This window comes from Buteo buteo, chromosome 12 (genome assembly GCF_964188355.1).
Source record: "Buteo buteo chromosome 12, bButBut1.hap1.1, whole genome shotgun sequence".
NCBI lineage: Eukaryota > Metazoa > Chordata > Aves > Accipitriformes > Accipitridae > Buteo > Buteo buteo.
The window spans coordinates 20,411,241-20,699,598 of NC_134182.1; the positions used below are offsets into that span (position 1 = coordinate 20,411,241).

The window sequence follows — 288,358 nt, forward strand, 5'->3', positions numbered from 1 at the left end:
GAAGTTCTTCCTGCAGGACTTCTATACAGTGTGAATGAAATGCTGGTGCAGGGCCACTGAATATGGAAAATTTCAGGATCTACTCGTACAAATTCACATGCAGATAGACAAGCTGAAACACTGCAGCACAGATACCCTGTACTATTCTTCTCAAAAAAGATGACAGAGAACATTGAATTTAGTCTTACTTTTGAAAATAATCACTTATTTCCATTCTCAAAAGTATTTTTATGTCAACATGGAGAATTTTATGGATGAGGACTTTGCTTTCGTAGTTGAAGGAGCACTGTCTGGCCCAGGACTGTTTTTAACAGCAAGCAAGTTACCTGATGTTACCAGATATTATTAACAACAAAAAAGCAAATGTTTCATCATCAAACATTAATAGATTAGAATTGGCAAACTGTATAGATAGCTATATCTGGTTTGATTAATATTTTATTGGAGAATTAAGATGCTGAAATGGAAGGATGCCAGAGACTGTGACATAAGCAGTACCACCAGTGATCAGAGCCAGGCTTGAGTAAAGAACATATATATAGGGAGCTGTAAGGGTATCACATTCAGGGTTAAGAGGATTAAGGTTAGAGGCTTCACTGGCTAATGTCAGGGACTCCAAAGTATAAGTTGGAGTTGGGAGAAAGAAAAAGGTAGGGCTAGCAACAGCTCAGGTGGTGGGTAAAAAGGACCCTGGCTGAACAAGCAGAAAAACAATTCAAGAGGAAGGTTCTAGGACAGAGTTATGAAACAAAAAGGGACTGTCTGTGTTCCCTTATATATGTAATTGGTAGGGTACTCCACAGATCAAGTTCATGTAGGAGTCTTCAGCAAGTGTGGATTATAAAGCGTTCACTCACACAGAAATTGATCATGGACATCTGTGGAACTGGTTATACTTCACTTAGGCATGAGCAGGGCCTAGTAGTAATCATATGGCAAACTGATATATTCTCTAGAGAACTTCTTTTGGGGTGTATTTGCTCTGTATTTTGCTCATTTTTTTATGAAAACACAAATTGCTCCTAAGAGAAATGCTCAAAGCATCTGAATAATCAATGGTCTATAGTTGACATAATCATGCAATATAATGTTAATTATATTTTAAGAATTATTATATTATAAAATTATAATAATATGATTATATGGTTGGAAGCAAAAGGAATTTTCCAAAGCCTTAAACATATGATAAGATAAAAATAATACCAGCTTAAGTGATTTGAAAGATACATTGAGAGCTGAAAGGTAGGGCAGGGCCAGTGAACCTGCAGGAAGAGACTGGATTCATTGTGCAGGGAATGCTGAAGAGTGAATCACAACTAACAACTAACAAAGTACTGGCATGGATGCCTGGCTTACTTGAAAAAACTGGATGAAGACACTTTTGCTTCCTCCCCATCTCTGAAACCTGATGAAAACTGCTCTATATTACACCCAGCCACAGTAGCCCTCTGTAGTCATTCCAGAAGCGCAGGACCGCTGAAGTGCAGTAATATTTGGAAGCAGTAGAGGGGATTACAAGCCAGTGGCTTCATTCACGTAGAATCAAGTCCTCTGAGGATAATTAATTTATCTGAAGTACTAGTCATGAGCATCCTCAGAAACTAGGAAATGTAAAAGTAATCCAAATGCAGGAGAATAATTAGGCATTGGTGAATGAAGTATTTTGTGAAACGTGCTGGCAGAAGAGCACAAAGCAGCCAGCTGGGGCAAGGATATGTTTTTAGCAGCAAATAGCTTGACCAGCTACTTTTCTTCACACCAGTGTTACAAGTCTGATTTTATTAATATCCGTAAATCTCTTTGAGATCTTCCAATGGAAATTACTATTCAAGTTTAAAAAAAAATTGTATATAAAGGAAAAGTTACAGTGCCAGAATATATATACAATGAATCTAGGGGAAATCATCATTCTTCCATGTTTCAAGAATTGTTTGACAAGATTTTAAATTATTTCTCTGGGAAGTGGTCTGGCTTAAATGTGTTTATCCTTTGCCTTTTGTGAGCTCATGTTTGCATTTACTGTCCATTAATAATAGATGAACACAACAGCCCAAGGTCCTTGATTCTTTTATGAACTGTAGATAATTCCACATTTCAGTCCTACATAACATCAACAGCATGGGGAAAAATGGAATGTGGCAAAAAGCCCAGGAAAAGGCAAGTTGAGTTGGATTGGGAATTAGCTGGAAGGATAATAATCCTGCAAGCCAATATTCATTAAGTAATTTTATGTGCGGTAGAAGAAAATCATGATACACACTTGGCACCTGGAGACTTTAAAATGTTAAGAAAAATATTTCAATAACTGTACAAATTGGTTAACAATTGTGATACAAAACAATCATTTCTAAGGTGCCTCAGGCCAATATGATTCCATTTTACTTGGAATTATTCTGAAACTCCAATAAGTAATCTGAAGAATTGCTTATCAGACAGTCTAGCTGTTTTCTGAGATGTTATACAATCCTTCCTACCATTTTTTCCTCTTGCAGCCATCATTTGGACTGCATCCAAATCACATTCACTTCAACAATGTGAGATTAAGCTTCTAGAGGCGCTTTAGCATACATTAGTGCCTAGGTAAGGCCTATGAGGGCATGCAAAAACATCACAACTGTAAAATAAGAATTTTAAATGTTCAATAACTACTAATAAAAGCATTTTAAAAACAGTGTACTTAAACTGCCCTTCTGGATTAAATTTATGTCTGTTCTTAAACTATTTAAACTGAGTGAAAATAACACTACCCCCTTCCAAGGTAAGATGTTTAATTCCTTTTGTGGCTCATGATTTGCACCAAACTCTATGTTTTACTTACGCAACTTTTCTGATAAAACATTCAATGGACACTGCAAATAATATGAGCTCCATTGAAAGGTAAATGTTATATTCCTAGTAACAATTTAGTTTGTTAAACTAGCCACGTAACTCACCTAGAAGGACAGTTTCTTTCTCTTTAGATCACAAATCATTCTCTCAAGTGAGACTATTGGAATATCCCATTTGACAATGATCGATCCTATTCCATATATCTGGATATCTGTTCATTAGTGAAAAAGGTATTATTTACCTGAAAGTGGGCAGTAGACAGGGATTTGGTTTTGTGTTTCTTTTTCAAGTAGCTGTTTCTTGTTCATGCGTCTCAGTGGATCACACGACCTCTGTAGATACAAAAACTTTTACAGGGAGTCTTTACACATCTTACTAGATTTATACAATTGGAAAAGTGTTTTTTTTCTTAGTTCACAAAATTATAGCTTCTTCAATGACAGTAACTGTTAACAATCTTATCTGTTGCATTAAAAATTATTATCTATGTGCTAGTCATTTGCAAGAAAACTTATGTTCTGAAGAAAATCTCAAAAATGAATTTATGTACTGCTGAAACTCCTTATTCATGGAGGCAATCTGATATATGTATTGACCTGTGTTTTCAAATATCATATCCAGTACTTGATGTTTATTAGCTTTGGAAAAATCTGACTGGAGTGTGTACAAACCACTGCTCTCTCCTGGGGGTCACAGAACAATGCAAACTTGAGCAAAAACTACAGAGCTGATTTTGTGAACAGTATCTCCAGTAAAAGATACACTATTAGATTAGTAATAACTTAACATGAACAAATGCTGCTGGTATACATTTGTCTGTCAAATTACCTCCAAGGTCTTTAGGAACCTCACTTTCTGAAACAAGGATCCACAGTACATAGAGTGTTGTCAAATTTATGACTCATCATCTTGGTTATAAACAACATGTGAAAGATCAAAATTCTTGACACTGCTTACAATAAGACTTTGATTCAGTGAAGAAATAATGGAGATAAAGTGCAATACAGTTATTAACTTAGAAAAGAGGGTTTATTCTATTTTCAGCTTCTGCCAATTTACCTCTGTTCTTCAGTCATACATGAAAAACAGGTTAAAACACATATTGTCACTTGTGCTTGTAATCTTAGAGTCCCAGGTTCAGCCTTAGTTTGAAGAGGATTTAATTCCAAATGCAAGAGAATGGAAACTCACTAACTCATTACATGCTTGGTGATTCCAAGTGAAAGATGCTAGGAAAGTCTAAACAACTAAATACATAATCCATGGCCAAGATAGAGATATAAGATCAACATTGGGTAAATGAACATTTTGTATTTTAATATAGTGACTCAGACAGGAAGTCTGTCTCTTCACATTGGCAAACAACTGATGTCTGCTGTCCGTGGATACCAACCTTTACCCATTTATAAGATATCTCAACTGTGGATACACAACATAAGCATGTGACAAAATCACCCAGTCTTGAATGCATCTGGTATTTGAGACTTGAATAAGCAATAGTAGTTGGCTTATTTTAAACAAAAAACTGGACACTGAAGAAAAAAACTCAACCAAACTCTTTTTTTACTTCATTACTTTAAAATATGTAGTCTTGTAAAAAGAAAAAGAGAAAAAAAAGACTCTAAATACTGTTGCAATGTGCTTAAGTAAGGGCTATTCTATTTGATTTCAAATAGTTCAAGAGCACTTCTTAATCTTACATTGCTTTGATGTTAGTCTTCTACAAGTTGGTTTGTTTTTTTTTTTCTTAGTTTGGAAATACTACTTTCCTTAGCTATTGGGACGCTGTACGTTTCAGTAACAGCATGCATATATCTCACCTATTCACAAAATTATATGGGTGGAAAACAGTACTCAAAACCAAACTGTGGGACAACCAGTTACTTTGCAAATGACAGCACATGAACACAGCTGCACTGATTTGTGTGTTGTCCTGTTTGTCCCTTGTATACAACAGTATGCAAATATATGGAAAGTTTAGTGGGAAGGTTGGTCTTGGTCTTTTAAGTTATTTAGTGGTTTGTTACTGAAGACACCATTTTTTATGGCTTCCTTGCAGGCTGTGCTTGCACAATTGGACACGTTGTTCAATTTCTCCATGTCTTAATTTTCTCCTCTAAGAAAAAGGCATGTACCAGCTCTGCAGCTAAATGTGTTAATGTATGGCATGCCTGGCTGTAGTGTATTGTATCCACACTGAAGCACCAGTGAGCCTGTGTAAGTACTTACGTATGCTCATTATGGCAGCTTCTTGAGATTAGTGTACCTGGGAAGTATAATTTCCCTTAGTTTTAGCTACGCTATGCTACTTAGATTATGATGCAAACTTTTACTTCCTTATAGACTGCCTTCTGTTCTTGTACAACTCCCTTCATCTCATTGTAGACACAAAAGTTTCTCACCTGCTGATCTACTCAACTACTAGTTACCCCATCCTAACCTTCTTCTAATGAAATCAACTATTAACTTTCTGTATTTTTCTTAATTACTCACTCTCCTCTGTCTCTTCACTTTCCCCACACCAACACCACACTTCAGTCTTTTCCATCCAAATAAACAGGCAGAACAAAAAGCCCTCAGATGGCCTGCTACCTTTATTTCCCTTTGCCTCCAAAGTAATACTTCATTTTCCTCTCTCCTTTTCATTTTTACATTACCTAACACATGCAGCTTTTTTTTAGTGCTGGAGTTCTGCTTTATACTTATATTCTAGAGCTTCCTTCAATACACCTCCCTGCATCATGCCCTCTATTTTCACTTAATGATAATTGTGAAACTGAGATCCAGGCCTTTATCTTTATCCTTTTGAACTACAAAGCTTAATTTTATTCTATGTCTGTAATCAGCTTCCATCACATTGCTTTTTCCTCCTACCTAGCCCCAATGAGTGAAATCTTCTCCCCCCACCCTCCAAGCCCCCCACAGACTCTCAGAATGCCATTGCTAATATCATCCTTTCAGTTATCACTCCAATTATGCTGCAGGTAATTGTGCCTCCTCCAGTCACTCTCCCTTCTTTATTACATTACTTTGTTTGTCTTTAAGTTCCTTGTCCATTCTCTAATATCTTATCATCACCAAATTGCAGATAGGTTTCTGTCTATGATCAATAGATAGTATCAGCTTCATGTTACACTTACAAACAAACTCTTTCCCTCCTTTCTGCTATGGTAGTTTTCATTCCCAAAACCAGTTCTTCTCAAAAATCTGTAAAATTACATAACTGTCTTTCTTTAAATCCTCGTTATGCTAGTGTCTGTACAACAGCTTGATAGGAGAATCCTAGCCCCTCATTATTGTGCTAATATTGCTAATATTATCCACACTATTTCCTTTTATTTTCCTCTTTTCCTGCATTCTCGTGTCCTAAACTTGGATCACAAGAGCATTTGGTACAGGGATATTTCTCCTTTTTTTTATTTTTTTTTTTTTTATTTACTCTAAACTTACACAGTGCCCAACAAAACTTCTAATCCATGGCTTCAATTTCTAAGATTTATTATAAATCAGTGATGACTAATAATTATGTTTCATAATGTTCTGTTGAAGCTGATGGGATTGTAATCCTCTTCAAACAAGAGTATACACAAACTAGTTGTACAATGACTATAAAAGGAATTATTTGTTGAGCAGAACTGAACACAAGAATCTAAATTTCTCACCAGTTTTCAGATCAAAACACCCAAAACCCCACAGCCTTTTCTACTCATGGCCACCTAGCATTTTATTTGTCCCTTGGTCAGAGAAAAATCAATAATGGACTTTGGAAGGTTTCATGACAAAATAACGAATAAGAAACACTACAATGCTAAAGATAAATGTGGGAGGGAGGTAGAGAAAATTGTGCAGATAACATCAGCATTGCATTAGAAATATGTTCATGTCTCCTGCTAACAATTCTTACGTTGTAGTTTGCAACAAAGGATGCAGTTTACCATTTAGAAGATGAAAAAAAAAAAAAGAAAGAAAAAAATTACTTGGAAAAAAAATTTATTGCCTGTTGCAGTTGGAGTCCTAAGGATCCCTGAATTTCTCCAGTGAAATTTAGTTTACTCTAAAATAGACAAACAAATACATACATATATGTACACATGTATGCATATACATAAGCCCTCAAGAGGGTATTTAACGATCTTCTGTCTTGGCTGAGTCTACCAAGACATACATTTTTAGGAAACATATAAATGAGTTTGGTAAGAATGTCAGAACAGCACTGAAATTTTAAGGTACTTTCCAAATGTGACCCTAACACATATGAAGATGTAGCTGATTCCTAAGAAACAGATTGTAACAGCAGCCTAAAAGACAGAAACATCCTTGCTCTTCTCACAGGGCTGAACAAGGCAGTTTACATGACAGCATTAACCATTTTAATACTGAACACATAAGCAGAAAAAACAAAGGTTATAGGGCTTTGGAATGATACCTGAAATATTAAAAAATACTGGCACAATTTTTTCACATTCCATTCAAATATAGAAACATAAGTTTCTATATTACCACACGTTTTACAAATAAAGGTTGTACTCTTTCTGGCAGAGCTCATATAACACACTCAACAAATACTATACATAAATTTTGGCCAAGTTTCAGATCTCAAGTTCTGGTCATTTAAGAAGAGTTTCTGGTCATGTAGAAGATACATATTTGGCACTAATGTTTCCAGGAGTTGGATGATGAGACAAACTCAGACTTTGGCATGAGTTTTGGCCCTTCATCCTGTCCCGTTGATCTGTGGAAAAATTTTAATGTTCTAACTTCTAATCATTATCTCAGCCAAATTGCATTATAGTTGCCAAGAATAAGTAAAGTCTATGAAAAGTAAATTTTGGAAAAAAAAGAAAGGACTTTAATGTTTGGGCTATTCTAAAACTTACAAGGCTGTTTATTTGGAATCATATTAAGTTGCTAGGTGACATAATGGAGCACAAGTCCTTGAACTGCCAGCTCCAGTATATAATGTGACCTGTATTATTTTTTTAATTGGAAGAAAACTACAACACTAAAGGCAGACGATTAGTTGTGATGTTGTAACTACTAATTCAGAATGCAATGGCTGACCTTCTTAAAACATGTAATTGCCAGATCCTGTAACTCATACAGCCACATAATTGTTTCAAGCCCATAAGTTTCTTGTGTTCTCTGGTGCACTTTCTCAAATACATAAGTTTAACACTTATCTCTGAGGTTTAGCATAAATGCAAATGCTGAAAATTCTTCAAGTACAAGGTGATTTCCCAGGGAAGACAGAAAGAAGATCTTAAACACAGTAAATTCAAAGCAACCCAAAACTTTCCAGGCCTCCAGCACAAGATGCAATATCTAAACCAGTACATTATCTGGAACGGGTAGCTGTCACCTCCAGGCTCCATTTTCCAAGACTTTCTTCAAGCTCTATGAAATACAAATGCTGAAAACAGTTCTTTTTGTTTGGTAATAACAGAAAGACGTCCTACAATTCCTACATCTTTGTAATCAGCTCTTTACCTCTTATAACAGGCCTTTTTTCCAAATCTTAGGAAAATTTTAAAAGCCTATTTACTTCTTTAGCTAGGCCTCAAGAGAATATTTCTGTTAATCAGCAAAACTGTAATTGTGGATTAAAAAAAATGGCTTTTGCTCATCATATTCCTCTTGCATCTCTCTACCTTATTTTCTCCTAGAGGTTGGAAACCTACCGTTCCCTTTGTTCTTTTTTTTTGGGGGTTTTTTTTGTGTTTTGTTTTTTTGGGGGGGGGGGGGGGTTGGGTTTTTTGTTTTTTTTTTTTTTGTGTGTGTGTGTGAAGATTCTTGCTTCCAGCAAGCACTGGACATGGTGTGTAGACTCATCACAGAGGGGACTCTAATCAAATCCCTGTTCATATGAAAATTAAGTTATATCATGGAATAGTGAAGAGATTGAGACAGATGTCTTAATTTCTCTTGGCTAATGAAAGTTTTGTGTTATTTTGGTTTTTTTTGTAATTATTTTGTTACTTGTGTTACTTTTACAGTTTCAAACAAAATAATTAGTTTAATTAATCCTTTAATTAGCTTTTAAATGTACTGAATAGTTTCTGTCATCTTATATACCTGTATGTACTACTTTGACCATTTATATCACTTTTCTGGAAAAAGAACGCTAGTTTAGAGAAAATTTCCCTGGGATTAACGCGTATGAAAATGTAGCAGTCATATTAATACCCGCATTACTTCAGCAAATAAGATACTAGGAGATAGTAAGTATTTTTACAAGACATTAGGAGATTAGGTCTCCGTATGTCTTCATTCTTAAATGCATATCTCTCAACAGTTGTAAAAATGGGAGCCTGCTACAAATTTATCTTCCACAATGGCATAAATTTTCCCTTGCTTGACACTTTTCCAATCCTATACAAAAATACTCACATATAAGCTAGTTGTAACTCAAGGACACAAAATGTAGAGGTTATCTATCTTGAAATTGAAAGTCTTTAAAGCTATGGAATGTGACCTCTTGTATAACACACAACATAAAACTTTGTCCATTAATTCCTAGAGCAAATTGATAATTTCTTATTGAACTAGAATCTCTCTCAAGGACAAAATGAACTCTTTTGGAAACTGCTTTGAACCTCGTATAGTACTTATCAACACTTCTTGCTCCTAAGCACAAGAGAAGCTGGATTCAACCTACTGAAATAAGCGCAGACAACACCTGACTTTGTTCTTAAGTTGCTAGAATGACTGAACCAAGTGAGGAAAAGTTTTGTCTTTTCTTTTCTTTCTTGACCATACTTGAGCATATGGGTTTGCCTTAAGAGGATGACATAAAATTCTCTACCAAGACTTAACTTCCAAGCATCTCAGCCTTCTGGTGAGCTGTAGTGCTACTGTTCTCTTTGAAGCAGCAAAAAACTTTCTTTGCTGCCTCCGCTACATTATTTTGAACTTTGGATTTAAATACCTCAGGAACTCTACATGAAAATGAAAACCACAGTGATGACCTTTAGAAGAACCATATTCAGTTTGTTACTAACTTCTGTACCGGATAAGCTGAAGTAGACAAAGACCTTAGAGACTAGGAAAACAAGAGTCAGTAAAATGAGAAAGGTTGATTTCTTACAGGTGAAATGAAGACCTAAAGATGCACAATAGGATAAAAAATCAAGCTGTGGAAGTTCTTTCACTTGGAGATTTTTATTTTATATTTTCTGGGAAATGTGCAACTGTTGACCCATCTAATTATGAGCAGTGTATGCCTTGTAGCATCACAAACTACGAAGTTGACTGAAGGTTCCCTACAGCCTAAAAATTACAACAAAGAGCATTTATTTTTAACAAACTCCAGATTATCCAATGACAGTGACCTTATACAGAAGATAGATACACATTACACACAGGCAGGGAGATATTAGCACGGCTAAGATAACAAAATAAGGTGAAGTTGAGTTCCATCAAGTGGCTTGGAGGAAGAGAAAGTGCTCATGCTGTCTTTGACTTCTCATTCCTAGTACAGTTCTAGAAAGATGTTTCAATGATCTTAAAAACTTTTTGGAATAGAGGTTCCTGATTTCACATTCTGGGTCAAACCTCTGCTAACATAAGTGATCATGTAGTACTCTTTCAGAAGTTTATTCTGTTTTCTCCAGTATCCAAAGGGACTAATCAAGCACCTAATGCATTTAATTTTTTTCTGCTTTCCAGTGGGTGTTTATTCACATTGAATTATTTCCATTTTTTATGTCTGTCTTAGAAGATTCTCCTACTTCCACATCAATTCCCTTTAGTGTATTTATACACACACATATAGCCTGTCATATTTAGCCTTTGCTAAATAAATCAAGTCCTAGTGGTCTGTTCTCTTGCAGCAAAATCTCCATCAGCCTAACCATTCTAGTAGCCCTTGTATTCAAAAACTTGAAAGAAATAAAAATAACTGACCATAAACAAGCACAGTAAGCATGCTGGAGGTCTCATCAGGACCCTGTACAATAGTGTGAATGCTTTCTTTGCTTTGTAGGACACATTCCCAATTGACTGAAGAACCATAGCTGCCTTTTTTCATTGGCAGCTGTCATCTGGACTTCCACAAAAAGGAAAATCTTCTGACACTTCTAGCTGAATGGATTCCAGATTGTAACAAAATGTGTTGTCATTAGTCCTCAGTCCTACATGCCTGCCTGATTTTGCAACTTACACCACAATTAATGGTTATCCATGTCTATTCCTCTAATCCTCATAGTCATTCATCTTCTCCCAGACATCTTGATCCTCTTCAGCACATATCACTCTCAGCCACATCATCAGAGTTTAATTGATATACACTCCCATTTTTGGCACAAAGTTATTAATTAAAATATTACATAAGATCCATCTCCTCACAAGTCTACTAATAATTTCCTTACGGTCCAAGAATACATTTTTCTTAACTATAATAGATCACCTTTAACTAGGTTCTCACCCATCTTATAACTCTTCCACTGATCTCCATTCTTCTGCAGTCAACATACCACATACTCCACTCAAGAGGAAAACCTGAATAATTTTGCTGCTCAGATTAATGATGCAGCTTTTGTTTTGCAGAAGCACCAGTAAGCCTAGAGTGCTAATTCTGAGCTAGGTGCCACTGGGCTAACATGCCTTTCTTGATGGCAATGTATTGTGGAGTACAACACAGAAACACTCTAGCATTTCTTCAAGGACAGCTGTGTAATAAAAAGGGTATTTTAGAAGATAATTGTGAGTCCTTTCTGTTATCTTTGTTCTCTTGCTGCGTAAGTGACCATTCTGCAGGTGGCCCAGGATTCCTTCTTCCCTTTCAGAAATTCATACTATGTTTTTATGCTGGAAGCAGCTTGAGGCTGAGATGGCTCATTGGCTTCTCTGTCCAGGCCATATTATATTCAGACTAATCCTATGCAAATCCAGTTGGGTGTCTCTTCACGGTGACTTTGGTTCAGAGTTTACAGCTCAGACTTCATGTTGAAGAAGGACATCTAAACACTTTGTAGATCAGACTTTGTCCCAAAAGCAATAGAGTCTCATTCAGTCAACTCTGTATTCCAGCTACTGAACACCAGCAGACACAAAATGGCCTTCCACACAGCTAACTGCAATGTTCACTGCCCAGTTAATTCACAACCCAGCTAAGCTGCTAAATTACACAGTTGACTGTTATGTTTGTGGTTTTCCAAGAATACTGTACTCTCCTGCATCTGTTTCAATACAAAACCAAGCAAACCAACAAACAAACCAACAAACCCCCACAGTTCCTGGACCTTGAATTAAACATCCCAATTCTTTCAGAATTCTGGGACTTAAATTATCTACTCTTCTCTCCCAAATCCCCATCTCCCAGTCTAGATTGATTGAGCTCTGTGGGTTCTGCTTCCCTCCTGGCTTCAGTTATTTCCCTCACACACTTCCTTCCTGTTAGTCACTTCTGCCTCTAACATCACCTTCAGCATCCCCATCCCTACTGACAAGGGACAAAATTTTTTTGTAGTTTTGGAGCAATGCTGAGAAGTTACTATTTATTCCATTATCCCATTCCAATGTCCTGTTTTCCCTTCACTCTCTATTTAATCACAAAGTAATATTTTCCATTTGGTTTCATTTTTACCCTTTTGACTTTTGCAATCAACTTTAGTTGGTGATTAGTCCTTTCCATTTCATTCCCTGAAGGTTCACTACTTATGCCTCATGTGCTTTCTGAGACAGTTATTTGTTCAGTTGGGACAGAAAACCTTTCCCCTACTGTTTTTCTTATTTGGAATACAAGTTCAACATACTTTTACCATATCTGAGTTGGAGAAATTTCTATCCTCCCCCGTAATCAAGTCCCTGATTTTCCACTTAATTTAAATTAGTGGACTTGTAATCACTGTAATCTGATCTTTACCATATGTCTCACCAAAACTAAGGCCAAAATACTATCCTGTTGTGTGCGTGACTCTTCGGTAACCACTTCACAGAGTAACAGGGTCCTACTGTTACTTCTGTGTAAGTTTAGCTCTCGTAAGATGACAACACCCTCTATTTCCCAACACCCTCTATTTCCCACTAGCAGTTTTTTTCAGAACATTTTTTATATTAGAATTAAAAAAAAAAAATGATGTTTTCATTGCATGTAATGTAGGTAGTTTTCCCCAATTTCCTGTTCTGATGTTTCAACTGGTTAACAAAGACATTTCTCTTGAACCGAGTGGCCTTACACAGGTGGTTCCAGCTGGAGGAGGGCTACATGGACACACAGGTAACACACAACCCCAGAAATCTGGTGGGGAATTTCTGATGTGCCAATGGAGCGATCCACACACAATATAAATAGTGCACCTCTCAGCTGGGCAGTGTTTACAAGCTCCCTTTTCTCACTGCCACGATACTTCAGCCTCAGGGAAAACAGCTGTCAGGGAATTACCATTAACGGCTAAGCAGGCGAGGGTGGCAGCTGCCCCTTGTCCTCCTCCAAGCCCTGCCAAAGACAGCCGAGGGCGTGAGGTGACTCGGCGGGAGCCGGACCCGCCTCACAGGAGCCGCGCGCCGCTTCCCGCCAGCCGCGGTGCGCGCTGGGTAGCGTGCCGTGGTTACCGTTGCTAGGCGAGTGGCGCCGCTAGCTGCCCCGCGCTCGGCGGGCAGCGATGGTGAAGGAAACCATCCGGGTGTACGCGCGGGTGAAGCCGCTGGGCAGGCAGCAGCAGGCGGGGGTAGGATGGGGAGCCAGCTGCGGTGCTGCCGAGGGGTGCATTGGGGCGGCTGCGGCGAGCCAAAGGGCGTCCCGTGGGCCTGCGTGCTGTGGGGCTGCCTGAAGGCGGGAGGGAGCGGGCAGTGAGCGTGCCCCTCCCGCCAGAGGCCCTGCCGGTACGGCCGGCTGGTGAGAGCTGGGGGAGTTTGTACGTGGCCGGGTGCGGAGCAGAAAGCCAGCCCTGTACTGTTCTCCGCAAGCCTTTGGAAGTTAGTAAAATCACGAACTACAGGAGCTTAAACTGAAACTATTATTGGGGGAGGGAGTGAGGAACTTCTTTTCTGCCTAGTCGTTACAGAAAGGCTCCACAGGAAAAGCACTTCTTTTACGTTTATGCAGTTCAACACTGTTCTGAACATTGGAGGAGAACCTGTAGCTCCCAGTCTTTATAATAAAGATAATGAAAGTGTTCCTCAGAAATTGTGCATTTAAGTCTCTTAATCGTCTTCCTGTTTTAAACCAGCTCTACTCCTTCAGTTGTAGTCTTTCCTAATATACTCTTCCAATTTTTGGAGGGGGTTGCACTGGGGCCTATGCTTTGTTTTTTATAACATCTCAGATATTAAAGTGGTTTAGTAAGCAAAATATGTCAAAGAGGCTATGTTTCTGTTTCAAATCTTACTGTTGTGTTTACACGGTAACAAACAGGATAATGTTAGTATGTGCTTGTTTTGTCATGTAATAGCTGAAGGAGGATCTGCTTATGAAGGTTTTCTTCAGTCAGTTACAGGTGCTAAGTATACATGGATGTTATACCTAAGGGCTATGCTGTTCTATTGATAAAATTAATTTGTTAATTTATATCCATGCTTATTAGATTTATTCAGTTGATGACGATGAGAAATCTCTCTCCAGTCTGGAGATTATCGTGCCGCGTGATTTAGCAGATGGGTTCGTCAATAATAAACGAGAGAGCTACAAGTTCAAGTAAGTAAAAGCCTTACCTTTATATCTTCTGCCTTTAGTGATTGCTATCACTATATGTAGTGATACAGATCTATAGAACCACGAAAAGCCTACTCTTAATTTTAAGTTTTGGTATAGATAGGTTTATTTTTATACAACTCCCTTAACAAGAGGAATACTCCAGCATACTATGCTCTTCACCTGAACAAGTTTGATAGCATTGGATAAAGTCGTGGGGTTTTTGTCTAACCATTGCAAGTCATTATACATTTCTAAGTCTCATCTCAAAGATTGCATCTTCATTTATCAGTTCTTCCATTTTTACAGCTTGTTTTGAGTTTTCATATGAAAATTGAATGCAGGACTGTGTGTTCTCTTGTGATCTAATGAGTTGGCATAGGCTGGCTAAAGATGTCCTGATGTAAAACACTCTGTTTAGAAACTGTGTCTCAGACATAACCAAAACACACTAAAGAAAATCAGAGATTGTTGAAATAAACAAAACCATGGTTGTAGAATATAAATATTTTTTAGAAACTAAAAATAAGTACCAGCAATATCAATTAAATATTTTTATTTTTTCAACAGAAAACTTGGAGGCAACACTTTAAAATTTTGATGATAAAGAAAACTAGGTTTATAATCACCTCTAATGATGAGGTTGAGGTTGTCTTCTTCCAAGTTTAATAGTCTTTATTTTTATAATACAAATCAAGTAAATTTGTTGCACTATGCTGTTAAAAAAGAGAGCCCCAGATAAACATCTGCAGCTCAGACTGATGTCATTTTACATCAGCTAAGGAAATCTGTTCTGCTTGGGAAGAGAGGAGCTGCCCTCTCCAACTAGATTAATATGCAAAATTAGCTTAGGTTGCAGATGCCCAAGCCAGCTATAATGAATGCTGATGTTTTTTTCTGGCTTTTTAATTAATTGAAAAGTCTGTAGAGATGGATTTTGAGAAGCACTATGCCTTATTATCCTTAAGTCAATGCAAAAATAACGCTATGGAGTAAGCTTTTCTTTTTCCTCCATAAAACTCACCCTTTCATGCAGTGCATCTACCCTGGTCACCTCAAACATTATTCTCCTTTGTTCTTACTCTCTTATATAAGAATCAAACACAATCATTTGAATTACTTGACTGGTTAAGCATTAGCAGGATAGAATATATGCATCTGTATTTTGTGTATCACATTTGTTTTTGATATCGTACACACTGCATAATCCCTTGTAGTTGTGGTGCCTTTCTATACCTGGTGTCCATAGTACCTTTCTATATACCCTGTGAAGTTCTATGTGAGTATACAGTTCCTGATAGGAGGGACAACACAGCAGGGCACAAGCAGTCCAGAAGGTTTCTGGAATGTATGGGTGACAACTTCCTAACATATGATTAAAAAGCTGATGAGGCAAGAAGTTCTGCTGCACCTCATATTTACAAACATGGAAGAACTGATCAGGGATATTAAACCTGGGGGTAGCCTTGGCTGCAGTGGCCATAAGATAGTGAAATTCAGGATACCGAGAGAAGGGAGCAAGGCAAAAAGTAGGATCAGAACCCTGGACTTCATGAGAGCAGACTATAGCCTGTTCAGGGACCTGCTTGAAAGAATTCCATGAGACACAGCACTGGAGACAAGTCCAGGAGAGCTGGCTGATTTTCCTCCAAGATCAAGAATGGTCCATGCAGATGAACAGGAAATGACACAAAGGCAGCAGGAGGTCTGCATGGATAAGGAAGCGGCTCCTGACTAAATGCGAACATAAAAAGGAAGTGTACAAGAGGTGGGAGCAGTGTCACGTGACCCAGGAAGGCTGTCTGAGGAATGGGATCAGGAAAGCCTACATAAGTGCACAGTAAGGGGTATTGAAAATGAGCTGAGCTGTTGGGCTCAGAGGGTTGTCTTCAGGGATACAAAGCACCAGATAGTTGTGCTGCCATTCAGAAGGACCTCAAGAGGCTGGAGAAATGGGCCAATAGGAATCTCATGAAGTTCAACAAAGTGAAATGCCAAGTCCTGCTCCTGGTGAGGACAGGGTCAGGGCTGACTGAAAGCAGGTTTGCAGAAAAGGACCTGGAGTCATAGAATCATAGAATGGTTTGGGTTGGAAGGGACCTTAAAGATGATCTAGTTCCAAACCCCTTGCCCTGGTAGACAAAAAGTGGAACATGAATCAGCAATACACCATCTGCAGCAAAGGTGACCAACAGCCTCTGGACTGCATTAGGAAGAGCATTGTCAGCAGGTAAGGGAGTTGATCCTGTCCCTCTAGTCACCACCAGTGAGATCACATCTGGAGTTCTGTGTCCAGTTTTAGGCTCCAGCAAAGGGACACAAAGATGATTAAGGGGCTGGAGCGTCTGACATGTGAGGAGAGGCTGAGAGACCTGGGACTGTTTATCCTGGAGAAGAGAAGGCTCAAGGGAATCTTATCAATGTGTATAAACACCTGATGGAGAGTGGGGGAATAAAGAAGTTGGAGCCAGATACTTCTCAGTGGTGCCCAGTGACAGGAAAAGAGTTAATGGGCAATCAAATTGACATACAAGAAATATCAAAAAAATTTTTTTACTGTGGAGTGATCAAATACTGGAACAGGTTGCTCAGAGAGGTTGCGGAGCCTCCATGCGTTGACATACTCAAAACCTGACTGGACAGACCCCTGCTCTAGTTGACTCTCTGAGGGCAAGATGGCCCCTTGCAACCTCAAGTATTCTATGATTCTGTAAGACAACTGCAGATATTTTATATAGGAAGTGACAAAACTTAGATTGAATTAAATATCTCCTTGTGAATTACAGTAACTGTGCAGCAGAAAGAAAGAAATAGTTATTAAAAAATGTGAGCCTGGCTGTACTGGTGAGATGCTCTATTTGGTTATAGTGTAATCTATTTATCCAGGTTTCAGTGTGGTGCCAGTTACAAACACTGATTCTCTTGATAGATTTAAAATACGTTTATTTTTTTTCTAAGCCACATCATTTTATCAGAGGATTTTATTGTACAGATCTTGTCAAAGCAGCACTGTGTACAGCCTATTTATGTACAATAGCACAACGGCATGCTGTGGTTAAGACTACAGGGAAAACATTGTACTAAGTTATGTAAGCCTAATGATGTAAACATTGACTATTAAAAACACAAACAAAATGTATGAATCAAGTAGTGTTTTAAGATTCTAAGCAATTATTATTTGCTTAATATTTTCAGATTTCAGAAAATTTTTGATCAAGAGGCAAAACAAGATGTGGTTTTCGACAGCATTGCCAAACCAGTAGCAGAATGGTACGTTGTTGATCTTGCGGGTAGTCGGGGTAACACAGGGTCAAAAATAGCTTTCACTGTATTACTTGGAGGAGAGCTGGTAAATATTTGTCTCACTGTTGTAAAAGTGGATTGGTGTTTTAATTTTCTAAATACTGACATGTCTGAATCTAGGAGATATGCAACAATCCCCTGAGAATTTTATGTATGGTAAGGTTCCATTTTTAACTCCTAAAATAGCACTGCTACTGTTGTCTTTTTTGTTGCATAGGCATAGAAATCCATGTCTAATTAGTTTTTTGTCTATAATATAAGCTCACTTCATTGCAAATTAGTTTTCTGTCTATAATTTAAGCTCATTTCATTGCCTTAGAAAAGTATTCCCTATATAGTTCCATGAAGGGGTAAACCTAACAAAAATCTTATTCTCCTGTTAAGTTTTCATTAAGTTAGGGACACTCATGAATTCATACCTGTGAAGATATTCTCAAATATTGCCGTTATTTTTTTCTTAATGTGTAAGCCAGTGATTTTGGCACTGTTTTTGTTTTTCTCCTCCATATAATAGACAAACAATGCTCATATTTTAGAGTTTGCAAAAGCAAGCATTTAAGACTGATGTAGAAGCCCTCTTCATTCATTGTGCAGATTGAATGCCACTCTGAACCGGATGGATTTTTCAATATGCCATTCTCTTTGCTCAGCTTATGCCCACATTGTTGAAGTTAGTACTGGTTCTAGTGGGGGAGAAAATCCCACACTAGAGGAAGCAGAATTTCTGCTTAATGTTTGTTTGTTGATCAAACTTACTGCTCAGAATCCAAACTTGTACTGATTTGGGAAGTATTACTTTAGGTACCAACTTCTTTCTCATTCATTGTCTGACCCATCCGTTGGTTTAAGCTATGATTCTGCAAGTCATTCTTCAGCTATTGTGCTGTCACATGTTTTGCACTGTAAGAAAACAGACATCATCAGGTGAACGATTAGTCTTCCTCAAACTGTTGCTTGGAAGTAAAAATATACCTAGCTCTTTGTAATTTCATTTTCTTGATTATTTTTTTTTCTTTCTCTCTATTTTCTTCTTAAAAGTGCCACATAAAGCAGGAGGGTAATTGACAGTGAAAATGAGGAGCCAGTTGTCCTGGTTTCAGCTGGGATAGAGTTAACTGTCTTCCTAGTAGCTAGTACGGTGCTATGTTTTGAGTTCAGTATGTGAAGAATGTTGATAACACTGATGTTTTCAGTTGTTGCTAAGTAGTGTTTAGACTAATGTCAAGGATTTTTCAGCTTCTCATGCCCAGCCAGCGAGAAAGCTGGAGGGGCACAAGAAGTTGGCACAGGACACAGCCAGGGCACCTGACCCAAAGTGGCCAACGGTGTATTCCATACCATGGAACGTCCCATCCAGTATAGGAACTGGGAAGGGGGGACAGGGAATCGCCGCTCGGGGACTAGCTGGTTGTTGGTCGGCGAGTGGTGAGCAATTGCCCTGTGCATCATTTGTACATTCCAATCCTTTCATTATTGCTGTTGTCATTTTATTAGTGTTATCGTTATCATTATTAGTTTCTTCTTTTCTGTTCTATTAAACCGTTCTTATCTCAACCCATGAGTTATACTTCTTTTTTCCCGATTTTCTCCCCCATCCCAGTGGATGGGGGGGAGTGAGTGAGCGGCTGTGTGGTGCTTAGTTGCTGGCTGGGGTTAAACCATGACAGTCCATTTTGGTGCCCAACATGGGGCATGGAGGGTTGAGATAACAACAAACATGACCAGATCTTGTTAAAACAAATTTGTTCTAAGCATTCATTATATTGGTCTAATAGTCGCTGGTCATTATGTTGATTTATGTGTTCTTAGAGTTGTTGCTCTGGTTTTTAAAGTTCTGTTATGTATCACCTCACTTGCTGTATGTAGTTCCTCTTCTGCTGCTTACCATCCATGGGAGGTGGATTAAGGTTTTTGCTTTGATGTATTGTATAACACTGGTTTATGGTATGATAAAGTCATCGGCTGTGGGATTAATCTGTTATTTGCACTTAGCATTGTCACCTTTATACTGCGGGAGCCATCTATGGGAAACTATTAATAATTATACCGTTTACTTTTCCTCTGTGGAAAACCAATCTATGGGTGGGGTACCTTTCTTCCCCTCTTCTTTCTCCTTCAGTCCAGTTACAATGGTGTTTGAGAATTTTGGAAAATCTGAATACTCTTGGTATGTTGAGACCAGCACGGTCCTAGCCCTACTGCTAGGAATTAGCATGCTTCAGAATGTGGTTCAGCTCTCGTTTAAGGTTAAACAACTATTTAAGATCACCCAGAGATCTGCCCCGAGGCTGGATGGGGTAGTATGGGCAAGTACCTACAAAAGTGGGCACCTCCAGTGTTTTGGAAATTCACCCCTGAACAAGTGCAGAATCCAGAAGAACTAGTAAAATATTTGCAAAAGGTATGCTGTCACCCCAGCAGCTCCAGAGAGATAAAAATCACTGCAGCGTGCTGGGGCCTGGCCCATGCCCATCAAGCCCTGTTCGACACCACTCAGTACCCTCAAGGGGAAGAGAAAGTCTCTGGACCTAACAAAAAAATGATGAGCACCGCAGCCACTCAAACCTCGGCAATGGGCGCTGTGGCCTCTCCAGCCCCGGCAACGGACATTGCGGCCACCCAGACCTTGGTGACAGGCACTGTGACCCCTCCAGCCCTGGCGACGAGAACTGTGGCTACCCAAACCTCAGCAACAGACACTGCAGCCCCTCCAGCCGTGGCAACGAGCACAGCAGCTACCTAAACCTTGGCAACAGGCACTGCAGTCCCTCCAGCCCTGGCGATGAGCACTGCTGCTACCCAAACCTCGGCGACAGACACTGTGGTTATCCAAAACCTGCTGAGCGATACTGCAACTGAACCAGCGGACCAACCTGCACCAGTATCAGTTGCCCCCGTACAGAAAAAGAAATATACAAAAAAATCAGTTCACTTAGCGAAGGATGAAGGTGAACCAGGGTCATCACGGGAACCGGAGGAAGAGGCAGAACCAGAGGTAACAACCTGGTCCCTATCCGCGAGTGAGCTGCGGGATATGCGAAAAGATTTTGGCCGCCGTATAAGTGAGCATGTTATCACCTGGTTCCTCCGATGCTGGGACAATGGGGCTAATAGCTTGGAATTAGAAGGTAGAGAAGCCAAGCAGCTGGGATCGCTTGCCAGGGAAGGTGGCATTGACAAGGCAATTGGAAGAGGGACACAAGCCATCAGCCTCTGGAGGCGACTCCTGTCAAGCGTGAAGGAAAGGTACCCCTTTAAGGAAGATGTTATATGTCAATCAAGCAAGTGGACCACCATGGAAAGAGGTATCCAATATCTGAGGGAATTAGCTGTGCTAGAGACGATTCATCATGACCCGGACAACCCACAATTACCCAAAGATCCAGACAAAGTCCAATGCACATGACCCATGTGGCGGAAGTTTGTACAGAGCGCACCATCGTCCTATGCCAACACATTGGCAATGATGACCTGGAAAGACGAAGAGGCACTGACAGTGGATGAAGTGGCTCGCCAACTCCGTCAATATGAAGAAAATGTCTCCTCCTCCCTACAAGCCTGCATTTCGGCTGTGGAGAAGCTGTCCCAGGATGTCCAACAAATCAAAGAGGATATGTCCTACTCCCCACTTGTAAGGACCAATGTCTCAGCTATTAGGAGTGAGCGTTCTTCTGCCCAAGAGAGAGAATATAGAAGGTACACACCGCGAGGTGCCCTGTGGTTTTACCTATGGAACATGGAGAGGACATGAGGAAATGGGATGGAAAACCTACCTTGGTCCTAAATGCATGGGTACGTGAGCTGCGAGGAAAAACCACCACAAAAGGGGATTCTACCAGGAAAAATGCCGCTCCAGTTTCCAAACAGAGTAGAAAGGCTGATCTTATTTCTGATCCTCTTGAAGGGAATTCTGAGCCAATTTCACGAGAAGTGAATACTGAATACTCTGACCGGAATTAGAGGGGCCCTGCCTCCAGCCAGGTTGAGGAAAGGGATAACCGGGTCTATTGGACTGTGTGGATTCGATGGCCTGGCACGTCAGACCCACAGGAGTATAAAGCTCTAGTAGAAACTGGCGCACAGTGCACTCTAATGCCATCAAGTTATAAAGGGACAGAATCCATTTGTATTTCTGGTGTGACAGGGGGATCCCAAGAGTTAACTGTATTAGAAGCTGAAGTAAGCCTGACTGGAAATGAATGGCAGAAACACCCCATTGTGACTGGTCCAGAGGCTCCGTGTATCCTTGGCATAGACTACCTCAGGAGGGGGTATTTTAAGGACCCGAAGGGGTATCGATGGGCTTTTGCTATAGCTACCTTGGAGATGGAGGGCACTGAACAGCTGTCTACCCTGCCTGGTCTCTCTCAAGACCCTTTGATTGTGGGGTTGCTGAAGGCTGAAGAACAACAGGTGCCAATTGCTACCATGACGGTGCACCGGCAGCAATATCGCACCAGCTGAGACTCTGATTCCCATCCACAAGTTGATTCGCCAACTGGAGAGCCAAGGAGTGATCAGCAAAACTCGCTCACCCTTTAATAGTCCCATATGGCCAGTGCGGAAGTCTAATGGGGAGTGGAGACTAACAGTTGACTATCGTGGCCAGAATGAAGTTATGCCACTGCTGAGTGCTGCTGTTCCAGATATGCTAGAACTTCAATATGAACTAGAGTCAAAGGCAGCCAAGTGGTATGCCACAACTGACATTGCTAATGCTTTTTTCTCAATCCCTCTGGCAGCAGAGTGTTGTCCACAATTTGCCTTTACTTGGAGGGGTGTCCAGTACACTTGGAATCGATTGCCCCAGGGGTGGAAACACAGCCCCACCATTTGCCATGGACTGATCCAGACTGCACTAGAAAAAGGTGAAGCTCCGAACACCTGCAATACATTGATGACGTCATCATATGGGGCAACATGGCAGAAGAAGTCTTTGAGAAAGGGAAGAAAATAATCCAAATCCTTCTGAAAGCTGGTTTTGCCATAAAAGAAAGTAAGATCAAGGGAGCTGCACAGGAGATCCAGTTTTGGGGAATAAAATGGCAAGATGGACGTCGTCAGATCCCAATGGACGTGATCAACAAAATAGCAGCTATGTCTCCAGCAACTAATAAAAAGGAAATACAGGCCTTCTTGGGTGTCGTGGGTTTTTGTAGAATGCATATTCCAAATTACAGTTTGATTGTAAGCCCTCTCTATCAAGTGACCTGGAAGAAGAATGATTTTAAATGGGGCCCTGAGCAACAACAAGCCTTTGAACAAATTAAATGGGAGATTGTTCATGCAGTAGCCCTTGGGCCAGTCCAGACAGGACAAGATGTTAAAAATGTGCTCTATACTGCAGCTGGAGAGAATGGCCCTACCTGGAGCCCCTGGCAGAAAGCATCTGGGGAGACCCGAGGCCGACCCCTGGGGTTTTGGAGTTGAGGATATCGAGGATCCGAGGCTCGCTACACTCCAACTGAAAAAGAGATATTGGCAGCATATGAAGGAGTTCGAGCTGCCTCAGAAGTGGTTGGTACTGAGACACAGCTCCTCTTAGCACCCCGACTGCCAGTGCTAGGCTGGATGTTCAAAGGGAGGGTCTCCTCTACACATCACACGACTGACGCCACGTGGAGTAAGTGGATTGCATTGATCACACAACGGGCTCGCATAGGAAACCCCAGTCGCCCAGGAATTGTGGAAGTGATCACGGACTGGCCAGAAGGCAAAGATTTTGGAATGTCACCAGAGGAGGAGGTGGCATGTGCTGAAGAAGCCCCGCTGTATAATAAACTGCCAGAGAATGAGAGGCAATATGCCCTGTTCACTGACAGATCCTGTCGCATTGTGGGAAAGCATCAAAGGTGGAAAGCTGCTGTATGGAGTCCTACACGACAAGTTGCAGAAACTGCTGCAGGAGAAGGTGAATCGAGTCAGTTTGCAGAGGTGAAAGCCATCCAGCTAGCATTAGATATTGCTGAAAGAGAAAAGTGGCCAGTGCTCTATCTCTATGCTGACTCATGGATGGTGGCAAATGCTCTGTGGGGGTGGTTACAGCAATGGAAGAAGGGCAACTGGCAGCGCAGAGGTAAAGCCATTTGGGCTGCCACACTGTGGCAAGATATTGCATCCCAGCTAGAGAATCTGGTTGTAAAAGTACATCATGTAGATGCTCACATACCCAAGAGTTGGGCCACTGAAGAACATCAAAACAACGAACAGGTGGATCAGGCTGCCAAGATTGAAGTGGCTCAGGTGGACCTGGACTGGCAACATAAGGGTGAGCTATTTATGGCCTGGTGGGCCCATGATACTTCAGGCCATCAGGGAAGAGGTGCAACATATAGATGGGCTCGAGATCGAGGGGTGGACCTGACCATGGACACTATTGCGCAGGTTATCCATGAATGTGAAACATGTGCTGCAATTAAGCAAGCCAAGCAGTTAAAGCCCCTGTGGTATGGAGGGCTGTCGTGGTTTCAGCCCAGCCGGTAACAAAGAACCACGCGGCCGCTTGCTCACTCCTACCGCCCCCCTCCGGTGGGATGGGGGGAAGACGGAGGAGAGAAAAGAAAAAAAACCTGGAACCTCGAGGGTTGAGATAAAGGCAGTTTACTGGGACAACACAAAGGAATTACAACAACAACAACGGTACTAATGAACGAGTATACAAAAAGAGTGATGCACAGTGCAACTGCTCACTACCTGGGACCCGACGCTCCGCCACTTCCCCAACGAAAGAAGGATCCACCCCCCCGGCCCGCTCCCTATATATATACTGAGCATGATGTCACATGGTATGGAATAGCTCCTTGGCTAGTTCAGGTCAGCTGCCCCGGCTATGCCCCCCACCTCCCAGGTTCCTGTAAAAATTAACTCTATCCCAGCTGAACCCAGGACAAGGGCGATGGCTGAAATATAACTATGGGGAAGCCTGGCAGATTGACTATATCACACTCCCACAAACTCGCCAAGGCAAGTGCTATGTGCTCACAATGGTGGAAGCAACCACCGGATGGCTGGAAACATATTTTGTGCCCCATGCCACTGCCCAGAACACTATCCTGGGCCTGGAGAAGCAGGTCTTGTGGCAACATGGCACCCCAGAAAGAATTGAGTCAGACAACGGGACTCATTCCCGAAACAACCTCATAGACAGCTGGGCCGAAGAGCATGGCATTGAGTGGGTGTATCATATCCCCTATCATGCACCAGCCTCTGGGAAAATCAAGCGATACAATGGACTGTTAAAGGCTACATTGAAAGCAATGGGGGGGGCAAACTTTCAAACATTGTGATACACATTTAACAAAAGCCACCTGGTTAGTCAACACCAGAGGATGTGCCAATCGGAGTGGCCCTGCCCAGTCAGAATTTTTACGTACTGTAGAAAGGGATAAAGTCCCTGTAGTGCACATAAAAAACATGATAGGGAAGACAGTCCGGGTTACTCCTGCCTCAGGCAAAGGTAAACCCATTCGTGGGATTGCTTTTGCTCAAGGGCCTGGGCGCACTTGGTGGGTGATGCGAAAAGATGGAGAAGTCTGATGTGTGCCTCAAGGGGATTTGATTTTAGGTGAAAATAGCCAGAATTAACTGTATGATATTAGTTGCTATATAACCCTGCTACTGTATGTTATCATTACTATAATTGTTATATGCTATATCCATAGTACTATGGTAAGAATCACTTAGATCAAGCAAGAAAAGAACTGTGATAAAACTGAGCAAAGCACAGTAGTGATGGAACCAGAACTGACTCCAGCATGCAACAATCCAACGGTGCACACCATCCTCCTGCTGTGTCCAATGTCACCTGCTCGTCACACCGTACTGAAGCCTGATTCTGCTCTACCAACTGAGAGGACTTGACTTTGCACCATCCCTTTTGCCCAGACAGACTGGTATGACAGATGGAGCCCAGAGTTGGAAACTAAATGAACTCAACAAACGTTTTATGAACATAACCCATGAACTAAAGGAATGGTATCTCTGTGTGTGTATACATATATATATATCATTGTTCATATGTCTCAAAGGAATGGAAAGCTGATGATGATTGATCAGGATGTAACTAATGTAACTAAAGGTATGGGAACTGAGCATGACGTCAATGGTATAGAATCAGGGGTGGATACTGTCCTGGTTTCAGCTGGGATAGAGTTAACTGTCTTCCTAGTAGCTAGTACGGTGCTATGTTTTGAGTTCAGTATGTGAAGAATGTTGATAACACTGATGTTTTCAGTTGTTGCTAAGTAGCGTTTAGACTAAAGTCAAGGATTTTTCAGCTTCTCATACCCAGCCAGCGAGAAAGCTGGAGGGGCACAAGAAGTTGGCACAGGACACAGCCAGGGCACCTGACCCAAAGTGGCCAACGGTGTATTCCATACCATGGAACGTCCCATCCAGTATAGGAACTGGGAAGGGGGGACAGGGAATCGCCGCTCGGGGACTAGCTGGTTGTTGGTCGGCGAGTGGTGAGCAATTGCCCTGTGCATCATTTGTACATTCCAATCCTTTCATTATTGCTGTTGTCATTTTATTAGTGTTATCATTATCATTATTAGTTTCTTCTTTTCTGTTCTATTAAACCGTTCTTATCTCAACCCATGAGTTTTACTTCTTTTTTCCCGATTTTCTCCCCCATCCCAGTGGATCGGGGGGAGTGAGTGAGCGGCTGTGTGGTGCTTAGTTGCTGGCTGGGGTTAAACCACGACACAGTGAATTTGAAACTTCACTAGAATAAGTTAAATATGCTTTAAAAAATTTTGTTATATTATTCTTTCATCCAAAAGGGATTTCTTTGCTTATCTGACTTCATAACATACAGCTTCAGGTTAACTCATTTACTTTAAATATTTCTGGGTTTAATGGTAACTGCAGAAAAAAATTCTTTATCTTATTTGACTGTGTTTGGAAAGAGAAGGGTTAAAAACCTCGTTGTTAAATGCTATGGATTGAATTATCCTCAACAAAAACTCAAGAGTATCAAAGCTAACTAGTAACAGACTGTCTGATTTTTTTTTTCTTCTGGAGTGTTTTGCTAGAATATGGAAAGGTTTTCTGTTGAATAATACACTTATACAGTGCTCTAATAAACAGGAAGTAGTGTTGTTTTCCTTTATTTTAGTGTTGGCTGATACAAGATTTTTATACATTGATTTGTTCCATTATGTATACTTCAGTTTTGATTTTTAGATTTTTTTAAGTACATGAAAGTAGTTAAATGCTATTAAAATCAATGGTCTTTAGGCATACAATTATCTCCAAATAGCTGAGTCTTTATCTTTAATGCTAAATTCGATTTATAAAATCATTCTTAACTGAATCAAGACAATTTTGACTCTGAGTGTTATACATGTTAAAACTTGTATTCTAATTGGTGTTTGTATTGTTACTGATAATACTGAAGGATAATTTTGCTTGTCTTTTTATAGTAGAGTAGGCAATACCTGAAGTACGTTCCTGTTTCTCATCCTCTTCCTTGATTTTTACCTTTTCTTAGGCAAAAATACATATTTCAAAATGTCTTCATAGTCATGATGTTCCTTGGCTAATGGAGTCCTGAACTGTGCCTGAAATTTATTTTACTCTATAGTTAATGACTCAATTTTCCTTTCTATTGTGGGAGAGTAAGAATTGCCATGTTACTCTGAAAGACCACAGTCTTTCGTAGCAAAATGTTCTTCATTATTTGTTTCTTTCTGAGTCAACATTCTCTTGCATTCATTTCTATTGTTGGTGTCACTTTACTAAGGGAACGGTTTCTGTCTGTGTATTGCCAGGGAAAAGAAAGTAGCAGGAAAGTATCAATGAAATAGTTCAGTAAGATTTTGAGGCTCTTTGCCATGCATACTTACAGTCATGAGAAAATTCAGTTAGACTTGAATGCTCAGGAAAAAAAAAACTCGGGCATTGTTAAAGCTAAAAACAACAATGCAATGTTAAGGATTCTAAAATCTTTCTAGTTAGTTCTTGGATGGATGGAAATTGGATGCAACTTTCTTTTTTCCTTTTTTCTTTTTTTTTCTTTTTTCTTTTTCAGTGTGCTTTCTTTGATGTTGGGCCACTACTTTTCTCTCTTTAAGTCTAGTTACATTGTCATCTTGCCTGTGGTTTCAGAGGCACCAGACATTCGTTTAATTTGCTTCTTCAGTCAGAAGTGCCAGCCTCTGCAAACCATTTTAAGTATGTGATTTGCTTGATTTTTTTTTAATAATTTTTTTTAATGCTTGAGTCATCTCTTACTTGGTTTCTTTTTATTATTTGGTTGTGCTTTCCTCTTTTCATTTTAAATATATATTCTTGATATTTTTTTTGTGCAGAGCCAACTTGATCTTTAAGAAGCAGCACTAACTCTATCAAAAATAGAGAAAATAAATTACATCCTTCTTTTACAGTTTGCTAACAATTAAGCATTGCTTTAGTCTAACAACAGGACAAGGTTACTCTTATAATGCTTCAAATATTAGTGTTATGATAATGAATGCAATCAGAAATTAAGTAGAAAATCTTAATGCTTTGGATTAGTTTTGTTTTCAGTTGTAATACGGCCAATGTTTTGTGTTGATTTATTAAAGAATAATATTGAAAATATTTTCTCTTCAGATGTATCATGCAAATAAGAAAAAGCTTAGCTGTTTATAAACCTAATGGCAGTCACCTCTGTTTTTTTGAAAGATCTGATAGCCTCCAGGATAATATTTCCATTGCCACAGATTCTAGTTTCTTCTTGTATGCTGTGTTTATCCTAAGAATTAGCATCTGTAATATACAAAGTACTTCTCTTTACTCTTCTCTGTTTTTTTCTGCTGCTAATTCTGACAGAAAATGTAGTCAAAATATTTGTATGAACAATTATCCATTCTGACCTGGATGTATTTGTGGCACAGTGTGGGAAGTAGTGGATCGGCTCACCTGCAGGCAACCTTGCATCACAGCTGTATTATTGCTAATGTGGGTGATTTAGGTACAAAAGACCTGTAGAATCTGTAGTAAAAGGACACTTTTGGGGGGATGTCAGCTTGAAACAAATGTAGCTTAGAATTTTCCCTGAATTGAGAAATTGGAGCAGTAATGCTAGCAGTTCTTCCTGAAAGTGAGTACAATTATGAGGCAATAAAAAGTGAAAACCTTCACTAATGTTTCATCTCAAAGGACTATTAGTTGCTCATGTTTATTTTGACTTATTGCACAATTTAGAATTGTTCAAGAAGGCTGCTTATTATAGGCTACAGTTTGATAGCTTTGATTCAGAGTATCTTTGTGTTACATCTTCTGCAGTGCTTATGGTGGAATTCTAAATATATTTAGAGATTTTAGTTAAAATAAGAAATTGTATTACACCTTATTTCTTTTTAGGAAAGACCTTTGAAATTTCTAAGAAAACTTGCTTGCACTACGCTCTCAAAAACAGTTACATGCGCGTCTGGAAATTGGTAGTGTTGAAAGAAGAGGCATTACCAAATGAGATTTGCTCCATAAATCTGCCAAAGGCATAAAGAAAAAATGTCATACTGAGATACTTTTTTTATTTTAATTAAAATAAACTTTAATCTGAGCTCCAAGTGATAGACGATACCTAAATATTGAGTCTCTGTAAAGACAAATCCTGTATGAAAACTTGTTTTCCAGATCCTGCAAATGAAGTTCTTCCTTCTTTTTATCTTAAATATCATGTCTGGGGGCTGGTTTTGCCAGGACTGTATTGATTTTTTTAAAAAAATTAAAAAAAATAAAATAACTATGAATTGAGGTTTTCTGAGATAGAAAGAAGGAAAGTGAGGGACATTGGTAAAATATTTCAGGTCAGCAAGAACTGAGATGATGAGAGAGCTGACAGTATCCCAAGATCAAAGATATTGGTGGGTTTTGCTTTTTTCATTAGTCTAGCATTTTAATAGTTATTGAATATTTTTTCCAACCACATGCCTTTATGTTACTAGTCATTTAAAATGAAGATGTCAGAACTCAAGTTAAAATAATAATATGAAGCTGAAATAAACTAACAAAATCAAATTAATTAATTTTTAAAGCTGAAATTTGTTTTGTGTTCCCAGGTTTTTCTCTTATCTACATATAAACAGTCACAGAATTTAGTCCTTAATTAATAAGGCCTTTTTTTTACTTTAAACATTTATACATGTTTTATTTATTCATATTATAAACTTAGTAAAAACCTTTCACTTTAGAATTTTTCATTTTAAAACAAAACAATAATACAAATTACAGATTACTTAAGTGATCTTTTTAATCCTTTTGAAGACTGAGAAGTAAGTCTTGCAATAGGAATTAAGTGTCAGAGCAAGCAAATCTTTTTGCCTAGACTTCATACTCATCGTTGCTGTGATGGCTTTTGGTGTTCTGGATAGGCTTCACTTACCAATTGCTAAGACAAGATTTCCACATTGTCTGTTGTCGCATCCCAAAGTTGGAGCGACTCAGGTTCGTGGATTTCCTTTGTCAGAATTAAGGTGAAATGACACAAGGGGAGTTCAAACAACAATCAACATTTATTTAACCTAGCTAACCTTGCCCAAGTACAAGTGAACTTATCAATATGAACCTTGCAACATGTCATTAAGCCGCTGTTTGAAAAAAGAAGGGGGGTGTAGAAAAAGAAATGGAAAAAGGAACATGAAAGTTATCAGAAGGAGAGCCCTCCCATTGAGTCACGAGGTTCAGAGCAGACCTCCTTGCTTTCTGGACTCCTTCTCAAAGAGGAACCCAGGCGCGGCTAGATCCACTCCTAGTATCAGACTTGGTTAACGGTTTATGTTTAAAAGGATGAGGTGTAGGGACTGTGGAAAAGAGAAAAGGAAAAGAGGGAGAGAGAGAAAGAAAGAAAGAGAGAATAAAAGGGTTTCACCAGTCCTGGGTCCAGCATTGGTCCAGCCAGCGTAGAGATCCAATTCTGGAGGGCGTGCACTGAGAACTCATTCTCCCTTCTTTCATAGTGTGTTAGTCGACAGTCTCGACATGCGCAGTTCCCATTCCAATGGTTCTCTGGAATCCATCAGTGAGCTGTGCGGTGGGGGTGTTCATTGCGGAGTTACCTCTCTTTTTCTGCTGGCATGACCACTTAAGATAGAAGCACAGTTCCATCTTCCATGGGGCCTCCTCCTCCAGGCGCATATGCTGTGCTCCTTCTCCTGGTCACTTAAGATAAGGAATTGTGGCTTTGGAGAAGCACAGTCCCACCCTCTGTGGGGCCCTCTCCTCCGGCCATATTGTCCTGTTCACAAAACTCCAGCGTTTTTACAGAGGCCATTTTCTCCACCAAAGTTCTTTAGCAAATGTTTGAGACATTGACTATAATTTGTCAGACCGTCACATCTGTAATACCTGACAATGTCAAAAACTTGAGAATAAGTTTGTTACTATTTCTTTGTCTTTTTCATAATGAAGTTTGGAGTAACACAAAAGGAATCAGAGCACTCTGAGTTCCCTGAGGAAGGTTGTCACATTGGTGGTTACAAAACTGATGCACTGAGACTAGTCTGAAGTAAAGCAGAGTTTGTAGCAGTTTGTAGAATGTTTTCAGGGACTGATAAGGACTGTTTACTTTTTCCTTCTGCTGCTGCTGATTCTATGCGAATTATGCTTACTGCCAACAATTTAGAATAATTAGGTCAGAAGGGATCTCTGTAGGTCATCTGGTCCAAACTCCTGAGCAAAGCAGGTCTAGCTTCAAGGTTAGATCAGGTTGCTCAGGCCCTTGTCCAGCAGAGCATTGAAAATTCCCAAAGATGGGGATCCCAGAACCCATCTGGGCACCTGTTCTAGGGCTTGACTATTCTCACTGTGAAGAAAATTTTCCTTATACCCACTTGAAATTTCCCTTCTTGCAACTTGTCACAAGTCCCTCTTGTCCCACCATTGTAAGCTTCTGAGAAGAGTTTTGAGTTCATCTCTGTAACAATCCGTTGCATAATGGAAGGTGGTAGTTAGGTACATATATAGCTTTCTCTTCTCCATGTTGTTAGAAAACAGCTCCCTTGGCTTCCACTTGTGTGTGATGAGCTCCAGCCCAAATTAACTTGGTTCTGTCAGGCTCACTCCAGTTTCTTTATAGCATCCTTCTACTGGGGAGTCCAAAACTGGAAACAGAACTCAAGGGGGACAGTTTGTTTTATTTTATTTTTTTTTGCAAATTTTGATGGTAACTGTTCTGTTTGATTCAGCAAAACTGGTGTAGCAGCAGAGGAAGCAGAGTTCTTCATTATACTTAGGCAAAAGCCTCCCTGAAGTCTCGTTAAGGATGAGCACAGAAACAAATGAAAAGTTCTGTGTTCATAAACTTTAAATAGAACAAATGATCTTCACTAGAAATTAAAAACAAAATGTAGTCAGAAAAACCAACCACAATAAAACAACCTCAGTCTGCTTTCAACCTCTGTCTACTGTCACTGGGCTTTATACCACCATTTATATTGTCTCAGAGATATTCAAGGACAAAGTACTGAATGATATTTTAAACTGTAGTAACTACCTATAAATTGTCTAGCTCTCACTTGAGGAATTTCTCACTTGAGGAATATTAAGCAGTTGTAAACATATCTGTCAATCTAAGTGGAATTGTTTGCATGTGTTATACTTCTGTATCACAGCCTATATTTAGGAATTAGACATCTTTCGTGCATGAAGCAAGTCAGTTGAGTGACTGAAAAAGCCAGTATATAACTCTGTAACAGACATTTATTTAAATAGGGATCTAAAATGAATTTTTAAACAAAAAGTTAATTTCTCACCGTGTATGTTTTTAAATTGCCACTAATCATGAATAAATTAGAAAGTGGAAGTTAACTGATAACTGAGTAAGAAAATTTGAGGGGAAAAAAACCACACGGCATCACTCTCCTTTAACTACATTCATGTATGAGTCCATACTAGACAGAATTGTTCTGTGCCTGATAATTGATACAAAGTTGTACTGGCAGCTTTTGCTTAGCAATATTGTAAGGGAAGAGGTGGGGTCTTTCTAATGTAACCAAGAAACCAATAATCCACTAAAGCCCTGAGCCTAGTCTTGTTTTCCCCAATTGTATCAGTGAGTCGAAGAAAAGATGCTACGTCTCTCTCGATACCTGTTTTTTCTTATACTTTCAGACCATCGTAGTTGCAGGTACAGGGTTACAGCATTTGTTTGTTCTTCCTCAGTGTTACTGGCAAAGTCCTTACATGTAATGACCATTTCTTATTAACAATTTTTTTTCTTTGAACTCTGAGGATTTTTTTATGACTGTCTTATGACTGGTAAGGGAACTTTTAAAATATTGAACCCTTGCTATTTTAATCAATGATTGATTTTTTTTTTTTCATCAGTTTGAAAAAGTCTGAAGGGCAGAATAGAAAGCATGTTATAATTCATTTTCATAAAGCCAAAACTTATTTTCTTGAGCAAGCATCACTACATTAGAATTTGTGTAACAGTACTTGAGTTATTAAGCAGTTTTAAGGTTGTAGTGAAAGTGGAATAATTAAGGAACATTTACTTCAGCTTGGTGGTTTTATTATGTCTCTTTTCCAAAAGAAGTATTAAAATTAAGAGTATACCAAGTTAATTGGAAAAAATAATTTGTAGAATATATGTTGGGAGTTCATAAAGTACTAGAAGTACTTTTGATACATGCAGATATGTTTAAATACCATAGTGTGTTTACACACTTACACCAGCAAAAAATCTGCATCAGATTGTCTCACGCTTTGGATGCCACCTAAATCTCAGTAAGATTATCGGAATGGTGGTTGTTGACTTGAATAAGATTTGGATCATGGTCTTACTTAATGATACTGTGCAGGTGGAGAACTCTTTCTCAGTGTGTTTTCTAAATCCCTGCTGGTTATTTAATATTTTGTTTAGACAAATACTGAAGATATTGCAATTTCTGTCTTACAGATTGTCATTGTGGGAGATTTCTTGGTAGTCTGTCATAGCTTGGAGGTAAAACTTGAAATTTTTTTGTTTATCAGATCTCATCATGCTAAATTATTTTGCTGTCATAATATATGGTTAGGTTTATATAGCAGTGTGATCTAATTAATCTCCTTAATCAGTTGTGTGCCCAAACTACCTCTACCTCTCACTTGGAAAAGGTGTGCTTTCAATTCTATGCAATATAGAGCACATATTCAATACTTTCTTTGTGTTTAAAAAATGTTGCTGATTATCTTTGTAAGATCAAGCACAAGCTGTTGTGTTTCTAAAAACCAGCAATAATTTTTCAGTGCTTAACAAGAAAAGAAACATTCAGTTCTTAGAGTAAAATGTAAGAACAGATCTAACCTTTTTCTATATTAAAATCATCTTGAAGTGGGCATATAATTAGATTAGAAATTCTACTGCAGAATAAAAGGATAAAGATGATTTAGGACAGTAATAAAACAATACTTATTCACAGATTAGGAGTTGTTTGCCTTCAATTAATGTTATTAATTCATTAAAATTAATATTAGCTGTTACCATTTTCTTTTTGGCTTCTGAACATTTCCTTTATTTTTGTTTATTTTTGGTTTGTTGGGGTTTTTTTCCTCCTCTGTTTTATTCTGAATTCCATCAAGGGAAACCTTGTTTAATGATACCAACTTTACTAAACAGAGCTGCTTATTACATAAATACTTGTTGATGAATTCAGAATACTTAGCAGGTAATCATGATGTTTCCTCACCAATATTTTGCTTTAAATTGACTTTTCTTACTGTGATTAAAAACAAGACTAAAATTTATCATCCACCACACCTTTACATACAGTGAACATAAGTATATATTGTGACATAGACATACATGTTTTTTAAAAGAAGTCTGTCACAAAGTGTTACAAATATATGCCTGCATGTTTTAGCATGTAAGGAAAATGAACTCTCCAAATTTTCTATCACAGTGAAACAAATGTACAGATTTGGACAATTTTTAGTCATCTTATTTTAAAAACTTATTTTTCTCTGTAGCAGGCTTTATAGTTCTGAGCTTGGTATTATTAAAAAAAGAAGGCCCTCCAGGAGCTCTGACAAGTTGCAGGAGTAACTTTGCTAAAATATACCGGAGACAGAGTTCTCCAGCAACTTTTTAGCTGATCTGTCTGGAAGTAGTCTATGAACTTCTGAATAGGGAGCTATACAACATTGCATAAGTTCATGAAAGGTCTTTTCAGCAAAGCCTCTCCTTGGATTATGTGTCTTTGATGTGTTTTGTTTGAAGTAGTAAAGAGACAATTTATTCAACAACACGTCTCCTTAACCATGCCAAAACTCAGTTTCCTGGGAGAAAAAAAAAATGCAAATTTCTGGATATTCTGGTAACACTGAGGGGACATGATTGAAAATATCCTTTTAGTGTATGATTTTTATGTATGCATATTTTAAAGTCTTCACAAGACTACCATCAATAACCATGTCAACCTGTGTACTTTCAAATACTAAGTTGAACAAAGGTTTGGGATTTTTATTCAGAGAGTCTGAAGAGCAAAGATGCAGACTGCCTGGGTGAACTGACATCTTGCAAAGTAGATTTTTCAGAATAGGCAGAAAAGGGCTGCTGATTCTCTACCGACTTTCCTAGTAGAGAATCTGTTCCACTACTGTTGGGGACAGCTTTAATTTGCAGATGAGAATCTTCAAGGATCCTTTTGGTAGACACTGTTTAGAAAATACACTCTCTTCTTGTCATCTCATATCTGGTGTTGCCAACTTTTTTAGGTGCTTGTTGTGATTACATTTTGTGATGAAAGGGAGAATGTGTATATTTTCTGCTCACTGTACTAACTCTTAGCATTGGAGAGACCCTTCACTTTGTCAAGGGTAATTCTGCAGTGTCGTTCGTTGTTTTTTAAATAAAATTTTATGTGTGGCTAAAGGGTTACGAACCTTTCTATGTTTTTATTTTCCTAAAGGCGTTGTGCATCTTAGGTTGAAAACAGTAAGGACATATCTTAAAAATTCCCGAGTATTTAGTAAATAGATATTGGTTTAATTGATTTATTGATTGATTAGGTGTTGGTCCACCTACCTATATTGTTACCATTTCAAGTGTCACTGGGACAATGAACTAAAATCAGATTGATAAAGTTTGTTATTTATTTTTAACTTGAAGTTCTTAGAAGTGGAAAAAGAGCAAAGTATATCTTTATCAAGTATTTGCTATGACAATAGTTTTTCCACAAGCCTCATTGCTAAAACATCCTGTATTCCCACTGATTCCAAGAGAAGTTCCTTAAAAGAAGTGTGAATTAGTAACATCAGGCATGGATTTTATGTGACTTAATCCATGTAGACTTTATTACATACAGACCTTCAAAATTTATATTGGCTAATATTCAGAATATTATACCCAGATTGGTGGTCACACATCTTCAGTTTTGAAATTTGTTCTTTCATAAACATATATGTGTACACATAAGCTTTAGTTCTGTTTAGTTCATAAGTTTCTTTGTGAACAGGCTGATACAGTAGAGACTTTTCCTTTTCAGTGCATCTTCCCATCTCCTCTTTTCAGGAAGTGAGATCATAGTCTTCAGCTTGCTTCTAAACCAAAGGAGCTCCATCAGTCCTGCTTGAACTCCTAGTCCATTGTCTTTTATAAAGTTGGTTTTCTTCTTAGAAAGGGAATTTATTCTTCATCCTTTCTTCATGGGGTTGTGCTTCACTCTTAGAAGGCTTTGCCAGAAGTTAGGCTGATATTGGTAGTCCTCTTTCCATACAGGCTTCCTTAGCAACTCAAGCAGGCTTTTCTTAAATTGGCTTGGTTGTTGGTTTTAATACACTCTGAATGAAAGAAATGAGTGCTGTAAATATGGGCAGGATGCAATTATATATATAAAATTATACACACCTGCACACATATATAAAAAAGAAGATTGACTTTCATCTTGGATTTTAAAGTGGAATTAAACTGTGGAATTATAACGAGCACTTTCACAGTGCATCTCAGCAATGCAATATTAATATTACCTATAATTACATTGGACTGTGAGAATACATTATTGACATAGATATGTTCACATTTTCTGAACTTTCAATGTTTTCTGGAAAATTGTTCAGATCTGTGCTGATGTACTGCAATAAATATAAGAAATATATGAATCAAGTAACACAAAGAAAACTCGCTGACTTTTGTAGGTGTTTTGACAGTGTATGGTATATTACATTTTATCTGATGTTTACATGTGTGGTGATCCTAATCAACAGCTTTTTGTGAAGTACAGGGACCTCAGGTTAATAGTTTGCAGCCATACCTTTACCTCTTTTTTAGACACATTGCAAAGCACACCTTTCTGTGGGAGCCATGTCACAGTAATTGAAATTATATATCTTTAACAACTTTAAAGAAGAGAAGGAGTAAGAAAACTTAACAACCCAAAATGCTACATCTAGAAGAGCCAAAGAGCAGAGATGTAAAAACAGAAGAGCAACTGTATTGGGTCAGACCAAAGTTCCATCTAGCCCAGTATGTTATGTCTCACAGGGTCTAACAGTCAATGCTTGCGGGGCGTGGGGAAATGAAAAAAAATGTGTGAGCATGTAGAGCTACTTCCCCCAAGTACTCTGGTAGCCTCTAGTTGTTTGTAGTTTAGGGACTTTCTGATTTGTCTGTGTTTAGTAGCCCTGAGATAATTTTTTTTTTCATTAATTAGTCCAGTCTCTACTGAAGTCTGTGTGAACTTTTAGCATCCAAAACATCCCATTGCAAGGAGTTTCAGAACTTAACTACATTTTGCATGAAGAATCATCTCCCCTTGCTTGTTTTGAATCTGCCATCTTTGAGCTTCTTTTGACACCCCCTACCTTCTGACAACTCATTATTGTCTTCAGCATTCAGATACTGTGACAGTGGGCACTAGAAATTCCGAAGATAGATGAATGAGGTGTTTTACTATAATAATTGTTTTGATTTTTAACATCTGGAATCTAAAATCTTTATACACTCTGAGCATTTTGGTCTTTGGGAACAGTTGTTCACTGTAGTTCCTTTCTACATGTTTCTGGTTTTGTCTCTGATATCCTACTGTAATGAATTAAAATAAGCAATTTGGCAACTACTCAGGTCTTTAAATAAATTTTAGTAAGTTGGAGAACCATTACATCTCTTATGGCACCACACCAGCAGCTATCTATACATGGTTCTTTTCCTCTTATGCAAGGGTTGTTTGCCCCTTTTTATTTTTTAAAAGCTTATTTATCACTTTTTCAACAAAAAAAATACACAAGAATAATTTTAACATTTCTTTTCTTTAGCAAAATTAGTAGGTCTTTAAAAACATAGTAAATGAAATCCAAAGTAGATTTTTCTTCTGATAAGTTTTGTCAAGAAAATAATTCTTTCTTCATTACTTTATTTGTTTTCAAATTCTCCCTTCATATACTTTGTTAGGAGATGCTGGAATTGTGGTAGAACAATTTTGAGATTGATGAATCCAGGAAACACTTTGTAACTGACAGCTGCTGAAAGGAAAGAAAAAAGCATGACAATCTAATCTGATATCTTTATCATATATTCTGTCAACTATAGACTCTCATGAGTTCTGCTTTGATTTGCCATCTGAATATTACAGTCAGTAACTGATTTCATCACTATTTAATTTGTGATTCTGGTAATTTTTTATAAGTTTATTCAGTTTTTTGTTTGCTTTTACAGACAAGAGAAAATTCAAAATAAATATGTCCTCCATCATTTTTATCTCATTGTTTATAGCCAGTCAGTGTGAAGCATAAAATCTTAGAGCACTTAAAATATTTTTCAAGCTCAGGGCAGTTCACAATAATTAACAAGAAATGGAATTAGAAATGTGGAAATAGATTTTTAGTATTTTTATCTCTTGAGACAGAGCTGTACAAGGGAAGTGCAAGGTAGTCAGCTATGAGTATCAACAGAAATTTTAATCATTGGATACCTGAAATTTTACTTCTAATATCAAGGGGAAAATGAAATGTTGTATTTATATTTCAAACATCAGCCCATCAAAGGGGTCTCACTTGGGAAAAATATGACTCTGTCTTCATAAATACTGTAAGAAATTTTGCCATATATTAATAGGAAAAAAAATTGCTATATTTGCATGTAAAAATAGTTCCTTCAAATTGTACTGACTTATCCGTCAGTACTGATAATTTATGGGACTGGTTTTTGTTCATTGCATTAAAAGCTCCCTCCTTTAGAACAAAATCAGGACCAAAAATCTTGAAATATTTTGAGTCACGACTTAAATTCTGTTTAGTCAGCCATGGGTCCTGAGTTGTATGTCAGCTGCAGCCGAGACCCATGTTTCCTCCACAGCGTGCAGCTGTGCCACTGTCATTAAGCTTATCTACTGTTTGGTGGAAATCAGGTGGAAGTTAATGGTGAGAGTGTGGTGAATTAGAGAAAGGTATTTGAACTAGACTTTCGTTAGGTATTTCTGCAAGTAGAAGAGGTGTGAAAAAAGCTGACTGAGTCTGAATGTCATTTCAACCTATGCCATTGCATAGCTACTATTTCTGTTCCACAGAAACTTGTTCAAACAGAGTTCTAATGGAAAAGTTTGCTTTTATCAATGTGGTTCTGTGTGTTTTCATAGTAAATGAGGATTTTACTGCACTAATATAAGCACAGGCTCTCCTGCCTACCCTTATCTTAAGCTAGGAACAGTCTGATAGTTTAGTATAGTAGTATTCTCAGAATAAAAAAACCCTGTGGTATAACTGTATCCTTACATGAGTTTCTAACCACAATATAGTCTTCTCTGTTTGCAATTAAGTCATATGTGAAATATTTCTGGATTCTTTGGCTGTAATGTGTCAGCGGTCACAATTCCTGACATCTACATTCTTTTAAGAGACTAAATATCATCCTTGCAAAAAATCATCAGCCAAAGAAAAAAGTATACAAAGGTAAATTAAATAGTAATAAATATGAGCAACTAATGATGATTTTGAATAACGGGGTAAGTCAAGGCATCAAAAAGGCCTTTAGTTCTAGATAGTTTAAATTCCACTGAATCTAGAGTACATATCTTGAAGTGTATTCTTGTATTACTGAAGACAGCTGCTATGTCATGAAGAATTACTGTTAATTATACTTTGGTTCTGTACAAAGTTGGTGATAGAAAATGTCATGTCTTGTATATTGATTATCTCCCCTTTTTTTATTATATAGTGTTTTGGCAGGGTATAATGGTACTATCTTTGCATATGGTCAGACAGGCAGTGGCAAAACTTTTACCATCACAGGAGGAGCAGAACGTTACAGTGATCGAGGCATCATTCCCAGGACTCTATCTTATATTTTTGATCAATTGCAGAAGGTATGGGACATTGTTTTATGTTTATTTTTAATATCTGGTTTACAAATACTTAACTATATTGCAAAAGGCTGTTTTTATAGTAGTGTTAGAGGAAGCCCTAAAATTAATACTGAAGAAAATACCTAACTTGACATGTTACCTTATGCAAGAATACATTGGTAATAGTTTTGGTTACCCGGTTTGTTGCAGTGGACTGAAAATAATGGAGATCACTGGAGGGTTTTTTGTAGTTTTAAAAACCATGCTATTTTTAGTTGGTGCAACATACGTTCAGATCACATAGCTGGTTCTCCTTGTCTTAACACTTATATTAGCTCCACTCTGGTTTTATATTGTGTGCATGGCCTTACACTCACCACGTACAAAAATTGCTCTGATTCCTCTGTAAACGAAGTGTTGTAAAAAAGATGGAGCATTACTTACACACTCTTCATAAGTTACCTAATTTCTTTGTGCTTGACTGATGCTCAAAAAAACCCCAAACCCAACCATAAAACAGTAAAATTAATATTAAGCATTTTTAAATATTCAGCTATTTATTTTACCTAATGCCTTTATTTTACCTAATGTTACTTATTAGCTAGAAAATATTATAGAATGATAATACTAAATACATCTAATTATGATGAAAAGCAATTTTTAAAGTCAGTAATGCAAATACTTTAAGTATTTGAAAGGAAATAGATATTCATATTAATTTTCCTTCTCTGCTGTTTTCCTTTTAACTCCAGTTATGCACTTGTATGGAAAGTTTTTATGTGTATATGGTATTAGTAATAAATGCCTGATTCACTGAATATAGTTGGATAGAAACATCCTTAGGCACATTTCTTAACATAATTACACATGTATAACATATGAACAGGTAAAGGTGTAAATAATAAAATGTCACAAAATAACAACAACAACAACAGCAGCAGCAGCAACAACAACAACAACAATAATAATTTACTGTTATTAATTACTCCTATTGTGTTATTTCCAAAATGAAAAAAAAGAAAAAATAAATAATCCTTTGGTCTGTTTTTAAAACAGTATCAGTACCTAAACGCTATTTAACAGTGACTAGAAAAACATTTTCAAAGGTAGTAAGCTGTATTCTGAAAACCAGTTTTGCATGTGCTTTCCATCTGAAACTTTTATTCGAGAAATTTTCATTACACCCATATAAATATTGATTTGGCTTCACCAAAAATTTGGGCAGTAGTAAATACTGCCCAGTATGATTTCTCTGTCTCTTCCCTTTTTCCTCATCTTATAGTATTCTGAGTCTTACAGTTCTGTTCCGGTTATTTCTTAATGTTTTTCTGTTCATTTTTTTAAATACTGCAGAGAAGATTTTCCTGTCACTGATAGCTCAATGCACCTGCTGTTTGAATACTGAATTTGGCATAACTTATAGGGCAAAACACATCACTCCAGTGTGGTAACTAACCTAAAGCAAAGAGCTATAAACTTTTTAGGTGAATCCAATGATGTAAAAATGAATAGTATATTTCAACAACTCTAGCTGTGACCTGCAGAAGTAGGGGGGGGGAACAATACAAAGTATTAAAATAGTTTTGTCATTATAAAAAGAAGAATACCTTGCAGAATTCATAAGTGTAGTTGTTGCAGTTACAAATTAATCAAGCTGATTTACAGATCATTGTACCCTACTGAATTTGAAGTCTTTTACTCTTTTACTTTGAATAAAAAAAAAAAAGTGTTGTTGCTTCTTGTGCAAAAAAAAAAAAAGCCATCATGCCTGGCAGAAAAAGAATTGGTAGAATTTGGGAGAAGGAGAAAGCTGACTGCAATTTTACTGAACGGTTCTTCTGGATCTACTGTGCCCCCCCAAAAGACAGCCAAAACTTAATTTGGCAGCTTATTCATTTTGTGTACAGAAAACATGGCATCAATTCAGTTTTACAGAAGGCAATAGTGACTTTTAAAATACTACAAGTACACTGTAATGTCTCAACATCTAATGACAGAAACAGAATAAATACAAATTATAAAAAAACCCTCTTTAAAAGTCTTACCACACCTGAAATATTTCTTATTATATCCTTACATTAATTTTTCTAAAAAGTAAAGGATAATTGTCACCTGAAATGCTTCAGAAACTCAAATAAGATGTCAACAACAACATTTCTAATTGAATAGATAAGTTAATTTTAAGTTAGTAATTCCAAATCATAAGTCTTCTGACTGACCTCCAGCCTGCAGTTCAGAAAGAAACCTTCAGTAACATATCCTATTTTTTGCCACATATAAGGGGACTGTGAGAAACAACAATAACTAGCTGATCATTTAGTGGTTGGCATTCCAGGTATAAGAACTTTTTTCTAAAGGAGGATGGGGGGGGTGTGTGTGTGTGTGTGTGTATGTATTAGGTTATAACCAAAATATTGTAGAATTATTTCAATTTGACATTTGTATGCAATGAAATCAGTGAATAAGTGAAAGGGTGCACCAGAGTAAGCACACTGATTATTGTTCGTTATGTTTACAAGATATTTCATTTTCTTTTAGTGTCTGTAATACTGATATGGGTGAACACAGTCAATCATCCTGGTGTTTTTGTGACTATAGGAAGCAAAAGTGAAGAGAGGAAGAGAGGAGTCTGCTGTAATATATGTTTTTTCTCTTCATTTACTCCACCAGGCCTATGACTCATTTAAGATTAATCTTCACATTTAAACAAAGCTATTTAGTTAAAAAAATTTAAATATTATTTGATGTTAACATCAATCCTTACATTGTACTTTTATACTCTGACATTCATCTAATACAGGGTACCAATTCTTACTCATAAGGGTATATGTCTCAGTCACATGAACATGCCCTGTCTGAGTAAGGGTTAACAATATTAAGTAATTACCTTGGCACTTTCAGAGTATGGCTTTGGCAGGTAAATGTACACAGCATATTGCAGGTGCACAAAAGCTTGCTCTTGTGGGAATGGAAATGAAAAAAAAAAAACCAAAACCAAACCAGCCACGTGATGATGTTGTCTTAGACCTTCTGCTGCACTCACATGACCCCATGGAGGACTTTTGTGGTGGAAAGTGAACGAGTTGATCTTGCAATTGCCAGCAACATACAGTGTCAACACACCAACATTACTTTCTAGTGCTTATTATGTAATAAAAACAAAATCAGATGAAAAATAACTAGTTTATCTGTCATCTTTTCAACACATAATTTCTACAAAAATAAGAATGTTTCTGCTTACATTTTTGGACTTGGTTTTGGGTCAAAAGCTCTGCTTAAGTTATACTTCTAGAGATATTTCTATCTGCCTTCTTCCAAATATTGGGGTTTGTTTCGTACATTTTCTTTCTTGGTGCATCTTAAAGCATCTCGGTGTTTTATCTTTCCACCTGCCTTTCTTTTCACACATTTCCCTTGTTTCATTTCTTTTTATCTACAACTGTGCTTTGGAAAGTGCTGATGTAGTGGAGAAGAGTCATCTGCCTCTTAACCCTAAGTAGGATAGAACAGGAGAAAATGAATTCAGGAACACAAAATACAAAACTTTTGAAGCTCTTACTTGCACTGAGACACTGCAATTTGAAACCAAGGAAGCAAAACATTTTACCCCAAATGAGAAGCAAATCAAGTCCTTTGTTTTTAAGAACATCTCCTTTTAATTTATTGGTCAGAAATTCTCCTATTTCCACAGCTTCCTGTTTGAACAATTCCTTACTATATTTTTTCCATCCATCTGCAGTGTATCTTTTTAAATGCTGTCCCTTGAAACAGTGAACTGTCATTATAAATAAAAAAAACCATGGCAAATAACTATTCAATGAAAATGACAAGTTCATATCTCAAAGTATTTTGCAAAACAACTGTAGCGGATTGGATTATTAAGCTGCTACTGTGAGTGTGATATCAGTGCTTTCACAGTGACTTCATCTGCTGAAAAGAAGTGACTGATTTTCTTATATTTTGGGAATCATAGCCCATTATTTTGAGGTTTATGTTGTTTGGATTTGGCTTTGGAGCAGGAGAAAATTCTGTCTGCAAAACCAAGTTGTGTTAAGTTACATATTGGCAATGTATTATACAAAAATTTAGGATTACAGCTGACATCATATACAGTGCTTAAATGTTATGATAAAGAGAGTGGAAAGCAGTATGTCACTGATGTTTCTAAATTAAGTAAATCTTTGATTTGTTTTTATTGTTGTTGGTTTGTGGGGTTTTTTTTAAGCATAGTCTTTCTATTCATAATATGAGGGTTTACCTCTTTATAATAACGTTCTTTTTTTTTTCATAAAAGAGAAAAATGCATGTTGCATGGTTCTGTAAGCAGGCTGCCATGTTCTAAGTGTATACAGACTTTTCTAGATATAAGGAACCAATAAAAAATCCCAGACTAAACTTATGGGCATGGTGGGGTTTGGGGGATTTTTGGTTTAGGGGTTTTTGTGTGTGTTTTGGTTGGGGTTTTTTTGTTATTTTTTTCCTTTTGCTTCTTGAGCCTTTATACATATGGTAATAGAAAACATAAAAGTGTCACAAATTGAAAAGGTAAACCATACCCAGGAAAAGAAAAAGCAACAGAGTGACAAAGCAACATAAAAGCTGTAGTGATAAATTTATCCTCTGATCTAGCTCTGACTTCTCTTAATAGCTCTTCCTTTTTTTCTTTTATTTTTTTTTCTTTTCTTATCCAGGATAGCAGTAAAGTGTATACAACTCATGTTTCCTACTTAGAAATCTACAATGAATGTGGTTATGATCTGCTGGACCCAAGACATGAGGCCTCCAGGCTGGAAGACTTGCCGTAAGTAATAAAAATACAGAGAATCATCAAAACCAGCAGAAATCATTTTCATATGCCGTGTTGCATTGTTTGGGGACTTTTTTGAAACTGTGCTACTAATCTCAGTGTTAGTTAACTCAAAGTACTTTATTTTCTCAATTTTATCAGCACTGTCTTAAATTTTCTCTTATTGTGTATATATAGAGGCTAGGGAAACTAGATGGGAGTAACTGAAGGTGGAAGTACTAAAAATGTATATTGATATTATGCAGAAGAGATCTATTGCAGCCACTGAAAACAAAAGATAAGGTATACTTGTTTTTCTCATGACAGCCTGTCTCTATATGGTATGCACGTATGTGTGTGTGGCAGAGACATATGTAGCAGGCAGTATTTCCTTGCAACAGTAGGGAGAAAAACTCCCTGCTTCTACTTGGACCTTTTCCTTCAAGGATAATTATTTTTCTAGAATAAGCAATTATGAAATAAGGTAAGTAACTGATAGAAAAGGCCACAAGGAACTCCAAAGGACAATATACTTACTTCAGAATAGATGATTGTTATAATAGTTTTCATTGACAAGACACTAGCACCTACTAATACTTGGAGAAGGGTAGTAAATAAAGGTTTGTAGGTCATGAGACGTAAGTATGGTGAAATTAAAGATCTTATAATTTATAGGAAATCCAAATCCCAGTTTCTAAGTTTCTTCTGAAAAAACAGTTTATAGTCTGTGTTATTCTTAAAATAACTCAGCAATAACAGAAAATCAATAGAATTTCATATGAAAATAGCTAATTATGTTTTTAACATATTAAGCCCATTTTATTTATTTAAAAAAATACATCTTCCAGGTTATGTTAAAATATAGCTTTAGTTTTCTGCACAATATGTGGTATCTAGGACACATATCTACAAAAAACTTTCAAGACTAATCTTTGTAAAACAAGCAAGTCTAGAGATAAGGAAGGCAGCAGACAAACTCAAAGTCAAAGTATGAGAATGGGCTGTAAGTTGGTCTAATTGCTTCACTTTCTTCATCTGTAAAATGGAACAAAATTTTATTACTTTATGACACATTGGTGCTATAAGGACTGTCTGTATTTACTGATGTCTTTTAGGGCAAAGTTTAGGAATTTAATTTGATTTATCTGCTTCCTGTGCTATGCAGAGTAAAATTTTAAATCAGAGACTAATTTCAATACGAATTTAATTTTTGTGCCCATTTTTACACGTGCAGATTTTCTTCACAGTTGTGTGTAAAAAACCAGGCTGTTACACTTTTAGTCAGCTTATAAAAGTTAATGCTATTAAGTTATTCAACTTTATTAAATGATTAATTTCATTTATTATTTCCAATATTTTATTTGAACTCATTCCATTTATTCATTTTATTAAATTGAATTTATTCAATTGAACTAAATTGAATTTGATTAATTTAATTGCAACTTTATTTGAAACAGTTATTTGGCAGTCATATGCCCTATAAAATATGTCACTTTTTAAAACTAGGTTCTGAACATTTACTAATAATCATGAATTTTAGAATCTCAAAATTTGTTTACGTATGGTGATTCAATTAAGCTAAAGAATAACTCCTGTTATGTATTAGTCTATTTTAAAAAAGTAAAAGTTGACAGATAATTTAGTTGTGAATTAGGGATAAAGCACACTAGGATAATCATAATTACCTGTAACTTATATAGTGTATACTATTCCAGGATGGGTTTTAGTGAGATAATAAATTTTTCTCTGCAGAGTAACTAATCTTAATGAGTGCTTAATGGTTTTACTATACAGGGTCATTATTTTTTCCAGTGCATCATTTGTCAAAAAAATATGTACTGTACACTAAAACTATACCTTCACCACTCATATATAGCATTGTATAAAAGTATTTAATTAATGAAATATTTGTGTTTATTTTTTTAAGGTAGTAATTTAGGGGTTCAAAATTTAAAAATATATATAGTGTCATTCTGAGCTAAAAAGGGAGTACAAATTGCAGGAAAGGGTAGTTGCATGATTAACTACATTTTAGTTACTTGGTTAATTTTTGTAAATTACAAAGTAAGCAGTAGTTACATATAAGTAAATAGTAATCACATATTTTAAAATATATCAGATGTTTATTACCTAATATATATTTCATTTTTCTGAGAATTTTATGTGCTTAAGACCTTCTTAGATTTTAGTGGTAGTAAGCAAAATACAGAATAATCTAACTTCCTCAAGTTTGTTTGAAAGCATGTATTTAATGAGAATATTAAAGAGAACTTACGGGTTTTGTACTTTAAAAGGGTCATATTATGCATAATTTCCTGTTGAACTTCACAGTGGATCATCAAGGTTTTGAGCACCATACAAAGCCAAATGCAGGTTTTCTATGCTTGGGTAGATATTAGCAGTCTGTGCTGATGCACTCCCAAGTATATAAGATAGAGAAGAAAAGTGTTGAAGAAATGTGCCATTTTAGAAGAGTAAGCAAAAGATAATTAGCCTTGTAAAGTATGCAGATTGTTTTGGAACAGTATTGTTATCCATATTCCTGCAAAAGAAGGGGATGTAATTTGAATCAAAGATATGTTCTTCTCCATAGCAAACTCTATGTTAATGACTTTACAATATCAGTTCAATGGAAGGAATAAACACAGAGTGATGGCATTCAGGTAATAGAAGTTATGAAAAGTGCACAACAGACTTGTTGATAGTACTTGAAAAATGACATATTAAAATTGTATTTGAAGTTTAAGGCAAAGCAATTACTAAAAATTTTAAAAATTGCCCATTGCATCTAATCATTGCATGATTAGTTTTGGAATCTTAGCTCCTGAAGTCAAGGTTTTGTGTGTAGGCATCCTTTGTATATTCTGTAAACTATTAAATTTTTATCTTAATACTGCTTAATCTTTTCATTAGAGTCTGCCAGGTGACAATGGAAGAGGCTGTCACAGAAAATCACTAGTTTTCTGGAAATAAATTCCTCACAAATGTGTGAATGTATTTCATATATCTATATATCTGTTTATATGTATACTTATATAGATTCATATACAGAATTACATAATTATTTATGTATGCATAGGTAGAGATATGTATACATATATATTTATATATGTATACATGAATATGTATCATGTTTCTAATAGGTACGGATATTTGTACATCAACTAAATTTGGTTTTGAAATCCCATTGAACTTTTATTTTCACAGAAAGAAAACCAGTTATCAGGATGTTCAGTTGTAATGATATTACATGTAGCCCATAGAAAATATCATTTTATATACCTTAATGCTTCTTATACGATATGCCTTAGTTTACAATTGTAACTTGTTTTGCTTATGCAAAGCTGACAGTGTTGCAGTTTTGTGACACTGTAGCTGAAACAACATATACAGATGCAAATACATTTGAAGAATCTTACTTGCTAGAAAGCAAAAATTGAATTTAATATTGACAATCTAATTCTGGTTGTAACTGTAGAGTGTTCCATGTTTATACAAGGAAATAATGAATGTTTTCAAACATGTAAAAAGTAAAAACTATTGCTATAAAATATAGCTGGTAGAAGACTATTTGAATTCTTACTGCTATCCCTTGTTTTCATAAAAGATTGCAGGACTGTTCAAATTAGGAAAATTTTTCTGAAGCTCTTCATTTGCTCTGTGGTTATGCAGGAGGCTTTCTCCTCTAGCAGGTTTTGTGTTGTACAGTGCATTTGTAATTTATATAACTTATACTTAAATTATATAACTTTATATAATTTATATACTGAATCAAACCATTTTCACTTTAGTTATAACCTACCAGTACACATTCTTCCTAACTAGTTTGTATTATTTATTAAGAAGTAAGAGTTTTATTGGCGCTGAACAATAAAACAAAAATAAAGACTGAGGTTATAGAACATTAGTCATAGATTAAGTCAGGACAACCAATAAGTTACTGCTTTACCTGTCCAAACTACGGCAGGTGACACTCTTGCATGTGAAGGCAAACTAAAATTAATGTAATTTTATGTTAAAATGTCAGTCTTTAAACTGCAGTAGTTGAAGAGCTACTTCACAGCAAGCTCAAACAACTATTAATCAGGAGTGATGTGGCCAGGGGAAAATGTAATCTAAACTTCCAGCCAGCATAAGTGATTCCCCATTTTTGTGTGAAGATTCTTTAAAGTCCTCTTTGATAGGGAAAAGTATAAGATTTAGTATGATGTTGCTTTTTTTAAAAAAAAAACAAAAAACAAAATAACCAGGTAATTCATATTGAATCCTCTGAGAATTCATTAGTAGCTTATGCTCCAGACAGATGAAGTTTATTTGAGATATATATTAAGTGAACTCAATACCATAAAAAGGAAGACACTTTAAGGTAAGTCCCAATTAACTTCAAACATCAACAATGATACCTAAATCAATATAAATTAGTAACACACAGAACTGTTATGTTCCATAAGGGCAGTGTAAAATACTTTCACTTAAAAAAAAAATCTATAACTGAATATTGGTTAACTACCTTAGATGAGTTTATACTCTTCTGTTTCTCTACTGCCCTCCAAGGGCTTTAAGAGTTACCAAACTACTGACATGCAAAGCTAAACCAACTAGTATAATAATTCCTGTGCTACTTAACAAAGAAAGAAAAAAAAAAATAAAGGAATCCTTTTCAACATATAGGAAATATATTTTATTCAGTCTGATTTTTTGATTTTTTTTTTATGCAAATAAACCTGTTGCCTGTCTCCAAGGCTCAACAGTGTTAATGTAAGCCCTTCTTCTTTTTAACAGCTGTACCAACTATGTAATCTAGAAACCGGCCACCATCCGTAGGTCTTCAAGAACTGTTTTCAGTTTTCTGAGAATTACCAGTGTTTTAAAATTTCTAAGGCTAATAATAATATTAGCTTACTCTGTTCATATGGAATACATTCTTTCAAAATGAAGTATTCAGTGTGTCACTACTGAATACTAAAGATTAGGAGAATACAAAGGTTTGTAAACTTAAGCTTTTCTGTTTTATAATGAGGACACAGCTGAAAACTGTTCTGAATCATTTCTTCAAAGATTATGTTTTGTTCATTACAGTTCAAACAAATTACACTTTAAATCTGTAAAATAACTTCAGTATACATTATGTATTGTTCATTCCCATCCAGATTTTATGTTAATTTGTTTCCTGAAAACCAGTAGGAAGAAGTCAGTGAAACTTTTCTAAGGTCACTTTTCTAAAGGCATTGGGTGAGTAAATTAACTCAGTTCAGATTATTGCTGTGCTGTTCAAGGCAACTTTACTTTTGAATACCAAAGTATTAGGTAACAAGTATTTTTTTCTGAGTGAGATTATGGCAGTTGCCTGCAAATTCTAACAGATCTTATATGTTTTGTTTGTACATGAACCACCAATCTCATTGTTTCAGTTCTGACTCTTTGCTCTGCACAGTGGGGTGAGGGGGGAGAGAGAGCCAGTGCAGGGCTATTTCTAGATCTTGGTAAGAAAGGCCTGACAACAAATGGTTTAATAAGGTAATTACTTTAGTAAGACAGAATAAAAGGAATATAGATGGCAAGTAAGTCAAACATCCCATCAGATGCTGGGCACCCTGTGTTTGTGCAGCACTGGACGGAGCCTGAATGGATTGCCCTGCGGCGCACTGCGCAGAACAGCACAGATCCTGTCCATGGAGAGAATCTCTCCCCTTTGCTCATTTGAGCTATTAAGTTATATAATTTCCTTACAAGAAAACAGCTCCATTTCTAAAAGATGTTCTCATGAGAACTTATTGTGGCATTTTTTGATAAAGGCAAGGCCACACAGGTGATGTGATGATCAAGTGGGAGCTGCCTGCAGGGTCTTCTGTTACAATGTCCTGGCTGAATTTATCCTGCAGCCAAGGAGTCTGTGCAGCACGACACAGGCCTGAATGCCACACTGTCTGTGCAGCACAGCACAGGCTGTGCCTGCACAGGTTAACTGTTATGTGGATCACTAACTCCTAAATGTGCAACAGTCTCTCGGTCAGTATCAATACACTTATACGTCCATAAAGTGTAGAACAAGCAAAACATGTTTTTCTTGTCTTGTGTGTAGAATTTGTTGGAGACAGTGGGAAGGATTTCCCACCACAATATGATGTCAGAACAGTCTGCACCAATACTTATTCATAGTTCTGTCATGTCTCACAAGCTAAGGAGATTATGCTCTAGGTCTATACTTGAATAGAAAATCAAATCTGTGCTATTGAAAGCTGTGCCGGTGGCTGAATAACTTTATAACCTTGCCTCTTGAATTAGTGTTGACTTTGTCTTCTGATTTGGTATTCAGGGAGCTATAATTCTGAAAGATAATTTTTTTTGGATGATATAAAAAATGATGATCTTGGTCATTCTTTCTTAAAATCTAAAGCTCCTTGCAACTTTACAGAAAGATTAGCTATCCATTAGTTTATTCTGTTCTTCTGGACAGACTCCAAGATGCATGCTTGCTGCTTTTCTCTGTTAGCCTTTTCCTAAATTTATTATTGGCTGTTGTCGTGGTTTAACCCCAGCCAGCAACTAAGTGCCACACAGCCGCTCACTCACTCCCCCCATCCAGTGGGATGGGTGGAGAAAATCGGGAAAAAAGAAGTAAAACTCATGGGTTGAGATAAGAACGGTTTAATAGAACAGAAAAGAAGAAACTAATAATGATAATGATAACACTAATAAAATGACAACAGCAATAATGAAAGGATTGGAATGTACAAATGATGCACAGGGCAATTGCTCACCACTCGCCGACCAACAACCAGCTAGTCCCCGAGCGGCGATTCCCTGTCGCCCCTTCCCAGTTCCTATACTAGATGGGACGTCCCATCATATGGAATACCCTGTTGGCCACTTTGGGTCAGGTGCCCTGGCTGTGTCCTGTGCCAACTTCTTGTGCCCCTCCAGCTTTCTCACTGGCTGGGCATCAGAAGCTGAAAAATCCTTGACATTAGTCTAAACACTACTTAGCAACAACTGAAAACATCAGTGTTATCAACATTCTTCACATACTGAACTCAAAACATAGCACCGTACTAGCTACTAGGAAGACAGTTAACTCTATCCCAGCTGAAACTAGGACAGCTGTATAGTCTTCTCTTCATGCTGAAGTAGTATCACTATATTCTGCTAATGTATTGTCATAGAACGTATGTATCCTCATATATTTTTTTACGTCATCATGATTAATTTTTAAATGTCTCTAAAGTTTTTGAGATTATTTTAGATTTCTTTACATCTAAGCCCTAGAGACAGATATAATCATAGGAAACTTGATTTTTAAAATTGTCATTTGTTTTCCAAAATATTTTAAGTCTTTTTTAATTTATGTTACACAAATTAATGAGATGGTATTAATTAAGCAAAGAAAGCTTTAACTTCATTGTTTGCCAGTAACAGGAACTTCATAAATGAAAGCATTCAATGTGTAAGGCTCTCTTATGTTAATGACAGCATAGTTAACGCAGGAAAGGGCCTGAGTTAAAAACAGTATAAAAAACGCTGATCCCATCCTACAGGTTTCCTAGTCAGCTACAAATTCCATCCATTAAGTCAAATGGAAAGATTCTTTGTTTATAAAGAAAACAAAACCTTTTCTCAGCCTTCTTTCAGTCATTATGGATAATTTAACAGAGCTTTTCCACTCCAAGATGCAAGTTAGGGCTATGAAATGTAAAGATTTCACTAATATAGAGAATGTTCTATAGAAATCTATTATCATATTATACAGTAACTTTATAGCACTATAAAATAAATCATTTTGCTATCATTTTGGAACATCTTTCTGAGGAAGTTTTGACAGATGCCTCAAGTTGTGCAAATTTAGACTTCCATCTGGAAATCCTCCTAATAGCTACAAGGCCACAGTATAGGAGGCTGTCACTGGTTTGCAATGTCCCCACTGTCTTCTTTCTGATATAATAATCCTCCAGAGCTTTTCATTCAAACTAATATCTTTGTTGTCTGGAAATTATTTATAACCATTGATCAGAATGTAGTCTGAAAAGATCCTTAAAAGTTTAAATACTATGCCAAGTGTGCATGGTAAACCAACATTGTTTCCTAAATTATAAAAAGTGGTAGATGGTGCTTACCGTGCAATTTCAAGATATTAAAATTAGTCAAAGCACCATACTGTAATCAGAAGCACTCTGAGCTTTAGCATGTGATGCACACACAGATGGAATGGGGTACAGAATACAACTTGACATTATCAAAACATTGTTGTGCCAGAGCATAATTATGCTTTTGGGTTTATGCTCTGAATGGGGGAAGTTGAGTTTTGTGACTGTACTAGTGTTGTCTTACCCCACCGTGCAAAAATAAGGCTAAAAGTGGGAGGTAATCATACTTGGTAAAACAATTGTTATGACTAATAAAGAAGCATTGTGTGTACTTTTACATGTATTTTTTTCTTGAAAATAGTGAGTGTATTGCAATGTGTTTAAATTATTTCTGTATAACCATTCCAATGTTTTGACCATCAGAGGGTGAACTACTTCCCTGATACCTAAGAGTAGTACTATGGAATGCTGCTTACTGCTTGATTTGATTCTGTCAGTTTGGGGGAAAAAAGACAAGCAAAGCAGAACAAAACCCAACCTGTGTGGTTTTGAAGCAGCTTGGAGTAATTAACATGCAAGAACTATCTAGAGATAAAAACTCAAGCCCCATACTCCCTCTTGTGGTTAACCTTGAAGAATATGAAAAGAAATATATATATACACATACAAATACATGTATAAATATGTGTATATGTATATATAAAGTATTATCTATACTTACAGGGAAAAAAATTGGTTTTAAAAAAAAAAAACTTAAAACTTTTCAAAAAGTTCTGATCTGCTTGTTGTAAGTTGTCTCAGGACATGTAATTCACCGTGAAGGACGTGTCATTCTTCCTCAGAATTAGTGTACTTCAATTTTAACAGAGTCTTCACTCTGAGAGTTTTCCAAATCTAGTGATGCAACTACTTGGCTTCCATGTTGGACACTACAGAATGTCCTAACTTAGAAGACCCTAATGGCTACTCAGTGAAGCCAATAAAGTTTAACTCTCAGTAACCTGATCAAAAGAAAAAATTCTTGTGTAAAAGGGCTATTTAAAGAAGTGAAAAGGAGTATCAGTAATATTTAGTAACTCTCCTGGAGCTTTTGCCATATCCTTGTTACTTCCATCTAACTTCATTTTTCTGAACTTTAAGGCTTAAAGAAGTAGAACTAAGAGCATTTCTAACCTCAGTGGAAATAAATAAAATCATTCCATTTGCTTGCTTTTAATTTAAGAAAGGAATCATTTACATTTGTAGTTATTATCATTTGAGAAGAATGAAAAAAGAAATAATCTTGACAAATGCAAAGTTATTAGAAACATGTTGGCTACAGATACATTGATTCTGAAATATTCCATGCCTATTTGTTCATCAGGATTATGGTATGCTTTATTTATCATTTGTGCTTAAGGAGCTGTGGTAATGGCAGACAACCCCCTACTTATTATTTGTGATGATACATCTAACCTCTTGCTCTTGAGATTTTACTAGATCTGATAAAAAAATCCCAAAGCTTTCTCTAATAGTTATAGATTTTATATATTCCTTTTCTATGTGGAGGTTTATAATAAAGGAATGAAAAGGAGGTGACAGAGAGTTAAAAAAATATTGAGCACTTCCTTTAATGTGCATCGTTTACTCTTCATGTTTTTAGTTCTTTTATTATGATTGGTTTGGGGTTTTAGATGTCACCTTTTAGGTGCCATTGAAATGAAAGTGCAGAACAAAGATAGCCTTACAACAATTCTAGTTTTCATTTTGGGGTTGTTTTTTTTTTTTTTTTTACCATGTAGAAAAGTGACAATAATGGAAGACCCTGATCAGAATATTCATTTGAAAAACTTGTCTCTTCAGCAAGCAGCCAATGAAGAGGAAGCCTTAAACCTACTCTTCTTGGGAGACACCAACAGAATGATTGCTGAGGTGAGAATTGCTGCTACAAATCTTACCACCATCAGAGTTAAAATGGTCATAAACTTCTCCACATAAGGTGTATATTTTGGAAGTCCTTGGAGATAAATGAGTATCTTCTTTCTGAGAGTATTTCCACAGTGAAATTAAATACGCATTTCTCTGATGATAGCTTTCACTTTGCAAAGAGCTTCCTGTTTTTCCTTAGCGAAATCTGATTGTTGGTTGTTGATGTCATAACTTACTGCAATTAAAATAAGTAAGAAAAAAAAATTTTCTCATAAACCATAGACTGACTTTTGAATGTGGTATGTATCAACATAAATACACATTTAAAGATTAGAAAACATGGCCTTACAAAGCATTGTCAAACATTCCCACAGAAATGCTAAATTGCCTTTTAAGTAGTTACAGTAAGAGTTAGAAGTCCCCTCTTTTTTCTTCTTATTGCATAAACATGTGGTGTTATGTGTAAAAAAAAAAAAAAACAACAAATGGCAGTGTGAAGCACATTCAAAATAAATATTTGCCAGTATGCAAAGACAAAGGTGGTTTTACTGATTCTGGAAAATTCAAATTAAGTGTTTCCATATCCAAAATCTGTAGGGCTTCTTTTTCCTTATCTTCCTACTTGGAAATGGAATATAAATATAAAAAGTGTATTGTATAATGTGAGCACTGTCAATGTGTCTTTACTACAACACAGATAATTCTATTTTAGAAATTTGTGGGGTTTCTTCCTCTGTCTGACAAAAAAGATACATAATAAATCAGTGACCAGAAAGACATTTGAAGTATATGAAATAATGAAGTAGCTCTCTGCTCCTGCTGGCTGACCATGTACACCTGGGCACAGGGGAAGAAGTGTTTGATTTCAAAATGTAAATAGGCAAAAAACCAATTTGTTCTCTCTTTCTCAAGGGAGACTATTTCAGCAGTGACATTTGAGAGGCAGAAGGATGTTAAGGCAAGAGATAATCAAGATGTGCTTAAGGGCTGCTAGTAAATATAAATATTGAGTTAAGGAACCATTTGATGGTGTCGAAATGGAAAAATTGATACAATTTAGAGGAGAGGAACTTGAAAAAGTGCAATAGAGGAGACAAAAAGACGACACTGCGTTCAGAAACCTGAAAACCTATCATGATAGTTGGTAATGAAAGCAGAAAAAGAAAGTTCATTGCATGGAGAAAGACCTTCAGGAAATCTCTGATCAGTTTAGAGGAGCTGTGTTTGAAAATGAGACAGAATATTTAAAGAAAGGTGTGCTGCTGGCTGACAAGGTCATAAACCAGCAATTGTAAAGGGCAATTGCATTACATGTTTGGAAAACCTTGCCTAAAGAGAAAATATATCCCAAACACTGAAAGTCATAAACAAATAGCAGGACTAATGAAGATGGTAAGTCATTAAAGGTCAAGATGAAGTAATGCTCAGTAAAACTAGAAGAATATTCTTAATGGGTCATACCAAAGGTATGTCAGCTCCAGTTTCCTGTTTTGAACAATGGCCAATAGCAAATATATAGGGAAGAGTAAAAGATAAACCAAGTAAATAATGATACTTAAAAAAAAAAAAAAATCCTAATCTTCATTAGTTTGTGTTTCAGACTATTTATAGCTAATAACTTTTGCTTTATTTTTTCTTTACATGAATTTGCCCAGATGCTCTTTTTAACCTCAGCGAATTTTTATCATGAAAACTCATGTGACACAAAGTTCCATGACTTAACTGAGTTGTGTGAAGAAAAATCTCCTTTAGCTTATTTTTTAACTCACAACTTGGTAGTTTTATTTGGGACGTGCTAGTACTTGCTAGAAAACATAAGAATAGACATGAGAATATGTGGGACCCCAGCTGTAGACAATTCACTAATCTGAGTGGCTTGGGCTAGCAAATGCTATGCCACTGTCACTTTTGCTGCTTTTGCCATAGCAAGAGTTTTTTGTTATATAAACATTATGAAGTTATTGTTTTGTTGGTCTTTAATGAAGAGTACTTAAAAGAAAAAAATGCAGAGAATACTTGCTTGGAATAACTACCACCCATTGCAGCAATATTTACTTTGCTTAGTCTGAATGCTAGTATGATTCCAAAAACTTCAAATAAGGTGAATTTCATTGTAGAAGTTTTATTCATGTAGTTACCTCATATGCTGTTCCTTTGCAATTGCAGCAGGTACGTTGCAGTACTGCTCAGTGAGCTTACTGAGTGCTGCTTCCTCTTGGGCGTTACAGAAGTTATCACCCATTATCATTAGACATTTTTGGTTTTAGGTGACTGTGGTATTTTACATGATGACTTATCAGAATAAGAAAATAGTGTTTGCAGAAATGAGGGTTTAATGTAGAGGTCTAGGGAAGGGGACTTACGACATCAACCATAACTTCTCCAGAGATCCATATTTTTAAACCTTAATTGAATTATGATAACACTTCCTAACTTCAAAAAGATTGGGACCCTGTTTAAGTAATCTTTAAAGAAAAGGACACAAGATGAATAAACCTAAATAGAAAATAAAATAAAACAAATTCTTGATTAATCTTTTTTAATGATGAGGAGTTTGGCTATGGAAAAACTAAGATGACTGTCATGGATCACATATGAAATCTGTGGTCTCTAAAGTTGCAATCTAATGCTTTAGCCCCAAGATAACCCTTCTTTGAAGAGTTACAGGACCATTTTGAAAATAAGAAGGACAATGTAATTTCTGTAATGCGTCTGCTAGTGGAGGCTAACTTGTGATTTGAGGGCTGCATTTTGCTCTCACCACTGACTGTGCTAAAAAGAAAGTGATCGTAATATTAAAAGTATTCTATAGATGACATTAATTCATGCATTAAATGTCAGAACCTAAGGGAACTTTTATAACCAAATACTGCTTTCCCACACATAATTGCATAGCTCATAAGAAGAAGAAAAGAGGAAGCTAATCTAATTTGTGCAGGATTGGTTTATAGATTAGTACAGGACCAGTCCTTTGTTCTAGTTATGACATGTACTACAAGTTGTGGAAATGGTAAGATAGGAGACATCTGTGCACAAACACTTCATAATGTAAAAATCCAAATGGGAAGTTTTTGTCTCTTACATTTTGCCAGGGAGAAATAGGCAGAGAACAAACCCCAAAACCTGTTTCTTTTGTTAGCAGCTTTTCCAACTGTAAGGGCTATATTTTTGTTTGTTTGGTTTTTTTCCCATAAAACACAGTTTCTTGTTACATTTGAATGTATAGGAATCCCAGCAACAGGTTGTAAAAAAAAAAATCTTAATTTATTTTTTAAGTTTAACTTTTTAAGCCAACTTTATGATTTAGGTATCTCAAATACATGCAAAGAAAGGATTCCAAAATATAATTTGCACATATGACACAGGTGGTAGCAGCAGCATCTAAAAAAGCTCATCTATAGAAATAAGTGTTTGGCCATTTAGATAGTGTTCACAAACCATTTTATTTTGGTAGATATACTATTAATATGTCTTCAGTTGAAGTGGTCTTTTCTAAATTCTTGTGATGGGAATCTCTTGTGATCGCTGTCCTTTGAAATAATATGCCTGAACATCTGTGATTTAGAAAATTCTTAGTACTTTTTTTTTAGTGTTTCTCTTAAAATAGCAGGGTAAGGTAGACCCCGTAGCCTCCCAAGGGCATGCATCAATTTCAAAACTGTAAAATCTTTATGTGAGATTGATATGTCTGAACACTGTAGTTGCATGTACAGTTAGCATTTGTTTTTCCTCTACTGAAAAATTACTTCATTTTAATGAGGAAGGAAATGTTTTAGTGCATGGTTTTATACCTATAATGCTCCATTGTTTAAATTTGGAAGACAGTGCATACTACACGGTATTTGTTCCATCATTTAAAATGTTTGAAGTACACATGGGGCAAGCAGTAAGCTTTTGGCAATGTTTACATATGTTTATTTCAAGAAAGATGAAACTTTAAACATGTAAAGATAGTTGTGGGGACTGACTTGTGACCTCTGAATTGGACTCATTCCCTTTGTATTTATTTTTATTGTCCATTAGTATTCTCTTGAATATATTTAGAAAGCCACTGCTAGTGATTGCGGTTTTTCTCAGATGAAAATTGAAAAATAGGATTTGAATGTGTGAACATATGAGATTAAATTACACTTTTGCCAAGAAGGCATGTTATCCATTTTAGAGCTGCATTCCAGAATGAATTACAACTTTGTGCTTTCATAGAATCCTCATTGGTGTCAATTGTTAATTTATTTCCACTCTGACAAATCTGTTCTATAGTATCATTAGCACCAAATGGCATCATCATTTCAGCACAGGTGCTGTCTTTTCTGTGTCTGGTAAAAGAATCACTGGTCATGTGTGCTGCTTTGAATGGTCCTTAAAGTGCTTTGAGATTTATGTGGATAAAAGGCACTGTATAACATGAAGTTTAATAATATCCTCACCAGGGAATATTAATGACTTGAAAAGTTAACCTCAGTTACCATGGTCTAACTGTGAAATTGTATTTGTAGTAAATACGGAAAGGTAAAGGATTGCTTTTAGAAATCAGGGAAGTGTTCGATTGCACCTATTCTGATCCTTATATTTTCATAGCAACAAATTTGCAATTTCAGCTGTGTCGAGTCTTCCTAAGTACACCTGAAGAGCCCCTTCACTTGTACCATATTAATCAGAAAGGAAACTAAAGATGTATTAAGGTCTCACTCATCTACCAGATACAGAGGCAGAAACCTCCTATTCTTCAACTTACATACCCTTCCATATAGCATGGTTCTGTTGGAACTGGTGGTGTTTATTTTAATTAGGCAAATATAGCCACTGTTTTTCAACAAAGAATCTCTGCTCCTTCCACCTTTCAGAGACTTATTATGTTCTGTGCTATAAATCAACAATGCGAAAACACCAGAATATTCTGAGTTTCCAGCCAGAGAAACAAACTGTTATACTGCTTTATTATCATTCTTGTAGTACACAATGGCTCTTTTCTTACCATCTGAACTGTGAAATGACTGAAGCTATCAGGACTTCTTCCTACAGGTATCCATCTGATTGTAGCTTGAGATTGGAGAAAATCAATTTGAAACCAGCCTTGAATGCTGTCAGTGCTTTTCTCTTTTCTCTTGCCCTTCATCAAGAAGTTCAAAAGCAAAAAAAAAAAAACTTAAGAAAAGGAAGAAACCCTCCTTAAAACAAAATTTTGGAGCTTTTCACTGCGACATTCTTCTCAAAAAAATGAGAGCATTCAGAATCAGCCTTTCTTCATTTATGCCTTGGCTAGTCACTAATTCACTTATACAGGGAAATCATGTTCTGATATCTAAATATTTTCAATCAAAGAAGAAAAGATTCCACTGGAACTGTATAAACTGCCAAGTGGAGATGGTTTGCAGTATGGACTGAATGACTGCATTTATCACCTGTTAAATCTTTTTGTCCCAGCTGTCCTGAACTCTTTTCTGTATTTTCTCTGTCTGAGTGTATTTGGCAGCTGTAATCAACACATTATTCTTCCAGATAGTAGCAGCTTCTGTTAGTCTAATGGTAATTTTCAAACAGCTTTTCATATGTTTTTCTCCTATTTAAGAAACTTTCTCCTTCTTAGGTCCTCAATTATTAAGAACTTTATTTAGACCAGTAGCATCCTAATTCTGGGTAGTATTCTTTGTGAAAACAACATTTATAATAGCAGCTGCAACAAATAAAGGATTTGGGAAATACATAAATTCTTGTATAAGGAGGAACTCCTGCAGTGTTTTATTGTTTTAAGATAGATAACAATTAGATTAAGATGGATAACTTAGGCTCCAGCAAGTTTTTGGACCTTTCATGACCTTGTATTCCTTGACAGAAACATCTGACTTGGATGCTTCTTGAAATATGTCTGTGCTGCAGGTTCTCATTTAAGTAGAAACCAACTTCTTTCAAACATTGTGTGAATAGATGTAACGGTTTAAGTCACAAAGCTTCTATACAGTTTATTTAATTTCAGGACAGGTATATTCTGGTCCTGGAGAAAAGGAGACAGGGTTGTATGGCTTGAAATATCTCTTGTACATATTTTCCAAGATCAAAAAAACCACTGATGCTTTACCAAATCATGATCTTGAAAGAAATGTTATTGAATTCCTCTTTTACCATGCCACAAATGGGCAGCAACAGATGACCTGACATTAATTCCTTTGTAGTGTTCGTGTGATATCACAAAGCATCTGAAGTCTGCTTATGTGGTTTATGATGTCACAGAATTCCTGGAAAAAATTATTTCTTTATAAGTTACTGCAGCTCATCAGTTGTTCTATATATAACTTTCACAATAGCAACCATCTGTTGAGAGGCAGGCCACTCCCCTCTTTCTTTTTTTTTTTTCCTTCATCACATCAAATTAGCATGAGGATGATTTCATATACATATGGTTTGAATACTGCTAACAAAGCCAGAATGAACTCTGAAAGCCACTAAAGGAACCTTTTAGTAGGCTCTGAGACACTGTCCAGAAAATTTTGTTTGTTTTCAGTTTTCAAACTTTCTGAACAGCTGAATGATGATACTCCGAAGTTGCATATGTAAGATAGCAAAAAACCAAACAACAACAAAAAAGGCTTATTTTTGGATGGAAGATGCTGACAAGTTGTCATTTCTGTTGCTGTGTGCTTTGCATCTACTTGTGTGGTAAAAGTAGCAAAGCATGGGGGATTATGACTGCAATTAACATGTCAAAATCACGTCCCATTTGATAGTTTAAATTTTTATTACTTTATTCTTCCTGTAAGAGTTCTAATAGAGCTTTCTGTATATGGTAACTGCACAGTGGAGATAGAATCATATTGTAAAAAGGAGTATTGGTGTATTGATTAAAGCTTGGTTCTACTCTGAAGGACTTTATAAAAATAGCAATTATATGAAAAAAGAAGTTGTGGAGAGAAAAGAAATGGAATTTCTGATGACCAGTCCAGCAGAATCTGTTTGGAACATGCAAAAACAAGTTGTGGCTAGCATATTGCTATAGGCAATAAAGACCTAATAGGCCAAATATTGCCCTGAGCTTTTGGAACTGAGAGTCCTGAAATTACTTTTATGTTTAAATTTTTTTTGCCTCTGTTGGGGTTAAACAGGTGTGACTAAAAGCACATTTTGAAATACATGAGGTTTTGCTGCATAGTGAAACTTAAGTTTGCTTAAGAATGCTTATTCTGAAGTATGATGATTTCTTCTGCTTCTTTCATAGCAACCTTTATTTGTGCTTCCTATCTAGACCTGTATTGATATTCGATCTGGCTTAGACTTGTCTGCAGTATAGTGTGACCGATGCCATGACTGTAGTACAAAATGTCCTCAAATATCAATTCTGTTGAGGAGAATGTCCTTAAATATTAATACTGCTGTGGATTTTGAGCTGGAAGAACAAAATATGCAGTCCTGCTTCACAGAGCTGCAAGTAGTAAAATTATAGCTCTCCTAGTAAAATAAGTGAGGCTGGCTCTGATTATTCATGGAATCAGAATTGCTGAATAAAATACATTTTAACAGCATATGACTTTTTCTTAGTATAACTGCATTTTAAGTATGTTTGGGAATATTTTCTTGATTGACAGCTTCCCCTGAGCCTGTTTATTTTCATTCCTATGCTACAACTCACTGCCCCTTCATTTGTTCAGCTTCACCTCTGAAAATAGCATAGCATGTGACTGCACTCTGATGCTCTGATGCTCATTTCACAGGATTGTGAAATGATCCTTAGAAACCAGGCAGTTAAGCAGAGCCAGTAGCTTGCCTATATTATTCCAAAATTCCTCATCTGTATAAACTAATGATCAAAACTCCCTCTCCCTCTGAGCTTGGCTTTATTAGGTGAAGCAGCCCAAAATAAAATAGCGCTAAGGCTGTAATTTCATTACAGAATTTTCACGAACAACTACAAGCATACGCTATTCCTGCACACCACCTAGTTGTTCGCATGCTGTATGCTGCCATTTTCAATTATTCTAGCAGAACTGCTTTTTACAGCTGCGCTGTGACTGAGTCAGGAAACTGATCCAGGTTAAATATCTATGGTTTGCAGACTTTTTTTTTTTTTCCTTTTTTTTCTTTGAGCTGGATCAGTTCCCAAAAACAATTCAGTTGTGCTGGCACTATTAAGGCTGGAAAAAAAATATTGGGAAATTGAAGGGGAGACAATTCAACCAAGAGGTATAGTTGTTCCAATTATTCCTGGTAAAGGAATATTCAGCTTGCAGTCTTTCTGTTAAGAGCTGTCCTTTCTGGATTAACAAGACAACAGTTTCAACACCTGCAATGAACAGGCTATTTTAATGTCTGGAATGTTTCATACCAAAGCAGACTATGGAAAAAAACCAATGTGTTGGTATATCTAGTCCGAATGACAGTGTATGCCTAGATAAATAATTACTCTAGAATAAGAGAGGAATAAAGTATAGACAACAGATTAATGTGCACAATGTAACCAGGATTTTTTTATCTTCTTTTTAAATGGCTATAAATAAGTATAGATTTAGCTGCTAACTCAATAGTATTTATTTATTAATTTATTCCATTGCCCTATTTTTCTGCAAGTCAAGTATTTATGTGCTGATAACAATGTAGTCATACTTGTTATAGTTTATAAATAAAAATACTATTTGTATGGTATACTATAATCTCCATATATATTCTAAAGCTTTAGCTGTTTATAAAATGAGGATAATAAGGAATTCTTTTAGTTTTAAGTTTCCAACAACAGCTTGATATAACTAAATGAAAGAGGCTTTATATGCTTAAAGATTTTTTTAATATGTTTAAGAAAAGAAAGGTACATGTGTGATGGCATGTGGACATTTCAAATCTAAAATTAAATATCTGAAAGCTGTTTAAAATTTTCTGTTCTACATTTCAAATATCTTGGGAACACCACTAAAGCCAGACTAAAGCTAAGCATCTCTAAAAATTGACCAAGAATTTCTATGTGTCTTGTTAAGGAAGTATGGCAGTAGCTATTCCAAATAAATATATTTAAAGCCAAACCTTTTATGAAAACTCTGTCATGCCACATAAAATTCTGATACTGATTTTGCCAAGTTAATTTTTTTTCATAAAAGTAATGAAAATGTGAAAGTCTAAAACGGTATAGAAAGTCCTAGTCTTAGTTACACTGGTAGCTATCTAGCAAAAAAAGATTAAAAATGGGCTTACCGATGGGGAAACTGATAACTTCCTGGAGATCAGGAATTAGTAACTTTCCATCTGGTCAAGTTGGCCTTTTCTAGTATTTCTCAGTATTCCTCAGCATAGTAAGGCCAGCTGCTTTGCTGATGTACTCACTGTTAGAGTACCTTGGAACAAAGATAGTTGCTTGGTTGTTTGCACTACAGTTTGTCCAGATCAAAGTTATCCAAGTATTGGGCCAGAATGTGAGTGCCAGGTAAATGCTTTTGGGTTCTTCTTGCATATTTATTACAGGTGCAACAGCTAAAAAACTTGATAGGTGATTTTAATTCCTAGATTATTGAGCTATAAAAAGCAAAATTTATTTTTTAAATTAACATTGAGGACTCTTCCTTTCTTTTCATTCTAGACACCAATGAATCAAGCCTCAACCCGATCTCACTGCATTTTCACTATTCACATCTCCAGCAAGGAACCTGGATCTGCAACTATCCAACGCTCCAAGTTACACCTAGTAGACCTTGCTGGATCAGAGCGTGTTGCAAAGACTGGAGTTGGAGGTCACTTATTGACAGAAGCCAAATATATCAATCTGTCATTACATTATTTGGAACAGGTAAAATTGGAATAGAGAGAAACATTTCTCCCTTTGCTACATTCATGTTTAGCAATGTGCAATGTTTTGGAAATCTTGATTCCAATATTCAGTTAGTCTTCGGATATTTATTGCAGTTTTTTAAAATGTTTGAGTTGATAGCTCTTCTTTTGAAATAATGTATTTTAATTTAGGAGAAGCTTAACAGTTAAACAGTAAGGTTATAGTAGGCATACAGGGTTGTATTTAAAAAATAGTTTTCTTGTTTTATTTGGAATACTAAAGATATTTACAAAACTGCAGCTGTATTTCTGCTAGAAATGTTTTTTGTCATCTTCTCCCCCTTCCACAGCTGGGATCAGGATGTCACTCAAGAATAATTGAACCTAAGTGATGGGTTTTTATTTGGTTCAGGCATTGTAATATGGCAAAATATTAGGCTTTTCTCTCACATATAGTTTTATTGCTCTACCAATGTGACTCTTCAATCTCTTTGAGACAGGAGTTACCTTTGTTAATGTATTTATGGAGTAACTACCATAATTGGTTTTATACCAATAAGGCTCACAGATGCAACTGCAATAATAATAATTAATAATAATAATAATAATCCCCACAAACCTTTATCATTCAGCTGTTGTTACTGAAAAAGGTTAAGCCTGTTGATTTAAGGTATACTAAAATCCCTATCCTTCTTTCAATGTTGCTTTTTATTTTTCCTCTTTGGAAAAAGCAAATATTGAGAAAGTAGATTAATCTGACTGATCTTACTAATTTTTTTTTTAAAAGAAACAAAGAATGAGTTTAGACAGCAGTGGTGACTGGAGACTTTGAAGATGAAGCATTCCAGTAGAAAGGTTTGGTTAACAAATGATGATGATTGTTATTACTAACAACAATAATAATTATTATTATTGGGGTTTTTTTATTATTTTTTCTCCATTGATCTGATATAATCATTTTCCCTTCATGACTAGACAAATAAGGTGTTGCATCTTAGGATCCTTGTAATTTTTGTGAATGCGGTAAGTGTGATGGTGGAGGTTGTTTGCACTCACTAATATCTTCTTTTGTAGTATCTCTTCTTTTCTTTCCACCAGGTTTATAGGCATTGTCTATATTCCATAGCATTCCTTCCTTTCAGGTATTTCTTTTTGGCTTAGTATTTGTGGCATTGCTAAAAGACATTTATGCTTATTTATAAAAGCTTAGTGCATGTTACACTTATGTCTCCTGATCGCCTGTGATATTTTGTATTCTAATGCCATAGAACACCAAGCAAGGGTAAGAAACACTTGGCAATCAATGAAATCTCTTTTGTGGATGCTGTGCTGTTAAGTTGCAATTGTTGAATATTTTCAAGTGTGGATTTCAGACCTCATACCTGTAAGAGAAATGAAGTTCTTTCTAAGATTGAATACATAATGTTGTTTTCATAGTACAGCAAACACTGTTCCTGTTGCCAGAAATTTGTTATGGTTTTTTTAATTCTGCTGGAGAATACAGTATTTTTTCCTAAGGCTTCTTTAAAAATTTTTATATACAACAATAGCAGGTCTGTGAGGCTGTCATTCATTGGGAGGAATATGGGGGACTGAGAGGGAGGAGAAGAAAAAATGCTTAACTCTAAAAATCAGATTTGTCCCTTTTAATTTCTACTGCAATATATGCATTATTTAGTAAAATGTGCAGTTAAAGAAATCCATTAAAACAGAAAATTTTGTGGGTGTCTGTATGTGAAAATTCTTTAAAATTATGATTAGGAAATATAACTGATTGTTCCAGTTACTGGGAAGAATATTTTTCATTTTTGTGTTGTGTGTTTTGCTGTTAATAAGAACAAATCTCTTAGATTTCATTTAATCTGTGATCACAGATATTTAATCTGTCAAAAGAAGCAGCTTAAGGCACAGCAGGTGGCAGTCAGTCATTTACTATTACACTGAATTCTTTTCATACCCACCATTTGTTTAAATTTTACCTTGAAGAAAAATGTCTGTATTTCAGTTGTACTCATGGGAAGTGATAAGGCTAAGTGATTCTAAAATGAACCTCTTCAGAATCATACAAATTCTACTTAGGATCCTTCTTATTTACTGTATGATTTTTATGTATTTATAATGCAACACTGCATGAGCTTCTGTGAGCTTGAATTTAATCTGTGTAGTGTGTTTTGAGATACTCAAGGTTGAAGTGGTGTAGAAGCATAAAATATTGAAGTTTTCTCATGCAACTTTTAGCTTCTATTTTAGAATAAATACAGTTGGAGATAAGCACTTTGGGTTCTGTCTGGGATTGTGTATTGTTCGTTAATAGAAATGTTTTCTAATACTGAATAAAAGACCACTGAAAACAGTAAAAAATACCTTTCTGTTCGGTGGGAATTGGGCCATTCAACCTTGACCTTGCAGGGACTAATATTGAAGTACAAGGATTCCTCAAAGTCAGCTTATTTACATGCTCAACTATTTAGTTATCTATGGGTGGTTTAGTGTTGTGTTATGCCATTTCTAAACACCTTGCATAATAAAGTAGTCATGTAAAATGGTTTGTGTCAAGATGACAATAAGAACACAGTTCTGTGTTATCACACTTGATCTGCTTGTTAAAGATCCACTATGCATTAAAAAAAATCTTCAAATAAATCAACTGCACTTTTTCTCCAAGTGGCCTATATGTCTAGAGACAAATGAAGATGAGATAGTGTCATGCAGGTGATCTACAATGGCAGTAGGGACAATTCAATTTTAGTGTCCACAGCAATTGGATGCTAGTTTCTGTTGTCCATAAGCTGTAGTAGCATGTTCTGGAATTGCAATGGCATTTTTTTGTGTGTGTGTAGATATTCCCCTCTGATACACAACATAGGGTATCTTGGGCCAAATTTTGAGTTACAAATTAAGTGATACAGACATATGAATTGACACTATAGTGAAATTAGAACTGTATGTATTTCCCCAAAATTATAGAACACAATGTTCCCACTGCTTTGATGAATATGCCTGTTAACTGTCATTTAACACATGATACATTTAGGGAATGCAGACAGATTTTATTGGTTAGTGAATGATTGCTACCCACACCTACCAAATTTTTTGCTAATAAAATTTGAAATCACTGCCGGCCATTAAAGGCTAGATTTACTCACATCCTATAGAAAAGGTAATTTTCTGGTTTTGTGGTTTCCTAATTAACATATACAGACATTAGAGTAACAGAAAAACCAGGAACTTTTTAATAATTTAAAGTGAAATACATGCATTTGTTTCTAATTAGCAAATTGTGATTTTTTGGATGAATTATTTCCAGCAAGACCTGTAGTATGTACTGGAGAGAAGCATATGTTGTCCAAAAAGTAAGAATGCTTGTAATTAGCTGCAAGACACCAGCAATAGAGTTTGGATTTTTTGCTGTAAGGACCAGAGCTTAAGCTGATAAACTCTACTACAAGTGGGAGGTGGGATGGGAGACTTAATTGACAGAAATCTGAAGAGTGGTGTGGTGTGGGCAGGAATCTGGAAGGATTCTCAATATGGATCAAAGGCAATGTCAGAGGTCTTGTGATTGCAGATGAACAGGAGAAAAAAAAGGAGACCTCTGGAGCAGGCGTATGGCTTCAGAGCATGTGGTACACTAAACTGCAAGATGCAGATGTAGCTGATAGCTCTGTACCTGCAACTGAGGCACCTCCAAATCCTCATGTCCTGAGGATGCTCTGAGAACATGTCCTGGCTGCCTGTTGGCATGAGGTACTGGTGCAAATCTGTTCCCTATGTGAAGTTACTGCTTGCACAAAGGATGTGGACAGGAACAGGGACTCTTGGGCACACTTCAGATCATATCATAACCACTTGTGAGCCTCATGCCTTCCTTTATACTTAACAATATTTCCAAATGTTTCAGTCAAGTTATTTGTGAGTGATTGTACCTGCTCTATGCTATTATGTTTCATATAGGATGCTATTTTACAAAAAGTGACAATATTTCTGACAGCTTCAACGCTTAAAAAATTAATTAGGTCATAAAGTGGTTTGTTTGACCCACTCAAAATGAAACTTTATAACTTAAATTATGCTGATTCGAATCAGCATATTACAGTCCTGGTTCAGTAATATTATTAAGGTCTTTTAAGCTTAGACCAAGCAGTATTTAAAAAAACAAAAACAAACCCCAAAACCCCAAACCCCAAATGTTTTTTTATATCAAAAGCATAACAACACCTTATTTTTGACCATGTAAAAATGGTTGGCTGTTAGAAGATCCAGGCTCAGATCCTGTACAGGTGGTCTCTGTCACTTTGTGAAGGAACATAATTTCCCTCTCCCTCAGATTTCTCCTCTTTCTATTCCAGATTCCTTGATTGGATTGTAAAGATAGATTTTGTGATTTAGGTGAGGTTTTACTAAACATGCTCAAACCCATCATCTTCTGTGTTATGTGACTGTCACATGACAGTGCAGTGGCTTCTGCATCATGGTAGCTGGTCACATAGTTTTTCAGTGCCGGTGTGTGGAGGTTCAAATTCTACCTGGCCTACAGACTTCCCACATGAACTTCAGAAAAAATGAACTTCTCTGTAACACAGTTCCCATTTTTAATGGAAATAACATATCTTCCTTCTGGCTCTTTTCCCATTTTGTCTATTGAGATTGTAGTCTCTGTGTGGCAGAGGCTGGGAATGTGCTTATTAATGTGTACGCTAGACTACTATGAGGTTTCTATGCAATATTATAAACTAACAGAGTTATAGCATATTTCCATCTAGCAAGTTGTAATAGATGAGATTTGAAAACCTTGATCCAGGAATGGGTTTCCATATTCCTTTACAAGATGGTAATTTTCATATTATGTATTCATCCCTCTCAGGGTTGCCAGTGTAAGATTTACAGTAATAAATTTTAACTGTCTGAAGACCGTTAAGAGAAACTAGTGCCAACAAAAAAGTTGCTACTAAATTTTCTAAAATAAAAATTTTCTTAAGTGCAAGGTAAACAAAATATATGCTGGTGTGTAACATTTATTAAAGGAAAAAACAACTCCTAATTATTTAGGACAGCTTGCACAACTCGTATAGCTACACTTTTTCAGTACAGTGCTTGGCCAGGTAACAGTTCAAATCTTTTATATCACAACAGATCATGAAGTAATCTAGCTTTTTATTTAATAATAATTAGGTCCCATCATGTAAACACCTGAGAAGGGAAACTGAGAATAGTAGGTGTACCATTTCCTTTTTGGCCAAGGCATATATATTCTAAACTGAATTATTTATTTCCAGCAATACATTGTAATCATGCACCCTTTTATTTGTGTTTTACTTTTCAAGACATTTCTCAGAAATAAATGTACTGACTCCTCTAAGAACCACGTGCTTTAAGAATCTGTGATTTTAAAAGCATGCTTTAGCAAATATTAAGGAAGTTTTTACTTGAATACTATCCATACTTTATTATTATGATAGAACAAATATGAAGAAGATTTTCAGTAGGTTTCTGTGTCTCAAGAAAGTCTGTGGTTTTTAGTTTATTGTGTTCAGTTTCTGTGTTGCTGAAAGGCTGTAAAGCTATGTTATGATAAAATTAAATTTATTTGGTCTATCAGGTCCAGCTCCTACAATGACATATAAACACACAGAAATTTAAGTTGAAATTATTTCAATAAAATGAGTGGGTTTGCAGCTAACTGGGTGCATCAGTGTAGTTTTGTTATACCAGAAGTTTAGGTTCCTGAGCAGATTGGTTTTGTTCTTTTTGTGTGTCAATCATTAATAGACATGTAAATTTAAAAGTCTTTTCCATTTTTACTATTGTTCCAGGTAATAATTGCCCTTGCAGAGAAAAAACGATCCCATATTCCTTACCGAAACTCTATGATGACCTCAGTGCTAAGAGACAGCTTGGGAGGAAACTGCATGACTACCATGATAGCAACGCTCTCTATAGACAAAAGAAACATAGATGTATGTTATTTCTATCTATTTTCAACAAAAATGTTTTCAGTTCTCTAAAGATCCTGTACTTTTGAGTTTTATTAGAGTTTACAATTCAAGTGTATATGCTTTTATTCTTACCCTTACAAAAAAAACGTTTTAACTTTGTTTCCAGGAGGTAATTTTATCAGTGGAAATTGTGGTAAGATGTAGACAAATCCTTTAGGAAATGTACTTTTCTCTAAGTAATCTCAAGTCAAGGAGCTTGCACCTAGTAATGAACTATATATTGTTTCTAAATTTACTGTACTCCCGATGAATAAATCTGAGTTATGAAAATGCATTTCCAAGGAATTTTCCACAGGACATACTGGTAAGATCTATAAGTCGATTATGGATCACACTGAAAGCCTTGGCAGAACTTCTGTAGACTTCTTTGGAGTTGAGATTTCACTAAGTATAGTAGACAGCTGGAGAGTTCACTGGGGGAGAGAGGGAACTGGGAGGGGCGACTTGGGATTTTTTGAAATTTTCAAATACTTTTATCTCCCTTCACTGCACTGGAATTATACGTAGTGATGTTTTCTTCTCTTTGTCTACCGAAAGGGCTATAGTGTTTATGAAAGGGCTGTAGTGAATGGAGCTACATCTGGCTTAAGTTTTTACCTTCTGAGTAGTGTGGCTTTCTTATCCTTTAGGGCCAGCTGGGGACTCATTTGAAATGGAGTTGATCAGGGGATTGACTGGGTCAATAAAATATGTACTATAATTTTACAGTTTTGTCAGTCAGTCATTAATATGCTAACCTAATTTCCCTTGAACATTGTTGTTTGGGGATATGAAATGATAGATTATTTCTGTAAAGTATACAAAAATAGAAACTTAGTTTAATGACTTCATTAACAGTCTGTTCTACTTACCTGGTGCAAAGCTAACTGAAGTTTTTCTTTTTTGTCTCTTTCTTTTTTTTTTTCTTCCAGGAATCTATAGCAACCTGCAGATTTGCACAGCGAGTTGCTCTTATTAAGAATGAAGCAGTTCTTAATGAAGAAATTGACCCCAGATTGGTGAGAGTTGTATGGGGGCAGAGGGAAAGAGATTGCTTGTTTTAGGTTTGAATAATCAATAGCAGTCAAACAGATGTTGAGGATTTTATACTGAATCATCCCATTAAATTGTTTTTTAGATGCAAGTTCCAATTTTTTCTATAAAGTAACTACTATTTTTATTTTTTGCTTTTGGACATAATTAAATGGACCTTTATAAAACCTGTAAAAGCTTTCTTATCTCTTAAGGCATCTGAGGAGCAATGGTCACTTTCATTATCATCTTTGTGTTACTTCTTTTAGGGTGTTAGTTTCTAAATCATAGTCACAGATAACTGGATGTCCCTAAAATGCTTACAAAATCTACTAAGATTGCTAGTCACTTGAAGGCATGCTGCTGTACTGAAAGTTCGTGTATTAAAAAGCTAAGAAACATACAGATACAGTCCTTCCTTGAGACTGGTCCAGGGAATGTTTTAGCTAGGAAGAACAAACTCTGTAAAGCTACCATTAGGAAAAAAGGAAGACAAGTAAATGAGATGTAGAAAGAGGATTTCCACACTAAAGCATTAGGCTGATGTTCATATCCCAAAGAGCAGCAAAGGAGCTCTGCAGAATGGATTGGGAATTTAGGAAGTGCAGAGAAAGATAGAGGTAATAATCCATATTTGTAAAGCACAAAGCATTGCCACATAAAGAAAACAAATTTCTTTTAATGTGCATAACAAAAATTTCAACACTTTATTATAATAATAAGTTATATACAATAATAACTAATAAAAAAACTTTTTCTTTTTAGTATTTGGTTAGTCTTTCCTTTAAAAGATTTTGTATGCCTCTAGTTTGTTACATACCAGATTTGTCTGAAGATGTGCTCTAATTATAACTACTATGTTAAGAGGCCTTTGTTAGTTTATGTGATGTAATTTTCTGCATTACCTGGAAAATTTATTTCCTTTGTAAATATTAAGTACACCTATTAAGGATTGATTAATTCAACATAGTATTGCAGATAATGATAGTTACTGGATCAGCTGGGTTGCATGCTGTATTTCAAAGATGTTTTCTGGTATGGGAAACGTTTGACTGAGGTTACACTGGGCATGCCAAAGCTGCATATATGGATATAATGAAGAAAGAACTATGGATGCATTTCAGCATACCCTCTGTCTCTGTGACAGAGACATAAGATGAAAAATAAGTTAAGATTAAGGTATTATATTATTCTGTTTATATATAAACAGACAATATTTAAAACATAATTTTTGACAACATAATTATATATTTGAACTGAGTTTTTCACCTCTAAAGAATATAAAATCTGAATTACATATTCTAATTTCAATGGTCCTGTATGTTTTTTTTAATATACTAATCGCATTATCATTCTTTTTAATGAGCAATATTATTACTGTATTTCTAAATTTCTCATGATTAATTTATAATTACAAGTTTTATGTATTTTTTTCTCATATAACCTTCTGAACTGGCTAGGAAATGCTGTCCCCTTGAATGCTAGACTGCAGAATGCTAGATTATATAACACAAGAAGCATTTGTTGTCTAAAAATTGGGGGAATAGATGGTTGATTATTTCATTCATTGTTATTTGATGTTAATTAACATATTTCAGTTACTGTTAATGATTGTGCTTTTGTTTTCTCTTGTCCTTGAAGTTCAAAGGGAATAGGAGATTCTTGTCAGGTTTTCTGGTGTTTTTTTTTTTTATTACTATATTATTTATCTTTGTTTCCGAACAATTTCTAACAGTAACAGCATCATAAAACAAACAAACAAAAAAAGGCACAAAAAATAAACCCAGTAGGCACTGAACAACTTCTTCATTTCTGTCTGTCTGTCCTTTTTTTTTTTTTTTTCCTATGTAGGCTTTATAGTAGCAAATCATGCAAAAAATTTCTTCCATGGCCACAGAAGCCATTGATTGAGGTGGAACACATGCAGGCTCCTGAACATTTACTACATCCTGTGGAGCTATACTCCACAAGTTTGGTATGTCTCACTCTGCAGGGTCATTTAGCAAGTAAAGCAAAAGTGGACTTGTGAGAGTTAGAAAACCATCCCCTCTTGTGGAAAAGGCAGGGGAACACAGGTACCTAGACTTTATATGGCTCTGTGCTCATTGTTGAATTTTTTGCCCATCTTAACTACCTGAAGTATATTCCCAGGGTGCAACCTGATTTGCTAGACTTACAATTTTTTTCATAAAATGAAAAAATGCCATTTATTTGCAGTATAAATACTGCAAATCTGTAAATTGAGTGCATGATTTATAAAGGGAGTGCATAATACCTCTTGATAGATCTAAGTTAAGCCTGACTGTTGCGTTAACTTTACTCTTCGTAATGAAGACTTCCTGACTGTGTATCTTACTAAGAAGATGGACTTGTAGCCATTCTGCTTTTCAAGTGACTCGGCTTTGAACCGCTCTCACTCATGATCAAAGGATTTGGTTTAAACTGAAAACCAAACTACTGGGCCTGAATTAATCTAATCTCCTCTGGCATTCATTTAAAAATAGAAATGAAAATATGCTGCTGTAGATTTTTGTTTGTCTTAATAATACTTGAAAATCAATCTTTTATCCTTATTCTGAAAACAGTATTTCTGTTGTTGTCAGATCAACATTAAACATGCTAGCAAATTTGAGCATTGAACAGGGATGGTACTATCTGTTCAGCTTTCTGCCATTTTATACTTCAGCCCCAAATTTTATTTTATTGAGTCAGTAATTGGCACAGACTACATTAGAGTGTGGCACCAGAGTGAGGCAACATAAAATCAGGTTAAAATGTTTGACCTGCAATATTCTTGAAGCACTCTTGCAGCACCTGTAATTAACAGTTCACCGCCTTAATGATTCTTACTTAAAATACTGTAAGTTAGCCTTTCATTCTTCATAATACCAAATGTGTTACCAGTGAGTTTAGGGTTAAAGGAGATAACCATGTATGTTTAGAATATTTTGATTTTTAAAGTAAAAATACTCATTCAAAGTTTAGGAAGTCATTGTTAAATTTAAACATTAAAAGAAATACAAATGTCTGAAGGACTTTTAACATCCAGTGAAAAGATGTAATCAATTTCAACAATCTTATCTCTAAAAAGTGTGTGCAGTCAAGAATGATTAATTCATTTTTCCTTGAAAACATTCTTCTCTTGGAAACTTATTTTGCACATGGAATCAGAGTACTTGTATCCATCTAAAAATATGATTGGACTCCTGATACATTTGAGCCCTTATAAGGTGATGCATCATTAAAATGATCAATCAGAAAGTATCCAAGAACTTGTTCATTCATGTTTTAGACTTAGGGATTTGCATATTGTCCCTGCTTTGTAGAATTTGGCCTTGGGAGGCTAATGATTTGTAAAATATGGTTTTATACAGATATTTTTTCTGAAAGTACAGGCTCCAATAATGAGCTATTAGAATTTTAAAATTTAACACCGTTCTCCAAGTCATTTTCTCAATCGGTACTATTCACTAATGCAATTTAATTCCATTATGTTGATTTATACTATTCATTTGTTGTTAGCAACTGATGCATCCTACAATTATAGTTTGCTAAAATTCTAATAAGAGTGGAATATTACATGAAAAAGAAGAAAAGTTAAGTTCAAAATATTAAGATATTGTTTTGGAATTCCTGTTTCTAAAGGGAAGGTAAGAGAAAATCACTTTTGGTGTGTATTTGTCCTTTCGCTAACAAAGACATCAGTTCTATTTTAGATGTGTTTTCATTAATAACAGGCAAAACTATGAATCAGAAAGCTCTTTTTATTCCTATGGCAATTTTTTTTTCTCTTTTGCAAATAATCTTTTGGAATTTTTCTGTACAGCCTTTTCTTCTAACACATAGAATTTACTGAGTTTGGAAGAATTTTCTTGTTTTTATAAATGGAAAAGGAAAAAAAGTTCTTGGTATATTTAAGGCATCTAGACTGTTTTTAAAAAAGAGACTTTAAAAAAAAGAGAAAACCCAAGTGTAATATTTCCCTAAACTCAGCCTTCCAATGCAAAAATCATAAACTAGGTATTAATTTGTAGGTGATAATTTGTTTATGCCTTGCTGTTTGTAGATGATCGTCCAGCTGAAAAAGGAGATCCAGGAGTTGAAGGATGAGCTGGCGCTGGTGACTGGCAAGCAAAGAACGTCAGAGCTTTCACAAGAAGAGCTACTTCAGTAATGGCTTACATTGTTTTTGTTTTCTTCTTTTGTGATGGTACTTTTCATCAGTTTCTTTGTTGGCATAAATATTTAAATTCATCTCAGAGTTTTAAACTTCTCTGAGTGAATAATAAAATAAAGTTAGATGCCAGGTTAGAATGGCGGTTTTCCATGAAAAGCTCTATGAGGCTGCTGGCTCTGTTTTTGCAGCCTCAGCTTTGAGGAAGTGAAGTAAAGTAAACGTAAAGGATGGGAATGCTTGTCACATGCCAGGCAAAAAGAAGTGTTGTATAATAATGTGGAATAGAAAAACAGTATCTCTCAAAACTGGATATACGATCGGAGTAGAATTCAAGAAATATTCTTTGTGCTGAGAAGTATCCTCCTGCAGTGTTAGTTTGACATAGGCCAAGAGAAATCTTGCATTTCTGATACACAATTAATCAATGTCTTAAAAGCCAAATATTCAAATTTTTTACTGGGCATGCTATTGAAAATGCATGATTAATTCACCTAAGTGTTGTAACATCTTAAAGCTTTTTGTAACAGATCAGTACAGCATGTAAGAACTTTCTATGTGCAACGTAGAAATATTTACTTAGGTCTAAAGGTTTGCAATAGCTAAATTCAATTCCCAGTTTTGAAAAGTTAATTGATTCTGTAAGATGGACCTGTTTAATGTCTGTGCCTCATCTGTGTAAAGAAAATAGTAACTGCCTAGAGATTTTGTTTCATTAGTATGTTAATGGTTACTAAGTTGAAGCTGTGAGAATTTTTAGTCTTATTTTAATTTATTTTGGAACTGGTCCAGAAGAAAACTACCAGTGAGATTTCCCCTGACGTCCAGGAGATTCTGGAGACATGAGGACAAGCTGCTACCTTGAACCTTGATTTTCTCATGTAGATGTTGTCATTATTAATTCTTGGGTTTGATTGTTTTGTTTTGTTGTAATTCAGAAACTAAATGACATCCGTATCAAGGATGAGGAGCTAGATAGCATTATGTATATATTTCTTTTACACCATTAATCTGAGTAATTTTCACCATAGGCAGTTACTAGTATCATCTTCTAAGCAGAAATGTCCCCTCAGGTCCTACTGGGTTAATATTTATCATTCTGCCCAAAAGTATGGGAGTCAAATGCACCAAGGACATTACAGGGTAGCACTGGATGTGACAAAATCAAGCCATAAAAGAAAACTAAAGAAACAGCAAGAACAGACAAGTATCTTTCTTTTTTTTTACATGCAAAATCAAATGCCCTTATTAGCTAGTTTCTTTTTACCCTGACAGAACTAGTCCTTCAGATGTTGAATAGCTCTTAGTGACTTTTTTCAGATATAGTTAAATAATCTATATATTCATTTAAAGATGTACTTTCCTAACATTTTTGTAAAAATCTGTCATATGAATTTTCCACTGTGGTCCTGTTTGCTGTTTAGTTTGTAGAGGGAAACTGGGGTTTTGGAAAACACTTGGGTTTTTTAAGCCACACTCATGAATCTTACTTCCCAAGATTTCCTACCTGACCTTTTGTGATGAAAATGTCAGTCTTATAAATGGGAATGGGTTCGCAGTTCACGACAGTTTTTAATATGAATATGCAAAGGAAAACCAGGAACGTACCATCTGCATATAGCGTATATCTGGGGGGCCTTGTTTCGAAATGTGTAACTAAAAAGTGTATCAGTTGTATGTTTTTCCTTTTTATCTGTATAGTACAATATATAGTGCATTACATCATCAGAAAAGGTTTCTCTGACATCATAGCAAGGAATTTTGCATCCATTCCTCCAGAAAGAAGCAGGGAGGAGACTTTAATGAATTTCTACCTGTAATAAGACTCAGAAGATGAAATCTTTCAACGACATCAGCTACATTAGGGCAACTCAAAATTTTAAGTTTCTTAAATTTATCATTTATTTATGTTTACTCAGGCTCATGTAGCACATGTGTTCATTGTTTCAGAAGTTCTTTCTTGGAGCAAATGCTCTGCAATTAAAATATAGAACAAAACTTAAGTACTGCTGACTGAGACAGATACCATACTTTTCCTGACTATCAATAATAAACAAGGACCTCAAACAATTAAACTCGTCAGTCATAAATGCCATATAATGGCCTTGTTCAATGATCATTATTTTTAATATAGACTTAAAGTGGTAAAAAGAATTGGATATACAGAGTTTTTTATGGGTAGCATAGTTTCAAGCAGAGAGTAGCAGGTACTGCTAGAGAATAACTGTCATATACATTAGTCAGACTGGTTTATTAATACTATATGTTGTAGTTGAATGGAATGTTGAAACATAAGTCAATCTTTTTTTAAACAGCTCAAGTGGGGAAAAATATAAAATGTCAGGTTTTATGAGTTTCAGTTTTTTATGTGTTTTTGCAAGCAGGGTGTTCACTGGTAAACAACTGATGTGGACTAAACACCCAAATTAAAGTATAATGAAATGATAGTAAAAAAAGCCACTACTTCCTCGTTTTCATATGGCGATAATATTTGTGACCATGCTGGTTTACATCTGTCTGAGCCTCCTGTCCATAAATGTCCTGAGCATTTATGAAAATCAACAGATAGCATCTACGTGTTCTGTCTCCAGTTAGACTCTATCAATGTATAACACAGCAAATCTTTATGACAATTCTGCTGGCCATCTGAGTTTGGAGCTACTTGTTATCTGGAGAGTTAGTTAACATTAAAGAATAAATATACAAGTGAGTAGTCGAAACAGAAGTATTGGCCTGCATGAGGGCTGATAAAATCATGATTTACTATTATTGGAAAATGTCTATGTTGTAGTTTGCATCTAATTTTGCATCTATAATGAAACCTAAATAATATTACTTATCAGGAGACATATGGATCAGATTGTTGTGACAGAGAGAAGAGAAAAAGAAACATGGTATAGGTGATAATGCAACATATTGTGTTGCACTTTATTTGGAGTTGGCACCCAAGAATGGTTCTTAGGGGAGTGGTACTGTAGGGGATTCAAGACTGAACAATTTTTTTTAATATCTTTTTTAATTGATGATTTTTAATATGCCAGAGAGGAAATTATAATTAGGGTCATTATGGATTTCAAATAGTATTTAGACATTTCTGCTTAGTTAAGATATCTTCTATTTAAACTTAAACTGTATCTTGACATGTATATGTATGTGTGTGTATATATATATATATATAAAAAATATTCCAAGTTTACACAGTTCTTTTCAAAATTCTTAAAATTAGTGTAATTAATTTTATTACAAATAAGGTAATTAACTAGTAAGGAGAAGTGGTACTAAATATAGTCTCATCAAAAATGGATGTGTTTTAATTCTTATTCTGATTCATCGTACATATTTCAAGGGAGATCAGAGCAAAATTAATCTGCTGAAAGCATTCTGTGCCAATATTCTTATTTATTCTTTCATTCTGAACACAGATAATCAAAGTACAAAACATGTCAATGAAAAACTCCATGCACTAAGTACATATTTATTTTGTTGTCTCTGCACAAGTCTTTATCTTAAGCACTTTTCAGTAGAAGATGGCTGCCAAAATGGAATTGGGTCCAGTGGTACATGTGTAGATCCAATAATATTTTTATAGTCTAATAAAGAGGTTTTGGTAATGCATAGGTTTTTGGTCTCTATGTATGTTACAGGAAATAAGTGTTAGTGATTGCCCTGGAAATAAGTATTAATATTATGTTAAAATGATATTTTGTATGTTTCCTGACTTACTAAGTCAAGAAATGCCAAACATTTCTTACAATAATGAGCTTCATTCCACTTGTTTACTTTCAGGGCATTCCAAGTGAAATCTGTGGGCTAGTCTATGCAGTTAAAATTGCTAGATGTTTGAAATTAGTATGTGAATAAGCTGTAGTTCATTCTTCATTGTTTTTTCTCACTTAAATCAACGAAGTGTTTTCAGGGATTATTTTTATTATTATTATTCATTTAATGGAAGGAAAAAACCATCTGTCAAATAAGCTTTCCTCATAACGACTACAATGTCACATTGTCATTCACTAAGTTTAAAACAAAATAGAAAACAAATGCTCTTGACTTTTCTTGTCAATACTAAATTATAATACAAAACAACTTATCAGTCCTGTGAATAAAGCTACAGCTGTTTGGAATTCTTACTTCAGAATTCTGTGTTAAATGGTAAGCATTTACATTACTATGCCATTTTTTTAAATTATTTTATCCTCATAAATGTTAAACATACATGCATTCTGCTGCTCTCATTTTGTTTATTTAAAAAGCACAACATAAAAAGTACAGCTACGCTATATAAGTGGTTCAGAATGTAGTACATAAAATGCTTCCAAAACCTGAATTGCTTGCTTTGGATCTTACCATCTACTTCCTCGGCTGTAAAAAGCTGACCTCTAAATATTTCTTTGAGCTAGAGAATTAGTTTCTTCTTTAGGGGAAAAAAAAAAAAGGAACACTTTGGACTATTAAAAAAAAAAAAGAAAATAACATCATACATCCCAAATAGAAGGAAATTGTACTCTCGCAGGCTTCTGTATTATGCTTTAGAATAGAATTAAATACCTTTTTTTTTTTTTTTTTTTTTTTTTTTTTTGTGAGAAGCATGCCAGAGGTAAAAGGGAGAGTCCTTTTTGTTTGACTCATTTAGGGTAATTTTTTTCAGTTGTTATAAATGAGCTCACTAGCAATTTACAATGTGTGCCCAGAAAGTCAGGATTTCAAATCAAGGTCCTGTGTGCCAGAGCACCCACGCTTCCAGAGCTTTTGCCAGTTGGAATTCTCTAAGAGCAGGACCGGAAGTACTGGATTAGCACTTTAATTTATTAATAACTTTACCTTATTTCTTTCAGATACATATATTATTACAGACACTTCTATTTTTTACCTCAACAGTCATATATTGTTCATCTTGCTGAAGTCCTGGATTTCTCATTACTTCTTTCTGTCTTTCATTTTTCTGTTTCAGCATTGTGACATCTGTATGCTATCATGGTATTAACAGTATTGCACTGTTGTATGATATAGAGCTTTAACAGTTACTCATACTTAAGCTGTTGAACAAATGGTTTCATTTACAAAGCAGAGCAAATGTTCTTATTTGCTGATGTCAGTGTTCAATTTCAGTTGCAAGGTGGAAGAAATAGAAGCAGATTACCTTGCCTTATGTCAACATAGCTTTGCAGGCAGTGGATTTTTGTAGAAGTTAGCAGACTGACATAAACCGTGTAGGCAATTTTCAGGAGAAAAGAAGCTACCTTAACTATAAAGTAGTCTTAAAATGTTTCACATTAACTTCTAGCTTAGATGCCTGATTTAGAATGCTATTAAATCAATGTATTTCTCTAGAGGGCATTTTTCTTTTACATGTTATAAAATCTTTAGTGACAGCACAGGAAGTTTAGATTCCTAATGCAGGTACCTAAGCTGGATGCTTGAAGTGTAAATACTTTTCTTTGATCTTGCTATTTTGTTCCAAGGTCACTGAAAGTAGAAAAAAAATCTTGTATTATTTAAACTGATTACCTTTTACATTGAAACTATTGAGACATAATTTAAAGTTCTTTCAAAGTTTAGCAACTTTGTTTTACCGGGGCGGGGGGGGCAGAGAAAAAGGAGACTACATACTATGTCCTGTTTTCTAATGTTCAAAAGTATACCAGTCATCTAATGTCACATGGTCTCAAGAAAGGTAATGAAATATAGTATAACTCATAGTAGTAAGATGTATGGAGAAAAGATAGTATAGCTGAATTTGATTATTTAGATGTTTGAAAAAATCTTGGAGCCAATTTCCAAATATATATGTTCAAAATTCTCTGATCATAGCAGGTTTTTGAATCTTACTGAAATTCATTGAATGCTTGGGCAGCTGAGTTGTCTCTGAAAGTACCACTAAATACCTGCTTGCATCTTTTGACACTTTTAATACTTTTTGAAAATCTCTTTCTTCTGAGCTTTTACATCTAATTAATAACCTGTAAGTGACACTTTACACAATTTTTTTCAAAACTACCTCTGTTTTCTATACTGTAAGAATGACTTAGTGTTCATCCATATGAGTCCTTTTGACTTCCTTGTGTCATTTTTATGCTTGTCCTATGTTCTTTCTTTTTATTTCAAGGTCTTGCTACCTTTTCCTTAGAGATATTTATATTTTTCAAATTTTGATAAACTGAAGCTTAGTTTTCTCTTGCTACTTTTAGATATACTCTATTGATTAGAATATGACTACTGTTATGGCCACAAATATTAGCTGACAGTGAGTAGCAGTTCTTTATGCATGTGCTCTTGGTTTGTTATTATATAGTCCTGTCAGTGAAGGAAATCATCTACTCAGCAGGCTACTTTGACGTGTTTCTTCTCTGCAAAATTTTGCATGTGTAGTATTAGTGTAGGCATTTTTTTCCCTGTATAAGCCAGTCTTGGTCTTTTTATAGTCCCTGCCAAATCCCCTTGCCTTACTGATACAAAGATTTAAATCTGTGTGCATTTCATCATTGGCATGAATGATTTTCAACTGTGTAGAAACTCTTTACATCTGTTTGCCACATTGTAGCCACCTAATTCAGAAGAATCTCCTCACATAGGGAGGTAGCAAAAATGGCTTTGTCCATATGTCTAATAAAAAAGGGGGGATTTATATCTGTAATAGGAGATGTATGCTTCTCTACTGTGTAGTACAAGTGTTTAATGGTAATCATTCACTTGTGTATATGATACTGTTTGTTTGATTGCTTTACAAAATCAGAAGCCATATTTTCAAAAATTTTACCCTCAAATAAATGAACTTGGTACAACTGAAAAAAAAATCCAATTAATCCATGCCAGCTTGAATTTAGGTAATCTCTTTGGATGCCAGCCTATTGGCTACATAGAGGCAGTATATAAATCCTAATTGTTGCCTATAGTATTAACAAAATGCACATGGTATTCAAAAATCTATTTGTTTCTACTCATTATCAATAAGGAACAGTGTGCTTTAGCTCTATTATCAGTTATTTTATAAGCACTTGGCCCTTGCTGAAAATATTAGAAAATTAGGAATAGAAAGTTAGGAAAAACCATTTGGTCTAACAAACATGTTCATATTACACCAATAAATACCAGCCAACACTCAATATTTATGAAAATCAGTTTATCTCCATACATGTAAATCATTGGTCATATTGCTGTGTTCTCTATTTGCATCTGTTCTTTTTACATTTCTAAATATGAGAACTTAAAATTTTTACTATATCTGTGGTTCTTTGGTTTGGGGTAGTTTTTTTGTTTTGTGAGACATCATGACTTCCTCTTCAGGAACATTATTGTATTGATAACATTATTCAAATCTTACTCACAACCTTTATTTTCACCATGTAAGAGAATAGTTATCTATGCAGGCTTAAGAGACACCTGAAAGTTTAAAGGTCATAATAATTACCTGTGGAAGTATCATAGGATTCACTTCATTATACTGACTCAAAGGGCAGAAGTTTCCCAAATTTTGATGTATAATAGAAAGCTTCAAAGTCATCTTTAAGAGCTTCAAATTACAGCAGTGGTAAAATTTTGAATATCTGAAGCATTTGTTTTCAAGAATAATTTAGGTTTGTAGTACTTAGCTTTCAGCTGATTTCCAGTGGTATTTCTGAGGCTTTCCAACTCATTAGCTGAGGCTTTTAAGAAGTTTAAGTTAACATTTTGCAGGATCAGTCCTGATACATATATAAAGTCAATGGATTAAAAGTTCTGGACTTGTGCATGATTTGTAGAGTATCTACAGAGTTCACATAATCTAATATTATGTGAATCTCTTGGATAACTTGGTATAATTGCCTGTTTCATGGGTGCACAAATTGAGGTACAAACAAAGGAAGTGAAATGTCCATGGATTTAAAAATCAGTATTAGTGTTTACATTTCCTTATTCTCATTCAATTTTCTATTGCCTGGCTATATGAAACAGTCCAATCATTTGTGGACTATTCTTTGTCTTTGAATATTCTACTATGAAAATAAGAAATTGAAAATCCTAGGAAATTACCCCCAAAGTTTTGGGGGTTTTTTTTTGTTTGGTTTTTTTTTTAAGGTACTTAATTTGGGAGGAAAGCTGCAATAAAACAAAGACTTGCATATTTTATCAAAGTTCATGCAGACCTGCTTCTGCTTCACTTTACCTCATCAAGGGTATTGTGCTTTGGTGTTTTTTCCTTGGTTTGGTTTTTTTTCATGGTTATTTTGTAGTGGCTAGCTAGAGGAATGTCTGACAGAAATGTCAGTTTAGTTTCCATCTGTCTGTCTGACTGACTATGCCATTGAGAATGACTCCTGAGAAGCAACTAAAAAAATAATTTTTTTTTGTTTCTTAAAACACAGTTGCTAGTATAATTTAATGCCATTATTTACAGACTGGCTTAGAATGCATTTTCAGTTTACAGGATGAAACTGAACCTCACAGCAAATTTGTAGTATGCAACACTATTATTGCTTGACTTCCTCATACATACACACGTAAACACTTCAGTATGAAGTATATTACATTTAGGCTTCTTCATTTCATTGCAATCAGTAGCAGAAGAGGTATCTTTGCCTTTATTGTCCTGTAATAGATTTCTTCAGTTGTTAGAGTACTGTATAGATATTTAAAGTGAAAAAAAGTGTAAAAATCTTTCAGACTGTAGAAACAGAGGACACTTAAGGACTTACTGCTCTTACTTCCCTGCTATAAGACTGCACCAAATCAATGCAGCCTATTTCAGGGCCATGTTAATAAAATTATTCTTACAAATATCTACTGAGGGAACTATACAAAGGCTTAAGTAACCAGTTCCACTATTTAGCTACCTTTATTATTATTATTTTGCCCAGGAGTAAACCCAGTTCTGTTAAATTAGAGGTTATGCAGTTATTTCTGGATAGAGAATACAGCATTATCCTCTATAAGTCAGTTACATGTTAGGCAATTGCTGTCGTGTCCACTACCCATCAATAATGTATTACAGCTCTTCTCAGGGCAGGTTTGGGTATGTTGTGTATACTTTATCTTCTTTGTCATGCCATTAGCAACAATGCCTGGAAATACCTTCTCTTTTTTCTCCTGTCATCCATAGCATTATTGATAAAATTTGCTGCTTAGAATTATTATGATCTTCCCATACAGATGCACACTTGAAGCTAACTTATGTGGTTAGCTCTTACTAGATATAATGGCAATTCTGCTTCACCTATCATGCATTTTTAGAAAAATAGATTCATGAAATATGTGGACATGTGGAGTTACTTTTTTTTAATAACATCAACATCATTATTAAACTTAAAGATATAAAGAAAAAATTTGATATGGAGTATGCTACCAATAGGAAAACTATTGCAAAAGCCTAGGTAAGCAAACTTTTTTAATTCTCCAATTACGTCAAGTGTTTCAGTAGCTTCTTTGTTTGCAGCCTATTTTTCATAAACTTGGATTTCCATTTTGCTTGTCACAGAGTTCACAGCTAACATACAAAATTAATTGTTCTTTAAGCGAACTTAATTTTGATACATAATATACAGTGTCAGTGATCAGGGGTTAAAAGGCAAGCTCTCCCAGAAATGAATCATGGCACATAAAGCAAGGTCAAAATGAGTCCTTCCAAATCTGTGTTTTGAGACCATGCATCCTGCATGCTACTGAGAACTCTAAACTTTAAAAACATACTCTCAGTTGGCTAGGAGTGCTTTTCTGATGCATTTCAGCTGTGTAATTTGCATCCTGGTTCATGCAAACATATGACTGATTCAGAAGTGGATTTTTTTTAAAAAGATGAAAGTCTGTTATTTAATGAATGGGTAAAACTGAAGTAGCACAGTATTCATCTAATCATTCTGGAGTTGGGCTATCAGAAAAATTGCATGGAACCTAAAGCAGTGTGGATAGAAAGCTTTTATGATTTATGTGTGGTCTAAATGTTAAGCAGGCTTCATTAAAAAAGAATTCCTGAATGCTGGAAAGTAACAGAAGAAAAATAAATTTGGTAATGTAAAAGGTGTCTGTGAGCTGCATGAGTACAGTGTGCGTTTTTGTAGGTTTTTTGCAAATAATGTAGAGGGAAGTGCTAGACCAAGAATTTGGGACTGATTCACATTCACTAACCAGAGAGCACTATTAGTTTAACACATTTCCATCCCAACTGTTTATGACTGTTTTACTGTGAGTTGTCTTCCCAGCATTGGCATAAGAACAGACTTGTGCTTGACACAGCTTTTGTTTTCAGAGTTGGGTATCATGATTCAAACTCACCTGGATCAGCACTGTAGTACCTTTTTTCTTGTACTATGTTAATATGTATAAGACCACTATCAAAATGAGTTTTAAATTAATCTCCTAAATGACATGATACTGTTCCTTTGGCATCGACTTAGAAAATTTTTTGGTGTGGGGGAGGGGGGATTTTTTACTCATGTTTTCTGTTTGGGTTTTTTCTGATGAGCACTGAGAAAGAAAACCCTGTTCTTTGTTTACTGCTGTTTTTCACAGAAAATGGGTCTTTTTTTGATACTTTCATATTCTTCCTCCTTTGGGGAATTTCTGTTGGGAAAATGATTCTTCCTGATACAACAGGATTCTGGCAATAGGCTCAGCACACCCTTGCTCTTATTAGTATAAGTTAGGCCTGCTGTTCTTAGGGCAGAACCTCGCAGTCCTAAAAAAGAAGAATGGAGACATATGAAAAATCCCCTTTTTAGGCTTCATCTACTGTAATAACATTAAATAATAAATATTTAATAGTCTATAACTTCCTTTATCTAACAACATACAAGAAAAAAGGAAAAAAAGGGAACCATTTTGGATCTCCAGAAGTCAGAAGAGACATCATCTGACACTGATTTTAAGTATGTTTTCCTGTCATGTGAAATTAGCTATGATTATCCATGATCCAGGTTTGATTAACACAAATTCTGCATGGAAACATTATTGAGAGCCTTAGTAAGCTAAAACTAATGAAGAATGCAGCAGCTGGCTTGCTGATGTTATTAACTACAACAAATAAAAGACTATTAGTTTAATATTTGTTTCTGCACAGAAATAGAGATTTTAGCATTTCTAAAATATACTTTTAGGTGTGGGGGGGTTTATGTTAGTTTAGTACTTTCAGTGTAAGTATCTTGTGACTAGGTACTTCTATTACAGATTAATGTAGCCTCTTCTGATGTAACTCACCAGTATAACAAAAAACCCTCAAATTTAAATAACCTAGATCGGCCATCTGACATTAAAAGAGTACCAAATCCTGAAATAAAGATACATGCTGCATATTTCCACTGAAGCAATTAAGTATGACTTGTAAGCAATTCAGTAATTTTCAATTCTATGTTTGTAGCTAACCCCATATAAACAGTTTCATCATTGCTTTTTCCCATCAAGCTGAGTGCACTTTGAATTTCTAAGCTAATCAGTGAGAAGACTGGGGGCTAAGTACTTTTTATAAAGGTCTCTCCAGTGAGAAATAGAATTCCTGGTGTTGATCTTCAGACGGTAGTATAGAGACCATCTCTTTATTCAGGTTTCTGCTCTGGTAAGAAAGAGGTATCTGTTACTAGGCTTTTTGTTATTTCATTACTAAGTCTTTGGGTTGATTATCTTTAATTTTAATTTTCGCTGGAGGATTGTTCTTTTTGGTACTGATGCATGTCTTACAAAGGTCTTGTAATAAGCTCATTTTTTACATTGATAATAAAGAAATAGAACACCAAAACAAGAACTTATTTCTGCTGCAGTCCATGTCTCATATAAGAACAATAAAGTCCAGCACTGCTGTAGTGCTAGTCTTTATAAATAAAAAGTCAAGAAAGAAAATAAAAAATGTCATACTGCAAGCAACAGTGTTCATAAATACTATGGAAGGGGGGGTTGTATGTTTCTTGATTGGTTTATTTTTTTCTGCTTGATCCTATCTGTTTTTCATTAGTAAGCTTTAACAAAAGTGTGTTGGGCTTTTTTCCTCCCCTCTAGTTTATGAGTTACCGTGGCACCCTCAGCCATGTCTTAGAACCTACGTACATGAATGTCTTTGATTTTTCTAAATTATTTTCCTTTTGAGTTTTGGCAGTAGGTATAGCGGGGAAATTAACGTTCAGTCTGGGATGTTTTGGGAGAAGAAAATCTCAGTAACAAACTTAGAAATTTTTCAAATATGTTATGTATTCTGTGCCAAGCATGCTCATTCCTTTTGCAAGTTCATTTTCAAAACTCCCTTCTTTGGGCAGCTTTATTTCCTAATTTCTATTTTGAGAGGGCATGCAAATATTAACAATTATCCTTGGCATAGTAGCAGAAACTGGTCATCAGTAAGTACAAGGATTGATTGCTCAGGTCTTTTTTGGAAAGAAACTGTAGTTATCAACTTTTCCAGGAAATAGAAAGTACTGACTATCTAAGAGAACTCTAGGTATATGGTGTCAGGGCTGAGCCACAACAACTGACCGAAACCACTTTGTTTCCTATGCTTTTATAGTTATTCTACTATGATGGAGGTGAAAAAAGTCCTTAAGAAAAAGGACATTGTTATTTTACCTCATGATTTCATATACCATTTGCTCTGCCACATATGCATGCCTCTGAGTAGGCAACTAAAGCATGATTTGCTAGGGGGTTCCTGGATTTCTTGTTCCCTATGGGTTTCTTGTTCCTCTTGAACATCTAGGCCCAACTTGGTTCAGTGCTGGGCCGTTGTATGTGTTTTTCTGGTTTGATTCTTGCTGATGTATATTCTTGCAGCAGTCTTAGGTTGGAGGAAAACTGTTTAATATGCATTCCTCTGGTAGAGAATTAAGGATCAGAGATTAGGTGACTATCTCAGAAGATATTATTATTGCTAAGGAAAAAGATATTATCCACTTCCTGAAAGTAACTGAATGAAAACCAAAAGCCATTTTGGCTCTCCTTTACTTATAAAAAGGGTTTTCTCACTTGCATTTTTTAATAAGAAGATGACTACAGCCTGTGTGTGATGTTTTGACTAGAAAGAATGTGTCAGAGTTGTAACTCTAGGTGCCCTATATGAATTTCTTAAATCTTTTACTGCCCTATTTTATATAATTCTGTGCTCTAGTTTTCATATATTCCATATATTTAATTTTATTTTTATAGATATTTATAGAGATAAATATAATAAACTGTTTGAGTCAGGAATAGGATATTCATCTTGTAGAATTATATTGTCCTTTTTTTCTGAGTCACCTAGCAAGCAGATCTACCTGGTCTAATATATGTTAGGAAAAAGAAAATGTATGGTCAGTATTCCTTTTTTTCTCTTTATTCCCTGTCTTTTTTTTTTTCCCCTCTTCCTGTTATTCTTTATTCTTTCCTTGATTTATTCTGTGAACATCTCTGGAAATGAATTGAAGTAGCATTAGTTTTTTTTCATTTGTAAACTGCAAATCTTGCCAGTGTATAAATTCATAGGAGAATGTTTTAAGTGTTTTCACAGTCCTTGAGCTGATAAATCACTTAGACAAAAAAAAAAAAGGTTAAATTAACTAAGATCTGTTCATTAAGAAGAAAAACTTCAAGTTGCATCTGTGTCACATTGTCAGTTTATTTTTTACCTTTGTTTAATACTTCAGTATACTGGAAGAACTCCCAGAATATCCAGAGTGTTGTCAGACTGTGTGTTTATTTTAGAAAGAGTTCTGGTAATTTTTACATGGAAACCTAAAAAAATGTGAGGGATCTGGTGATTTCTGTTGGTGGTATTCATGGGGATTTTCACTGTTGCTTTTCTTTTTTTTATTTTTCTTCTGGTTTTGTCCATAGTGTTTAGACTAGGTTGGTCTGTTCTTGTTCTAATTCTTAAAGGTGAAATTTTAAAAATGTATCTAAAAATACAGTGAAGATTCTGCTGTTTTCTAGAATTGGCAAAGAGGCTCAATTGGTTTATAACTTCTGATTTACATTCTGCTGTTTCAGACTTGACTCAGTCTTCTAGTGCTTAAATCTGTTTTGGCTTCTATGTAGTCCTTGGGACACAAAAAATGAATTGGGCCGTTGTATTCTTTCGAGAATGCCAAACACATTAAAGGTAATGTAAGACAGAGGAAATAGCAGCTCATATCTATAACTACAGCTTGTCTAATTTGTTACTTGACAAATTAACCTTGACTCTTGACTGGCAAATAATAATAATTTTCAAAATAGAGTATTATTTTACAAGAATTATATATTCTTATTCTTTCTCTTGAAATACTTTAACTTTCTGTAGTGTTATTCTGGTAATGGTAATGGTGCAAGTTAGTGTAATTTTTTTCATTGATTCCCATAGCCTAAATCTGTGGTAATCTGAGTATGGGTAAATCCCTGGCAAACAGGTAATCTTAGTAAGGTTAAAATATCTCCCTTCTAATTTCTAGTTCAGCGTTAAAGGCCCGTTTTTATAGATGACTTCATATAGTCAGTCTAGACATTCTAGTTAAAAAAAATATTTTTTACTTGTTTTCTCTTACTCACTGTAATCAGTAAGGTGCTTAAGATAGTGACAAATACTAACTTTCTCTGTGTCTGTCGTATTCTCATTAGTAGTATAAATGCATCTCTTTTCCCAGTGCTTACACAAATGCCTACCTTCACATATGAAGGATTAATTGTCCTGCTCATTGTGCTTAGTGTGTCTGCAAAGAGTATGAATAACCTCTTGTACTACTGGCCTCTGTTCTGTTGGACTCTTCATGAAGAAAAAATCATGTAGCAATAAGTAAAATTTTGGTCTCTTTTACTGAGGAATTTTTGTAGTCTCTTAACTTGAGAAGCAAGTCAATGCCAGTAATGCTTCTGTAACTAATATTTTTCTTTAAATATCCTCTCCTTTAAGCCCTCCACAGATACAGCTCACATTGACTTCAGGGAGTGTTCTATAAATTCAGAAGATGTGAATTTTGCACATATGATGAATGGTATAGAGAACAGATTTGTCTCTTGTTCTTTAAATGAAATAATGAAAATAGGAAAGTATAGTTTATCTGAAACTAACTGAGGGTTACTCTCTTCTTTTCTCTCAAAAAATTCTCCTGTTTTGAGAATTGACACTTTGCCATAGTGAACTCTGGAGGAGATAAATAACCAAACCTATCTGTTATGTTTTCCAATTTTCAGTCCAGTTTTACGGCTCCTGATTTTCAGGTTTTTATCTCCTGAAAATGATTTTTTTTTTTTTTCTGTTTGTTGTGCATCTCATTGTTTCACCCTCCAGCAGGGAATTGTTACTACAGTATAGTAATGTGAGGAATCTCAGTAAAAGAATTCTTCAAAAGCAGGGCAATATCCCAGCTGCCTACTTCAGGGTCAACTTTAGATACTGTGATATTTTAATGCCTAAAATTTTGGTATTTGGTTACAGTAAAGTGATTCAGATAGTCAAATGCAACAAGATCCCCAGTCCTGTAACTGAAAAGGATAAATGACTATTAAGTAACATTCAGAAGGCTTGTGTATTAAATGAGGAGCTGAACAAAACTAGTCCAAAATAAACACTAGGCACTGAGATGGTTCTGAACTCCTGCCCTTCTCTGGCAGTGGGGCACTTGATGCAGGTACCTTAGATACCTTGGTTTAGTCAGGTGCAGAACCTAAGTTCATCTTCTGAGGATAATAACCTAAATAAACATTTAAAATCATAGAATTATGCTTTACAGGGCATATGGCTGTCATTGTTGCCGACCATTTGCCTACTAAGTTAATGGTAATAGCATTTGTCAGGAACCAGGAAGCCTTTAATCTGAAACCAGTTGATGGAGTTCAAACTTGCACTTCCTGTTTTCCAGAAATGTATCTTAGTAAAAGGGCTAAGGGCTAGCTTTGGTTTAGAATTCCTTTGCCCTTTATCTTGAGGATGATCTCCCATGCATCCTGGAATGCAAGACCTGGAGAGCTGGTGTGAGCATGCAAGAGGAAATCTGAGTCTATCCATATAGCTGTGACATGCAGCCCAGGAGCATGGTATATTATCACTCTGTAGGTTTCCAGTCTGAATATTTTGATTTGGTTTTGAAAAAACAAGAGGATGCTTCTGTGACCCAGATTTTCTTATGAAGACTGAATTACCAAGATAAGCATTGCTCCTCCCTGAAGAAGATGTTGTCAGATATTTGTTAAATAGGAACAAACTCCTGAAGGAAGATGTTGTCAGATGTTTGTTAAATAAGAACAAATTGCAAGAGAATAAGATACTAACTAAATTTCATTAATCAGAAGAAGAGCAGTAGGTCATTGGGAAATCTATAAATTTGTGCATCAAAAGATAGGTTGCTTTGCTTAGTGATTGGAGCAGGTAATTTTATGCATGAAAGGTATGCTATCTGCTGACTCTTATAATAGAAAAGGAAGTAGATTTTTCTCTTGCACAAATAACCATATAAATTAAAAAATCCTATGCCCAAGGCCTCTAAAAATCTAGTCTTCTGGGAGGGTAGGCTTTAGATCTTTTCAATCATGAGATGGTATAAGAACAGAAGGTTATAAAATAAATGAGAAAATCTACTTCTTAGATGCTTTTAGTTCTGGAACTATTCCTTAGCATGTGCAAGTATGTTCTGATACAGAGTGTAGAATCTCCAGTATCAAATCCAGGTTTTAGTATGAGGAACAAAAGTACATTGCAATTGCACGGACCTTGAAGGAAAATAGCCTACTAATAACAGTCAGCTTGGTAAATCCTGTATTGTATTTGACACATTACTTTACAGAGTTGTCTGCTTCTTTGTGATTTTTTTTTTTCCTTAAAAATGCTATGTATTTTCAGGTTGGATGAGTTACTTGAAACATTTCTTGAAGATAATGATCCTGATAGCACTCTGGATGTTGGTGCTGACATGCGCAAGATCAAGTATTGCTTCATTCATGTGAAGGTATTTCTTTTGAACATAGATGGAAGTGCAGCTGGCACTGAAAATAACTTGAAGACATTCACAGTTGAAAAGTGTCAAAAGAAATGCAATACAGTTGAGAGGCATTGCAAAGGGGTAAAACAGTTGAACTGTGAAGAGCATGGAGGACTGATAGACAAGTGAAACTTAGTTGGAAAAATTCAGCAGCATTTTGTGGAAACTCCACTATCGTGGTTTAACCCCAGACAACCAAGCACCATACAGCTGCTCGCTCACTCCCCTTACAGTGGGATGGGGGAGAGAATCTGAAGAGTAAAAGTCAGAAAACTTGTGGGTTGAGATAAAGACAGTTTAATAAGAAAAACAAAAGCCGTGCACACAAGCAAATCAAAACAAGGAATTCATTCACTACTTCCCATCGGCAGGCAGGTGTTCAGCCATCTCCAGGAAAGCAGGGCTCCATCACATGTAATGGTTACTTGGGAGGACAAATGCCATCACTCCAAATGTGTCCCCCGCCTCCTCCTTCTTCCCCCAGGTTTCTATGCTGAGCATGACATCATATGGTCTGGAATATCCTTTTGGTCAGTTGGGCTCAGCTGTCCCAGCTGTATCCCCTCCCAACTCCTTGTGCACCCCCAGCCTACTCGCTGGTGGGGTGGGGTTAGAAGCAGAAAAGGCCTTGACTCTGTGTAAGCACTGCTCATCAGTAACAAAAACATCCTTGTGTTATCAACACTATTTCCAGCACAATTCCAAAACATAGCCCCATACTAGCTACTATGAAGAAAATGAACTCTATCCCAGCCAAAACCAGCATGCCCACTAAGGATCTTGGCATGCAGTAAATTGTAAGAGAGCATTGGAAGTTATTGGAATCAACACAGACAAGCTATTTGTATATGGATAGATGTAGCCATCTGTATTCCCAACTCTTCTGTTGGTGTTGTAAGCCCTTCTAAATCATTGAGCAAACATGATACACTTAAACTAGGAAGAACAGGTGAAATTAATAGGGAAAGCAATAGAAGATAATATATACCTTTCTGTATTTTGGGATATAGTTTTCCAATATAAAAATGTATACATTCCTGATCTTAATTTATTGTCTTTAAATAATTAGGTTTTAGTTATATCATTAATACTGAAAGCTCTGTGGTACTAGAGAACACTGGAACCTATGTGAAGAAAGAGTAAAGTAAATTGTACATGTGGTAGTAAAGATCCACACATACAACTTGTCCCATACTTGACACAATGCATATAACTTGACAGTCAACTGGTGGCATGATTTTGTTCTGTCGAGTTTAGGAAGGCCTTAGCTTTTCTACCATAGCTACACAGTCTCAGAGTAGAACAAATACATAGCTGGAGGTAAAGTTAAAAGTGTGCTTTTTTTCTTTTTTTCTAATAGCAACTAATGAATCATTCAAAGATTTCTGATAAAAAGCTGCTCTCACGATACATCCGTGAAGAAAAAGAGACTAACAAAGAAACAGTAGAAGAATTGAAAAAACTGAAAGAACTTCTGCAGCAAAGAGACAATGAAATCAGTATCCTTTGTGAGGAAAAAAATAATATTTGGGTTTGAGCTGATCTGGCTACAATGGGTTTTGTGTGTGTGAGATAGGCATTAGCTGTATGGAAGGAAATTCTCTCTACTGACCCCACTGTGTTAAAGCAATTACTCAGTTCCAACTTTTATGTGGCTGGACTTCTGCCTTGCACCTGCTTCTACTTCAGTTGTGACCCAAACCAAAATCCTGGATCCAGGTACCACTTAGCTTTAGAACGGTCCAGCCAAGATCCAAATACTGTGGATCAGGCCACACCTAAAACATTCTTCTCAAGCAAAGTAAACTATTTTTTAGACTAGGAAACTCCAATACTATATAAAGACCAAATTATTACCTTAAAAAGAATAGAATTTCCTGTATTATTTTTAGCCAAATGAAGTGCTACTTTGGGGACTATTGGGCTATTTGCCTTTAGAATAAATATAAAAATTGTACTTTTTACATGCAACTCTAAAATTTAAATTAAAGCTAAAGCTTTTTGCATGTAAAAATACTAAACTGTTCAGATGTGATTTGTCCATTTCACTGCCTCACAGGAAACACACAAGTAGCTGCACTGTTGCATGATGGGTGGGAGTTGTTTTTAGCAGGTTGACAGAACTGTGGGCAGACCACAGCATCACTGTGTCCCTCACGTTGTGGCTACTTGGTGGGTAAAATTTGGAGATGGCAGAGAACTGAAAAAATGGTTTTGGTTTTGTTTTGAGTTTATAGGTAACAGATTCTTTTACAGTTATTAGTAAAAAGCAAACTCATTTGCATTCTTTGTGCTCAAGAATTCCAGATCGATTTTATGTCAAATGAGAATGCCATTTTACATCAGGATGTAGCATGCTACCAGTCGGAATTGAGGTGGCAGGAAAGCTTCTCTATTTCTGCTCTGTGACAGAAGATAAGATGTTCATTTTCCAAGGTGCACTTTCAAATAAATTTAGTTATAACACTGACTTATCATTCCTTTTAAAAAATTCTTCAATTTTCATGTCAATTTTATGGTCTGGATTCCCAGAAACATTTCTTCCCAAAATAAATTATTTCATTAGTATGAGATTGATAATGGAAAAAAAAAGCAAAACATCTCTATCAAATGCGCTTGTGCTTGATAGATATACAGCTTTGTTTGCAGAAGTACAAGGAGGAAACTTGTGTAAACCCATGTTAGAGTTATATAGGAATAATATAAGAATTAAGAGTTTGTACACAACACTGATTCACAGAATCTGCAGCTGCTAAGTGACTGTACATCATCATTAGAAAATAAACAAACTATGAGGTCCTTCCTGCCTATGGTATCTGGGATCTATCATAAGAATTGAATTGTAAAGTGTTTTATTATTACTACCTAGTCCAGTTAATAATATTCCTCAAAGACTACTTAGATTTTCTGCTGTTCATTTAGAGGATTAATTAGGATTAAAATGAATAGCATATCAAAAAACATATCACAGACTCCTGTGGTTCTGGCTGAGTGCACATAGGATTTTCATTGTAAGCCCTCTATAAGCTGTTAGACACAATGTATTTACACCAAATATAGTTCTAGTAAATGCATAGTGTTATTGGAATAAATTTCCTAAAGACCTTTTCTGCATTTTAGTAAGAATTCTTACTGTGAAAGGCTTAAAGATGCACTTGCCAGGCTACTTGTAAGTTAAGGGGTTTTTTTTCTTTTGCTTGGAAATTTTGTTTATTACAGAATTTAAAAAATAAAAAAGGGAGTGTCACACAATGGCAATAAGATATTAGAGTTTTCATTCCTGTTTGTCTGTAAATGCTTTTAACAGGGGTTGATTGAATGGGATCAACAATTGTGGTCAATGTGTGAGTTTGTTACTGTTTAGTAAAAATGAATCTGCTCTTTGGAAAAACTAAGGTGAATTAATATAATTACAAAGAATATGCCAAAATCCAAATTCACATTCATGTATAGGCTTCAATAATGTGCATTGTTCCACTTGGAAAAAAAAGACTTAGGGATGAACAAAGATGATTGTTTCTTTATAAAAAAGAGGTCCTTAATGATTTCCTTAATGTATCTTGCAGATATTCTGGTAAATATGCTAAAAAAAGAAAAAAAGAAAGCGCAAGATGCTCTTTTCCAGCTTAATGCTGCCTCTGCTTGTTCTACAGTCTTGGACCAGTCTCCTCCTATAAACTTGGAAGAAAGTCAGAGCCCGTCTAGCTGTTTTAGTCTGAAAGAGGCAAAAGATTTCAGCTCTTCAGTTCACAGACTACCTTTTCTTTCCAGAAAAACAGGTTAGTGTAATTAATTAAGTGAGCAGTTATTAGATTATTGCAATACGGTTTACAGCATATCCTTCAAATGTGTACCAGAACAAGAAACTTATTTTCAAAATCAGCTGTATTGTGCTAATTCTGTATCCACAAATGCAGGGATTTAAATTTATAGCCCTCTCAAGGTGCTGAAGGCTTTTATAAACTGATGTGAATACTCTGTTGAACAGTCCTACAAAACCAGAATATAAATTCAGTTGCAGACCCTTGAATCTTTAATTAAATTCTCTGAAAAGGATATTTTTAGCATAATTCATTAAAAAATGCTAGGAAATAATATTTTTCCCCCTGGAAGATTTGAAAATACTGGCTTTTAACAAAAAAGATATCTAAACCAGAACTGCAGATATTGAGAGAATTTTTGTGCAGGCATTATTAATTGCACAGTATCCTTAAACACCAATAAACACAAAGTTTTTTTCTTTTTTTTTTTAATCTTCCAGCCTAGGAGAGAAAACTTAGATTCAAATAAAATGAAATTTCATTTATTATGCTTCTAGCTCTGATATCACAATGTAAACACAAAAATTTTTGTGATTAAGAATTTTTTTTTATTTTATACACTTTAGATATCTGTGTTTTATTTAGCATTTTTAATAAACCATAGTGGTTATTTCTATTGTTAAAAAAATTAATGTGATTAAGTGAAATGAGAACTTAGTTCCAGAAATGACAAATAGCTCCATTTTTGTGCATGTGAGCAGCTTTGGTGAAATGGTACCTTTTTGGAGCAAGACCTTGGTAAGTGTGAACAAAGTAAAAATTCTTATGTATTTAAAAAAGATATATTTTAATTGTTCCTCAAGTGGTTTAATAATTCACATCACTTGCAAACAAGTTAGAGCTGAATTCATAAATAATGCATTCATTTAGGATAGCTAACACACTCAACACCATTTTACCATGTGCCGTGCCTTTGTCAGCAGATGAGTACTATTTGTCCGGAGGCAACTTAAAGGTTTTTATCTCTTATGGTAAAGCCAGTGTATTGTTATTCATACTTTATTCTAATTGAGCTGTTTTTTTAAATTTAATAGGTGAGCATATCAAATGTTCATTGAAAAAAGAATTATTTGGAACAGATGGTTGGCACAGGGAATCTGTCACAATGATGAAATATTGTCTTTGGTTAATCAATAAGTAAAAGTAAATGTAATTGATTCCCATCCTGTTCAGATAATGAGTGTTAAATGGACATCAGTCTGGGATGAGAAGATAGTTTTGAGATAAGAGTTTTTATATGTTTGATTTGCACATTATATGGTTTTCTCATCCTGAAAGTAGCTGGAAACCTACACCCTTCTTTCCAGTCCTCTTTTCAATCAGTTTTGAGTCAGGTTCTGTTACTCTGTATCATTCCACATGGATGTGAAAACCACAAAGTCCTCAATAACTAAGATGCTAAGTGTGAACATAAAAGTCTTCCCTTACATTCACTTACAGTTTATATATTTTTAAACTTTCCAGTTATATTGCTTGAGGGCTACAGATAAATGAAAAGTTATTTTTTGACTATTTTAGGTGGCTGTGTACCTCTGCATTCCTTTAGAGCAGCCTGACATTCTGCTACAAGCCTAGTACAGTAATGTTGGCAGCATTTGGACTTACAATCTTCTGTAATGTATAGCTGTTATAATGATAATGCCTTAAAACATTGTTTCTTAAAACGCTTGTGTTATTGTGCTCAGGCAATACTTAGAATGGCAAACATAAAAAAATGGTAGAAAAACTGTTAATAATACAACATATACAGCCTTGCCAGTATGCCTTAAACCCAACCTCGGGAGACCAATTGTCTCTGCAAGAATATAACTGAGACTCCAGGCTCTTTCGTGCCTTTGTGTTTCTGAAAATGACAGTATTTTCTACTTAATATATAAATAACTTTATTTTTCTCTTTCTTTTGTTTTATTTCTTAAAGTTCTGAAAGTAACAAGCTTCAGTATTTATCTTCATATTGTAACTAACATTTATATTAAAAAATTCTTGTAGACTGGAGATTATATATTTTTCAAATCAGCTTGTAGGGTTTTCACAATTTGATTCTCTGTGGTACCAAGAGACAAGTTTAAGAAAAGTTCACTGTATAACACTTCTAAACATATGCAGACAGTTCATCAGAAAATGCTGAAAAAGGTCTCACTGTGTACTTATACATAGTACACGTAAACCCACCATATCAGATGTAAAGTCTTGCTACAGGAGAATTTTAATGAAACTTAAATAAATTTTTTTTTAGAAGCATTATAGCTTTTCTGTAGTCTTTAAAATTACATTTGAGATTTTAAAATTTTATTTGAAACTTTAATATATAAAATACCAGAATGGATAATGACCCAACATTTCAGAAAAATAAAAAAAGTATTTAAGAACATGCAGTAATAGTTGGAATAGAATCATAGAATCATATAATGGTTTGGGTTGGAAGGGACCTTAAAGATCATCTAGTTCCAAGCCTCCTGCCATGGACAGGGACAGCTTCCACTAGACCAGGTTGCTCAAAGCCCCATCCAACCTGGTCTTGAACACTTCCAGGGATGGGGCATCCACAGCTTCTCCAGGCAACCTGTTCCAGTGCCTCACCACCCTCATAGTGGAGAATTTCTTCCTTATGTCTAATCTAAATCTACCCTCTTTCAGTTTAAAAACGTGTGGTGAGTTGACCCTGGCTAGACACCAGGTGCCCACCAAAGCCGTTCTGTCACTCCCCCCTCCTCAGCTGGACAGGAGAGAGAAAATGAAACAAACAAAGGGCTCGTGGGTTGAGATAAGGACAGGAGAGATCACTGTCCAGTTACTGTCACGGACAAAACAGACTTGTCTTGGGGAAAATTAATTCAGTTTATTACCAATCAACCAGAGTAAGGTAATGAGAAATAAAACCAAATCTCAGAACACCTTCCTTCCACCCCTCCGTTCTTCCCGGGCACAACTTCACTCCCAGATTCTCTACCTAACCCCCACAGCGATGCAGGGGGACGGGGAATGGGGTTTATGGTCAGTTCATCACACACGTTATCTCTGCCGCTTCATCCTCCTCAGGGGGAGGACTCATCACACTCTTCCCCTGCTCCAGCATGGGGTCCCTCCCATGGGAGACAGTCCTCCACGAACTTCTCCAATGTGGGTCCTTCCCACGGGCTGCAGTTCTTCACGAACTGCTCCAGCATGGGTCCCTTCCACAGTGTGCAGTCCTTCAGGAGCAGACTGCTCCACCGTGGGCCACCCATGGGGTCACAAGTCCTGCCAGAAAACCTGCTCCATGGGCTCCTCTCCCCACAGATCTGCAGGTCGTGCCAGGAGCCTGCTCCAGCGCGGGCTTCCCATGGGGTCACAGCCTCTTTCAGGAACCCACCTGCTCCGGCGTGGGGTCCTCCACGGGCTGCAGGTGGATATCTGCTCCACCGTGGACCTCCATGGGCTGCAGGGGAATCTCTGCTCCGGCGCCTGGAGCACCTCCTCCCCCTCCTTCTTCACTGACCTTGGTGTCTGCAGGGTTGCTTCTCTTACATGTTCTCACTCCTCTCTCCAGCTGCCATTTCTGTGTGTCCCGCAACTTTTTTTCCTTCTTAAAAATGTTATCACAGAGGCGCTACCACTATCGCTGATTGGCTTGGCCTTGGCTGGCGGTGCGTCCCTCTTACAGCCGGCTGGTATTGGCTCTGTCAGACATAGGGGAAACTTCCAGCAGCTTCTTACTGAAGCCAACCCTGTAACCCTGCCCACTACCAAAACCATGCCACATGAACCCAATAAAGACCATTATTCTTCATCCTATAAATACACTCCCTGTTAGAGAGTCCCTCCCCATCTTTCCTGTAGGCCCCCTTTAGGTACTGAAAGGCTGCAGTAAGGTCTCCCTGGAGCCTTCTCTTCTCAAGGCTGAACAACCCCAACTCTCTCAGCCTTTCCTCATAGGAGAGCAGCTCCAGTCCCCTGACCATTTTTGTGGCCCTCTGGACAGACTCCAGCTGGTCTATGTCTTTCTTATGTTGGGGGCCCCAGAGCTGAACACAGTACTCCAGGTGGGGTCTCACCAGAGTGAAGTAGAGAGGCAGAATCACCTGCCTCGACCTGCTGGCCATGCTTCTTTTGATGCAGCCCAGAATGCAATTGGCTTTCTGGGCTGCAAGCACACATTGGTGGGTCATATTCAGTTTTTCATCCACTAATACCCCCAAGTCCTTCTCCTCAGGGCTGCTCTCAATCCATTCTCTGCCCAGCCTGTATTTGTGCTTGGGATTGCCCCAGCCCACATGCAGGACCTTGCACTTGGCCTTGTTGAACTTCATGATGTTTGCACAGGCCCACCTGTCAAGCCTGTCAAGGTCCCTCTGGATGGCAGCCCTTCTCTCCAGCATGTCAACCGCACCACACAACTTGGTGTCGTCAGCAAACTTGCTGAGGGTGCACTCGATCCCACTGTCCATGTCGCTGACAAAGATGTTAAACAGTGCCGGTCCCAATAATGACGCCCGAGGAATGCCACTCCTCGCTGCTCTCCACTTGGTCATCGAGCCATTGACAGCAACTCTTTGAGTGCGACCATCCAGCCAATTCCTTATCCACCGAGTGGTCTGTCCATCAGATCCACGTCATTCCAATTTAGAGACAAGGATGTCATGCGGGACAGTGTCAAATGCTTTGCACGAGTCCAGGTAGATGATGTGTTTGGCTCTTATCCACCAGTGCTGTAACCCTGTCATAGAAGGCCACCAAATTTGTCAGGCACAATTTGCCCTTAGTGAAGCCATGTTGGCTGTCACCAATCACCTCCTTATTTTCCATGTGCCCTAGCATAGTTTCCAGGAGGCTCAGCTCCATGATCTTGCCAAGCACAGAGGTGAGACTGGCTGGCCTGTAGTTCCCCAGGTCTTCCCAGGGCCAGAGGGCTCAAGAAAAAAAAAGTTCTGAGATTCAAAGTCAGTAAAAAGAAAGCCAGTACTAGGAGAAGCAGCCTATGCCATGACAAAAAAAAAAAAAAAAAAAAAAAACACAAACAAAAAACCAAAAAAAACCCCAAACAAACAAACAAACAAAACCCTATAAATTACAGCTGAATAACATGAAGAAAAAGACTGTATCCATATGAAGCATTCTGCTTCCTTTGTAGGCAAGTTACTGTTTTAAGATCCTTAGCTGCAAAGTACTATAAAACCTCAAGTGGTTATTACTATTTTTCTATTTCATTATAAAGCTATGACAGTTCAAAGATACATTGGTTCATTCCTTGGCAGCCAAATACTCTTAGCTCTGTCTTCTAATGGCTAGGATATAGTTCTCTTTCCTATTGGACTCAGACCTGAACACATTTTTGTGCTTCAGACTTGATTAATCCCATTCATTCTACTTAAGAATGAAGCAAAATGTCTTGAAAGAACACCATCTGTTGAAAAACATAGTGGTCAACTTACATGGCAAAATAAGTTATTTGCCATTATGTAACTTTGATATCCACCAAATACATACTCTGACTCAAGGTTTTCCTTTTAACCTTCACATTTCTGTATGGATTTGAAAAGCTTCCTCATTGTGGTAAGTTTTTGACAGCCTACCGCAGCAATGAAATTGCCAACCAGCTGGGGAGGCTTGTGAAAGAATGGGAAAGAAGTTTGATAGGGACCATCACAAAAGTATGAAATGCTCTTCTCAGGAGTTTAGGAATTACCATAAAACTCATCAGGACTCATAACTAATTCTTCTAATATTGTCTTGCACTCTTTCTTTACTGTGTCTATTAAAGAAATTCCAGAAACTTATGTTGTCAACCCCAAAAGTTATAAATACTGAATCATGCACCTTAAAAGATGAGTTTAAAAACTCAAATCATTAGATTCCAAAGAGTGAGTTTTAAAAGATATGGAGGTATAAGCAATATTTACTGTTAATATTTTGGAAAAAGTCATCTTCTGCATACTAAATTTTCAGAACTACCTGAAGCCATTCCTAGAACCTGATTTGAAGGTTTTAAGGATATATTTCACTTTTTCCATATAAGTAATACCACAGGATTTAAGTATGTGCTTAAATCTTTATAGAAACAGCAACTCAAACAATGCAGATTATATTGACCAGTTAGCATGGATTGTGTAAGCAAGGGGGTTTTTATAGTGCTTAATTGAAAAGGGTTAACTGTTAAGCATTGCATTTCTCTTTCTTTACATCATCTGAGCTGATTATGTATGACAATTATTAACAATATCCTTGCAAATTGTTTCAAAATCCACATAAAACATCTTCCAGTAACTATAGACAGATTTTTGTTGCATAGTTGCGTGTTTTCTTTATTTTCTAATTGAATTGTTCAAATAAAAAGATTTGTTGGTGTCAGGAGGTTCTAGACATGCTTATGTTTTCGTTAGTAAAGAAGAGCATGCCTCATCCTAGATTATTGTGTATAACTTTTACATATTCATAATTTACATTATTTTATACTGGGTTTTATGCATTTTGTGAGGATTTTTTTAACTGAAAGGAGAGAGAATCTTCAGCTCGAATTTCAGACAGGACAGATGACAATTAGAAACTTAGATTTTGCTAGTGTCCTAATGTGGATAGATTTCTTAAACTATTTAAGGTTGCCAATTATCTTCTAAAATTGCTTAGTGATTGAACTAGCAGTCAATTGTCACAGTTGTTATTTTGTTGAGTACTCTAAAACTTTAGTAGGATTGTAACTCTGTTAATTATTGTAGAGGAGATTGCACAAAGGAATGGGAAAGAAATTATCATAGACATAAGCAGGAGGAAAGTTAGAAGGAATAAATGGATATACAAGAGTTGTATATCATGAACTGCATACATATGAAAGAACCAGAACTACGTCTAAGAACAGAATGCTGAAAAAATTAGAAATTTGAATCTTAAAAGTTCTAGTTATCCTGGTTTCTGCAAAGGAAATAACCCTTCTTGAAGAGAATTAAGAAGTCACTAACATAATCAGACTATCAAAAGGCACAATGAGATCCTGCACAAAAGGTTATTGATGAAACTGAGTAGTCAGGAATTAGGCATAAAATACTGCTTAAAAAAAAATAAAATAAAGACTATTGAAAGAGAGTATAGTAAAACTCCTTCTTCATGTTTTATACCAGTCCAGTGATAAAAAATCAAGATGAATTCTACAGAAGTTAATATCATGGATTTTTACAGTGGATGATTCACATATTCTTTAGAATTATCCAACACTGCAATGCTTTCACTTACCATACAGGATACCAAGCTAGATTGATCTTGCATCTGTTCCCTTATGGCAATGCCTATGTGTGTTTGTTCTTAATTTATCTCCTAAAACAAAGGAGAGGTTGAGAATTTGTTTGATGATTTCTTTCTTATACCTTTTCCTGTTTCTGTGTAGAATACTCTTCCATATTGCTGCTTTCCATTCCAAGTTACTCAGTTGCTGAAGAAAACCCTTTGACTCCTACTTTTCCTATTTGTCATGCTTCTTCTGATTTTATAGGAAGAATTCACTTGATTTGCTGTCATAATAGTATTAACTAAATATAATTATGTCCTCATAACACAAAGCTTTCGATAACCTCAGAAATACGTTAGCAAAAAGTAGCTATCTTTTATCAATGAATGACTAGTATAATTATATCTTTTATGCAATGCCACTTATTCTTTAGTCTTTAAATAAGAATCTCAGAAGCATTAGCAAATTCTCAGCTTTGATACTATGCTGTCTCTTGCAAACAATTGTGTGCATATGTATACATGAGGTTTTTTGAACATAAAGTAGAAACCAGCATGTCAGCTCAAATTGACTGGATTGTTGAACCTGATCTCCTGCACTCTGCATTGGCAAGGACTAATATTTCGGGAATAGTTTGGATGATGACCTGACTTTGATTCTGTCCTGACGTTTCATCAGATGCTAGAAGAAAATTGGAAGTGAGGCTTCATTCTCACTCAAGCACAGAGTCTCATTTTTCACATATTGCATACCTGCAAATAATATTCTTAATTATAAAGTTATCCATTCCTTTCAAAATCCATCTGAACTGTATACATATGTCTTCTTGTCTATAGGGATTAAGGATTTGCTAAAGATGTGTGAAAGGGCTTGGGCCTGAGCCAGGGTCGAACTCCCAAGTGGAACCTTTAGTGTAATATTAAAGTTATTCTTCATCATTTAAACACTTTGCATACCTTACATTGTTTATGAAGATTTCAATTTACAGCATGTAGGCTATATCATATGTTAACTATTTTAATAGCTTAGTTATTTTGCAAGCTTTCTTTTTTTAATTCTGTTCTCTCAACTCTACGTCAGCCTGTTCTAATGTGATATAAAATGGTATTTCTAGTGTCTCTAATATCTTTAATCATGTCTCTAATGTGTTTTCCATTTTCCTATCTCATTTCCTTATCCTGAAAGCAGTTAAACTAGGAAATCAGCAGAAAGTATAGGGAAAAAAAAATTAGTTTAGTTAAATAGTTGTGGGAAAGTCTAGCTAATAATTAGTTTCTTAAAAGACAAATTATTTAGTTTAGAACTTTTCATTTATTTTGCAGTTGATACATTGTGTAGCTTTAACGTTTGTTTGCCCAGAAACAGGTCTTTACCATTCTGTGCTAGAAAATAGAATAATTTCATTCTGTTACTTTCATGCTAGATTTGCTGCTGCTTTTGCATTGTAAAATCTCCAGACTCTACTCACCTGTTGCCCAGTCCATCAGAAAAAGTAATTTATGCTGCTAAATTTATGAAAAGTAGGTGAATGATAGGAGTACAGGCAGCCCTGTGCAGGTGAAGTTTATTTCTCTGTATCGTAAAAAATGTATTATCTCATGGCACTGCTATCTCTGTATGGCAAAACTTATTTTTACCATTTTTTCCCATATGACCTAGGGCCATTTCTGCACTGAAAGGTATAGGTAATCATGTTTCTAGTCTATCCTATCCAGACACTGATTTAAGCAGGAGAAATGCAGCTATACAGTTTCACTGATGAGCTTGAGGTAAAAACCTGTGTTAAGAGGAAAATTTTTATCTTGACCTCATCATAGCAGTAAAACAATTCCTGGACCAAATTTGTCTCATGGCAGGCTGACTTGGAAGGTGAATGTGTGACTTCTACAACTATACATGTCTATATAGGCATGCCTGTGATTTTATTATTTTTTTTTTAGTTCCATCCTGCATTGAATGCCTATCCTCTTTCAGAAGAAACTGAGAGAATAAAATACATCTTCGAAGGCTTGACATATCGTAGTATTTACCTTCCTGTACATTCTATCTTTTCCCCACCTCCTGTATGCCTGCAACTCTAAATAGCAGCCTTTAATGCTAATGACTGTAATGACTGTATGAACACAAAGAGAAACAAAGCCTAACACCCCAGATTTGATTTCCAAGTAGGTCTTTGGGCATGTACCGTTGTATCATATTTTCCAACTACTAATAAATACTAAGTTGTAAAGAGTTAAATTAATATTAAATGGTATTTTTTCTGAACAGGTATGTCTTTAACTGCTGGTTTAAATATCAGGGCTCATATTCAAAATAAGGTCATTGTTAAAATATTGTTGAACATGAGGTTTGATACCAGTGGAAGACCTAATAAGAACGACTGAAATTGGGCATGTGGACTGTTGCTGTATTTTGTATTGTTCTTTTTTCAGTGTATATTATAGTCTGTATTACGATGTCCTCCCTGATGATTAGAGCAGAGGAATACACAAATATAGCATTCTAGTAATGCCATAGGTTTCGCTGATGATATTGCATTACATAGCACTGAATTCTTCAGCTAAAAATTGTACCAGTTAACATGCTGACAGATTTGTTCTTCTTGGATCCCAAAGGACTTCTTTTAGGAGGGAGTGGTAGGTAGGCTGCCTGAAAGCAGTGGAAGACTGCCTGCTGCTGACATTTTGGCAAGCCAGCTCCCATCACTGAGGAGGTTTTACAGATTGCATAAGACAGTTAGCTTAGAGTGAACAAACCAGAACGTTTTATCTTAGTCCAGTTGTCATACCATGAAAGAGGAGAACTTACTTTTCAATACCCACCTTAATCACAGAACACTCTAAATTATAAATCAATAATTACATGAATAAGAGTGAGCAAAACATTCTAACATACTCAGTAGCTGCTGTTATTTATTGCATCATAATATCGTTCATAAATCTGAAACAGACATAACACTCTGACTATGAATTTATGTTTCAGATGAACATTCCAGAAAATGCAAAGGTAAGTTATTGACTTAATAACCTGAGCTTTACAAATGCTTCAATGATTTTATTTTTAATACAATAATTTAGTTCATCATAATGTCTCTACTGCAGCTTTAGTTTTATTCATAATTCATACCTGGTAGATATATTGTATGTGGAGTCCGAATTCAAATGTAGAGCTACATACAGTCTGTCTCAGGAGATGGGGTCAATTATTACAAATCAGTATTTTCAGGATAAATCAAAGTATGAATGAACCTGGCAAACCAAGAAAAAATCAGACTTCATTGTACATGTCACTGGAGTGATAAACATTTTGTTGTATTTTACTTTTATCGCATTATATCACTTCTTCTGTACAGATAAGTCTTATTTTGAAATAGGTCTCAGACTGCTGCTTGCTTGTAGCATAATTCTGTCAGTGTACGAGACGTATGATACCGTTTTTCCTCCTGCTGGATTTGTTTTTCTCCTGAAATATAAACAGTTTGGTTACCAGAAAACAGTGTGACTATTGCGACATTCAAAGAGCACAATAAATCTTATTAAGAACTTGAAATAGTTGTATATGCTGATGGGCTTGAGAGGGATTATTTTGCTCTCACAAAAGATTCTATGAAGATCATATTTTGACAATTTTTAGCCATTTTCTTTATCTTTCATTGAGAAGTTTTGAGGGTTTTTGAGAGATTGGTAGAGAACTTAACCTGCTATGTATCCCATTCAGTGTTTAAGATTGCTTTTTGCTAGCTAGTATGCAAGCATGTACAAAAAAGAGCACTCCTACTGAAGGGCTGTGAAGCTGACTTTAACATGAAAGGTGAAAGATGGTTTCTATAAACAGATGGTGATTATGAAAAGCAGGAAAGTGGTGATGATAACACAACAACTGCTCAATTCTGAAAGCTAAGTATTTTCATCTTGTATTAAGACTTCTCAAAATATTTATCTTGGCTATTTTATATATTTATGTAATAATTTGGGGGAGAATCTTCCTTCTGTTGTTGGAAAACCCACAGAAAGTTCCCTAAAGGAAAGGATTGACTGAGGTTTTCCATCAGAATCTCTTCTATGTCCTTCAGTTGAGAAAAAGGCAGGTCTCAACCCTCCAGAAAAATTAAGTGCTTAACAAACCTATATGATTCCTGGAGTCTTTTCTGTGTTGACTAATGCTTTGGAGTATCTGGGGACAGACTCCTAGCACTGTGCTCATGACAGATCTTTTGTCAACAAATATATGTACCCATCTTATTGCTGTTTGGTCAGTAAAATTCTCACTGGTGCATTTAGGGCATTGCTCAGACTTACTGTTGATCTTTCTCATTAGTCAGAAAAGAAAGTATATGCTACCTTTTCTGTTACATGTCCAGGAAAGAGTATATATTCCATTTGCTCTCCAGCTGAGCTTCTACCAGCTCTTAGTAAGCTGTAGTGAAAATTTCATTGCTACTGTTAAATTTTGTAACTAATATTTAAAATAAGATGTGTTGTTTTGCTAATTTCTTAAGCATTAAATGTTTTCTGTAATGTAGACTGGTTATTTGCTATGATAAATTTTTCATTATTTACAAGTTTAAGGACCAAGCAGAAAGAGTCAGACTTCACTGCTTAAGATTTAGGTATTTAAAAAGCCTTCAAAATAAATTCAGCAAATATTAACAGTCAGCATATGCTTTTGAACAATTTTATGGGGCTTTACTTCTGATATGTTTAACAAAGTTATTTTCTGGTATTTCAAGTCACCATATAAAACATGTATTTCTAAGGCTCCAATTTATGTCATAAATATGAATGCATGTCTATCTTCAGGCTCATGTTTTGTAGCATGTAATTGTGGGACTTTTTGAATTTGTCTTGTGCTTTTATACATTTTGGTATCTCTGACTGTCTTAAAGATCACAGTTTTATTTCCCTTTTTAACCTTGTGATATGAACAAAAAGTAAAAATTAAAATTCAAAGTAGTTTCTACAACAAAATTACTCCCTGTAAAAGTACATTGATTACAATAAATACCAAGAAGGCTGTGACGTTGTGAATTCATAGGAGACTCTACTAACTTCTGGGGTTTGTTTCTTTGGTTTGTTTGGAGTTTTTTTCAAAATCTAGTCTTCTATCTGTACTGCTTCCAAGAGGTTTATTTTGTCAGAATTCACAGCGAGTCCTCTGTGAGTTTTGCTTGAGTGAGGACTTTGAACTGAAGTCACTGAGATTAGTGAACAGTAAAAAACAAATGCATTAAGAAGTTTGAGGCTCTGTAGAAACATCTATGTAAGCAACAACAGATGACTATTCTTTGTTATGAAGAAGTATGAATACATGTTGTAAGATTTAAAGCTAAGTGAGCTCTTGCAATTGGCATTCCATGATAAAGTCCTGCATGTTAGGATTTTTGTCATCTTAACTAAGTGTTTATAAATGTGAACATAAAGATATTTTTAGGAGATGAAGCCCAGATTTTGCTTTTTGGAGCTAGGTCTCCATTTGCAACATCAAAGGCAAATTTTGTAGTTGAAAGGATTTGATGAGAGTGGGGAGTGGATCGTTACAGTACTTAAATTAATTTTTCAGAGATGGAGAAACTTAATTATCTTATATATTGAAAATGCTGTTATATAAAACCACTTACTGCTTATATGACCATAAATCGCTTTTTCTTTCTCCACATTCATTTAGTTTTACAAAAGATTTCTGGTTTTTCTAAGATGTCCATCATGTCTTTCTTTCCACTTCTCAGCTGGGAATCTCTTCTGATGTGGAACGTATGTTTGGAAGCTCGTTAAAGATACTTTTGGCAGTTTTTGCTGCCTTCCTCTTGAATCTGTTTAGATGGGGAAACTTTCCAGTATTTTTATGCTAGTTTACTGTTCTCTTATCCAGATTAGTCTGCTGAAATGTAACCTAGTGTTCCCTGGAAATTCTCTACTGTTTAAAATCTTTTTGGCTTCCTCATTCATTACCCATATTTTGGCTGTCTAAAAATGATATTGGATCCTTTGGACTAACTCCTTAAAGATGTGTTTGGTTTTTGTGACTGAAGCTCTTTAACTCATTATATTTTAGAGGTAAAATATGCTTCTGAAAGTTTCTGTGTACTTGAAGAGTGATAGAAACCTTTTGTGGTGGGTTGACCCTGGCTGGACACCAGATGCCCACCAAAGCCATTCTATCACTCCCCCTCCTCAACTGGACAGGGGAGAGAAAATATAACAAAGAGCATGCAGGTCGAGATAAGGACAGGAGAGATCACTCACCAATTACCATCACGGACAAAATAGACTCAGCTTGTGGAAAATTAACTCAATTTATTACAAACTGACCAGAGTAAGGTAATGAAAAATAAAACCAAATCTCAGAACACCTTCCCTCCACCCCTCCCTTCTTCCTGGGCACAACTTCACTCCCAGATTCTCTACCAACCCCCCCTGGCAGCACAGGGGGACGGGGAATGGGGTTTATGGTCAGTTCATCACACGTTATTTTCTGCTGCTTCATCCTTCTCAGGGGGAGGACACATCACACTCTTCCCTGCTCCAGCATGGGGTCCCTCCCATGGGAGACAGTCGTCCACGAACTTCTCCAACGTGGGTCCTTCCCATGGGCTGCAGTTCTTCACGAACTGCTCCAGCATTGGTCCTTTCCATGGCATGCAGTCCTTCAGGAGCACACTGCTCCACTGTGGGTCCCCCACAGGGTCTGAAGTCCTGCAGAAAACCTGTTCCGTGGGCTCCTCTCTCCACAGACCCACAGGTCGTGCCAGGAGCCTGCTCCAGCACGGGGTTTCCATGGGGACACAGCCTCCTTCAGGAACACACCTGCTCCGGCGTGGGGTCCTCCACAGGCTGCAGGTGGATATCTGCTCCACCGTGGACCTCCATGGACTGCAGGGGGACAGCCTGCCTCACCATGGTCTTCCCCAAGGGCTGCAGGGGAATCTTCACTCCAGTGCCTGGAGCATCTCCTCCCCCTCCTTCTTCACTGACCTTGGTGTCTGCAGGGTTGTTTCTCTTACATGTTCTCACTCCTCTCTCCAGCTGCCGTTTCTGTCTGTCCCAACATTTTTTCCTTCTTAAAAATATTATCCCAGAGGAGCTACCACTATCGCTGATTGGCTCGGCCTTGGCCGGCGGCGGGTCCGTCTCAGAGCCAGCTGGTATTGGCTCTGTCAGACACAGGGGAAGCTTCCAGCAGCTTCTTACAGAAGCCAACCCTGTAACCGTCCCCTGCTACCAAAACCTTACCACACAAACCCAATACACCCAATACACTGTCAGGTTTGGTTAATGCATCTGTGACACTTCTTCCATATTGTTAATGTTATGAACATCAGTCCCAAGAAACTGCAGTGCCTTTTAATAGAGCCAATATATGCTCTTTATGTATGCATACGGATAATACAAAAGTCTAGAAGCTCTTCCTATTAGCTTAATTTTTAGATATTTCTGTGCAGATACTGCTAATTCTGCTAAATAATGGAATAGTCTAGAGTTCCGTTTCACTTCTGTTTGTGTATTTAATCTAAAAAATGCCTTTTCACATCCTGTTTCTAACAGAAACAGATGTTGTCTTGAGAGATCATTCTTAGCATATTTGAATGCAAAACCAAACTAGAAATTATTGGAAATATCCCACAAACCCCTACTTTTTCCTGATATTTGCAATACATTTAACAGGTTAAGATAAGTTTTATGCAAAATTTTCAGCTGGTTTCATGTTTATTTTATTGTATGATTTTTCCATTGAAGTTGGTGGAGCTGACTTTTTGCCTCAGTAAGAATGGGCTCTCAAGTTTCGGATGCTTTTGCTGAAAAAATCAAACATTGTACAGTTCAGTATCTCTGATACCTTGTCTTTTTGTCTCTTACAGTTTTAACTCTGATACATCTATTTAGTAACTGTGCCTTTCTTTTGTTCATTTTCAGACACTGTTGTAAGTTCAGAAACATACTTTTAAAAGAATAACATTATGTTAGCAGGGGTTTATGTTACACCTTTATTGACTTCTGTGTGAAAGAAAAGAGTAAACAAATTATTGGAGATGAGCTATACAATCAGACCTGAGGTGATATTTGGTTTTCCATTATGTTATGCAGTAAATTTGCTAGCTTCTACTTCTAGGTCAGGTAAAAGCTCTTACTAATTTTCATTGCAGCGCTGGTCTTACAAATCTATGGCTGAGATGCTCTGCTGTAACCATCTACCGAGCTACATTGAAAGGAGTCTTTAATCTTTTTATTCCTAGAGGCAGGTAGGAGCTGGTCTAAGACTTCCATGAGTTAAGGCAAATTTGAAAGTTGGACTGATTACACAGAGTTATACAAAGAGCTGAAGTGGTTCTTTGTAAACTTGTGTGCAATCAAAGATCCTTGACATGTAGGTAATTACGGCCACTTTCCTGCAGTAGAAGTGGTGTGGCTAAAGAAATTATTTAATGTTGGTAAGCATTTAGCAGGAATTCCAGTTCTTCAAACCACTGGTATCAGAATCTGATACAGTGAATGGTGGGAGCTAGTCATGACAAAGATCTAAACTGTCTACTTTTGTATTGCATTACAGTGCCTATGGTTAATCCTCTCCCCCTTAATAGTTTTTCTGTTTTCCTGTTTTTCAGTTTTTCCTGATAATATGATTTCTATAAGTGAGTCATTTGGTGACTGTTGAGCAAAACATTTGCTGAGAGATTTTGTTGTTGTTGCTTTTAATGATGCTATGCCAAATATTTGTACAAATAGTCCTACTCTTAGTGTGACCCACCTACCTGATTTTCAGCAAACTTTTAATAGTCCTGCATTCACATAAAACTAAATTCCATCTTTTACTGTCTTTTCTAGTTTCCTAATTATCAATCTAGTTTCCAATCATTTTCTATAATCAATAATCTCACTCTTTTACTTTATTGTGTCTTAAGTGTAATAATCTCAATTGTTTTCCATTTGGTCATGTCCCAGCCCTTGAATTGCTGCTGCCTCATCGTGTTGCTGAACTTGTTTACTGTTACTATCTTGGGTTTTCTACTGCTTATTGTAATTCTGTAATTCCTTCAAATAATGATCATCTCAAACAATATCTTCTAAAGTTCAGCTTTGGGCAAAACTAATATAGAAAAGTAATCTGAAAATCTGATGCTGTTAATATTGGATGCCACGTTTGAAACCTTCTGCAATTTATTTTATTATGCCTATTACAATGTAACTATTACTTTCTGCTGCCATTTTAGGCTTTCTGTTACCTTGAGATGAAAGTCTTTAAGAAAAACAGTTTATCATGCTGGAACTAACAATAAAATTTCCCAAAAATCTGAATGGAGAGATGAACTTCTTTAATATTTATAATATATATTTGCACACTTCTTTATGACTACACTGTCTCTCTTTCACTTATTCCTCAACAGAAATCTAACCAGTTTCTCCATATTTACATCTCAATATAGAGAATACAATGATAGTCTGGTTTACCACATCAATAGTTCAAGATTATTAAACCTATGACTTCAAAAATTTTCACTGTAGAAGTGAAACTGATATCTTGGCATCCTTTAGGGTATGTATATATTTGATTTATGCTCTCCTTAAAGTAAAGGCGGACTCATGCAGGATTTTTTAATGAAGAGCTGGAGCATTTCAACTGTAATGCTATCTTCTCTGCATTGTTTTATACTTTCTAACATTATGTTTAGCTTACATTTTCAGGCTTGTTTTTTCTTTTTGCATTTATGAGGATCCAGTGATCATTTCAAAAAGAAAATACTTGCAAGCTGTATCATATGAAATGCATATAAAACTAGATGCATCTAAATTATCAATGAAAGGGATATAAAATTGCAGTTCGAAGTGGTAACTTTAATTCTCTTCAAAATCACTGTCTTTAAAACAATGAAGTCATTGTGCAACTAACTTTTTATAATACAAAAGATATTACCCAGAATGTCTCCAACTGATAAAGTGACAAAGTGATAAAAATCTTTTCTTAAAAAGAAAAAAAAGATTTTTCTTTTTGAAAGTGTCTGTGTATCTGCTTTCCCCAAGAATAAAAGAAAATGTATTTTCCAGTCCTTGTTTATGACGTATTTACTTCCAGAGGACAGACAGTAAGAGAACATAACCTAAGATGTTACTCAGGGCTTTGTGTTGATACTGATTGATGAGTTTTCTCATGTATTCTGCAAATTTATATGTCTATTTTCAGGAGATCTCATTGGAGTCCTTTGTATTTAAATTGTCTTAACAGCTTGTGTAACTTTTTTATGCTTTCTTTTTCTTAAGAATTTCTAAACCTTCTCTTGTAATAAACACAACATACAGAAATCTGTGCTGTGCTAGAGAATTGTTTGGGTTTTTTTTCATATGAAGTCCTTGTCACTTCTGACTGCCAAACTGCTGAAATTGCTCATTTTTCCTGTGAGGCTTGTATTCCTGAAATAAATAATAATAATAAAAAAAATCATATTAGTACATCAAAATAGTACCTAGACATCGATGTTGTTAAGGTCATGTTCCTGTGCCATGGCCAAAAGAGACAGCAGCACTCCCTCCTGGGCATAAAAGTGCTGGAAATACCTGCTTCAGTTCCAAGGTCAGATACTTCACAGGAAGGTATGAAACCCCAACATAGTCTGGTGTTTGATAACTTGTGGTTCAGTTTGTTTTCTTGTTGATGTCTATTATGTTAAATAGAAGAGGTCTCTGTGTGTATGTGATGGCACAGTTCTACAGTATTCCTTCTTTGCAGATATTTCTGAAATGAAGCCCTTGGCCTAGAAATGTCAGTCATTTGGGACCTGCCTCCTTAAGAAACACTGTTAGAAGTTGCATCCATTACAAAAGGCAAGATCTGTGGTCAGGCCATTGTTTCAACTGTGTCTTCTCTGTTGGCCTCCTCATGACGTGCCCCAGAGCTTTCTAGTACTAGCTTTCCACACTGTTCCAAGTCTGGTTTGCTCCAGATTTTAGAAGGAATAGATTGAAGGGTGCCATCTATGAGAGGAGATACATGTTTCTATATTTGTATGAGTGAACATGTTGGCTATAGTTTTTACTATTAAATCATTGAATTTATATTTAGGTGAAAAAAGCTTGGGTAAATTGGGTTTTGCCTTGGTCTTTTGAGTAAATTAACTTTTATGCTGGGTTTTAAATTTCTGTGATAATGTCTAAAGCAGTGGAGGGGGACTCAAAAAAAAGGAGACACTAAAACAGATGATAGGCTTTTTATTTTCTCTCTCACACTCTGTTTCTGGGCTTTTTTTATTCAAACATCAGGAATCTGTTTGATCTGTTTGGTGGAATACATTAAGAGACTATGTGCTGGTTACAAATAGCAAATGTGTTTCTGAATACTATTTTTTGTCTTTCTTGTGAAAATACTGTGGCTGCCAGGAAACTGTAGAAGGAATAGACAGTGGCAGCAATTGATTATTACAATAGTTTTGGTGCCTCACACATGACTGTCTAAACTGTGGGAGGAGAAAATTGATTTGGAAGGTATAAAAAGGGAAGGACAGGGGTGGATTGGAGTTACTTTTGATAAATAGGGTGGAAAAGGGCAAAGAGATTTGTAGCTTAGGATGTATTCCTGATAAAGCTGGGAATGAGATGAGGAACAAGAGATACTGTAGGTTGGAGGGAAGCAAGATCTGAGTTACTAGGGAATGAAAAGCGAACCCAAGAGAATTATTGAATGGAAAATAGCTAGAGAGAAAAGACAGTAATATGTATTTTGAAATAACACATACAATAAAACAAAAACAGTAGTTGGGAAGTGACTGCTTGTCTCCCTTAATTTAGCTGTTACCCCCCAAAAGAACTGAAGGCTCAAAGACAGGGGCCTGAGCTGGGGCATGTTTTAGATTTAGTGGAGCTTCATTAAGTTAGGGGGGCTCTAGGAAGAAGAGTTACAATTTTAAACTGCTGCATATCTAATTGTGATCTCTTAGGCAAATGTTTTAGTCTTTAAGATAAAGAGGTTGGTCTGGAGTCAAAGCAGCCAGATTAATAATTGATTATTTTTTCTTTTATAGATACTTTTAATCACTTGGTTTAGAAAAATTATGTTGTTACAATCAAAGACCTAACTTTGTCATAATAGAGATTGTACGGGGCAAGGCCTGGTGAAACACCTGTTAACAAAGTCCAACAAAATATAATTCAGTCATTGACAGCCTGTTCAGCTCATCTGATGAGTATCATGTATTTGATGCTTTTCTGTTACAGCAGCCCAGGTGTTTGTTATAGATGCTTTCTCATAAAATTTTCCTTTTCTATCTGCTACTGAATGAGGCATAAATAGTGTCAATGCGAAATATAACAGTGACTATGTTATGCCATCTTCATCAATGGTTTCTTTGCAGACTTTTCATAAGTTACTTTTTACAGTGGATTCATGTACTAGGCAGTACAGAAAGAAGAGAGGAAAAATAGCAAAATACCAAAAATGGAATAATATCAGGTCATGGATGAAGTAGTCAGTGTGTTTGTTGTTTGGAACCTGTTTGATGCTATTTTTCCTGACAAATGTAAAACTGAATTTATTATTACTGGACTGTAATACTTTGAGCAGTCAAATATATAATACTGGCATACAGTTCTGGGGCTAAATTGATTTTTTTGTGTGGCTCAATGGAATGCCCATCTTGGTTGGATTGAAAAATGTCCTAAGGCTTTTTTTACCCAAGCATTTCTGCCAAGTGCATACAGGAAGTGGCTTTGGCAGTTGTATCCAAGCAAGTAACTTCATTTCCTGGAATCAGCTTTTTTTCAAAATGTGGACTTTAGGAAAGAAAATGTAAAGAGGGATGTTAAGGGGTAGAGGAAAGATCACCCCTAAAAGCCTCTGAAAAGAAGTTTGCCCAAGTTACCAAACTCCATTTTTTCTAGATATAGTCACAACACCATCATATAATTTATTTTTTCAAATTGATAGTTTCTTCATATAATAATATTAAAAACGTGTTGAGTATGACTGTACATAATTACTGAAACTATTATCTTTAGTAGGGTCCATTTCACAGTGGTCCATTTTATGTCTAGAAAAAAGGAGACAGCATTTAGTGGTCATTGGCAAGGCAGCCATAAAATAGTTGCAATACAAGAGAATGTGTTGTATGATCACACAGGTTATAGAGGCCTATTAGCAGCCTGAGGTTTAATAAAGCTTCTATTTACCACCATAAAAAAAAAAAAAATAAAATTGAAAGAGAATAGATGTTGTCAGGTATAATTTTCAGTTAAAAAGGAGACATGAGTTGATGTAACATTAAACATATTCTGCTAAAAATATGAAAATTTTATCTGGCTGGTCAGGTGATATTTTTTATGCTCTTGCAAATTCCATCTTTTTCTAGTCTAACTTGCTGGGTTTGAATCAAGCTTTATTTTTTTTCCTTCTCTTTTTTTATTACTGTCTTAAGGTTACTATCCTGAATATTTCAATAACAGTGCCTGCAACCTTCTCACACTGCTGGACAGCTGCCTATAATATAAGCACAGCCTTCATCTTCCTATGGTCTTAATCTTAGGGTCAAATCACAGATCTTTTTCAGATGGTTGAAAAGCAGTAGTTCAAAAGCTGTTTTGTATCAAATGGGTTTTTAAAGGGTTATGGCAAATGAGGGGCTATTTCAGAATTGCTAATAGGGAAAACAGTACATTGAAAAATGTAGCAGCAATGAATCATACTGTGATCCATCAGATGGGAATCTTGAAAAAATTACCATTTTCTTATAAGTAATATTGCAAAATCCTAAAGTTTAGAGAGAAAAGTAAGTACTTAGGACAGAAGAAATCTTAGTGTCAGAAAAAAATGCTACGAAGTTCACAGATAATGGAGAAGTCAGAATGTATCTTTTAGTAATAGGTTTAGTTGGGTACTAATAGAAAGACAATTTATGAAACAACTTAGTATAACTTGATTTATGTAGAATTTTTTTCAAATCATTAAAGGTTCTTTTAGTGGATGAAGAGACAAGAAGAAATGCTTTGAAAGTAGTTCAGTACATTAATTAAAACACGAGTAAAGATAAGCAAACTTTTTGTATACCTTTCCCAAATGGGAAAGGCTGTGCTTGCTAGGTCATAAATGGCAGCTGCTGTAAATTTGTTTTGGGGTGGAAGCTTTGCCTTTTCATTTTTATTTTTGATACTTCTTTCAATATTTTATCCTTCGCATAATCATCTATTTTTTGGTTTTGCAATGTTCACTTTTTCATTACTTACACAGAGAAACTTAGACAGTTGTCTTGTTTGCAGCTGTGCCCACTGACTACTTGTGCCACTCTTGTTATTCCTAAAGAAATTAAACTTCTTAGTAAGAAAATCTCCTGAATAATATATGAGCTTCTGTTAACATTTGCCTTTGTATGTTTCTGATTTTTCACTGAATACTTGTGATAAAGTATATTGTCTGACTGAGGTTGTTAGCTGGCTTAGAATCTTATTTTTGTTGTTTGTCATATTTTTCCTTCATGTTCACTATTATTTGCATGCTTCTACTGCTGTGTGGGCTTAAACTGTAAATAAAACAGTTCAGCTTTACATTGCATTATAGAGGCAATACTTTGCATTGAATAAGATCCCAGACTGAGATGCAGGGCATCTGTTTTTTATTTCAGTCTTTATTATTTACTAGTTTGTGAACTTATACAAGTGACCTCATCTCTCTGAACCAGTTTCCTCAACTGTAAAATAAATTAGAGCTGCTGATCTTTCTTGATCACTTTAAGATTTCATGTTCAAAGGCCATCTGTAAGTGCAAAATCTTGTTTTTTCTAACATTAAGGAGCAGTTGAAATGACTTGTAAAAGTAAGACAGTGAATTAGAAGCAGAAGCCAATATAAAACCTTGGAAGACTTGACTCTTCATTTTCAGTCAGCATAACTGTTGCAACACAGTTCTTGAAATTACTTCGCTTTATTAATAGCTAATTTGTTTGGGAAGCTTTGTTGAAAATCTAGATTATGTTGTCTACTTGAAATTCTGTGCAAGCATGGGTGAACATTTCTATGTATAGTATGTTTGATACTTACTGTAAACTCTAAGAGTAAGCTGCATACAAATATATTTCATGCAAAGCCATCTCTACTTGCTTAATAAAAGAAAGCAGAGTAAAGCACTCGGAGTGAGCTGGGAAAGTTGAGTGTTAAAATGATAGTATTTTTTATTATTAATCCTTTCTTCTGCAACACCTCCCCACTTTGATCACCTCTATTTATATCATTTACATCCAGCTTTAGCTCTGGGAGGAAATAATTCTAAATATTTCAGAAATTTCCTTTAATCTTTAAGTGTACAGAGAGATAGTGACATCAGTTTGAATAAAGGCCAGCATTTGGAAGCAGAAGGAGAATGTCTCAGTTTTGTATGAGGAGCGTTAAAACAATTTTACATAAGGGAATACTGGAAGAAAAAGTCAGACTTCTGGGCAGACATCCTTGTGATTTTGAGCAGGTTTATTTAATTAACTAAAACCTAATACAAGAGCTCATGGCTCTAAGTTACAGCACATTTAATATCGAAGTAAGCTTGTATGACAAGGAATTTCCATAACATATTTTCCCATTTCGATCTTAAGGAAAACAAGCAGTTTAAAGCCATCAAATAAACATAGTGTACTTGGCATTCAGGAAGAATTATGCTATTTTTCTAGTGATAGTCACTTATTTCAACAGATTTCCAAGGGGCAAAACCACTCTTAATTCTACGTCTTGACATAAGCAGATTTAGAGCTACAGAGGTTATTGGTGCAAAAATTATCTTTTGATCCATTGCTGCATACTAATCATATAGTTCAGCTGGTTACAAAGTTTGGTTAAAAGGGAATTGAAAGAAGTAGCTTTTCACAGTGGGAATTGTGCCAATATGAAATGGCATTTCACTCAAATAATTTATATGACATGATTTTTTTTTTTTCCTAAGTGAAGTTCCCTAATATAGCTACTGAGACCATTGAATTTCACCAGAAGACCTGTCTTGTAAGATGAGTTAGAGAGACAACAGAGGAGTCTTGCCTCTGTGAGCAATCAGTTTTGCCATTAATATGACTGGGACAAGAATGTCATCAGTTCTGATTAAACTGAGAGTTTTTCAAATCGCAGAAACAAAGGCAATAATTAAGATGCAGAAGAACCCAGATTACTTGACTTGTTTTTTTATTCTTAATTTTAATGCAATAGACATGTATTAGGCATTATAAGAATAATTACATTTTTCCTTTTCTCTTTTTATGTACTGTAGAAACTGTAGTTAGAATAACTAAAGCTGACAAATTAGTAGGAGCAGACTCTGTAGAGAACAGTTTTAAGTGATGTGAAATCTGTTGCATGTTATTGTGCGGTTGTATACATGTTCTATAAAAGAAAAATAATTTGTATTTTAAATAATGAAGGTTGCCTTCTAATATTAGAGATATTTTTTAACTTGTTCATTGTCAAGAGGGAGAAAGATTTTGCAACTCTGTGCTTATCCATATGTGCTTGTACATATGTTAGCTGTCTCTCTGATTTCTGTGAATATACTTGGGAGAAAAAATTGCCAGCACATGTTTATTTGCAGGATAATTTAGCTTCTAAACTAATTTACTTTCTATCATCAGTGTGAGGATGGCAAAAAAATGTGTAATATAATAGTAAGTGATCTGTAACCACTATAATCTTTCATAGGCTCATGGAATTTAAAAGATAATATATGTTTCTATAAATAGTCATCCTCCAATAAGACAAAAAGAGAAATGGTCAAGAAGTTTCTGAAGATGCATTGATAGGTTTCTGGAAGACAAACATTCTGTGAATTATTATAAGCAAATAGATGTTGCCATATCCTAGGCTTTATTTTACCACACTGCAGTATCAAATTGCTTTCTGACTTTTATTTCATGGGGAATGGTTGCTGCACATAATGACAAGGAATGATTATTTTGCTGAATGTGGGTGTTTATTGTTACAGCAGCAGGACTTACTGTTAATGGGATAGACTACACCAACCCATAACTACAGGGTAGAAGGTACTTCCTGCCTCTAGGGACAATTTAAGGTGGAAACTTCATCAAAAAGTTGAATTAATTTTACCATGGTGAGGTTTCAGGGATTAAATTTGGAGTTAATATGTACACTCTGGTTTCAAAATTATATTCGTAAACCCTGATGTGATTATTTCTAATATTTTCTCTGAGGACAGAAAATAATGTGAATAGCACAGATCTTTTGGTCATCTTAGCAGCGACGTCTTAGCTGTGTCTGCCTATTCATTCTTCCTTTAGTAAGACAGAAATTCACTCTCTGCAGTGGGCCTGCCTTCAAAGAAGGTATCTTAATCACTTCAGCGGCCCAATATCCATGGTGGGATTTCACCTGCAGAGCATGGGAGAGTGGGAATTAATTGCTCACTAACTTTACAGTGCTCATAGCTTTTTGATTCTAAGCTAAAAATATAAAAGTTTCTTATCATTAAGTAGTAGTTCTTTATTTAAAAGCATTAAGATATACTTAACAAAAAACCCTGTATTTGTTTTATGTGGCAAGGTTTTGGTAGCAGGGGGGGTTGCAGGGGTGGCTTCTGTAAGAAGCTGCTGGAAGCTTCCCCTGTGTTCGAGAGAGAGAGAGAGCCCATACCAGCTGGCTCTGAGACGGACCCGCCACCGGCCAAGGCCGAGCCAATCAGTGATAGTGGTAACGCCTCTGTGATAACATTTTTAAGAAGGAAAAAAGTTGGGATGCGGGAAACAGCCGCCGGAGAGAGGAGTGAGAACACGTAAGAGAAACAAGCCTGCGGACACCAAGGTCAGTGAAGAAGGAGGGGGAGGAGATGCTCCAGGCGCTGGAGCAAAGATTCCCCTGCAGCCCGTGGTGAAGACCCTGGTGAGGCAGGCTGTCCCCCTGCAGTCCATGGAGGTCCACGGTGGAGCAGATATCCACCTGCAGCCCGTGGAGGACCCCACGCCGGAGCAGGTGGGTTCCCGAAGGAGGCTGTGACCCCGTGGGAACCCCGCGCTGGAGCAGGTTCCTGGCAGGACCTGCAGATATGCGGAGAGAGGAGCCCGTGGAGCAGGTTTTCTGGCAGGACTTGTGACCCCATGGGGGACCCGCGCTGGAGCAGTCTGCTCCTGAAGGACTGCACACCGTGGAAAGGACCCACGCTGGAGCAGTTTGTGAAGAACTGCAGCCCATGGGAATGGCCCACGTTGGAGACGTTCATGGAGGACTGTCTCCCGTGGGTGGGACCCCACGCTGGAGCGGGGGAAGAGTGTGATGAGCCCTCACCCTGAGGAGGTGAAGCGGCAGAAAATAACGTGTGATGACCGTAAACCCCATCCCTGTCCCCCTTGTGCCGCTGGGGGGGCTTGGTGGAGAAATCCGGGAGTGAAGTTGTGCCCAGGAAGAAGGGAGGGGTGGTGGGAAGGTGTTCTGAGATTTCGTTTTATTTCTCATTACCTTACTGTGGCTGATTTGTAATCAATTGAGCTAATTTTCCCTAAGCTGAGTCTGTTTTGCCCGTGACAGTAATTAGTGAATGATCTCTCCTGTCCTTATCTTGACCCACAAGTTTTTCTTATATTTTTTCTCTCCCCTGTCCAGCTGAGGATGGGGGAGTGATAGAACAGCTTTGGTGGGCACCTGGTGTCCAGCCAGGGTCAACCCATCACAAACCCTTACTCCAACTTTTTGCAGCAGCAATAGTGTAAGCACTGTTCATGGCCAGTCTCATCCCTGTGCTGTTTCCAACATGTTGTGTGCCTGAGGTATGTGGCCTGAGGTTGTCAAGTGGTGAATTCATTTTAAATGAATATGTTCCTCTTTTGTTACCCTTTATGTCCCTTCTCAGTTCTGAGAGCAGTACTCGAGTTAGACACAAAAGGTGTTCATCATTCATAATCCTCCAGTGGATGCAAAAGGGGAAAGTCCAGGAGAATCCCTGGATGGAAGGGAAAAGGCTTTGAGAACTGGCTGCAAAGGGCTAGACATACTATGTAGTAAAGAATAGAGCTTCATCAGAGGCCTGACTTAAATGCGTCTATGCAAATGCACGTAGCATGGGAAATAAACAAGAGGAGTTAGAGGCGTGCACAACTTTGCAGGGCTATGAACTTATCAGCATCACAGAGATGTGGTGGGATAGCTCTTATGGCTGGAGCGTTGGAATGGAAGGATACAGGCTCCTTAGGAAGGACAGGCAGGGGAAACGAGGAGGGGGTATTGCCCTCTATGTCAATGACCCGCTGGAGTGCATGGAGCTCCACCTGGGGATGGATGAGGACCTGACCAAGAGCCTATGGGTCAGGATTAAAGGGAGGGCATTCTAATGAGGGTCTGCTACAGGCCACCTGACCAGGAAGACCAAACAGATGAGGGCCTCTATAGACAGTTAGGAGCAGCCTCACATTCACAAGCCCTGGTCATCATGGGGAAATTCAACCACCCTAATATCTTTTGGAGGGACAACACAGCAGGGCATAAGCAATCCAGGAGGTTGCTGGAATGCGTTGATGACAAATTCCTTCTTGAAGTAATAGAGGAGCCAATGAGGGGAGGTGCTATGCTGGACCTTGTCCTCACCAACAAGGAGGGGCTGGTGAGGAATCTGAAGCTTAAGGGCAGCCTTGGCTGTAGTGACCATGAAAAGGTGGAGATCAAGGTCCTTAGGGCAGCAAGGAGGGCACACAGCAAGCTCACTACTCTAACATTCAGGAGATCAGACTTTGGCCTTTTCAGGGATCTGCCTGGTAGTATACGATGCAATAAAGCCCTGGAGGGAAGAGCGGCCCAAGAAAGCTGGTTAATATTCAAGGGTCACCTCTCCAAGCTCAGGAGCAATACAGCTCAACAAATAGGAAGTCAGGCAAAAACGCCAGGAGGCCTGCATGGATGAACAAGAAGCTTCTGGACAAACTCAAACACAGAAAGGAAGCCTACAGAGGGTGGAAGCAAGGGCAGGTAGACAGGGAGGAATACAGAGAAATTGTCCAAGCAGTCAGGGATCAGGTTAGGAAAGCTAAAGCCCTCATAGAATTCAATCTGGCCAGGGATGGCAAGGGCAACAAGAAAAGCTTCTATGGGTACATTGGTGATAAAAGGAAGACTGGGAAAAATGTAGGCCCTCTCAAGAAGAAAGTGGGAGACTGGTTACCTGGGACATGAAGAAGGCTGAGGTACTCAATGACTTTTTTGCCTTAATCTTCACCCACAATTGCTCCAGCCACACTGCCCAAGATGCAGAAGGCAAAGTCAGGGACTGGGAGAATGAAGAAACACCCACTGTACGAGATCACGTTCAAGACCATCTAGGGAAACTGAAGGTGAACAAGTCCATTGGACTTGATGAGATGCATCTGTGGGTCCTGAGAGGACTGGAGGATGAAGTGGCTAAACCACTATCCATCATATTTGAGAAGTCGTGGCAGTCCAGGGAACTTCCCACTGACTGGAAAAGGGGAAACATAACCCCATTTTTTAAAAAGGGAAAAAAGGAAGACCTGGGGAACTACAGGCCAGCCAGTCTCACCTCTGTGCTTGGCAAGATCATGGAGCTGAGCCTCCTGGAAACTATGCTAGGGCACATGGAAAATAAGGAGGTGATTGGTGACAGCCAACATGGCTTCACTAAGGGCAAATTGTGCCTGACAAATTTGGTGGCCTTCTATGACAGGGTTACAGCACTGGTGGATAAGAGCCAAACACATCATCTACCTGGACTCGTGCAAAGCATTTGACACTGTCCCGCATGACATCCTTGTCTCTAAATTGGAATGACGTGGATCTGATGGACAGACCACTCGGTGGATAAGGAATTGGCTGGATGGTCGCACTCAAAGAGTTGCTGTCAATGGCTCGATGACCAAGTGGAGAGCAGCGAGGAGTGGCATTCCTCGGGCGTCATTATTGGGACCGGCACTGTTTAACATCTTTGTCAGCGACATGGACAGTGGGATCGAGTGCACCCTCAGCAAGTTTGCTGACGACACCAAGTTGTGTGGTGCGGTTGACATGCTGGAGAGAAGGGCTGCCATCCAGAGGGACCTTGACAGGCTTGACAGGTGGGCCTGTGCAAACATCATGAAGTTCAACAAGGCCAAGTGCAAGGTCCTGCATGTGGGCTGGGGCAATCCCAAGCACAAATACAGGCTGGGCAGAGAATGGATTGAGAGCAGCCCTGAGGAGAAGGACTTGGGGGTATTAGTGGATGAAAAACTGAATATGACCCACCAATGTGTGCTTGCAGCCCAGAAAGCCAATTGCATTCTGGGCTGCATCAAAAGAAGCATGGCCAGCAGGTCGAGGCAGGTGATTCTGCCTCTCTACTTCACTCTGGTGAGACCCCACCTGGAGTACTGTGTTCAGCTCTGGGGCCCCCAACATAAGAAAGACATAGACCAGCTGGAGTCTGTCCAGAGGGCCACAAAAATGGTCAGGGGACTGGAGCTGCTCTCCTATGAGGAAAGGCTGAGAGAGTTGGGGTTGTTCAGCCTTGAGAAGAGAAGGCTCCAGGGAGACCTTACTGCAGCCTTTCAGTACCTAAAGGGGGCCTACAGGAAAGATGGGGAGGGACTCTCTAACAGGGAGTGTATTTATAGGATGAAGAATAATGGTCTTTATTGGGTTCATGTGGCATGGTTTTGGTAGTGGGCAGGGTTACAGGGTTGGCTTCAGTAAGAAGCTGCTGGAAGTTTCCCCTATGTCTGACAGAGCCAATACCAGCCGGCTGTAAGAGGGACGCACCGCCAGCCAAGGCCAAGCCAATCAGCGATAGTGGTAGCGCCTCTGTGATAACATTTTTAAGAAGGAAAAAAAGTTGCGGGACACACAGAAATGGCAGCTGGAGAGAGGAGTGAGAACATGTAAGAGAAGCAACCCTGCAGACACCAAGGTCAGTGAAGAAGGAGGGGGAGGAGGTGCTCCAGGCGCCGGAGCAGAGATTCCCCTGCAGCCCATGGAGGTCCACGGTGGAGCAGATATCCACCTGCAGCCCGTGGAGGACCCCACGCCGGAGCAGGTGGGTTCCTGAAAGAGGCTGTGACCCCATGGGAAGCCCGCGCTGGAGCAGGCTCCTGGCACGACCTGCAGATCTGTGGGGAGAGGAGCCCATGGAGCAGGTTTTCTGGCAGGACTTGTGACCCCATGGGTGGCCCACGGTGGAGCAGTCTGCTCCTGAAGGACTGCACACTGTGGAAGGGACCCATGCTGGAGCAGTTCGTGAAGAACTGCAGCCCGTGGGAAGGACCCACATTGGAGAAGTTCGTGGAGGACTGTCTCCCATGGGAGGGACCCCATGCTGGAGCAGGGGAAGAGTGTGATGAGTCCTCCCCCTGAGGAGGATGAAGCGGCAGAGATAACGTGTGTGATGAACTGACCATAAACCCCATTCCCCGTCCCCCTGCATCGCTGTGGGGGTTAGGTAGAGAATCTGGGAGTGAAGTTGTGCCCGGGAAGAACGGAGGGGTGGAAGGAAGGTGTTCTGAGATTTGGTTTTATTTCTCATTACCTTACTCTGGTTGATTGGTAATAAACTGAATTAATTTTCCCCAAGACAAGTCTGTTTTGTCCGTGACAGTAACTGGACAGTGATCTCTCCTGTCCTTATCTCAACCCACGAGCCCTTTGTTTGTTTCATTTTCTCTCTCCTGTCCAGCTGAGGAGGGGGGAGTGACAGAACGGCTTTGGTGGGCACCTGGTGTCTAGCCAGGGTCAACTCACCACACGTTTTTAAACTGAAAGAGGGTAGATTTAGATTAGACATAAGGAAGAAATTCTCCACTATGAGGGTGGTGAGGCACTGGAACAGGTTGCCTGGAGAAGCTGTGGATGCCCCATCCCTGGAAGTGTTCAAGACCAGGTTGGATGGGGCTTTGAGCAACCTGGTCTAGTGGAAGCTGTCCCTGTCCATGGCAGGAGGCTTGGAACTAGATGATCTTTAAGGTCCCTTCCAACCCAAACCATTATATGATTCTATGATTCTATTCCAACTATTACTGCATGTTCTTAAATACTTTTTTTATTTTTCTGAAATGTTGGGTCATTATCCATTCTGGTATTTTATATATTAAAGTTTCAAATAAAATTTTAAAATCTCAAATGTAATTTTAAAGACTACAGAAAAGCTATAATGCTTCTAAAAAAAAATTTATTTAAGTTTCATTAAAATTCTCCTGTAGCAAGACTTTACATCTGATATGGTGGGTTTACGTGTACTATGTATAAGTACACAGTGAGACCTTTTTCAGCATTTTCTGATGAACTGTCTGCATATGTTTAGAAGTGTTATACAGTGAACTTTTCTTAAACTTGTCTCTTGGTACCACAGAGAATCAAATTGTGAAAACCCTACAAGCTGATTTGAAAAATATATAATCTCCAGTCTACAAGAATTTTTTAATATAAATGTTAGTTACAATATGAAGATAAATACTGAAGCTTGTTACTTTCAGAACTTTAAGAAATAAAACAAAAGAAAGAGAAAAATAAAGTTATTTATATATTAAGTAGAAAATACTGTCATTTTCAGAAACACAAAGGCACGAAAGAGCCTGGAGTCTCAGTTATATTCTTGCAGAGACAATTGGTCTCCCGAGGTTGGGTTTAAGGCATACTGGCAAGGCTGTATATGTTGTATTATTGCATAGAGAGTTTTAAGTATTGCTTCGAAATCAGATGGGTTGTTAGAATCCTACTTGTTGTTTTTCTCCAAATCTTTTTTGGTCTTCTGTGAGGAGTGCCTGTGCCAAGAGGAATAAACAAGGATATTTGGTTGAATTCCAGAAATATTTCTGTAGTATTAATGAAATTTCTCAAGCATTTTTTATTTCCTTCAAGGAATCTGAACTAGAGACACCACAAAAACATAACTGTTACCACATATTACTTTTAGTGTTGAGATTAGCAATGAGGGTTTTGCTTGTATCATTTTGAGTTTACACATTTCTCCTTATATGTATGAAGTCCCAAATTTATCACACAGGTTTTTAGAGGCCTTTAGCTGATATATAGGATTGAATGGTGCAATACTAACTTTCATTGATTCTGATTGATAACACTTTAGCCCAACTTCCTTCCATCCTCCTGCACTCAAACATGCGCAAACATTTAGGTGTTGGGTTGCTTTTTTTAACTGTACTGAAACAGGAAGTTACACATCTTGAGTATTCAATTTATTATATATCAACACTAAGAAAAGAATATATCCACATAGTTAGCCTTCTGCAGTTGTCCTGAGGCTTTACAACAACAACTTTCAATGTCTGTTGTGAAATTGCCAGAGCAGAAGTACTGTCATACCTAAAGTAACTAAAGAGGGCTATCAGTGAATACAATCAGATGATAGGAACTCTGTTGTCACATTAGGAACTTAGAAGCATGTAAATAGATATTTGGTAACAATAATTAATGTCTTATTAATTTATAACCAGAAAGAAAAATCACCTTACAAGGGCTTAGCCGTCATAGAGTTTCTCAGTTATATTTCTGGTGATAAAAGCAGTATTTCCATTCAGTATACATGATTGTTTGTCTGCATAGGTTGATATATTAGTAGAGTCTGCATTTTTATTAAAATGCAACTTTTCAAAGTTGTCCGTAAGCTATTATGTAAAGAAAGCCACAGATCTATCTTAGAATTTCTTGAGCCTGAGCTGTGTTGGAAGAATACAGCTGGAGTTTATGTCTCTACCATGCAGTCCTGCTTATGTCTAATACATGGCTCCTTCTCACCAGCCTTCCTTGAGGTTATTATAGATACAACTCCTCTTCCTACTGAGGTTACTGTCCCTGATGGTTCATAATTGCCAGACTTCCTGCTCCTGCCCTTATCCACCTATCTGGGCTTTACTAGATTAGCAAAGATTTGCTATTTAAAATAAATTGATAAATTTTGACTGAAACCAGTTAGGGAGTACTCACATGAACAATTCCGCTAGCCAGCGTGGCAGAGGAGTGGAGATGAATGGCTGGAAGGTTTTATCAGAACCTATTCTTCTGTGAAATCACAAGAGCAAAATTCTTCAGCAAGCACAAAACAGCAGTGTGATATATGTCCATGATTAGAGTCCCCATGTAGCAAGGATATTTTTATGCATTAAAAATTTATGACAAAGAATACAGGAGTTCGGGGGGTGTTTTTTTTTTTGGTTTGGGGGGTTTTTTTTGGTGGTACAGACCTCCAAAAGGATCATTCTGCAGGAAGGAATACATGATTTTGTGGATTATAGTAGGCAGATGAGATTAAATCAAATAGCACTAAATGCAAAGTCATGAGTTTAGGATCTAATGAAAGAGCTGTTGCTTATTAGCTCAATTAACAAGTCATGGGTAAGATCTCATTTAGAATGTCTTGTCTACATCTAAGCACTTTGGATTAAATAAAGAAATCAAACTGAGTCAATAGCTGAAAAGAGCCTTTTTAAGAAAATGGGAGTGTTGTTTTAGAACAAGAAGTTAAACTTTTACCTTTTTTAATGAAAGTTGCAAGGAAATGAATTATGAAACTATTTGGAATTAATATCAAGCAGAGATAAATTATATGTGGCTAAATTATAGTATTGATTGCAAAATATCAAACTGATGTGAAGTAATGAATACTATGAGACAATAAATTAGAAGGTTTGTAACATCAAAGGTGGGAAATTCAGAAGCAGCTTTCTAAGCAAGATAATTGAAGTGAGAAACTAAATTTTCTGTGTTTTAAAATTGTGAAAAGAAGTGTAAGATAGGAAAGAAATGTTCTTACAGTTAGAAATTAGCCTGTGGGTATGAAAATTTTAAGGCTCAACTTGCTATTTTCTCTGAGAGGATGTTGAAGATTTCATTACTGTTTCTTGATCATGATTGCTGCATTGATTTTATCCTGTTTGATTTGTTGAAATGCTTGGCAGAGTGCCACTTCCCCTTGGTGAAGACATGTTGACTACTTCTGATGATTTTCTTGTCCTTCATATGCCTGGAAATGGTTTCCAGGATTAGTTGCTCCATCACCTTCTCAGAGATCGAGGTGATACTGACTGGCCTGTAGTTCCCTGGGTCCTCCTTGCCCTTCTTAAAGATAGGAGTGATGTTTACTTTAGTCTTCAGAAGCTTTGGCCAGTCACCTTGATTGATCAAAGATTATCAAGAATAGCCTCACAATAACATCATCCGGCTCCCTCAACACCTGTGGGTCCTCCCATCAGGGCCCATCAACTTATGTATGTCCCATTTGCTTAAGTATTCCCTGACCTGATCCTCTTCTGTGAAGGGTATGTCTTCCTTAATACAGACTTTCCCCCTGTTCTCTGGGACCTGGGATAACTGAAGGCTGGTCTTGCTAGTAAAGACTGAGGCAAAGAAGGCATTCAGTATCACAGCCTTTTCCATGTCCTGTGCCCCCAACCTCATTCAGCAGGGGGGTCCACATTTTCCCTAGCCTTCCTTTTGTCACCTAGGTACTTATAGAAGACCTTCTTGTGGTCTTTGACTTTAAGCCATTTTTTCTATGTTGCTTTTTATGTAACCCAGTACAAGAATGCAACAATTAAACATCAACATAAGATCAGTACATATATGTTTAATATACAGCTCACATAAAATCAACATGAATATCCAGTGCCACTGGAAACAAGCAATGGCTTCAGTCTTGACAGGCAAAAGAATTTTCACAAAAACAAAGGGAAGACACGTCATTCTTGGTTTCTCCCCACAAAATGAAATAACTGGGGATGGAAATGATTGTGATGAGTTAACCCTGGCTGGACACCAGGTGCCCACCAAAGCCGTTCTATCAGTCCCCCCTCCTCAGCTGGACAGGGGAGAGAAAACATAACAAAGAGCTTGTGGGTCGAGATAAGGACAGGAGAGGTCATTCACCAATTACCATCACGGGCAAAACAGACTCAGCTTAGGGAAAATTAACTCAATTTATTACAAATCAACCAGAGTAAGGTAATGAGAAATAAAACCAAATCTCAGAACACCTTCCCTCCACCCCTCCCTCCTTCCCGGGCACAACTTCACTCCCGGATTTCTCTACATAACCCCCGCAGTGGCACAGGGGGACGGGGATGGAGTTTACAGTCATCACACGTTATTTTCTGCCGCTTCATCCTCCTCAGGGGGAGGACTCATCACACTCTTCCCTGCTCCAGCATGGGGTCCCTCCCATGGGAGACAGTCCTCCACGAACTTCTCCAACGTGGGTCCTTCCCACGGGCTGCAGTTCTTCACAAACTGCTCCAGCATGGGTCCTTTCCACGGTGTGCAGTCCTTCAGGAGCAGACTGCTCCACCGTGGGCCACCCATGGGGTCACAAGTCCTGCCAGAAAACCTGCTCCACGGGCTCCTCTCTCCACAGACCCTCAGGTCCTGCCAGGAGCCTGCTCCAGCATGGGTTTCCCACGGCGTCACAGCCTCCTTCAGGCACCCACCTGCTCCGGCATGGGGTCCTCCACTGGCTGCAGGTGGATATCTGCTCCACTGTGGACCTCCCTGGACTGCAAGGGGACAGCCTGCCTCACCATGGTCTTCACCACGGGCTGCAGGGGAAATCTCTGCTCCAGCACCTGGAGCATCTCCTCCCCCTCCTTCTTCACTGACCTTGGTGTCTGCAGGGTTGTTTCTCTTACATATTCTCATTCCTCTCTCCGGCGGCTGTTTCTATCTGTCCCAACTTTTTTTTTCCTTCTTAAAAATGTTATCACAGAGGCGTTACCACCATCGCTGATGGGCTCGGCCTTGGCCAGCAGCGGGTCCGTCTTAGAGCCGGCTGGTATGGGCTCTCTTGAACACAGGGGAAGCTTCCAGCAGCTTCTTACAGAAGCCACCCCTGTAAATCCCCCCGCTACCAAAACCTTGCCACACAAAACCAATACAATGATCTATTACTTTTTAACAGTTCTCAGCAACACTGCAAAAGGTCTTGATATAGGTGCATTTTGTTATCCTAAAAATTTGATCAGCTGTTTATATTTTTTTTTGTCACAAGGACTGTTACTACTTAAAATCTTTTCCATTTTGATTAATTTATCAGTATTTCCATAGAGCCAGGATTTCTCTTGTTGCAAACAATGATTGCTAATGGCTGTAACTCAAACCTATGTGAATTCAAGTAAACTTTCTATGGTATATTAAGAATGTTCAAGTTAAAATTTCTCTTTCTCCTGAAGAAATCTGTTTCTGAAGGTTTTATTCTTAGAATATTAAAAGTAAATAGTATTAATGTGTTGCATAATTTTGTTCTTAAAAAGGTAATGTGCATGCTGTTTGTCATTAATGTCAGCAAAAATGGATTTGAATCCTGACCTATTTGTTCTACTTTATCCTATTTTTAGTGAATAGGAGGATTTTGGTAAAACTCACTTAAATATGGCTATAATTTGCATTTTTAATAAAACATTTTGATGAATGCCTCTATTCAAAATGTTTTATTAAAAATGCAAATTATAGCTTTATTTAGACCTCCTCAGTCTTCTGTGTTAACACTGATTCAGAAGGCATGTACACTTATACTTCTGTTTGGCAAAACTGGTTTTAAAAAAGGATATATACAGCGTTCAGAATTTTTTTTTTTTTTTTTTTACAATGTACAAAGATTTAGTGTTTCCTTTACAATTCAATCCTTCAGGATAGATTTTAATTTTTTGCATTCAAATAAAATAGATATGGTCAAAAGAGTTTTAAAAAGAAGTAAAAAGCCATTAACAGCTGAGGAAAGTCCAAAATAATGAGCTGAAGTTTTAGCTAAAGGTAGCTATAAGTTTTGTAAGAACAATTTGATAAAGTTTTGAAAAGTTGAATTGCAAATTCAGGAAAGAAGTTAACCAATTTGTTTTTATGTATAAGTCCAGATCCCATTGTTATCTCCTCCTTTTCTACTTTGGCTCCTATTTCAAAACCATTACAGATAAAAATGGAAAAAAAAAAAAATATATATATTACAAGTATTGGTAATAACTACTCACTTTCTACATGCACTACCAACTACTTAGGCTTACTAAAATGCACATTTGGTGTAGCACAAGAGGCACAATGTGCTTAATTCCATAAAGAATTCCACAACTTACAGTCAGGGTAGGTGTTAAAGAGTGTGCAGGCAGCTGAGCAAAGTTACACAAGTGATCTCTAAAACTCTGCTGTTGCATGTGCACAGGACTCCCATTTTGACTATGCTGAACTTCTGGAGTTTATCACATGCCTAGAAGTCCTCAGTTCTAAGATTAGTTAAAACTCCTGAAAGCTCATTTTTGTGTGTATATTTAGAGTACAGTTAATACACATTGACTGCTTTGACCAATGTTATTTAAAACATCAGCAATGACATGAGAAAGAGGGTGTCGTGGTTTAACCCCAGCCAGCAACTAAGCACCACGCAGCCGCTCACTCACTCCCCCCCCCACCCAGTGGGATGGGGGAGAAAATCAGGAAAAGAAGTAAAACTCCTGGGTTGAGATAAGAACGGTTTAATAGAACAGAAAAGAAAAAACTAATAATGATAATGATAACACTAATAAAATGACAGCAGTAGTAATAAAAGGATTGAAATGTACAAATGATGCGCAGGGCAATTGCTCACCACCCGCCGACCAACACCCAGCCAGTCCCCGAGTGGCGAAATCCCTGCCCCCCCCTTCCCAGTTCCTAAACTAGATGGGACGTCACATGGTATGGAATACACCGTTGGCCAGTTTGGGTCAGGTGCCCTGGCTGGGCATGAGAAGCTGAAAAATCCTTGACTATAGTCTACTGAGCAACAACTGAAAACGTCAGTGTTATCAACATTCTTCACATACTGAACTCAAAACATAGCACCGTACCAGCTACTAGGAAGACAGTTAACTCTATCCCAGCTGAAACCAGGACAGTATCCACCCCTTATTCTATACCATTGACGTCATGCTCAGTTCCCATACCTTTAGTTCCATCCTGGTCAATCATCATCACCTTTTCCATCCTTTTGAGACATATGAACAATGAAATATATATATATATATATGTATACACACACAGAGATATCATTCCTTTAGTTTATGGGTTATGTTCATTAAATGTTCGTTGAGTTCATTTAGTTCCCTACTCTGGGCTCCATCTGTCATACCAGTCTGTCTGGGCAAAAGGGATGGTGCAAAGTCCTCTCAGTCGGTAGAGCAGAATTGGGCTTCAGTACGGTGTGACGAGCAGGTGACATTGGACACAGCAGGAGGATGGTGTGCACCGTTGGATTGTTGCATGCTGGAGTCAGTTCTGGTTCCATCACTACTGCGCTTTGCTCAGTTTTATCACAGTTCTTTCTTGCTTGATCCAAGTGATTCTTACTATAGTACTATGGATATAGCATATAACAATTATAGTAATGATAACATACAGTAGCAGGGTTATATAGCAACTAATATCATACAGTTTAATTCTGGCTATTTTCACCTGAAGTCAAATCCCCTTGAGGCACACATCGGACTTCTCCGTCTTTTCGCATCACCCACCAAGTGCACCCAGGCTCTTGAGCAAAAGCAATCCTACGAATGGGTTTACCTTTGCCTGAGGCAGGAGTAACCCAGACTGTTTTCCCTAACATGTTTTTCATGTGCACTACAGGGACTTTATCCCCTTCTACAGTATGTAAAAATTCTGACTGGGCAGGGCCAGTCCGATTGGCAGATCCTCTGGTGTTGACTAACCAGGTGGCTTTTGCTAAATGTGTATCCCAATGTTTGAAGGTTCCATCCCCCATTGCTCTCAATGTAGTCTTTAACAGTCCATTGTATCACTCAATTTTCCCAGAGGCTGGTGCATGATAGGGGATATGATACACCCATTCAATGCCATGCTCTTTGGCCCAGGTGTCTATGAGGTTGTTTTGGAAATGAGTCCCATTGTCTGACTCAATTCTTTCTGGGGTGCCATGTTGCCACAAGACCTGCTTCTCAAGGCCCAGGATAGCGTTCCGGGCAGTGGCATGGGGTACAGAATATGTTTCCAGCCATCCGGTGGTTGCTTCCACCATTGTAAGCACATAGCGCTTGCCTTGGCGAGTTTGTGGGAGTGTGATATAGTCAATCTGCCAGGCTTCCCCAAATTTATATTTCAGCCATCGCCCTCCATACCACAGGGGCTTTAACCGCTTGGCTTGCTTAATTGCAGCACGTTTCACATTCGTGGATGACCTGCGCAATAGTGTCCATGGTCAGGTCCACCCCTCGATCTCGAGCCCATATATATGTTGCATCTTTTCCCTCATGGCCTGAAGTATCATGGGCCCACTGAGCCATAAATAGCTCACCCTTATGTTGCCAGTCCAGGTCGACCTGAGCCACTTCAATCTTGGCAGCCTGATCCACCTGTTCGTTGTTTCGATGTTCTTCAGTGGCCCAACTCTTGGGTACATGAGCATCTACATGATGTACTTTTACAACCAGATTCTCTAGCTAGGACGCAATATCTTGCCATGGTGCAGCAGCCCAAATGGGTTTACCTCTGTGCTGCCAGTTGCTCTGCTTCCATTGCTGTAACCACCCCCACAGGGCATTTGCCACCATCCATGAGTCAGTACAGAGAGAGAGCACTGGCCACTTTTCTCTTTCAGCAATATCTAATGCTAGCTGGATGGCTTTCACCTCTGCAAACTGACTCGATTCACCTTCTCCTGCAGCAGTTTCTGCAACTTGTCGTGTAGGACTCCATACAGCAGCTTTCCACCTTCGATGCTTTCCCACAATGCGACAGGACCCATCAGTGAACAGGGCATGTTGCCTCTCATTTTCTGGCAGTTTATTATACAGCGGGGCTTCTTCAGCACGTGCCACCTCCTCCTCTGGCGACATTCTAAAATCTTTGCCTTCTGGCCAGTCCGTGATCACTTCTAAAATTCCTGGGCGACTGGGGTTTCCTATGCGAGCCCGTTGTGTGATCAATGCAATCCACTTACTCCACGTGGCGTCAGTCGCTTGATGTGTAGAGGAGACCCTCCCTTTGAACATCCAGCCCAGCACTGGCAGTCGGGGTGCTAAGAGGAGCTGTGTCTCAGTACCAACCACTTCTGAGGCGGCTCGAACTCCTTCCTATGCTGCCAATATCTCTTTTTCAGTTGGAGTATAGCGAGCCTCGGATCCTCTATATCCTCGACTCCAAAACCCCAGGGGTCGGCCTCGGGTCTCCCCAGGTGCTTTCTGCCAGGGGCTCCAGGTAGGGCCATTCTCTCCAGCTGCAGTATAGAGCACATTTTTAATATCTTGTCCTGTCTGGACTGGCCCAAGGGCTACTGCATGAACAATCTCCCATTTAATTTGTTCAAAGGCTTGTTGTTGCTCAGGGCCCCATTTAAAATCATTCTTCTTCCGGGTCACTTGTTAGAGAGGGCTTACAATCAAACTGTAATTTGGAATATGCATTCTCCAAAACCCCACGACACCTAAGAAGGCCTGTGTGTCCTTTTTATTAGTCGGGGGAGACATAGCTGCTATTTTATTAATCACATCCATTGGGATCTGACAACATCCATCTTGCCATTTTATTCCCCAAAACTGGGTCTCCTGTGCAGGTCCCTTGACCTTATTTCTTTTATGGCAAAACCGGCATTCAGAAGGATTTGGATTATTTTCTTCCCTGTCTCAAAGACTTCTTCTGCCGTGTTGCCCCATACGATGATGTCATCAATGTATTGCAGGTGTTCCAGAGCTTCACCTTTTTCTAGTGCAGTCTGGATCAGTCCATGGCAAATGGTGGGGCTGTGTTTCCACCCCTGGGGCAATCGATTCCAAGTGTACTGGACACCCCTCCAAGTAAAGGCAAATTGTGGACAACACTCTGCTGCCAGAGGGATTGAGAAAAACGCATTAGCAATGTCAATTGTGGCATACCACTTGGCTGCCTTTGACTCCAGTTCGTATTGAAGTTCTAGCATATCTGGAACGGCAGCACTCAGCGGTGGTGTAACTTCATTCTGGCCACAATAGTCAACTGTTAGTCTCCACTCCCCATTAGACTTCCGCACTGGCCATATGGGACTATTAAAGGGTGAGTGAGTTTTGCTGATCACTCCTTGGCTCTCCAGTTGGCGAATCAACTTGTGGATGGGAATCAGAGAGTCTCGGTTGGTGCGATATTGCCGCCGGTGCACCGTCGTGGTAGCAATTGGCACTTGTTGTTCTTCAACCTTGAGCAACCCCACAATCGAAGGGTCTTGAGAGAGACCAGGCAGGGTAGACAGCTGTTCAGTGCCCTCCATCTCCAAGGCAGCTATAGCAAAAGCCCATCGATACCCCTTCGGGTCCTTAAAATACCCCCTCCTGAGGTAGTCTATGCCAAGGATACACGGAGCCTCTGGACCAGTCACAATGGGGTGTTTCTGCCATTCATTTCCAGTTAGGCTTACTTCAGCTTCCAATACAGTTAACTCTTGGGATCCCCCTGTCACACCAGAAATACAAATGGATTCTGTCCCTCTATAACTTGATGGCATTAGAGTGCACTGTGCGCCAGTTTCTACTAGAACCCTATACTCCTGTGGGTCTGACGTGCCAGGCCATCGAATCCACACAGTCCAATAGACCCGGTTATCCCTTTCCTCCACCTGGCTGGAGGCAGGGCCCCTCTAATTCCAGTCAGAGTATTCAGTATTCACTTCTCGTGAAATTGGCTCAGAATTCCCTTCAAGAGGATTGGAAATAAAATCAGCACTTCTACTCTGTTTGGAAACTGGAGTGGCATTTTTCCTGGTAGAATCCCCTTTTGTGGTGGTTTTTCCTCGCAGTTCACGTACCCATGCATTTAGGACCGAGGTAGGTTTTCCGTCCCATTTCCTCATGTCCTCTCCCTGATCACATAGATAAAACCACAGGGCACCTCGCGGTGTGTACCTTCTATATTCTCTCTCTTGGGCAGAGGAACGCTCACTCCTAATAGCTGAGACATTGGTCCTTAGACGTGTGGAGTAGGACATATCCTCTTTGAATTGCTGGAAATCCTCAGACAGCTTCTCCACAGCTGCAATGCAGGCTTGTAGGGAGGAGGAGAGATTTTCTTCGTATTGACGGAGTTGGCGAGCCACTTCATCCACTGTCGGTGCCTCTTCATCCTTCCAGGCCATTATTGCCAATGCGTTGGCATAGGACGATGGTGCGCTCCGTACAAACTTCCGCCACATGGGTCGTGTGCATTGGACTTCATCTGGATCTTTGGGTAATTGTGGGTTGTCCGGGTCGTGATGAATTGTCTCTAGCATAGCTAATTCCCTCAGATATTGAATACCTTTTTCCATGGTGGTCCACTTGCTTGATTGACATATAACGTCTTCCTTAAAGGGGTACCTTTCCTTCACACTTGACAGGAGTCGCCTCCAGAGGCTGATGGCTTGTGTCCCTCTTCCAATTGCCTTGTCAATGCCACCTTCCCTGGCAAGCGATCCCAGCTGCTTGGCTTCTCTACCTTCTAATTCCAAGCTATTAGCCCCATTGTCCCAGCATCGGAGGAGCCAGGTGATAATATGCTCACCTATACGGCGGCCAAAGTCTTTTCGCAAATCCCGCAGCTCACTCACGGATAGGGACCGGGTTATTACCTCTGGTTCTGCCTCTTCCTCCGGTTCCCGTGATGACCCTGGTTCATCTTCATCCTTCGCTAAGCGAACTGATTTTTTCTGTACGGGGGCAACTGATGCTGGTGCAGGTTGGTCCGCTGGTTCAGTTGCAGTATCGCTCATCGGGTTTTGGATAACCGCAGTGTCTGTCGCCGAGGTTTGGGTAGCAGCAGTACTCATTGCTGGGGCTGGAGAGACCACAGTGCCTGTCGCTGAGGTTTGGGTAGCCTGAGTTCTCGTCACCGGGGCTGGAGGGGTCACGGTGCCTGTCACCAAGGTCTGGGTGCCTGCAATGCTCCTTGCCGGGGCTGGAGGGGCCGCAGCGCCTGTTGCCAAGGTTTGGGTGGCCGCGGTGCTCATCGTTTTGTTGTTAGACCCAGAGACTTTCTCTTCCCCTTGAGGGTACTGAGTGGTGTTGAACAGGGCTCGATAGGCATGGGCCAGGCCCCAGCACGTTGCAGTGATTTGTATCTCTCTGGAGCTGCCGGGGTGACAGCATACCTCTTCCAAATATTTTACTAGCTCTTCTGGATCCTGCACTTGTTCAGGGGTGAATTTCCAAAACATTGGAGGTGCCCACTTTCCTAGGTACTTGCCCATGCTACCCCACACACCCTGCCACTCATAATTATCCAGCCTTGGGGCACATCTCTGGGTGATCTTCTTAAATAGCTGTTTAACCTTAAACGAGAGCTGAACCACATTCAGAAGCATGCTAATTCCTAGCAGCAGGGCTAGGACCGTGCTAGTCCCAACATTCCAGGAGTATTCAAATTTTTCAAAATTCTCAAACACCATTGTAACTGGACTGAAGGAGAAAGGAGAGGGGAAGAAAGGTACCCCACCCACAGACTGGTTTTCCATGGAGGAAAGGTAAATGGTATAATTATTAATAGTTTCCCACAGATGGCTCCCACAGTATAAAGGTGACAATGCTAAATGCAAATACCGGATTAATCCCACAGCCGATGACTTTATCATACCATAAACCAGAGTTATACCGTACATCAAAGCGAAAACCTTAATCCACCTCCCACGGATGATAAGCAGTAGAAGAGGAACTACATACAACAAGCGAGGTGATACATAAAAGAGCCTTAAAAACCAGAGCAACAACTCGAAAAATACATAAATCAACATAATGAACGCTTAAAACAAATTTGTTTTAACAAGCTCTCGTCAGGTTTGTCGTTATCTCAACCCTTCGTGCCCCACGTTGGGCGCCAAAAGGACTGTCGTGGTTTAACCCCAGCCAGCAACTAAGCACCACGCAGCCGCTCACTCACTCCCCCCCCACCCAGTGGGATGGGGGAGAAAATCAGGAAAAGAAGTAAAACTCCTGGGTTGAGATAAGAACGGTTTAATAGAACAGAAAAGAAGAAACTAATAATGATAATGATAACACTAATAAAATGACAACAGTAGTAATAAAAGGATTGAAATGTACAAATGATGCGCAGGGCAATTGCTCACCACCCACCGACCAACACCCAGCCAGTCCCCGAGCGGCGAAATCCCTGTCCCCCCTTCCCAGTTCCTAAACTAGATGGGACGTCACATGGTATGGAATACACCGTTGGCCAGTTTGGGTCAGGTGCCCTGGCTGGGCATGAGAAGCTGAAAAATCCTTGACTATAGTCTAAACACTACTGAGCAACAACTAAAAACATCAGTGTTATCAGCATTCTTCACATACTGAACTCAAAACATAGCACTGTACCAGCTACTAGGAAGACAGTTAATTCTATCCCAGCTGAAACCAGGACAGAGGGGATGCTGTCTGTAATGTAGCAATTACAGGACTTGTTCAGGAAGGGAGAAAATGCTTCTTCAGTAGATGAGTGCTTGAAATTTAGTGTGGTCATTGCTGAGCAATAACATGCCTAATTATGTTTTAATATCTGGACATTAGTACACAACAGGCATCATTCTCAGAGCCAAACTCCAATAAAGCTTCAACAGAGCAAGAATCAAAGTTCATACTTTTACAAAGAAGTTTGACTCATTTCTTAACTGCTAATTTCCAGCTGTCAGAAGGAATAAGCAGCTGGATTTGTAAAGGTCACTCATCTTGAATGTAAATAGGTAGTAAATTTTAAAATTAGTTAACCTAGGTTGTTGACTGGCAAGAAGAGATAGCTTACATGGAATGTATCTCATGGTTTCTTCTCTCAGCTCTCTACCTCAGCATAGCCCATTCTTTTGGTGCTGGAGTTCCTGCTGGAAAAAAGAAAAAAAGACCAATTTCTCATGAAGCAGCTCCTGTAATCCTGTAGTTTATAGCCTGAAATATTAAGATAGCCCCAAGCTGGTACTAATTGATGGTGCACCCACTACAGACATTTTTTTCTTGTGCGTACAGACTTCTACTTCAGAAAACCTCAGTATCTTAATAAAGAATAAAGCTAAAATGTAATATGAAATTAAAAGTACAGTAAGTTTCCAAAACCAGATTGATGTTTATAACAAGTCATTTTTTCTCTGCTAAACTGCTCTGAAAATGAAATATGCCTCTTTTGTGGTTTATGGTGTTACCGGCAAGATTGGTGGTGGAGACGATTCTCCAGGCACCAAAAATACATGCAGATCTCTACAGATGTCCCTAACAAAAAACTTCACTTGCATTTGGTCCAAGCTGTCATGACTCCATTGATGTAGGTTGTAATTTCATAAAGCTATTAAAATAGTCTTATCCCACCATTCAGAGTCTTTTTTCCAAAACCAAGAAAGATATATGGAAGAGGAGAATTTACATACCATATCTACCACTCAAAACCGCACAGAACATGTAAATGAGGCAAATTTTGTTGAGAGTATTCTATCTGGTTTTAAACATGTTGGTCTAGTTCAAAAAGGGAGACAAGTTTTTGAACATAAAAATGCTTTTTCAGGTCTAAAACAGAAGCAGCAAATGTTGCTACTGCAACATGGCAAATACATGAAGGATGTCAAAACATATACATTTAATTTGCTATTACTCAATCTTAACTGAAATCTTCATCTTAAGCACAGTAGTCTAATTTAAAGTTGATAGGTGACTCAAGTGCCTAAAGTATTGGCCCTTTCTTATATTTAGTAAAATTTTTACAACTGCATGAACTGTTGAAGGGAACAGATTTAGACTCCTACAAAAAGAGGGAAAAGCACAGTCTATTTCTAATATCCAGTATTTAATGTAAACTGCACAATGCAGTATAAGATATATGTCCTGTTTTATAAGAAGTTACCTGAAATGTGTGATTCTGGCATAAGCAAAAGTGAATCTTATTTATTTAGAAGTGGCAGCACCATTGGGTGGGTCTCCTAAAGTTCTTGTGGGTTTGAATTCATACTTTCCTTTGTATCCATCCCCTGAGCTTCTGCCAAGCCTACCATGCTTCATTTCAGGCTCTCTCTTTGTACCTACAATTAAGGACTTTCAATGTCTGTATGTATTATACAATCAAATATGATCTCATAGGCAGCTTTAAAGAAGTAAATGGTTGCAAATAGTAGCTGAAAAATATTTTTTTCTCTTTTGGGACATACAAGCTGTCATACATGAAATGTAAAATATTTCTGCAATAATGTTGGCATCAGAACATGAGAAAAACTTGGTTGTATCAATAGTTACACTACTCTATTCCTTACTGCTGATACCTGCAAACATTTTGTTCATGCTAAGTAGCCTCTAAGTGCACCCTCAGCTCCTCTGCTCCTACTCTGGATTTGATAACTGCTGCCCATTGGCTCTTCAAAGAAAATATAAATGCATAACTAGGTAACATAAAAGTAGGCATGCTGTAAATGCTAGTGCAGATATTCTACAGCATCTTGAAGCCATGACATGTAATCTGAGAAATTATTAAAATCCATAACTAAAAGAAACAGAATCAGACCAAAATGGTCCTCTTAACTGAGTCTAACACAGCTCTATGAGGTGAAGGTGATGATGGTATATCAAGTTGCTATTAACAGTTTTCTTTTATCCTGTAATTCTCAGTAGCATTGTGCTTTGCAACGTTTGACAGGTAGACAAACTAGGATACTAATTTTCCAGAAGAGGAAAATAAGGGAAAGAGATTTCAATAGTTTCAATCTTTTCACATTGAGAACACTCTAAGGTTCAATCTGGTATCAGAATTACCACATGTCAGTAAGGAGTCTAAAGTTGCATTTATGACTATTGTTAGGCACTAAAGTCAAGTGGCTTTTATTGCAAAAGTAGAGCTATTAAAAACATACAGCTGGGTTAATATGAAAAATATTTTTCTTACCTGTCCTGTTACCTGTGATTTTTTAAAATAATGAAACTGAAGAAAGTCAACATGATTAAATTCAGCTATCATATCTCATTTGGGGTTTTGTTGTTGTTGTTCTGTGGTCCTGGACAATCTTAAAACAGTGAATTTCAATTTAATCTTGTTTTAAATTAAGTTTATACTCCATTTAACCTTTGTTTTTGAAATACCATTCAATATTTGCCTTACTACTCCTGCAGAGGAATATTAATTAACATAAAAACCTACTCTTAATGAGATTTTTGTAAGTGGTTGTTTGGGGGTTTTTTTTGGAAGCATTCAAATGTATATGTTTTGACATCCTTCATGTATTTGCCATGTTGCAGTAGCAACATTTGCCGCTTCTGTTTTAGACCTGAAAAAGCATTTTTATGTTCAAAAACTTGTCTCCCTTTTTCAACTAGACCAACATGTTTAAAACCACAGTAGAAATATATACTTGTGGAGTGCAGTCCGACCTGCCTACATCAATATTCAGTACCACAATAAACATGCTCATAATCTCAAGAAACTTCATTTTACCCTCTTCCTCCCCTGTAAATAAACAAGGAAACTCCAGAGCCAGCGAAATTAAATTATGCCAATGTTTTATTTAGTTCATTGAGTCTGAATATTCTTATTTTCCTTTGAGGCTTTTAACTTTCCCAAAGACTGTGTTTTGCAGTTCAACACTGCAGGGGTACTGTGAGGAACCTTGTTTTATATCTTTCTCACTTCTGTATTGCAGTGTAATGAAGATAGCCATATGTAATATACATACTTTTCATGAAGAATTTAGCTGAGCTTTACAGTGGGGAAGTAGTTGTTGTATATTGGTTTTCCTATTTTTAAGTATTTATTCTTTATTGATTCATTATTCCCAAGCTCTGTTACAGCTACTTTTTTCTGTTCTGAACAGATGGCTATGATATCTTGAGGGATCCTGGTAAAGATGTAATGAATTATGTTTATATGCAAATACTTCTAGTACCTTAGTTCTATTACAAAGACTTACCAAATAATTTGTCTTTAGTTTCATTTGGAAGTGTCCACAGTTCCTTTGTTTGTGTTTGATAAGAAGTGGAAATACATAATAACATGAACAGATTGACAGTCTTTGTAAGCATGAAGACTCACAATTCACATTAGCTGCCATCCTGAAATTCTTCAGACAACCCTCACTTGAATGAGAACTTTCTTTGAGCAAAGGGGATTTTTTTGCTTCTATTAATTTCAGTGGAAGAGTTGACAATTCTTGTCCAATAGAGCACTTAGTAGGAATGGAAAGACAAAGTTTTCTACTGTGAAAATGTAGTTTCTGCAAAACTGATATGTGGGCAGATATGTGGACAGATGCCTTTCTCATCAGAATATATGGTCTGAACAGCTATTCCCAAGAGTTTGCCTTTGTTAACAGTCTTAACGTTCCTCCCTCGGAACAGCTCAACTTGCAACGTTAACTTGTCTCTCCTGGAGAGTCATTTCCAATTCTTTTTGCAGGTTAAACTGGCAGCCTCTGGCATGAGGGCTGCTGGAACCCCCTTGGAGCTCTCATACCAAGACCAAAATCTGGTTACAAGGTGGGGTTGTGAGGAGTCACTGTGATTCTGCTTCCTGACAAGATATCAGTTTCATGCTATTGTTTGACAGATTTTTCCAGACTTAACTGGGTTTCATGCATTAAACTTTATGAAGGTCTTTTCCCTCTAAGCAATAAACCTTTTTTCAACAAACGAACCAGAAAAAAAGAAGGTGGCCAGTCTCAGCACTCTGGAAGTGCCATTTCCAGTTTGAGCACTCCTGAAATCTTTATGAAAAAACACTAAAATAAAGTCCTTAAAAATTGTCCAGTATTTATAGACTGGGATCATTAAAGCAAGCTGCAATAGGATTTGTAGGTGTTGGATAAATTTAAAAATCAGTATGGTTATTTAAACATGTACAACCACGTTTGATCTCTTGTGGCAACAAAATAAGGTCTAAGTTTATACACTTGCATGCTCTTACCTGCTTTGGTATAGTCCTTGCGTAATCCCTGTGGATACTATTTAACTTAAAAATAGCATTCAGCCCTATAATTTCTCTGCTGGCAGTTGAGCATCCAGTGCCACACTACACCCTACATGTTCTTTTAACTTATTTTCCTAATTAAAGTTTATGAGGTACTCACAGTTGTTGTTTAGGATGGCTGTAAATAGCATTTGTATATGTAACAGTGTAGAATAAATGATCTCTAAATAAGTTAGTGATAGAATAGGGTGCATAATATCTGCCAGTGACTTTGCTGATATGCAGGCTTCTACCTGCTGTAAGCATACAACTGAGTCTTGAAATTGCTTTGATCTTTTCATGTCACCTCAAAAAGTAATCAGCCACATCCAAAAGCCTTATTACGTTTTTGCTCAATGTATTTTGAACTATTACTGATTTCAGAAGTTTAGCCCTTTATCAATACTACAGCAAGCTTCTTATTTCTTGGTCATTTCAGATCTTGTTGCTCTAGTTCAGAGGCATCATTGCCATTCTGCTTTCTGACTTACCCAAGTTCAGTGGGACAGCTGCAATTTGCACATTTTACATGAGGAGCCTATTGAACCAAAATTTTTGCTTCATGTGAAAGTTGGTGGAGTGTACCAGATAGGAGTACAGACTGAAATCAAACCTTCAATGAGAACATTCTTAAACATTCAAAATCAGGATGTGTATCAAACCTGAATTTTCCCAAAACTTCAGATGTTTGAATTTGCTGTAAATAATGATGGGTTTGCTGTAAATTTCACATTGGGCATTGGGCATATTTGTGAGTGTTTTAATATTAAAGCAAATTTACACAATCTAACAGGAAAGGTATAATTAAAATTAAGTTGATACAAAATGTATCACTTTTTAATGCAACCCTGTCAACTGGGGTTTCATGGATATGATTGCAAGAAAATTTTATGCTTTTTCCAATGTTCTGAATTATTTTTATGGTAATGATTATTCCAGTTCACATTGTAATGACTTGATGACATGTGTTTCCTGGTTCTCATCCCGTAGGATATGATGATTCTTTCTTAGATAAGAATTTTCAAGTATTTATTTTGTAACACTATGCCACAGTATTAAAGAAGGAAAAGAGAAAATGTTTGACCTGTAAAAGAAATTGTTTTCTACAAGTTTAACAGTTTTAGCTGAACTGTTTGACTACCTTGCCAAAAATGTGTCATCATCAATGGTTTCTTCTTTCAATTCTGCTTTTATCCATAGCATGCATATATTGCTATACATAGGTTTCAATTTACAGCTAAAGAAAACCAGAAATTCAACAGCACTTTGTTTTAAAAGAACATATAGCTTATTTGTTTGAATTAGGCCCAGAAGAAACAGCATGCCAATAATATTAGTGCACCTTTGCACTTGAAGGCCATTTGAAAGAAGGTGAAGCTACTTTATGACATTGTACATTATTTAAGAAAATATAAGCAATGTATTTGAAGATACAATGTTGACTGTGGAGAAAGCATAATTTTCACTACTTAGCAGAATGAAAACACAAGCACTCCATCAAGCTTCCAATGTTTCTTGCAGTCTTTTACTAGTATTAACATTGCTGTACTCCCTTATTATAAACCTAATGTCTCTGTCATTACCCACAGACTGCAACATTCTTCTGTAGGTGTTTTATGCTTATATTATGCTGAGGTGCAATCTTAATGGTCCTTTTTAAGCTCCTTTCCTTAGATACTATTTTCAGAATGTGATTGTTTGCTACTTCATATATCTCTGTATTTTCTTAGAATGGACTGTATAAACCAGAAAATTTCCCCTTCCCAAGAGCTCTGGAGATCTATTTTTGTGTGCTTTGTTTGGCTGTACAAATCTGCTGCCTTTTAATGTAGCGCTGGAGAATGATTATCAGATTACCTTTAATTTTGGTTGATGCATTTCTGCCAGGCAGAAACAATAATCACTGTAATAGTTTTGTTTTCCAAACTTACTTCTACTGTTTTTATTTCTACTCTCAAAGGCAGCACATTGCCGGAAGGGTTAAATACTTTACATTGCAGTGTTACATATGAGTAAGGGTGTTTCATTTTTTATTTTAGACTTAGCCATGAATTTCATCCAGGCTTCCTGCACTTAATACAAACTTTTTCTGCAACAAAAGTAATTCTAGAGGGTCAATTCAGGATGCATATTAAAATTAGTGCTGGTGATGGGATGAATGTGCTATAAAATTCTGCTTGCAAAGCTGCCTGTTTTTCTTCAAGGCAGGCATGAAACATGAACGTTATGTTCTCAGGTCATCATCACAGAAAAATGTATTTTCTAAATCCTCTTGCTCCTTTGGATCACACAGCAGTAAAGACTGCACTGTATCTTTCTTTGATTTTCTTTTTCAAAAAGGGTGGAACATTTCTGCATGCTTTGCCATTCAAACATTCCTGGTGGTTCTATTTTCAACTCAAAATTTTTAAATTAGTAACAGATGTGCTGATTCTTTTGACTGAAACAGAGGGCAAATTTTTCTACTGTATTTTGAATAAAGTTTTTTAAACTTTTACTGATTATTGAACCCTGAGTGCTAGTTTTTGTTACCAGCCTTCACTGTAAACAGTATCTTACACCATGGAAATCTCACTAAAGTCAGTGGGGAATAATCCTGATATTATGATGAGCGGCAGCAGAACATATTTGGAGTGACTATAAAATGCAGCTTATGGAGCTAGACCCCAATAAGGTGTAGCATCCCAGTATTGCATATCCCAATCTGTTTAGGTATGTTTTGTTAATGTATCGTCCCCACTTACACCAAAATTGCAAAGCAGGTAGCCTGGAAAATAATTGGCATACATGCATACATATGTTATTGGTAGTACTGGTCCATTGGCACAAAACCTACAGAAAACTCTTGCGCAGCAGAACTCCCAGGAAACTTTATAGCTCTCGTGCACATAGATTTGGGGGTCTTGATAGCTCTGAAGCAGGAAGGCAGGCTTGTGAGTAGGACAGAAGAAAGACACTAGAGGAAAAAAAAACTAAGGAGAATCAAATTCCAATTTAGGGAACATCATTCTGAGGTTTAAGTTGCAACCATGAGGTTGATTTAAGAGGTGGAGCTATTTTGCACTTTTCACACAGTTTGAGTGTGAGATTCTTCTCCCTTTCTGCTCCTGAACTATCTTCATTAATGTAATTTATTTAACTGCAAGTCTCATCCTTTCTCCTTGCTTCTTTATTGACATATATGTACTTGTGATAACACAGATGCTGGTGTAATCTTTCTCCTTAAGCCTTTGAATTTTTTTGTTAATGATAATACAGATGCATGATTTCTTACCTGGATCTGTAGATCATCTAGCAATGAGAACTGATAAGTAATACAGCCTGTAATACTTTTCCATAGTGATTTTTAAAAAGATTTGAAGGCCAAATAGGTCTTGACCTTCTGGCGCACAAAAGGAAACAAACACCATATTGAAAACGTAAAAGGCAGGAACCAACCATTTACGTAGGTAGAATACCTGCTTCACTTAAAAGGGGATGAAAAACATTCACTAATACATAATTAAAAGAAGGCTGAATTTTTTTCTTCCAAGAGTACTGAAAATATTCAAGGTATGTTTAGGGGCCAATATGAAACAGGGATGAAAGAAATACAGAAGCAAATTTGTTGTGAAAATACCTCTGGCTCACACTTAAGAATATTTCACATATTTTTAAATTTTCAAAATTTAGTTTTACTTATCAACATTTTAAGTTGTCTTGAGAAATTATACAGCTCAAACATTCAGACTTTAGAGAAGTGAAGTAAAACAAAATTAATTTGTCAGATAAGAGAAATCTGTTGTCAGAAATGCTTTCCTGTTGGTGGAACACTGAACTTAGTCTTCTGGGGGCATTAAGACCCCTGGGCTGACTTGCTATATTTGTCTAAATAGGAGTTGAATAAATCAAAATCTCTGTCTTTTGATGACTCTGAAGTAGTTTCCTTTTTTTTTTTCTTGGGGCAGGAGGAAAGATGTCACTTGGATGTCAGGAAGCTTTTGAAGTTTTCAAGCAGGACCATGCTGACAGTATAACCATTGAGGACAACAAACAGGTTCTAAAACAGAAGTGAGTGTCACAGCAATATTTCCTCTGGTTTTATTCATCTTATCTTTATAGCCACATTGAAGCAATGTGGTAATGGCATTTGTGATCATGAATTACCTAAAGGAAGTAAGATCCATGTGACTGAATCAATTACTGTGATTTCGACTGTCAAAAATGCTTTACTGGCTTTGGCACTGAGTTGGACAGTAAGCTAGGAGATGTTTAACATATGCTTTTGTCTATTGTTCCTGACTTGTTTGCCAAGTGATTTTAGCTGCTCTCTGCCAGTTTTGCACTCAAAAACAAAAATAATCATTTCCTTCTCCACATTTATTGTTAATGCTGGCAAAACACTTCAAAATCTTCTGCTGAAGATGGTGAGAATGGCAAAACATTGAAAACATGAATTTTCATAAAGCAAATTTTAAACATTTCAGAAATTAAACCACCAACACTTGTTCATGTTGATTGGATAACAGTACTGTTTCAGTGTCAGTTTTTCAAGTGTTAACCCTCCTTGTACTGCAAAAGAAACACAAGGTTTTGAGATTGGAGATTCCAAAAGCAGATCTTTCAATTTACTCTTGTAACCAATATTTCCCCTAACAGGTTGTTTTGGTTTTTTTTCTTTTTCCTTTTTTTTTTTTTGTCCTGGGGTTTTTTCCTTCTCCAGGTTTCTCTTGCTTTCTTCTGCTTTCTTAATAACACAATCTTCCCACTTAACAGGCATGAAAGACATTGTTTTCAAGGTCACTGAGTTTTATACTCATTTACTTCAGTGAAATTGCAGCAAGAAATGATCTCCACGTCTCTGTGACTTATTCAAGATCTTGCTATTTATCATTTTTCTGAACTGGTTAACTTTCTACCTGGGTCTGTAACTTTGCCACAGGGACCCAAATTGCCATGGTATTAGATGTATATAAGAATTTATCCATGTAAATTGGATGTTTAGTAATGCTTTTCTTCTGGTCAGTATATCAGATGAGGCCACATCACTGCATCATCACTGCATAAAGGATTACACTGCAATGATTTCTGATGTTGCTGTGTACTGAGCAGAACACTTTGTGGTCACAGCATGATAATGGGAGCAATACAGTTCTGAGCCGTCCCCTGCATTTCCTCTAGTTAATTGCAATTCTTCCATATTTTGTCTGTTTGTTATAACTATGAAGCAAACTGGTATTTCCTCCTGGTTTCAGAACATGTAAAAGATATGAGCAGGACCCACAGTTTGATGCCAGATTTGCTTTCCCTAAAGGACAAAGCGATTCAGACTAATGCCTTAGGTAACGCCTCTCTAATATGCATCAGCTGATTGCTGAAGTCAGTGCTAATGTGAATGTTGATACCCTGGAGCAAATCAGTTTTCCTCTGCTATTTGCAGTCATTTTTAGCAAAGATGCCTATAGCTCCAAGTTTACCGAGTTCATTAGAATGGATTTATATCAAATCCAGTCTGTAATTTGGAATGCAGCCTCTGAATTACCAGTTACACAAAAGCTCTGTTACCCAGCCAGTGTTCAAATTGCACAGGAAGAAGTGTGTGGACACCACATGTTTAAAGGTTACCATAACTTCCCTTTATATGTAGGCCTCTCATGTTAATAATTTTGTTTATAGTTGCATAACCACTTCTGTCATACCACAAACAGTATTTGGTTCACAAATTCCTTATTTTTAGCTGTCTCATTTTTTCCTTTGGGTATTTTGTGTAGATTTTCTTGGCTTGCTAATTATCATAGAATCATAGAGTAGTTTGGGTTGGAAGGGACCTTTAAAGGTCATGTAGTCCAATGCCCCTGCAATAAGCAGGGACATCTTCAACTAGATCAGGTTGCTCAGAGCCCTGTCCAACCTGACCTTGAATGTTTCCAGGAATGGGGCATCTACCACCTCTTTGGGCAACCTCTTCCAGTGTTTTACCACCCTCATTGTGAAAAATTTCTTCCTTCTATCTAATCTAAATCTACTCTCTTTTAGCTTAAAACCATTACCCCTTGTCCTATCACAACAGGCCCTGCTAAAGAGTCTGTCCCCATCTTTCTTATAGGCCCTCTTGAAGTATTGAAAGGCCACAGTAAGGTCTCCCTGAGCCTTCTCCAGGCTAAACAACCCCAACTCTCTCAGCCTTTCCTCATAGGAGAGGTGTTCCATCCTTCTGATCAATTTTGTGTCCCTCTTCTGGACCTGCTCCAACAGGTCCATGTCTTTCCTGTGCTGAGGGCTCCAGAGCTGGACGCAGTACTCCAAGTGGGGTCTCATAAGAGCAGAGTAGAGGGAGAGAATCACCTCCTCCGACCTGCTGGCCACGCTTCTTTTGAATGCAGCCGAGGATGTGTTTGGCTGCCTGGCTGCGAGCACACATTGCTGGCTTATTTCCAGCTTTTTGTCCACTGGTACCTTGTCCACTGATGTAGTCACTCCATCATAGAAAGCCACTAGGTTGATCAGGCAGGACTTGCCCTTGTTGAAGCCATGCTGGCTGTCTCGAATCACCTCCCTGTCCTCAATGTGCCTTAGCATAGCTTCTAGCAGCATCTCTTCCATGATCTTCCCAGGCACAGAGGTGAGGCTGACAGGTCAGTAGTTCCCAGGGTCCTCTTTTCTACCCTTTTTAAAAATGAGTTCAATGTTTCCCTTTTTCCAGTCACCAGGGACTTCAACTGACTACCAAGATTTTTCAAATATCATGGAGAGTGGCTTGGCAACTATCTCAGCCAGTTCCTGCAGGACTCTGGGATGCATCTCGTCAGGTCCTATTCCTCAGGAGGTCATGAACCTGATCTTCTCTTACAGTGGGGGGACTTTGCTCCTCCAGTCCCCATCTTGTAGTCTATCCACTTGAGAGGTGTGGGAAGAGAGATTACCAGTGAAGACTGAGGCAAAAAAGTCGTTGAGTACCTCAACCTTCTCCTTGTCTGTTGTTATCAGTTTGCCAGTCTTGCTCATCACAGGGGGTACGCTTTCTCTGACCTTCCTTTTCTGGCTTACATACCTGTAGAAGCCCTTCTTATTATTCTTTTCATCCCTTGCCAAGTTCAGCTCCAGCTGTACCTTGGCCTTCCTGACCCCATCCCTACACAACTGGGCAGCATCCCTGTACTCTTACCAGCATACCTGTCCCTGCTTCCACTGCCTGTGCATTTCCTTCTTGCCCTTTAGTTTGACCAGCAGGTCTTGACTCATCCATGCTGGTCTCTTGCCTTCCTTTCCTGATTTCTTACACTTGGGGATCAAGAGCTCTTGTGCTCTATGGAAAGCATCCTTAAAGATCTACCAGCTCTCTTCTGCTCCCTTGTCCCTGTGGCAGTTTCCCAGGGAGTCCTATTAACTAACTCCTTGAACAGATGGAATTCTGCTTTCCTAAAATTCAAGGTCCTGACTTCATTCTTCACCTGACCCATATCCCTCAGGACTGCGAACTCCACCAGTGCATGATCACTGCAGCCCAGGCTGCCTCCAACCTTGATGTCACTGATTAGCTCACTTGTGTTGGTGATCAACAGGTCCAGTATCACATCCCCTCTGGTAGGGCTGTCTATTACCTGGCTTAAGAAGTTACCCTCAATGCATTCCAGGAGTTTCCTGGACCGCCAACAACTCCCCATGCTACTTTTCCAGCAGATGTTGGGGTGGCTGAAGTCTCCCAGCAGGACAAGAGCCTGCGAGTGCAGTGCCTCCTGTAGTAGTGCCTCTGGCAGGAGAGTGTCATCCACAATTTGCCTTTACTTGGAGGGGTGTCCAGTACACTTGGAATCGATTGCCCCAGGGGTGGAAACACAGCCCCACTATTTGCCATGGACTAATCCAGACTGCACTGGAAAAAGGTGAAGCTCTGGAACACCTGCAATACATTGGTGACATCATCGTATGGGGCAACATGGCAGAAGAAGTCTTTGAGAAAGGGAAGAAATTAATCCAAATCCTTCTGAAAGCTGGTTTTGCCATAAAAGAAAGTAAGGTCAAGGGAGCTGCTCAGGAGACCCAGTTTTGGGGAATAAAATGGCAAGATGGACGTCGTCAGATCCCAATGGACGTGATCGACAAAATAGCAGCTATGTCTCCACCAACTAATAAAAAGGAAATACAGGCTTTCTTAGGTGTTGTGGGCTTTTGGAGAATGCATATTCCAAATTACAGTTTGATTGTAAGCCCTCTCTATCAAGTGACCTGGAAGAAGAATGATTTTAAATGGGGCCCTGAGCAACAACAAGCCTTTGAACAAATTAAATGGGAGATTGTTCATGCAGTAGCCCTTGGGCCAGTCCGGACAGGACAAGATGTTAAAAATGTGCTCTATACTGCAGCTGGAGAGAATGGCCCTACCTGGAGCCCCTGGCAGAAAGCACCTGGGGAGACCCGAGGCCGACCCCTGGGGTTTTGGAGTCGAGGATATAGAGGATCCGAGGCTCGCTATACTCCAACTGAAAAAGAGATATTGGCAGCATAGGAAGGAGTTCGAGCTGCCTCAGAAGTGGTTGGTACTGAGACACAGCTCCTCTTAGCACCCCGACTGCCAGTGCTGGGCTGGATGTTCAAAGGGAGGGTCTCCTCTACACATCACACGACTGATGCCACGTGGAGTAAGTGGATTGCACTGATCACACAGCGGGCTCGCATAGGAAACCCCAGTCACCAGGGAATTGTGGAAGTGATCAAGGACTGGCCAGAAGGCAAAGATTTTGGAATGTCGCCAGAGGAGGAGGTAGCACGTGCTGAAGAAGCCCTGCTCTATGATAAACTGCCAGAAAATGAGAGGCAACATGCCCTGTTCACTGATGGGTCCTGTCGCATTGTGGGAAAGCATCAAAGGTGGAAAGCTGCTGTATGGAGTCCTACACGACAAGTTGCAGAAACTTCTGCAGGAGAAGGTGAATTGAGTCAGTTTGCAGAGGTGAAAGCCATCCAGCTAGCATTAGATATTGCTGAAAGAGAAAAGTGGCCAGTGCTCTATCTCTATGCTGACTCATGGATGGTGGCAAATGCCCTGTGGGGGTGGTTACAGCAATGGAAGCAGAGCAACTGGCAGCGCAGAGGTAAACCCATTTGGGCTGCTGCACCGTGGCAAGATATTGCGTCCCGGCTAGAGAATCTGGTTGTAAAAGTACATCAGGTAGATGCTCATGTACCCAAGAGTTGGGCCACTGAAGAACATCGAAACAACGAACAGGTGGATCAGGCTGCCAAGATTGAAGTGGCACAGGTGGACCTGGACTGGCAACAAAAGTGTGAGCTATTTATGGCTCGGTGGGCCCATGATACTTCAGGCCATCAGGGAAGAGGTGCAACATATAGATGGGCTCGTGATTGAGGGGTAGACTTGACCATGGACACTATCACACAGGTTATCCATGAACGTGAAACATGTGCTGCAATTAAGCAAGCCAAGCGGTTAAAGCCCCTGTGGTATGGAGGGCGATGGCTGAAATATAAATTTGGGGAAGCCTGGCAGATTGACTATATCACACTCCCACAAACTCGCCAAGGCAAGCACTATGTGCTCACAATGGTGGAAGCAACCACCAGATGGCTGGAAACATATTCTGTACCCCATGCCACTGCCCGGAACGCTATCCTGGGCCTTGAGAAGCAGGTCTTGTGGCAACATGGCACCCCAGAAAGAATTGAGTCAGACAACGGGACTCATTTCCGAAACAACCTCACAGACACCTGGGCCAAAGAGCATGGCATTGAGTGGGTGTATCATATCCCCTATCATGCACCAGCCTCTGGGAAAATTGAGTGATACAATGGACTGTTAAAGACTACATTGAGAGCAATGGGGGATGGAACCTTCAAACATTGGGATACACATTTAGCAAAAGCCACCTGGTTAGTCAACACCAGAGGATCTGCCAATCGGACTGGCCCTGCCCAATCAGAATTTTTACATACTGTAGAAAGGGATAAAGTCCCTGTAGTGCACATAAAAAACATGATAGGGAAGACAGTCTGGGTTACTCCTGCCTCAGGCAAAGGTAAACCCATTCGTGCGATTGCTTTTGCTCAAGGGCCTGGGCGCACTTGGTGGGTGATGCGAAAAGATGGGGAAGTCCAATGTGTGCCTCAAGGGGATTTGATTTTAGGTGAAAATAGCCAGAATTAACTGTATGATATTAGTTGCTATATAACCCTGCTACTGTATGTTATCATTACTATAATTGTTATATGCTATATCCATAGTACTATAGTAAGAATTACTTAGATCAAGCAAGAAAGAACTGTGATAAAACTGAGCAAAGCACAGTAGTGATGGAACCAGAACTGACTCCAGCATGCAACAATCCAACGGTGCACACCATCCTCCTGCTGTGTCCAATGTCACCTGCTCGTCACACCGTACTGAAGCCCAATTCTGCTCTACCGACTGAGAGGACTTTGCACCATCCCTTTTGCCCAGACAGACTGGTATGACAGATGGAGCCCAGAGTAGGGAACTAAATGAACTCAACGAACATTTAATGAACATAACCCATAAACTAAAGGAATGATATCTCTGTGTGTGTATACATATATATATATATATATTTCATTGTTCATATGTCTCAAAAGGATGGAAAAGGTGATGATGATTGACCAGGATGGAACTAAAGGTATGGGAACTGAGCATGACGTCAATGGTATAGAATAAGGGGTGGATACTGTCCTGGTTTCAGCTGGGATAGAGTTAACTGTCTTCCTAGTAGCTGGTACGGTGCTATGTTTTGAGTTCAGTATGTGAAGAATGTTGATAACACTGACGTTTTCAGTTGTTGCTCAGTAGTGTTTAGACTGACTATAGTCAAGGATTTTTCAGCTTCTCATGCCCAGCCAGCGAGAAAGCTGGAGGGGCACAAGAAGTTGGCACAGGACACAGCCAGGGCACCTGACCCAAAGTGGCCAATGGGGTATTGGGACATACCATGTGATGTCCCATTTAGTATAGGAACTGGGAAGTGGGGGCAGGGAATCGCCGCTCGGGGACTAGCTGGGTGTTGGTCGGTGGGTGGTGAGCAATTGCCCTGGGCATCATTTGTACATTCCAATCCTTTCATTATTGCTGTTGTCATTTTATTAGTGTTATCATTATCATTATTATTTCTTCTTTTCTGTTCTATTAAACTGTTCTTATCTCAACACACTAGTTTTACTTCTTTTTCCTGATTTTATCCCCCCATCCCACTGGATGTGGGGGAGTGAGTGAGCGGCTGTCTGGTGCTTAGTTGCTGGCTGGGGTTAAACCACGACAGACAGAGATACTGTTTGTGGATTTCCTTAGTTACTTTGGCTAGATTAAGACTATTCCAGATCAGCTGAAGGCTTGCTTAATAAATAAGTATTACAGTTCTGCCTTGACATTCAGCAAGGTTCAACTTGTACACATCCAAATAACAATTCAGAATTTCATGTCAAGCCTAATGTCCTACAACAAATGTCCCAATGCAGCAAATCATCCTTCTACATTTTAAAGTATTAATATTTAGACTATTACAATGGATATTTCCTTGAAGAAGCCTCAGTTCTTTCAGAGACTCTTCAGACTTTGCGATTGTGCCTTGAATTGACTGTCATTATTTTTACAGCAGAATATACTTGGCATTTGAAAGCCTGATATGTATGCCATTTGTCCTAAACAGTCTTGTATATTATGGAGTTAAATAAGTGTAAGAGAATAATTATGACAGCAACTGCTGTAAAAGATTAGAAAACTGGCAGAAAAAAGCACAAAAGGAGAAGGCATCAAGTTCTCGCAGACTGTAGGGAATGTAGAAAATATAAATGAATTTCTAAGGCTCTGTAAGCAGCTGATTTTTAAGGGTATACTTAGATATGACACATTTCCTAAGGAGCAAGTTGTACAGTGAACAACTGCCAGCTAAAAAAAGAAACTTCTGACCATTAGAATATTTTATATACCATGTGAAGATTTGATTATTTGAATATAATGAGGAAGTTGTCAGTGAATAATTTAGAAACATATGTAGTGGGATTTTCACATTGAAAAAAATCTCAATTCCAGTTTTGATTTGAGGTCAAGCTGTTTGCATACTACAAAAAGGGAGTTTCCAAAGCCTGATTCATTGATTTGTTTCCATCCTTCTCAGCCTGCTTCTTGCTTGCTATTTGCATATCTTCATGTGGCTAGCTTTGGCTTGTATTGGTATTTGAGCAGTAGCTGAATATCATCTAAAAGTCTGCATTCACATAAGAACTATCTGTAGAAGAACAGAATAATTTAGTTTTGTCACACTTTCTTATATTTCTGTTTGAGAGGTTCCTTAGTGACTGGGATGTACATTTTCACACAGCACAAACAGTGATTGTCAGCAATATGCAAATTACAAGCTGAAATTTGAAAAATTCTGGTGAGCAGAAGTTCTAATACTTTGAAATGTTTTGTTTTGACTCTGCTTGTTTTTTTTTCTTTTATATAGCTGTATGTTAAAACTTTGCAAGTAATATAGCATATTAAAATTAATATTGTGTTGTAGTATGAATATTTAAGAGAATCCAATCATTAGAATTGGAATAACCTAATTTTTAAAACTTAAAAAGTCAAATAAATTTGTTTTGTCTGTCTAGTAAATGTATTTGTTGCATAGTTTCTTTCAGAAATGGTTTGGTTTAGACTAGATAATATTTTCTGATGGAAAATTGTTCCCAACTGGTTCTACTTACAAACTAAAAAGTAGTCCTGAGTAATCCTCTATTTTATTGTGAACAACTAGTCTAACTAGTTGTTCTTTAGAATAATTCTGTATAATTATGCTTGCGTTGACAGGTTTGCTGAAGCTAAATGCCTTGGAGAAAAATTAAATGAAGTGAGAATTAAAATAAGTGAGTACATTTTAACTTCATTTTAACTTTTAGCTGATGAAATCACAGCATTCAGAGGATATGGGAAGAGATTCTAGTTTCTGAAAGAAAAGAGTTAATGCATTACTAAGATTTCCAATAAGGTGAATTGTTAGCTGATGATAGCAGTGATAATTATATGTACCAGTTTTGATCATTTCAAATACCTTAATGTGAAAAACAGCTCCCTTCTTTACTTCACAAGATGTTTGAAATTTATCACAAGGAGAAGTTAAGGTATTAACATTGGGTTTTCTGAATTTTATTTTGGGATAAAAGGATCCAAAAACATAATTGTGATATCTATGGATTAAGGATTGTATTTATCTATAAATTTATATAGCTTCTGCTAAAAGATTTCATTGTTGAATTACCCCTCTGCACTTCCTTTGTACAGATTAATTAGAGCAATTCAGAGGAGTGCCTCAGCCTGGTGGGGATTTTTGTCATTTTTTTGCTTTAGGGCACCAACAGGATATGCTTGGTTTCCAGTTTCAGATTCTTCAAAGCCAAAAATCACCTATAGATACATTCAACCCCAAGCTGGGTCTTAGCTGATCCTCCTAACAGCCTTTGATATGTTCCTAGTTGTTTTCTGAGTTCTGTTGATTCCAAGCCTGTAGCTTCTTTCCTAAAAATTGGCTAGCCAGGCTGTCAGATGTGAAACACAGTTTTGAGCTCTATCCCTTGTCATGACCTGTGCTGGACAGACCAGGGAGGGGTTGTGGTGAGTTCGGAATTGCCTTGGGCTAAATTAAGGTGAAACGATACCAAATGATCAGTTGAACGTTTTATTTATGGCAGAAGCAGCCTGAACTTGGGAGGTGTAACAGTAGGTAGTGTGGTCTCTCACAACAGGAATTGGCATGGAACTACGTCAGTAAACCATGTAACACGTGCTAAACATATATGTCAATTCAGAGAAGACTATAAGGAGACCCCTCCCGTTGAGTCACAAGTTTCAGAGTGGACCCCCTTGCTTTCTAGACTCCTTCTCACAGAAGAGCCTAGGGGCAGCTAGATCCACTCCTAGTCCCAGACTTGGTCAATGGTTTTCTCTAAAGGGATGAGGTGCAGGGATTATAAAAAAGGAGAGAGAAAGAAAGAGACTGAGAGAAAAAGAGGAAAAGAAGAGAAAGATTTCACCAGCCCTGCATCCAGCATTGGTCCAGCCAGTCTAGAGGTCCAATTTGGGAGGGCTTGAGTGTGGGGCTTCAGTTTGTGTCCTTCTATAATCTCCTTGCCCCTCCTTTGGGAGGGGACTTGAACTCATTGGCTAATTAGGTGTCATGCACGGTTTGTGCTTTCAGAACCTTCAGGAAATGGGTCAGTGGGCTTGGGGGTCATTTGGGGAGTAACTTCTCCTTCCCTGCAGGCATGACAATTGTTTGATCTTTGGCCATACATTGTGAGCTGCCCTGCTTAGCATATCACAACATGGAGCTGCGCATCCTCCTGCACGCCCTCAGCGTCCTGTTGCTGGTGTCCTGTGCTGATTCATGCTGATCGGCTTCTCACCTGCGATTTGTTGTTATGCAGGGTTTGTTGTTATGCAGAACTTGCCACACCACAGTGTTTGAGACATTAAATCTTTCAGTCTCTCACATCCCTGAAGTCCTTAGAGATCACATCCATGTCCTCCTGTATGCACACATTCAGGTGAACCCAGTCTCTTCAAGCTTCCAGATACAGGCTGTGAGGGGCTAGATTTAAAGGTAATCTGGCATCCAGGTCCAGTGGCGTAGACCATGCTCTCAGTTTCTGTCTCCTTCCTCTTTGGGTGGCACCAGCACAGACATGGACAATGAAGTCATTATCATCACTTCTTGTCTTATAACAGCAGTTGGCTTCTGGGAAAGGACAAAAATCTCACGGCACTCATGACAATTGCTCCGTACTTTCACCATAGCCTTGATTATATTCTCTGTGGTCATGAATGGTAGCTGCTGCCAGATTCCCCTCCCAATCACCTTTGGGTACACCACAATTCCCTCAGAGATATTATGCAGTATATTTAAAGTTATGTCAGCTCTGCAGAAAGCCTCAGCCATGTTGGCGCTCTGTTTTCAAACCACAGCACAAAGGATGTTTGGAAGGGAACCAGAACCATGGACATCAGGTGCTGAGCCCTGCTGCAGCAGTGTTCTGAACACTGGGTTATTTCTATAAGACATGACACTTGAATCAACTTGCTTTCTCTCAGTATGCTCATTTTTCTCCTTTAGACTGGCCAGAACATAAATGTCAGTACAGAACTTGTGCATGGATATCCACAGATTGGCCCATGCAAGTAGAATTTCAATATCCACCTTGCAACTATGGGTCTCTCCAGTGTCCATATAAGCTCACTTAAATCCAGCCAAGTAGGCTTTTCTTTCCAGTAAACTTGGAAAAGAAGGATAAACCTACTGTGGAGGACAATGCCAAGTAACAGGAAGCATCTCCAAGGTGAATAATACCTGCAGCTTTTGGCCAGTGGTGTGCACAGGTATCAACATGAGCCATCACATCAGGATACAACCTCTTTTTCTCTGCTGCCATCTTGAAGTCTACGTTGTTCTGATTTACTTCTATCTCCTAGTTTTACTCATCCGTGATAAGCCCAAAAGATTTCTTGGCCTAAATGAGGTAGATCCAAAGTCACCACTGAGTGTCAAACTTCTTTCTCTTGCTGAAGTTGAAATCCATTTTGGAGCAGGCATAGTGAAGACCAGCAATAAGCAGCCACACACAAGCACACCTTTCTCAGTGCCTGGGGCTGCAACTGTGCTGCTTGAAGACAGGAGCCTAGCAGCCACCTTATATACACCTTATATGTGTTGCAAATGTCTTAGGGGGAGTTTGAAGGGTGTGGGAGACAGTACAAGAAGTGGTGGGACACATGCCAGTCCCGAAGATACCACTTGTAGTGTAATGTTGGGATAAGACTTGTGTGGTCTATAAATCCCTTGAGATTTACAGGAGTCTGCTGTGGCAGCTCTCAGAAATAATGTAACAAAGCAGTGTAGATGTAGCCTCTCAAGACTCTGTTTCCATGGATGCCAGCAAAATCTGAAAGGAATCCTGGGTTTGGAATGAATCGCTGTGGGTTTTTCCCCAGTAAGTTAGGCAAAACTTCTGATAGCTGTAGTGCAGTAGAGTATGGATTTTGCTGCAGTTAAAAGCATCTGTTTTAAAATTTGGTTTTGGTTAAAAGTTCTTCAGTGTTAGAAATGAAACAGTGAGGTATATTTGGGGAAGATGAATGATACAAAAATCAGAGCACATATTCATATGTATATGTAACCTAAAAAAACAAACTGATCCCTTGAACAAAACAAGCAGCTGTATAACAAATCAGTAGTATTGCACTGAATTTGACAATGCTTATATGCTTCCTACAAGAAGTTGTGATAGCTTGTAGTCCACATGAATATTGAAAAGCTCTTTTAAGAATCAAACTAGAAATGTCTCCATAGTTCTAAGAAAAATTGCACAAAATTACACATTTTGGTTTTGTTTTGGTATATAAAGTGCAGTTACAACTAAAGTGTTTTCAAATTAAAAATTAATTTCATTACTCTCCAATTTTTTTAATGGTAGTAAAATGGAAAAATAGTCTTTTCATTTAGTTCATACTGTAATCCTACTGTACAAACAAGAGATTCCATCCATGTTGTATCCTTTTATAGCTATCCATACACTGATCCATGCAGATTATGCAGAGGTACACTACTTTGTGGGTTGTTTTTAAACACTGAAGTCTGAGGCTTGAGAGTGATCATATTGTGCAGTCCTTCCTTCAACTCTTTCTGTATAACTTTATGCAGCATGTGAAAATTAGCACTCTGGTTAATATAAATACTATATTGTATTCATCTACCCATTTCTCCTGTCCAGCCTTCTTTGATCATAGTTGTTAGTAAACCTACCTATTAGCACCTCTAAAAATTATTAAACCTTTGCATCCAGTATGACTCTTTCGGGCTTATTCAGTTTAGTCAGTACAATTATGCTAGTTTATGTAGTTTAGCAGCCTGAAACAATTTTTCAGTTAAGTCTGTCTCATCATAGCATACACACTCAGAAGACCATTAAAGATGCTAAGTAAGGTTACTAACCTGCCAAATTTTTACTGAAAATGTGGTAGGAGATATAAAAGTCATCTGCGGCCTGCAACTAGATATTTAATTTACTTTCATTGTTGTTTCAGTTTCCTTAAGCATTCCTGGCTGGCTTGTTGTGCACAATCAAAAACAGATCCCAACAATATCAGTTTCTGTTATTTCTAAGCTACACTTAATAGTATAAAACTATGCACCACAGAGTCCATAGAGGCCATTTCATGCAGTTTGATTATATTTTGAGATAGTGACAGCAGTTGGCTGTAACTTATGTTATAAATACCCTTTCATTCTGACTTTGGAAATATTAGTGTTTTGCAGTGAAAAGTACACAAAATACTCCAACCAATTCTCAATTACACTTGCATTTCAAAATCATCAGGAAGTTAGGGCTAGAAAAAGAAATTTGCAGCAAGATTTTCATGGCAGGCTTTCGCTGCTGTTATTGCTTGCATAAAAAGATTAAGGAAAACAATGTCTAGATATAAGCTGGAGTTTAAGTGTAAAGTAACTGCAATATCAGAAGTGAGACATTGTGGCTAGTATGCCTTTTTGCTACTATACCACATATTCCTGGATTCTATCTCCTTTTATGTTTAATAACACTGCAGAGAATGCAGAGATTTTTAAATTATTTTTATGGAAAATAATATGTTTGTCTTAGATTTTTCGTTATGCTTACTTTTCACAATGACCTCCTAGACTGTTTACTGCATTATCACACAAACCTGCAAATAAAGGAGCAGAGGGCTTTGGTACAAGCATTGAGGGGCACTTCTTTTTGAAAGTCAATATACTGCATAAACATACCATCAAAAGGCAGAGAAATGAAGTATGGATTTTGAACATGCAGACATGTCTGGATTGGTTTGAGTGAACTATTCAGATTTGTTTACATATGACTGGAGAATGTACTCAAGGACTAGACTTCAAAAAATAAATACAGAAAACCAACATGAGTAAAACTCAAAAGAAATAACTGAGAGGTCAGGGAACTAATGAAAAATCTGTAACAGCATAGGAGAAATGGAAAATGGGCCAGCACTGACATACAAGTACATTTTTGCCTTTCTAGTCCAACATTAAGAACTTTAAAAATGTGTATTCCACTGGCTAAAAAAAAAAAGATTTATTTTCTTGTGAAAAAACACACTGTGCTACTGCAAGTGTTTTTGTATTGCATCATTTCCAAAGAGTTAGGGTCTCTAACAAGATCCTTTTGGTATTATTGAAAAAGACTTGGTGGAGAAAATTTGACGCTGAAGCCAAGGATTTGATTTCAGAATAGTAAAGGTATAGAATTTCTTCTTGCAAAAAATTGAGTCATTGTGCCTAGCATATTTTAATGGGGCAACCTCAGCTGGCTGCCAGGCACCTATGCAGCCACTCTCTCACCCCCCTTCCTCAGCAGAACATGGGGAAAAGTAAGAAGAAAAAGCTCGTGGGTTGAGATAAAGATGGGGAGATCACTTACCAATTACCATCACAGGCAAACCATTCTCAAGTTAGAGAAAATTAATTATTTAATTTATTGCCAGTTAAAATAGAGCTGGATGGTAAGAAACAATGACAAAACCTCTGAAGTAAAAACTTCTTTCCTTATCAGGATTAGCAGGAGCTTTATTTCTAGGATGCTCTTATCAACAAGGTGGTTTTACACCATTACTGATAGCATCCTGTGTGAAAGGATTCTGGCAGTAAGGAGAAGTCTACATCTGAACAAACTGCAAAGCATTAAATAACAGCAAAAAGGCCCAACTGCTACTACATTGATCACACAGCAAGTTAGACTTGGGGGAATTAAAAATACTGTTTTCAGTGTAAATTAAATTGATATATTCATTCAGTATTTAATGACTGAAAAAGTTGCCTATATACAAGAATGTGCTGCATGTTACATGCATTTAAGATTAGTAAAGATTTCCAGTTTATCCCTATAAATGTCTACCTACTTGGGGGTATTTATACCACTATTAGATTTAGTTTTTTCCTAAAGGAAAAAAAAGCATAGTAAATGGTATTTAATGCCCAACGGGAAGCAGCTATTGTTTTTACTCTGTCCAGAAATCAGTTAACATTATGATTGAAGCTGGGTGAGGAAAGGCAAACTCATGTGGGAGTAATAACTGTGTGAGGAAATAGGCAGTCTCAGAATGAAAAAGGGTAGGTGGGTAGATTATGTGCACATGATGTTGATGATGCAGCTATACCCACAGGAATGCTGAGATGTTGCACTGCTCTGCCTCATTTCAAGCTTTGATTTTAGTACACAGAATCATAGGATACCAAAGCCAATTATAATCTTTAGTGAAGGCATGTCCTAGTATTGCAAAGCAAGATTATTGAAGAGTCTTCATTTAATTTGCTTGCAAATTCTTCAAAAAATTTTCCTTATGTGCGTTAATGGAGTGCTATGTTGAAATGATGGGGACTGGAGGAGAGTGAGGACAAGACATTGCAGTGCTCAAGGATAATATTGATTCTGATTCACTGCCTCATACCTCGCACTGTTATTTCTGTGAATGCAAAGTAGATGTTAAACCTAATCAGAACCTAAATAAGGTAAAAACTGAATTTATAATCAACTTTTTCTCTATGTGCAAGACTCTACATACATATACATAAAAAATTATTTTGTTATGGTCAGTCTACCTCCCCATGGAGATAAGCCAAGTAGACCTACTTTTAAACTCTAAAGTAAGAATATTTCATGCCAGGTTTTTCTTTATACCTGCACAACTTTATGAAGGGAACTGATAGCAACTTTTTGCATGGATAAGAAATGAAATAAGATGAAGTATTGTTTCTCAGGCAGAGGTGGTCTGAGAACACTCTGTTGGCTATGTTGTATATCTATCTACATTGTTTTAGCTTCACATGCAAGCAATAAATTACTTTGAAAAAGGAGAATCAGTTAGTTAAGAACTAGAATCCCAAGGATGATATTAGGAATGTTATGCATATTTTAGGCCATGATTATATGGACTGAAAGAATTGAGGGAAGTCATGCATGAGCAAAAAGCATTTTTAAAACTTTTGCTGAAGAAGTATATCTACCTAGGAAGGATAGAATTTTTCTGTTGAAGAAAAATTCCATGCTTTACAGGGAACCTAAATGAAATGAAAATGCTGTGATGATTTGCTATATGAAAAGAAAAAATCATCAAAATCAATGTGTTGCTTTCTTAAAGCTCAATACTATGGGTAGTATTATATATTGATTTTATATTCGTATAAATGTTCTGAGTCAGAGACATTAGCTTACTGGACATTGTTTCAGCCATGAATGAAGTAAGCGCTATAATAAGGGAGAAATTACTCTGCTTAGAAATGCATTCCATTCTTCAGTGTTATGTTCTGACATACTTATTCTCTTATGGAAATAAACATTGAGACTTCATAGCTGCTGATTAGTATAATTCACTGTTCTAGCTTAATTTCAGAAAGTAACAGGTACTTATGCAGACTTACATCAGATATATGTGCTCGGTGAATTTTACTGGAAATTACTAGTACAGAAGAAAAATGGCAAGACTGGTTTTAAAAGGGGATTGAGAAACTCCAAGAAGAAAGGTTACATTCCACAGGCAATTCTGGTTCAAATGAGATGCAAAAAAATCATAAATAAATGAATTCAGTATGCAGATTTAATGAACAGATAACTCAACAATATCATTCCACAGCATTTCATTCTTCAGACAGCTTAGTATGAATTGTTCTCAGTAGAGACCTTCGAAGTCCATGGAACTTGAAATCTTGAAATCCTCACTAAAGAAAAACTCTAGCTGAGGTCAGTTTGAGTTCTACTTGTGTAAGGATTGAAAAGAAAATTCTGAAAGAAATTGAAAAGAAATTTCCACGTTTGGCTTTGTTGTTGTTTTAGTTGATAAAGGGCAACAAGCATTAGATATAGTAGTAATTGTTTTGAACAGACAAATAATATCACTTATACTGTGAAATATACTGCAATATAGTCCACCTTTGAGGTCTCCAAAGCTACCTCCTTGAACTGCTTTCACAATTTCACCAAGCTTTATATCACTGAGGATGCTCAGCTTTCTTTTGATGTTGAGAGCAATACATGGTTGTGCACTCAGCCAGTCACTTGAGGACTGTCCTCTATTTAAAAGGTGTTACCTTTAAATCTTTTCTTATTCCTGGTCTTCAGGAATGATACAACAGGTATGACGTGGTCTTTCAAGTGCTTTTTCTTATTTCACAAGCAAGTGTTTCACCCTATGGAAGTGTTGTGTACTGCCCTTAAACATTACACTGAGTTTTGTGTCATGAGAGACGTAACTTGCAAGAACAGCAAGAAAATTTACTATTTGCTATTTATCTTGTTCTTTGACCAGAGTCCATTCTTGATGTGGAAAGCTCCCTGAGAACCAAGCATCAACATATGCATCAATGCTTAGCATTAAAAAAACCAAGGGTCCCAGATTTACTTCCCAGACAGAAATCTGAGCAGTGCATTGAATCTAACATGCTTAGGATATGCTGAGTATGTACAACTGGGCACTCATGCAGCACATGCTGTGCAACCCATCCAGCACATTCTGTAGGTGTCAAACATACCACGTGTGCCCACATGACTTCTACAAAGCCTGCTCAGTGTCGCTTTGCATGCATTCTGCGTGCACAATGATTTATGTGTCCAGGATTTCTGACTGCCTGGCAGCTGCTACCCTAGCTGACCTGCTCAGTACCTGAGAAATTCCAGATGAACAGCCAAATCAGCGATCTAGAACAAGCTGGTACAGTAGTTTACCATGAGAAGTAGGAGATTTGGCAAGTACACATCAGTGTAGACTGGAAGCTCTCTGAAAAAAGAGGTTGCCTGCCTGCTTCTTCACCACTTCTGTTCCAGCACTGGGATATATATAAAAATAAAGTCTTGATTCACTTAGTCTCCACTGATTTCCTCTCTCCTGGGAAGCTGCCTGTGTGTTGCAGATGTCCTCTGCCACTTAGCAGTGAGTCAATCTTGGTCTCAGGACACAACAGTTGTGTCAGAAAAAGGAACACAAGTAGTATTTCTACCATACTTAATCGTGGATATGTAACTCTGATGTTTACTGCTGAGGGATGCCATTTATGACTAACATAACAAAGCACATTAGCTCTGCAAAACCTGCAGCCATCTGTGAGAAAAACAGAAGACAAAACAGGCCATGGGGACAAACAGTCCCCCAGATGTAATTTCCCAGCTGGGATGTTATTCATTGTGGCCCACTGCCTAAAAGCCCCAGTCTGTTTCTGATCTCCAGGTCAGTTTCAAAGCAGTTTTGTAATAAAGGAGGTATGTTTATGTGTCCACCAAAAATAGCAGTAGCTGTTAAAGCTGAAGCCATTCGGCATGGCTGACACAGTCTTCAGATTCTTTCTCCTTATTTTCTTGGCCCAATTGTTTTGCAACCTAATGCTGAAAAAACATAGTTCCTATGGGTGTTTGTTTTGGATAAATATCTAATCATTGTGCCATTATGACTGCAGTTTTGGAATCTATTTTTTACATGTTACATTTTCATTTTTGGAAATGTGAACTGAAAACACAGAAAAACAGCTGAGTTTCTGCAGATTTTATTTTCTTAACAAACAACCTTGTCAGCATCTGCAGTTTGTCCTCTGTTAAAAATGTGATTTACTTTGCTTTGCAGGATACTACATCTTATTTTTCTGTTTGGTTACAACTCTTTCCATTTTAACTTATTTCCTTCTTTCCATGAGGAAATATAACTTACTTTCACCCTGATTCTGTTAAGGTTTTTTTCTACTGATGTCCAACTCACTTCAGGCATGATTTCCATGGCTCAGTTTAGCCAGGGGTCTGTGGACAACAATAAAAAAATGCTGTAATCTCTCACAGCATCTTTCATAAAATCTCTCTCAGGTGTTGTAACACAGAATAGATGTCATGAATTTCACACAGATCCGGCAGATAGCTACAAAATGGTAAATGGTTATTACCTTCTTGGGGCAGACTCAGCGCTGTGATGAAAGTTTTCACAACCTATTTTCTTGTTCTAGGAGCAGCCAGTTGGCTAGTAATATAAAGCAGATAGTGACCGGAATATATTTTTTCTTTCTTGTTAGCAGTTCAGTGAAAGGTTCATGTTAATGAATTTTTTTGTTTCTTCACAGTGTTCATAGAGTAATCAATTAACTGCCTTGTTTGTAATCAACAAATCATATTTTTGATTCACATGAGGATTTGTGTTTAGAATCTCAGAATTCACTGCAATGTGAGCCGGGCTTTCATTGTGTTGAGTAGTGCTTAGTGTAATTCTTAACACCCTATGATTAAGCAATGAATAATAAAGTAATACTTTCAGCTGAATGAGAGTCCCCAGAAAACTGATGGTAAGATGTGCAAACAAAGAGAAAACACAGACAAGAGCATAAACTCTATTATAATAGCCTGTAAATCATTACTGTGCCTTTCTGAAATCAGGAGAGACAATCCAACTTTGCTATACTTACTGTAGGCAATGTAAATATTATAGGTTTAACTCTTGCCTCGCTTCAGAGGTACACCTAGATTGATGGCAGTTGTAACAGAGCTGTCTGTTCTGCTACTGCTCCAGTGCAGGGTCATGCTTGGGCAATTGTCAGAGAAGACAAAAGGAAGGATGTCATGCTATGTCTCTGTCAGTCCTTAGTTGGTGTAGATTTGTCCTCCCTGCTCTGTTAGAGCTGAGACTGACAAGAGAACCAGGGAGCCCTAGCAGCTTTCTGGCAGTCTTTCCCCTTTTTCTGCTCCTCCCTAGCATACCATCTTCAGTAATATAAAATCATCTTTGCAGCAGCACTCAGAAAACTTATTTTGGAAGGTACAAGTCTTTTGGCTTCATGGGGCAATGCATATATTTATGCCAATGCTAAATATTGTCCATTGTTTCAAATTGGCTTACATATGTTTGGTTTTACTTTCAAACAACAGGCTATGCCCGTGGGTGACAGTGCATAGGCTGAATGGGTCTTCAGAATGAGAAAGCACGATTTGTCAGAAGACTTATTCCGAAAATACCAAACTAAATGCATTCATTTTAACAGCTCTATTATGCTCCCCTGACATGCTATTCTTTAAACAGAGGAACCTTATTAGTGTAACAGTCACTCCATGCCTAAGATATTAATGTTTTCTTTGGATCTGTGTTGGACTCTACATGTGTAGGAATCATTTTCATTTTCTAATTATTACAAATTATGTTCTGTTCTTCAGAAACAGAAGTATTTTCAGGGGGGGAAGTTATGCTCAGGAAGAAACCAAATAAACACTTTTTACTTAAGGTTTTCACTAGAATAACTAAAAGCAAATGGACCTAGCTCAAATGATTTAATCAAGCTATGAACTGCCATGGCTATAAACTTGTAAAAGTACATCTCAGTAAAGAGATTTTCTGCTTGTAAGTTGTCTACAGACTGAAAACAGGTAATCATTGCTGGATTGCTACACTGCATTTTGCTGTTTTATTAAGCTAATAAGTTCTTAAGTCAGGCTATTAAATTTGCTCTTTTAAAAAAAAGATGCTAGATGATAGTTAATGCTATATCAGAGGGGTTTTTTTTTAATCCTACAGTCTTTTGTACAGAAAGTTTTCCTTGATCATGTCTGTCTTTAGTACTGAATGGCCTGACTTTTTATGAGTGAAGAATCAAACTTTCAAACTCTAGAGAAGTAGACCTTAGCTTATTCAGAGTAGCACTGTCAAAGAATGATATGCCTTCATGAGCATAGAAATTTATTTTTCATAGGATCTTGTAGTTCCTTTACACATCTGGACAACATTCATGCAAATTTGCAGTATAGGCATACATATTTACATGTACTAAAATACAATAGCTGGTTTTTTCTCTTCAAACTAGTTCCTAAATCATGTAGGACTAGTGATGTCACCACAGCTGTTTGTGAATGTTGCAAAAGGAGGGCAGTCAACATAGAATAGCTGTATTATGAAGATGTTCTCATACACTTTAGTTAAGGCTGAGGGAAGACGTCTGTTCAGAGCTGATGACATCATTATGCCAGTTATATAGAATCAGGTTGCCTTTTAAATTGCTGAGCAATTCAAGAAGCAGACTTAGGCTCATCCACAACAGTAAATATATACTGTATCTTTACAGAAAGCTATTTCAGATTTTACTGAGATGCTAATATATGTCTAACACTCAAAAAGCCATTTCTCAAAGGCTTGGTATATATATTACAAGTAAATAAGCATTAAAAAAATAAGTCATACACCCATTCCCACTTTGACCTTGTTTCCATCACCCTGAAACCTTGACACGCCCTCAAAACATGGTAGCATATCTAAGCAGCTCCAGCACCATGGTTTTTTTAATTTATTTGATTTTTAATTTTATGTCATATCTGTCAGATTCCTAACATCAGTCTAAGTATGTCTCATCTGACCAGAATTCACACAGCAATAAAGTAGCTCAGTTCCAGGACAATTTCTTGGGTAAGAGAAAAATTTTTAAAGGTTATGAAGCTGAAGTATATTGTGAGGCCTGGAACTCTATACTTAATTTTCTGTTGGGCAGCCCTGGCCAGAAAAAAATACCACAAAATGAAACTGGACATCAAATTGTTGCATAGAAATTACAAAGCCATGAAGGCAGTATTATAACAGAAAATAACTGTGTCCATCTTATACTTGTATATGTTCACTCTTCGTCTTTGACTTTGCCTGTTTATTCTTTAAGACCCTTTATTTATTTTTTAAGCTTCTTAAATTTCGACATTAAAAAAATAAAAAGAGAGGAACAGTATACAAAGCTGTTCCTCTGACTTTATTTTCCTTATTCTTTCTCTTCACATTAATTTCTCAGAAATAATCAAGAGATAAGCTGCATTTAGTCATATGAGCATCTAGAGCACTAAATTCACAGATTATGATGCCTTAGTCATATGGCATTGCTTTTCAGCCATGCTTTTTGGGCCAGCTTAATATTTAATTCATGAACAAATATATGTGATAAACAACAGAGCAACAGTTTTCAGATGTGCATAATTTCTGTCTCTTTTCCAGCATATGAAAGGGAGATAGATATACAGAATATTTGTTAACTTTGGACAGCACCTAAAATAACACTCTGGCATCTAAGGTAGAGCTCAAATGAAATTTAGGCACCTAAATTCAGGAGAGCTATCTAGGGAAAAAATAACTATTCACTTTAATTCCTGAAATACAATAAACTGACTTTGCTAGTGCATACAGAAGCACTACTTTATTGACTGAGCTGCCTATCTTCTACCAATTGAGAATGCAGAAATTATGTGTCCTTTTGCTGAAGTCTCTTGGAGTGTTTTTGCTGCTAAACATCCATGCTTGGCTAAAACTGCCTGGGCAGCATTGAGTTCAACTTTAAAAAAAAAAAGCTGGGTAGTGACAGCCAAACTTGGGACGGTAGAATAGAGGTCTGAGCATTTGTTTCTAAATTCAGAAAGCATCCAGGTTCTGAGTTCCAGTTTCAAGGAGATGTTGAACTGCAGTCCAGAGCCCTTAGTACTTTCTGTTGGTTATCCTAGATAACCCAATATTGTGTATGTGAATTGTTAGGAATTTATGTGCACTAGCCACTTCCCATACTCTGCTTTCTGCGGAAAGGAGTCCTGTGCCTTTCGGTCAATAGGAGCTGTGGTACATGCTAGCATTTCCCTCATTTAGATGAATGGGACCTTGGGGAACACCTCAACAATTAAGGCCTGTGCAGCCAATGACAGCCTGTACTTAGAGGAAGAGAGAGGTCCAGAATACTGTCATCAGAAGAATAAATTCAGTTTCTCTACAGTTTTGCTGTATAGCCCTATCAAAGCATTTTTTTCTGTAACAGCCAGAATGTATGAAAGGCTATTAGAAAAAAAATTGTGGGATAAAGGGTGCTGTGGAAATGCAGGCCAAACAATGAACAGTTACAGGAATGCCCATCAATCAGAAAGTGTAAGTAATCACATTGTGAGAAGAAAAATCATTATGTAATCTGGCCACAACTAAGGAGAACATGTAGGAAATGTGGAAGAGACTTAATATGGAGGTTAGAAATAAATGCATAGAAATGGAGACAGAGTTTAGAGGGCTATATATTAAGTAGCTCAAGGAATAATCAGTGAAGTCAAATACAGTGTCATCCTATAGCATTGAGAGACAGACTGCTGTCTGATAAGCTTTCTGTCTGTAAATTTGATCATGCTTGAAGGTATTAAATGTGTTGATAAAAAATGTTATTGTCTCAGCTGAGTATGGCAAGGAAGGGAACATGCCCCAGTCAGGTATTTTAAATAGTAATCTCAAAATGTGCAGTATCCTACATCATAGTAAAATGTATGCATTTGAATCTGTGATGTTTAAACTTCAAAAAATGAGAATATGTTGGGAATATTGTGTATTTCCAAGTGTGTTTGTTCATGTGCTGAGTTTAGACTGTGGTTTGCAACTATGGATTTAGTGTGGAAGTCAGGGTTGTGCTTCCAAATCTGAACCTGTCATCTTTCCTGGGGTCTCTGACTAATAAGTTCTACTAAATACTATCAGCTACCTTGCTCCCAAAGGTCTGCTCCATCTCTTTGCTGGCACTTACTGTCTCCAATCTTTTCTTTCCAGCACAGCTGGCAAAAGAGTGTTTACTGGTATTTCAGACATTCCAGTTGACTCAATGATAGTGTCACAGCTTAAATTTCCGCTATGCTTGTGCTGAGATGCCAAACTGTGCTGGAGTAGCCAGAACGCAGGCAGGCTTTTGCTTCTCGCTGCTCTGCTGTAGGGGCAGTAATCTTTGACAGCAAACCTTGGGAAGGGGGGAAGGGAGAGGAAAAAGGAGAAAGGAGAGCCAGTAAAATCTTAAACCGCTGCAGATGTTTTTTCAGTGAACAAAAGTCAGAAATCTGCTGCAGCAGGTTATATATGTTACCTCAAGTATTGTCATTAATATATTTTTAATGCTGATGAGGGCTGCATTTCACACCTTGAAAAATGTGTACGCTATAGTCAGAAGGCTCTGAATGCTGCAATAGTGTTTTTTCTTTACTGATGCCTCCAAGGGCTTTCTGAAAGTTAGGACTTGTCAGATTACATGGAGATTTGGCCAACTATGTATCCCAAAACAAAGCATTTGCATCAGAAATAGTGTTGAGCCAGGTTACTAGTGCAGACTACTTTGCTTCTGCTCGTTGTCCTAATAGAGCCAATTGACATGTTTTTACTATCCAAGAAGGACAAAGATTGCAAAGAAGAGTCAGAATTTGCCCCAAAGATTTCTCTGGGTCAGAGAAAGGCTGAACAGTTTGTCTGCTCTTAGTGCTGCAGGATTTTGAGTTAGAACAGAATCTTTTTTTATTCCATGACTCTTTTTGTCAGATACTTTTTATCATAGGTTGTGTTCTCATACAATTTCAGCACCAGATTTTCAAAAGTATCTAACACATCTGGTAAGTTTTCCAGTAACTATCTCTGTTTGAATACTCCCCTTTTGAGAAGTTACTCTATTTGAATATCTCCATTTGGGTTCAATGTCTCCTACTTTCAGAAATCCTTTGTAAGCTGGTACAACTCTGACCTCAAGCTCAGTTAAAAATATATCTCTACAAGGCTTATGGAAGTTACATGATTACCCTCCTCTCTGTCTCTAAAAGCCTATCTCTAGTGATTATTTGCTGAGTATACAGCTTTAATTTGTGCTCATTCAGCAGGACTCCTTACCTGACTCAAGTAGATGCACACAACTTTATGAATCAAATTTAATAGATCCAGAATCTTGATTAGGTCTTCATAGTTGAGTGATAGCTGTGTCCAACTGCATATGTAGGGGCATTGCGTTTGCAAACAATAACCCCACATATTTCCTGTCATGGTTTAACCCCAGCCAGCAACTAAGCACCACACAGCCACTTGTTCATTCCTCCCCAGTGGGATGAGGGAGAGGATCAGAAGGGTAAAAGTGGAAAACTTGTGGGTTGATACAAAGACAGTTTAATAGGTGAAGCAAAAGCTGCATGCACAGGCAAAGCAAAATAAGGAATTCCTTCACTCCTTCCCATCAGCTGCCAATGTTCAGCCATCCCCAGGAAAATGGTGACTTGGGAAGACAAATACTATCACTCCGAACGTCCCCCCTTCCTTCTTCTTCCCCCAGGTTTCTATGCTGAGCATGACATAATATGGTCTGGAATATCCCTTTGGTCATTTGGGGTCAGCTGTCCCAGCTGTGTCCCATCCCAGCTTATGCATCACCAGCCTACTCACTGGTGGGGTGGCGTGAGAAGCACGAAAAAAAGACAGATCTAACACTTAGACCATATAGCATTATTAGGGATGCAAAATGCCATGGACGGTGAGTTCCAGGAATCGGAAGTTCCCTGGGTGCATAAAAGGATATTCTGCTAGATATTTTATGTAACACCAAAACGAATTTGAAGATGAAGAAACAAAAAGACACAGCAACCTAGTTGAGGTGTGAAGGTTTCAGGATCTCCTGGATGGAAGGACTTCTTAAGCTAAACACAGGCTTGGAAAATGTAAAATGATAGAAAAATATTAAAAGATAACAAGAGATAAGAGGTTATTGATGAAGGCTCCAGCCTGTCAATTATTAAGTCAGAAGAGACCCTGCATCAAGTTAAAGGTCCATCCACTTCAATAATAAACAAATATTCTCAAAGGGAGGGAGTTAAGTTTGTATATGTTCTCTTAGCTTGTCCAGTATTTTATCCTTTAAGTTAGCAGTCTTTGAAACCTTATAATAGTATTATATGGAAGGTCTGATAAAACATAAAAGCTTTAAAACCTGTAATGTGGACTCAAACAAAACCAAAACACTTACTTTAAAAATCAATATTTTTTTAATTGTAACATACTCATTTTTGTGTTGCCCTGAGGCATATGCAGTATTGTCAAAGCATTCATTGTCTGCAATAAATTGGAAGATAATTTCAGCTCCTTGAAACAGTCTGGGAGAACACAAAGACAAGAAGTTAAAGGACAGCCATATTATTCAGGTTACGGATTCTGTCATATTTAGTCAGCATATAGGTTACTTTCCTGTGCTTTACATCAGCCTTAATTAGATTTCTCTATTCCATTTTGTCTTCTCCATTTCCCTTCTCGCTTTTGTCTCCTGTCACAAAGCTGAAGTTCTGTGAAGTTCATCTCTTTTCCATACCTCAGGATGGTACATGTGTCCAGAAACACAGGCCAAAACCAACAGATTTATCACAGCTTTAATGACAGCTGGCTGCATGCTGAGTGAATTCTTAAATTCCCCAAAACTACTTTTTTGCCAAAACATGTGGAGTTGCAGCATTCAACATATTATTGGGACTGTTATCTCCAAATGAAGAATGACTCCACTGGAAAAAATTATTTGGTATCAGCTGCAGACCTATTTTTAGCTTCTTGTTTGGTGAAACTTCAGAAAACTTAATTAACCATATGCTGAGAGATGTTCTCCAAGTCTTAAATTCAATTTTTGCAAACCACATTTAAGCACTACCTTGTCCACAACTTTACACTGTTGGAATCAGAAGACATTGGGGGTTTTTTTATGAGAATGTGATTCTTCATATTTCTTTGGGTAAATATTTGTGTTTATGAAAGTTGTAGAACTGGCAGTACTAAAGACTCAAATCTTCCATTTGTTTATATGGGAAGGTCTGTGCAGGCAAGAGTACTGGAATCATCCCCTACTTCTGTCACTTAGAAACTTCAAGCCTTGCATTTGGGTGATGGTGTTCTCAGAGGCAGAAAAGTAGAGAGGTCAGAAACATTCATTCTCCCCCACAAGTATTTGTAGTGAAAACAGAAAAAGATTACTTTAATCAAAAACATGCGCAGAAAATGTTAAGGTTTTGTCAAAAATAAGAGCTTCTACATAAAAACGAGGGGGTTTTTTCCAAAGGAAATCTAAATAAACTGTCAAATTTCAAATTGGATTAAAACAAATTGAAAGATTAAATCATATCTGGCTAGGTCTTGGTATGGAATTATAGTCAGGTGCCTCATGATACCATCATGTCCTCTGAACCAGAATTCCTGTTTAGGCTACTTTTCCCATAATACAATTACAGTTTCTCCTCAGGAAGTTTTCTGTGAAATGTAGTTCAGTTTTTGCTGCCCTGAAAAGGCAGTTTGGACTATGTGAATTGGATAAATGTCACCTTTCTATTTCTATTCATAGAAGAAAAATAAAACTCTCTTGCTATAAGAATGATAAGACTGGATTTTTATTTTTCTAGCTGAAGGAGAAGTTTTCTTTGGTTCCTCTCTGATTAGGTCTGGTTCCAACTTCTCATTCTTTCATAAAGCTGCTAAACAGAAGAGGGACAAGATTTCTTACAACATCATGGTCCATGTCATGGATGGAGCAGAAGTGTACGAAGGCTAGAATGAAGGAAGGAAGGAGCAGTTGGGACAGTTCCACATTGCTGGCTGGCCTAATAAAGCTTGCAATAAAAGTAGGGTTCTGCAGCCTCTGTGGTCTCTATCCCAGCTGTACTGAGAGTAAATTCTAGGTAACTGAAAGTCAAGCCTCTTGGCTATAATCGTTTAAAAACCAGTCCCTATATTCTTGCGTTTCCACATACTTGTATTGATTGCAAGCTGTTATCTATCTGTTCGATCTTACTTTCATTGACTTGTCTTGCTTTTTTTCAGTTGACCTCATTCGCACTTGAAATACAAAACATGTAGATTGCTGATGATCTGTTTCCAGCAAAGTTAAAGGAAGAGAAATAATGCTACTAAAACCATGTTTTAACAGGATTGAGAACTCGTATGTTACCTTTATTTTCAGTTGGCTCTTGATGAACAGCTTATTCTCACTACTAGAACCATTTTTTTTTAAATGATAGGGGCATTGCCTTTTGCAGCTCACAGTGCTTAAGAAAGGGAGTTTCTTAACCCTTACATGAAGATAAATGTATAGATGACTTTCTGAGGCACCTAAGTTAATGGTAATCCATTGAGAAGAATCTCAAGATTACTACAAATTGTTTCATAACTGTCTCATGGCTCAGTATTGAGTGAGTAACATCACCCTGTGTGATACAGTACAATAGAATACAAGGATCTAAATACCCAGAATAGCAAAAAAAACAATTTGAGGAAAAAAATAGTACCTTTAATCACATTTCACTGAGTATTGACATCAACTGAGTTGCTTTATAATGTTTTCAGAGCACAAATAACATAAGTGTTGATCATTTAACTGGGCTTTTATTGGTAAAAATTATTAATCAAGGGGTTTTTGTCTATAGTTACAGAAATCAGGAGCTTACTTAACTGAACGGGTTTTTTGGTTGAGTGTTAGTACAGCTGAGATGGAGGATTTGTTTGTTATAGCTGGGGTAGGTGAGGTTAGTTCTTTCACTTCACCTTGTTTCTCACCTGAAGGCTTTTCTTAAATTTACAGGTAACTTTAAGTACAGAAGAATTCATTGGTTTAAATACAAATAATTGAAAAGAATAAAACTTCCTGTGCAGAAAAATAGAAATCTGCAATATCTGTTTTATAGATAAGGAGTAGGTAGGGTGTTTTGTTTTGTTTTGTTTTGTTTTGTTTTGTTTTCTAAAAACATTCAAAACAACAGAACTTGGCTGTTATACTGCAACATATTGCATATAATACCTTTTCTACAATGCTACTGAATATTTAAGACTTATTCTCATAATTCCCAAAGTTTAATTTTTCATGGTTCTTTGGTGTTTATAAAACAGTATAATTCTCATGACCTATGAATTTAAATGGGTTTTCACATCCTTCAGTTAAGCATTTGGCAGCTTTTAATTTACTCTGATTAGCTTACTCTATAAGTATTCACTTGTAAGCAAAAGGATATTTTTAATTCAGAATGCATGCTAATGTAATATACATAATCACAGGTCTGGGGAAAAAAGTGAATCCAACATGGACTGGGTTTTTATTTTTCTTTCCCTGGTATCCAGATGTACAGTTTTGTTAAGATTATGAACAAGTCTTTGCTTAGAAATTGTTTTAATTTGAAAACTTGAAAGGCATCCCTCCATCCCACCCTCCCTCAGAACAGGTATACTGCTGAAATTGCACACTTAGGGTTATGTTTTTCCTTTATTGGTTCCATTAATATCTATGAATAGTGGCTTCCCATGTGATAATCTATGGTTTGAAATAATTGGTGAACTGGAACAGTGTCATAGATCAAGGAGGAAATTAATAAAAGAAGGGTAAAGGTGAATTATACAGGGCATGGGAGCTTAACTATGAACAAGGAGATAATGAAATTAAAGAAAAATTTTGATTGAAGACCAATAACATCTACACAATGAGTTCTATTGAGTAGTAGAACTTGCAGAAACTTTAGCAAATGTGATATTTAAAAATGAGCTGGACAAACAGGAAAAAATGGACTCTAGGGAACCAATTCTTCACTGGCAAACAGGTGGACTGGATGACCTAGTATCTCATTTCCACTGCTAGCACCTATAAGTCTGTTTGAACCAAAATTTAGAATTCTGTATGTCTTCTAGCCTCACTTGGACTTCTTTTGTATCTAGCAGCAGGATATCATTATCCTGTGAAAGTGCTTGTAAATAGCTTCATTTTCAGTCTTTCTTACTGGACAAAGTTAAATCTTAGGATACGTAGAGCCAAATTGTGCCTACTTGTTTACTTCCAGTAGAGAGAAAGAGAGAGGTCAGAAAACTATTTGTCCTGTGGATCACAAAAAATCCCCTTAAATTGGCCAGCAGCAGAAGGATTTTCAAATGATGGGACATAAGCGATGACTTCATTGATTTTTGACATTTTTAATTCTAATTATTTACATTTTGTGCCTTTCACAGACCATCTGAAAGGAGAGATAACCCAGAGGCACATTCAGAGGGCAGCTCTAGGTAAGATATTTGAGATACAGTAGAATACAACGGGGCAACAAGCTCTCTCCCAGGGCTGAATCTGCTTGTGGTCAGGTTGTATTTTCTATGACAGTTTTTGCAACAATATTTCTACAATAGTCCATACCATAAAGAACATGGACTCTGTGAGCTTTGCCAGAGATTTGGCTTAAAACGCATCTAATTTTATGTGTGGTGAGAAAAATAATGCAAAAGTCTTATAGGTTTGGGGGTTTAGGATTGGCTTGCTTTCTTTTCAGGGTGACCAAAACAAGAACAGAGACATCTAAGTTCTCCTCATTTTTCTTTTTTTTTTTTTTGCTTTCTGATGACACTAATTTGAATTCCTATTAATAGACATTGATTTGTCCTGAGACTGAGCTTCTAGCCATGTTGCCACAACCTGTCTAACATCCTTTTTAATTTTCCTTATTCCAAGAGAGACTGAAGACCTATACAGGTCATTTCTTTTGCATCTAGTTATAGAAGTCGAGAAGTTATTTCTTGCAGTTTCTGTTGACACAGCTGTGAAGCTAAAAGTGTCTATGTAAGTTGTTTGTGTAAGTGTAAAGTCATCCAGATTTGGTTTAAGATGCTTTAAGCTGACTCCACTGACTTTGTACTGAAACAGCCTAGGAGTGTTCATATGAGAATTCCACTTCTGGGACAGTAAACTTCAGCTAAAATGTGACAGAAAATTTCTGGGTCAATACCAGTTTAAGCCCCCCTCACCTAGATCCATAAAAGAATCCCAAAATGTGCCTTCATGGATCTTCTTCACATAAAAGATGAAGCTAACTCAGACCAGATTGCACTTGATGGTTTTATTTCTATGTATACATAACACAGGAAACAATATTTGTCTCTTAATAAGAGAGAGAAAATTTGAGGGCTTTATTTTCTCCCAAAAGTCAGGAAAATAATTTACTGCAGTGTAGCAAAATAGTTTCCCCTTTATCTTTCTAATTTAGCCATGAATCTCAAACTCTGTTGATGATGTTATTATTTTATACCTTTATCCTTTTTTATTTTTATTTAAAAATCAGCACTGAAGGTTAATGCTGCCCATGTCAATAAAGCCCAGGAGTCAAACTCAGTTTATTTTGATCAGTATGAGAAGGGAAGTGAAGGAGGTGCTGATCTCTTCTCCCTGGTATCCAGTGACAGGACACATGGGGAATGGTTCAAAGCTGCATCAGGGGAGGTTCAGACTTGATATTAGGAAACATTTCTTTACCAAGAAGATGGTCAAACACTGGAACAGGCTTCCTAGAGAGGTAATCGATGTCCCATGCCTGACAGTGTTTAAGAAGCGTTTGGACAATGCCCTTAATAACACACTTTGACTTTTGGTCAGCCCTGAATTGGTCAGGCAATGGGACTAGATGGTCATCGTAGGTCCCGTCCAACTGTTCTGTTCTGTTCTATTCCACTCTATTCTAGTATCTGAAATTCAATCTAAAGGTGGTATCTTCAGTAGAACATGGAATTCTTTCTTTAATTCACTCCAGGTTTTAATACTGTCCATTTACTGATTTTATACCACTTCAAGAAGTTACATCAAGATGAATCATAGCAGTGCTGTTTATGAGAATTCCTTATTCAGTGTTTCAAAAAATGATGTATTCTGACTGTATGTTTCTATCTACATGATAAAGTCTGCTCTTGTATACCAATTTCTTACTACATAGAAAACTGTTGCAAATGCTGTTTTCAATAACTATCTAAGCTACTTTTAATAAAATAGGTAAGCATAATTTTTTCATGTCCTTAGGAAATGACATAGTAGTGACTTTACCAGCTATACATTCACATTGTAAATATTCTATTAGTATTCCACAACATAGCAGGTAACCCTTGGTTTTTTGCCTTTCGTTTTAAGCATTGCTGTCTGCTTATCATCACTAAGTCTGGACCACACAAAGTATTTTCCAGACTTTTTTTTCCCCTTTCATTATTCTTTTAAACACCCTGGATATTTTGACTTAATATTTATTCTATGAGCTGGGGAGTATTATTTGCCTGCCTGCCTTTTTGGGTGAATGTTCTTCCAAGGAGTAACAGGTGTCAAGTCTCCCAGGATCTTCTTGATGACCAGAATGTCATCAAGATATTTTTAAATCAAAACTGCATAGTAAAAAGTCTAATTAAGAGTCTGTTGAAATCCCAACATGAAATAAAACACCATTGTTTCAATTAGAAACCAAGTTAACATCTTCCAGCTGCCTTTTTTTTTTTTCTTAACTTAAGGCATTTTATGGTTAAAACTCTTTAAGAAGTTATTCTAGTTGGATTTTAAACAGTGCAGATCTGTTTCCCTCATGGCTCTGCTTAAGATGTGGATTTCTTATTGAAGGAAAACTCCACTACTTAGCCCATTGTTCTTAGCTATCTCTTCTAAAACACCATATGCTGGGAGTTAACAAAGGACACAAATAGAGGGGAGGTTTCATTGGAGGCTAGGGAGTGCTCCATATATTTCAGTACACAACCAGAAACATTTGATACTTTGTGTAAAATTGCAAGGATTCACTCTCAGTGTGACTTTCATCTTTATTAATTGTAAGAATACCTTATGCAAATAACTTCTTTTATTAAGTAAGATCTTTCAGAGTAACATGCTTAACTGCATTTTTTAGGCAGTATTTAAAATGAAATAATGTGTACACTGCTGAAGTACTGACAGAGCAAAAACATTGGGTCACCAGCATGGTGGAAAAGATGGAAAAAAGGTGGAAAGAAAAGCTTTCCCTGGGGTTTGCAATGTTGTCGAAGAAAAATATATGTTTTATATGATTCTAATGAAGCATTACCTTAAGATGCTTTAAACTAGCATTTCTGTAAAATACAAGACCTGATTCTTCATTATTTTATTCCAGTTTTGCATTGCCAGAACATGATTACAGTCAATCAGGCTAATGTAACATTATTCACCAGCACTGGGGGAACACTGAATCCTAAGTTGGACCTGCCTAGTGATGTAGGAAATCCTATGACATATTGTAATGGGAAGATGTTTCTATGAGGATGTAGTCATTCTAGCAAAGGCTAGAACTTTCTATAACAGAAGTGACTGTACTGAGACTTGTAGTTTTGCCTTTTCAACTACACCTTGAGTAGAGGCCTCTGTTGGGTCAGCTCTGGAAGTTAGGGAGGACCCTTGAATGTACTCCTGACTGATCTGCCCATATCAGCAGGAATATTTAGTAAATCTACAAGTCCCCCAGGCTATTCAGTCAGCTTCAAACAGATCCTGACAAAACTTCATACACAGAAGGGTCATTCATTATGTGCAGTCTGAAATGTGTTTTCTAAATTAACATGAATGGTAGAGTCTGTGGCCAGTGGTGCAGCATCTTCAGCACAGCATGCCCCTCCTTATTGATAATTGCAGTTACTTTATCAGTTTAGTTAAAATGCAGTTTTGCAGCTTTCCATTTCAAATATTTTTCTTATTCATCTTGTTCTCCATGAGCCTCCCTTCTCTTTTTATGTACGTTTTGAAATTGGGGCTAGTAGCAACCTATCAGTTCTTCTGGGATTCTCCTGAAATCATCAAGAGATGGCAAAACCTTTCTGCTTCTGAGAAAGTTTGTTGGGACCAAATTAATCTCTCTCTGTCCAACTCCATTTTCTCTGTAGACCGACTTGAAAAGAAAAAAACTAGGTACAATCTAACATGGGTAAAGATGGCAAATATAGGTCTTTTTAAGGAATCTGCATTGTTTATACAAATTTCAGCATTAAGGCCCAGTTTTATCAACATTTTATTTTCCCAGCTTTTGTAACTTGGGTTTTAGAAATAAGATTTTGTATTTCTGCTGATATTCAAAGAGCTGTTCCCAATTTCTTTTTTGAGCAAACTTCCCTTGAAAAAGCCCATTCCTCATAAAAAATAAAATGACTGGGTGAGTCAGAAATAACAGATATATTCGAATCCCCAAAAATGCATACCAGCATTTGATTTAGTGTGGCGAATGCCTGAGAGCAAGGATTTTGGCATCTGCTATTTTTGTATTTGGATTTGTAACATGTATTTGTTTTAAGCAGACATAGGAAGCTTTCTCCTTATCTTTGTTCCCTCTATATCTTTGTCCACACCATCTTTTTCTACATTTTCAAAGTTACATACCTGTTCTAAAGATATTAGTATCAATTTATGCCCTTGTTCTTGCCCTGCTATGTGTTTTCATTATAGTGTGTTTCATTCTGCTTCCTTACCTTTCCTTGATTAGAAGTAACAGAACAGCGTGATCAGTAGCAGAATAAAGCAGGGACAGACAGTGCTGTATAATGCATCAGGGTACTGCTGCAGGAATAATCCAACCAGTGTTAGAAAATAATTTCAAAGAAACTATTCTTCCAATGCGCTATTTTGTGGTCCTCCAAGAAGCTGCCACTACTGTGTATCCTATACCTGATGGGATGCAAATACATTGTCTGATGCATTTCTACATATCTGAAGAGGTAGAATTGGGAACTGCTGCTCCCACTTGTCCACAATGAGATATCTTAGAATTACAGAATGATTTGGGTCAGAAGGGACTTTTGAAGATCATTTAGTCCAACCCTCCTGCCATGGGCAGGGACATCTTTCAACTAGATCAGGTTGCTCAAAGTTCTGTCCAATTTGACTTTGAACACTTCCAATATAGCCCATGCCCCTGGAAATGCTGAGCCACCATGGTTTATATCTGGTGTGGATATAAGGTACATTTAGGAAGTGTATCATAGTTCTGTCTGCAACCATAGCAGCATCTTACAGACATATATAACATTAATTAGGCTAATAGTTAATAACTGTCCTGAACTCATCTGCTGTGATCTGTGTGAATGAAAAGCACATAGCACTTCCAAACTGCTGGTTTGTATCAGAATTAATCTTTTATTTAAATAAATCCATATTTAAATAAAATGAGCTCAGTTTCTTTCACTACTTTACATCTTGTAACTGAGATGATATTTAACTTTGTTCATATGAAGCAGGAAAGCCTTGATCTGTACTAATGCCATGAAATGAAGACACACAAGTGTTTTCAATCACAAAATGACAGAAGCTGAGTAAAGTGGCAGTCTGTGTTTTCCCACACAAATCCAACACAGTCCATGGAGAATAATAGATGGCCTGTTTTAAGACCACCATTCCTGGTGCTGAAAAATTATTATCTTATGTATGGGCCAAATAAAGCACATTAGAGAAATAATCTGTTTGAAGTCCCCAGTGCTGCTAGGCATCCAAAGATGCTTCCTCTAAAACCGTGTAGGTGGGTTCACATATTTCCGGTCTGTAAGTTATGCTACTTTTAGCAAAAAAAAAAAAAAAAGGAAAAAGACAGACACACAAAAAAAGAGTGGTGTAGTCAGTTTGCAATGGCCTCAGAATAAGGTAAAGATTTCTCTTAGAAATTCATAATTTTGATATGCTTAATGTTTCTCTGTGTTATGTTCTTCTATACATTTGTGCTTGAAATGTCAAGCAACAGCAGTGGTTTCGTGAAAGTTCGCTCTCCTTGTGCATGCAGGGCACTGATTTTATTCCTAGGGTGACCTCTAGTGGTGTCAAGGCCACTCTTTTTAGGGATGGGTTTCATTTCTTCAGTCTTTCTATTTCAAAGGAAAAAAAAATCAGAACTGCTTTGCATTACGGTTTATTTTTGGAATTCTGAGACTGACAGAAAACTGGTAAGGTTGTGCTTGTTAAAAAGGATGAAGATTTTTCACTATTGTTAAGACAAAGATATCAATAGCAAAGTGGGCTGAAAATTCAGAAACCAGTGCCTCTTTGCCTTTTTTAAAATAAGAGTTTTAGTCTGACAAAGATAAACATACTTTTGAATCTGCTTTGTGCAATTACAGTAACATATGAAGTGCTTTTAGAAATATTTACCAAACCAGTTTTTAAGCAAATGCTTGAAATACTGATGGGCAATTAATTTTGAAAATATATCTAAGTAGTTATATAGAATATTATAAATAGATTAGAGGATCTTTATAGCTTCTTGTTACTGCAGTGTATTTAAATTATTGTAGTTATTTCAGATTTGTCTTGGAGGAAAAAAGCATAGACTTTAGCCTGTGGTAACTGTGAAGTTACATACCATAGCAAACTTACTCTCTTGGGTTTACATGCTATTTTGTGTTTCAAGCCAGCACAGTATATGGCTAAAACTCTGAGCTCTTGAAGAGCTTTTGTATTTTTGAATGTATGTACCAAGTTCTTCTGTAAAGATGATCACAGTAGGGAAAAAGAACCACAGATTCGAAGCAGCACCTAGACAAGCAGCAATGATTCCCTTGCAGCAGTACTTGAGGTTTCTTCTTAGGTAATATGTTTTAAGTTTTTCCCAGTATTATGTAGGAATTAAGTTTAAAACTGTAGGAGTATCTTCTAATAAGAAGATACTTCTTACACCTGTCCCTTCAGGCCTCAAGCCCACATAGACCTTTCTTTCCATAAGTTTCTCTTCAGTCTTTCTAGGGTGTTTTGTAGTTTTATTTGTTGCTGTGGTTTTTGTATTACTCTTTTATCAGGTTTTACAAGGTGCAGTGCTACATTCTAAAGGCAGCCATGAGTTTTCCCTTTCATTGTGTCTTCAAGAAAGAGAATACTACATCTTTAATGGGAACCTTTGCAAATTTGTTGTCCTGAACAGTCAGAGAAAATTCTGAGATTACTCGTATGTTCCTATTAAGCTTCCCATGTGACCCTGTCGTGGTTTCAGCCCAGCCGGTAACAAAGAACCACGCGGCCGCTCGCTCACTCCTACCGCCCCCCTCCGGTGGGATGGGGGGAAGACGGAGGAGAGAAAAAGGGAAAAAAACCTGGAACCTCGAGGGTTGAGATAAAGGCAGTTTACTGGGACAACACAAAGGAATTACAACAACAACAACGGTACTAATGAACGAGTATACAAAAAGAGTGATGCACAGTGCAACTGCTCCCCACCCGGGACCCGACGCTCCGCCACTTCCCCCACCGAAAGAAGGATCCACCCCCCCGGCCCGCTCCCTATATATATACTGAGCATGATGTCACATGGTATGGAATAGCTCCTTGGCTAGTTCAGGTCAGCTGCCCCGGCTATGCCCCCCACCTCCCAGGTTCCTGTAAAAATTAACTCTATCCCAGCTGAACCCAGGACATTATCCACCCCTTATTCTATACCATCTACATCATGCCCAGATCTTACATTTTCCAATCAACCACTACCACTTTCCTTGTCTTATATATATATAAGTATATGAACTTGTTCTTCTCCCCCCTGCACACACACACACACACACACAAATGGTATTCCTTTAGCCTATGGGCTATTCCTCTAATGTGTCCATCGATTTATTTAGTCCATGACTTTGGGACTCCATCTGTTGTAACAGTTCTTCAGGATAAGAGAGATGGTGTGAGATGTTGGGTTGTTGCATGCTGCCTCTGGAACTTGCGGCTAGTACCTTTGGTGCAACTCACGCCCTTGGTCTGCAGGTCGAAGATGTTGATCTTGAGGAAATTGCTGGGTGCCAGTTCAAGTTCTATTGCTGTTGTACTTCGCTCAGTTTTAAAGTCCATGCTGCAGTCATTTGGGTAATTCTTACAGTAATACCCTTGATATGGCATATAGACATTATAGTTACAATGACATACATTGGCAGGTTATTTAGCAGTTAAATATTATACAGTCTAATTCACTGGCTATTCTCTCCCAAAATCAAATCTCCCTGAGGTACACATCGAACTTCTCCATCCTTCTGCATCACCCAGCAGGTGTACCTAGATCCCTGAGCAAAAACAACTCCTTGAATGGGTTTGCCTCTGCTTGAGGGAGGACTAACCCAGACTGTCTTTCCTAACATACTCCTCATGCGCACTGCAGGGACTTTATCCCTTTCTAGTATGTGGAAGTCTTGGTTGGGCAGGGCCAGCCCGATTGGCGGATCCTTTAGTATTAACTAACCAGGTGGCTTTTGTTAAATGTGTATCCCAATGTTTGAAAGTTCCACCCCCCATCACTTTCAATGTAGTTTTTAGCAGTCCATTGTATCGTTCAATTTTTCCGGAGGCCGGTACGTGATAAGGGATGTGATATACTCACTCAATGCCATCTTCTTTGGTCCAGGTGTCTATGAGGTTGTTTCGGAAATGAGTCTCGTTGTCCGATTCAATTCTTTCTGGGGTGCCGTGTTGCCATAAAATTTTCTCTTTAAGGCCCAGGATAGTGTTCTGGGCAGTGGCATGGGACACAGGGTATGTTTTCAGCCATCCAGTGGTTGCTTCCACCATTGTAAGCACATGGCACTTGCCTTGGCGTGTTCGTGGGAGTGTGATATAGTCAATCTGCCAGGCCTCCCACTGTTTATATTTCAGCCATCGCCCCCCCTGCGACAGGGGTTTTTGTCGCTTGGCTTGCTTAATTGCAGCACATGTTTCACATTCGTGGATGACCTGTGCAATAGTGTCTATGGTCAAGTCCACCCCTCGATCTCGAGCCCATCTATATGTTGCATCTCTCTCCTGATGGCCTGAGGTATCGTGGGCCCACTGAGCCATAAATAGCTCACCCTTACGTTGCCAGTCCAGGTCCACCTGAGACACTTCAATTTTGGCAGCCTGATCTGCCTGCTGATTGTTTTGATGTTCTTCAGTGGCGCGACTTTTGGGTACATGAGCATCTACGTGACGTACTTTTATCACTAGCTTCTCTATCTGAACAGCGATATCTTGCCACAGTGCGGCAGCCCAAATGGGTTTACCTCTGCGTTGTCAGTTGCCCTTCTTCCATTGTTGTAGCCACCCCCATAAGGCATTTGCCACCATCCATGAGTCAGCGTAGAGATAGAGCACTGGCCACTTTTCTCTTTCAGCAATGTCTAAAGCAAGCTGGATGGCTTTCACCCCTGCAAACTGACTTGATTCACCTTCTCCTGCAGCAGTTTCTGCGACTAGTCATGTAGGACTTCATACAGCAGCCTTCCACCTCTGATGTTTTCTCACGATGCGACAGGACCCATCAGTGAACAGGGCATATTGCCTCTCATTTTCTGGCAGTTTATTATACAGCGGGGCCTCTTTAGCCTGTGTCACCTCCTCCTCTGGCGACATTCTAAAATCTTTGTCTTCTGGCCAGTCTGTGATCACTTCTAAAATTCCTGGGCGACTGGAGTTTCCTATGCGAGCCTGTTGTGTGATCAGTGCAATCCACTTACTCCATGTGGCATCAGTCGCGTGATGTGTAGAGGAAACTTTCCCTTTGAACATCCAGCCCAGCACTGGCAGTCGGGGTGCTAAGAAGAGCTGTGTTTCAGTACCAACCACTTCTGAAGCAGCTCGAACTCCTTCATATGCTGCCAATATCTCTTTTTCAGTTGGAGTATAGCGAGCCTCGGATCCTCGATATCCCCGACTCCAAAACCCCAGGGGTCGGCCTTGGGTCTTTCCAGGTGCTTTCTGCCAGGGGCTCCAGGTAGGGCCATTCTCTCCAGCTGCAGTGTAGAGCACATTTTTAACATCTTGTCCTGTCCGAACTGGCCCAAGAGCTACTGCATGAACAATCTCTCGCTTAATTTGCCCAAAAGCTTGTCGTTGCTCAGGCCCCCATTTAAAATCGTTCTTCTTCTGGGTAACTTGGTAGAGAGGACTTACAATTTGACTGTAATTTGGAATATGCATTCTCCAAAAGCCCACAACACCTAAGAAAGCCTGTGTTTCCTTTTTATTGGTCGGTGAGGACATAGCTGCTATCTTGTTGATCACGTCCGCAGGGATCTGACGACGCCCATCTTGCCATTTTACTCCTAAGAACTGGATCTCCTGCGCAGGTCTCTTGACCTTACTTTCTTTTATGGCAAAACCAGCCTTCAAAAGGATTTGGATTATTTTCTTCCCTTTCTCAAAAACTTCTTCTGCTGTGTTGCCCCATATAATGATGTCATCAATATATTGCAGGTGCTCTGGAGCTTCACCTTTTTCTAGTGCAGTCTGGATCAGTCCATGGCAAATAGTGGGGCTGTGTTTTTACCCCTGGGGCAGTCGATTTCAGGTGTACTGGACGCCCCTCCAAGTGAAAGCAAACTGTGGCCTGCACTCCGCTGCCAAAGGAATGGAGAAGAATGCATTAGCAATGTCAATTGTGGCATACCACTTAGCTGCCTTTGATTCCAGTTCATATTGAAGCTCTAACATATCTGGCACAGCAGTGCTCAGCGGTGGCGTGACTTCATTCAGCCCACGATAATCTACTGTTAGTCTCCATTCCCCATTAGATTTCCTCACGGGCCATATGGGACTATTAAAGGGTGAGCGAGTCTTGCTGATCACTCCTTGGCTCTCCAGTTGGCAAATCAGCTTATGGATGGGTATCAGGGAGTCTCGGTTGGTGCGATATTGCCGCCGGTGCACCGTCATGATGGCAATTGGCACCTGTTGCTCTTCAACGTTCAGCAACCCCACAACCGAAGGGTCTTGGGAGAGACCAGGTAGGGCAGAGAGCTGCTCAATCTCTTCCGTCTTCAATGCAGCTATACCAAAGGCCCAACGGTACCCTTTTGGGTCTTTGAAATACCCCCTCCTGAGATAATCTATACCAAGGATGCACGGGGCCTCTGGGCCAGTTGCAATGGGGTGTTTATGCCACTCATTCTCGGTTAGACTCATTTCAGCTTCCAATACAGTTAGCTCTTGGGATCCCCCTGTCACACCAGAGATACAGATGGGTTCTGCCCCTTTATAACTTGATGGCATTAGGGTACATTGTGCACCAGTGTTTACTAGAGCTTTATATTCCTGTGGATCTGATGTGCCAGACCATCGAATCCACACTGTCCAGTAGACTCGGTTGTCCCTCTCCTCCACCTGGCTGGAGGCAGGGCCCCTCTAATCCTGGTTAGAATATCCGTTACTCACTTTTTGCACACGTGAATCAGAAGTCCCTTCAAGAGGATCAGAAATGAGATCGGCCCATCTACTGCGTCTGGGGGACTGCTCACGGGGAACTGGAGCAGCAGTTTTCCAAGAAGAATCCTCTTTTCTGGTTGCTTTGTCTCGCAACTCCCGTACCCGTGCATCCAAAACTGAGGTAGGCTTTCCATCTCACTTCCTTATGTCCTCTCCATGGTCATGCAGGTAAAACCACAGGTTAGCCCGTCGTGTGTACTTTCTCTCTCCTCTCTCTTGGGCAGAGGAACGCTTACTCTCAATAACTGCGATGCGGGCCGGTACAGGTGAGGAGGAGGACATATCCACTTTGAATTGTTGGAACTCTTGGGACAATTCCTCTACAGCTGAGACACAGGCCCGTAGGGAGGAAGAAAGACTTCCTTCATATTGCCGGAGTTGGACAGCTAATTCATCCACCGTTTGTCCATAGCCTTCTTTCCAGGACATTACTGCCAATGAGTTGGCCTAGGTTGGTGGTGTACTTCATAGAAACTTCCGCCACATTGGTTGTGTGCATTGGACTTCATCTGGATCTGTGGGTGACTGCCCATCTTCTGGATCATTATAAATCACCTCCAGCACGGCTAATTCCCACAGGTACTGGATACCTCTCTCTATGGAGGTCCACTTGCCTTGGTGACATGTAACTTCATCCCTGAAGGGGTATCTTTCCTTTACACCTAACAGAAGTCGCCTCCAGAGGCTGAGAACTTGTGTTTTTCTTCCAATCGCCTTGTCGATGCCCCCTTCCCTAGACAGAGATCCCAACTGCTTGGCTTCCTTACCCTCTAATTCCACACTACTAGCCCCACTATCCCAGCACCGGAGCAGCCAGGTAACAATGTGCTCACCTGGGTGGTGGCTAAAATCTTTTCGCATGTCACGCAACTCATTCATGGATAGAGATCGGGTAATTATTTCAGGTTCTACCTCTTCCTCCTGTTTTCGCGATGACCCTGGTTCACTTTCATCTCTCACTAAGCGAACTGATTTCTTTGTGTGTTTCTTTTTCTGTACAGGGGCGACTGATACTGGCACAGGTTGGTTTTCTGGTTTAGCCGCAGTATCTGTCACCAGGATAGGGGTAGCCACGGTACCTGTTGTCGTGGTAGGGGCAGCCACGGTGCTTGTCATCGGGGTTGGGGTAGCCACGGTGCTTGTCGTCGGGGTTGGGGTAGCCACGGTGCATGTTGTCGTATTCTCCATCTTTTCCCCCTTTTCCCCTTGAGGATGCTGCCTAATATCAAGCAGTGTTTGGTAGATACCGGCCAGGGCCCAGCACAGTGTAGTGAGTTGTGTGTCTCTGGGATAACCACAGCATTTTTCTTTCAAAAATTCTATCACTTCATCAGGGTTCTGTAGTTGTTCGGGAGTGAACTTCCAAGTCACTGGAGGTGAGACGTTCTCTAGATACCTTCCCACATTCTTCCACATGCCGTGCCACCCATGCATATCAAGCTTTGGGACAGATCTCTGGGTGGTACTCTTAAAGAGCCTTTTTGTAGCCCTAAACAAGACCTGGAACATAGTCAGGAGGCATAGCACTAACAGCACACTGGCTTGCGCATCCCAAGGATATTCAAAATTCTCGAGAACTGTTGTAATTAGTCGGAAGGAGAAAAGGGAGGGGAATGGACGGGGGGAAGTATCCCCCCCAACTTCCCAATGGCTTGGGTGTAATTACCAATAAAATCCAACAGAAGGTGCCCAAGGTATGGAAATGATATCCCTGCCTCATACAGATACCAGCTTAACCTCATGACCAGTGATGTAATCATTTCACAAGTCGACATTGCCCAGTACAGCAAAATGATAATCCCAATCACTCTCCCAGAGATGAGATACACAACTACAGGCAATACATAGAGCATATAAGAACTTACAAGACGCCACCATGTAAACAAATTAATCAACATTGTGACTAATATCTATTTATCTAGTACAAGAAATGCGTATGACAAATTTGTTTCAAACACGCTCTGGCCAGATCTGTCGTTATCTCAACCCTTCGGGCCCCACGTTGGGAGCCAAAAAGGACTGTCGTGGTTTTAGCCCAGCCGGTAACAAAGAACCACGCGGCCGCTCGCTCACTCCTACCGCCCCCCTCCGGTGGGATGGGGGGAAGACGGAGGAGAGAAAAAGGGAAAAAAACCTGGAACCTCGAGGGTTGAGATAAAGGCAGTTTACTGGGACAACACAAAGGAATTACAACAACAACAACGGTACTAATGAACGAGTATACAAAAAGAGTGATGCACAGTGCAACTGCTCCCCACCCGGGACCCGACGCTCCGCCACTTCCCCCACCGAAAGAAGGATCCACCCCCCCCCGGCCCGCTCCCTATATATATACTGAGCATGATGTCACATGGTATGGAATAGCTCCTTGGCTAGTTCAGGTCAGCTGCCCCGGCTATGCCCCCCACCTCCCAGGTTCCTGTAAAAATTAACTCTATCCCAGCTAAACCCAAGACAGACCCACTCAGCTTCAGCTTATCAGGTCTCAAAAGAGAGCAAAGACATCTTTGGATCAAGTGATATTTTTATTAGGAGTCATGAACTTGTAGCACAGCTATCCAATTCTCAGTTTTATTGACCTTAACTTCAGCATTTCACTGCTGTTAGAACAGCTTGCAGTTTCTGTAAGCTTTCTTGCAATAAGTATTTCTTCTAAAATACTGAGAAGTTCAGTGTGAATTGCATTATTATTTAGAGACTTCTTCTGGTGACTAGCAAGTAAGCAAGAGAGAATCTGGAGATGAAGCTCTCAATTCTCTAATTTGGTCTACTAAAATTAAGATATTAGCAAAAAGATGCTATGAGGATAGTTACATATTAAAGAGGTCATCAGAGAAGTTTGCAGCATCTCTGTCCTTGGAGTTTTTTCACAACATGTCTGGAGAACATAGTATGATTCAGTTTTCACCCAACTTTGAGCAGTAGGTTGGACCACACAGTCTTCCAAGGTCCCTTCCAACCAGAATGATTCTGTAATTCTAAGAAAGGACTTGAGGTGGAGTAAGTAAAAAATAAATTTGTTTTTATGCACACATTCTCCTGATACTAGGCCTAAGCTTGTTTGCTTTAGCTTCAGTATACCTCAGAGTAGCGTCTCTCTATTGCCTCTAAAAAGCTGGTAGAATGACTAAGAGTAACATGCAGTTTAAGGTGCTGCAAACTTCTTTCTTCTGGCCATGTCCAGTGGGTGTGTTGGGCAGCTTGACTAGTTCTGCATCAGTCAAGGTTTGCTCCGTGAGAGCTCTTTGTAATAAACAAAAGTTCTGTAATATAATGAACTGTAAACAGCAAATGGAGCTCTTTCACATCCGTATTTGCTTTGATTTTTTCAAGGTAAAGGTCAGACTTAGAATAGCAATTTCCATATGATTGTGTAAAGCATAGGACAAGGAGTGAATAAGAAATAGCATGGCTAGTGTGATATCCCGTGTTTCAGAACAAGCTGCAAATCTGGTGAAAAACTTCTTCCATTTTACGTTTTGCTGAAATGGCTAAAAGAAATTAATTCACTATTTCTTTGCTCAAAAATTTTTGCATGTTTAAGATCAAAGAAAATAGTGACTTGGAACAATTAGTTACTAATAATCTCCCACAAATATGCAGAAGTTGGATATACTTCTCCAGATAATAATCTTGTGGATAAGTTGTAATTGTTTCTGGCTATGTCAGGATTGTCTCTTCTCAGTATACAGTACAGTGTAATTCAGCCAGCAGCTACCAGAACATGAAGCTCAATGTCCTTTCCTTCATAGGTCATAGGAAAGAGCTGTCTGAGATATGGGAAATGCCTAAATATCTGTATACTTCTTGCACCTTCTTGAGCTGGTAGCCCAGCTCAGACAGCCTAGCTGTTCTGCAGCTGCAGCCAATGGGTGTGTGCATTGGAGGACCAGCAAAATTGTGGCACTTGATGTGGGATATGGGTGTGGCCAGCAGGGACAGAGGGTCTCAAAAATATAATCTGGTCCCCACAACTGCCCAGGTTGTACGTAGCCCTGATCTGGCACATGTGCCAAAACACTGAACATCAAAATGAATCTTCTTAAAGAATAACATTCCTGCTGACATGAAATCCTATGGTTGTGGCTTCAGAAGTTTTCTGGAAAACTTGTACATCACACCAACATTTAGAAAAGCATTCAGGAAACTCTTTTAGAGGGTTAATGGAGTAGCCAGGTGGGAGAGTGGAAACAAAACTTCTGTAGTACATTGGTCTTTATTGTACACTTACTTAACTGAGGTAGGGTCTTAGCACATATCTCTGCTCTTTGCCCAGAAGAAAAATCAGATCCGTGATAGAGGTGCTTCAGGCCCAACACCTTTTGTCTTATTTGGGGCAAGGGTTAAACTAAACACAGTATGGTGCAACCCCATGCCCATAATGTATTGATTTCACTGACATTTGGGGTTATTTCCTTTCTCTTTTCCATCTCCTCTACTTCTCTCTTGCAGATGAAAAGTCTTTTACTAACACCTTGTAGCAGAAAGATCAAAACTGTTCAGGCTGATACTACCATAAACATTTGTTTGGTTAGTGTTCACCTCTTGAATCAAGGTCAAAACCTCTTTTATTGTCTAACTTGAAGTGACATGTCAGTTGCATGACCCATGTATACCTATACACAGCTGAAACAGAATCAGTTAAGTATAAACCATGTATCCTTATTTTTCCTTAATACTCTTTCAAATGGCATTGCTATAAATTCAGTGTACAGTCCAAAATAAATGCTTTTGTGCCTTGTCATGACAATCTGATGACCACAGTCAGAGTTCCATGGAGAATGCAGGTAAAATACTCATTATTTTTAGAAAACATTAGACCTATTGAATTGATCCCACAGTTGCTCTGTTGCATTGCATTCCTAAACATGACCTGCAAGCACAGGATTTACTGTGCATGCCTGTGTATATTGCTCATGCACAGTAAAGCTGGCACTTCTCAGAACTGAGAACTGTACATCTTCTTATCTGAGAATCCCCAGCAAGAAGTATGGATGCACTAAGCTTCAGTATCTCTTCTGTGCTCTGTGACACTCAGTGTGACTGCACCTCTAGCAGCCTTAGGTATTTCTTATTCTCGATAAAGTTGTGCTATATTATTCTTGGTGAAGTTCTGTTCTTGATCAGACATTGCTTTACAAAAGTTATGGTGCTGTCTTATTTCAACTGCACTCTGCACATTAGGGGCAATGTATTCCTAATGTCTCAGCTTCATGTTAAGCAAGCAACTTCAGAAGAAGTATTTTCCATCCTTTTCTTTCAAGAAGAGCACGACAAAACTTACCAAAGAGACTATTTTTTCCATGAAAGCTCTTGGATGTTGTAGAAATGAATGCTAATGAAGCCTCAAAACTTACGGATGACAAACCATACCCCTTCTTGGGAGGCAGAGAAAGATCATTCAAATATCAGGTACAGTTTTACCTAATATTATGAACAAGATAAATGATGCAACAACAATCTCATGTAATCAAATGATAAAATGTATTTACTAAGTGTAGGCAAGAATCTGAGTTAGTGGGGGTTTCCTGACTAAGACCCAGCTATGTTACTATTCCACTAGATCAACATATTAAACTTGAAGCTGCTTTTTTTTTTTTTTTCCAGTATATTGTACTTGTATATTTGGAAACCAACAGAGAACTTTTAGCCTCAATGGTTTCAGAAACTTTCATGGCTTGAGTGCAGCTGATGTGAAGGCAACGCCTTCTGTTTCATATGCCATGTATTTTCAGAAGCAAATATATAGATGACTAGTTTCAAAGAAGAGACTTGAGGGAATTGAAGTGTGAGTCTGTATTTAGCCAAACAGCTCACAGAGACTGGAAAAAATAGCTCCACTTTCCAGGTGTGCATTAGAAGTCAGTTAGTTTAAGCCAATATTAAGCTAGTAAAACAATAAACAATACAATCATACAAAGAAAAGCAGCATACTGATGGACCCTTTTACTAAATTCAATGATTAAAATAAAAATCAACAAAATACACATACGCTTAATCCCACACACATGCACTAAGTTGTAAAGTGCTGAAAATAGGACAGTTGTTTCAGTGTATGCTCATGACCAACTGACTGAAATTTTTTAAAATCTATTACATTAGGATTAGGGGCAAATTGCTCTAAAACCCACAATATAAACTCTTCCAGACATTAGGGTATTTTCTTCTTCTGAGTTTCATTGTGCATACCCATCTTTGCTTTTGTGTAAGTGTCCTGGTTTTGGCTGGGATAGAGTTAATTTTCTTCCTAGTAGCTGGTATAGTGCTATGTTTTGGATTGAGTATGAGAAAAATGTTGATAACACACTGATGGTTTTAGTTGTTGCTAAGTAGTGTTTATACTAAGTCAAGGATTTTTCAGCTTCTCACGCCCAGCCAGTGAGAAGGCTGGAGGGGCATAAGAAGTTGGGAGGGGACACAGCCAGGGCAGCTGACACAAACTGGCCAAAGGGATATTCCATACCATGTGATGTCATGCTCAGTATATAAACTAGGGGGAAAGCTGGTTGGGTGCCGCTGCTCAGAAACTGGCTGGGCATTGGTTGGTGAGTGGTGAGCAATTGCATTGTGCATCACTTGTTTTCTATATTCTAATTCTTTTGGTTTTATTGTTATTATTGTCATTTTATTATTATTGTCATCATTGTCATCATTATAATTTTCTTCCTTTCTGTCCTATTAACCTGTCTTTATCTCAGCCCACGAGTTTTACTTTTTTTTTGATTCTCTCCCCATCCCACTGGGTGGAGGGAGGAGTGAGCGAGTGGCTGCATGGTGCTTAGTTGCTGATTGGGGTTAAACCATGACAATAAGGTACACATGGTGACTAGTGACAAACATAGGTTGACATGGCCCAGGGGAGGAATAAGAAAAAAGAAGGGGAGAATTACTTGTAAGCTGATCCAGAATAACAATGGACAGGTAGTTCTTTTTAAAAAAATGAAATGACAGCATAAGTTCTAGTTTGAAAGCACTAAGGCCTGAGTTTGCCAAAAGCTGCAAAGCTGATAAATAAAGCAGTAAAATATTAACTGGATACTAATGTCAATTCTAAGTTTGGTTACTTCAGTGACTATAAATTTAAGTAGATAAACACAAGACTATGCAGTGAAAAAATTAAAATCTTTGACTGCAAAAGTACAGCTGGAGGACAGGGCACAATGTTATTTGAGGCATAAGACAATAAATCCCTAGGATTTTGACTTCTAGGATACACTCAGGTCAAGAAATATATGAGCGCCCCAGAGAGTATAAAGTTCAGGGTCACAGAGAGTTTCTTGCAAAATTTTCTGCCTGTAGACAAGAATCTGCCAGAGTATTTCAACTTGTTGCCAGCTTGCTGTAAACCATGGTAATAACACTTGGCATCTCATGCTAGAAATAGTGTTTTTCATTCATGCTTGTCATATTGCTTTGAAATAGTGATCCAGTTAGCAGGTGCTATCATTTCTTTCTGGTACTGTGTGATTTGCTGATGTGGAACGTGTTGTAAAATTTACTATTTCTTGTGCTCCAAAATTGGCCCTTTCATTAGAATAAAATCATTATATCTTAAAATGCCTCTTACAATCTTCTTTATGAAAAAAAAAAAAAAAAAAACCACAAACCCCACAAACCTTTATGATATAAATGGTGTCAATTCATGCAGAGCTCACCTTCCTCTCTAAGCAGGCTGCTAGTATCAATTGTATCCTGTGCCACACTTCACCAAATGGGTTGTATCTGAAGATGAAACAAAAACAGTTAGCCTGAAAATAAATGTAAAAGTTGCTAGCTATTTCACTACCCAATGTCTTTACATCATGCAACCCAGTAGTCTTAACAAAAGACCTCACAACACAGGATTCATAAGTTTTGCCACTCAGCTCTGTGTGCAGTTATGCTAATGTAAAGGAACTAATACGCTTTATGGGTACATTGCTGACTTCTGCTAAAATATCTCTGTTGTATAGAATTGGATGGATGCCAACAGAAATCCCTAGTATACACAGAGGCAATGTTTTCCTAAACATGCATGTCATACCTCCCCTGCACCCCTGAAACCTGGGTCCGCATTATCCAGGATCAAATTGCACCAACTGCATTTGTTTCCCAGGAGAGGTCACTGGGGCACTACAAGTGCATGTTTATTGCACATCAGCTGAATGGCTCATCTCAGTTCATGCATTGAAAGCATAGAGCTAGACTGTACAATCAAGTTTCATATGACAAACTGTCAATCAATGAATTAAAAGTCAACCCTGAGTGAACAAAGCAGATACCACTTTGTGTTCTTCTGCACAGTTCAGAAATTATATCTGATAGTTAATATTTCAGTAGTAGCACCTTGGCACTTTTTAATTATTGCAAATTTTTTAATGTATATGGGCAAAAGTTGGTCTCCTAAATTTCCAATTTTTTGTAATTTACATGTACTTCATATATATGCGGTTAATATATATATATATAAAATGATTTGATGTTTTAATAAACATTTTCTGTTTCTGCACGGGCAGGCAGGTATATACAATAAAAAGAAACTCTTTAGCAGAATAAAAACCTGTAGCAAAAAGGAGGTAATTCTTCTTAGGTATCTCTCTTAAATTTGTGAGTAAATATGCTTTCTATGTTTTGTTGTCTATGCACGCAGTCGTCCTTCTCATGTTATTTTAAAATAACAGAGCCTGTGTACTGAAGAATGCTAACATTAGACATGAGATACAATGTTCCAGTAATCTTTGCCTTAGCTTCTTAGCTTCAGCTGTAGCTGAAATTTCCTGGGCTGGTGGGAAGAAAGGAGTGTGAGGCAGCAGCAGCAGGAGCCCAGGGGCAGAAAGAGGCCACTGCAGGGATTTGGGAAAGGTAAAGGGGAGAGGGGAGAAAAGAAGTATCAGGGAATGAGGTGAAGGCAGAAGCAGCACCACACAAAAGGGTTGAAATACACTCCACCAGACCACAGATCTCTTTTGCTTGGAACATCAGGAAAAAGCTATGTGTTCATCTGTATATATTACAGTAGGCAGATTCAAAAAGGTCTAGTCTTTGGAGCAGAATGCTATTCAGTTCACAAGCACACTGTTACAATGAGCAGGCATGACAAAAATCTGAAATGGAGACTGCAACGGCATAGCAAAAGACACCAGAGAACTTACAAAGCAGTGCCCAAGTAGGCATATCCTGGACTTGACTTACCACTGGACTTCAACCTGACACTGTGATCAGATCTCTTCTGCTTTTGTGACTGAAACACAGTGATGGATGTCTAAGTTTTAGCCATTTACTTGATGAAATACCCAATGCTATTTTTGCTGCTGGGGCCCCATCAGCGTGCAGTGTACTTATCTCTTTCTGTTGTATACATATACAAAACTTTGTGCTGCTCACCTTGCCCACAGCTGTGTTTCTTGCTTCCATCCCCAGCATATTGCTAGAGATAATGGGCGTAGCCCTATTCAGGGTTGAGGATGCTGAGGCCTTTGTGTGATAGAGGTACTCATCTCATATAAAAGGCTTTATTATTATTTCTGAAGGTAACTTGCAACCAAATAATCCCTTCTACAGCGTGTGAACAGCAGCAGAAAAACATTTTTTTCCTGGTGTTTTTACACATAAGTAACAAAACTCTGCCTAAGTTTGGCTGCCCTTTCAGTGCTAATGCAAAACTATTTTTCAAAGTACTAGATGTCCAAATAAACCAGGGAAGGAAAGCTGCAATATTATGGCCTGACATCACTGTGATGACTAGCAGAATTTGGTGATGTTTTCATGTAGGGAAGTCCACACTTCAGAAACAGCATTAACATTTTAAGATGTTACTGTCTTCCACTCTGTTTTATTTCGCTTCATTATAAGGGGCTCGAGCTGCCACCTCCTGAACTCAAACAGCGTAACATTGTGCAAATAGGTCAAATGCACGTCAGTGTGCTCAGGAGAGTCCCCTTTAACCACTGCTGTAGACTACTCAAGTTAAGTCTGGCTGGCTTTGCACAGAAACTGAATCATTTCAGTTTGTTCCACAAGATCACATTTCTCTCAAGCCTGGATGCCATATATCCATGAAGGCCAGAACAAGTGTGAAGCCTCAGGAGCTCTGCAGTGTGTCCCTACAAGTTCCAGGTATAGCTCTGCGCTTTCCCACACCATGCCTTCTCCTGAGGATGAAATCTGACAAATCAGAAAATCCTGATCCCCGGTAATCATCGAAAGGTTTACTGCTTTCCATAAAGGTTTGGGAATTATTATGATGGCCATCTTATTATCCACTGTGTTTGGGTATAACTTGTTATATAATGCCACTGTTGTAGCATCTCCTCTGCCATGATGTTTGCACCTCCTGGCTTGTGCATTCACTTTAACATTCCAAGCAGTTTATTTTTCAATCTTTTGAGGGTACCCTCTCCAACACAAATGTCTTCATCCTACCCTTCTTTTGTAATCTGCACATCCAGCAAAGCCTTTCTATGTCTGAAATGAGAATTGTGCATGGGCTTTGTCTACCTTGGCTATCTGTATTAACATGCTTGACCTAAGTACTCTAAATGAAATAAAATACTTTTCAGCTTCATCTGTATTAAGCTACAGGGTGCTACAACAAAACATTAATGGTTTCAGCTGTCTCACTGACAAGCAGAGAGGGGGTCATTACTGCCCTCTTATTCCAGACAGAATTCCTCTCCTTGAAGAGAGGGTGCACTCCTCAGGCCTCATGACAGGTTGATGTAGAGTTTATTTTCTTGGCAGAAATAATAGTTGGGGTGGAAACTTGCATGTATTATATAGAAAATCTTTTGTTTCTTTCTTTTTTTTTTTCTTCAGTTAGAGAGGTTAAACATGTTTTCTTGTGAACCTTAAACTATTCTCATTCATTCTAGAAATAGAAACTGTTGTAACTTTACATTTCCTTTCACTGCTGAACTTCTAACCCATGATGGAAAGACTGTTTTGCCATCTCTATGAATAAGCATATTGTGTATTGCATGCTAACTAGCTCTGTTGTAGGATACAGAAATCCTAAGCTGCTTGCTTAGGTTAACTTAGGCTACACTTAAGGTATTTCCTCAGTTCTCCTTTACGTTGAAAAATTTCTCATGTAGTTTCAGGACATTTTCCTTATTTATACTAATTGTCTGGATTTATGGCTTACCAAAGTTAATTTCTCCTTCAGGATTTGTCTTTTACTCTTCTTTCTGTTAATTTATTTCCAGGCATCAGCACAGCTAGTGTTGTATCCTCTTTTTGCAACAACTTCGCTGTTCTGCTCTTGTCTTTGTAGCCAAAACTGTCAGGTCCAATGCATTTGTTAGGGTTTTATGTCAAAGATGAACTTTTAAAATGGACTGCCAAACTCACTTTTATTCATATCTAAAATGAATATTCCAGTCTTTAATGGAAACAAAAATTAAAAGCAACTTAATTCAAATCATTAGTTACCAAGTGTCTCTTATGATAAATAAGTTCTAAATAAAGAATTTGAAGAACCATTTCCAGAAGAGAGAAATGGTTAATGACCCCCATTTCAGTACCAACCTCTTAAAAAATAGTTTTTGTTCTAATCAAAAGTTACTTCTTTTTTGACATCATATGGTCATTGCTTACATCTGATCATTTCTCCTATAGCTGTTTCCAGTCCTTCTGAAGAGCTAAATACACTTGATCCAGTAGAAGAGAAACTTCGAACGCAAATTGAAGAAGAAAAAAAAAGGTGTTACTTCTACCTCAAACTTCTGCCATCCTTCAGAAGATAAATTATAATGATAGTATATTCCAATTACAATTCTGCACACACAGCTACCCTCAGGGTTTTCTCTGACATTTTAAAAATGTCAGCTTTGTGGTTCACTAATAGTTTTTAAATTTGTGTGTATGCTGTTGGTTTGTCTGTAAGATGCCACAGTACATGAGTGGGGAATATTTATGCTTGGGCTATTGGCTAAAAATAAATAAAAATATAGCTTAATGTCCTCCCTGAGGGTTAGTGTTAGCAACTTGTTTGAATCCAGATGTATTGTGAACCTTTTTGGTTGATTCAGAAATGTACTGCCTTCCTTGACCTAAGGAAAACCTTTAGGCTATACAGGATTGACTAAGTGTAAATAATATGCAGAGTATGCGTTGGATAAATAATCCTTGCTCTAATCTTGCTGTAGCCAGGAGGATGAAAGAAAATAGATTCAAGGATATCAGTTCTAGGTAATTTGCTGGCATTTATGTTATGTGCAATCTATGAGGAAACTTCTGGCTATTTCATACTACTGGTAAATCTCCAACTATATGTTAGCCAAGAGGCCTTGTTGATGAAGCTTCAATCTCAACAGCGAATCTGTCTCAGATCCTGACTTAATCCAGGCTCTGGCAACCACTTCTTTATTAATGGTAACATGCTGAGAAATCAAAAGAAATAATTGACATATTTGATTGAACCTGTATTTTAATTGTTAATCAATATTGATCCCACTTGAATTTCACTAATTTCTCTAGTGAAATAAAAGCTTTGTGGGATAAGTTTCTTGTGCCTACTGTCTAGTCAAGCTCTTATAAAACATGAGATGTCTCTTCCTACCAACACTCTGTCTGTGTCCCCTGCACCTCTGATTATTATTTATTCTTTTGTAGTTTAAATCTGTAACTGTTCTAGGTAGGATAAAGCTTTGTTCAGATATGTATTGGAAGATCTGTAATAATATACTTTCTTCTTCTCATATTAGTTATAAGGCAATGTTCAATCGCGTGAAAGGGCTGAAGGTAGAAATTGAGCACCTGCAGCTTCTTATCGAAAAAGTCAAGATGAAGCTGCAAAAAGACTTTGAAGTCTGGTGGTCTGAAGAGACAATAAATCTACAGGTATGAAATCACTTTGTATTTCTTCCATTTTCATGTAAATGTAACATCTTCAATCATTTCTTAAAGTAGTTAATTGACTAGCTAGAACAGAGTATGAAGGATGGTATTTGGGGTCAGATTCACCTGTGCTTATGCCAGTGTAATTCAGACAATGCTAATGTGAATTATGCTTGTATGAAGCTAACGTAAATGAAGAAAAATCCTTGCTTTCTGCTTTATTTTTGTTTTGACCTTCCCCCAAACAACTTGATTGAAAGCCAAGAATGGTCTCAAAATGCCAAAAACTCTGAAGAAACATAAAACAAATAGACAAGATTGGAAAAAATAATCTTTTTTACCACTAGCAAAATTATGATTTCATCAGGTTTATGATGTATGTATTAGAAGATGGCAGTCATAGCTGTAATATGGACAAATCCCAGCAAACATAATTGGTTTTTAGCTTCCTTTGTTTGCAAAACTCCAGTAATCTTTCAGCTTTCCTAAGTTCCCAGAGGGTCAACAGCTCTCAGCACAGACCATATGTCCCCTCACCCTCTAGCTGAAGCCCACGACTGCCATCATTGCCTGTTTAAGAACGCAGCAGAAACAGAGTGCTCTAGTTTAATGACTTGTGTAAAAATGAACTAAAGAGATGTCATTTTAAACAGTGTATTAGAAGTTCATAACACAGTCTGAAAGCTACACAGTTTCACAAACACAGGAGGCAGTACAAGAGGGTGTGGAGGGGGATCAACTGAAACAACAACATAGCTTTCTTATGCTCCCCTTCTGACATTTTTTTTAATGTCTTCCAAGTAGTGACACAGCATCTCACAGCAAAGCACTGCCATGAAGTGCACATCAGCCTAATGAAAAAGAGTGCTGAGTGCAGTCCATCCAATATCATTTATTATTAACTGGAAGAGAAGATTTACTCCTCGGGGAGAAGTTGTTATAAACAAAGAAGTGTTTAGCCAGTATTTTGTTTAATTCTTATGAGTATAAATTTAAACTGTATTTTTAAGAAAACAGCCTAAAGTAAATATGAAACTTAGCACGAGGAACTTAGTTATCCATAAAGTGCCACCTAACTAGCTTAACTTCAAGTTATCATTGCAAAATACTTTTCAGGTTAAAATCCCTAATCATATTAGTGGCAAAGAGGATAATGTTTTAGTCACCCTACTGCCTAAATATTTAGGCTTTTCAAAGCACTGCAAGTAATATAACAGGAGAGGTCCAGGATTCAGCCTCTCATGATTCATCAGTAGCAGATTAGAAAACTGGAAAAAATAATTGGGATTGATTTCTTGGATCTTGACCTATCTATACATCTGAGCGCCCTAGGAAACTCAAATCAGCGAACACATGCTGTTACATATTAAAAACCTGTAACTTGAGCTTAAAAATACTTGAACCAATCCTAAAGACTTTTCTCTTTGTTCAGAAGTGTTTGTCCAAGTGAAGAAAATACTGTGTGATTCAGACTCTGTTTTCTGAATGAGTCATTGCCTACCTTGTTATTGCTGAGACCTGTAGGACAATATTAAGCACTTTAAAAGAATCCTATCCTACATAACTTTATTTTTCAATCTAAACCCAGCAGGAAAAGCCAGAGTTGGTTAGCTCACCAAATACCATGACTGTTTATCCCCAATTTATCAAATCCTCACAACATCTATCAACTAACAGGTAAGTTGGTCATTTTTCTCTTCCTTACTTACTTGTAAGAAAATGCAGTTTTAGTAGAAGTGCAGTTCACTGGAATGCTTTTGCAAATATCATACTCAAACACTGCATTTCCAGTTACAAGAGAAATGGCTGTGTAGAAAATGAATTTTTATCACTCAGTTATTTTTCAATCATATTGCAGGTAGCTTATTGTAACTCAGTTCTTTTGATTTGTTGGTATTGGGACCTGGAAACCTGTCACTAGGGACCCCATGACAGATAGATAGGAAAAGCAAGCCTGTTATCTGTCAGTTTTGTTGTATGAGGAGACTATATCTCCATTGGAATGTGTTCAGGGGGCTGCAAACCAAAAAAAAGATTAAAAAATGATTTAATATATAGCCTAGATAGATTTGCTGTTGAAAAATGTCCTGGTGCTACATTTATGCAGCATATTATTCCACAATGATACTGCATTTGATATTATAAAACACTGGTGCATCCTCTACAGTAGAAAACTGTAATCATCTTGATTGTTTCATCATCAATCACTTCTGATTTCAAAACCTCTAATTTAAATTTACAGTAATAGATCTTTCATAGCCTTCAAGCAAAGTGCAGAAAAACACATACCTGAATGTGCAGGTTTCCATATTCATTGACAATAAATGGAGGTGTTCTCTCTTCTTCCCTCTTCCTCTCTCCCTCCCTACCTCTCTTGTGCTATCTTTTTCTCCCCCTCTCTCTCCCTTCTTCTCATTATACAATCTTTCTCTGATAAGTGGCTTTGCCTACAATTTTATAACAATACTCTGCATAAGTGATATTTTCTGCTTTGCAGCAAACATATCCTACATACCATTAAATAATGCATACTGGGTTTTCTTAGAACTGGAAAATATATTCTAATTTTTATTGTAAATTCTTGTATCTATAGTAAATGCTCCATAATCAGTACAGAGAATGAAACACATAATCCTCTAAAGTGGTCTCAGAAGGCATTTTCAGAGTCTCAAACTGATGAAACCCGACTCTAGTCTTCACTACTTTGCTTCAATTCTTATTCTGTGTTCTCTCAAGTCTTAGGCACTATTACTTTTGCAAATGGCTGGCAGGTTTTAGGCCTTACTTGAGCTGTTCATTTCTGGGTTTAGTCTGAAGGTTACTTGTCCCACAGAAAAGCTGATGGAACAGAACATGACAGCATTCTTGGTCTAGCTTAGCACAAAAATCAGCCAAATTAGCTCAAGCAATCCATGACTGTCACTCTCTTTAACTTTGTACTGAATTGAACTACGGACCTCTTGCACAGCCTCTCTGCTCCAATGTTCTTGGGAATGACAATTTCCAATTGGTGTGCTGATACATTGCTCAGGAGAGTGGCATCTTTTGCAGTCAAAGCTAGAATTAAAAAGAACATACCATAATGTCTAGGCACTTTCCAGAGCAATATGAGACTGGCCTCCAGGAGCGGTGATTTCTCCTTTCCCCACCCTAGCTCAGAAGCAAAATTGCGTAACTGGTTTCTTTATAATTTTCTTTTAAACTTTTCTTTCAATGCCTTTATCATTTGTGTTTATTACTGGAGGACAGGTCTCAGAAAAGTGTGTTTAGCATTTTGAATAGAATGGGGGTAGGTGCCTGGTTGTTGCCTGTGAAGCTGACTTCTGAGTCCTGTACTGCCGCACATGGTCTCTTGCAAAAAATCACATGTTCTTTATAATGAACAGTTTCTCTGGGTCTAAGTAATAGACATATTGACTGAGACTGACTGGATGATCCTTGCATACACATCACAGACCCAGAACATTCATCTTCTGGAACTTAAATCATAGAGGGAGTCAGGATGAATATAGTTTTGTTTTCCCATCTATATCAATATTCTTGCAATGATCTTTTGAAGTTAACTACTCTTTCCTCCTTATAATACCAGAAAGTTGATCTTATTTTATGCTAGGCTGTTTAAACATATTTTACACAGGTACATTTCCAGTGCAATGTATATGGAAGTAGAAACACTATTTCTACTTTTTGTGAGGCAGGAGCTGCAGGCTTAACATCCCACTGTGCATGAAGATTTACTTTTCCCCCTACTTCAGACAATAATATTTTAGAGTAAAAGTTTCCGATTTCACAGGCTTTAAGAGTATAAAACAGTAGAGTACTTATTTCCCAAGTATTTCCTTGACCCCAGTTGACACAGGAACTTTACTTACCAGTTCCATGATTGTGTAGGATGAGCCCAGACTACAATTGCTCCTCTCAGTTACACAGTCCTGAGACACAAATGGCTCTTTGTGTCTAACTCACCTAGGAATCAACAGTCTCCTTCTCTGAAATGATATTGCTATCTTCACCCAGCAGAATAACCAGTCACAAAACCAGAAACTGACATAAATTATATTTGATATGATGTGTTGTAAATAAAACCTATTTCTAAGATGGAATTCAGTTCACAAGTGTATTCAATAGATATAAGATCTAAAACTTAGTGGGCTGCATGTTAGAAGTCTAAGACTGCTGTTGACGGAGTAAGTATGCAGTAAAACCATTCAGACAAACTCCTGGGTGTGAATGGATATAAATACAATCTTCGGGATTAGAAGTAATAAATTATCTATCTCAGCCTATAAAGGTTACAGATATACTCCATAATCTATCTTGAGATTTATATATGTGTTTGCACAAAATCTTTTGATCACCTGCTGGTGCACAATTCATGTGGATTGTTATTGTTTGACACACCTTAGTCATGTTACCAGAGAAAATTAAGCCTTGGGAAGGAAATGTGATAGCCTCAAATTGTATTTTATATTAAATCAATTTATAACTAAAATAACAGAGAAGGGAAGCTGGTAATCCTTTTGAGGCTTGAGAAGGATACACACATATGAAAGGCACTTGATTCATGGCCAAATGTGTCTCTCTTTCAATTGAAAAAAAATGGCTGAATTGTTAAGTGTTGAAATGGGTCTGTGTTAATAAGAGTTGAACAGTGAGCATTTCTGCCTTAGTCAGTAAGGTTTGGAAGCCGTTGGCTTGCTTGATCCTACTCCCGCAAGAGTAAGAAGCAAAACATTGATTTCAGTGACAGCAGAGCTAAAGTGGGGAAAAGGGTGACATAAGGGTTATCAGTGGGTTTGGCATGAGAAAAAAAACATTTCTACATAAGAAAGGTAATTTCTTGAACAGGTTAATCACATTACCAAATCTGATATACTTAAAATAGCTGAAACCAGTAGTTTGTGTATTGTAGAGTCTTACAGACTCAAGCTCATTCACCTGTTAAGTAGATTCAGAAGGTTTCCAGACTACATTTATCTTTGCATATGTCTTTCATATGAAGGTTGCAGAAATAGTAAATCTCATCTGATCTGAACATATTACTTAAAATGAAGAACAACTGTGCAAAGTGGAGAAAGAATGACCCATCTCGATATTTCAGACAGAAAAGGGTCTAATCAGAGATCCCAGAGTCACAGTAGAAAGAGAAAGGAAGAAGAACTTAAATAATCATCAAGAAGCTATTTTATTCAAAAGGAATACCTAAAAAAATCCCTCAAACTTGAAAGAGAATACCCTACTTGTCCATATTGTTTCTGAAATAAAGCTGTGGTGCTAACTGCAACTCGTACAGTATGTACATTTATGTCTCTTAATGGTTTTCTGTCAAGTCTGCAAAAAGCCTTAAAATGCATGTTGGGCTCAGCAATCCATGTCTGCTCCAATTCAGAATTCAAGCACAGTGTTTTGTTCATCCTTATATAGTCTTCTCCCACATTGGCTTTCATTTAAGAAATTTATCAGATCCTTGTCTGTTCAAGTTACTTCTCTCACTGAATATTTAATTTCACTAGGGTTGAACTGTTCTTGTACTCCCCTTGAATCAAGCAAATGTTGGATAGTTATTCAAATAGTCTAAAAAATTTTGGATTTTTTTCCTTCTCTGAGAAGGAATGTATTCCTTTTTAATTCAGTCAGATCTTTCTTAACCTCACTCATTCCCTTTTACTGAATCTCATTCGTCTTATTACAGCAAGCCCCACAGTATGTTCAATGTCAGACCCCCTGGCTCTCCAGCTTCTTCATCTTCAAATTCTTCCTGTCGCTTTAGATTCCCTTGGAGATATTTTCAGATAACTCTTCATGTTCTCTGATGACTTGAAGCATCAGATTTTTAAAAATTTATTGTCCTGGATTGCAAAATTTGCTCCCTATAGTAATGCTATGTGAAACAAGGGAAATGTTTACATATTTTGCAGCATTTTGTGTCATAATCATTTTTCATTCCTGCCAGTTTTCCACAGTGTTACATGATGATAAAATATAATCTGGGAATAACATCATTGATTAATGACATTTCAAAGGTTTTCACATTCTGTTGGTAACAATTTAACTTGAACAATTTATCTATGAATTTGCAAGTTAGGCCAAATTTGATTTTGTAACCAAATACTAAAATGTTCAGATTTTAAGGAGCTTGAATCTTGCCTGCCTTTACACAGAACATCTGTTCTCCTCACGCCCAAGGCTCACATGACTGGAGAACTGCAGCTGAGTTTTTTTTAATATTGCAGAGGTTGCACACCTTCAAATTTTATGCTTTCTGTTTTAATCTACCTGATTTTCTGCTTTTTTTCCAGCTGACAAATCAAGCATTCATACCATGACACCCATCATCTCCCCAGCTCCTCTACCCTGTGGGCTTGATGGAGCTGGTCAGTCCATAGGACAGTTGTCTCTGGCCCTTGGGTTCCTGCAGTGAGACACTGCTGCAACACTGTGTACATCTCTCTAGCTGCTGACCCATGCCTGACTAAGACATGTATCCCCAACAGAAGACACCCCCCCCCCCAAAAAGCAAGTTACCCACTGGGTGAAACTCCAGGTAGTGTGTTGAAAAAAAGAACTGAGACATATGAAGTTGACAGACTATCTTTAATGTCCAGAAAAAGCAGGAGTTTTACTGAAGCTGTCAGGAAACAGTGCTTTGAGACTTCTTAAATTCAACTCAAGGAAAAATCAGTGAGATCCAGAATGAAAATGGGAATTATACATTGTCAAAAGAACCTGAACAATGTTACAGCTTAGGAGCCAGACAAAGAGACAGGACTTCTATGCCTTGTATGTCCATCCAAATCCAAAACTGTAATCCAGGAATGCCTATTTACACATTACAGAAATGTTGGTTGGAAGGCACCTCTAGAGATCTCTAGACCAACCTCTTTCTTGAAGAAGGACTATCATCACACTGACTCAGGTCAGCTGTGGTTTTGTCTGGCTTTATTGAGCATCCTGAGGTGTCCAGTCCTTCAGGCTTAACACACAGAGAGGGGGATCTTTATGCCCACCCCATGCTGTCAGAATGGCTTTTCATTAAATTTAGAGCAGTACTAGCAAAATTTCTTATCTTTTCTCATCACTGCAACCGCATCTGACACTCAGGTGGAGGAAGAGAGTCCTGCTTTCTGAGAACAGACTAGGAGCAAGTTGCATCCGAGTGTACAAACCACTGCACAGCAAAACTACACTTTTTAATTCCCTTATGATTCAATGTATCTTGCAATGCCATAGAAACATCATCAGAGTTTCAGTAAGAAGGTTGCAAATCATGCGCATACAGGCCACCCCTCTAGCCTAGGGATTAGGGATTAGGGAGATCTCTGGGATACGTAAAATATGGATTTGAGTTCTGCCAAGCTGAGGGACTCATTTGTTAGATTAGTATACTAATTGTTAACCTCTTATATGGAAGCAGCACTTTGAGTCATTACAAAAAAATAGTTATAAGCTTCCTTATAAATTTCTTTAACTTGCAGGAGAAGAGTTTGCATCCCACAGACAAAAATGTCTGGCTTTAACCCCACAGGCAGAGGGTAAGAGTTTAAGGTCCACCTCTGAGCATGCTGTTAATTTTCTGATTCTGGGCATCACTTCACTCAGTCTAAGGGGTGTTTTTAACATCACCTTCCTCAGGTACCCAGTTCTCCCAGACCACTCTAAGACAAGTTTTGGCATAGTGTCCTGGGTCCAGGAATGCACTTGAAAGTGAGATCCCTAGAGGTCAAACCCTGCCACACCTGTAGTGTCTAGGTTTTTTAATGGATCTGGATCTAAGTCCCCTCTAAAATGGGGATTTAACAATTCTGAAGAATAATTTTCATTTAAATTCAATGGAAAAAAATAGTTCAAACATACAAGCTACTGCAACTTAAAAATAAATTACTTCAGCTGACTCACAGTATTTATAAAATTATACATTCTGTTCATGGCAAATAAAAAGCAAAGAAGCTTATTTCAGTGAAAAGAAAGCAATGAAAAAGGATCACATTAAGTCACATTACCTTACATTTGTTACAGGCTAAGAACAGAGTCATGGATGGTTGCTATGGTTCAGTTGATGTGTAGTGATTTATTAAACCACGGTTATATGGCTTGGATGCCTAGGTATCTAAGGGCACAGACACAGAGTCCTTTTAGAAAATTGAATTTAAGACCCTAAATAACTTAGTTTTTAAAAGCTGCCAAATCAATGGAAAAAATGTTCAGGAAATCCTAAAGCAGAACTATGATGTGAAGTTCCCAGATATTGTTAAACCACATAGAAGGTAATAACATCACACATCCTTTCTAGCTCTTGTAATATGTAGGCACAATAAAGTACAGAATATTATTAGCATTAAATATGATATTGCTTTAGTTGAATTAGGCTGAATCTTGAGGTTATTTTCATCCATTCAGGCAGGTGTGAATGGTATGGGGCTTGAGGAGTTAATGAGAAACATTCAGTAAACCTGGAGCTGTTCATTTGAAAATGACTTACACTCTTGGGCACAATATCGTCTGCAAAACTGAACCTGGCACAATGTAATACAGTAAAATTTTAGTAATAAATTTCTTTTCAAGTTCTCTGCCAGAAATATCAATTCATCAGCCAACAATGAACAAACTACTGCAGTGTTAGAAAAGCAAGACCTTGCCAATCCTGCCATCTACAGGAAAAATCCTAAAACTGAGTAAATCAGTGTTTCCACTCTAAGTTTGGCACCAGATCCAGCAGCATATGCAACGCCTGGGGACAGTACCTAGGCATTCCGTGGCAGAAATGTGCCTTCCTAGTGGAGAGGTTCCTTGATAACGATATTTGCAGGGACAAGAATGCACAACAGCTGTTTGCAATATTATTTGGCTATCATCAACAAGCCACAACCCAAAGTCCTCACTGAGTTTTTATCCAGTCTTCCACTGATTTTGGTAATAATTTTGCCTGACTAAAGAAAGAATGGAAAATGAGCTAAGGCTTCACTTGGCTAATAGTCAGTTTGGGAACTAAATATACCATTACAGACTGTACATCAGATACAAGTGCTTTACAAGACCTGCTTAGAAGGCAAATACTAAAAGTATAATCTTTATGAGCTTATTTGTCATTCTTTCGTAGACACATTCTCTACATAAACCTAATCATCACATGGATTCAACTGAAAACCCTCTTCCAGTAAACAAGTGCTTTATATAGATTTAAAAAGTCTTCAAGAACAGTTATTAGCATGTATTAATATTACCTCCACAAGGGCTATATTCTTTCCTTCATTTCTCCCACTCCAGTTTTTCAGACACCACAAGAGTCAGCACTAATGAAGATCCAGCTGGGAAAAACAATTCAATCACTTCTAGTAACCCTACCTTAAAAACAAGGTAAGAAGCATACATGGGCTATTCAGAGGAAAGAGCAAACCAGTAAGTAATATAATGCCTAGATAACCCTCTCTCAATGTCTTTAACAAGAGTCTCCTTGAAAAACAAAAATAAAACTGAAATTACAGATTTTCCTCCAACTTCCAAAACAACACCAAGGTTGTACCATAGCTTTACACCAAGTAGCTGCATTATCAGCATTATAGAGGTTGTTTCTTGTTTGGCCTGAGGCTTTTTTCCCCATGAGCTTATGAATACTCATGACTGTGTCTTCTCAGCGAGAGAAAGGGACTCTGAAAGAGTCAATAAAAACATTTGAAAAGAAGGGAGATCAGAGTATGTAAGTATTGCAGAATGCAGGAACTACACAGAGATTTTTTCATTCTTGTGATTTTGTGCTTAAAATATTTTGAATCTCCCTCCTACAAATTATTCTAGTAAAATAAAATTACACCAGCAGCCCAGGTGTGTCAGGTTTGGCAAATGTTACATGTCATGTTTTCTCAAAAGACATACTGCTTTGTGAAAATTAGCTTAGCAGGTTAACAGAAACTACTTTTTTTTTTTTTACAGCTTCTCTGTTTTTTGTAATGTGCTCATTTCTATGTTCTTTTCTCCCACCAAAACATCGTGTTAAGTCAGTATACTTCTAGAAGTTACATTCTTATTGCACTCAACAGTTCTGGTTGTTAAGGCCCTTAGGAAAATATGGTTAAGTTACTATTTTTCCTACTGCATTAGTAAGAACAAATCATAAGGGGTTTTTTCTTTCATTTTCCAAAACAATCCTTTTCTAGAACAGCAAAAAATAGTGGAAAATTTCATCCCCCAAAACCTGATGTTTTAAATTGCATTTGTGTTTAAGAAAAACAGAAGAAAAAAGAGAAGCTAAAATGGAATTTAGACAGTACCTTCTCAAATATATTGTATAATTTCTATTTTTTATATTGTTCCTAATCAAATTAAAATCAATACGAGAATAGTCCTTTACTGGTGTTCTGAGATCACCTTGTAAATAAAAAGAGATATTTTTTTAAGTTCATAGTAATTTATATTTTTTTTTCCATTTTGGTTCACTAATTCAGCAACTAAGGACTTAATTAGTAGCACAAAGACAAAGATATCAGACTTCTGTTTATGTCAGGCACAATTACATTCTACTACAATAGTCAGTAAGGAACAGTGGAAATAACTATAATTACAAAGGTAGGATATGTAAAAAAAGAGTTTCTCCCTTCAGTTCCACTTGTCCTTCCATATTGTAATTTTTATCACAATATTTCTCATTTCATCATTAGTGCTTAATCTTTAAACAAGGCTAAAGACAAAGGGCCCAATTCTTAGCTTTCTTAGCTGATTAGAATAGCTTCACTGTACTACATCATCTTATACCACCAGAGGGTCTATCAAAAGCAGAGGTAAGTCAATGGTTTAGCTGCATAGATACAAGATCTCAGCTGGCACTGGAGACTCAGCAGCACAAAGGAGTTGCATCTGTCAGCAAATATCATGAATGTCATGCGATTGTATACTTATATGTATATGTATGAAAATTTAATTCCCTTACAGTAGGCAAAAATGCTATTGATCTGTTCAAATAAATAGCAGCATTTTTTCCTGAAGCAAACACACACAAGGCATAGTCACATCCATCATTTCTCTGGTAAACTCACTATATTAGGCTTTTCCGCTTAGTAGCAAGTCTTTGACTCAGCAGTAAAATATTTTTAACCCTTTGTGAGAGGTTTTATAGCTGAAAAGCATGTAGCCCTACCAAACTAAAAAGATATTGGCTAATCTTAAGAACCTACATAAGAGCATTAAGAAGTCCTGAGCTTGATTGTCCTCTGAACTGTGCCATCTCTGACAATGTATCTGGAGAACAAAGTCCTCCATGCTGAAAAGAGAGGAGATCATGGAATAGAAAAATAACCTTCTTACTCAGTTGGGTCTACAAGTATACTTTCTTATTTCAGGACCCCACCAGGTTCAAGTACATCTATTCCTCTGACTGGAGACAGCCAGGCTGATGCTGACATCCTAGCTTTCATTAAAGCAAGACGGAACATCCTGCAAAAGAAAGGTAAATCCTGCCAAAAATAGGAAGCCAACCCAAAATCTCCAGTCCAGCATTTTAAAGCCAAAATAGCTTTAGTCCACATTTATACTGACACAAGTGAGACCTGATTCTGGCTGAAGTTATATTACATTATGTTCTCAGCCATTCTAAACACTTGAGGTTCTTCACATGTACTTATTTTAGTAGCTCAATGCTGTAGTGTAAAACTATGAAGGCTGTCTGTTTTTCTCAGCCACCATCAGTGAACTTTCTGGGGCATGCATGTCTGTGCAGCCTGCGCAGTGTATTTCTTTACACTTAAATAAATGCATTTAAATGTGGTTTCTTGATGATTGAAATACTTCCAAAATTTTCTGTATACATTTTCTTTAAATTTTCTGGCCTGGTTTTCAGCTGGTACAAATTTAGCTGTAACAATTGACACCAAATAATGATTATGCAAATTATTGCACTGTACCCTACCTCATGAGGCACCCACTGTGTCCAGCAGAGTATGGCCTTAACAGGTATTTCACTATATCAAGGTCTAGTGAAACTTTCTATGGGTATTTGTCAGCAAATCAGGTACTGAGAGCAATCATAGGTAGGCAATAAAGTTCACTCTACAGTGTAGATAAGTAAAATTGGCAGGAAGCAGAAAGCAATAAACACACAACAGTGGCACTGCAAAGTAGCCTAAAAGTAGTTCATCATGATAAAGAAAAATGACCTATGGTTTTCTTTTTTTTTTTTTTTAAATAATATTTTTTAGTGGCAACAACCAATTAGACAGAAGATGAAACTGGTAGTGGTCACTGAAGCAATAACTTTCCATCAGCACTTGAGTGTTGATGACAGCATTATTCAGCAAGCTGTCAGCACCTGGCAGATGGTGTTAGCACTGTCACAAAGTGGGCTTTCGCTATCACACTGCTTATCAGAAAACTGTCAGGTAGACACACAGTGGCTGAAGAAACAGCCTCCCTACACTCATCCAAAGCAAACACTTAACATACTTAGGCTTTGGGATGTCTTTTGTCTTTATTTAGAAAAGCTGTTGTTATGTTTCTCCTGCAAATGAAATTAAGTTGAATTTATAGGCAGCTCACCAGAAGGTTAGAGATAAGTGTCTTAAAACAAACATTTCAGGGCTTTAGAAGGTCCAAATCTGACTCATTCTGTGAAGTACAGTAATCTAACTAACAAGAGCACATCTTGTCCTGTGATCATCTCCTAAACTCTCTTCAACTGAGATGTTCAATAAGCATTTCTGCATTTCCATGCAAATGTATTCACTCCCTGCATGATTATTACACACAGAGTGCCATGCAGAGGACATGAAAAAGCATAGTTCAGCCAAACCAAAGTCTGCTAGGCCTAAAAAATGTCACCATACTTACTGCTCTTTCTTTTATTGATCCTGACCCTTTCAAACTGTTATATCAGTATCTTAGAAGCAAACTGAGAGGCCCACTTTACATCAGCTGGGAAAAAAAAAAAATAAATAAAAAATATATATATATATATGTGCAGAAGCCAACGGAGTGGAAAATAAGTTTCATAAACAGAAAGCATGGGAATGCTCAATAACCTTAGTGACAGTAATGCAGGGGAGGTAATGAGAGGTCTCAGTGAAGATTACCTCAGGGATTGCAGGTCGTTGCCATCTGCTTTCTAAACAGAGTGGAATTAAAGCAGGTACAATCACAGAGGCTTGCTCGGATTGTTAAAGCATTGTAATAACTACATTGGAAAGCTTTTTACAAAGGGCTGCTCTGCAAACATGCTTTCATTGCCTTGTTCAGTCTTGAGGTAGAGAAATGAAAATGCAGAAGAGTAGATGAATGATTTTTTTGTCTTAAAAGTTTTAAATTAAAAGATTTTTTTTCCTTTCTTTTTTTTGTGTTTCTGAAGTTTGTTTTAAAACTGACAACACAGCCTGAAATATAGTCTAATGTATTCTTTATCTCCTTTCAGGCTTGGGGAACAACTGAAATTCTTCTTGCAGTCCACTATTTCCTTTTAGAAACAGTTAAAGGTCTTTATTCTTTCCCTTCCTCTTCTGTTTAGAAACAGGTACGAATAAGTACTTTAGATGTACAGGCTTAATTGGTAAAGGTATAGAAATTATTTGTCTTTAACAGCAAAATCCATTTCTCCAGGGAATGATATGTGAACTCATTATCTTCAGCTTGCATTAGGATTAAGCAAAACTAAAACAATCAATCAGGAGTTTGCCAAACATTTTTGTTTATTGAGAATTCATTGTATGTTTCCAAATATTAAAATTATCTAATGTATTAATGCTCTTCTACATCTTTAATCTGGGGAACACTTACTACTACTGATGGTAGTTTTGTTTGCATCGATTTGCATAAGGCTTTATTAATTACATCTAGTTGGCATCCAGGGATGTCTGTGCAAAAATAGTAGTTATCTGGGTTACAAAATTCTATAAAATTTCATTTGAGACCTTTTGCTGATTTTTATTTTTTTCCCCCAAGGAATAGTAGTTTTCACATAGGATGTCTAGAATACTGAGATTGCATTGTAATAGGAAAATAAATTTTTATTAGAGGGTAATTCTAGAGTTCAAAATTTCCCAACTGTTTTTTTTCATTTGAATACATTAAATCTTGTGCAAAATATACACCCTCCCAGAATATGGAGGTTTCAGAAGAAACAATGACACTTAATAGACTTAAAGTAAAACAAAGCAAATACTTGTAAAACACAAATGAGATGTAAAAATTTAAACGCAGTTATATCTTATATGCAATGTAAATTCACTATTGACTCAGTACTACTTTATTGCATATTATCCAGTTATGCAACAACTTATTTTACACATCAGATTAAAACAAATCAAAAAATGCAATGCAAAATACAGTCTGTTTCTCTGAGATATACATACTTCCAGACTGAAGCCACCATTTTTCACGCTAATGATAAGCTTATAGTCTTGCATTTTGAAGGGTTTGGGTTGTTCACATAAAAATACAGCAATGCATTGGCAGAAGTCACATATCATTCTCAGGGATGTATATTTCCTTAAGTTGTTGATACTTAATTCTCTGGCAAATTCATAATTATTTGAAGTACATGGTGAATTGGTATGTTCAAACCCACAGAAGATACATGTTTATCAAATTAACAACTAAGATGCTGTCAATTAAGAAATATTAAAGTTACACCTTTTTCTGCATTTTAATTTTTAGTAAAAGTCAGCACAGCTACCACATAAATTTGTAAACTTTATGCAGAATTTAGGATGTACAAGGTGAGATAAAAGTCATATCTACTGTTGCTTTTGGAAGAGAGTTCAAGGATTTGGTCAGGGGTGGGAAAATCCACAGGTCTTCCCCCTTTTGTATGTCTGCTTTGTTGGAGATTATATTAAAATGTCCTTCTTCTGCCAGAATCTTTATCTGTTTGTCTTTATTTTTCTTCTTCTTACTCTGTTATATATAAACCTGTATTAAATATCCACTGAATTAATATTTATATAGCTTCATTGAGGAGAGCAGGGCCACTGACCTGCCTCCATCCAACCCAGCTAGCTGGAGAAGAACCAGGGATTCCAAACCATTGCTGGGTGAAGCAGCTGTCTTTTTCGGTTTTCAGTAAAATCCACATTATGGTGAATTTATTTGAAGGTAGCCAAAAGAGAATTACTGGTACAACAGCTCATTTCTTTTGACATTGAAGCATTTCCAATAGCTTTCAGTAACTGGTTAAGAGAAGGATCTCAGTGCTACCCTGGTATGATCTACTGCTGGTATGATGTGACACTGCTACTGCTTGATGATTATATATTCAATGTTTTGTTCTCAGTTTGCCACACATCTAAGTCACAGAGAGAAAAGATTACTTCCTGTCCTGTTTCAAAATTCTCTAGTCTTTTTTTACAATTTTGTAAAAATGGTGTGAAATTAAATCACTATCAGCAAAGTAATACCTGATTGGCAGAATGGTCTGAGATTAAGAATATACCAAATGCATGAGAAGAGCTTGGACAAAAGTCCATCCAATAATAGAAAACCATATAAATCAATATAAAGCCTTTCTTGCTTCTTTTGGAAATTTTTGTAATATCATGTGGGCAGAAAAGATTGCTTATTGAGTACACAATAGTCTTAAGAAATAAAGCATACACTTTTTTAAAACTGCCTCCACTCTTCAAAGGTTGCCTCTTGGGTTCGTAGGAAAATTCATGTTGGAAAGGACCTCAGCAGGTCTTTAATCCCACCTCTTGCTCAAAACAGCATCAGCTACGAGATCAAACCAAGGGGTTTGTCTGAGGGCTTTGTTCAGTCTGGTCTTGAAAAGCTCCAGGGATGGAGACTGCATCACCTTTCTAAGCAGTCTGTTCCAATGCTTGACTGTCCTCATCATGAAAAAGTTTTTCCTTATGTCCAGCTTGAACTTTTCTTTTTTGCCCGTTGTCTCTCTTCCTCTCACAAGCCACACTGTCAAAAGCCTGGTTCTATCTTCTTGATGGCCTTCTCACAGGTGTTGGAAGGCTACTGGGCTTCCTTTCTAAGTCCTCTTGTCTTCATGAAAGCATTTATTGCTTCAAGAAAGTTTGGTTGGCCACAGATGAACAACGTTACTTGGTTTAATAATGTATCTTTATATAATTTCTACATTATTTTTAAATAACCCAGGCATTTGCCACACTGAAGGCCCACATTTATAACGGTCTTGACTCCTGCCTAAGCCACCTGTAAAAAGTATTGCTAAGCATAGAGATTCTCATGCATATCTGACTCCTGTCTATTCACCATGATATCTAGCTGCTGGTTGGTTAAATGTTTATATGGTAAATACAATTTATTTATTATCTCCAACCAGAATAAATCCAAATATCTTTTTTGTGGAGATTTCTTGGTGAAGTAGCTCTACAGTGCTACTTATCATACAGATATTTGCAGGATTAATTTATGCCAGACATTGTGGATCATCTCATCTCTTATTTCAAGGCATTTCCAATCCTTCTATATAGTTTATTTCAGGAGAAGACAGACATCCACTGGTCTCCAACAGCAACATAGCTTCTGGGAGGGTCAGGATATGACCCAGACACATAAAGGCCGAAGGGTCTGTTCTCATTTATGCTGAATCTGTCAGGGATCTATACACAGTCTGGAACCACACTAGTGAAAACCTTGTGCTCACCAGCTTTTGGCTTAGGCATTTGTCTCCATTTTCATCACATCCTGGCCACTGCAGCTTTCCAGAGAGCTCCAAGGAGAAAATTATATAACCTTATGTTGAGTTTCTCTTGCCTGGAAGATGGACATGCCTAATTAAATCTCCCTTTTTCACTCCTGCTTTTTTTTATGAAAGAGGCTTTGAAGTGGAATAATGAGGTTCACACATGTAACAGCGTAAGTATACATTGCAATATCTTCCCAACAAAAGATTTCATTGTTCTTACCTGGTTTAATCAATCCTAGCATGCAAGTGTTTTATGCCAACAGTATAAACTGAGAGCACTTCAATGTAATAGAATGTTAAGATCTTGTAAAAATGTTGCCTGTACCAAATATCCAGCTGGTGAATATGGATGTCAACAAGATGAGAATTTGGGAATGCCTAGTTACATATAGCATATTCGGTAGCTCTATATAGAACTTGTATGTCTTTTCAAAGGCCATTTTTAATAACCACAAGAATTGAACTTCTGTTTTTAGATGGCTTCACATGAATCCCTTTTACTGTTGTTTAAATCAACGTTAAATGATTTTTTTCTTATGTTTTTTTCTGTGTTGCTTCTTGCAATGTTTGCTTTGACACCTCACGAATAAGGCAAGCAATGTAAACTAGATATTTCTAATAGAATCCATGCCTTCATTTAACACCACCACGATAAAATTGAAGACTTTCAACTAAAACTTTGTTTTCCCATTCCCCTGAAGGAAATCTCAGGGGCTGCACCTGAGATTTTCCAAATATTATCTTCTGTTCATTTTTTGGGGCATCTGAGGTGCTTCATTTGACACACACAGTGAGCTAAAAAAATACTTGTATTTGTGGGCCAACAGTGGGTTTACCCAAACGCATTTATACAAATAAAGAATAGAAACAAGAAGATCTTCCTCCAATACAATAAATGCAGAATTCAAGGAAGCTTTCCTTTTTTTTCATAGAATCTGTCTGAGAAAAATACTATTGAAATCTTGGAACTCTTCATAACTGTTATCTGAAAATGCTTCATGTTTTCACCTATGTGAGTGTAAATCAGGAAGTCAAAATGATTGCTTTATACTTGGAGTGAGAACAAAATCAGAAGTAGAAAATTGCCAGATGGCAGTGTCATGCCTGAAGAAATGCAATGTTACTGTTATTTATATTTAACATGGTTCTAAAATAATTTCCTTAACTCTTCTCCAAAGTGCAGGGTTTAAAAGTCATTCAAGGAGCAAAGCAAATTCAAAACAATTCAGTATTTCCATGTAGAAACTGTTCAGGCTGAAATGCATACCCTGTGGAAGAATGGGTCCCTGGATCTTTGCATCCACTTTGTCATCTAGCTCTGTACAGAGACATTTATTCTGGAAAAATTAGTCCAAAAATTCATTCATCAGAAGTTTGAAGATGACAGGATCAGCCAAGGTATCCTTCAACCATTTAATTACTTATTTTAGAAACAGTTTAGAAACAGTGTCTATGTAAATTATACTCCTACTGATCACAATGGTATTTCTTCTGGCTTTTGAAATACAGAGTGAGGAAACCATGTCAGTTATTTTTGGCCTATCTTTTATTTAGCATCTGTCCATGATTAAGGATTGTTAGGAACTGTAACAGCAACAGGTGAAGCAATTGGAGAACCCCGAATCCTTTGTTTTGCTCCAGGTAATACATGTGAAGTGATTCACTATCTCGACTGTAGACGAGGATGTCATTTTGGTATCTGTGCTTTCTAGAACAGCTCAGATTTTCTCTGGGAAAAGCTGGATCCTACTGGGTCAGTCACATGTTACAGTAACATTGAGGGAGAAAGATAGGATAAGTGAAGGAATAATCCATAAGATCATGCTCAGCTCTGGATTCAAAATATGTTTTGTAAGAATTCATTCCTTAGCTTTGAGACCAAATGCACTCTTATGTTTAACATAAGTGCTCTAGGGAGCGCTGGAACAGCAGAACCTCTGAGTAACAGTCAACTTCCAAGTTCAGCTACTCTCAAGAAGTTTTTGCTTTCAGCATTTTTTATTTTTAATGTTTGTGAACTCAGGTTTTGTTTATTTTTTTAATCAGAAGGATATTAAAAGACCAACAAGAGAAGTTAGATTAGATAGTGTGCTTTGTCACCCCATCATCAAAAGGGATCTTCTAGTATATTGTTATTTCGGCATATTGTATATTACGCCTTTTTACCTGGAAGACTAATTTAATTTCCGATATGGTATGCCATGCTGTGCTCCATCTTCCAGATTCAGAACTTACACAGAAATCACAAGTCTTCAGTTTATTTCCAAATGTATATATTTGAGTTTCTTTTTTCCTGTGGCAAGACATAACTTCTGGGCTACTGTGCAGAATCTTGTTTTGGTTTATTCCTATGTTGCAACTTGACACTAAGGGAAAAAAAAACCATGCCTTTGCAAACAAAATATTGATGTTTCTATAACTTGAAATCTATGAGTACATATATCTGTAGCTTTTCCATGGGAATAAATATGGCAGCATCAGCTACTTATAGACTGTTGTCTTTCACGTTTTCAGAGCACACTACACTGCTCACTTGTATGGAACTGTGCATGTTTATGAAAATACTTTCTTAAATGTGTGCTTCATGATTTTGCCCTTGTATGTATCTGTAAGGTCATTCAGCTCTAAGGTGGTTCATCTCTAACTGCATATTTACTTTGCAGTTTCTTGTGCACATACAATTGAATTATTTTTTTTTTCATCCTTCTGCAGAAACACTGCTTTCTACATCAGCCGCAGGACAGATCTTATCACATATTCTATGTGTCTTTTGAAGTTCTCTCCAGTTGTTTGTTATATTACCCATTAATTGATTATTTTTTCCTGCCTTTTTTAAAAATGCTTTTCAAATTATAGTCATGGTAAAGATGATAACACCTCCTCTGAAAGTTGATTAGAAATCATTTCACTTGGCCAACCAAATAAGATACACCTGTAATGTTGAAGTGCTTTAAGTAGGAATATCTGAAGTATAGAAGTAAACAGACCTTGACAATTTTAGTGACTCAATTCACAAAATCCTCAGAAAATTAAGATCCTAAAAGTAAGCCTAAGTGGACATTTTTTCTTAAGGCATAATTTAGACTGCCAGGTTTGGCAGCCAGAATGCTTTGTTGAACTGAACTGAACTGAGCAGAATAGAAGGGGAGATAAAAGAGGTTCAGTGCTGTATTTATTCATTTGTAACTTAATTAATAGTTTCATACCCTTAATTGTGAAACCTACTTCAACTGTGGGAGCTTGTCTCAGCCCAGCTATGCACATGTGTTTGCATCCATTCCAGAAAACCAGTAGGCTAGCATTCTCTTGGACTGAAGACATAGGTCCTATAAAATAAGACAAACATCTGGATGTCTCACCAGAGGCAGCCCTGCTAGTAACAGGCAGTTGTGCAACATCCCAGGCTTGTGTCCTGAAGTTCTTGTTGGATACTCTGAAAGTAATTGTCATCCTTAGCACAGACCAAGAGAAGGCCTTCCATCAGTGATAAGCAAGTTGGACATCTCAGTTTTTTCAGATCAGTTTGCTTCATAAGGTTATTGCAGTGCTCAGTAATATTGATGCCACTACAGCTTCTATCTCCTAAATGTTTCACTTCAGCCAAAAAGAAATGCCAAAGCACCAAGGCTCTGAGTCCTTGCACTCTGCACTTCTTTACTGAAATCTTTCTGTCCCCCAGTCACAGCAAGAGTGGTCCCAAAGTCCAATATGTTCTTTTGGGAGTTCTCCACAATACTTTTCACTTTTCAGAGTGACAAGTGGCCTTCTGCTGCCAGTCAGTCATGCTCTTCTGGGTGGAGATGGCTGGCCCTAGGCTAGAAGCACAGTTCAAATGGCAAGTACAGGGGTTTTCCCACATACAAATATGAATGAAACCATTTTTTCAGTCCTTTTCTCTGAGCACTACCTCTTGTTTGAAGGTAGGTGAAAAACAATCTAAAGCAAAGGAGGGATATCTGTATCCAGAACATTTTAATTGGAAGACAGTTTAATAACAAAATTGCAGCCCTAGCCATATGGCCTTCTTACTCTGTGGGTGTGTGTGTGTTTTCTTTCAGTAGCAATGTGGCATAGCTGATACTAGCCGTAAAGCGTTTTCTACAGAAAAATAGGCAAGCCCAGCTCATTTCCAGTGCATGATAATCACTAAGTCTCCCATGAGTGAACCTCTGATACTTTTCAGCTAACGATTAACCTTAAGCACTCCTTCCCCTTATGCATTTGGGTTAAAAGGGCAATGTGGAGACTGAAAGCAGTAGTGGTGAGTGGTTCATTCTCTAATTCTATGGACTAAAGGGTGGAGTCATCTGACAAAGAATTCAGGAGCAGCAGGTCAGACAGTGAAGGGACTGATCTTATTAGGGTTGGAAAAGAAAGAGAAAGTCTGTCTTGTGAGCAGGCTGAATTCAGGATGTTTATGAGCTTCATCATGCTGCTTTCACTGGTGCCAGCAATGTTTGTATGGTACAGATGGCAGCTGTTGATTTTTCCATTTATTCAGCTTCATACTTTTCTTTGTTCTGAGGAGTCTGCTGTAATTAGCGACTTTATAGTGTTTTTTTGTACAAAAGTCTAGTGTTTAAAGCAGGGCTTTACTTGTCAAGACTATAACATTCTATCCGTGACTCTATTCATATGACCCCGGGTAAGTCATTCAACCGCAGTTTTCAGCTTCCCAGTCTGGAAAACAATACCAGTCTCAGAGGGCTTAAGTCAGGCTTCATTCATTTGATTGAGATCTCTGGAGAAAAGTTGTTTTAATAGGAGAAAAACACTGTGATTCACATTCTTATTAAGCCATAAATGTTCTCCCTTTATTCTGGATAGAGAAAAGATGTGGAGGATAAAATTTGCCAGTTAGTCTCATTTTATATAGGCCTGATACCTGTATGTTCTGTTAAAAAATTCTCCAGGGCAGTAACTGGGAACATGGATGTTTGATTCCTGGGCGTCCTGGGTAGCACATGTCTTGGGACAGCAACCTATTAACTACTGAGCAGGGACTGGCAGCAGCAGAGCAGCAGCATGCCCCTACTCACCATACACAACCAGCAGATCAGCTGGACTCTGCTGCTGGTACTAAGGTATCTTTTACCTGCTTCTGGGTGCTATGGTGTTCCAGCTGCTGGAAAAGCAGGCAGAGACCCACTTTCAGCTGGAGAAGCTCAAGTTCCTGCAGAACTACACATGCTTGGACAGGCAAGCCCTGGAGCAGTTTGTACAGGTAAGAGGAACAGGCTCCCATTATTTTTGCTCAAGCATTATTTTGGTTAGAAGAAATTATACTGTTGGGTCCAAACATGTCATAAATTGATCTGCTGTCCATGACATTAAAGGACTAACTGTACAAGAGAAAGACAGAAGTTTCTCAAGCCCATTCACATACCTCTTTATCTTGATCTATTGCACTTCTTTCTTTTCCCAGTCATGAACTCCCAAAATATGCAAATCTGCTGATGCACCTTTGTGCTACCTTGCAATAATTTCAACTTCATGGTTTTCAGATCCCTCATTAATTATTACATGGGAATTATGCATGGGGACAAAAACCAAGAATCAAACCTACAAGAAGTAGCTTGCCCTTCCAAGGTTCTCCAGTCCAAACCTGTGCAAATTCTGCCCTTCTTTCGTACTAGAAATTGCCAACTGCCTTTGAAGATGGTCCTGCAATTTCAGGCCTCTAAAAAAATGATAAAGTCAACCATCATGAACTGTGTTATCTATCACTTATAATGAGAGATAAAGGGCTCCTGTTCAATATGGGTTGTCAATGACATCTTCAATTACATTTTAATCTACTCTTCAAAACTGGCTGGAGATAAATTACTAGACCTTTCATGATATTATTATAGACATATTCTCATTCTAGTATTGCAAGAACTGGACAGAAATCCTTGAACTACCACTTTCTTCATGCTCAAAATTTATCCAGTTACAGAGCTGGGTGCCTAAACAGTTTGAACTCTTTCTGCCACATTATTAAACCTGGTAGAAACTCTAAACATGCTGCAAGTTTACACTGTCCAAGTCAGAGGACTTCCACAATGGTATATGCTTTTGATCAACAAAAAGCCTAGATTCTGTAAATTAATTTAAGCAAATAGTGAAGTTCAGATCAGAAAGGGAATAGAAGGCACCTGAGCCTCTGTCTACAAGGACAATGTTCTGATTACTAATACTGTGATTATTTCTTGTGGAACATTTGGCATTGGCCAGAAAATGAATAGAGTTTTCAAGAACTTACATGACTAAAAATACATCTGGTTTTTTTCAATTTCACCAGTTGGTGATATTATCTGTCTTTCCCTTATCTCTGTGATAATGATCGTAGAGGAGAAAACCCTGACTCATTCTAAACCAGATTGGGATACTTCATAGGATTGAAAGGTTTAGTTAAGTCTCCGGTACCCTAGAAACCTTAGGGAGGGTTCACACATGTCCAGATTCTCCTCTCTCTGGCTCCAGTGGAGCTTCCTTAGCACTACCATGCCACTCAGAGAATCACATTTTGCTGCATCTCTGCTGAATTAGATACAATCACTTGTAAGCTGTTCCAGACAAAACCAACTGAGGGCACCAAATTATCATCTACAATGCACCAAGCTTCAGAGTACTTACACTTGATAGTCCTCAAGGTAAATGTAAGTGCAGGTGCCCACTGACTCACCTGTCATCTGTAAGACCTCTTAAGAAATTTGTCCAGCTCTTACTAATAGTAGGGAATAGAAGTCTTTCCATATTAAATCTCTAACTCTAAAACTAATGCAGGGAAGCAATCATGTGTCTGTACATTTTAACTATATGGTTAAGGAGGCCTGTTCATCTTGTCAGAAGTTCCAGTCTGAAAAGTCACAGTATTCAGGCTGTGGTGAGACACAGCCACTAGATTCAGTCTGAGCAGCTGACAAGTATAAGGTGTCTTGTCTTATTGCCAGCTCTTTAAACCTAAACCATGGAATCTGAGAATCAACCCAGGTTTCATTTTGCATATCCATTATCATTAATAATAGAGTTACCACTTATAATTCATTAACTTTTTATTTGACTGTGCGTTAAGCAAATTCTTGCTATTCTATGTCCATAAACTGCATTGGCTATGCTTGGTTAAGACTGCCTAGCTGAGAGGTGGCCCTCAGCTGCAGCTCCTAAGCTGAACAGCCTGGAGCTTTGGGAAAGTGCAAATCCAAACTCTGTGATCTAATACGTCTCTGGTAAACATACTTTGATCAGGAAAGTATGCCATTCTGACAGCATAACTGAGAAGCAAATTCATTGAGTAAGGAGGTACCTTTTTTAAGTCCCTGTTTTGACTACGTCCATACTTTTTCAGCCCCAAAGTGTCCTGGTTTCAGCTGGGATAGAGTTAACTGTCTTCCTAGTAGCTGGTACAGTGCTATGTTTTGAGTTCAGTATGCGAAGAATGTTGATAACACTGATGTTTTCAGTTGTTGCTCAGTAGTGTTTAGACTATAGTCAAGGATTTTTCAGCTTCTCATGCCCAACCAGGGCACCTGACCCAAACTGGCCAACGGTGTATTCCATACCATGGGACGTCCCATCTAGTTTAGGAACTGGGAGGTGGGGGGCAGGGAATCGCCGCTGGGGGACTGGCTGGGTGTCAATCGGTGGGTGGTGAGCAATTGCCCTGCACATCATTTGTACATTTCAATCCTTTTATTACTACTGTTGTCATTTTATTAGTGTTATCATGATTAGTTTCTTCTTTTCTGTTCTATTAAACCGTTCTTATCTCAACCCAGGAGTTTTACTTCTTTTCCCGATTTTCTCCCCCATCCCACTGGATGGGGGGGAGTGAGTGAGCGGCTGCGTGGTGCTTAGTTGCTGGCTGGGGTTAAACCACGACACAAAGGAACTGATATAAATATAGACCGAGAAGACCAAATCCTTGTCCATGACCGTAAGTGGCTGCAATGTGCATTGGCAGGGGGACAGGAGCAGAAATGGCAGGCAGTTTTTATTCTCTCCACATCCTAGTATAGCTTTATGTAGGCTTCATACACTTACTGCGAATTATAGCACATTGCTTTTACTTACTGGCTACTTCTGCTCCCAAATGCAACAGCTAATATTCATCAACCATTCAACAGCTACTCTGTTTGCACTCCAGCCATAACCGTTACCTGAGTTGTAGATGGAAAGGAGCTAGGAGCTGTTATAACTCTCCCACATGATAGGATTCTACTGGGCACAAGGATGCCATTTCTTTCATGGGGTTGTACTTAAAAGCAACAATCATACCAAGAAATCTGGCCCTGTCAGACTATGTCTGAAGTGTTCAATATTCAACATTGCCTTACTCTTCCATGGGCTTCATGATGTGAAAGTTGGCTTTCATGATGTGAATGTAGCTCCTCTGAACTCTTGTGCATTGAAACAGAAAGAACAGACAAGTGTTCCTTACAGGGATGAATTAAACCTGTGATTATTTTAGACATTTCAAAAGACTCACACCTCAGTAGCTTATGCTTGTTCCCTCTAACCAGAAAATAAAATAGTCAACTCTAGGTAATTTGATGTGTCAAACTCTTCCCATTCTAAGAACAGGCTTTTAATGGATAATGTAAAGTTCTTTGTCATACTGAAAAGAAACTCTGCTGACACTTCAATCATGAAATCACATATGATGATGCCTAGCAGCCCTATCTGATGATCTTGATTGAACTGTAGGATTTTTTACTGAAGGAATAACATTATCTATTAGACTTAGGATACTCAATCTACCAGCACAGATCAGGTAATATTGCAGAACCTATGCAAAATCAGATACCTTGTAGCAGGTATGTTCATCAGATAAGCAATCCTTCTGGCAGTGGTCAACACTTGAATCAAGAAAGAATATATTCTTTGGTCTCATACTCCTGGAACCAACTAAAGCTGTTGAATCCTGCTCATGTCTTGCATGACACAAAAGTCTCTGCAAGAGATGACCAAGTAATTCCTTCAGGCATTTGGCAAAATAATGAAGGCTGTGGCCTGAACCTCGAAATTGGTATGTAACAAACAAGGGGATTCTTGAAACCCCAGCCACTGAGCAGAGGGTAACCAGCCAGCCTCCTTCAGAGAAATCCACGGGAAGAGCAAAGGAACACAGTCTTCACTAAGGCAGCTAACAAGATATTTGATGCATAAATAGGAGCAGCTTTTCTTTTGTACATAGTAGTTTTGGTCATCTGGTAAGAGCAAAGAATATTTCATTAGCTAATCTTTCAGACTAGGTGAATCCTAACATTCATTGAAAATTATTGGGAACTCATAGCCAAAAATAGTAATTCATCCTCACTAGTACTTACATAGAGGAAACAGAAATGAGCATGTTCCCCATGCCCCTCCCCACAGACACAGCCATACATTTACACATGCCCAAATTAAAAACTGGAATGAGATGACTAGGCTAGGGAAGGAGAGAACAGGAACTGCCTTTATTTTTTATGGCATAACTTCACTTTCCCAGTTTGGTCACTCTGGGGACTCCCTCCACTCCCTTCCCCTTAGCCTTCAACTAGTTATGGAACCTATCCTACTTCAATGGCCACTACTCCAGTGACAAGAGTTCAAGTTCCTGGCCAGCTCCATTTCCAAGTTTTGCCATGTCAGCACATGGCCATTTTAGTCAAACTCTACCCTGTTACCTACACTGTTCATTGCTCTGCTTGCTCAAGATTGAAAGCAATATTACTTCTGTCTTTTTTTCTGACATTCTTCCTGGTTTGGTCTAATGGGTTGCTCATCTTTGCTCCTTTGACCTCTTCTGCCTCAGGTCCTCATGGAAGCATGGGAAAAAGGGATCAACCCAGAAGGAAACTCTACAAATCCCAGTAACTGGGACTTCAGCAACTCCTTTTTTACAGGAACTGTTGTCACCACTATAGGTGAGGTACTCTCTTTCCTTATTAATTGGGGTTTCTTCCAGCTGTCCTGTAAAGCCCCCAGAAATGTGCAACTGGTGGACAGAATACCTCTGCAAGACAGTCTTGACTGTGGGTTATGGTTTTCTATTGTTTTGCAATTACACCTGTTATTCTTGTGTATCCAGCATACTACACCTGCAAAAAAAAAGCTGAGTGCCTACTTGGTACATGCAATATCATTTTGTACATGCACAGCACATCTTGAGGTTGCTTTGAAGCACTCATTTGCACTCGCCACAAACTCAGAGACCTATAGAAAATTACAATACTCTTTAAAAATAATATTTTTCTTGTTAAATTTTCTGTTAGTAGTAGTGAATGCACAGGGCCTCATTATACGCTATGGCAATTTGTAGGCAGATTTAATTGCAGAAAATCATAGGTCCACAGCTTCCTGAAGCTTAATGTAGTTGCGCTTCCAAGCCTAGAAACTTCCCATGGTGGCCTGCAGCCTGAATGTTAAGCCTTTTCATGTAGCTGTTTTCTTCTTTTTTTCCAGGTTGTTGTAACCTGGCCCCCAGCACAGTGGCAGGGCAGATGTTCTGTGTGTTTTATGCCTTATTTGGAGTGCCCCTCAACCTAGCCTTCCTTAATCAGTTGGGGAAAGGCCTCAATGCTCATCTGATTACCCTGGAAAGATGGGTGCAAAAGCCAGGCCGTACTGAGATACAGTGTCAATCTATCATTTATTTCCACTATTTTAAAACTAATTAAAGTTCTCTTCTCAGATAGGTACTGCAGCTGCTAGATTGGGTTTCTTGTGTATGCCTACATTTTTCTGAACCACAGCAATTACATGGCCCTCTGTATCAGAAAATTGATATACTCCATTTATCTACAATAGCTTTAAAGCAATTTGCTTTTGCTTGAGGGACTCTAGATTTACCTTTTTAAAACCCGACTCAGCAAAACTATTAAGCAAGCGTGGCCTCAATTTTGAGCAGGGTCCTTAAGTTCTGGTGACCTTAGTACATACATACATTGTTGAATCAAGCTCTTATTATCTAGCCTATGCTAGCATCTATCCAGAATCTAGCTCTACACTGTGCAAAGACAATTTGTTTTTATTGGCCTGCTAATCTGGCTTGAATTACCTTCCCTCATTGTGCCAGCAATTTAGCACTTCCTTCCTTTTCTTTTCTTGAAATGTAAATACTCCTTCTCCTTATTTATAGTTTATTGGTGAGTCATTGAACTAGTCCAGATGTATTAGAATAAGGGAAGCACTGATAATAGAAAATACATGAAGGTCATTTACAACGAAGTTAGTGCATGTTTCTGAGTAAAGGTTCAATTAAATGACCTTTAGTTAGGGCAAAGGGAGATTAGGTATGTTAGATATGTTGGAACATTTCAGAGTTCTGGCACAAGTTTTTTTCTCTTTTTCGTTTGTAAAATCTCTAAGTCACTGCATTCTTTACCTACACTGGGAAAGCTATAAAGTTACTGTCAAATGCAGACTTGGTTTATATGAGCAAGAAGTTCTTTAGCTGCATAACCTATGTCTGTTCCCCAAATGCATGCAGCTCTACCACCAGAAGGATTTTCATGCTAGTATAGCTGCATCTTTCCTGAGATTTCTAATTGCACCTCAAGGATGTGATTTTTTTTTTTTCCCCCTAAACTAAGACCTCATTTCTGGCAGAACTCCTATTATCAGACAAAGCTTTGGAGCTGTATCTGCTTGTTCACTCTGAAAAACCTCTTCCAAGAAGGTGGTTCACCTCCTTTTAAACACAATTTAGTCACGCTTTGGGAAATTATTTACAATCAGTTTTTCTTGACTCACTCTCCCCTATATTATAGGTTTGTACCTGAAAGTTCTTAAAAGCCAGGGTAAAAAGTAATGTTGTGCATTTCAGTATAAAATTTTATGCAAACTTTATTATCTAATTAAATGCTATCACACTTCTGGAATGAACTAAATGAGAACAGATATCAACTATAACCTTGTTGATCAGTAATTCTTGAAGTGCTTTGCAAATGAGGTAAGTATTATTATACAGCTGGAGAGACATGGTACATAATATAGAATTGATTTGTCAAAGTCACCCAGTAGGCTTACAACAAGTTTCTCAAGTTCAGCGGACTATTTTATATGTGAGATAACAGAGAGAGAGAAAGAAAAACACGATACCTGGACCTTCTACTTTATAAACAGTGGTTTGGCTGTTCATCCAGTCACTATAGGTGCACGCATAGAAAATCATACTCTGGTTTGAATGCCCTTGAGGGCTTTTTTAAACAATTGCAATGAGTTTGCATCAGCCCACACATCACTAGTCAAAAGTTCACCAGAGTGTGTTCCCTGGAAATCTGTGAGTTCCTGATCCTCAATCCTAAACTCCTAAAATCGCTTGTCATGACCCATCCACTGGCCATTCTGTGTACCTATCTATTGCACACATATGTTGTAACTTATCTCCCAGAAGGCAGACATTTGTACTGAGAGACACAGATCTGCCCTGTGCTGACAGAAAACAGTTCTGCTCTGAATGTTTCTAAGTTAAAAATAAAACAGGCAAACTGACTTTACTTAGATTTCATCCAAACATATTTTTGGCTGAGCTCTTTTTGTAAATCTTCGGAAGCAGTCATGGTGAAGAGAACCCTAATTTGTTCTTGCCAATCTTTGTATCATGACTTATGCAATACTTGGTGATTTTCCTCAAAGACAGGAGCCAATTGATTATGAGAGCATCTCCACTTGACTTGAAATTGTAAAGTGAGTATTTCATTCCTATGGTTGCCATAATAAGTTTGAAATTATGACTTGAGCATACTTACAAACTCATTGCAAAAAGCTTTAAAAAAAAACCTTCATTTTTTTCCTAATTTTGAGATTTTTTGGATTCATGTACAGTATCTCTGTGCAGGGTAAACAGCAAGGTCAGCCTGCAGTGCATGGAAGCATTGGTTTATCCTTTCTTTTTTGGACATTGCTCCCAGCTGGAGTGGGTTTGTGATTCAAGAGCAAAACAGACCCAGCAATTTCCACTAGACAACTGCTCAGTGCAGTTTAGCTGTCATCTTCCTTTTATCTTTCAGGTGGTTCAAACACTGTCAGTTGCAATCTTCCTGACCACTGGGACCTTGATTTTTCTAGTGTTCCCACCATTGGTCTTCAGTTATGTAGAAGGCTGGAGCTACGGAGAAGGCTTTTACTTCACCTTCATCAACCTGAGCACCATTGGATTTGGGGACTATGTAGTAGGTAATAAAGAAGGTGAACTGGATTGAGCTTTGTTATTAGTTACTCTAGTATAAAGCTAAATACATAGAGCACAGATATCCATTCTACCATAAATCTGGTACAAGAGTGAGCTGGCCCAGTCTGGTAATGATGAGCTCATGAATTATATGACATGGGCATTTTTCTCTTGGCAGCTAAGCTGAGAGTCACCAAACTCATTTCACATATGCCACTGAACACCCATTCAACTGTGACTCTGTCCAAGCTGGTACGAATGTGATCCATGAATGACAGGTGGAATACAAATGAAATCTCTTTGTCAGTATTAAGCCTTTGAAACATCCTCTCCTAACAGTGATTTGTTTCAGCAAGTGCCTACCATTCCCAATAAGAAATCATGTCAAATATGAAATGATCAGTACTTACAACGGGGATAATATTACTGACAACCCCAGGACACCTGTGAAAGAAAACAAAACCAGTGAGATTACATAGTCTTTAGAGATCTAGGCTGAGACACAGCAGTAGAGAGACATGAGGGGTTATTTTTCCACCCACTTATTTGAACAAATGGTCTTAACATGTTATGTATAGTGTGTTTATTTGTTAAAAACACGAGGGTCTGTTACTTCACGAGTAGTAGCTCTCCTCTTTTAGAGGTCATAACTATGTCCCAAAAGAAAATAAAAACCCATCCTGTGCTGAATCTGGACACTGTGGAGTTTCATGATGATGTGGATGACAGAGACTAAATGGGTGGCTGCAGTGCTGCCCTGTCCCTGTATAAGCTGCACCGATTGTCCATGCTGTGGAAATACCAAACTGGGAATTAAGATTCCCATAACCACCTACTTAAAATGGCTGCATTTCCCATATAATATTCTCCAGGTAATTTTGAATCCTGGTTACTGAGGTATATCACCCTACAAAAAGCAATAACTATATCTCTGAGGTAGTAAACCATATCTTTCTAAAGCATCTGAGATCCCCTGTGTGTCTCTTGAGTATAATATGGCTAATATGGATTCAACATTGGGTTTCCAAGATGATGTTTTTCTTTGTCAGTGGCTAGGAACACTCGATTTTGTGCATCCTTGATTAACAATAGATATGGCTATTTTTATTATATATCTTCAGCTCCAGAGATTTGATGCCAACTGTGGTAAGCTTAACCTGAGAGCTGGAACACAAAAAGCAAAAAGCTCAAAGATCACACAAAAAGCTCATAGATCACACAGACTTGTTAAACATACACTTTTGAAGGGGGTGGAGAGGGTATATGAGCATTATGGCAGACCAAAGCTATCAAGATTAATATGCAAAGTTTCCTGGATTTTTCAGGCACAAACCCCAACAAGCACTATACCCCAGTGTACAGGAGCCTAACTGTGATATGGATTGTTTTTGGCTTGGCCTGGCTAGCTCTGGTCTTCAATGTGGGAGCTGATTTGATGGAAAAATTCCTTCAGCTAAAGTGGCACAAGCCTGACTTAAGTTTGGCAGAAGGACCCGCCACCAAATTGGAAGATGAACCTAAGCAGCCTAGAATCCACATCCCTAGCTGAGCAAGTACACAGAAAGCAGTCTTGAAAGCTCATCTTTCATCTATATCTCACAGTAAGCAAGCCCTGTGGATAAAGGACTAAATCACAGGTTGGGGACTGTTTCCTAAGGAGGAAATGTTTCAGATGCATTGAAATTTCCACACACTGTGTAGGCATCAGATAATTAAAACCTCCAAAGAAGTAGCACGCGTGGTAAAACAAGTGTCCCAAGATTCATTTTTACACCTCTCACTCAACAAAGGCAACTTCCCCTGAAGTAATCAATTATTATCCTTTCTCTTTCTCCAGTAGAATATAGTTCTTATGGTCACTCATTTTAAAAAAGTCCAGAGTGACTGCCTCCCAGCTCCAATGACAAGTCATGTCACCAAGAGTCTCAAGTGGAAAAAGTCAGGTACAAAAATCTTTCTGCATTTCAAATCAGAAAACAAACAAAACCACAGAGGAATATCGACAGTAATGACCACCTACTTAATGACATCCATCCAATTAAGATTCAGTTGATGTTGTCTGATATTAGCAGCTTTCATATAAAATGATAACATTTCTTTACTTCCTGGTCTAAAATGCTTTTCTTTTAAATTGTACAGAAATTATGTGTCTATCCAGCGCTGTCTGGACTGTTACAATTCATTTCAGAGTGAACTGACAGCTCAGAGCAGGTCCTTTATCACAGTTAATTTCACAGCCACTTGAAAACAGCACTTTAAATTTAAATGCAAGCAGACTTCCTTATTTCCAGCCAGATCACAAATATTATTTGAGTCTAGCATTTGCTTTGGGCCAGTTCAATGAAGAACTATCATGCACCATACAGAGATGATGCTGTCCATTTACCTCTAAACAAGGCTGATGATAGGCTCTTGTGTTAAATCTGATCCTCAGTCATGCGCATTGTGTCACCTGTGAGAAACAGGGAGTTTGATTTTATCACCGGTATTGTAAGTCAAAAGTAGCAGCAGCCATCTCCAAAGAAGCAGAAAAGCCAAAGAAGGACATTTAAGCACCTTATGACAGGCTAATCACTGAGATGTAAAACTGTAGTCATACTCTGTATTAAAGTATACTACAGAAACTTGATAAAACAATTATCCATTCATTGAGTACCATACTAGATTGTTTATAACCATCACTAACATGTTCCATGGGTATGCTTGTAATTATGTACACACTGCTATTTATTCAGTGTGTTTATAACTCATACTAACCATCAATTAATCCTATAAAACTCCTTTATAAGTGGAACTAATGTAAAGTGTGAGTGAAATATGACTGGGCATGTAGACTAGCTCCAAGCTAGCCTATGGCTGACAGGCTAGAGTAACATCAAATGTCAGCCTTTCAGCAGCTGCTTTGATATTTCATTTTGGGGAAGTGTCCATAAAACATGTAGAGATGTGTGTAGGTCACAAATCTCTTCCACATACCTTCTGTGCTACATTTTTACTTCTGAGGAGCGTCACAACAGATGCTTGTTCTTACATCTGACTTGGTGCTTGTTTTCTTTGCTAGTTGCTGACTCCTGCATAATGCAGTGTGGCTGCTCAAAATCTGAAATGCTGGTATGTAAGAATGCCAGCTATGGTTTTTTTAACTCATTTCAAAACTGAGTTTTCAAACACTTATCACATCTAAGATTTCCCTCATGTCTTACCACTACCTACCTCACAGATTTTATCTCCTCAGTCTTTGCACTGATCTTTCTGTATGCCCTCAGCTATTCCCATAAATCTGTGCAACAGCTTTCTTTGTAGCCTCTGTCACCAAGGGCAGCCAACTCTCTCCTGTCTGGCTTTTTGTATCTTTGCAAATCTCACAGGAAACTTTCTCAGTATTCTCTATTCTTCAGACATAATGTTTGCATATGCAATTGCTAACATCATCACCATCACTGTACTCTGTACCTGCCTTGCATCAACACTACAAGACATTTTAGGCCTGTTTGTGTGAAAGACAAAACTAAAGTTCTACTGACTTTTATATCTAACCTGTTCCCTTCACCTTGCCTTTTTCCATGCCTTCCTTACTTTATCTAGCCACAGGCAGCCACAAAACATGCACCTGTCTAAAGGTGATCCTATAGAGTGTTGTACACCATGCTGCATGCCATAAAAAATGATAATGAGGTTTATCAGGGATAGAAAGCATGCATGGACCACTTACTGGCAAATTGTTAAAATCATTCTTACTTGACATCTGACAGCAGGGCATTTGGATTGCTTTTACTGCAGTCCAGAAAATTGCTTCTGTACCTGATACTGATTTTGCAAAGTAGCAGCATGGTGAGACTATCTTCTGAATTCTTTGCTACTGCTGCTTTTAGTAAGGCTGAAAGTAGCTGCAGCAGTTCTCCAGCTGCCAGCTGGAAGACTGAAAATGGTACCTTGAATCAAGCATATGGCCATGTTGAAACAGAAAAGAGAAAGATACTGATTACCTCTCCTGTGTTACACACATGATAGAAATTTCTTGCTCACTTTGTCAATTTTTCAAGTTCCTGAAAAGATCCTAAAGGTCATGCACATCTGTAATCAAAGTTACTTTGAGATACATACTTGGAGCACTGGCCCAGTTCTTGAGCATGGATGGATCAAGTGCTTTCTAGTACCCTTCCTTTAAGAAAAAGGTAGTAGTAAACATGTATCAACAGACCAGCTAAGAAAAATAATGTGGAAGAATTGTGCAATCACAAGGGCTTACAAGGAGCCAGAGGAGTGCACAAAAGGGACTCTTCTGCTCTTTTAATAACTCATTTTACCGGTGGTGCAATCCAGCACAGAATGGAGATCACACAACCTCCTACAAGATGCTCAGCTCAGATGCATGGAATACAGCCCTTCTGAAGCCTCTGAATGTAGCTCTGTGGCTTGTGGCAGAAGCAATGGCCCAGGCAGCGTCCATCTGTGATGTGGAAAAGTAGCACATTGTCCTGAGCAGCTACCACTTGCAGTCCAGTGCAGGACAAGAAGCAAACATCCTTCCAGGCTTACACTTACCTTTTAAGCCTACTCAGCAAGCCTTCCCTCATCCTCAGATATATTGGTACCTTCCAGACAACACCAAAATATCATCTGCAAATATTTGAGCCGTTCCCTCTGGAGATGTAAATAGAAGGCTGACACACAAGTGACATTTCTGACAATACTAAAGAAAACCAGCCGTTAAAATTTCATATGAATCTGTGAAGCTTTATTGTGAATCTTGGTCTCTTCTCTTCCTCCCCAAATTCCCTCTAGCAAGCACATGCTTGATGTCCTGGGTTTTTGGTCTTGCTTGTAGTTACAATCCCCGAGTCTCACCTGTAATTTGTTTTATATAATGTAATTTGTTTTATATAATATATCTTTAGTATAAACATTAATTGCTATATGTTTAGTTTGTAATGTTTCAGCATGGTTATACTTAGTGTGCTTTGTATAAACTATCTGATTTTAATGTGGTTAAAATGTCAAAATGTAGCTCAGATGTGTTTATTTCCTGATCTTAAATGAGAGAGGAAACTTGAGTATATATATACTTTTAGTATCTTTGCATCTTTTCTTTCTCATACATAATTTTTAAAGAAGGCTTTTTTTATTTCCGTTTTAAACATCATTCAGTAATGAATAAGTTGAAAATGCAGAGTTAAGACTGAGCAATGAGCAGCATAACTAGTTTTGTTTTAAGATTGCGTTTAGGATGATATCTTTAAACTGGAATTGGTCTATCCTTTGCATGTTAAGTTTTGCATCCTGCCAGTAAAACTATGAGTTAATGCTAGTCAGTTTAAAGCACCTCCCAGAAAAACGTGAATTAGCACATTACCAGAACTGTTTCAGTGGTGCAATACCTGTTCGAAGGCTGCCTTATTTGTAATAGTACAGACATTCCCCTGGCAAAAAAAAAAAAAAAAAAAAAAAAAAAATCCCAGGGCAGTGTGAGAAGTCATTACCATCTGACAGCACATAAAAGCATCCTGTTCAGAAACTTAGTGGGTGTATTGTCCTTTATCTCACAACCTGCAAACTTTTTTTACACCCAAAGTGATTTGGTTGGTTTTTTCTGTTGGTGAGGGAACAGAGGGGAACATTTGATGTAGTCCTATACAAAAAAATAATTAATCAAATAAGTCCTGGGAACTACCAGTGCAAAGAAGGTACTCCCATCTTTCACGGGAGAAACCACAAGCAATAAAAAGACACACAAGCTTATTACCTTTACAATTGCTTATATCGAAGAGTCGTTATCAGAAACACCTGTTTGCTGCCTCTTAAATTAGCTTAGCAGCTGAGTGAAGGAGGAAACTGGAGTTATGCGAGTTGCTGGTATGGTGATCTGTAACTGATACTAGCTGGTCAGATAAGCAATTCGGTTTGCTGGCAAGGGTGTTGGGTAGCATCCCTCCGAGGGACAAACGTGCCTCGGTGCGCGTCCTCGCACAGAGAAGGGAGCCATAAGGCAGCTCCACGCTCCGGAGAAGGCAGGTGGGAAGCGGAGTAGCGCAGGAGAGCGAGCTGCCGCAGGGGAACGGGCGGAACCCGCTGCCCTGGCCCGGCCCAGCGTGGCTCTGGGCTTCTCTCCCCGCCGCGGAGGGTGGGAAGGGGCAGGTCGGGGGCAAGCCGGGTGGGGGAAGGCCCGGGGGAGGCGCTGGGGGCCGGCCGGGCGCCCTGTCCGGTCCGGCGCAGCTCTCCTCCCGCGGGCGGCCTCGCTCCCGCCCCCGGCCCGGCAGCTCCTTCAGCCCCGGGGGCGGCGGCGGCGGGGCTGGTGGTGGCGGCGCAGCGGCAGCGGCGGCGGCGCTGGGGCGCGCCGCTGCTGCTGGCGGCGTACGTGGGCTATGTGGGGCTGGGCGCCGGCGTGCTGCAGGCGCTGGAGCGGCCGGCCGAGGTGCAGGCAGCCCGACACCTCCTCCAGCAGCACTGGGAGCTGCTCGCCAACCACACCTGCCTGCAGGGGCCCGGCCTCCAGCGGCTCCTCGAGGTGAGCCCGTCGGCCCCTCCGCCGGCGCGGCAGCGGCGGAGCGAAGCACCCGCCCAGCTGGGAGCTGCCGCGGTAGGCGCTGCCTTCGTCCTGGGGCCGGGGGGGCGGTTATTAATGGCAGGAACCTCGCCTCCTGCCTGCGAGAAACTTAAAACTTTCTTCCTATCTGTATCTATGTGCACACATAATCCTGCCCCGCAGAAGCTGCCCGCGGCGTGGGAAAAGCTTTCCGCTCCGGGGCAGCTCCGTGGGCGCAGGAGCGCGGAGCGCCGCGTTGCTCTGGGCCGGCCGGCACGTCGGGCTTTCTCGGCTTGTCACCGAGTATTTCGGCCCTGTTTTCTGTCTGCTGGTAAAGAGTTTCTCTTGTTCTCCGCTGTCCTCCCACAAGTTGTGGGGTTCCCGAGTTTTTAAGGGATGCGTCCTGACGGAAGGACAGTGGCAGAGTTTTCCCATTATATGGTAATTACCTGGGGTTAACCGCAGGTAGGCTTTGTTTTGGTGTTGAACTTATTAAGAATGAGTTATAGTCTGTGACATCTTACAAGTGGTAAATTCTAATGGAGAGGCTTTGTCGTGGCAAGTTTAATTGGTGTTTATACTAGTGTCAAACTTTTTCAGCTTTTGTTACTTAAAAGGGAATAGAAAATCCTGGTAACACAACTTAAGGTATCCTTACAAATGTTTCCGAGGATATTTGCGGGGTGGTTGCAAAATGTAAAGCAGGACCAAATGCAGTCTTATTAAAGTATAAATGGATGCATTTTATGATGCAGATATGAGCAAAGTGGGATAAATGGCTTCTCTCCTTGCTCAATTTTTCTCTGAAAAACCTACAATATTAAAGCAACTTGAATATTTGCCTGAACCATTCTAGTTCAGTAGGTGCTGGTGATTGACTATGTACTGCTTGCTTTGGTCTACGTGCCTCAAACAGATGTTGCCAAACAAATGAAGAAAACTTGGTGGTTTTGTAAAAGCAGTGTTCAGTGGTGGCTGAAACCATAGTAGCTGGCCACCAGAGTTCAAAGGACCTGAAAGGGACTTGAATAAGTGTTTCCAGGGTTTTTTTCCAGGAGAGAAAAACACAGAAACCATCAAACAGATAATCTTGTCAGGAGTTTCAGCAAGGCCCTGACAGACAAAATTATGCTGATAACCTATGTCAGGCTCTCATCTCTTGACTATCTAGATGGTAAATTCTCTGTGGCAGTCAGTAGTACATTGAAGATAGGATACGAATTTGGACCCTTGTAAGCTACTATGGTATCTACTCAGATATTTTATAGTGTGTCCTGTGCTAGCTGTGGAATATAAATAGTCAGAGAGAAGTGGGAAATATGTCAGAGATGAGTCTGGCACTTCCTAAAGGCAGGTCTGAGCTGAGCTTTATTCAGCACTGGTCCATTGAACAGTGAGCGCTAGGCATGGCTCTTGCCCTGGGGCTGGAAGGGTTTCACTTGATGAATGACAATAACAGGGCGATGGTAGAGAGAAGATGATGATCACAACTGAGTAGGTAGAAGGGTGTTTCTAATGTCATTTGATGGTTTGTTTTACTGTAGGGTGACCTCTACTAATTCTTGATACTGTCTGGTAGTTGATGGAAGAGGACATCTGCCCAAATCCCTTTAGACCAGACACTGCTACAATATACTGTGCGAGTACTTAATTGTGACCTGAGCAAGCCCTAGATGAGGAAATGAAAGAAGTTTTGTTTCATTGAATGGAGTGTCTGTGCATGCCTTCATGCTTTGAGAAACCATAGTCTGAGTTTGAATGGCTTTGTGTGTTATTTTTAATAACTTTCACAGTGAGAAATTCATCTTAAACACATAATCCACAGGACTTCTTCTTTCCTACACTCTTTTATAATTTCCTGTGTAGCAATTGCTTGGATTCTGTAAGTGTGCTCAAAAAAATGAGATGTTTTTCTGTGCAGTAAATTGCACATAGTTTATCAGGCAGTGTCATCACTGGCCCCCTTCAGATAGACAGCTGATTATTTGCTAATTAAGACAGACATATAAAGAGTGTTTGTGAAAACATAAAACAGTGTGTGAATTTTAATTGCTTTGACATTACTGGCAATTCCTCATTGTTTTCTTACAGCTCTTTAATCCTAGATAATTCTAAACTCCATTTTAAGTGTATAGGGACCAGTATGGAATAAAATCCCAGTTTGCTAAGCAATGAATAAACATCATTTTACAACCTGTTTATCGCTTAGTTCCTGGTTACCAACTGGGAGTGGAAATTCACTGTTCCAGCCCTTGCACAGATGGAGAGCAAGAGAGTTCCTGCTTTAAGGAGTTAGCAGGAGAGCATGGTGTGAGGATGGGCAGGAGGAAGGGCAAAGGCAAACAGACCATGCTGCCATAGCTAGACCAGTGAATCTCATTCAGTAATTTCTATGGCTCCAATCCTTTCCAGGGAAGAAGTAATTTTCTAGTTAACAAAATAAGACAGAGATGGAAATAGCAGACCAACAACAAAAATGAATGGCAGAGGAGAAAATGTTAGAAAGTGTGTGACATCTGTAGTGGTGGGTTCCTGCTTCCCACAGCTGTGTCCTTTTTTTTTTTTTTTTTTTGGCCTGGAGGGACTGGCTGGCTCTTCCCCTGTGGGATGCTGAACAGTCCCACATTTCCTAAATAGCTGAGGGTAGCATGTGTGAGTGCTTTATGTATAAGCAAACAAAATGCATGCTCATGTGTTTATACACACATATATGTATATGGGAAAGACTGATTTGCATTTTTCTTGGCTTTCATTACTTCTGCTCAGAACAAAGACAGCTTAGGGGACAACAGAGGACTCTGGCCATGTGTCCCTCTACTGTGCATCCAGTAACATCTACTCAAGGAAGACCTAAGTTTGGTTTTGTTGACCCATCTAACCCTAGGCTATTTTCCTGACACTGTATACAGTTTGTGACGTGAACATGTGTTCACCAGGACCAAGATGGAAAGTGAACACTTCCTCATGAGCCATTAGGGAACATACAAAGATGGCCATGTCTGGCTTTTTATTATAAATATGGTGGTGGTCTTCAGCTGGAATTACTGGCTGTGAGGTCACATCAAAGGAAGTTCTCAATGATAAGATTTGCAGAAGATGGAAACATGCAATGATAAGGCAGGTTTCAGGCAATACACCCTCAGTACAGTGAAGAACAGTAACTGGACTCATCTGGGGAAAAAGTACATAATAGTCTCTGTCCAGGCAAAAATTATGTTGGTTCCAGACTTGAGAAGTGTCTAGAGAGTGAGGCTGCCCATAAAAAGGGTGCTTTCTGTACTGGTGTATCTCTTGGAGCTGATACCCTCTCTGACCTTTTCGGGGCGGGGGGCACCTGGTCACACTACCCAGTGCGATGCACTTCTAGTGCACAAGTCTCTCAGTTTTACTGCCTAGGTTGAGTATGTATAGCTCTGCTTCAGCTGAGCTGTCCTCCAAACTACCTCCTTTTCCTGCATCATTTTCAGTGGTTACAGGCACCGGTGTAGCCATAGCTACTGTACTTCTCAGTGTCTCTTTAGTCACATGATTGGCCTTGTGGCCAGACTTGGAACAGTGTGTTTTCTGGGTTAGGCTGTTACCATGGCATCCTTTTCATGCTACCCTTTCTTTTTTGATGTAACCTTTTTTGTTGTTGTATATGTATTTCCCTAATATGGCTGTTTCCTGTACTTATTATATTGTTCTATCCACTTTCTATTACTGTAGATGCATAATGCTATTTAAACCTAATTACTGAGTTAATTTTCTTCTTAGTAGCTGGTACAGTGTATTTTGGATTTAGCATGAGAATAATGTTGATAACACATTGATGTTTTACGTGTTGCTAAGTAGTGCTTATCCGAAGTTAAGTATTTTCCAGTTTCCCCATGCTCTGCCAGCAAGCAGGTGTACAAGAAGCTGGGAGGGATCATAGCCAGGACAGCTAACCCAAACTAGCCAAAGGGATATTCCATAGCATAGAATGTCGTGCTCAGTATATAAACTGGGGGGAGTTGGCCAGGAGGGGTGGACTGCTGCTTGGGCATTGGTCAGCAGGTGGTGAGCAATTGCATTGTGCATAACTTATCTTTTGGGTTTTTTATTTCTAATTATATTCCTTTCAATTACAATTATATTTTACTGTTATATTTTATTTTATTGTACTTTAGTTAATAAACCATTCTTAAAAAAAACAAGAAAAGACAAGTTATCGGAAACTGGAAAATCCTTAACTTAGGGTAAGTGCTACCTAGCAGCACCTAAAACATCAGTCTGTTAGCATTATTCTCATGCTAAATCCAAAACACACTGTACTAGCTACTAAGAAGAAAATTAACTCTATCCCAGCTGAAACCAGGACACAAGACTTAATGTGTAGTGGTAAGGACCTAATTCTAAAGGGCAGGTCATAAACTAAAAGCAAAGCCTGCAGGTGGATCTAGATACTGTTATCTCCAGAGTCAACAGCTAGAGCTACAGAGTTTTAGTTCATGTTTACAAGAGCAATGAGATCCCATGTGACTGAAAGATCCTCATCAATACTTTGGCTTGCATTGACATTGAACCAGCAGAGATTTGTGCCAGCTGTCAGGAAATACAACCCTGCAAATACAGTTTACTAAAATCATCTTGCCCACAGGTGATGCAGCAGTGAGTGACTGTTAAGGGGTAAGCATAAGAGATCACCTGTTGGTGATAAGGGACTTTAAGGAACAGCATTGGCTCTTAGTATTGTGGGGCAGTGATATCTGTATAGAACCCACTCTAGTCAAATATCCATTGGCTTGTCACAGGTGAAATAGTGTTGATCCCCTGTAATTGTTCTTTCCAAGTTCCTTCTTATCAAAATGTACTACTGTTTTGGTTAAGTTATAGCCAGTTTGTTCTCCTCTAGACCTAATAATTACAAACAACTATGGGTACCTTACAAGAGCGTGCATTCTGTGCTTATAATATTGTATAATAGTGTACCTTTGACAGAAGTTGTTGGAGAGAAAAATCTTTATAAGGCAGTAGGCATATAGTATTCTGAAAGGCAATAGGCTAGCACTATATTGTTGGACTTTTTGGAAGGCAACGAAGAGACCTACTGATGAACTGTTGTTTCTGGTTAGTTGACTCCTAGGTCTTCTGGTCAATGATGTAGTGTCTAGTACCTGTCTTTGAAAAGATAAGGGAGGGGGAGCACAGGAACCTATTACATTTATATACCTCTGCCTAAAGAAACTATTAATAATTATACCATTTACCTTTCCTCCATGGGAAACCAGTCTATGGGTGGGGTACCTTTCTTCCCCTTTCCTTTCTCCTTCAGTCCAGTTACAATGGTGTTTGAGAATTTTGAAAAATTTGAATACTCTTAGGATGTTGTGACCATCACAGTCCTAGCCCTACTGCTAGGAATTAGCATGCTTCAGAATGTGGTTCAGCTCTCGTTTAAGGTTAAACAACTATTTAAGAAGATCACCCAGAGATGTGCCCCAAGGCTGGATAATTATGAGTGGCAGGGTGTGTGGGGTAGTATGGGCAAGTACCTAGAAAAGTGGGCACCTCCAGTGTTTTGGAAATTCACCCCTGAACAAGTGCAGAATCCAGAAGAACTAGTAAAATATTTGGAAAAGGTATGCTGTCACCCCGGCAGCTCCAGAGAGATACAAATCACTGCAGCGTGCTGGGGCCTGGCCCATGCCCATCGAGCCCTGTTCGACACCATTCAGTACCCTCAAGGGGAAGAGAAAATCTCTGGACCTAACAACAAAACGATGAGCACCGCAGCCACTCAAACCTCGGCAATGGGCGCTGTGGCCTCTCCAGCCCCGGCAACGGACATTGCGGCCACCCAGACCTTGGTGACAGGCACTGTGACCCCTCCAGCCCTGGCGACGAGAACTGTGGCTACCCAAACCTCAGCAACAGGCACTGCAGCCCCTCCAGCCGTGGCAACGAGCACAGCAGCTACCTAAACCTTGGCAACAGGCACTGCAGTCCCTCCAGCCCTGGCGATGAGCACTGCTGCTACCCAAACCTCGGCGACAGACACTGCGGTTATCCAAAACCTGCTGAGCGATACTGCAACTGAACCAGCGGACCAACCTGCACCAGTATCAGTTGCCCCCATACAGAAAAAGAAATATACAAAAAAATCAGTTCACTTAGCGAAGGATGAAGGTGAACCAGGGTCATCACGGGAACCGGAGGAAGAGGCAGAACCAGAGGTAATAACCTGGTCCCTATCCGTGAGTGAGCTGCGGGATATGCAAAAAGATTTTGGCCGCCGTATAAGTGAGCATGTTATCACCTGGCTCCTCCGATGCTGGGACAATGGGGCTAATAGCTTGGAATTAGAAGGTAGGGAAGCCAAGCAGCTGGGATCGCTTGCCAGGGAAGGTGGCATTGACAAAGCAATTGGAAAAGGGACACAAGCCATCAGCCTCTGGAGGCGACTCCTGTCAAGTGTGAAGGAAAGGTACCCCTTTAAGGAAGATGTTATATGTCAATCAAGCAAGTGGACCACTATGGAAAGAGGTATCCAATATCTGAGGGAATTAGCTGTGCTAGAGACGATTCATCATGACCCGGACAACCCACAATTACCCAAAGATCCAGACAAAGTCCAATGCACATGACCCATGTGGCGGAAGTTTGTACGGAGTGCACCATCGTCCTATGCCAACACATTGGCAATGATGACCTGGAAAGACGAAGAGGCACTGACAGTGGATGAAGTGGCTCGCCAACTCCGTCAATATGAAGAAAATGTCTCCTCCTCCCTACAAGCCTGCATTTCGGCTGTGGAGAAGCTGTCCCAGGATGTCCAACAAATCAAAGAGGATATGTCCTACTCCCCACTTGTAAGGACCAATGTCTCAGCTATTAGGAGTGAGCGTTCTTCTGCCCAAGAGAGAGAATATAGAAGGTACACACCGCGAGGTGCCCTGTGGTTTTACCTATGGAACATGGAGAGGACATGAGGAAATGGGATGGAAAACCTACCTCGGTCCTAAATGCATGGGTATGTGAGCTGCGAGGAAAAACCACCACAAAAGGGGATTCTACCAGGAAAAATGCCGCTCCAGTTTCCAAACAGAGTAGAAAGGCTGATCTTATTTCTGATCCTCTTGAAGGGAATTCTGAGCCAATTTCAAGAGAAGTGAATACTGAATGCTCTGACCGGAATTAGAGGGGCCCTGCCTCCAGCCATGTTGAGGAAAGGGATAACCAGGTCTTTTGGACTGTGTGGATTCGATGGCCTGGCACGTCAGACCCACAGGAGTATAAGGCTCTAGTAGAAACTGGCGCACAGTGCACTCTAATGCCATCAAGTTATAGAGGGACAGAATCCATTTGTATTTCTGGTGTGACAGGGGGATCCCAAGAGTTAACTGTATTGGAAGCTGAAGTAAGCCTGACTGGAAATGAATGGCAGAAACACCCCATTGTGACTGGTCCAGAGGCTCCGTGTATCCTTGGCATAGACTATCTCAGGAGGGGGTCTTTTAAGGACCCGAAGGGGTATCGATGGGCTTTTGCTATAGCTGCCTTGGAGATGGAGGGCACTGAACAGCTGTCTACCCTGCCTGGTCTCTCTCAAGACCCTTTGATTGTGGGGTTGCTGAAGGCTGAAGAACAACAAGTGCCAATTGCTACCACGATGGTGCACTGGCAGCAATATCGCACCAGCTGAGACTCTCTGATTCCCATCCACAAGTTGATTGCCAACTGGAGAGCCAAGGAGTGATCAGCAAAACTCACCCTTTAATAGTCCCATATGGCCAGTGCGGAAGTCTAATGGGGAGTGGAGACTAACAGTTGGCTATTGCGGCCTGAATGAAGTTATGCCACTGCTGAGTGCTGCCGTTCCAGATATGCTAGAACTTCAATATGAACTAGAGTCAAAGGCAGCCAAGTGGTATGCCACAATTGACATTGCTAATGCGTTTTTCTCAAGCCCTCTGGCAGCAGAGTGTTGTCCACAATGTGCCTTTACTTGGAGGGGTGTCCAGTACACTTGGAATCGATTGCCCCAGGGGTGGAAACACAGCCCCACCATTTGCCATGGACTCATCCAGACTGCACTAGAAAAAGGTGAAGCTCCGGAACACCTGCAATACATTGATGACATCATCATATGGGGCAACATGGCAGAAGAAGTCTTTGAGAAAGGGAAGAAATTAATCCAAATCCTTCTGAAAGCTGGTTTTGCCATAAAAGAAAGTAAGGTCAAGGGACCTGCACAGGAGATCCAGTTTTGGGGAATAAAATGGCAAGATGGATGTTGTCAGATCCCAGTGGACGTGATCAACAAAATAGCAGCTATGTCTCCACTGACTAATAAAAAGGAAATACAGGCTTTCTTAGGTGTTGTGGGTTTTTGTAGAATGCATATTCCAAATTACAGTTTGATTGTAAGCCCTCTCTATCAAGTGACCCGGAAGAAGAATGATTTTAAATGGGGCCCTGAGCAACAACAAGCCTTTGAACAAATTAAATGGGAGATTGTTCATGCAGTAGCCCTTGGGCCAGTCCAGACAGGACAAGATGTTAAAAATGTGCTCTACACTGCAGCTGGAGAGAATGGCCCTACCTGGAGCCCCTGGCAGAAAGCACCTGGGGAGACCTGAGGCCGACCCCTGGGGTTTTGGAGTCGAGGATATAGAGGATCCGAGGCTCGCTATACTCCAACTGAAAAAGAGATATTGGCAGCATAGGAAGGAGTTCGAGCTGCCTCAGAAGTGGTTGGTACTGAGACACAGCTCCTCTTAGCACCCCGACTGACAGTGCTGGGCTGGATGTTCAAAGGGAGGGTCTCCTCTACACATCATGCGACTGATGCCACGTGGAGTAAGTGGATTGCACTGATCACACAACAGGCTCGCATAGGAAACCCCAGTCGCCCAGGAATTTTAGAAGTGATCACAGACTGGCCAGAAGGCAAAGATTTTGGAATGTCGCCAGAGGAGGAGGTGGCATGTGCTGAAGAAACCCTGCTGTATAATAAACTGTCAGAAAATGAGAGGCAATATGCCCTGTTCACTGACAGATCCTGTCGCATTGTGGGAAAGCATCGCAGGTGGAAGTCTGCTGTATGGAGTCCTACACGACAAGTTGCTGAAAGTGCTGCAGGAGAAGGTGAATCGAGTCAGTTTGCAGAGGTGAAAGCCATCCAGCTAGCATTAGATATTGCTGAAAGAGAAAAGTGGCCAGTGCTCTATCTCTGTACTGACTCATGGATGGTGGCAAATGCCCTGTGGGGGTGGTTACAGCAATGGAAGCAGAGCAACTGGCAGCGCAGAGGTAAACCCATTTGGGCTGCTGCACCATGGCAAGATATTGCGTCCCAGCTAGAGAATCTGGTTGTAAAAGTACATCACGTAGATGCTCATGTACCCAAGAGTTGGGCCACTGAAGAACATCAAAACAACGAACAGGTGGATCAGGCTGCCAAGATTGAAGTGGCTCAGGTGGACCTGGACTGGCAACATAAGGGTGAGCTATTTATGGCCTGGTGGGCCCATGATACTTCAGGCCATCAGGGAAAAGATGCAACATATAGATGGGCTCGAGATCGAGGGGTGGACCTGACCATGGACGCTATTGCGCAGGTTATCCATGAATGTGAAACATGTGCTGCAATTAAGCAAGTCAAGTGGGTAAAGCCCCTGTGGTATGGAGGGTGACAGCTGAAATATAAATATGGGGAAGCCTGGCAGATTGACTATATCACACTCCCACAAACTCGCCAAGGCAAGTGCTACGTGCTCACAATGGTGGAAGCAACCACCGGATGGCTGGAAACATATTTTGTGCCCCATGCCACTGCCCTGAACACTATCCTGGGCCTTGAGAAGCAGGTCTTGTGGCAACATGGCACCCCAGAAAGAATTGAGTCAGACAACGGGACTCATTTCCGAAACAACCTCATAGACACCTGGGCCAAAGAGCATGGCATTGAGTGGGTGTATCATATCCCCTATCATGCACCAGCCTCTGGGAAAATTGAGCGATACAATGGACTGTTAAAGACTACATTGAAAGCAATGGGGGGCCGAACTTTCAAACATTGGGATACACATTTAGCAAAAGCCACCTGGTTAGTCAACACCAGAGGATCTGCCAGTCGGAGTGGCCCTGCCCAATCAGAATTTTTACATACTGTAGAAGGGGATAAAGTCCCTGTAGTGCACATAAAAAACATGATAGGGAAGACAGTCTGGGTTACTCCTGCCTCAGGCAAAGGTAAACCCATTCGTGGGATTGCTTTTGCTCAAGGGCCTGGGTGCACTTGGTGGGTGATGCGAAAAGATGGGGAAGTCCAATGTGTGCCTCAAGGGGATTTGATTTTAGGTGAAAATAGCCAGAATTAAACTGTATGATATTAGTTGCTATATAACCCTGCTACTGTATGTTATCATTACTATAATTGTTATATGCTATATCCATAGTACTATGGTAAGAATCACTTGGATCAAGCAAGAATGAACTGTGATAAAACTGAGCAAAGCGCAGTAGTGATGGGACCAGAACTGACTCCAGCATGCAACAATCCAACGGTGCACACCATCCTCCTGCTGTGTCCAGTGTCACCTGCTCGTCACACCGCACTGAAGCCCAATTCTGCTCTACCAACTGAGAGGACTTTGCACCATCCCTCCTGCCCAGAAAGACTGGTATGACAGATGGAGCCCAGAGTCGGAAACTAAATGAACTCAACAAACATTTTATGAACATAACCCATGAACTGAAGGAATAATATCTCTGTGTGTGTATATACATATATATATTACTGTTCGTATGTCTTAAAGGGATGGAAAGGTGATGATGATTGATCAGGATGTAACTAAAGGTATGGGAACTGAGCATGATGTCAATGGTATAGAATAAGGGGTGGATACTGTCCTGGTTTCAGCTGGGAGAGTCAACTGTCTTCCTAGTAGCTGGTACAGTGCTATGTTTTGAGTTCAGTATGCAAAGAATGTTGATAACACTGATGTTTTAAACCACGACATTGGTGTCTTTAGACCAGTCAAATACCTGCTTTTGAACATCTCATTTGAGGTGTGACTTATACTAGGTGCCTTTTAATGCATTAGGTTTTGGAGCAGATACTGTACAAATGACTAGCCTAATTAAGAGAAAAAGAAAAACCCCTAGCCTTTCAGGTCAAAATCAGTGTAATGCAAAAAAAATTTCTCTGGTTCTCAAAAAGGCAGCTAAGGCAACTACGCAGATGTGACCCAACATGTATGATTCATTTCCTCTTCAGTAAATTTGGAACCTACAGGCCAAAATCTACTTCACGTTTTTCTGAAAATCATCAGCAGAGACGTATCACTGACTCTTCAATGGGAAAGCAAGGAGAATTCAGCTGTTCTGTTAGTGTTTATTAGCTGGGTTTTTCCTGTGTTTTGTCAAAAATGATAAACCACTTTTCATTTTTCTCTGAAAAAAAGCACTAGCCAAAAGAAGTGGTCTAGAGGAACATCTTAAATTAGGGAAAGTATACACTGATGTCTTACTTAATGCTCTGTCAGCCTTCAGGAGTTTGCAATCTAACATCTTCCTATGCCAGAAGTAATTTCTGTGTATTAATAGCTATCAACAGATTTCTTGTTCATGAATCTACCTCTATGGGCACAGCTGTAGGAAGGCAAGCTCCATTAGTTTTACTGTTCTCTGGAGTATCAATCCTTAATTTTCTATCATCATTGTTGCTGTGTCAGAGGTTGATTCTAGATACTATAATAAAACATTTTTTACTTAAAGATACCAGCTTTTTTTTTTTTATTGCCACCCTTTACGAATCTTCCCCTTTAAGAATGCGTTGTGGTTTAACCCTAGCTGGCAACTAAGCACCATGCAGCCACTTGCTCAGTGGGCCCCAGCAGGAGGATGGGGGAGAGAATTGGGGAGGGGGGGGGGGGGGAATAGAACTCATGGGCTGAGATAAAGACAGTTTAATAAGACAGAAAAGGAAGAAAATTGTAATAATAATGATAATAAAATAATTAAAATATACAAAACAAGTGATGCACACTACTGTTGCTTACCACTCACCAACTGATGCCCAGCCAGTTCCTGAGCAGTGGCACCTGGCCAGCTTTCCCTCCAGTTTGTATACTGAGCATGATGTCACATGGTGTGGAATACCCCTTTGGCCAGTTTGGGTCAGCTGTCCTGGCTGTGTCCCCTCCCAACTTCTTGTGCCCCTCCAGCCTTCTCGCTGGCTGGGCAGGAGAAGCTGAAAAGTCCTTGACTTAGTGTAAACAGTACTTAGTAACAACTAAATACATCAGTGTGTTATCAACATTTTTCTCATGCTCAATCCAAAACATAGCACTATACCAGCTACTAGGAAGAAAATTAACTCTATCCCAGCCAAAACCAGGACAGGATGGCATCAGTAGCTCTTTCTTCCTAACAGTAATGAACTTGACATTTCTCCGGGAAGTGTCTGTTTACTTAAGTGGCTTTTATTTGTATAGTATTCAGTGGTCCTCATAGCTGGCTGTGACAGGTGCTGTGGACCTAATGGTTAATGATGTTATCTGGATGTTTGATAACAAGATTTAACAAAGAAATGCTTAGCCAGAGGCAGAGGCTTACCGCTGAAGGGTCTTGAAGACCTACCACAAACATGCTAAGTGCCTTAGTCCTAGAACGGAAAACAGCTGGCAGCTGCAAGCTCAGTGCTTGCTCGTTGCCAATGAGTAATAGTTACATGGTACCTTCCTTCCCATTGAGATGAGTGCAGGATCATCATGCTGTTAGTGCAAATACTTTAGCCTATCTGTAGGCTCTTAAGACAAATGCTGTATTTAGTAGCATCACCTCAGGGAAAGTTAAGATGACTACTCTGAGACACTGTGCTGTTATAAATCACTGCAAAGCTAGCATGGGTGCTCACAACTGCTTGGTCTCTTGGTCCCAAACTATGCATAATGGAAGTGGTGCAAGGATGTGAAATTAAACGTTTAATCTTGGTTACTGCTGCTTGCTTCTCGCATAATGTCTTGGATAGGCTGCTTATTTCCCCTTTCTGCATGAAGAAATTTCCATTTCTTTGGGCCAATTCAGCCACAGTTTCTTACAATCCTCTCTGGTTCTTAAGTGTTTCTGGCTTTAAAAACGATGTTGTATATAATATTGTCAACTGAGCTTATATCAGCAGGACATCACTAAGGAGAATGGACAACAAATATGCTGCACGTGTAGGTTTTTTGAGTCAAGGTGATAATAAATTTATATGAGAGTTGGGCTGTTGCTGTTTTACTTCTTATAACTGCAGAGATCACAGGCTACAGAAGGAAAGTTTGAGAGAATAACAAGGCTTTTAGTTTCAAATTTAACCCCTGGTTTCTGGAGGGGAAAAAATACAGGTCATCTGTATAAATATCTAGTGTCTCCCTTGCCATGTGGTTTAGTTTGGGAGTTATTTTATGTTAATGGAGACTGTGATACCCGACTAGACCGTTGTCTGCAGAACTTCTTACGAATCTTGAACCTGAGGTCAAGTCTTGTCAGAGATCAAGAGCAGAGAAAGGTCAGAGCCTGCATCCCATACAACCTGACAAACTTCAATGCAGATACCAGCCCTGGAAGAAGGGGGGGGGGCGGGGGGGGGATTACACACAACTATTCAAAACAAATCCTGCTGTAGGCTTCCTGATACAACCTTTTTTCTCTCTTTTTTTTTGGGGGGAGGGGCGGTGCTTGATTCTTTCATGTCAGTTATACCTCATACTAATTCTTTCTGTGAGTTGCTCCACTCAAGTTATGGCAACAGTTCACAGAAGGAAGTATAATATAATATAGCATCTGGTCCTTAGCCCTTTTCAGCACAAGGGCTCTCTGCTCTGTCTTGTGCAGAGAAGAGCATGTTATCAGACTTTAATAGATTATGTGACCCTAAATGGTTTAAATTGCCTTGAGTTATGAGTAAATGAAGATATTTCTGACAATGCAACTATCAAACGGCATTTCTCACTTGAAAAACTACATGTTTTTTCTTGCTTGAAAAACTACATACTCTGAGCTGCTCCTTGTTCTTAGTGTGAGAACTAGTAGCTCTGAAGAAAAAGAGATAATGGTCCTTGTAGTTAAGCTGCTGCTTGGGCTCTGGAAACTCTTTTTAATTCACAGCCCTGTATAGTATTATATAAATCACTTACAGCATGTTACATCAGTAAAATGGGACAAAGCTTTGCTTTGCAGGCTTGAAGTGTTGGTTTGCTTGATGAATGTGTAAACTACAACTTCGTAAAACCCACAACTGATGCAAATCTAACCTGAGAGTGATTCCTTTTATTATTGTCCTGGTTTCAGCCGGGATGGAGTTAACTGTCTTCCTAGTAGCTGGTACAGTGCTATGTTTTGAGTTCAGTATGTGAAGAATGTTGATAACACTGATGTTTTCAGTTGTTGCTCAGTAGTGTTTAGACTATGGTCGGGGATTTTTCAGCTTCTCATGCCCAGCCAGGGCACCTGACCCAAACTGGCCAACGGTGTATTCCATACCATGGGACGTCCCATCTAGTTTAGGAACTGGGAAGGAAGGGGGCAGTGATTCGCCGCTCGGGGACTGGCTGGGTGTCGGTCGGCGGGTGGTGAGCAATTGCCCTGCGCATCATTTGTACATTTCAATCCTTTTATTACTTACTGTTGTCATTTTATTAGTGTTATCATTATCATGATTAGTTTCTTCTTTTCTGTTCTATTAAACCGTTCTTATCTCAACCCAGGAGTTTCACTTCTTTTCCTGATTTTCTCCCCCATCCCACTGGATGGGGGGGGAGTGAGTGAGCGGCTGCGTGGTGCTTAGTTGCTGGCTGGGGTTAAACCACGACAATTATCAATGTTGAAAGCTTTATCAGTAGCCTTATTGTTAGGATGGGGATAGTATTATTTGATATCTGGATGTCTTTCTCAGTAGTGATGAATTTATGTATTCTTGGCTACGCTTTGCATTCAAGGATTATCAACTCTCAAGGATTCTTGGTCAGTGGGTGTGAAATGTTTAGTGTATGTGCTGTGATGTTGTTTTGGACACAACTTAGTTCAATGTCATTAATTTTATTAGCATGAGAAGGTATAGTCAGATGTGGGTACTGTTAAGACATCTGATATCTTATTTTGGCATAACTGCACACTTCAGCATAGTGACTTCTGAGTCTTTCCCAGGTGGATTGAACAGAATCAGGCATCATAATAATCTAATCCATTTATTCATACTTATAGTTCTGATGTGGAGACATATTGCCTGATACTAGTAGACTGGCTATCGTGTGTAGTCTCCATCTCCTACATCACTCCATATACACTCCTCTCCATTATTGGTGAGGGATCTGTGTCATTTACATGTGCATGTATATTTGCTGCTCTGGTACTTCTGTTGTCAGAATATCCCATCTGGAAACACTTTCTTTTCCTAATGAATATGTCATAAGGCAGGCTTAATAACTATCTGGCTAAGCTTTCTCTAGGTAGTTCTTGTTCTCCAATGTCTTCCACATTTACCTGTATGATCTACCATATGCATGTGCAACTCTCTTTTATTCTGTAGACACTCTTTCCTTAGAACCAATATGCTGGCTTTTGGCTTTTCTGACCTCTCAGGTCTTTGGTCTCTAAGGCACAGGATATCTCCTATTAAAAGGGAAGCAACAGAGTCGGAAGTAGTTGTAGTTTGTGACTTTACCAGCCAGCACTGGAAATGCTGGTCACATGAACTTGCCACAAGGGGGTTTGTGGGATCTCAAATTATTGTCTCTTTGCAGGGCATCATCCAAGCCTACAAGAGTGGCATAACCCTCCAGGGAAACACCACTAGCCTGGGCAGGTGGGACTTTAGTGGGTCTTTCTTCTTCTCCATCTCTGCAATAACAACCATTGGTAAGAGTTCCCTGCTTGCAGGGCTGCCTCATGGGTGGGAGAGGAGTGGGAATGAAGACCTGTACTATCAGATGCTGCTCCAGCCCTATGGGGCTTCATGTAGCTTGTCTATATCATGCAATAGGTAAGCACCTATAAACCTAGCCCTAGAAAGCCTTTGTCAGTGCTAGCACAGTAATGATCTCTAACTAATCAGGTACAGGTATAATTAGCTTGGTAGATATCCCTACTAAGTTATGCAGCTTTTGGGGCCTGACCTTCACAGTGCTGCACTGCCTGTACTTTCCCAAGCCTAGTGCTCTCTGAGAGGTCTGAGGTGAATTGTGCATTGAAATGAACTTCTTTTATAAGGAGAGGGCATGATTTTGAAAACCTCTTAATATTGGCTGTTGAATCTTTGGAGGCTATATTTATGAATTATTCCTTCTTATTACTACCTGTATTGGATGAGGACCTGCTTGTTTAGGTGACAGTCGAGTAGCTGGATTAATGAAACAATTCAATTGAGTCAGGTTTCAACAAATTAGTAATGCAAAGACATGAAGGAATGATGGAAATAAGCGGGGGGGGGAACAGAAACAATAAATAGTATTTAGGTACAGTGTTACTTAAGGCAGATGCTATTAATTATTGTCAGTGCATGTCCCCAGTCCCCAAAACCGTTAATAACTCGCCCTGATGTCTTTTTCTTACTGTGTGACTCAGTATTATAAAATCCATGGGGGTAGAGTATGTGGAGAGATGGTCGCTGAATACCAAAAAACCCTCACGGGTTTCCTGATTTGTGTTGAATCTGTCAACTCTCTTCAGTTTCAAGTACATTTTTAGATCAAGAATTTTCTTTGTGCACCCAGGTGTAGCATTCTTTGGATTTCCCTGATCGTTATTGAAGAGAGATTGACTTCAGAACATTAAGACCCCAAACAAGTGCTGAGAGGGAGAAAGAAGGGAGGGTTTTTTTACTGAGAGGTCAGGGGGCTCACCTCCCTGTGACTCAGTACATCTTTCTGCCCTGCTCTTTTGCACGTGTACTGTTCTGGCTGGGAACTACGTTTGGTGTGTTGTGCTACCTGGTACGGGTTGTACCAGATGATGGCAGTGGAGGCTCATTAGACAGGACTACACAGGCTGTGGTTTCCAGCGAAGAGCCTGGGCAGTTCCTTCCAGCCTTTGGTACAAAGCAGCTTGCTTTGCCTCAGGAGTTGATCCTGATCGCTTTCTGAGCTGTCAGAGTGACTCTGTTTTACCACAACCAATTTAAGTTAACGACGTTCAAGAAGAATCAAATTTGTCATGTTAAAATATAAGGGGGTTTTGTGATGTTGGCGGAGATCTAGACTAAATGTTTCTGGCTGTTACTCCATGAAAGCTTAAGCTACTTTTTCGTTTTTATTTAAGTAAACTCCTTGCCCTGAAGGTGGGAGGGGATGGGTGAGGAATGACTTGATAGTAGGAGGCAAATATAAAAAGCTGTAGTATTTTGTTCTTTTTATCTCATTGTTTTAAAGCTGATGCTCTGACTTTAGGGACTTGTTCATGATTTTTCAACTGTGGAGTTGAGAATGCTGTACAAGTCACCTCTCTGCAGAGAACTTCAGACAACTGGGTCCTTGATTTTGCTTTTTCAAGTTAAATTGTTAATTGCATACAGGTTAGGGTCTTAATACTCTGTTGATAACAGTATGTTGTAGAAGACGAAAATACAGATAGCCTCATAGAGCCTTGCCTTGAGCCTGTTACCCATCCTCTTTCTTTATGCATGTTCTTGAGACAGTGGCTGGTGCAGCCTCATTGAGGCAGACATCATGACTGAGAAGGATAATTGATGTTGTCAAGTAAAGAGACAAGGTCCTTTCCAGAAAACTCAATGAAGTTTAGAGGAGTGACTTCATAGTAGGAAGCTTCATATACAAGGCATGGCTATGGGGTAAATGACACAATTGGGAAGGTTTTTTGAGAAGGGTTTGTTGAGGATTTTGTGCCTTATGTGGCAAGGAAGAGCTTATCCCAGGCTGTGAGTATGGAACCATTGAAAGCAGGTCCAGCTTCACAAGGCTGAGATTTTTGGCCAATCTCATAATCTGAATGGAACTGCATTTATAACTTTTGATCATGTGGGATGGGGAGCCCTGGCCTTCTGCTGATTCCTTCTTCCCACTGTTATACTTCTGTGCTTTCTTCATTGCTGTCTTTTCCATGTCATGTCATCCCAGATCTTGTATGTTACTGCATTTTCTGCAGATGTTTCCATAGGAACCCTCTCCAATGCCTTGAAGAGTCATCTTCAGAGTTCCTTTAGAGCTATAGTAATAAACGTGATTAAAGAAAGAGAAGCTAACTTGCTGGTGGTTTTATCTCTCAGATGTCTTTATCCCCTGCTGACACAAAGTCTTTTCTTCTTGTCTTCACTCTCTTCCTAGTTATTTTGGGCTAACAGGGTAGAGGTCAAAGCAAGTTCAAAGTGGGGCACGAGGTGAAAGTTCCTAAAGTCAAATGACTGTGGGGTGGTGTAATTTCAGAGAAGGTGCTAGGGAAAGGATTTGTGATGAGACTGAGGTTGTCTGTGCTAGCCTAAGAGTAGAAGGAAGTATTGTCCTCTCTAGCCTGAACGTCCACCTTTCTTGAGTGGATGGAAGTCATTACCTAGTGCTGCCTTCCCATTTTCTGGTGTTAAAGCTAAGTACTCATTTGTATGAATTTCAAAGGTCCTTTTTTAAACATAAAGTAGGGCAAGTAAACCATCTCATGGTGAAGAAAGGAAGGAAGGGGAAGACCTTCCTCCTGTCCTTCCCTTCTCTGGTTAACACAGTATAGTAGCTCCTAACAGAAATCCCCCAAAGGATTGGGGGTTAGCAAAGAGGCAAGGAGCAGTCTATTGAGTGAGGGGTGGTATTTGGTACATTACAGACATTTTATTATGTTGCCACAGATGATTCCTATGGGGGGGAAAAACAACAGCTAGTTCAGGGCTGTGAAGTCCTGGCAGTGTAGGACTTTGGGCCAGCAAGAGTTTCTAAGACTTTGACCCTCTGTAGTCCTGCTCAGCCTGTGGTGGAGCTGCTCAGAAATGGCCAGGCTTCTGCCTATTGCTGGCTGACGTTCCACTGGGAAATCCAGTTAAAGCAACTTGATGTCTCGAAGCAGTTAAAACATGCAATAACAGCCTAGGGCCACTTTCACATTTGAATCCTCTATGAACCTCAGGTTTGTGTAGGGGAGTTTTCTGCTGAAGAGTCCCACACCTTTGATGCATTGATCTTTTCCCTGCTCTGTGGCAGCTGGCAGAGCTGCTCTACAGGCTTGGCCAAGTGGGATGTGGCACAATGGTCCATGGGACGTCACTGGTGGATGTGGGGACAGCACTCACAGTAACATCCTCTGACCTGTCTCCTGAGCACTGGCAAATTTGGTCTGCTTTCCTCCATCTCGTTCTTTTGAGACTAAGCCTGCTATACAGCTTCCAGTGTATGCACAGTATAAATTATAACAAAAATAAGATGACTGCAATACTCATCCCAAGCATTTTTCTGGCCTTTCACTCACTGAAGGAGCGTGCAACTAAATTTTGCTGTTGCCTGGATCTTCATAGGGCTTAAAATAATTAAATAACTCTGTTCAAATGTGTTTTTCAGTCTACCACCCTTAGTTATTGGTCTCTACTTCATCACAGCACCAGCTAAAATGAATAGTGATGGACACCTCCAACACACACTCTGGTTCAACCTGCCAGGGTCCCAATGAGAGTGTTCTGAGCTCAGTGGCTGTGTCCAGCTGACAAGTGTATCCTGCACTTAGAGCAGACTTGGTGAGTGTAGTGTGAAATCTCACAAGAAGCTTGAGAAGCCAAGCAGGTTCATTTGGTATACGTAGCTAGTGCTCACAGAGACATTTGAAAGAATGAGTGAGGATAGGAACCCCTGACTTGCTGATGTTCAGCTGAATGTAGGTGGTATCAGGTTTCCTGGTACCTCAGAAGGTCTCTAGTGCAACCTTCTGCTTAAAGCAGTCAGCTATGAGGTCAGACCAGGTTACTGAGGGCTTTATCAGGGACACCTTTCAGATAAGCTGGGCCCATTTTCAGGAACCAGATGAACACATCCTAAGGCTGTGTGAATAATCAATAACTTTGGGGTTTTTTTTCCTAGTTTGTCTGCTGTATTATAAGAAGACATCTTTTCCATCTAAACTGAATTTGAGTATTTTTATTTTTCTTATTGCAACATTGGAATTCATCATGAACAAAAACTTTCATTTAGCCCAGATTAAAACATTCAGGTTACTTGTAGGGTGCACAAGGGAAAGAAAAGTTTAGATCATCTGAAAAGTATTGGAGGAGGAGCTGGTGGTGGAAGCAGCTCAGTGATTCAAGCACTCCCTCAGGGTGTAGGAGACCAGTATGCAATTTCCTCCTGTGCCTGGGAGAGCAGGATTGTAGCTCACTGGAGACCACCGCAACTGCGAAGTGGAGCATCTTTCTCTGAGTATTTAAATGTGTAATGCAAAATAAAATAATTCTAGCACTGGCACTCCTTGCTGAACTGCCCAGTGGCTCTGTAGATCAGACACTTGTGTGTGAGGCAAGACACCTGGCTCCCAGGCTTTGCTGAGTGTCTGGGTGTTCAAAGCAAAATACTGTCAATAAGAACGTTCTGTAAATTTGGGATTAGGTCATTCCTGTGGGAAGTGATGGCTTGTATCCACTCAGGTAGGAGAAAGAATTAAACCATATCTCCCCAAAAATGTGTTTGAATACTCAAACAACTGCTGGTAAAGTTTACAGGTTAGAGAAGTGACTCTTCCTCCAGCTTTTTTTTTTTTTTTAAATCATTCCCCACCCCACCCCCCCCAGCTGAAATTATTTGGTGAATTTGCAGATGTTTTTCAGTCTATGAAAGACACATATTTTTTTTCTAAGCACTTTTTGTTTAAAATACTCTTTTACCTCTGGGCAGTGAGAATGGGAGTCAAACAAACCTCCCATTGTGGGTAGCAGGAAGTCACAGTTGCTGCAGCTGAACTGGGGGCACTGCAAGTAGGATACTGTCTTGTGAATGAAGAGATCTTTTATTGATCATCTGTTAATCACACATCAGTCTCCTCCTCTCAGCAAGTCTGCAGACCCTCTGAATCCCTTATTTACAGGAATGTGAAGGGCAAGCAGGAGAACAAACCTGAATTTACTTAATATGTGTAACAGAAGCACATGAGTGAAGCATGTGGAAATGAACATTTGGAAATAAGACCACTCATTTTGCTGCTTCTAAGGAAGATTAAGTTATGTTGCACTTTATTTCAAAATGAGGGAAGCTATACAGGCAGTTATTTAATCCAGCTGCTTCAGTGAAAATGCTTATGCTTTGACCTTTATGTAGTTTTTGGTGAGCATCCCTTAGTGCCTCTTGGCACAGGCGCATACTAGGTGACATCCCAGTAGCAGGCTTATGAGGGATGTGACACAGCTGCCAGTGTAGTTTGTCTTGGTCTTTGAACTTGGTTCAGATCTTCTAATGTATAAGACACCGCTTACCCTCATTCCATTTACTGAAGAGGTTAAGTCCCAATTACCCATTCCTGCTTGAGTTTTATAACAATTGAGGTTTATATACAAGTAGGTTGGCATCTCCTTGTCTAGTCCAAAGGCAAGGGTATGTCATCAGCCAGACATAAATTGCCAGCCACTTTGCATAATCTAAAGTCTCCTGAGCTGTTTGATCAAACTTTGTATCCTGTGTAAAAAGCTACTGGGACATGGCTTTTTGGCATATTTACAGCAACTACTCACCAAGTCTTCAGGAAATTGTCTTGAGCTGCTGTGCCCAAGGGAAAAGGGACCCAGATAAATTATATGCAAAGCAGATGTAGTGTTTGGTGTGCTGGGCTTACTGTACACATTGGACCTTCTTACATTACTGAATTTGCTGCTCTAAATAACATGCAATGTACAGCTTAACCTTAGATGCTCTCCAGTCAGCACTATGTAGGGTCCCCAAAATCCTGAAGGCTGCTGTGCTTCACAGAGTGGGCTGAGATCATGGACATTTCTTTCTCTCTTATCTGATGTTTTTCTTCAGGGACTGGATAACCTGGAAAGCTATGGGAAAAAGAACTGCCTGAGGCATTACATAGTCTTTTTAAACTTGATATAGAAGGGGAAGAAGGAAAAAAACCAAACCAAAACAAAAAACCTTGGGAATGACTGACCATAAATGTATGTGACTCATGTTCAGACTCCAGCCTTACAGGAAGCATACGAATTAAGCACTGGAATTAAGGCTACTCTACAGTCTTAGTTTAGCCACTTTGACTGTATCTCAAAACAACCTCTAGCTACATAAAGGCATCCCATTTTTTCTGGGAGATGCTCTTCCCCCTCCCAGGGACAGGCTGCTCTGGCCATTGTTTTGGAAGTATATTGTATGTTGCCACATACATTAAACCCAGGGGCTCACAAGTCATTCAAGCCTAAAATTGTTGAGGGAAAGTCCTCCAAGTAGTAAAATTTTGAATTTGTGGGGGTAAGAGTGAGATGAAAAGACAGCCTATATAAATGCTGTGAAATTGTTTGCTGCCAGACCTTTTTCTGGGGGTAGTTTGCCAGTGCATGTGCACAATTAACTGTTTGCAGAGTTGTCTGCAGTGAGAGATTTTTGTCAGCACAAAAGTTGACACTGAACGCCTAGATATCCCAAGCTTAGAGTTGCACACCTTTCTACGTTGTTGGTCGGTGGCTTACTGCAGCTGTTATGGGACAGAGGTTAGTGAAGGAATGGGTACTCCATCTAGTTAACCATGGATATTTGCACTCTCACTTATGTACAGAGCCCAGCCTTTAGACTTCTCCCTCCTGAGGGCTGCTCACTTGCCCTGGGGCTACGCCGCCTACAAGCGTGGTAGCAAGGCATCAGTGGTGGGAGCACCTCTGTGCTTGCACTGCATCAACAGTTGGCTGTTGCTGGGACGGGGTATCATTATTTGTGGTGAAAAGATAAGCTTTGCCAGGTTATGTCCATCTTGTATAGGGACAAATCTCTAATGAGTGGAAGTGATTTTGAAATGTAGTCAAGGCTATAGGTCTTTGACTGGCTAAGTCACTGTTGAAATGCTTGTCATGTGCTAGTCCTTCCCCTGTTTTAAAAACATCCTGTGTAATAAACCAAAGTTAAATCTGACTTTCCTGTGGCATAAACCACTTGAAATTACAGAATTGCAAGTCTACAAATTTACAGGACATTTTTAAAAGAAAATGTGGGGAATAAAGACAAATATTGCAGCAGCTATGTTGAAGCCATGATGATGTAAGGATACAAGCAAGGCTGTGCCTGCAGGGCAGCACCTTTTATTAGACCAGTTTATATGATTAGAAGAAAAAGGTAAAATTTCAAACATTTTTTTTCTTTAGGTCTGAAATTGAAGCATTTTATTCAAGTTAAATATAATTTCTCTGGGTTTATTGACTCTAGGCAAATTTTTTTACAATTTAAGCTTAAGGTGTATTTGGTTCTTGTGGCGCGAGTATAAGCAAAGAGGAAGTGTTAAGTTCACTAGTCCTGTGGGACAAAGGTAGAAGAAACTTGTTGTTAATTAAAACACTACTGTTGTGATTCAGAGACCATCTGATATCCATGCAGGATCATTTACCAGCAAACCCCATCCCAACAATGCCTACAAAGACTGAACTAAACGGAAGTTTTGCATTTACGTCAGATCCCGGCCAGGACAGTGAGTAGGGAAGAGGAAATTCACTGGTAAATGGAAAAGGAACTAAACAAAATTGGCAGGGAAAGAAATGTTATTTTCTAGCCTACAATAGGATATGACAAACAATGGATGTAGCTTACAGTTATTTATGAAAAAGGTCCTTTTGGAGCAGTGACCTTCTCATCTAACTTTTGTAGAAGATGGAGGTTCACCCCTCCAGGGGAGGAGGGCAAGCAGAGAATATGTTCGATTTAACACCTCATTCCTTCCCTGCCTAGGCTATGGGAACCTGAGCCCCAGCACTGCGGCTGATCGAATCTTCTGCATCTTGTTTGCACTCTTTGGAATCCCCTTGAACCTTGTAGTCCTGAACGAAATTGGGCAGCTAATGCTGTTGGGGGTTCAGCATTGTGCCTGTTGCCTAGAAGAGGTGTTTCACAGACAGGTAAGCAATGTGGACAGATATGCCTCACCATCAAGTTCAGGAAAGAAAAGACAGAAATGACATTGTCTGTTATTTGAGATCCTCTGACTAACAAGGACAGCCTGCCTACCTATTTGGCCAAAAAGACAATAATACTCAGGAATAACTGGAAGCAAATAAATTTAGTTTATGACAGCCCTATGAGGTGTCAGATAAGGTTGTTTATTAATTGAGGGAACTTCTGTGATGAATGGCTTCCCCTACAGCAACAGAAGTGCCAGAGCCTCAGAGTGATGCACAGTCCTAGAATATCTGGTCTGTTTATTATCAGTCATAGTTAGAATTGCATGTGTAAGTTACATGGGAACATTGTGGAATAGGCTTTAAACTGGTATGAATTTAGGACTCGCGAAGGTGATGCCCAGTTTGTGTTGACTGTGAGAGCCACACTGTTTATTCTAGTGGAATGTCGTGAATGTTTGTGTGTTTTTTATGGAGTCCAGCATCATCTTCAACCAGAAACTGAGCTGGGCTTTCCCTGCCTTCTTGTGACAGTCTCTTCCTTTTTTTCTGTTTTACTAGAAAAAAGCTTCCCTCCTGATTAAGACCTGTGCACTGGTAACTGGTTTGTTATTGTTCCTCCTGCTACCTCCCTTGTTGTTCTCTGACAAAGAAGGCTGGTCTTATGAAGAAGGCTTCTACTATTCCTTCATTACCATCAGCACTATAGGGTTTGGAGATTATGTGGTTGTTGAGTAGTTCACATTTCATTGCTTTCACCTACTAAACATCAAAGCCAAATGTGTGGCATATGAAGCTCCCAACTTGGCTGTTTTAAATCACTAGCAATCCACAGACCTGGTGATAAATATGTTGTGGTAGGCATTTGACAGGTTGGAGAAGACATGATTTCTGAGATAGTAATGCTACCTGTGGAAGAGCAAAGAAATCATTTCCCAGACAGTGAGTAATCTTCCAGCATTCAGGTGATCTGTCCCTTGAATGACTACAACACCAGACTGGAGTGATATGTTTTTAACCACAGCAGTCGCTCGTGGTGTGCTTGGTGTGCTCCAGTGCATCGGCAGTGACTAGTTTTAAGCAGATGCTAGTCTGCATCATCGTTAACAGACAGTGACCATTTCCTCTGTCAAACCCCCAGAGAACTGCTTTCTAAAAGGCAGCTTAAGTCATTTAGGTGTAGACTGTCAGGCACCAGGCACAGCCTAGTTTTGGTTGCCAAAACCCTTTGCCAGAGGAAATGGGTTTGGACCCATGCCCGATGCATTTGCTGAAACACAGGACACACCTTTTTGATAAAGACTTTCTCATTAAAAACAAATTGATTATAGAAACACATGCACCCTTGAATCCCTGGGAGACAGAAAGACTAAACCATCTTATTACAGATCCTTTATTTTCTTTTCTTTGTAGTGCTTGCTTGATGCTTGGACAACTTAATGGGGGTTACCTTAGGACTTGTCTATAATGCATCAAAGTTATGACTAGAGCTTGTGTAGGCATGCTTAAATGAGCTGGAATCAAGTTAGCTTGGGTGTAAGGGTAGCCAGATGGAGCTTAACAAAAGCTAGCCAGTTCAGCATTTTCCTACGCTGATTTTATAGATGATGCTGAACTCTGTGCTGTGGCAGCTTTACTTTTCTCAGTTTCTGATAACTAATTTTGAAGCTCTTCACTAGTGTACCTCCCACTTCCAGGCATACCTTCAGCTGTGTGGTACCTTTGTAACAGGCATACCACCATAGATACAGTAGGTTCAGTATGGGAATATGTCAGTGACCTGTGGTATATAGAAGCAAACCATTTTGGCCTTAAAATTGTGTGTTTGTGGTTTATGTCTCAACATAAAAATAATCAGGGTCAGGGCATGGGTTCAAGTGACTGTCACTATTTTGTGACTGTTATGCTGTTTCCCCACTAGTGTGATCCCTGGTGCTGTTCTGGAACAGGTAAATTCTGGGGGATATCACGTGCCAGGAGTGGTGCTTGATGTTCACTTTGGACACAGCTGCTCTGTTTTGGGGGAAATATACGCCAGGCTATGGCACTTGGATTTGAAGTCACAGAGAGGTCCCTAGCCTGTTTTATTTAGTAATGTTGATGTAGCTTCTCTTACTGGCCCTGAAATCTGTTAATTTACAAACTCAGTAAGCTGTTCTATTGTACACAGGGTGCCATGTAGGTCCTAAACTGCTTCTGATCTTCTTATCCCTGAGACTGTACTTATCGGATGGTCTCTGTGGATAAAGCATTCTCCTTGGAAGCCTCAAATAGCCCTTCCCTCTTGTTTTCATTTATTGTTTAGAAGCAAACAATTTTTAAACCTTTGAGTTTAGCATCCGTGAAAGGTGCTTGTTTGAAGGATTAATATAATACTCTTCCTGGTTGAAGTTCACCTTGATGTAGAAAGCTAGCCCAAAGAGTAGTTACCACAAAAGTGGTTGGTAGCTCCCAAATATTTACCAGTGGCTTAGTGACAACCTCAAAATGTCTTGTGGTCCCATTATACTGAAAACACATACAATGTGTATTATGTAATATATAATAATACCAAGTAAACAGATGTAGAGGATTGGATGTTTAATATGGCTCCACTGACCAGTTACTACTTATCACAATCTTGTAGACAGTAACAGTTCATGGACCACTATTTGGTAACTGCTAGTCTGTGCAGGTAATCACAGGACAGTATTCCTACGTACAACCAGTCACAGATGATAAATACCTAAACACCTGCCTTTATGGAAGTCCCATTTCAACCCAGCCCTATGTGTACCTTTCATTGGAACATGGTGTGGAGAGTGGCCTCCAAGTTCATGGAGGTACCACATATTAATTCCTCACACTCTGTCCTGAAAGTATCAGGTGTTCTGTAGTATCTGCTGTGCTGTAGGTATTCAGTTACAAAGTGACAAACCTTCCTAAGGTACGAAAACTAAATAATGAGACCTGAGAAGCAGTAGAGAAAAAGCCTATGCAAAAACTTTGCTGCCACTGATTTGTATCCTGTACGTTACCTGTGTTTGTAAGGGTACCCCAGCCTGCTTTACAGATACAGCCTGGTAACTTCATAGGGCTGAACTAATTCCTTTGCTTTGCCTGTTATTATTATTAACGTTACTACTGGCACTAAGCACATAGAAGCCACTTTGCAGTAAACAGACCTGTGTGTTTGTGTGTGGAAGCACAACCAAAAATACAGCTTTGCTCCAAAGGGATCACAAAGTACCTAGCTGAGCAACTGGACAGAGGTGGCATAGTTTCAAGCTGTCTTCTAAGGCTTGGTTGTTCTTAGGGGGTTTAGGACTGCTCAGGCCCCTTCCCTCCCACTCTTAGAGACTAACTCACTCACTTATATCTGGCTTAACAAGATACATGCACCACTACATAAAACCCGCTTAGCTCTCTGCCTGCAGGGGACCCCTGTTACATACTAATACAATATTGTGATGCTGAGTGGCAAGTAGAGAAATGAAACTATACGCTTAAATGTGAATAATTTCACTGCGACATAGATTTAATTTGGGATTTATTTTTCTTTCTTATGGGTAATCTTCAGAATTCCTAGGGAGTTCTAGGCTGTTGCTCACGTGTCATAAAACATACCTGCTTACAACATCTGTTCACCTGCTTCGTAGATGGCATACCTGTTTTATATAGAAATCACTAATATTAGGTCATATTTCCACTGTCTTTGCTTTACATGTGATGTCTCCTTTGAAGCACTCTTGATCCAATCGAGAAATGTTTTGGGTGATTCTCTTGTAGGGATGAACCCAGACCACACCTATCCAGGCTGGTACAAGAACGTAATCTCTCTGTGGATCCTCTTTGGGATGGCCTGGCTAGCACTGGTTATCAAATTTTGCATCAACTTTCTAGAGGGCTCCAGTGACTTCTGTCAGTGCAACAAGAAGAGCACAGAGATGGCAGAAGACTTAATGGATGGCAACAAAAATAGTATGACAGGACTTCATAATGTGGAGATCTGCAATGACAAAGACACAAAACCAAAAGGACCAGATGAATCTCACACCTACACAGCTCCTACAGAAGCACTCTAGGGAAAAAACATATCCTTGGTATCTCTTAGGTTTTAGTGCACCAGAGATGCACCACTTAGAAATGTGGGAATGGAGCTGCCCTGATGTTCACATGGGTGAAAGCTTGCTTATTGAACTTGAAATGCTTCTGTTCTGAATTAAGTGATGTCAACAAAATGTTTCATTTGAAGCACCACCAAGAATTACCAACAGGACTCTTAGCCAAAAGTAGATTTACAGAGATATTGCCTACCCTCCCACCTCAATATATGAGGTAAACTTTGATATCTGTGCACAACACTAGCTGTTGTCCTTTTCTTTACATTGAAAGTTCTTGTAGCCTCTGATTGTAAGCACGGCATTTTGCAAATACCACAACTAGAAAAGCAAGTGCCATTTAATGCTGGAAACAAATTGCATGCTGCTAGAAGACTTAATGAAAAGCACTAAACTGATCTGGCAGTCACTGCAAAGGTGCTCCATTACCTATATGCTTGTCCTTGCCAAAGGTGGTAACATGCTTTTGCTCTCTGATCATTAGTACATGGATGGCAATGAGGCAGAGGTTGTAAAGGTGCCTAATAGAAACAAATAATTCAATTTTTAAAAAGAAATTTCTACATCAGAGGTCCACTGATATTAAAAAGAGACTAGGTAGATAAGCTATTCCTTACTCCAGAACTTATGTAGGCTCATCCCATGTGAAGTATTACATAGACCAAATGTCATCAACTAAATGTGATGGTTCATTTGGATAGATTTTTATTTTGCCCATCTTGAAAGCCAGAAAAGGAGGACTAGAGGCAGTTTTAAGCACCAGTGGTTCCAACATTATCCCGTGGCCAATGTTAATAAGGGCTACTTTAATCTAGAAACAGACTGAAGTATCTTCAACTGTGATCAAGACATGCTATTCCGATGAACTTCTCATGTCATATAAGTACAACTATCTTTTGATCTGTGGAATGCCAGACCTGCTCATTTGGCCTTTGTGTCGATCCTGAAACAGAACTGTTTATTTTTAATTCCATTAAATTCTCAGAAATCTTTTGACAAATTATGCCATTTATAAAGACCCAACAGAGTCTTAACTCCTGCTGCCATTTATATACCCATATCTAATCTTCTCATTTTCTTATTCCTGTTGTGCTGCTTGCATCCTAGAGCATTAACTTTGAAAACTTGACCATAGTAGTAAACCAGAACAAAGCATTTGGGTGAGCCTTCAGCTGCTGTGTTGGACCAAGATTCCACATGGACGGTGGAGAAAAGACTGAAAACACAGTCTGTTGGAGTGCAGGACTCTGGAATTAGAAATATCCATAGCTGGATTCACAGAAATGCAGAAAGTGAAAAGTTTACAGTCTTCAGGAACACAAGTTCTGGAACATGCATTGTGGAGAAGAGTATTTCCAGAGTAGGCCAGTGTCGTGGTTTAACCCCAGCCAGCAACTAAGCACCACGCAGCCGCTCACTCACTCCCCCCCCATCCAGTGGGATGGGGGAGAAAATCAGGAAAAGAAGTGAAACTCCTGGGTTGAGATAAGAACGGTTTAATAGAACAGAAAAGAAGAAACTAATCATGATAATGATAACACTAATAAAATGACAACAGTAAGTAATAAAAGGATTGAAATGTACAAATGATGCGCAGGGCAATTGCTCACCACCCGCCGACCGACACCCAGCCAGTCCCCGAGCGGCGAATCACTGCCCCCTTCCTTCCCAGTTCCTAAACTAGATGGGACGTCCCATGGTATGGAATACACCGTTGGCCAGTTTGGGTCAGGTGCCCTGGCTGGGCATGAGAAGCTGAAAAATCCCCGACCATAGTCTAAACACTACTGAGCAACAACTGAAAACATCAGTGTTATCAACATTCTTCACATACTGAACTCAAAACATAGCACTGTACCAGCTACTAGGAAGACAGTTAACTCCATCCCGGCTGAAACCAGGACAGCCAGTCTGAGTGTTGATATATGGTGGACCTCATTACAGGAGAAAATGCAGGAAAGGAATCTGCTGGATGAAATTTAGTTGTCAACCTCTTGTCGGCCTTTTCATCATTGGCCTTTTGCCAACTCCATAGTAATAAATTGTCTCTCAAATACTGTTTCAGTGGGCAGCAGAGATAAGAAAGGGAGGTAGTGGAAATCTCAGGTCATAGTTGGGAAACTGATGCAAAATAAATACATTTCAATTTTTGAACATTGGGTAACTTCTTTAACAGCCTTTAGCATAAACTTTTCTGTTTCTTCTATGTTTTGTGTTATTTTTGCTGATGAATACACAATATAGGTTTTACTAAAGTTTATAATGGGCTATCTTACAATAAGACCAAAGAGAATTTCTTTAAACCTAAGTGAATTACAATTCCACAGCATAAAATTGATGCATCTTTATGCATATCCTTTGCACCTTCTTTCAGGTGCAAAACTTAATAAATATAACTGTATTGTAAAATCTGGATGCCCAGAAGGTAGTAGGAGTTTCTACTGTCAAAGCATGGGAATGACTATGCTAAATCTATTTCAACTTTAACTTGAAATGTCACAGATTCTGGGAATTTCTACCAGCTCTGCTCTTTGAGAAGGTTTAGCTTGAGAAGAGTTTCTTCTTTTCAATTTGAATGTCTATTATATTAATCACATCTAATTCATATTCCCATGTATTTGTAGTTTGTGGATGAGGTTTTCAAAAGTGCCTTAGAGGTTTGGGCACCCTGGTCCCACTGAAGTGCAAACATAGCTGCATGCCTTAGGAGAGCTAATATATACTTCTGAAAGCTAAAAGGAAGAGGAGCTCTAGGAGTAGTCCTGAAAAAAAGAAAAACTAGTAATTCTTCATAGGTCTCAGTGCTTCCACTGTATGTGAGGGTTCAGCCACAAACCTAAGCATGTGGCTGGGTCTCAAGGTGACTCAATATCTGTCCCAGCAATCCTTGCTTATTCACCTCGTTCCTCAGCTGTGCTCTTGTATTACCCAGCAGCTCACAACCAGCAGAGTCCTGCCACTAACTGTCTGATACAGCATACTTTATGGGAGGCACATCTGAACTGCTTGCAAGCCACATGTAGCTCCAAAGCTGCAAGTTGCCTGGTTGGGTCTTGGATCACCTAAAAAAATATGAAGTAAGTCAAATACCATCTCTGCCTGGGTTCTCTGACTCCAATTAGCATGTTGTCACTTATGAATACTCTTTTATTGACAGTTCCACAGCTAGCTTTTTATGTGGACAATAAATATTATTGTACCTAAGTCCTCACAAATGGCTGTGCCTCTAGTCTTTCTGTTCTTTATAAAGCTGTGTTGTGGTTCAATGACATAGATGAATTTGTTTCCAGAGGGATGAGAAGAAAGTGGAGTTTTGCAACATCATAAAAACATCATCACCAATATGTCTACTCTACCAAAATATGAAAGGTTATCTGCTCAAGGGTAAAATAAAGAAAACAAAAGCATGGTGCTGTTATCATTCTTGTCACAGCTGACTTGCAGTCTTCTGTAATCTGCATTGGAAAATTACAGATGCTCCTTGATTGTGTGATGCGTTTTGTTTTGTTGTTTGGTTTTTTTTAAATAATGGCTCTTCCTGTTCAGATAAGTGTGCAGTTCCCATTAGTGCTTTTGGGTTAGAAATTCACTGCTCTTATTCTTCACAAGTTAATTCTTCCCTGTTACCCTGTTTTCTTCCTTGGGAGAAGTAGGGGCTGGAAACAGGTTCAGTTAGTAAGGGTAGTTGTAAATATTTATGTAACATCACTGTCCAGAGTCCTTTTCACAATCACATAGACCATAATGTGCTTCTGACCTTTATACAGTTTCCCAGGAAATCAATCCCTTAAAGCAAGAAAATAGGCCTCTCTCTAGCTCCCCTACTCCAAGGACAAGTCCTGGCTTCAGCCTCAGTATTTCTCATGCTGGCTTTTTCAGCTAGTCCAAAAGAGATGTTTACCCCTTGGGGAGAGATATGCCCAGAAATATGTAATAAGATGTTACAGCAACATAGTACAGACTGCTCAGAACTGCACAGTCTTTGATAGTCTAGTTGACTACAGTATTTTAAGATCCCTAGACTAGAAAAAAAAAAGCCCCATGATGGTCTCCAAGTCAAAAAAATCCAGGATGACATTTTTCTCACAGTGGTTGGCTGATGAGATCTTAACTTGCAACTGATATCTTATTGCACAACTGATATCCTAGCTCAGTTTAGAGCTGGGACTCTTTAGCCTACGAATGAGAAGGCTCAGGGGGATCTAAACAGTGTATATAAATTCCTACAGGGAGGGTGTAAAGAGGATTGAGCCAGGCTTTTTTCAGTGGTGCCCTGTGACAGGATAAGAGGCAATGGACACAAACTGAAACACAGAAGGTTCCTCCTAAACACCAGGAAACACTTTTCACGACGCAGATGACTTGAGCACTGGTACAGGTTTCCTAGAGAGGTGATGGAGTCTCCATCCTTGGAGACATTCAAAAGCCATCTGGACACAGTTCTGGGCAACTGTCTCTAGGTGACCCTGCTTGAGCAGGGGAGTTTGGGCAGATGACCTCCAGAGGTCCCTTCCAACCTTAACCATTCTGTGATTCTGTGTTTCAAGGTCAAGCCATTCTCCTCCTCATAGTCCATAGTCCACAGCCTGCCACTCTCTCCAAACTATCTCCATTAACATTCAGGTTGCATGCTCAGCAGGCCTGGTAGACCTGATTCTTCCCAGGGAAGAAATGGATCTTTCCAGTCTGAGTGAGCTTGATGGGGTGGTCTATTTCTGTATGTTTTTCATAAAAACTTACAGAATTTTCATTTATCTATGCAGATATCAACCAAGATTTAGGTTCTATTGTATTGGACAATTTGTAGACACGAATTATTTTTATCTCACAGAGAACATCTTTATACAAAGGGTAGCACAGAGCAGATACAATTAGTTGGAGGGGGATCTCCTGCAGATTTTTAGACAGCATTGTGCCATTCCAATAATGTTCAGCTTTTCAGCTTGGTGTAGCCTCCTCTCATTGTTATATACCTGCCTACAAGTTTCAGTAAAAGGATTTAACGCTTCATCTCTGACACACTTCAGGTAAGGCAAACCTCACTTTGGTTTTCTCTTTCTAAATTAAAGGGTTACATCAGTACAAGTGGCCACTTACCAATTGAATCAGGGCAAAATTTTAATGTAATTAGGTCTTATAATATGAGCTTGCCATCTCTGTAAATAAATATTCTGGCTGATAGAAGAAGGGGATGCAATAAAAAATTGGTCTTTTCATAAAATTATGTGGAAGCTTACAGCTGAAATGGAGTTGAGTCTGAACGTTTAGGCAACTATCTGTCATGCTGCATAGTTCTGGGCAAAGTTGCAAAGGTTTCTTAGAAAGATGGGTGATTATAATGGAACAATATCTGTGCCCTTAAAAATTCTCATCTCAGGACTGAGATTCAAACAGCTGATTTGAGGGTTTGTTCTCAGAGATAAACTGATACACGTTTTAAGCTAGCACTAAAGAAGTAGAGAGGATCTCTGGTACCTCTGAGGTCAAGGCATGTTGCAGTAAGAGTCACTGAAATGCTGTTACTGTTGTTGGAGGAGACAGCAGCAACATGGCATTCAGAAACTATGCATATGGGAATAGGACAAAATGAACTTCAAGAAAACACATGAAAACTATTTTAAGATCTTCAACACTGAACAAGGTTTCAAAGGATTATTGTATTCTAAAGCTGTGGATGTTAATATATGTGCAGTTATGGTCTCTAAAACTTTTTATTCCTTTTCAAGTTTTGAGCTAAGGTACCTTTATTTTTAAGGGAAGTTGGCTTTTGAGCCCAGAACAGAATGTTTCAGCTGAGCAATGAGTTGAAGCCATAAGGATTGAATATGAGGATATCTTTTGATGTGACATAAAATATAATGATGACAGCTAGTAGCCACAAAAGAGCGTACTGTATAGTGTTCTTGTTATGACACTGGACTAAAACTTTGGAAAATTTAGGATCTGTCACAGAATTTCTGCTTGATTTCACAAATAAGGATATTTACCACTCTATCTGCATCACCCCTATATAACATCTAATTCTCTAACAGGGTAATATTCCCTGCCGTGCATGGGGTAGCTAACAGTGGGATTCACTGAATCCAGAAAATAATGAAAGGAGCTAACCAAGCCAGTAAAAAAACCCAAAAAGCCAAATGGGTGGACAGGACCCATTCTTACTCAGGCATAGTGAAGTGCCTTTGGACTGTGTTCAAGTGTTAGATGTAAAGCCAGTACTTTGTCTTGAAAAAATGAAATAAAGTGCTTGGGACTCACATCTGAGAAGGAGGGACCCATTTTCAAGTCTCCACTCTGACTCAGGTAGGGCAGGCCAGCAGTATTACATCAATGCCATCTACCTAAGGTTCATGGGCAGGCCATCTCAGCCAGTCTTGAAGCTGTTTCACTGCTCATAAATTATTAACTTGTCCGTGAGGCAGGGAACTATTACCTACCCTCTCTCTCTTGCTTGATGAATCATTACATGTGTAAATCATAATGTGGATTTAGCCCCTAGGGAATGACTACAATAGGAGGAGAAAGAATAGTCCAGCGCTTGGATAGCAGTAGCCAGTGGTGTGAAGAATTGATGTTATAGGTGTCGTCAAGTTAGCTCTCATAGGTCTAGATGCTTGTTGGTTCTCAGACAATGTAAAATCTTGGTTTTAGATGGACTTGTCCTGTAGTAGAGTCCTTAGCACTGAGAAAGGTAATCGTGCTCCCCATATAATGTATGGGAATGCTTAAATGCATAATTGGGAGACCTCCCTTGTTCTTTAGCAAGGAATTGTCCATGTGAGCTTGCAAAAACAAGCAGAAATGTCTGACTGGTTCAGACAGGCACCTGTTTCCACACAGCACTCAGCCACAATTCCTGGCAGGGACAGACACCTACACATGAATCTTCTGTTTGTGGAAACTCAACAGAGGCACCTCAAAACAGCCAGCAGCCAAATGCTCAGAGAAATCATTTAGGTCAAAGCGATGCAGGTTCATATTTCTGTGTGATTAAAATCAAGGGATTTAAATCTGTATCACAGCAAAGGCCCCAGGCTAAACAGAAGCTACTCTTCCTCAGCCTCCTAAGCTAAATATTTGTTGCAGGAATAGAAAGGAAAGGGCCAGTGATTGACTCTATAGCTCATTTGTGAAGGTATAGGGGATGCAAAAATGTGACATTTAGGATCCATTCCCGTGAATGTTAAATAGTTACACCAAGTGGGACAAGTGTACCTGCAGAGATTGGAAAAGGCTCAGCTCAAGGTACCTAGCAGCTCCAGCTCAGGAGGGGCAGAGGCTTCAAATTCTGGCCCCAAATCCCAAGTGAGTACCTGCTGAGTAGCTAGCAGCAATTTTGAGGAGTTCGATAGCCCCTAAATAGGGGGGCTGAGGCACCTACAGACCAGCTGCCACTGGAGAGACCTGAGGATGCCAGCTGCGATGCAGAACTGCAGAATATGGTTAAGCTCTCTGAACTCAGTTTAATTTACATCAGACCTGAACGATCTGTTTTAAAGGATGTAGCTGTACATACAGCTGGAATAACTGTGCAATGCCATTACACAAATAAATGATGTGCAGAAAGAAAGTTGACCTGTGGGTGGGTGAGCAAGTTTCTCACCTATAGTCTTCCACACCATTTGCTTTGCAATAAAAGGGAGCTGTCAGAGACTGCCAATAGGAGCTGTGTCTCCGAGCCTTGCCCTCCCTTACCATATTTCTGAGCAAAGCCAGCTGATTAGGCAGGGTCTGGTGTGACTGACCTTACATCTGGTTTGAAACCTGCGCAGCAGTCTGTTGATTCACTCTAAGAAACACAGATACTAACTCTCAAGTTTGCAGCCTGAGATGCCTTCACTCAGATGGGCATGGGAGGGTTACTTTAGGTCTTGGTTTAGATGTCTCTTAACTCGCTGTACAGTTCAGCAAGTTGCTGTGGGTCAGGACAGTTCTCACCCGAGAAATGAGGGATGCTGAAATGCTGCATGCACAGACACACACAGCAGTACACAATACAGTAGGAACAGGATTTTGAATGCAATAGGTTACGTATATGAGAAATGGTGAAGTAGAGTGGAGGGAACATAGGATCATGTTGTAGGAGCATGTGTTTCTGGTGTAATTCAAACCTTATCTGCACAAGGAAGTATTTGCCAGTTAGCTTCAAGTGGTATTGCTATACCAGGAAACCCTCCTAACAAGTATAAAGCTCATATTACTTTCCCCAAGGAAATAAAGGCTTATCTTGTTGAAATAACTGTTGCATTCTGGACCAACATAGTTAGGCTAGCAAATCTTGGAAGGAGGAGTAAGACCTCTCTTTAGCTTTTCACTTCTCTGTAATTCAACTTTTTCAATAATAAAATTGAATTAATCTTCCTTATTCTGTAGCTCCCAGAAATACTCAGAGACATCACTAAAGATTTGTACAATACTTTCAGAAATAAGGTACCTAATGCACTCTGCTAATGTGGTGGAGTATTGTTAGCATGCTGTGAGTACTCACACAATCTCTTAGACTAGCTGTTGTCTCTAGCTGGTGGCAGCATCCACACAGCTGTTGAGGAAAGTGAGACATGGTCTGCATGGCTGCCAGTTTCTCAGAGGTAATCTAGTTTCCATCTATTGCATTTCTGTGGGGAAAAAAAAATCTGAGCACACCTGAAGCTTCATCAGGCATGTCATGCTAAGTTTTAGATAGTGCGTGTGGCTGTAGGCCTGCAGTCCTAAATTACAAGCAAAAAGTAGCTTTGGTAAAATCTTTTGGTATACAAGAAATCCAGGGTATCACTGTCACCTCACAGGTACCGCAGAGCAGTTCCAGCTTTCCCTTGTCTCATCCATCTCTAAAATTTTCTTCTTGTTTCTGCTTCTACTGTTCTTTAACATGTTTAGTTTGACTGAAAAGGGCACTGCAATGTTGCAGACTGATTTGTTAAAGATTAGGCAAAGAATTAATCTCACCCAATATTAGGTCTCTCTATATAAATTAATCAAAGGACTTCAAGGCTATGATTTGTCAGACTCACTTTTAGAATCAGATTAATTTTGCCTGAACAGTGTGTACATCTTCCAGATGCTTGTATAGGAGGCCTCGGCATTGTGCACATTAAGATGTTGGATGAATCACATCCTAGAGGTCTTTACTCGCCCTGTGTCTATTCCTCTGATTAGTCTTCTGTGTTGATGGAAATAAAACAATCACTTTTGCTTTTATTTTAGGTCAGCTTCACATTTTGGTTTTCAGGCACCTGGCAGCTGTGTCACGTTTGGTCTGCAGACACTCCCAGGGAAGGGCTCAATCCAAGCCAATTATTTTCATTACAAAGAGATAAAAACTCAAACATTTTTCTTTACTCTCACATTTTGTAAAACATTTTTCTGTTTTTCCACCCCAAAATGGAAGCTTCAGGCTCAAACTACTTATTCCTATACCCTTCATATGTTTAAAGATCTCCTCTTCCCACACTGTCCTGGGTTCAGCTGGGATAGAGTAAATTTTCACAGGAACCTGGGAGGGGGGTCACAGCCGGGACAGCTGACCTGAACTAACCAAAGAGGTATTCCATGGCATGTGACATCATGCTCAGTATATAAATGGGGAGCGGGCTGTGGGGGCTTTCTCAGCTTTCGGTGGGGGAAGTGGAGGAGCGTCAGGTTCCGGGTGGTGAGCAGTTGCACTGTGCATCACTCATTTTGTATATTCTTTTATTAGTACTGTTGTTAACTTCTCTTTTTGTGTTGTCCCAGTAAATTGTCCTTATCTCAACCCTCGAGGTTCTGGGGGGGGGGTTGTTTGGGTTTTTTTTTTTCTTTTCTCTTTTCTGATTCTCCTCCCCATCCCTCCGGAGAGGGGCGGGAGGAGTGAGCGAGCGTCTGCGTGGTCCTTTGTTACTGGCTGGGCTGAAACCATGACACACACTTAACCCAAGATTTTTGTTTGGTTCTGTGCTTGGTTTTGATGGAGGTGGAAGTTTTTTTAAAACTCTTCAACAGCCCGGTCATTTTGGGAGCTGGAAAAGGAATGGACATATCTACCCCGTGCAACGCAGGCACATGAGCTAATGCTGACCTATTCCTACCTAAGCTGGTACATCTGAATGATGCACAGCAGATGTCTTTGGAGAAACTAGCTTTGGTTTAAAAGCAGCAGGCTTCCTTGGAAAGACCCTCCCTCCCAGGTGCTGTGCTACACTATGGCACCTCGTGCTTGTGTTGCTAGATGCAATGCTGCTGAATGGATCAGGTTTCTCTGTGCCCATGCTTTGCTGTGTGGTGTAGACATGCCAGCAGCCACCACTTGACACTGCTGTCACCCCCGCTTCATTACCATGCAATGGAGAGTGCTGTTCTTAGGAGCCCCCAAAGAGCAATCATAGGGAGTGTTTAAAGCCAGCACTGTCTGTAAGTTGTTTATAAATGCCAAGTCTCACTTCAGCTGTTTTCCCATTGAGAAGTTCTCAGTTAAACTGCAGATCCAATCTGCATGCCTCCTCCCCCTCATAAAAGTCTAGAGGTCAAGATAATGGAAGAACACTAAATATATGCCAGATACTTGATGGGATAAGTGAGCATATTGTGATTAAAGGCAGTGGATCATATCTTCAAACAATGTAGATTTGTACAAACTTATCTCAGCCAAGAATGCAGGCCCACCGTAATTTTCAGCTGGAGCTGAAAGTTAACTGATAAATGTAAGAGATTTAGATCTCTTTAGATTTAGAAGGTCAGTCAGGCTTGTCCAGTCTTTCTTGTACTGGAGACCAGGTAGGAGCTCTGGGCTCCTTCCGCTTGAGCCCCAAGTCAAGAATAGTGGTGTCTTATGTGTTCCTGGTGCAGGAGGGACACCACTGATTTCCACTCCCACTTTTCCTTTTCCTTTGTGGATTCAGCAGCTGCTACATCCCTTGAAGCAGAAAAGCCTCCATGTGACACACAGCAGGCACTGGATCTGGACGAGACCACTTACCTGTTTGAAATAGTTTGGTCGGTCTCTGATGTTGTTGTTTGAGGAATGTTTCATGTGGGTTGTGCACATTCTCATTTGCACAGTATAAGCTAAATATAGGGGTGCTCACAGGCAGCCCAAGAGCCACTTCCAACCCATTGATGAGTCCACCTGTACCCTGAGCAGTTTCTCTTTTTTAATCAAATAGTTTTAAATTATGTATTTATCTGACTATATAATTCAGTACTCAGCTGTTAAGAAGCTGGACAAACCTGTCTTGTAATGTTGGTTTCTCAGTCTCTCTGAGGGAAGAGGTACAAGTTACAGGAATATATCTGTTCTGATTCTTTCCTAGTTTTCTATGTTCCATATAGAGACTGTTGAAAGGTTTTACTACCCCGTATCTTTTGAGCGTGGACTTCTTCTGCATAGGATAATCAAGACTGAGGAGAATAAGGCCTGGTTTATGTGTCCCTATGGATAAGGAAGACATAGCAATTCTAGCACCACCAGAGATGAAGAAAGCAGGTGTGAAAGAATCAGCTCAAAGATGACACCATCAGACACCAAAAGCAAATAATGTCATCTGCAGGGACTTTTTTTTTTTTTGTAATAGATGCATTAAATGGTTTAGCCTCTTCTATTTCTTCAACTAAAACGTTTTCAGTCTTTTTCTTTAATAATAATTTTCTTCACAGTGTTGGAGAATGCAGAAATCAACATGTTGGGCTTGTTTGATTGCCGCTGCGCTAAACAGCAGACCTCTGGTGTTAATGGAAAGTGCCAATTTAATTGGAAAGATCTAATTTTCCATTTCCTGGATCTGTGAAATGTGATTTTAAATATAAATGAGAGTCAGACCCAAGGGGATGATCCAGATTGATTCATTTAAATTAACATCAGTGTCTGAGGGGATGCTCTTATGCCCATTTCTAAGTGATTTTTAAGGTGGATAGATTGCAAAGCACACAGATTAGATGAATGAGCGGATTAGCGGGTGAGATGTGAGCATAGCACAGAAGTCATGGTTACCTGAATGGAAGAGAGCACAAAAGGAGGGAGTGCTGGATGCAGGGATGCCAATTGAACCACAATGGGCAGTGGTGTTTTTAGATCCATCCCTCTTGTCTTGGTCAGCTCACCAAAAGATAAGAGATGTCCCTGGGGCCTGAAATAGGTCCCTGTCCCTCTCCTGATATTTCAGCTATGGGAAATGCTGAGAGCTCCCTCATTTGATACATGCTTTGCTTTGCACGGGAAGACCTCTCCCTTGGGGCAGCCCAGGCATTACTGAGCTATACAGCAGGTGACGTCCTGAAGGCCATGCCAAGCAAGGATACTCTGCGTAATGGGAGTCTGGTAATGGCAGAGCAGCTAGTCAGAGGCGAGGCAAAGTAATGCCAGTGGCAAAGTGCATTGAAGTTGATGAGGCAGTGATGAAAGCTAATTCACCCTTTCCTCTTGCAGAATTTACAAGTGTTATGAAGGGATGTGCAGCAGCGTTGCCCAGCTTTAAATGACGTATGTTATCTAGGCTGTAGTCATTTTGCATGACTTCCATGCAACAGCCATAAACATGCCTTTCTTTCCCCACTGCTCCATTTCTTGCTGCCAGGCTTAGGCCCGCTGTTATACCACTGCTTATTGTTACTGGTCTCAGCAGCTCTGAAACAAGGACAAAACACCCTGCTCATTGGAGCAGGCATCTGGGAAGGCATTTTCCATTACCTTCAATATCACTGTCTTTTCCCTCTCTTTATATATAATCTTTCACAGCCTTGCAGCATCAAGGTTACCTGATCCAGGCTTTTCCCCATTTCCTGTGGGAATTTCTTGATACTCTTGAATGAAAGGTGTGCTTATGTCAGGAGCTGTACAAGCTGTCTTGCTGTTGTTGGGGGAGTCATATGTACTAGGTATTCAGGTTTAGTACCTGAAGGTGATTTGTGAATGCTGGGCCATGCCTGCCTTTTCATTATTGCAGAGCTGCCCTCAAGAACTGGCCTGTATGACGTTTTGTATTGTACTGTTGTTTGTGAACACCAAATTATGCATGGGTTAGTTTATTATTCCTGGGTCACTCATGCACACTTGCACAGACAAGCCAGGTGTCAATTTGGAGCATACTTTCTGTTATAAAAGCGTGCATGCCTATATGTAAACCCACACCAAAAAGATCTGCATTCATACACTAACTCTCAGCTTTTTCTGTGCCTGCATTACTTGAGGCAGAACATGTCTCATGTTAACCTCAGAGGTGGGTTGTAGAAAGATGAGTGCAAACCAGTGAACTGGGTGGTTAGTTGGTAGTTTTGATAGCATATTTCCATACATTCTGTATGGTATGTCTAAATATTTTGATGGTTTTAATTTTTTGTACCAGCTGTGGAAACTGGTTTGCTGCTAGTTGACTGTAAAAGTGAGATTTGGTAAGTAATTATTAGAAATCTTATACTAACACTATGATTGAAACAATAGACAAAAGTATAGCCAAGCAATTAACTAGTAGAGGTAGTTACTCATAAGTTTTGCAGTTCTTTGCTCTTATGACTAGATGTTCCTGTACGCTAGATGAGAACAATGTTGAAACTGACCACATGTGATTGAAACTGCGTTAAGCTTCAAGATCCTTCAAGGACAGCCAGCAAGAACTTCAAATGGGTCGGTGGTCGCAAAAGCAGTCCTTCAACTCAAATGGATCCTTCATTGCGCATGATTGGATGTAGGCAGTACTAAGATAATCAGTTGCAATTATTTTTATGTATATGTATACTAATCTGATTAACATGCAATTAGTTATTCTATATAACCTGTTAGTGCTAAAGCTGTGGCATGCACACTAGGTGGAACTATGCCCCGTGCATCCAGTGCTGCAATAAAGAGTGCCTGCTTTCTAAAACTCCAAAACGAGTCTTAGAGAGTTTCTTCAACTGGCTTTTCGGTATCAGTTTAGAGGTCTGGACTCTGTTCTCTGTTTTCATTTTGACCTGCTGCTTGACCCTGGGACCTCTCTTTGCTCATCTTGTCTATTTGGATTGATGGGTTTCACTCATAGTCTGTACTGGATGCAAGTACTCAAGTCAACGGTTTCAGGGTATGTCTGCACTGCAGTCTTAAGCTGTGCTCCTGCCTGTGCATTTGCCTAAACCCACTACTGTGTCTGCACAAGAATCTTGCTTGTGTGGCTTTGGTTAAGTGGTAAAGCTCAAACTATTCCCAGCTGCTAATCAGTGGATTCCTGACAATGCCTTTTGTTATATATTCTTGGCTTGACAAGAACTGTTGACTAAAATTGCTTGTATCCCAAAGGTCCCCACCTGTTAGGGGTCACAGTAGCCAGGTAAGCACAGCAGGCACCAAAATTATTTGTAAAATACATAGCAATCTCCCATTTCTCTGCAAGCCATCATCCCGTTATTGGCCAGTGTACCTCACTCATGTACCAAAGTGAAGAGTCCCAGTGTGACTGGCTCTGGGAATTTTCAAGTTGTGTCCCTTTCTCCTGCTCACTCTCACTTGCAGGAATTGTGGAGATGCTGCACCAGGGCAGGAAGCCTGCAGAGTCCTTCCAAAACCCTCACATCAGACTGGGACCCACCCCACAGTAAGTCTTTTCCTAATATGTAGCCCATGTGTGTTAACTAATATGAATTGCTTCAACCATTAGCAAAGAAATCTACTGGTTCAGTATAAAGGGACTGGTGCTGGTTTGAGTCTTTTCTTGGCAAGGCAGAACAGGAGTTACAGTTCTTCCATAAGTTTCTTAACACTTCAATAATATTTTAAGAGAATAAGATTCATCACTCTCACTACTATGCAGTTTTTGTCAATAATTATTGCTGGCAAATACCGAGTATTTCATGTCTGAAAATTAACATTTTTGCTGCCCCTCATTTCTCAGCTACTGTATAAGGTTATTCAATTTGCCTGTTCCAAAGCTGTGACTGTTGATGACAATTTTGCTGGTGAGTTGAGATGTAGGAAGACCCACCTGGATACCTCTATCTATCTACAAATGTTGCTGTTTCCTGACACCATTAAGTAGGGGCCTCAATAATTCAAGAAACAAATCTGACTAATGATGTGTTCTGTCCATGAAACAAACACCTGTTCACCATAGTAAATGAATCACTCTTTTCAAAGTCATTTGCCAATGGATTATAATTTAACCCTTATCTGGAGTGTGAACCAGTAACCTGAACAATGACCAGATGGTTAAGGAAAGTAAGTGTTGTTTCCTCATTCCTCCCAAGTGGTTATGCAGAAAATTGATATTGTAGCTTTTGTTCAGCTTGTGTACTGATAAGGCCCTCTCCCTTTCCTGCTTCGAACCAGAGTTTGTGTGGTACTACTAAAACCATTAAAAATTACAGCATCCAAGAAGGACTGCTTCTACAGAGAAGGGTGGAGAGCCAAAATCCTTTAGCTTAGAGGTAACTGGCTCCTGAATGGGGCATTCTCAGAGCATGGCAAGTTTCACATGGATTGGGCTGCTCTGTTCTTCCAAGAAAGAAATGTATCTATCAAACTGTCCATCAGGTGCCTGGCATTTTGTGGGTGCTTGGAATAACTAATGGTTAAAAATAAAGTCTGGAGACTCAGATCATGCTAGCTGTAACTCTATTGACATCAGTGAGATTAGACCTGAGGTTGCTATTTCTTGTCTTTTTTTAGGTCACAGAGCCTTTTATGACTGTGATAATTAAGCCTCAGATCAGTTCTCTGAATTGTTTTTCATTACAGTTATGCACTGAGTCCGAGACTTTTGTTAAACTAACTTTCAAGATGCTGAGAATTCCTTTTATTTCTTTATCGTCTCTGCTGCAAGTACACATTATTTCCTGGGAGACTGGCTGGCTGTTAAGTGAACTGAAGGCCACAAAGGCAATGCTACAGGTAGGAGTAAGACTCAGAAGTCCTGTCTCTATGACAGTTCTTCCAGTCTTAAAGTATTCCTTACTCAGCAATGTGTTTTTTAAACACATGTGATCCAGATTTCTTTAAAGAGACATGTCACGATTTTTTTAAAAACCGTTAGCCTACTCCCATGCCTTGAGAATCCTTTTCATTCTGCTTTGTAGGTCAGATCAATTCCAATACCCAGACAAGTTGCTCATGGGAAGCAAAGCCCTCATTAACCTCACGCTAGATCTAACTGATGAGATTTTTAGTTACAATTATGCCAATGAAAACTAAATTACAATCAGATGAAGTTATAAGCACCTGAGGGAGTCACATGGGGTGAGATTCACCCAATGTAGACACTCACATTTGAATGAGATACTAAGTCCCCCTCATAATTAATAGAGAGAAAAAAAGATATGGCTAGGGCATGGTTCATTTCATTCCCAAGTTGCTGACGAAAAGACAGCAGATAAATCTCACTGTAAAAGTATCTCTTTCCATTAGCTATAAAGTGAGCTTAGCATAACTACCTCAGATAGAGATTCACATTATAAACATCTAAAGTTGGTGAGATAAGCTCCCCCAGAGGATGAGATCGCACACAAAAGGTGAGTACAAATGTGGAGGTCACTCTGTGAAGTGAACTCTGTAGTGCCAGAGCCCATAGTCAAAAAAGAAATTATGTTTGCAGAATGCTAGAGGAGTCACCACTTGCAAGACCCACAGTCAGAAGCTCTGGTGCCTGCAGAAAGCTTGCACGTAAAATGCCAATAACAAGATTTGCAAGATACCTGCCAGAAAAGCAAAGTATGGCATAGGCTGAAGGGACTCTGGTTATCCACCAAGTTGGTTAATTGAACAAGAACAAAGGTCAGCAGGAAAAGGCTGTGCAGGAGCCTAGCAAAAAAATCCCTTTAGTCGGACTAGGGTATGTTTATGAGACTGATACACCCAGCCTGTAAATGCCTCCACGTCAGAGATGCAGACAGGAAAGCCCTGTGAGCCCTTGCATTGTGAGGTTGTGAAGTTCTCCGTAGTACTGACAGTTTTGCTCCCTGTCCACACTATGAGTTAGTCTTATTCCAAGGGCACTGGGACAGCCTGAATGAGATTTGAGGTTCCCATTGATTCTTGTGCTCCAGACTGCCATTTCCATCTTTCCATCCTCTCCATATCTCAGGTTTCAATCTCTGCTTCATACAGTGATTTCTGTGTCCCAGCAGGAACAGAGGACTAGCAAATATTTCATCTAAAATTAAGCTCCTGGACTTTCTCCCTGGAGAACAGAAAGCCCCCCCATCTGAAGTCACCATAGCCCTGCAGACAGCAATGGCTGTAACACTTGTTATAAGGTTGGATAGGTGCTAGTGCAGCTAGCTCATGCTGAGCTCTTTCATGCCACAACTACACTGCTGGAATCCAAGCTAGTATCTGCCTGCGCCCATGTTAACAAGTCTGAAGTTAATTCAAGCACTGCTACATGAGTTTCAGTGACTACGGCTCAGGCATGTGCGGAGGTTGCTGCTTGTAGGTTTACAGATATTGTAGGTGCAGCCATGGCCTGGCAAAACAGCAGCAGGTGAAGTCACAGGGACAAGACAAGCTCAACTGGTGAAGCACAGCTCTGCTGCTAAAACTGCGTCAGCACAAGAGACTTCTGCTGGCATGGCCATCTGCTTTAGTGACTGCTGCTCTTCCAGCCCTGCCACACTAGGCAAAGGTATAGTGCTGAGATCTGGCTGTTAACTGCAGTGGTTCAGTAACCTAAATAATCTTGCCCAATGTCTTCATTATCAGTGTGAGCTGAGTTCCTCCGATATTCCAGAGAAATCTAGCTACTTTAGCAGGCTTTTTGTATACCCACATAACGACAAGTGTAGTTAACGGGCCAGAAAAGGACTAAGCCAATAGTTCCCAAATGCCAGACTTGTGGGCCATGCTGTGAAAGCGAGACCTGTTACAAGGTCTTCCACACAAGCAGAGAAGTGTCTGCTGCAGCTATTCTCACGGAAAGAGATGGGCGTGGTGCCAAGCACACAAAGTGACTTGTGAGCCAGCTGCAGACCATGCACTGGAATCCCAATCAGCAGTCTTGGATGCCATTTTGAGACACCAAGATAACACTTGGTATCCTGGAGTTCTGACTCCTCACTCTGATTTTAGCTCATTTCTGTAAGTCATAATTAAGAAAAAAAGAAAAGAAAAAAAAAAAAGAAAAGCAGCAGATCCAAACCTGTGTGTGTTCCTTAAGAGCCATTAGTTTAGTGAGAGACTGTTAACACTATGAGACTTCCTGAGCATTACAGAGATTTGTCTGTTAGCAAGAACTTTATGAAATGTTCATTATCACCACCTACCTACCAGGGGAGCTAACAATTTCACATCCTTTTTATTCTTAGCTGTACATTATACCTTCTTAACAACATTTTAAAAATAACTGCAGGAAGAACTGAATCACACATGATTTGAACAATTAGAAGTGACAAGCTGTTTTTCTCAACTAGTAAAATATGCCCATTTAGCATACTTTGCTGTCTAGCAGAGCTCTTTTATTCACACCACTCCAGTCTCTAAGGAAGACAAGCTATTATTATTATTATTATTATTATTATTATTATTATTATTATTATTCCATTGAAGAAATGGACATCTGTGCTTTCAACAAGATTAATATATTGAATGCACAAGAGTTATTTTACAGACCCTGAATTTATTGTTATGAAGCAGACACAGGAAACTGAAGACACGAGGCCAAGCCAAGTGAGTCCTTGTGAAAGGCCTCCCTCCTTTGTCCACAGAGTTAGCCAGAAAAAAATGAATCAGCCCTCCTGCCTGTAGCATCTCCTATTTATAAACTAGGCCTTGTAATGACATTTCATCCTCCACTTAATAAACCTTTAAGGAGTTTGAGAAGGTAGTGCACTCCATGTCAGAGGTGGCATAGCTGTTCTCTAGGCAAAGCAGGGGCCCTGAGTTGAGGATGTTATGCAGTCATCCTTATACCAGCAAGACATTTTTTCTTTCCATCTATGAATGGTCAAATTCAGGTTCCTTGCTGAGCAACTAGCTTGACCTACCAGGCAAGCTGAAATTTAGGACCCACAAAGGGTTTGCAAAGATCCAGATACCTAAGGATGCTTAAAGCCTAACTCCTATGACCTTTCTCTCTGGAGACCTACCATAAGGCATAGCCTTAAGCTTCTATATCACTTTTAGAAATGAGTCACTTATGTCTCAGTTTTAAAGGTATATATGTGCCTAAAAAGGCAGGTAAGTAGTTAGTGGATATTTCAGAAGTCCTTTCATATCTAACTTCTATCAAATCAAACAACTGTCAAATGACTTAATGCTTTGAAAAATCCTGGAAAGAAGATTTCTATAGCTGAATACATTGCAAAAGCAAATTTGTGCAAAGTGTTTGACACTATCCCACACAACATCCTTGTCTCTAAATTGGAGACACATAGATTTGATGGAGGGACCACTCAGTGGATAAGGAATTGGCTGGATGGTTGCACTCAAAGAGTTGCGGTCAATGGCATGATGTCTGAGTGGAGACCAGTGAGGAGTGGCATTCCTCAGGGCTCAGTATTGGGACTGGCACTGTTTAACATCTTTGTCAGCAACATGGACAGTGGGATTGAGTGCACCCTCAGCAAGTTTGCCGATGACACCAAGCTGCATGGTGCGATTGACACACTGGAGGGAGGGGATGCTATCCAGAGGGAGCTTGACAGTCTTGAGAGGTGGGCCTGTGTGAACCTCATGAAGTTCAACAAGGCCAACTGCAACATCCTGCACATGAGTCACAAATATAGGCTGGGCAGAGAATGGATTGAGAGCAGCCCTGAGGAGAAGGACTTGTGGGTATTAGTGGATGAAAAACTGAATACGACCCAGCAATGTGTGCTCACAGCCCAGAAAGCCAATTGCATTCTGGGCTGCATGAAAAGAAGCGTGACCAGCAGGTCAAGGGAGGTGATTCTCCCCCTCTACTCTGCTCTGGTGGGACCCCACCTGGAGTACTGTGTTCAGCTCTGGGGGTCCCAACATAAGAAAGACATAGACCTGCTTCAGCAGGTCCAGAGTAGGGCTGTGAAGATGATCAAGTGGCTGGAGCACCTCTCCTATGAGGAAAGGCTGAGAGAGTTGGGGTTGTTCAGCCTGGAGAAGAGAAGGCTCCGGGGAGACCTTATAGCATCCTTCCAGTTCTTAAAGGGGGCCTACAGGAAAGATGGGGAGGGACTTTTTAACAGGGAGTATAGTGATAGGATGAGGGATAAAGGTTTTAAACTGAAAGAGGGTAGATTTGATTAGGTATTAGGAAGAAATTCTTCACTGCAAGGGTGGTGAGACACTGCAACAGGTTGCCCAGAGAAGCTGTGGGTGCTCCATCCCTGGAGGTGTTCAAGGCCAAGTTGGATGGGACTTTGAGCAACTTGGTCTAGTGGAAGGTGTCCCTGCCCATGGCAGGGGGGTTGGAACTGGATAATCTTTAAGGTCCCTTCCAATCCAAACCATTCTGTGATTCTATGATTTATGTCTTTAGCCTTTGTCACCCCATAAGTGAAAAGAAAGTTATCATAACTGCCCATTTCCTTGGGGATGATGACAGGATTTTGCTAGGAAATAAAGAGGTCTGGAGCATGAGTGCTGCTAAAGAAGGTTAAGTAGACCTGAGGGACGTGAGAACATCCTAGTTTCTGATTTTGTGTCTCTTGCCATAAGGACAAGAGGATGCTGAAGCATTACTTTTTACTGGAGTCCTATTTCTCATTTTTGCATACTGGTTAGCTTCTTGCCTTCACACATTTCTGATCCTCTTTGCTCTGCTCTGCTCCTCCCATCTGCCACGTACATAGCTTATCTCATCCCACCCTCTTGGATGGTAATGGAAGGTTAATTATCCAGTGAGAGACAGTATGACTCCTTTCTTCTGTCTCTCTGGGCACTGACATAGTGCTCATAATTATCATATTGCCGTGGTTTAACCCCAGCCAGCAACTAAGTACCACGAAGCTGTTCACTCACTCCCCCCCATCCAGTGGGATGGGGGAGAAAATTGGGAAAAAGAAGTAAAACTCCTGGGTTGAGATAAGAACGGTTTAATAGAACAGAAAAGAAGAAATTAATAATGATAATGATAACACTAATAAAATGACAACAGTAGTAATAAAGGGATTGGAATGCACAAATGATGCGCAGGGCAATCGCTCACCACCCACCGATCGACACCCAGCCAGTCCCCAAGCGGCGACTCCCCGCCCCCACCTCCCAGTTCCTAAACTAGATGGGACGTCACATGGTATGGAATAGACCATTGGCCACTTTGGGTCAGGTGCCCTGGTTGTGTCCTGTGCCAACTTCTTGTGCCCTGGCTGGGCATGAGAAGCTGAAAAATCCTTGACTATAGTCTAAACACTACTGAGCAACAACTGAAAACGTCAGTGTTATCAACATTCTTCGCATACTGAACTCAAAACATAGCACTGTACCAGCTACTAGGAAGACAGTTAACTCTATCCCAGCTGAAACCAGGACACATATCTACTTCAAATAGCATGCTAGGTATTTCAGAAGATGAAAAATGCTGTCTATTTGCTACCAGCAAATCCCATTCTTTTCTGCTTGATCAAAATCTTTTTTTTTTTCCTTCATCTAATTTCTAGAAGCAAACCAAACATGCTTTCATTGCACACTCTATTAGCAGAAAAGCAATGTCTAATTCTTAAAAATGTCATGTTGTTTTCCTGTCCTCTTCTGTCCCTTGAGGCTAAGTAATCCCTTGTGAAAAATCTGACCCTATTATGATGGAACTGTAAGCTCAGAAGAAATCAATAAGTATCCACTTGCTGGTGTGCCAAACAAATCTGGATAAAGCACATCAAAAAGATAAGACTGATTAATTTCCGTGGTCCCAAAGGGAGAAAGCTTAGTGCATTGCTGTGTTTCCTTTCATAAACTGTAGTGACTACAGAACAGGGGATCTGCCTGGTACCTAGAGTTTCTCCCTTTCTGCAAAGCATTAATCTTACTCATCTTAATTCTTCACAGAGGAATTCTTTGTTAGGTAGTCCAACAAGTAGTCCTGTTAGTACTTTGGGTTCTGTAATGTAG

At 38.8% G+C, this 288,358-nt stretch overlaps 2 protein-coding genes and 1 pseudogene across 2 annotated transcripts; 2 read left to right on the forward strand and 1 right to left on the reverse strand.

The window, feature by feature from the left end:
• Positions 1-13,430: 13,430 nt before the first annotated feature.
• Positions 13,431-215,699, forward strand: KIF6 (kinesin family member 6). The gene is made up of 23 exons (XM_075042931.1): positions 13,431-13,496; positions 14,352-14,461; positions 17,654-17,728; positions 39,876-40,023; positions 44,694-44,803; positions 54,651-54,780; positions 64,331-64,537; positions 70,332-70,475; positions 71,426-71,512; positions 75,592-75,695; positions 92,438-92,543; positions 93,937-94,075; positions 96,143-96,355; positions 148,345-148,447; positions 157,194-157,249; positions 178,188-178,238; positions 200,779-200,863; positions 201,867-202,002; positions 203,588-203,676; positions 211,264-211,353; positions 213,330-213,436; positions 213,620-213,627; positions 215,370-215,699. The coding sequence occupies exons 1-23, from the start codon at positions 13,431-13,433 to the stop codon at positions 215,436-215,438; spliced, it is 2,433 nt and encodes an 810-aa protein (XP_074899032.1). The 3' UTR covers positions 215,439-215,699.
• Positions 158,942-159,808, reverse strand: LOC142037671 (adenylosuccinate lyase pseudogene; annotated as a pseudogene).
• Positions 215,700-223,657: 7,958 nt separating the features above from the next.
• On the forward strand, positions 223,658-233,319 carry LOC142038008 (potassium channel, subfamily K, member 16-like). The gene is given in 6 exon segments (XM_075042932.1): positions 223,658-223,719; positions 223,721-223,856; positions 228,411-228,522; positions 229,061-229,222; positions 231,605-231,775; positions 233,096-233,319. Coding segments are annotated over 6 exon segments (867 nt in total).
• Positions 233,320-288,358: the final 55,039 nt, after the last annotated feature.

Coding starts and splice junctions, on each gene's coding strand:
- KIF6 (XM_075042931.1), top strand. CDS start 13,431: ATGGTGAAGGAAACCATCCGGGTGTACGCGCGGGTGAAGCCGCTGGGC. Junction 40,024..44,693: donor TTTTTGATCAATTGCAGAAG/GTATGGGACATT, acceptor TTTCTTATCCAG/GATAGCAGTAAAGTGTATAC. Junction 157,250..178,187: donor TGAAGTGAGAATTAAAATAA/GTGAGTACATTT, acceptor TGCCTTTCACAG/ACCATCTGAAAGGAGAGATA.